The 288,358-nt window shown below is 38.4% G+C and overlaps 5 protein-coding genes, 2 non-coding genes and 1 pseudogene across 9 annotated transcripts in view; 3 read left to right on the top strand and 5 right to left on the bottom strand.

Moving 5' to 3' along the window:
• The window catches only part of PLEKHA6 (pleckstrin homology domain containing A6), a 233,829-nt gene extending 219,715 nt beyond the window's left edge, over nucleotides 1–14,114 (bottom strand). The window contains exon 1 of the mRNA XM_070941535.1: nucleotides 13,931–14,114. The gene's annotated coding sequence lies outside the window, so the exon portion shown is untranslated. The remainder of the gene's footprint in view (nucleotides 1–13,930) is intronic.
• Nucleotides 14,115–39,224: 25,110 nt separating this feature from the next.
• On the bottom strand, nucleotides 39,225–46,503 carry PPP1R15B (protein phosphatase 1 regulatory subunit 15B). The gene is made up of 2 exons (XM_070941536.1): nucleotides 44,991–46,503; nucleotides 39,225–41,349 (listed from the first exon to the last, which is right to left on the bottom strand). The coding sequence occupies exons 1-2, from the start codon at nucleotides 46,227–46,229 to the stop codon at nucleotides 41,137–41,139; spliced, it is 1,452 nt and encodes a 483-aa protein (XP_070797637.1). The 5' UTR covers nucleotides 46,230–46,503; the 3' UTR covers nucleotides 39,225–41,136.
• Nucleotides 46,504–52,399: 5,896 nt separating this feature from the next.
• On the bottom strand, nucleotides 52,400–135,507 carry PIK3C2B (phosphatidylinositol-4-phosphate 3-kinase catalytic subunit type 2 beta). Its single transcript, XM_070939766.1, has 32 exons — nucleotides 134,584–135,507; nucleotides 131,892–131,992; nucleotides 130,692–130,846; nucleotides 128,670–128,790; nucleotides 109,359–109,470; nucleotides 106,858–106,937; nucleotides 106,105–106,168; nucleotides 100,285–100,431; nucleotides 99,091–99,124; nucleotides 97,645–97,840; nucleotides 94,717–94,839; nucleotides 88,653–88,820; nucleotides 86,498–86,609; nucleotides 80,096–80,238; nucleotides 74,771–74,959; nucleotides 73,862–73,955; nucleotides 72,586–72,680; nucleotides 71,456–71,636; nucleotides 70,268–70,375; nucleotides 69,761–69,853; nucleotides 68,987–69,116; nucleotides 67,231–67,367; nucleotides 66,486–66,655; nucleotides 61,301–61,457; nucleotides 60,296–60,405; nucleotides 59,916–60,117; nucleotides 59,624–59,748; nucleotides 58,435–58,552; nucleotides 57,813–57,894; nucleotides 55,696–55,802; nucleotides 55,458–55,586; nucleotides 52,400–54,366 (listed from the first exon to the last, which is right to left on the bottom strand). Exons 1-32 carry the CDS (start codon nucleotides 135,505–135,507, stop codon nucleotides 54,178–54,180), a joined length of 4,896 nt encoding a protein of 1,631 aa, XP_070795867.1. The 3' UTR covers nucleotides 52,400–54,177.
• Nucleotides 135,508–160,144: 24,637 nt separating this feature from the next.
• Nucleotides 160,145–160,261, top strand: LOC139316059 (U6 spliceosomal RNA; annotated as a pseudogene).
• Nucleotides 160,262–163,256: 2,995 nt separating this feature from the next.
• Nucleotides 163,257–163,329, top strand: TRNAK-UUU (transfer RNA lysine (anticodon UUU)). The gene has a single exon. It is a non-coding gene; the product is annotated as a tRNA-Lys (tRNA).
• Nucleotides 163,330–163,606: 277 nt separating this feature from the next.
• On the bottom strand, nucleotides 163,607–163,679 carry TRNAK-UUU (transfer RNA lysine (anticodon UUU)). The gene has a single exon. It is a non-coding gene; the product is annotated as a tRNA-Lys (tRNA).
• A 1,960-nt stretch (nucleotides 163,680–165,639) lies between these two features.
• On the top strand, nucleotides 165,640–196,379 carry MDM4 (MDM4 regulator of p53). 3 transcript variants are annotated; one of them, XM_070941537.1, is made up of 11 exons: nucleotides 165,640–165,792; nucleotides 172,418–172,522; nucleotides 172,759–172,833; nucleotides 176,986–177,119; nucleotides 181,172–181,221; nucleotides 184,587–184,654; nucleotides 185,488–185,584; nucleotides 186,605–186,762; nucleotides 188,043–188,189; nucleotides 188,932–189,012; nucleotides 194,269–196,379. In XM_070941537.1, exons 2-11 carry the CDS (start codon nucleotides 172,451–172,453, stop codon nucleotides 194,821–194,823), a joined length of 1,437 nt encoding a protein of 478 aa, XP_070797638.1. In that variant the 5' UTR covers nucleotides 165,640–165,792; nucleotides 172,418–172,450; the 3' UTR covers nucleotides 194,824–196,379. The 3 variants fall into 3 exon arrangements, with proteins under 3 accessions (XP_070797638.1, XP_070797639.1, XP_070797641.1); XM_070941538.1 differs by having other exon boundaries at nucleotides 194,272–196,379; XM_070941540.1 differs by lacking the exons at nucleotides 184,587–184,654; nucleotides 186,605–186,762; nucleotides 188,043–188,189; nucleotides 188,932–189,012; nucleotides 194,269–196,379 and having other exon boundaries at nucleotides 185,488–185,574.
• A 77,707-nt stretch (nucleotides 196,380–274,086) lies between these two features.
• LRRN2 (leucine rich repeat neuronal 2) lies at nucleotides 274,087–277,208 on the bottom strand. Its single transcript, XM_070939767.1, has 2 exons — nucleotides 275,009–277,208; nucleotides 274,087–274,106 (listed from the first exon to the last, which is right to left on the bottom strand). The coding sequence occupies exon 1, from the start codon at nucleotides 277,206–277,208 to the stop codon at nucleotides 275,058–275,060; it is 2,151 nt and encodes a 716-aa protein (XP_070795868.1). The 3' UTR covers nucleotides 274,087–274,106; nucleotides 275,009–275,057.
• Between the last annotated feature and the right edge of the window lie 11,150 nt (nucleotides 277,209–288,358).

Below are 288,358 nucleotides of genomic sequence, written 5' to 3' on the forward strand. Positions count from 1 at the left end.
AACTCTTTGTATAAATATAAAACCAGACAGTATAGAGAATAGGCTGGAGTATTCTACATCCTGGTTGATTCCCTGGAATTAGGAACATTCATAATGTAATCTTTTATTTGCAAGTCCTATTTATATAGTGTATTGTTTTCCCACCTGCTCTGCATATTTTATATTTTTGTGTTTATTCTTATAAGCAGTTGTGGATGTCAGAGTAGGAGGTACATTTCTTGATAAAAGTAAATGTAAACTGTTAGTAGAAGAGCAAATACATGCTCCATTCTCATACTAAGAAACCAGAAATAGAAAAGAAAAAAAAAACCTCACCAGCCTATGTTCAAAAAGATATATGACTTATAAACACATCAGATCACTTTTAATAATATCTCTCCTTTTAGAAGTCAGATACTGTGAATTTAAGCACAGATTTTAGGGCAAAGGCAAAAGCCTGTAAATGTGTGGGAAGGCATGTGATAAGTGAAGAAACGTTCTGCTGAAGGGAAGGTGGCTGGGTTTATATTTGCTGTCCTGCTTGCCTCTATTCACCAAGTGGAAGCTGAACTTGGATCAGCCTTTCATGTATTTCTGCAGAGTACAAGCTTACCCAATCATTTCCATTCACATATTGCATGTACACAAACTTTTATTTGATGACACTTTACTTTACTTTACTTTACTTTTATTAGACTTCCATACCGCCCTTCTCCTGAAGGTCTCAGGGCGGTGTACAGCCATATTAAAACACATAAAATTTACAAAATTTAAAAACCCTTAAAATCATCCCATGTTCACACACAAGGATCAACTTCATCTTTGGTGTGTCAACTTTTCTATTATGGTAGTTTGTTGCATTGCACATGCAAAGGATTTAAGGCACTTAAAAATACCTTCTTCTGGTGAAGCAGCTTGAGTCTGTTAAATCTTATATCCTAATTTATTAGTATTTCAAATAACCGAAGATTTTTGCCTTAAAAAAAAACCAAGGCTGCTACTAATCTGAAGTTATTTTCTAAATTGATATATCAAGCTAAAGGTTTTAGGATAAGAATGTCATTTTATTTATTTATTGGATTTTTATAGCTGCCCATCTCACCCAAGGCGACTCTGAGTGGTGTACAATTTAGAATTACATTTAGTAATTTAGAAAGGTGGAACACACTATACATCTGGTAGAAAGAGAGATAAAGAAATATTAGAAGCCATGATAAATGCAAACTATTGGTGACAATTGATTAAAAGTTACTTCGCCCTCTTTCCTGAATTTATTTTAGTGCCATTAATAGAACTTTTGCAGTGGGAGTCAAATACTGTGCTAAGACATGCCTTATTTTAACCATGTTGTCTTGAACAAAAGTACAAACTGATCGATTCACATATAACACTTAAGCCATAAACCATGAACCACAAAGTGGCAAGCCATGCTAAGGTAATACAAGTTAAGTCATATCTTTAGATAATGTGGAAATCCAGTTTTTTAAAATTCTTTCATTTATTGACATTGGCATTTTCTCAAACTACTTTCCCAAGTGTGCTGTGGGTTGAAAAAAATAAGCAATAAGGTGGGTTGAAAAAAAATAAGCAATAAGAAGTCAGTCAGAAGACAAGCATATGCCATCAGCTTCAGGGAGTATGGTCATATCCTAAAACTGTACAAAAAATATCACACCCTTAGAAATTCTTCCTTTAACTCTTCTAATAGCAAAACTAGTTGATGAGCATTAGCAAGCTTCCAGGGTGTTTTTGGCTGATTGCATCAGCTCCATTTTAGGCCAGCAAGCTAAGCCGGTAAAGAGGACTAACTGGGTGTTCAGCACCCAAACAGCGTGTTTGCTAACATGGGCATAGGATGCCCAGACTCACACAAAGGCTTCCTCATTATCTCTTAATTATTGCTTTCCCAGCACCTACAATTAACGCCTGTCTAAGTAGCTGTTGGTGGGGCTGTAGACTCATTAGAGTCCATCAAGGAACTGAAAGGAGGGGAGGGGGATGGTTGAGTGAGTGGAGATGGGATGAAGACAGGCCAGAGGTCAAGGCACAAAGCTTTCCTAGAGCTTAAAGGGATGAAACAAAAGCAGCTGCCTGAAATCCATCCACACGATTAAATTAATGCAAATTCTGGCGCACTTTCATTTGGCACGTTGGAGATACCAATGAAAAGATTGTCAATATGTGAATTTCCCCCCTTGCCTTCCTCTTTCATGGACCAGTGACAGTTATCTTTGATTTTAACCTATATTGACATTTGCAAAGGCTTGCAAATTAGAACCTTCTAATACGAAAAGAGCTTCAATTTATCATGAACCTGTGAAAAGCTTTCTTTCTTTTTTTTTCCACATCTGGTCACAAACTAGTATATACAATTCTCCCCTGCTTTTTCCTCTCCAGTGCCTAGTGTTGCTTATATTTTCATTGAATGTTTCATACCTACTTGTTTGATTATTTAAAATTCCAAAGTTTTCTGAAAAAGAGCTCAGAGTGGAGTTTCGATTTTTCTCATTTTATCCTCACACCAATCTTATGAAGAAAGTCAGGCTGAGGGGTTCTGCCAGTTCTCCAATCACAAAGCCAGTTTTAAGCTTGAGCAGGGGCTGGGCTGTATTCACATCCCGGTAGATAAATAAGGTAAAAATCAAATACCCAGACATTCACCCTAACACAACAGAGTCCCATCCAAAATTCCAACCACATTAATTCAAATTCATTTCTTTAACCAATAAAATCACTTATCTTAGTACTCCCTTAAGGATGAGGAGCTCTGCTGAATTGTTAAAGTCCTTAAATTTATTAAATCCTACACTGAAATTACTTCTTTTATACATGTCTCTGTGTGGTCATTGACCCCAATCCAAATATTCCTATTCCTTTCTTCATGAAGAAAACACAATGTTATTATGTTATTTCTAAATTTATGTCCGAAAAATCCCAACCTGCCAATTTTAAGATTGCATTTTTGTAGTCCTACAGCTTTAGGCCAAATCAGGGATTCAAGTTCCCTTCATTTTACTTTTAAATACCTATCAGAGTCAGTTACTAATAATCTCTTGTGGGGGAGGGTCAGTGGGAATCCCATATGCTCAAGACAAGCTTTACTTTGATTTAGCAACTGATTTTTTTCCTCAAAGTTTATCTTACTTATGTTTAGTTATTCAGAGCAGAGATAATACATTAACAGTGTGGTAAGAAAAATCTGACAACAAATTTGACTAAGCAAAACAATGCACTTACTGCTAATCCCAATGACACAAAAGACAACTATTGTTATCACACAACATTCTGTGCCCAAAAAGCATACCATATTGTGCCTTAACACAGGTCCTGATTCACACAACAGGCTAAGATAATGGCTAGGTTTTCTATAATACACTGAACCACAAACAATTCAGTCCCATTTTATTTTAGTTTAGTTTGCTGTAAGAATTCAATATGTATGACATGAATAATTTAATACAGCATTACTTTTAGATAGTCCTGACATTTCAGGTCTTCAACATTTTATCATAGACCTTATCACAATGGAACATCAACTTTAATTACTTCAAGTTAAATGTCTTTCACCTGTGTTTTCCCAACATGCTGGACTTTTGGAAATGCTGTCAAATAATAAGAACACTGCTATTTAAACATTTAAACTATTTTGCATATGACATATATATCTTTTCTTTCAGAGCTATACTCTTGTTTTTTATTCAAAGATCAGTTCTTTTTGATATTCTAATCTGGAGGCAATCTAAATCTCAACCACTAGATCTCTAGTAAAATGGGAACATTTTAAAAAGCAAATACTTGCACAGAGTCATTTCACGCAAGTTTCATCTGGCTCCTTCTTAGTGCATTATCCTGAATAATACATCCAATTTTCTCCCAAAACATTGAGGTCACCCTTCTGCAGAAATCTGTCTCCAAAAGCTCCTGCTTCATGCATGGTGATGAACTGCATTCAATACATGCAAACCCTATCAGACTCTCTCACTAAAATGCATGGACCTGGGCTGCATACCAAACAATTGTAAGCCAAGCTGTTTTAGAAGAAACCACAGTAGATTGAGGAGGGGGGGTATTTAGAGGATACAGAGCTATGTTTCTTTTGTTAAAACCTCAGGGAACAGAGGCGGCCAGCAAGCTTAAACCCATATTCTTTTTTAAAGATTCAGTCCCAGCATATATTCCCACATTGATATTTTCATAATTTGGATGAAATAGAAAACATGTTTCTGTGGAAGCTCAGCTCTCATCTATGCATTAGATGATCCTGCTAGATATCCTTTAGCAAAGTTCATAATAAACAAACAAAAAAAAACAGTTTAAGGAATTAAATATTGGGAAGGGGAGAAAGAAACAGGGCATACCTGCTTTAAAGTTCTGTGTATGCTCACTAAAAAGTCCATTTACCAACAGGGCCAAGTAGAGTTTCTATTATTGTACTGACAAAGTCCTCTGGCTGTAATATTTCTTGTCCCTTGCTCCCAAATCCTTTATTTCATATTTTAGCAGCATTAGCTTAGAACAATCGCTATTTTAAGAGTGGGTTCATAAATATTATGTCAAAGTTTATTGTAGAAGCCATAATTGTCTGGATTCATGTACAACTCTAAGCCCTGGCATAGTTTACAAATCAAAATCACTGAATTTCGGGATGCTGCTCAATGAAAACAAAACCAACTACATTATCCTTTAGAGAGATTCAGGAACATAGTAGAAGTTTCTACAGACAACAGTTCAAACAGAGCTAATATAAATAGCTGACTCTGAAAGCATGATGTAAAGGCCATGGACAAATGTGAGAAATCTCAATATTGAAATTGTGTACTTGAAAGAAAACCTAATGGCAATGAACTTCCAAAGAAAAATGAGGAAATTCTTCTTTTTAGCTGCATTCAGGGAAGATTTGTTCTTTTTGTTGCTTTGTTACCAATTCATTATGACTTTTGTTTCTTTGAAGAAGTTATCAGAATGTTATATAGGTCCAGCATACATGTACATTGTCTATTTACACCATATACAGGAGCATATGCTTTTCTAAAATATAACAACCACAGAGTCTATCTATTGTATGGTGTAGAGTATGGGAAGCAATCTAATTTATCTCTGATCCTAATGTGGGGGAAAATAATCACCTGCAGTGAAAGATCAACTGTCTGAACCATCTCATCTAAAAAGTAAAACACAGTCCATTTTGACAGCCAAATATGCATATGTGCCTGTATGAAAGAAAGTGTGTTTGAACCTGCACATATATGTTTTTAGTAACATTCAAGGATTACAACCATCACCCACTCACAAGGGAAGATTAATTCGTAAGGTACAATATTTGGCAAGTGTTTGCCAATATTACTTGTTGCTTGATATCAGGTCTGAGCTGAAAAATGAGCTTTATCTGGAGATAAAGCTGCTTCTGCTCTCTTGTTTTTAATATTTTAAAACTACACAATTTCTTGGTGAATCTAAGTGGTGTTCAAATTGAAAATCAAAGAAATAGAACAACAGAAAACCAAAAAAGGAAGATCGCTGTCCTGGTGGAAAAGATATAAAGACACTTCACCAAGGTTGCTCATAACCTACCCTGACCCAAAGCCTAGGGAAAGAATCGGGCTCAAGCAAAGAAAAGCAGAATTGGGGCCATTGAGGGAATGCTGTTCTAGAGGGCAGGCACTATAATAGAAATATCATGATTCCTTAATCCCACCAGATGACATTAGTTTATGAATGGGAACCATAATAAGATGATTACATCTGATATTATAGGATAATAAGATGACTATGTCTGATATTATAGGATGGGCAGAAACAATTGAAAGATTGTCCTTCAAATAACTACCAGTAGGTCCTATGCCATGTAGGACATTGTAGGTGAAAACACCTTAATTTTTATTTAGAAGCCTACCAATAACCAGAGCACTTCACAAAGCAGAACTGTTTACCTGACATACTCATAATTGCACAAGATGCTGCATTCTAGACCAGGTAAAGCTTTCAATTGGTCTTCAAAGGCAGTTCCACACAGACCACATTGCATTAAACCAAATATAAGGTAACCAACACATAATAAACTAGCACAGTGTCTCCCAGTTCAGGGACAGGTGCAATTGGTATACAAACCAAAACAACAAAATTGTGTTTTGTAATTATTAAAAAATGTGTACATCAATGTTCAGCATTTCAAGATAAGGGGAAGTACAGAACTCTGTCACTGATATCCAACAGATTCTGTTCTGAATTCACAAGCAGGATCCTCTTCAAAGATTTTTAAAAAGTTTATTGTAGGTTCTTGTTTTCTTAATCAAAAGCAATTATTTCACTAACTATATTATCCTCAAACATTTACAAGATGCATCTTTTATTAAGTAAAACACATCAATGTGTGAATAACACAAGGCAACTGTTCCTTTGGCTCTCAAATATGTAATTCAGGAATCAGGAACATATCTATACAAAATTGAGGAATAGAAGATGCCATTTTGGTAAAGTATATCAGACTCAAATTGATAGTATACCTTGTGCTTCTGTATTCCCTTATCATTCTACATAGAAGACACTTGATTACATGATATGAGGTAATAATTTATTCTCAGGGTTGCTGGGAATAAAAGGAGCTGTGATGTTCTTAGAAATAAAAATGATGTTGGAGGCTTGTGCTTTGCCAGCAGGTCAGGTTGACCTGAGAACCTAGCAAGAATAAGAGAAGTGTCCACAGATGCACTGAATGCCTGGAACAATGTCATTTGCATCTGCTGTAGTTCCGGAAAGCAACTGCAGGCATGTCCTGTATTAACATTTGGTTTCTTTCTTTCTCTTTCTTTCTTTCTTTCTTTCTTTCTTTCTTTCTTTCTTTCTTTCTTTCTTTCTCTTTCTTTCTTTCCTTCTTTCCTTTTTTCCTTCCTTTCTTTCTCTCTCTTTCTTTTTGTCTTTTTCTAGCCTGTTTCTGAATCTCCATTTTGACTCTAAGCAGTTCTACCTGACTTAAATGAGACACAGAAATACTGCTCAGGTCATCTCACTTTAATATCTTGATTAACCTCTCCAGCTCCCCAGCAGCTTCAGATAAATATTAAAAAGGAGGGAGGATATTATAGTCTTGTACAGTGGTGAAATCCAATTTTTTTTATTACTGGTTCTGTGGGCGTGGCTTGGTGGGTGTGGCAGGGGAAGGATATTGCAAAAATTCTATTCCCTCCCCACTCCAGGGGAAGGATACTGCAAAATCCCCATTCCCTCCCCACTCCTGGAGGAAGGATATTGCAAAAGCTCCATTCCCACCCTGGGGCCAGCCAGAGGTAGTATTTCCCGATTCTCCGAACTGATCAAAATTTCCACTACTGGTTCTCCAGGACCTGTCAGAACCTGCTGGATTTCACCTGGTTTTGTAGAATTGCATTGTGCAGATACACAAACTGAGGGGGAAAAAGTCACTAAAAATAAGTATATATGTGAGAAGAAAGCTACCCATCATAATTCTCCCAACATATGACTTCTTAAGTCTTCTGAGAAGAATAGGTTTGATCTATAGCCCAATCAAGATACTATTTTGGAATGAGAATAGCAATAGCAATAGCACTTAGACTTATATACCGCTTTACAGTGCTTTATAGCCCTCTCTAAGTGGTTTACAGAGTCAGCATATTGCCCCCAACAATTTGGGTCGTCATTTTACCCACCTCAGAAGGATGGAAGGCTGAGTCAATCTTGAGCCTGGTGAGATTTGAACTGCCAAATTGCAGGCAGCTGACAGTCAGCAGAAGTAGCCTGCAGTACTGCACTCTACCCACTGGGCCACTGCGGCTCATACATTGGGACAATTCTTGAATTGAAACATAAAGCCTAAACTTGTGCACCTGTCATCTAGAAAAATGCTGCTATTTCCCCAAATACTTTATTTGCTGAACTGTATGATTACAGTACTGGGTAGGCATCAATTGCTTAAAAGCCATTTGTCACACGGCTTTCTCTGTCCTTATTTCATTTTCTCAGGTAGAAGAGTGGATTTCTAGAAGTTACAGAAGTAACTCCTAGTTTCAATATATTTAATATATTTTGTAGCTGTTTAGTATTTTTATTTTACATTTTTTTTATTATTTTCTTCTGTTTATGCTTTCTTCTATTTTGTTTAGGATTTTTCCTGGCTAGGAGACCCAAAAAGGATTTTAGGATTTTTAAAAAGTTCATTAATGTATTTAATGTTTCTTTATTCAATCCACTGTTTACCTTTGTTGCATTCTATTCCATTTTTTTTTTTTTTGGTAATCTTGCATATACTAAAAAAAAATAAAAAACCCCAGCATGGCAGAGTACTCAGAGGGAGGGAGAAGGCAATATTCATGTACCATAGTCCTTGGTGGCAACTTGTGTACCGTAAAGCAATATTCTTCCCTGTCAATGATGCCTTGCATTGAAAACTCCAGCTGGGAAAATTAATTTTGACAGATCTAAAGCTTGTGGGGATACAGGATGTAAATATTTGTGTGTGTGTGTGTGTGTGTGTGTGTGTGTGTGTGTGTGTGTGTGTGTAGATTGAAAGTGTTGTGCAAATGTGCATCAGGATAAAAAAAACAGTTCACCTTTCCAAGGGGACTCATTTCAAATATTAGAGTAGAAAGAGATTGGGGGAAGCAGGTCATTGTTAGCAAGCAGCAAAACAACATGTGCCCTTACAAATTGAGTATGGAAATCTTTCCTTTGATTTTTTTTTTTTTTTTAAATACACAAATTTTCCACAGGGATGCTTGTTCAAAGCCAGGGAGGGCATTTTCAGACAATTTTTTTTTGTGTGTGTGTGTGTTAATAAGACATCTTTGATCTTATATCACCACATTCTCTTTGGCATCGCTTCAGAAAAAAAATAAAACCATTAAGATCGGTATGCAATGAACAGTATTACTATCAACTTTACAAAAACTCATGCCTGTGTGTACAATCTTATTTATATGGTTCTTTTGAAGAATCTCAACCAAAACACGCTTCTGCTTATTTTCATGAACTTCTAGATACATTACTATCCTATCATCAGTGGTGGGATTCAAGTAATTTAACAACCGGTTCTCTGCCCTAATGATTTCTTCCAAAAACCAGTTTGCCAAACTGCTCAGAAAGTTAATAACCGGTTCTCCCGAAGTGGTGTGAACTGGCTGAATCCCACCACTGCCTATCATCCAACAGAAGGTATGTGTCAACCCTAGCAGAAATCTAAGAGATAAGTTACAAGCTTAAAGTTTTCTGAGTCAAGGGGAAGGTATCCTTCCAGATGATTGTGTTTACCCATTGTCATATATTGTAGGAAGTTATGGCTCTCTGATCACTGGCAAGACTTTCAGCTAGCGTATAGTCCTGGGAACTGTCAGTCCTAATAGATTAGACAGCCAGAGTTTGGAAAGGCTATACTATGCCAAAGTGGCTTCAAAACATGTTCCAGAAATACAAAATTTCTTGGAAGTTTATCAGACTCTTCAATAGATCAGTGTTGGTGGGCGGACTTCGCTTATATAACAGCATCAGTGTCTGCAGTAGCACACAGCCAATCCAACAGTAGCAGGAATTACATAGACTTCTACCTCAGCTTACTACAAACAGCCCAGGCCAGTGCCCAAAACAGATATAGAATTTATTTGCAACTCATCCACAGATAAGAAGTTAGCTAATGAAGAAATTTAGAGGATTAAAAATAATGTTTTTCATATCTGAAAAAGCAAGAAGTACAATTTAAGGAAAAATGCCTTAATTACACAGAGTGATAGTCAAGTTGTGTTATTCTGCAAAAAAATATGTATCTGGAAGAAAACTCATAGTTAAATTGTCTGCACTTAGTTACTTCAAATAAAAGATTTTTTAAGTTTTACAAAAAATCCAGAACAGATTCCTTCCATACATAGTAGTAAAAATTTTATGAGTCTCCAGACATTGTGTCCTGCTGTTTGTGGCTAAACTGTTTGGCCATTTAAATAGAAAGCCTGAAACTTAATATTAGAGATGTGCATTCTTTTGTGGGATGGGGATGGGGATAGAAGGCCATTCAGTAAAAATTCCCAGATTCTTTTCTGGGTTTTTTTTTCCAGACTTTCAGTGGTCCTTTTCTGTAGCCTTCTGTTTTCCCTCAGAATGTGAATGTGCTTGGTGACATTTCCTCTCTACCCTACTACTTTTATTTTGAAGAAAATTTCTGGGCCCGCAGAAGCCCAACCACCATTCTTTAACAATATAAATAATGGATAGATGAAGCCGAGTATTACTTACTTTAGAAATGTGTCACCTGGCCAGGAAAAAGGGACAGGTAAACTGGGTATTACTGCAGGTGAAGAGGTAGTAGGTAATAGTTCACCAGACTGACCTCTGTGGAAATGAGTGTTACCATAGTAGACATTTTATGATAGCACCCACCACATGCTTTCTAAAATGTCAGATGTCCCCACTGCCCTTCCTTTGACTGAAAAATATTAGGGACAATGTAGTCTCAAGGATGGCACCATAATTGTGAAATTTGTTTCCTTAAGAAATCCCAGTATTTTTCCTTTCTTCCTATTTAAAAGGTTTTTGAGCACATTTTTACCCAGGAAATATTTTATTTTATGAAATATTGGTATGCACTTTCAGTATATGTGAGTTTTGCGTGAACTTTTATCCTTTAAGGTTTTCTTTTTTACATTCTAAACTTTTTTTGAAATAAAAATGAAAAAGAAGAATAAATCTGGCAAAGTGAAAAATATCCTTAATAATGGACAGGAATAGGAAAATTAACTCCTACAGAACCAAAATAACTCAAGTATGAAATCGGAAGTATACTTAAAACGTATATAATCTTAACCCAACGTCACCAATGTTCAGGCTGAGTCAGAAAACATAACTCCCCCAAAGATCCAAACACTGATTTATGGGGATACAGCAAAACAGTCACAACAACTTGTCTGGGGGGGGGGGAGGAGGAAAAATAATGCTGCAGTTCAGCAGCCATAAAAGGGCTCAGATATAACAGGGACTACGGTCAGAATCCTTCACTTCTGAAATTTTACACAATGGACAAGAAAGGGTTTTTTTCAATGTAGTAGATGAATGGTTACAAATAAGTCTGCAAATGTAACAAATTTATATAAAAAAAAATAAGACTGCATATCCAAATGGGTTGTATTAGGTTACCCTGGAGAAGTATTCTTTTTTTTTACTTAGCAAAGGTTTCCTGCTTGGCTACCCGGGAGCTGATTTTATTTATCACAGACAACCACACAGATCCTGGCCTACATTATAATTCATGCATAGGTAATGTGTAATATACCTAGCAAAGACGTACAAATGTTTGCAAACCTGAAGCTATCAAACCAACAGCATTAAAATTTTCCCAAATTTTGTAAAAAAAAGAAAAAAAAAGTCAAGCACAAGATATAATACACATGATTATGTTTCTAGATAAACCCCATGAATCACAGCACATTTTTTGTGGTTTAAATGCATAAATAATTTAATGTGGGTTCAAAATAAAGGATCGGGGATTTGACTTCTCCAGCCAGTGTACTAAATTATTATAGTTGAAATTTCCAGTCTATCAAAAGTATGATTCACCAAGCAGATGTTCATATATCTTTACAAAACTCATTACATAAATATATACATACAAGATTCAATGGAGTTAACATTATTTCTGTATAATGGTTTTAGGATTGGGGTGTTAAAAATATATAAGACCTAAATTATCTTATCAGTCTCCTTGTTTAATGGGCTTGTTGATTAGGTTTTGTAACCTTGCTCCCCCCCCTCCAATTCTTGGAGACTGGCTGGATAAGTCCCTGCAATTTTCTGGCAAGATGTCAGAAGTGGTTTGCCATTGCTTCCTTCCTAGGACTGAGATAAAAGTGACTGGCCCAAGGTCACCCAGCTAGCTTGGTGCCCAAGGCAGGACTAGAACTCACAGTCTCTCAGTTTCTAGGCTGATGCCTTAACTACTACATCAAACCAGCTCTCATTTTGCACAGGATTTCTAATAACACATAAATTGAATCTGTTTGCTGCTCCTTCCAGGAAAAGGGAATCTGGTTGTTATTTTTTTTTCCTGGTAATGGCAAGAAAAAGAAGGAGAGGCAGCTACAGGAAAGGATTTCAGCTTCAACCTCAAGCTAGACCCACTCACTGTACTATGTTTAAGCTGCAGATCTTGAAGCCTTAACAGCAGCTCTAAGCAAATGAAATGATTTATTCAATCTGCACTGGAGAGGTCAGAAGAAACCCGTGTTTTCTGTAGATAGATGCAAAGCTGGTTACTAAGATCTCATGACAGGGAGCCCAGAGCTAGGATCCTGCATCACAAACAGACTGCTGCCAATTGGAGCTAAGGAGTCTCCTGTTTTCAAGGCAGTTTAATTTAATGGGAGACAACTGTTCCTGATGAGTCTTGCAGCACTGATAGTTAATAGAGCAGACTGCTTAAGAAAAATGATCAGGTCAAAAGTAATACTTTCCTGAAAGAGAAACTTCTCATCAAGCACCCAAATTAAATCAGTATGCAATCATTTCTAGGTCCTGTTCACTGCTTTGAGTGAAAATTATATGCTATGTCCCCTTATGACCAGGCATAGATGTGCAATGAACAAACCTCCTGGAATGACACTGATAGCATACAAATATGTCCTGGCATTTTGCCCACCATATCTTACTCTGAAACACTAGTGAGAGCATTATAAAAACCAGACACATTCCACTGAGACACATTGCTATGATGGCCTGTGGTAGCATGGACAATTGCTCTGCCACACAACACAATGAAGTCTATAACCAGGGTAGATTCATGCTGATGCACATGCATACCTAATGGTGTAGATACATGCACAACCACATGCACACCCACATTTTGTGCGGTACTCAGCAACCCCCTAAATTAAAATTGACCATTGGATTAATTTTTGAGAATATATGTCATGGCTGTGCAGACCTGAATACCACCCAGGTTCCTGTTATCACAAGACATAAGTGAAAACTTTCCTGTACCTCTGTCATCTAACAGCAATATCAGACAATCCTTCCAATGCAGGCATACATATCACTGCATACATGCACACAACAGATACTCAGAGCAATAGAAAACTTGAGAGTTTCGTAAATCAAGCTTTATAACACAATCCAAAAAGTCACGAGTAAAATCCATGCTATTCAGTGGGGCTTGTTCACAGAACAGCATGCGGAGCACATTGCAATTATAACCTTTACCCAATGCGGCTTGACTTCCTCTATCTGCTACATATATCTTGTGAACGATTGTTTCGTCTCTCCCACTTCTACTCTTTCCCTGCCTTTCGCAGACAGTACTGGAAATATATCTGTGTCTAGATATATATATTTCCAGTACTGTCTGTGAAAGGCAATCCAAATGGACTGCTTCTGTGAGCAAACTCTTTAAAGACATGCACCCAAGAAACCTTTTGGTAACTGCTGAGATCCCCGCCTTGCTTAACCAAATCAAATCTCCATCCCTAATTACCTGCCAAAACCTCATTAGAGAGGGAGACAAGTTTATGGAAGAATTCCAATATCAGGAATAGAATACTACATCCGAGCATTTTCTCTCTTTCACAAATACATGCATATGTACATTCCTGGGCTGTGAAGGCTGCTAAGCTACCTGTATGTTCAGAGCAGCACATGCTTTCTGGCACGTTTACCCAGTGACAGTGCCACTCAAGCTCAGCATCATTCACAGCCCAGCACAGTAAGACCCCTATGCAAGCAAAGAGGATGGGGTATACAATGCAAGCAGATTTCCCCCCCCCCCACACACACACACATTTAGAGGCTTCCTCTTCTCATTTGCAGGAAGAAGTAGCCTTCAGTTTGAAGATTCTTTGTCATTGCCCTGGCTCTCGCCAACATCCTCCATAAAGCTCAAGCAATGCACCTGTCAATGGCTGGCTAGCTGCCTCTACAAATATAAGCATCCAGCTATTCGATGTCTTGGAGATACAGAGACACTCACTGTGCAGTGGCTTTGTGTGGCTCATCTCCAGGTGGGCAGATTCCAAGCCATGGCGATGACCTCCCCTGCCTCTGCTCACTCCACCAAGAGCCTTTTTTCTTTTTTTTTCTTTTTTTTTCTTTTTTTTTTTGCTGCTGCTGCTGCCGCTGCCGCCACCTCTTCCTCTGGTAGAATGGCAGCCGTCCCTCTTCCCCCTCCCTTTCTTTCTCACTCGTCCGCTCCTCTCCTTCAATGCTAGTCAATCATTGCCGTGTTCTCCCCCTCCCCAATTGATCGTCAGAGCTCAGTAGGACAAGGAGAAGATGCTATGCTGCTACTGAATCTGGTATCCTGCATCAAGAGCCAGAGCTGGGCATGCTCCATGCACTCTCAGGAGATTTAAAAATCACGTGGTGCCCGTTCTGTCATTTAGCGCAAGGAGTAAATAGTACCAGGGTGGGATTAACTCTTCCTGACCCAAATTTGAAAAGATGCTTTGTCAGCATCTAGGAGCTTCCTTGGGTAAGGATGCTTGGTGTGCTACACTTGTTAGATATGGGTCAAAGATATCTTCCCTTTATGTACTCAAACATCTTATAAATGCTATTTTGAGCTTTGGGGCTACCAATATCAGGCTAATCAAGGATTTATTTTTCTCCCCCCTTTTTGGAGGGGGAGGCTAAGCTGTTTTCTCCCATATTCATTCACATGCACAATCACACGATTAAAAAGTCACATTTTAATTGCACACTACCAACAAAAATGGTTGCAGCAATGCAGCTGCATTCATGGGCACCTACAAAACAAGTTTTCTGCATAGATCAGTCTTTGTTAACACAGTAAGGAAGTACAGATATACTGGATTATTAATCCTATTATTCCCACCCCCAAAAGAGAAGTACATTGAAAGGAAATCATTAGGAATGGAGTGTGTGTTTTTGTGTTTATTAGAGTGTGGCCAAGGGCTGCATGTGAATATCTAATCATTCCCTGGATAATATTCTCTACTATGAATTATCTACTATACTTTGCAGCTTTATTGCATATAGTAGAAAATATTCTACTACAGTCTGCAGTCTTACTAGCTTACCCAGTGATTCCAAATAACTGAAAGACTGGTAGCACCTTTTAAGACTAATTGTTTTTTTTAAAAAGAGGTAAGCTTGCCACTCATAAAAGAGTGTATCCCAAATCTTTCTGATTTTTTGCCTACCCTATACAAACATGATTCTTTTCTTACAATGCTGCCAATTCTAGAAAATTCAAAAGAAAGACATGATCAGAGAACTCCTTCCAGGGTTAAGTACCGTTTTTTAAATGAAGATGTTATTTTTCTGAAGATACCATTAGTTGAGTTTCATGACACAAATTTGGGAAGAATTTTAAAAAGCCATTAATGTCCAGAATGAATTAGAAAACTCAAAGCTATTTTCTTTGGTACCTGACACCCCAATTTCCTTTTTGTAACACTCTTGAAAATTGATAGCGTACTTTTTTGCCATATTAAAGTGAGAAACTCATGAAAATTGCAATATAAGTCTCAGGCAAGGATTTGTTTTTTTAAATGTGAAACACAGTTCCCTAATCCTAACCTTGTGTGATGATGTCACTTACTTTGTATCATAGCCCCATCCAGTGTGACCCACAGACCAGCTCCCCATATTATTAACATGCAATCCTTGCATGATTATTCAGAAGTAATTCCTACATATTCTCAATATGCAATAAAGAAATATGGAACTCAAAGTTAGTTCAGAAAGCAAAATTCCTTTTATGAAATAAAGCAAGAGCAGTGATACCAGCATACAAAGGGTGACTGTTAAATTTTCAGGAATTTTGTGATCCAGTTGAGAATGGAGTGACAATACCTAGCATACTGAACAGCTGTTTGGCAGTTAGCAGCATGATGTAGTGGTAGTAACTGAGATGGCACAGCTAGATATGAAGCATTTTCTGTTGCACCACTGAGCAAGGGGGTTGTTGAACTTTATCATCCACCATCTTTCTCTATAGAGTAGACCATATTAGGTAGGCAAAATGAAAGCTAGCATTGAACAACATCTGGTGGCTGTAGGGAAGCATAGATCTCAAATTATATAGGCGAGCATAACCATGACTTACCATGATTCATCAGGTGCTTCTAAGCATCAACAAAATCACCTCTGACCAGCTATTCCGTGAGTGAACCTACCGGTACAGGAAAATGTAGGGGTATTGGACACAGTGATAACAGCAAATTCCTTTCTCAGATAGAAATCTAGGACTCTTGCGGCTTAACAGCAACAAAAAAAAACTATACATTTTCAAACAACCAACACAAAACCCATTTCCATTTAAGTGGTAGCTCTTATTGCTTCCACTTAAGTCCAAAATCACCTAGCTGCACTACCAATCATATTGTGGTGCTCTTTCAGTGCCTCTGAGCCTCAGAAACTCCCTTTGTAGAAATAAATGACCGAGAATACAGCTGCTCCCTTAGAAACAGCCATAGCCAATAAAAGATCTTATGCCCAGCCCAGAATGGAAAGGGTTCTCATTAGCTACTTTCAGATGAATGTGCAACCAACATGCATGAAGAATCTGATGTTACCTCAGAGAGCGTGGAACTTTCCCTAGTAGGTCTTAACATCCTCGCTAGGGTGAACAAAGAATCAGAGAACAGAATGTGAAGGAGCTTATCAGAAGGACTGAAGAAGGCCTCATAAGTAGAGCACAGCAACATGGCCAGATTCTTTCTAGGGGCCTTTGAAACCATATTTATCCATAATACTCAATTGTGGGTATACATCATATTCCTGCAAAATAGCAGAGGCTTTGTTCAGTGCTCTTTCTGGCGGGTCTGTGGATTCTGTGCTCTTTTTAATCCTTGAAATTAGAGTCACTTTGGTCTCTAGTCTTGGAAGGAAATAGTAAGATATGATTTGACATTCTTTTTACTGGTTGCATCACTGCATTCATGAGGATTTGGGGAAATGGTTTAAGTGGAGTCATTATAGCCAGTCTTCTGCAACCCTTTATTCAGATTTGCTGGACTATTAATTCTCAGAATTCTCACTAGCATAGCTTTGTTAATACTTGCGTAACTCTGTGGAGCTGAAATGCAACATATCAGGAGACCGTAGTTTGCAAAAGGCTAATGTATAGACTAGGATTCATATAGAACAAATTAGGACATGGTTTACTTAACCATGGCTAATTGAATAAATAACTGTTATATTCAAAGCGTAAATAAGGCACGGTGTCTGGGTTTGTTCACTACCTTAGACTGAAGTCCAACTATACTAGCAAGCCACAGGAATCCACAAGTTCAAACAGGTCAAGTGCTTCATGAAAGTTTCCAATATCTTGCTGGGAGTCACGCTTCCAGAGGTTGATGGGGGACACTCTTAGGAGGGAGATTCAGATTTTAGATATAAAGTATGTGCCCTAACCATTTTCTAAGTTGAATTAAGGCATCCATCCTCCCTTTCCCCTTCCAAAATTCCCAAAAAGTGTTTGTTTGTTTTTTATTCCTTTCACTTATGTACTCTTGGTTCAACTGTAGGGATAATTTCAACCACAGTTTCTTTTGTGGCCTGGAACCTCCCAAAACAGCGTCCCAAAACGCTAATTAACGGAAGCTGTAAAATGTGGGACTACTGCAGTTCCATTTACAGAAAACTCTGGACTCCGTCTACTTGCCCTCAGACTACTCCTTCTGAATGGGTACTGCTGATGCTACAGATGGCTTGGGGCTGGGAGGGGTCTCTAGAAAGCAGAACGGCCTGTAATCCTCTTATAGTTTTGCTCCTGATGCTTTCACTGGTGTCCCACATTGTCAATCCCCTCCCAGGCAACAGATAAGCTGAGGATGAGAATTAACTTTTCTGAAGTCAAGCTGGCCATTAAATAAAGCTAAAGTGAATTAAGCCCATTCCCATCTGATATATAGACAGTTGCATAGGGCTTCCCCTCCAGGATTGCTAAACACTATGCCCTGATTATGAGTAAAGTATGACCGCGCCTTTGCTATACTGACTTGTTTAAAAGAACAATTGTCTTGCCAAATGACTTCAGAGAAAATAATAATTAGTCCCACTAAATTATTTTGCAATTGTTGTGAACTTTGGCACCACCTTGTGGTAAATAATATTATATGTGGAATATATTATAAAAAACAGAGAGGGAGGGAGGGAGAAGGGACATGGTAATAGGATCCAAATGTGATATTTATAACCTGCCTTGTTGAATTTATGAATTCATAGACATGGCCTTAAATCTGGGAGAGAAAGCCACATCCAAAAAAAGCTATAAAAGGGCTTACTTGAATAAATGATTGTATTTATCATATGCAGTTCAGCAGATAGTATTCAAGGAATTGTATATCAATAGAAAAATAATTTACAGATACCCAAAAATAAAAAGGTATATTTTTTAAAAAAAAATAGCAATTACAGTACTAAATAATGGTTATGCTTAATATGAACAACATATTTTGTGGAAAAAAAATATGTTCACGACAAGCAAAAGGGTCTTTGTTAATATACATGAGAGAGAGGGGGTGATGTTGTCAGGCTTGGAAGCCATCTTTTGCATTGGACCTTCAGGTCTGCCACATTTACTGCTGTGGGAAACTGGGAGGGGGGATTGTATGGAGCATGGGTGATATGTAGCCATAACAACATTCCTTTCTCATCTTGCCCTGCACCTGGAGGGGTGTGACTGGGAGGCATCTCCAGTTGGCAAGGTGCTTTGATTGGGCCATGTGATAGACATGTGAGTACTGGGCAGGGGCTTGGATTTTCTTTTGGGTGAGGAAAACCTGGAAGCTTTCAGATTCGGGTTTTCCCAGATGTGCCAATATGGCATCTCTAATAAAATGGAACTTTGAGGAACTTCAAGCCTCAGAGTCTTCTTTCGTTGGGGGTGTTACTTGGAACCCTGACAGACATATTGTGTGTGTAATGCAAGGACATCTAAGATGTGTCTTAGCAGATTTCAATACTGTAGAACAGGGGTGTCAAACTCGTGGCCCACAGTCCAGATGTGTTATGTGCTGGCCACGTCCACCCCAGTTTAGCAAAGGGGAAAAAGTAGTGATATGTCACATGATGACAACATGATGCTGTGAGTTTGACACCCCTGCTGTAGAATGTTTTTCTAAAACACGGACACAGCAAAACTGAAAAAGGGCTGTCTCAAGTCATCACCAAATAAATTTCAAGGACTGAAGTAATTCAGAGAAAGTTCCTTGGAAGAATGCAAGATTCAGACAGATTTACTTTTAACATGGTCCACCCCCCTTAATCATACTGCTCCTCCTCACAGTTTTTAAGCAGCACACCTTTCCAGATTTTGACGTGATTGCTTAATAGAGGTGCGTACTAGATTAGACATTGACTTGTAGTTTCCACTAGTCAGCAATTTAAAATGTGCAGACTCGAAATAAGTTTTTTTTAAACCCTCCCCAAATGCCCACAATGTTCTCAGCTTGCTTATGAACACCAGTAACCCTACTTTTGTGTTTGTGTATGTTGCAACTACTTCCAAAATCCACAATCAAGGATCAGGGTTTCAAATGTTAGTTACTGTATAAACATATGACATTATTCCCTGTCTCTGCATTTGCATTTGCTCTCCATGGGACATTTTTGATCTTTGGCCAGCCTTAAGTAGTAGATGGTGAAAGGCCAATTGTTTCCTAAGTTGCTGCAATCTAATACACATTCACCAATGCTGAGAGAAACAAAGTAGAAGGAAGTTTAGCTATTAAGTATCTCTTTCAATTGTGAAGGTCAAGCTTAAATATCATGATATTACTTTGAACAGGTTTGCTAGAAAGAGTCTCAACTGCTCTTGGAACCAGTTCAAATAAACATACCAACCCACTTCCAAAAAACACTTCAGACAAAACTAATTTACATTCAGGCATCACTTCCTTTTATGTTTGATTTCGTTTTCAATATTGGTACTGTTTGAAAGTTGCTAATAATTTGATATAAATGTTTTAGATGATTGATATTTATAAAATGCATTCAACCTCCATTCAGCACTGCTTGTAGGCAGTTTATAAAAACAATATAAATACTGCATACAAACCACAAGCCAGCACAGATACTTTAGGTCTGTTATAGACGCTCTTTAACCAAAATATTAGGATTATCTTGTTATTCAAATTTGAAATACTTTAGTTGCTATTGGAGATTTATGGAAACTAGAATTTGGAAGCCACAACAATACATGGTTAAAAGAAGTGCTAGTAGCAATATTGTCATATTATTACTTTTTCACTTGGTATGCATTAAAATATAACAGTTGTACTGAAACAAAATAGAGTTTGATTCTTAGTGTGTTACACAAACCTAATCATTATTGCTTTAAACCATACTTTGTAAGGTAGTGGGTAAACCTAAGCATTGTGGCTTATTCAAGAAATGATGGCTTATTGTGATACAGTTAGCATTTGAGTAATTCAAGGAAAGGGAAGCCAACCTTTTATTTACCAATCTTATAGTATTGATCATATGGTTAAGTATGTGGAGAAGACAGATAAGACAGGTAATAAATAAGACATAGTAAGTAATAATGTATCAAATAGCGGCAGGCTTCAATTAAAAGTATGAAAAGCTAAAAAAAAACGCTTTAACTTTACATTAAACTGTAACCAACAGATTTTTGAAAAACTGATGTTGACTCTTTACATTAAAATCAATGCACACACACAGACCTTGGTTACCACAAAATATAGATATTAGGGTAACAATTATAAAAATATTGAGGTTTCAGATTTTCAAGATAATTTAATTAGACAAGAAGTCACAGAGTCTGATGAGTCGTAAGGTTGAAAACAAGATGTATGTTTGCATGTTCAGAATTTAAACAGATTATGGGAAGAGGCACAAGCATTCAATTTAGGTTGCAACTGCTTCTACAATCTTCCTTACACCAAGCTGTTTTTATAGTCAGAGTCTGACCTTGATTGCAGACATGAATATAATTTCCAGTTAATCTAGACAAAGAGACAGAGACACATACAGTATGCTCCCAAATCATGCTATTGCATGATTAATTCCAGTTCAGTTTGAGGATGGGGGAAGAGAAAAACCAATATCCAAGTTCATATTATTTTGATTGCATTGAGATCTGCACTGCTACATAATTGGTAATAATTAATGTTCTAATAAGAAAAGATATAGAATAGAGGAGATTCTTCTCTTCCTCCCAGGCTGTCTACACATAATAATACAGCTGTATATGTGGATTCTTATTTCTCATTCCGATGATTATAGACTTCAAAAATCCTGAGCATAGATGTGTAATGGGGGGAGGGGGGAAGGAGAGGAGGAAGAGAGAAAGAACAAATCAAACCATACAGGACTTTAAACATAAGCATTAGTAATTTGATCTGTGCTCCAGAACAGAATGGTGACTAATGGTTAATAGTCTACTTGAACTACATGAGCATGACTGCATATCAGTAATGGCTGATGTCTTTGATTCAGAGATACAACTCCATCCAAGACAATTGTGTTAGGAATCCAATGCAATTACAACTATTTTGTTCATTGCATCCACCATTTATTTAATGCAAAATGTCACCTGATCTGGTTAAAGCGATGGCTTTGAGGTTACAGGCTGATCTCAGTTTATAACAACAGACTTGTTACAGTAGCATGCAGTAGATACTTTTCCACTGCATAATATTCATTTTTTTATATACCACCCATTCACAGCAGAATAATCAAGCATCAGAATGTTAGGTGTTCCTCTGTAGGTGTATCTTAAGTATCAGAAGATCAGAAGCTCTTAAGTATCAGAAGATTAGATCAGGGATCTATATAGTCTAGCAGCCTGTCTTTCACAATGAACAGCCTGTCAATTACAGAAAATCATTTATAGCTACATTGTTGAGAAATCCTGTTTTGCTTAACTCAAAGATTTTACTATAGCTATGAAAATTAACTATGCTAATTTTAGTATACAGTAAAAATAATTATACAGTTCCACTTACACAGTACCACTGCTCATAAAATTAAAAACAAAAAGCAAAATTCAGTGCAATACTGCAAACTGTTTTGACTATTGGTGGCAACAGTAAATAAAAATCAAATACAGTTTCAACAACTGTACACAGCTCAATACACAACTGCTTCAAGAAGCAAATGCTAGCTAATATTTTATCTTAAAAATGTCCACAGACCCACAGTTTTATAAAGGGTCCTCTTACATTTTATATTTAACTCTTTTGTGTGTTTTGGGGATAGAGCTTCATATAGCATGAAATTACATTGATGCTAACGTATATGTAATCCATAAACATCATTGAAAACTCCAGGTGGGATAGAAGAAAACATTACTTTCTAAATGTGGATATGTCTTGTAATTTATTTTCAGAAAGTTTATCATATATTTTAAGAGCACTTGTTTTAATTTCTTGCTTAATAGAGATCACCTTCCCGACAGGTCCCCCCAGCTAGTTTTGCCGTTACAGACATCTGGACTTTTGATACTATTAAAAAAAAAAAAACAGATTATACTGGAGGAGAGTACATTCTGTAATTTTACAGAATGCCAGTTTTCCAGTTTTTAATTCAAAGACTTTTTAAAAGCAGTGTTTCTCCACCATGCTGGCTGCAACTTAAGGTCCACACATCTTCCATTGCCAAGGTTGAGAAACACTGGCTTAGAACCATAAAAAGTTTGATCTGCAAGGAATGTAGCAGACAAAAAGAAGGTATCCTTGGGGAGACAGATACCTGAGGATGTTGGCCTTAGACAGTAATTACTATGCAATGTATTATTTTGCAAACTACAATATATTTAAAACATTCGTTAACATGCCCATGACTCAGTAATAGACATACATATCAATAGTAAGCCCCTGTGGCTTTCAGCTACAATGTGGGATTATTGGTTCCTTTAGGTCAGGGGTGTCAAACATGCAGCCCACAGGCCAGATGCATCACATGTTGGCCATGCCCACCCTGTTTTAACGAAGGGGGAAAAAGTCACGATATGTCACTGGATGACATGACAACGTGAGTTTGACACCTCTGCTTTAGGTTGAGTGCAATCCCTTCCCAAGCAGCCACTTCCCCTAATTCCCACTCCCAGGAACAACTCACCCATAATGTTTCTAATTGGATATAGCCAATTATCATTTTGGTTTATTCTAAATATTAGCAACTTACTTGATGAAAAAAGTAGTTCCCATTGACGTGGTGTCCATTTCCCAGCCTTTGGGCATATCTGAAGAAACAATGATACCATTAACCTATTAGCACTAGAAATTTTTCTGTTCCAAGCTGTTACAAATGAAATTTGAAAAACAAACATTTTTAGAAACAATTTTTTCTATGGGTTTCATAGAAAATTGTTTATTATGTTTTACTATGTCTTTCTATTCATGTTAGCAGTCAAACTAGACAACAAAATTTAAGGAACAGAATCCCCAAACCATAAATTGCATATTAAAATGAGTGCTAAATGAATTATTATACAACAGTTACATAGTAAGAGCTAAACTGAAAATTGTGCAGGAAGTGATGAAAAAGAATAGTTAATCAGGGTCACACCTGGCTCATATATGGATGTACAGCCACCAGGAAATCCTAAGGGTATGTGCGTGTGTCTGTGTGTTAAATCAGAATCAGACATTGTTTATAGGAATCAACTTAATCAGCTTGAGGATAACTTTATCTAAATACATCACAAACAATTCTAGGCAATATCCACAGTATATAGAACATTAACAAAAGATGTATTATTCAGGCAAAAGAATTAGATGTTAATATATATTGATCTTCGTCATAAGGCCAAGAGCTAACAATGCAAGTATTTTTGGCAGACAGTAATAATGCAGTTGCAATTCTAGTTTAATCTTAGTTGCTACCTGCAGATGTATATGGATTTGATTCCTTTTTCCCAGTACACTAGTGTAGGTTTTCTTAAAATAAGAAATCAAGCCTTTTCTGTCCACCAATCCTTTAAGAGAAAATATTAGCTTTCAAGGATCTCCCAGCCCTTGGGAATTTGAAAGCTGCCTGGTCAAGTTCAATATCCCATCTTATTAGAGATACCAGTCTAATCAAATTCACAATCATTTATCATTTTGACAATGCCAATAAAATACATCCCCTAGTCTGATTTGTCCTCTGTATATTATTGCTTGCCCCCTTTCCTTACCTGTTGCCAAGAAGCATTTTATTTATCACCAATTGTAACATACAAAGGAAGAGGAGAGAAAAGATTGCTCAGCGTGCATCATCTTAACTGCCCTGTCCAACACAGAGGAAGGGACCTCAGCTGCACTGGGAGGACTCTGATTATTAGGGTTTTTTTTTCTAAAAAGAACATCTTTCAATTTTGAGATAAGAAAGACGCAAAACCCATACAAGGACAATAGCTTATTCAAACCAAACGAAATGGACAACGGACTGTGCAAGCTTCAAAAGGTTTCATCAGGATGAAAGAAAAATGAGGAAAGAAATCACGTTTTCAAAAATTAGATCAAAATATTGTAGCTGTGATATCTGCAATATGGAATTTATTGTGAAAATAAATAAACAACCTTCTGGTTTTTCATATATTAAAATTTAACTTGCATCCTAGACACAAAGACATTCTGGAAAAAAATTCTATTTCTGAAAATATGAATGGTAATATGTTTGCTGGTCTGAGACGTTTACAAATGTAATTTGATAGATGAAACAATAAAAAAATTTTTTTTAAAGTAGTAAGGGTAACTATCATCTCTGCACTTTAAATGTAATCTGCAGGCAAAATTTGGATTTTGCAGTATTTGAATTCACTCCACTTCCTGATTTTCACACAAATTGCCAACTGAAATCCAAAATGGTAAATGTAGCTTGCCTGAATCAGGTTAACTTATCTCACCTGCAAAAATTTGGGCTACAATCAAGAGCAAACCTGGAGATCCATGAGTAAATCCTGGTAGGAGAGTGAGATCCTTGATGAAAGAGGCCTTCCTAACAACTCTCTGACTTCCTAATTATAAACCTGAATTTCTGCTATGTGGAATGTTGCCTCTCAGGAAATTGCACCTGAAGTGAATCCATCTTCATATTTTCCCCTCCCAACACATATACAGCTTGACTTTCAGAATTACACAGCAAAATCCCTATTTTTTTCTTACTCTATTTTGCATTTTTGGATAGCAAACTGGTTCTATATTAACTCTTCAAAACAAGAAGCACCAAGCATGAGTACTAAGACTACTTTATTGGAAGGTTACAGTAACAGTATTTTGCAATTATGCAATTACCTCTTCCCTCCCTTTTATTCTACTGAAAACTAGGGAGGGTCCTTTCTAAGATGCTTTCTATACCTGACATCCCTCCTTCAGACACTGTCTAAGCTGCAGGTCTTCCTTGTGTCTCCCAAAGTCATTCCCACTACCATTATGGTCCACTGCAAATTCCAGAATGCTCAAGATATTTCCAGTTATCTGGAAGATGCCAATGCAAGAAGCACAGTTAACCAATAGAAACATTCAATTAACATCTTGATTAAAATACGAACAGATGTTCATGCCACTCCAGAGTATAGATAGCTGACTCTGAAGAGTATAGATAGAAGCTTCAGCGAGGCTTGATCCTATACTCTTTCTCATCATGCATACTGTATACTTATGGAAATAGTTGAAGCTGAACTCACTGGCATATTTGCTTCTGGGGAGGAGGATGTTCTGAAATACGTTGGTCTTAATTAGGTTTTGGAGGTTTTTCTTCAATTTTTCCTCTTAACTTTGTGTCTTTACAAGCTGCCACATGAATAAACAGGACTGCTCTGGGAATAAACTTAAAATACTCAATATTTAGCTTTCTGTCTACATTCCCAAGCACAGCAGATATTTAAAATGAATGTGTATAGCATGTTACTGTAACTTATGGTTTTTCATATGAGATTGTAGCCATCAGGAATTTGGGAACTAGAGTGAATGTCTTCAAATTCCCACTCAGATTTACTGGATGATCTAGAACCAAATGTTCTAAATCATTGAATGGTGAATCTAATGCCATTCTAATGAAAACAAGAAAGAAGAAAAACCCATGGGTATTGTTGGAGTTCATTAAATGACAGTAGTTACACAGGGAGAAAGAGGGCCAGATAGTAACAATGAGAGCACTTTGTGGTTCCCAATTTATATTTACAGAATCTATCTTTCCTTCAGCAGGGTGGTAAAACTGAATGCAGAATTCATCTTCACAGTCATACTTGCAAGTTGTGCACTCAGAATTGTCACAGAGACTAGAAATATTTATATGCAATCAGCTTTGTCTTATATCTATCTGCTCTTATAACTTGAACTCAATATACTCAGTTCCAGACAGTTCCAGAGGATGATTTTAAAAGGTTTGTCATTGCAAGGTATTTCAAAGGTCATGGAAACGTTTGTTTTCATTTGTGAATGGAATGTGTATTTTAAACATGCTATCTAGGTTTCCTTAGTACAATGCTAAAAAACCCAAAGCTGATATTGCCTAATACATTTCTGCAAAAAAATTGAACAATCTTGTAAACAAACTTTTAGTATAGACTTCTACCCTAAAATCCCAAACATATTTTTCTTGGACCATGCTGCTATTAAATCAAGGAGCTATAGATGGATGGTACAAGTGCACTCCCATCTTTCCAAAGCATTATTTTTGCCTTCAAATCTGAAATGCTGAGCATTATTGTGTAGCCTGCTATAACCCCATTCTTATATAGTGTAAAGTGTCTGGCAAAGTTCAAAGTGTGAGATACTGTCCAACATTGATGATTTGAACTTTACTATTCTGGAATAGTAAATTGCAATATTCTGCTGCTCAGACTAAAAAATGTGCTTAATCAAACTTTTCTATAAAAGGGATAACAAGGCAATGATTTTGGTTACTTGTCTTCGTAGTATGATGTTTATAGTCTCTTTAGCTAGTCTGTGTTCACTCTTTTTTTAGTCACAATGTTCTGGTGTTATATTGTTAAATATTTAACTAGCTAGTATTCATCTGAGATGTGGCAATTGCAATCCCCCAGTTCAACTCCTTGACTGGGATGCAGATTGCAGGAGCTAGTTAACTGGGACAAAATGAACAAATGGCCAGTCATCAAGATGACTGACTTCTCTGCAAAATATAACTTAATAATTTAAATATGGCTTCAAATACTACCATCAAAGAAATTCTACTTGGTTCTATAAACCTCATACAGGTAGTCCTTCACTTACAACAGTTCATTTAGTGACCATTTGAAGTTACAATGGAACTGAAAAAGTGATTTATGACCGTTTTTCACACTTACAACGGTTGCAACATCCCCATGGTCATGTCAAAATTCAGATGCTTGGCAACTGACCCGTATTTATGATGGTTGCAGTGTCCTGGGGTCCTATGATCTCCTCCTTGTGACCTTTTAACAAGCAAAGTCAATGGAGAAGCCAGATTCAATTAACAACCATGTTACTAACTTAACAACTGCAGTGATTCACTTTAACATCTGTAGAAAGAAAGGTTGTAAAATGAGGCAAAATTCACTCAGCTGTCTCATTTAGCAACATAAAATTTGGGCTCAATTGTGGTCCTAAGTGAAGGAGTACCTGTACATATTCTTCTTTGGTTTATAGTTAATAGTATGCACATTGGAGCACTAGGGTTACTTTTGTCCTAGTCCAATTTCAAAAGTTTTGTTCTAGTGATCACTTCAAACTTTTGAACAAAAGAAATCTGTTTCCTTGGTGGCTTGTGATGAGGAAGCAAGGAAAAGGAATGAGAAAAATATGGAGTGAAAAGGGAAAAAAAGGAGGATATAAGAAATAGACAGAATAGATGATCTTGCCCATCACTTGGTGTTCTTCACTATTCACTGGTAACTGATAAGGGCCTGCCAGAGATAATATTTGCAGGAGGTGTCCATCAACAGAGGGAAAAAAATATAGATCCTTGTTACATAGAATTACAACCTAGCATCCACCAAAATAATATTGGTCAATCCAGCCTGACATTCACACATGTGTTTTGGAAATTGTTTTGAATACTGTTCTCATCCAGAGCATTAGCCAACAGCAGCTTTTCTGAAACTGGAGCTTCTCCTTAGTCCTGCAGTCACCCATAGCTGGGGAAAAGGAATCTGAGAAGCAATGCATCTGTATGACACCAGAGTGAAACAAGTCAAGAGATGTTTTATTATGAACAGCAAATGAGGAAAACTGTGCAGTAGCAAATGTCAGCTATTATTATAATGAATGCATGGTAATAAAAGGCTAAGTTTTTTCTTACCTGGCCAGGAAAAGTGCCCACTCTGGATAGAATAGCCACTGCCTGGATGAGTCCAGCAAGTAGATTTTGTTTCATCACTATAAGCAAGTCCAAACAAATTATTTAAAATGTATGGAACATCACCATTTTCAATTTCAAAGATCAAGAACAATTGCCCTCCATTTTAGCACAGTAGGCTTATCGCTAAGTGTGATACCAGAGCAAAGGTTATACCAACTATATATCATAATCCCCTTTTAAATCTTGCTACTTTTCCCAAAAACCTACATCACAGCCATGTAGTTTTATCGACAGGGGAAGAGATATATACACGCAGAGAGAACTCATTCTCCAAATTCTCCATACATCTTTATGTAGCAAAAACAGCACCATCTATACCCAAGGATGCTCAAAGTTTGAAGAGCTGCCAACAGTATATTTAAGGGGGAGAAAAACACTCAACCAATGATTGTTGAGCAAACTCTTAGGGAACAGAAAATTGGAAGAGAGTGCCAAATAGAATATTTGGGGGAAGGGGGGAAGGAAGACATAACTGACAAAATTAGAAACTAGAATACTTTATACTACCACTCTCTATTGTAAGACTTTGTAATTCTGTCATTATACAATGCTTTTAAATGCTCATGATATTTTCCATATTCTTAGTGATGTAAGAAAGTTAACATGGTTATAACACTTGAAAATTTAGCAGGGTTGGAGCCCTCTAAATCTGATGTGGGGAATAGAAGCTGAAGGGGGAGAAATGATAAAGCCATTTCATGACTCAGAAGCAAAATTTGAAATGGCAATTTCCTGATTCACAACTGAGCTTCTTAGGTTACATTCCTATAGCCAATCAGGGACAAAGCCCCATGGAATTCAGTGGAATTTACTTCTACTCAACCATGTGTAGGATAGCATTGTTTATGGCTATTTGACACTAGCTTGGTAGATAACACAGCAGGTTCAGCAAACCAAATAAGAACTTTTCAGAACTAATCTAATACTATTTTTTTTTAAAGGGAGGGTTTCCTTAGAAATGCTAACAAGGCAGGATAAAAAAACAGAGAACCATTATCAGATTAAATTTTTATTTCAGATTATATAAACAAAAACAAAATCTACACATACAAACAGGTTCATCAAATTTAGTTCTAAGTAAGTCATATATAAAGATTCCCTAGATGCTTCATGCCTCACATTAGATTTAAATCTAGTTCTTCTGTTTTGGAAAGAGATCCTTGTTTTTCAGAAAATATTTCTACATATATTATCCTATTGCCAGCAACCTAAAAGCATAGGGACTGAAAGAAATGTATGAGAGTTTGTTGAGTTACATCCAGCTCAGACAATCATCCTTATAGCCTGAAGTACTTCAGAAAACAGCAACAACAAAGCACAAACCAAACTTACTTGATAAAGAAGATTCTCCCGTCCCTGCAAACTCCATAGGTCCACTTGCCAGGCAGATCAAGCCATTCAATGTCCTCCCCAGTGGCCATCAGTTCCTTCCACTGCAAATGTCACAAAAAAAGGGGGGAGGGAGAGGCTGTCTCTCTCCTCAGCTGATCTTCACCCGCTGCTCGCCCCTTCCTGTTTTAAGCAGAAAGGGAGCACAGAGGTAAAACTTAACTCACTTGAGCCAGTCCTACCAGAATGCAGGTAGGTCAGCCTTTCCTCAGAAACTGTTTCACTGCAAATAGCCCAGGAGGAAGGGAAAAGAAAAAAACCACAGCACCTGGTTAACCCTTTTGAGGCCTGGTGGCCGATCTTTCATTTAAAAGCTGGCAGACAGAGAAATCCCTTCCGGCTGCTTAAGAAAAAAAAATATTCTGCAGGAGTCTCCAGAATGCAATTTACTTCCTCTGCCTACCATTCAGTCTAATTGCCACAACTTAACTGGGGGAGAAGAAAGGCAGTTTTGTCTGGTCTTCTTTCTCCTTATTAACTACATCCCGGTGTCTACATTTCTCACCTTGAGGAAAGGAGGTATTTTACTTTCATGCTCACTCTAGTCCTTAATTAGAGCTTATTCACTAGGAAAGGTGGGGTTTAAGGCTTATTCCTCTATGCTGAGGGTCATAAAGGCTTGTTCATCAATTATAGCTTTCCATGATTCTTGGTAAAGGGAAAAAGGGCAAAAGACAACTTGTCATATTTAATTCGGGAAAAGCAGTCTGTGCCCCGCAAAGCAAAGATGACCAAGCCAGATTTCAGTTCCCTTTAATTAAGAATTCCCCCAAATCCTCAGGTATTCTATTTTAATTGAGCAAACTATTGGCTATTGAAATTATGTCCAGTAAAATACCAGTACATGAGATGAAGAATGAGCTTTGATTGGGGTTTTAATTTGAACCTAATAACATGATCATAGCTGAGATGTTATCAACTGCTCCAGACATTGTTGTGGAAATAATTTCATTACTAGCCGAATTCATTATTTAAACAGGAAATGAAGTACAATAAGTAGAACAACATTAAATGAAGGATGCTTCCATATGACTTTTCTACACTACCTAATTTTTTCTTTTCTGCTATAAACCTTATCAAGTTACTTTCCATACTTCAGAACAGGTTCACACATCATTTTGTTTCATATGATTTATTTGGTTGTTGGCTTTGGTTGCTGCTGGTTCTAATTTTAGATCTTTCCCCTTTCTTTCTCCCCTTTCCTCCTCTTTTTTCCTTTCTTGCCTAGTCCTTCCATTCCTTTCTTTCCTCCCTTTTTTCCTCTTCCTTCCTTCTTCCCCATTTCTTCCTTCCTCCAACTCATGGTATTTCTCATGCATAAGTGATTGGGGATACTATACTACATTGAAAGGTGCACAAGTAAATGAATCCCTGTGTATAAATTCTGAGGGAGCACTGTTCAAGTGGATTACTGTAGGCTAAGTTCTAGCTTTAGATCTTCATCTCAGTCCCTATTGAGTCCTACTGCAGCTGATTGTAAATAAGTATTAGCTTATCATGCAAAATCTGAATGGCATGTTTTTACTAAAACCAACAATAATGGACTAATAATGTTAATTTTCTGTTTCCTACTAGAAACATGTTAGTTGTTCTGACCCAACCTTAGCAGAACCAAGAAACACACTCCTTGTCCTGAAAAAACCCTCTTTATTTAACTACTGTGAATTCATGGCATTCACACACAGAAAAGTCCAGGCAATAATCCTTCCAAGGATTAATTGCAATAACAGACCTTATCAATCTTTGGATAATTGCCAGGCTGAGAGCTTCCAGTCACAAAGCTGTAAATTAATTCCTGGCAAGAAGTCCCTGAGGTATGAACCATGATAAGTAAACCTTCCGAAAGAAATACGAACTGTTGTCTCCTGCAACCACCACTTCCCTTTTCCTTCTATTTATTCCCCAGCCAGGGAGGGGCCATTCAGCATCCACGTGTGCCTTTCTTCCCAAGTCGGCCCCTGTTCCTCAGTTATTCTCCTCTCCTGACAGTTCTGTGCATACATACATCTGGAACAGGCCCCAGCTGTTCTTCTTCCCAACTTATCTCTAACTCTGAAGGCAGCTGGGAAATGTCGGACGGCCCTGGCTCTATCTCTGCTTCTGACGCAGAGCATCCATCAGGGCCTTTGCCAGACTCCAGGACTGGCCCAAGTTCCTCCCCAAGTTCCTCATCATCTGAATCCGCTGCCAGTTCTGCTGGCAGTTAGCGGGCCATAACATTAGTACTGAAAAATAACAGATGTAAAGATACCAGCCTGAAACAATTACAATGAAAATTGTAGTAGCAATATTGTATGAAACATTGATGTACCACATTTCCAGTTCCAAAGTTGCTGAATTATTTTTGGAAGATTAGGAATGGAGTCTTGTTTCTTCAGGAAGCATATGATAATCCAGAGATAGAAATGCTGAAAACAGAGGCCAGAAATTGAGCCTTAGCTCAATAAGGCTGGGCGTAGCTGGGCATTGAAACTGGGATCACACAGTATACACTGTTTAGCTTCGTAGTGGGAACTTTCAGCTATTAAGGAGTTAATTTTTTTTTCTTGGCAAGTGATGGGAGATTAAGTACTGAGGGTAAAGCATCTGAAGGCAGGGTGGCCTGAAGACAAAACAAACTGAAGCCCAAACAGCTCTGTGCTAGAAGCATTTTCTCAGCTGAGAGACAAACCTGTAAAGATTATTTTAAACTAAAGTCTGTACTTTTCTTTGTTCATTGTCTTTTGCCTGAAAAGAAATTGCTGAATTGAGTTTCTGGTACCTCTTTTGAATATCATGGATATGTTGAATTTCATTATTTCATTTTCTCTAGCAAACTGCTCATTGCGAACTTGTCATTTATTTGCCTCAGCTGGTTCAAAACTTTTGCAGGAAGAGATTTTTGTTTAGTAAATAACAATAAAGATAATGTGAATTTCAATAGAAAACAACTGGGGACAATATACCAACATAGGAAATAGCTGCATCAGAAGACATCTCTTGAAACTGTTGGGTTGCATCCTAGCATTAAGTTTGCTGGAAAGCTTGGAAGACTGGAGCATAAGACGGAAGGACCAATATTCAACTAGGCATTTATTTATTTATGTTTTATTAAATTAATTTTGCATAGCAATCTATATCATAAACCATTATTTACAAACCATAATGCTGGCTTCATAATTCACTAAGAAAAAACAAAGACATTATGAATGCATAATGCACTAAGAAAAAAAAAATCATTACTGTGTGGATCTAGCCCATTTCATAGATATTTCAAACTGTGATTCAATTTTTCCTTAACAAATCATGTGTATCCTAAAGTTCAGATTACAAAAGAAAGGCTGAATGAGCTGTCCTGAAACCACAGATGTTGTAGTTTACAAATCACAACTGTAAATTTCACAGATTAGGCAAAATCAAACCTCCTTGTGGCATAACAACTTGGGTGAACCTATCTGGGTATTCTGATCCTAAAGACTTATTTGTATTATTGGAAGAGGTGGAATTCTGCCATCTATTTCTTTAATGGTCAATTGCCACTCAACAAGTTACTGAAAAAGGATGTAGAACACTCATAATGCTATTTATCATTTCATTGTTTTTTCTTTCATTTTTTGCAGCCACATAGGTGGATTTCAAATAAAAGCAACTGTTTTAAAACAAAATATACAGCCTTCCCATTTTCTAACAAAACTCATCAAATTGTGCTATTGTCATATTGTGGAAAGGAAGATTTTGCTTTAGAATATTCACGACAGTCAATCTCTCAAATGTTTTCTGTGCAAAAACAAGTACTGCTAATAAAATGTAAAACTGCAATGATACAGAGTGTTGAGCTTTATTTTAAAATGCCAAGTAATTGGTTGCTAAATAAAATTGCTACACCTTCAGGTAATCTAGCTTGCATAGCAAAAGATAACTTTAATAGTGGAGTATAGTATTTGGCACGCAGAAGATACAGCAAAAAGAAAATTAAGTGAGAAATATCTTGAAGCTGGTCCCACCCTTGTTAGATTGATCTACAACCTCCCTTGAATGTCTGCGATACAGCCATTTGGGAGTGTGGCCTTTATTTCTCACAATAAGATGAGAACGGAGAATGTCCTTCCATTCTCCACCATTCTCTCAGAACTGAAGAAGCTTCTTAGATGAGAAGCGAAATGTCTTCAAGAAAAAACAAAGAAAGTCCACTTGCCTTTGGAAAAGCACCTTTGGGATATTCCCTGATGAAACAGATAACCCCCCACCCCCCCCACCCCGTTAAGGACACCTTAAACTATAACACTGTCAAATTTTAGCTTCCGGGAGAGCTTGGAAATTTTAAGCATTTGGAGGCATGTTTTTGGACTCAGGTTAGTAAAGGGTAAGAACATATTTTGAGTACCTTAATGACATAGCCTGTATTTACATGATATATGGATACCATACATAGTTTATTACTTATGAAGTTTGACAGCCAGAAACCAAATTCTAGGCAGCATATCAAATTTACACAATAAAAATAGTGTAAAGCCAGAATGCAATTAATGTCTAGAAGAGCCATGTTTTCACCCTCTTCTGGAAGCCCATAAGGGTGGAACTACTCCACTGCAATGAGCAATCAACCGAGAAAATGACTGTCATTGGCCCTTTCACACTGCATCCTTGGTAGTTGGGAACCCTTAGCAAGCACTCCATAGTTGTCTAAGTAAACCAGGCAGATAGTATTGAGAAAACTCAGTCCCCTACAAACTCAGGTCCAAAACCATAGCGAACAGGACTTGGAATTACTCTCAAAAACATACTAGTAATCAGCACAGCTCATTTAGCAGTACCTATCAGGGTTCCAAGTAATACACCCATAGCAAACAAAACTCCGAGGCAGGTAGATTCCTCAAAGAAGTTTTATTGGATATATCATATTGGCAGAGTTCTGGTGAAAACCGACTCTGAAGGTTCCCATGGTTTTCACCTAATTAAAAGTTTTTCTCCTTCCCCAATCAGTCACATGGTCCAATCAAGGTGCTGTCTGATTGCCTGGTAATGTTACTCCTCCTCCTCTCTCTCTCTCTCTCTGACCAGGTGTGAGAATGTCCTTGGTTCCCAGGAGAAAGTATTTTGTTTTGGCTACAAAACCCCAGCTATCTCTATACCCCACTCCCTATCCCTCAGCTCCTGTGTGGCAACACTAAAGTTTCAAAATGGCTTTAGTCAGGTCAGGTTCAGGATTGACAGTACCACTCTGGAATGCAGGGTTAATTTCTTAGATTTTTTAAAGAAATCAATGCAGGCTTATGGTGTTTCTATGGAATGATAAATCAAAGACAGAAACTGCTATTAAGATTCTAACACATTCCTGCCCATTATCAAAAGATATCAATTTTCAGTGTCATTCTTTTATGAAGAATCGTGTCAATTTTTGTAGGAAAATGAGACAGAATGGATTTGCTTGCTCTTTTAGTCAGCTTGTCTGGAATATTGGGGCTCAGGGAGGATCCCGACCACTACCTATCTTCCCCTTCACTGCAAAGTACCAGAGTTGCTATAGCTGTTGATACACTAATTTCAAAATATGACAGTACTGCTGAACTGGCTTTTCAGCTGTAGTTGGACTTGGGAGGCCAACAACCTCCAATCCTCCCCTGGAAGGCAACAACCTCTCAGAAAAAATACTGTAGCGCTGTGATGGTGAACCTATGGCATTTGTGCCAGAGGTGGCACGCAGTGCCCTCTCTGATGGCGTGCGAGCTGTTGCCCCAGTTCAACTCCACTGCGCATGTGTGCACACCTCCCGCCAGCCTTCGGGTCTCTGCTACACATGTGTAGGGGTGGGGCGCATGTGGGGGGCATGCATATGCACATGGCACATGCGGGGGCCGCACACAAGCACGGGGGGTTGGGGGAGCACGCACATTCACAGGCTGGGCCGCATGTGCGTTGCATTTGGGGGGGTTGGGTGCACGCATGTGAATTTGCGCGCACACACTTTGGCCACTCAGTCCGGAAAAGGTTAGCCATCACTTCTGTAGGGTTATACTGATCTTGTTCTCTCATGAACAAATGCACAAATACCAATCTTAAACATTATTCTTGGAATCTAAAACTGAAGTGTTATCAAAATCATTTTTTAAAAAATAAGGCAAACCTTATTGGGTGTGCATAATTTCTGCAATTTTTCTACCATTTTGATTTTATAATCTGTGTCAATTGAACTAAAAAAAATTATGGTTTCATTCAGAAATGTCAGAAATGTCAGAAATAAAGTAATGCATCTATTTAGAAGGGAATGCAAACTGAATTGGCAGATGAACACCCAACAGAGTTATCTATTTTCCCATATTACTGTTAATGTTATTAACCTTCTTACATAACCACTTTATTGTACATTTAAACAAAGCTTTAATTAAACCTTCCCTAAATCACACTAATTCAGAATTTGCATTCCTGTTGGGATGTGGCTTACCCCTTCCCTCCCCCTTGTTTCTTCTATAGTCCTCCCTTATCTTCCACAGAAAAAGCAAGGTTTAATTTTACCCTAAGGATTGAACTTTTAGCAATTGGTGAAAGAAAGCCAACTGTACACTAACAAATGTAAAACAGCCCATGTGAAAAATAGGGATTTTCAAGCCTCTGGAAGTAATTGAACTGTATTAAAATGAAACATCTGAATATGTTTTGCTATGTTGTTTTATTGGGGGCGGGATGATAAAACAGTAGTGGTGGGGGACCTTGGTGCTCTCTAAGCTTGTTTTCTTGCAGATGTTTCATTACCCAAAGTAGGTAACATCATCAGTGCTGAAAGAGCATCAAGGATCCCTCATTTCAACCCCGATATGAAGATAGGATAACACAAGCATAGTGTTTGACCAGGTATTAGAAACATGTGTATTTTGCATTTGCACAACAGCATCAAGTAAGAAATTTGTTGCTGAATGCAGAACACATCTTAAAACAACCCAGGTTTTTACCCTATAATTATGGCTGATATAGAAGGGATAAAGCCCTCTGAAACTGCTGTTATGTGACACACTACTGTACTGACACTTTTATACCACATATTCAAGCCACACATTTGCTACAGAGCATTAGAACTTAATTCACTTTTGAAAACAATCTGTAATGTCATCTATAATTGAACAGAATCATATATATTTGTACAGCCGTATTTTCGGAATATAAGACACACCTTTCACCCCAAAAGGGGGTGAAAATTTAGGTGCATGTTATACACCGAATGTACCCCGCAATGATAAGTCTTTCTTTTATTTTTTTTAGAAATATGAATAAGTATAAACCGTAACAATTGAAATACATTTAATGGTATATGGTGGTGAAAGTAAAAAGGATTAAGCTTGGATAACAGCTAGAACATTTTAAAATTTAATTAGGGAAATTGTAACGATTGAAATATTTTTAATTATATATTGTGATGAAAGTAGAAATGATTAAGTTGTGGAGGATTATATGGGCAAAACTATTTGGGTTATTGGGAGAGTTTAAGATGTGAAAATTAGTAACATAAGGGGAAAGCTCTATTTAACTTGGGAATTGTAATAATTGAGATACTATTAATTGTATATTGTATTGAAAGCAGAAATGGTTAAGTTGTGGTTTGGATGAATATATGGGGAAAATTATTTGGTTTATTATTATTGGTAAATATAATTGATTTGTAAGAAATTGGATTGCATGGAAATAATTGGAATATTCATGTTCATATTGATTAATATACAAAAAAAGATAGTTATATAACTGATTTATATTAAAATGTTGAATTTGTATTAATTGTAGTATTACATAATTAACCAATGTGAGGATGGATATAAAAATAGATGACAATGGGAAGGGGTATAATATAGAAGGGAAAAATTGAATTTGATTAAGATTAGAGATGAGGATGAAGGGTATTATTTTTTAAAAAAAAATAGATGGCAAGAAGGAAATATAGAAATTGTAAATTTAATTGAAATGACTAAACACTGTTTAAATTTGTGAATAGGCCAAATTCTCTGTTCAAAGAAAATACATTGTATGTTTGTATGTGTTTATCTAAAAAAATAAAACTTTTTTTTAAAAAAACAAAACAAAAAATGTAGGTGCGTCTTATAGTCTGGTGCGTCTTATACTCCGAAAAATATGGTAATTTTGTAGATTACAAATTCCTTCTTTGACTAATGTTGAAGGAACCAAATAATTATTTCTAAATTAAAGACTGGAAAATTAGATCTACAATGCATTTCATTTGTACTTGATGATTCTTAAAGTAATAAACCACTGACAATTGCATTTTTTTTCCAAATTTTGTAATTCATATTGCAGTTATACATTGAAAAATTTGTATGTCCTGAGTTCAACTGTCTGTCCCGTTTTCCTTCTCCGTCCGAAGAATTCCCCCCCCCCAAAGCAGAAAGATTGCTTAAACAAGCTTTCTCCCCAGATAGTTCTTCTCCCCCAAGAATACCCTGGACTGATTTGTGCTGCTATGTGAAATTGGCAAGACATTCATCGCTTTTGTCCTAAGAACTTCCTTGTACTATATGAAGTGGCTCCTGCCTTGCAGCCACCAGCCCCCTAAGCAAATGGCAGGCACCAAGGTATTCCTTTCAATGTGTATTCCCAATCTTACTCTTTTGTAATCCCTTCCTCTCCAATGAATGTAAATACAGGCATTAATTTCCCATTGCTAATTATCTGAGAATGGAGGTAAGAATTCCAAAAGGGTGGGGGAAATGGCTATCAAATTTACTCCCTTTGCCCAGCTTCCTGATGAGTCAAGGAAGCTTTCCTGATGTTTGGGGTCATATTCTTCTGATGATGTAAGTGTTCAAGGGTGATTTGTTAGAACTTTTTTCAAGATTTATTTTTGTCCTGCAATTCCATTGACTTTTTCGATATTCCACAAATTTTAAATTAAGTGTTGATACACAGATAAATGAAAAAATACGTATTTTGATCCCATGGATCAAATTCAGGGCTGGAGAAAAATAACTGAGCAAAATTGATTTAACTCCATTTGTACCTGCCTATTTTAGAATATCTTGTACTGTCAACTCTGATCCTTTTTTTGCTATTAAGTTGTTAACGAGTTGTACTTCTGGGCAATTATTATGGAAAGATAAGTATATTGAGACTGCAGAGCATAACAAGGAAAAGAATTCTACATAACATTAATATGGCAGTGTCATCATTTAAATGTCATCATTTACATTTACTGTAACAATTTTGATTCATCAAAACAGAAGAGTACTGTCAGAAAGCTATTTGGAGGATTCCTGAAGGAATCCAATTTATGAACTGAAACAAGTGTATCATTGTTGCCAATGTTTTTAATTCTAAATATTTTGAACTTCTATTGTATTTCTCCTGCCGTTGTAAACTCTTCTGTCAGTTTATGAGCAGACACTAGAAATAGATCCAAGAGGATGAGAAATTCATTCTAGCACCCTTTTAAGACAACCTTGAATAAAACAAATTCCATATAACATCTGATTTGGTATCATCCTTGTGTACTTAACAATACCTAGCAATTCCAAGTATTTAATAAAGTCAAATTATAAAAGCATTTCCGTGCTCCGGGCTATTTTAAGAGCTACACCCCAGTATCATAGCTGCATAAATTTCTGGACATTTTAAAGTTTATTACAATCTATAGATTAGTTTTAAAGTGTTTTATTATATACAGAAATATATATTTAAATATAAAACATAATGATACAATCAAATCTTTTAAGCCTTTATAAACAAAAAGTTTTCCGTCTCTTGTTCACCTTTCTAAAATGATACAAAAATAAAATCTGATAGTTTTGATTTAAAGTTTTAGAATTAGTTTTTCATGCCCTGTTACTTAAATAAATTTATAAAGACATCCTTCATTGTAGCACCATTAAATCATTCTACACAAGAAAAAAAAGCCATGATTTTATTTCAGGAATCTGCACTCATTTTAAATGGCTTCAGACTGAGAAACAGTATCATCATTCCTTCCAGTAGTCAATAACTGACCAAAAAAAGACAATACTTAAAACAGTATCAAGATAGAAAAAGGTTCTATCCTCTGTGGTTTTATCTGATGTGTGTTATACAGAAACTAAGTTCCAAATACACAAGTATGCAACTAAATTGGAAATGCCTCAGCACAATGAAATTTTATAGCAGCGCTTCACGGGGATCTTTTTCAGATATACATCAAATATTCTATATATAAATCAAGATTATTACATATCAAAACATACTTTTGTGTGATATCAAAAATGTTTTTTTAAGGACTATTTATTTTATTAGAATTTACCTGGACTAAACCACAGAGTGCTTGTCATTATAACAAACAATTATATAAACATGAGGTCAGTAAAACATAAGATAGAAAAAAGTAAAGTGATTTCTTATTATTTGTGTTAAATACATATTGCAGCAATGGATATTACTGGTATGCCTTCCTTCCTTCTAGAAAAGTATACCTAAAACTAATGAATAACTTAAACCAATGTATTTATCCCAATAATTCTGAATACTGGATTTATAGCAGCTATTTGAAAAGCACACAATAATTCAAACATGTATTCTGACTAAATAACATTAATGATTAAGAATAATTACTGCATTAAAATATTTCTAGAACTATCCTTAGAAATGATTAAATTGCTGTAAGAATATACTGATTATTTTGGTAAGCTTTGTAACCAATCAGCATTACAAATATAGAATGTTATTTTTTCCTGTAAATTTGAAATTTCTAGAGCAGACTGCAATCAAATCAGTGTATTTTGTATTTTCTTTACTATAATGTTTACTGAGAGGAGATTTCTTCTGAAATAATAAAGCAAACTGCTGCAGAATTTTGGTGATCTCTCCACAGCGGCTGTATCCATTAGACTGGTATAATGCTAAAAATGAGGAAGAATGTGTTATTAACTACCTTAATTGGTGGTTCCTATCATTAGCAGTCCAATACTGTTTGCAATTTTATTGTAAATATACAGCATTGTATTCCAACCAAATAATAATCTCTAAAAGTGTAAGAGATACTTTTATGCAGAAGAGTTTTGTTAAAATAAAATATGTAAGAAAAAAACCAATGAGGAGCAGACAGTATTGTTGTATAAACTCATTTCAATTATAGGAAATATAAGATTATTACAATTTTCTGGTATATACAAGTACAGGGTGCAATTTACAAACTTTAAATCAGAACTGCATTGTTAGGTTCCAAACGCAATAAATATACTTGAAAATATTCCCTTTTCAAAAGTGCAAAATTTGACACATTTCTTTCCTTACATATATGTGAACGAGACAGAACACACACACAAATGCACAAGGAGGCATGTCTGGATTGGCTTTTGCAAAAATAAACTATCATTAGAAAGGACCACTTATGCACACACTGGATGTTCAAAAGACTTGTTTCAACACTGCATCCAGCTTTTATACCATATTTGTTGGCAAAGAATTGAGAAAGAGTTTTACAATTACTCCAATTCTGAGTTTTATACTATTAGAGGCAGCTTTCTTGAAAGATGCTGATAAATATAATTAAAAATATTACCCTGGATAATGAACAAGGGTTTAAAAAATATCAGATCTTTCATAACACATTTCCTGGAATCTATTACGGATTCGCTGCCTGTGTTCTACTGTTAAGCAATATCCAATAGCATCTTCAGTCTCTTGAATTCGTTTATGGAATCGGCATCCATCACGTGCAAGCTCTTCCCAAGGTCCCTTGCGATCTTCCTCAATGCTTACATAATACTCAGTAACTTCTTCAAGAAAAGTCACCTATATAAAGTATAAAGTTATATCAAATTAGCAGACATTTACGTGATGATGTTTTATAATATATTTGATATTAAAACAAAAACTTAAAATATCATTCATCATTTGGGAGAAGAAAATAATGCATTTTTTAATTCTACTATGCCATTGTGGAAGAGATTCCTGTATAAAATATATATTTAATTTGGTGTTTATGCTGTGGTACAATCTAATATTTACATGATGTTACTACTTTCTTGCTAAGTTATTTATTAAAGTTATCTGCTACACAGAAACTTTTCACATAAAAAAATAGGCTGTGTTTGGATGTATACTCTGATATGCTATGAATTTTTCTCAACTATGAATCATAGGGCTGGAAGGGACCCTGGTCCAACTCCAGGCCCAAGGCAGAAAGTCCTTATGCCATCCTGGACAAATGAATGTCCATTCTTTTCTTGAAAACCTCCAGCAACAGAGTACTCACAACTCTGGGAGGCAGGCTGTTCTAATACTTAATTGCTCCTACTGTTGGGAAATTTCTTAGTTCCAGGTAGGTTCTCTCTTTAACAAGTTTCCACATGTTGCTTCTTGTCCTGTCCTCAGGAGAATATGTCAACTCCCTCATTTCTATGATTGTCCCTCAAGTACTGGAAGAAAGGTATCGTGTCACCTTCTCTTTGCTAGCCTAAATATAGTTCCCACAACTGTTCATCTTATGGTTTAGTCTCCAGACCTCTTATCATCTTTGTTGCTCTTCTCTGGACCATCTTTCTAGGGTCCCAGCATTTTTATTTTATTTTTTTTGTATCTTGATGATCACAACTGGATGCAGTATTCCAAGTCCACACTAGTGTGGTATAAAGTGGCACTATTCTGATGATCTTGATGCTATTCCTGTGTTGAGGCAGCCTTGAACTGCATTGGCTTTTTTGGCAACTGTAGCACACTTAAACCTAGATCCATCTCAGTTACTGCTATTGAGCCAGATACTATCTATTCTATACGGTATTTAGTTTTTTCTGCCTAAGTGCAGGATCTTACTTTTCTCACCACTGAACTGCATCTTATTGGAAAGGCCCATTTTTCTTGTTTGTCAAGATCCTTTTGAATCTTGAGTCTATCTTTTCAAAACATTAGCAATTCCCTCCAGCTTGGTGTCATCTGCAAATTTGATGAGATCCCCTTTAATCCCCTCATCTATATCATTTATGAAGATGCTGAAGATCACTGAGACCAAGAAAGAACCCTGAGGTACCCCACTGCATGCTTCTCTACATGTAGATGTAGTTCCAATTAAGGGCTACGTGCCGAGTGCCGTTGACCAGCCAATTATAAATCCATCTGGTGGTGATATTGTTCTATCTTGCCAAGAAGTAGGCTGTGTTCTGTGGTCTATTGCTATTGTTCCTAAATTAACTTATGACTTGACCTGATTTGTTGCTTCTTCCATGTTAAGCTCAAATGATTTATAAAAGCACTAGAGTTATATATGACATTTGTTTGTAAAAAGAACTCTCAGTTTATAGCAATTAAAGTTTATTGCAATTAAGCCATTTAAGGAATCAGGACAAAGTATATTAAAGTACTGGTCCATCAAAATGTTAAAACAGCAAAAATCTAACCAAGAATTATCGTAATTCCTCTCCCTTTCCTCATTAACAGAACACAATTTTACCTTTACCTACTTTACTTTGCTTAAGAATCTTTCTCACTTGCTTCTTTTGTAAACAGGTCAAAAGCTTGTATTTAAGTGGTCCTAAAACAATTTGTCCTATATTACTTGGCATTTTAATGTAGCACTAGGGTTATGCATAAAATCATTCCACTTCCAAGATAGTACCTTCATACAAAATGATAAGTTACATCAGCTTCTCCCTCTGTGCCTTATCCTTTCTTGCCTTTTACATCATGCTACAATTTTCTCTAGGGTACCATTACCAGGTCATGTAATATTATGCTATATATTGCATACAGATCTTCATTAATTTTCTTGTCACTAGAAAGATACACAAGGGACTTGAAATTTGTTTTGAAAGTAGTCACTGAATGATTTACAGGGAAGAATAATCTAAAATACACAATTTTACATCTTTAGGAATTTCTGAAAACATGTTATTTTATGACATCTTTATTCCTTCTAGTTCTAGACAATATAAATTATGGTAGATACAAGCTGTATTATTTAATACAGAAGGCAAAACTAAAATGGCAAAAATGCTAAATTATCATTAGAATAGGACAAAAATCATAAGATTAATCTATCAACCAAGGGGAACAAAGAGTTCTAGAAGTGCACCATCAATGGGTCATATATATTTAAATTATAAGCAGTAAATCATTAACTTCATTTTCTTTACAGTACTCCACTATACTGCTTCATAAAAGTTAGTGCAAACTAGTGGTTAAAACAAAAATAACATGTTTTGGATAATTCAGGATATTCCCAACAGCTGTCATGTCAACTAGAGCATATAGTAGTCACAGTTCAAAATATGTGGCAGACACCAGAATGTCTACAACTGGGTAAGCATGTCCAGTTAATGTGTCTGTATATAAAAACATATTTAATGCTGACATCAGACATAAAGCTCACTGGATGCTCTTTGACCAATCACCATTTCTAACCCTACTTTAGGTTACAAAACTGGAGTTGAGGTGCGATTTGTATTTCTTGAGGGTTAAGAGATTATAACTGTCTTAATAAAAAGTAGATCCCTTATGTTAAAATCATGTTACATATGCTGTTATTTTTCTTTATAAAAAGAAACACTGCAATGAACATTAATTTTCAAGACTAAAATTATATATCAGATAAAAAACATTAATTCTGTTTTATCAATCTAAGAGCAATTTACCACAATGACTTTTGCAGAATATTCTATTTCAAGTATGATTAAATAATATAATTAAATGCTCTTTTGAAAAATTTGAAAGTCATCCTAGGGAATTTCATGTATTCAACCACACAGAACTACTTTAAGCACTATATTAGCTGATCACTGCTTTACCAAATGGAGTTACACGTTATCAAGAGCAGGCAGCTGCAAAAAACCATACAAACTTGCACTAGATGGTACCACCTCCAAGTTAGTAACACATCAGCTGGAGGAAGGAGGGAAGAGATCTTTTAATATGGCCTCAGAAAAAGCAAAGCAGCTGAATTGTGATTTTGTTCTAGAAAATTTGTACATAGTATGAGAGAATCCCCATTTAAATCAAAGAGCCTGGTTTTTTTTGCATGAAATGCCCCATTTGTTGATTTTTAATTAAATCAACAAAATAAAGTAATTAAAATACAAGTATTCTTAAGAGCATATGAAAGGGAGAGTCTAATTTTTCTTTAAGAAAGATCTCAAAATACTTGAAATTTTTAAATGCTTTTTTATTATTATTTTGTTGTATTAGCAAGCAGAACTTTAGCTATTACATCTTGGATCCCTGAGGCCAAATCTCTCTCTCAAAAAAAGGGCTTTATAATCTGAAAACAATGAAGCAATTTACTAGGAGCTGGGATAATGCACTTTCATTAAAAGTTCAATCCATTACTTAAACCATACGCTTATCTTTTGCAAAGGTTATCCCAGATTTTTGCATATCCCAGAATGCACTATTGAAAGAATCTCTCCCAACGTTAACAATATACAAATAAAAAGTAATCATACCTTTTTCTTCTTCTTACACTTTTCCCTAGAGAGGATGCCATACCTCGAATTTTCAGTGCCTCCATTATCAAACAGGTGAAGCTGACAGCTAAGCAAGATACTACGTTGAGAGGGGCTAAGGCTTAAACCCTTCGATCCTTTCAAGTCACTTTTCCCTTTCTTTCCTGCAGTCTGAAATTGTGCCTTAAAATGGAAAGGGTTATAAGGATCGTCCAAATTAATGAAAGAATCCCACAATTTCAAATTTTCAGATTCATCTAGGCTACCAGACTCCCATTCATCTTCCTCACAAGAACTTTCACTCCATGAGGAAGATTCCTCTACCACCTCGCCTTCATTTGACTCTCCCGTAGACCCTTCCTCTCCCACATTCTCAGCAGTCTGCATAGCTGCCGTGAAATTCCACGGGTCGTATGGATCGGGGCTACAGAAAGAGTTCCACAGATCATTGCTTTCTCCATCTTGGCTTATTTCCGACTCTGAAAGGGATCCTTCACTGTCAAAGCCATCATCATCGTCGTCTTCCTTCTCCTCTTCCTCATACCAATCCTCCCCCTCCTCGTCTTCATCGCTGTCCTCCTCCTCGCTCTCATCCCCGCTGCAGGCGCCCCCCAGAATGTAATCGATCAACTTGTTAGGACAGGCCGGTCTGGCCACCACCGGCAGGTCGGGTTCTACCTCGGAGCTAACTTCCACAGCCGCTTTCCGCTCAGCGCCGTCCCTATCCAGAGACCGAGAAGCCTTCGCGGGATCCCGCTCTTCTTGGGCTTCCCCACCACGCTCCTTTGGGGCCCAGGCCTCCCGCAGCTGCTCCTCGACTTCCAAGCTGTGGTAGCCGCAATCGGTGTCTGGCTCATCGAGAACGGCTTTATGCGGCTGCCACGGGGACGGCTGCAAGATGTCGGGAAACTTAGCTCGCAGAGGTCCGGCCACGGAGTTGTTCTTGTCGGTGCCCCCCAGCACGTAGGAGGTAGAGACCACGCGCAGCTGATGCTGAACGGCCAAAATCGGAGGCAGGCCGGGCGTCTCCCACACTGGCACCGAAGTCTCCGGCGCGGTGGCGTGGACCTCGGAAGGCAGCCAGAAGAGGGGACTGATAGGACCGGGCAGGAGGCGCTGCAGCAGCTGTGACAACAGCCGCAGCAGTGAAAACGGGGCGTCGGGCTGAGAGGCCGGCAACGAGGGCGGGCAAGCATTAAGGCGAGAGGCCGCCTGCTCTCCTTCCCTCAGGGGCTCCATGGGTGGGGTGCTTCCTTACCTCAGCGCTTCCACCCGAGATGAATAGGCCGCTTTTGTCGGCCTGTGACAGTTGTGGGATTTCTAAGCGGGAAAAGGCCTCTTCTCCCCGAGCTGGGCCATGCCATTTTTTCAGCGAATGGCGGCGACCCTTTTTGGCTTTTCACGGCACGTTCCGCGAGAGGAATAAAATGGCGGCGGTCGGAAAAGGGAAAGAGCAGTTAAGGCTGAGGGCGGAAGACCCTTTTCAGGAGGGAGCGAACGCGCAGGCGCCCATTTCGTGCCGAGGAGGAAAAAAGTGTAGCCTCTTACAGTTTCAAGAAGAGAAGCAGTGAGGTGGGTGGGGCTTCCATCACCATCCGGGTAATCTAGACATCCTTTGACAGTTTGCGATTAGTCAAACGTAGCCCCGCCTCCGGTCGAGAGGGAATAGGGCTAATTGGGAGGTTGCCACTGCCCAGGGTTGCATCAGCCAGTAGTTTTTTTTAAAGTAATGAAGGATCAGAAGCAGTACAATTAGCAAATTATAGTGAAGTCCTGCATTGCATTGCATTAGCAACCTTCAGTCTCAAAAGACTATGGTATCATGCTCTGGAAAGAGGTCCTAAAACAGCATCTGGTGTGACTAAAAAGGCCAATTTGAGAGTGGCAATTCCTTCCACACTGAGGGCAGATACATTCCGTCCTGCATATCGTTCAGTGTAAACTTTATAGTTTCGCTTGACTCAAGAAAATTTGACTGCTACCTTTGCCGAAAACAATTTAGGAGATATCCTATCTACATCTTCTGTTGTTTTCTTCAGTTAGAATGAGACCATCCCCGAGATGTTTGGGGAAAGAAAGGAGAAACCCACAACTGCTACAGGAAAACCGAACATTGGATTTGTTCTCAGATTATACATCAGGATTGCTAGAGAGTTTACCAGCATTCAGAATTGGAGCACTTCATTGCAAAATGTTACAGAATTCTACTTTTCACCCAGATTTCCAAGTCCATTTCTAAATGGAGTTTGGTGTTTTATTTCTTGCTGCTACTTGCAGGTGAACACATAGGCTGTGTTCATATAACACTTCAAGCTCTAAACCAGGCTAATAAACCATTGTTGTGGTTACGTAACACAGGCAGCCAAAACATACTGCCCATATTATGTCTTGAGATGGCCTGGTTCATACACCCTGCTAAGTCAGAACATGATCTAGCCATTATGATTTGTAATCATGCCTTATAATTTGACATTGTGCAAACCTGTGAAGCCTTTATATGAAAAGATTAGGAAGTTTTGCAAAATTTTACAAATTGGTGCAAAGGTTGGGTTGCTCAGCAAATAATAAGAAGATAGTAGTAGACAAGACCTCAAAGGTTGTTTAGTTTGGTGGAACCACTAGATAAGCTAGCCTTGTTTCAAGGATAGCAAAGAATCAATTGAGATTTTAGATCAAAGTTTATTTGAATTCACTATTCTGCTTCTACTAAAAATTAGTGTGCAGCTGGAGATTTTGCATATTTTCTTCATTTACTGAGAACCATATTTTAAAGCTATCCCAATGTAGTTTTTTTTAAAAAAAAACAAACTCCAGTGATATTTAAATTTTTCTTTTGTGTATTTCAGTTGGTGTTGATTCTTTGTGACTGCCTTGACAAGTCCCTGCAGTTTTCTTGTTAAGATTTCAGAAGTGATCTACCATTGCCTGAGAAGAATGATGGGCCCAAAGTCACCCAACTGGCTCTATGCCTAAGGCAGGAATTCATGCTCTCCCACTTTCAAGCTTGGTGCCTTAACCACTACGCCCAGATTACTTTGTTACACTCGTAAACATATGGTTAGAAAAATATTCAGAACATTAACTTGTTCTGAATATACAAGACCCGCATAATAAAAATTTAGGAAATGTTTAAAGATGTTAAAAGCCATTTCCGCAAAATACTTTGAGATTTTGACATATTTTTGGTATGTTAAATAATAGTACTGATTAGGCAAGCACTAATTACATGCTTTTTAATCTCAGAATTTAGTTGATGCATTAAAAATCTAATGAGATGGTTGTAATATCTGAAGAGCCTGGTGGCGCAGTGAACTAAACTACTGTTAAAGTAGTATTTAGTTGCCAACTGCCTGCAATTATTGCGAGTTCAATTCTCACCAGGCTCAAGGTTGACTCAGCCTTCCATCCTTTCGAGGTAGGTAAAATGAGGACCCGGTTTGTGGGGGCAATAAGCTGACTTTGTATAAAATAGAACACCGCTTGGGGGGGCCAAAAAGCCCTACTAAGCAGGTATATACAAAAGTATGAAGGCTATTGCTTAAAAGCATTGTAAGCTGCCCTGAGTCTCTGGAGAAGGGCGGCATATAAATCAAACTAATAAATAAAATAAATAAATAAATAAATAATAAACCTTCCATCTTACCAAAAAAATATACTAATAGATGTTGTAGGAAGCCACTCCCCTCTCCTAGAAGGAGGAATATTTTGGGAAATATTTAAAAAGGCAGGATAGAATATTTCCCGTAAATAAGAAATGAGGAAAATCTTATAGGAGGCAGAAACCAGTCCCAGTTTCCCTGCCCCAAACAGAAACTGAAGAGGCCAGCTTTTAGAAATGCAGGTTTGGTAATCCATTCATAAAGACTGGGTCAAGACAGAAACTCGGATAAGCAACAACAAAAGGTTGACAGAATTAGCTCAGACAAATACCTAGGACAGTGATGGCTAACCTTTTTGCCATCGTGTGCCAAAAGTGGGGGGAGTGCGGGGGGTCGCGTGTGCACCTGCCTACACCCATAATTCTATGCGCCCCCCCAAACGTGTGCGTGATCCACCCACATTCCTCCCGCTTTTGGCACGCGATGGCACAGTGGGCCCGGTAGGCCCGTTTTTCGCCCTTCCTAGGCTCCAGAGGCCTCTGGAGGCGGAAACGGCCTGTTTCCCTACTTCTGGTGGGCCCAGAAGGCCCGAAAATTGGCTGGCCGGCAAGCACATGTACGCCGGAGCTGAGCTCACATGTCCACCGATATGGCTCTGTGTGCCACCTATGGCACGCGTGCCATAGGTTCGCCATCACAGACCTAGGATTTGCATTTCCCCTTTTGCCTATAGAGCCAGCCATGACCAGCTACATGACCCCATAGGAAACCAGAAGGTATAAAAACCCACCTACTCTCAACTCTATTTGGTCGGCTGGCCCCGAATCACATGTGGTTGGTGGTTCTGCTTGATCAATAAAGGGAACCTTTCTTTCCAATCAGCCTCCATTTTGTTTCCAGTGCCTTTCTCCCGGCTTGGATCTGGACCTGGACCTGGACTGGGATATTTCTTCCACAATGTGAATCTTGACTTTCTTTCAATCTGTGACTTCTTTAATTATATCTACCTTTCCTTAGGAGAATATTTTGGCAGCTTATCAAAGAATGCACATATTTTTCTTGTTGGATTAAATTCTTTGCTGCATTTATGCAAGACTGATACTTTTTGTCAAGTTACTTTTGAATTTCATTATTCACTAAAGATATGTGAGTATGTGTAAGCATTTCAAAGAATGATATATTCAGACATTGATACACAGATACATAGTGTATACATTACTAATTCAACAATTTAAAAAGACGTATTAAAGGCCTGGATAGAATCGGGTAAAATCTTTTATTCAATTTTATAAGCTGTTTTGCGATTTAGACCTCACTAGATAATTAGAAAATTCAGTCAGTATTTTAATTCGAGACATCCTCCTTATGTTCTGATTAGTATGTTCATTCATTAAACATCAACTTGCAGAATTTGTAGGATATGTTTAAGAAAACACATTTCTATTATTGTGGATTAATTACATACATATCAAATAACAAGTACACCACTGATCTTTTTTTCTCTCTTAGAGACTAGGCACTTGCCTTAAAAAGAAAAAAAATCAATATTAATTAAATCAAGGGAATATTGGGAAGTAAAAAGTATGATCTATTAGCATCCCCTCTATGCCGTTCTTGAAGTTTGGAGGTAGTTTAAAGTGACAAAATAATCTACGGCATATATTTTACCACTTAAAAGATTTAATATGTCCTCAGATGAATCTCAACCGTACTCATTTTTGGAGTGCAGATGTTAACATGCCACATAAAGCCTGGGATGAACCTCAAACTCATGGAACATTTGTATGATGGCCAAGAGGGTCATTGGAATTATCCATTATTATTGTTGTTTATTTTCCTATGTTATAATACTGTTGCAATAGCTGTGCAATCAATGCTATAGGTGTCATTATGTTGCTAGGTAATTAACACAACCTTAGATGAGCCTTGTGTCAGTCATAAAAATCATCCCACATTTCTACAATATAAGCAAGCCAAAAAGCTTTTAATTTTCTTCTTGTAACTTGTAAAAATTGTATAAATTGCACTGATAAAGATACTCTACTACTACTGAAGGATCCCCAAAAGGTACAGTCAGATGTTGAATGTTAAAAAAAAGAGAACATGCTTTTTGTTCTTTTGAGTTAAATTCTGTAAGGGGAAAAATTTTTGATTTTGGTGGTTGGGATGCTGTGTTTTCAGTTATTAATATATCCACTGGTATACAGTTTTTAAAAGCACAGTATCTTCCAATACAAGACTAGGCCAGGGTCGCTGGCAGGGGAATTCTGGGAGTTGATGTCCACCCATCTTAAAGCTGCCAAGGTTGAGAAACCTGGAATAGGCAATTTGTTACATTATCTATATATGTGATCAAAATTCAGATGCTTGGCAACTGCATCATAGTTATGACCATTGCAGTGTCCTGGGGTCGTGTGATCCCCTTCTGCCAAGCAAAGTCAATGGAGAAGCCAAATTTACCTAACGACTGTGTTACTAATTTAACAACCACAGTGATTCACTTAACTGTGGCGAGAAAAGTCATAAAATGGGTCAAAACTCACTTAACAAATTTCTCACTTAGCAACATAAATATTGGGCTCAATTGGGGTCATAAGTTGAGGACTACCTGTAAATTGCTAATCACATGCAGCTTAGTATTTTATTCTTATACCCACCTATCCAAGAAGACAAAAAAATCAATTTGGGATAAAAGGCAATAACTTTCAGGAAAGATAGAGGCAGTGGCAGGCAACATTTAACTAATTATGGGCAGCAATCTTTTTGTGAATGGGCAAGTTGTCTCCAGCAGCATATGTCAGTTACTCTTCATCATAGTTACTGATCAGAATAATAGTACAATAATATCAAAACAGAATTAAAATGTAAAACACATCATTTAGTCTTATTCAAAGAAGAGGTAAAATGACTAAGTAAATTGGGGGCAATTTGGAATGGCAAAAATAATAAAACCCTATTGCAAACTATTCTTAAAACTATCTTAGAGCATAGGGAGATTAGAAAACCTGTTTTGCTGGTCTCTTTTTCAGGCTGCTACTGCAAACTTACCCCTGTGTATTCCAAAATCTTGATCAGATAATGTTGAACATGGCTTTCATCATAATGTGAGGAAGTGTTTGAATGTGAGGTATTATCAATGTCCCTTGGGCATCTCTTCAGAAAAAAAGTAATATAAGAAGGTATGATTCAACTATTTCATTAATATAGCTCCAGAGAGACAGGCTTCTAACATTTTACATAGACATAGCATAGCTAAGGGTAGAATATAAGAATGCATTGGTATAAAGAGGCACAGCTCTTTTCCAGTGTTGAAACTAGGGAAAATGGAAGTGAAATGACCAAGAAATTCAAATATTTTCTTGTCATATCCTGAGCCATCATTAATCAGAGAATCAAAAATAGGATCATAAACACCACAGACATCTACTCTGAGTTATTGTTTCTTTGTTGATTCTATTTATATGGAAAACTCTTTTTCAAGGAAAATTGTAAATTTCTGTTTTCATGAAGAACTATTCCAAGTGTTTAGCTTCTGTTTTATACAAGAGAATACTATGAATGAGGAATTAGGAATGTAATTTCTTCATGTAATTTTAAAGTATTTTCTCTAAATGTATCTAAAGTAGGGAAACAATAGTTGGGGTGAGCTATTTTCTATTCTTACTTTTCTAACAGAATGGGCTGTAGTTCAACCATTTTTACAATGCATTGGAAGAAATCTTACAATATTTTGTGTTGATGATATAGTTATTTGAAAATGCATATATATTTCCAATCCTTTTGCTACTAAAATGGATATACTAGTCTCTATTGCATTCCAATTCCTTTATTTATTTCCAATATCACCATTTTACAACGTAGAAAGACACAGGTATTCATAAGATGCCACCTTTATCTCATTTCCTATAGAATGGAAGATATAAGGCCATGCCCCAAATTCACTCATGTAGTTGTTTCTTTGAAATCCAGTTACATCATTACAGAAAGTAAAAAGAAGCCTTCAGCTCAAAAGTGAACAAAAATGATTTCTCCCACAAATTTGCTTTTTCCTCCAAATAGAATTTGGCTGAATAACTAGTTAAAAAAAAAAGTAGAGTTCACATTTTCATATCCTGAGAAACATGCCAATTTTTTTTTTTTTGTGAGTTCCCGCTGTAAACAGTTCAGCAAGAGCTAGAAGATGGTAGGCATTGAGGCAAGGAAGTGGTGTAGAAGTTCTTGTGATGTGGAAAAACTCTTTGCCTCTTTTAAAAATATTAATAACAATAAAAAACCCAACAGCAATTATCTATTCTTAAGAAAAAAAAGTTTTCATAGTTGGTAATTTCCCAAACCCCACATCATTTTTATAAAGTTTTACTTCTTGGAGAAAGGGCAACAATGCAATTTGTCACTGCCAACAGCTTTAAAGAGTTATTACAATGTCATAAACACAAATACTTTCAGAAGTTTCACCCACTTTGTCTCTCACCTGCAATCTTGGAGGAAAAGCCTGTGATGAATAAAAGTTTTAAAGACTCATTAATATGTTATTTATTTCAATTAAGTAGCCTGGTAATAAATGACCATGCTTTACAAATTGATGGGTAAAGGGATCCTTGGCTAATCTAAAGAATCAGTTCTTTGATACTGGTGATTATGAAAGAGGAAATCAATGACTCTCTAGCTTGGGTAAATGAAAAATTCTTTGCTTTTAAGACTTAGCACAAATTATCCCATCCAATCTCTTGAGACTGACTAGAACACCATATATGTAAGAGACAATTTAGGAAAGCTAAGATTGAAAAATAAGACATCGCTTTTAGTCACGTTAAGGTCAAGGCTGTTGTTTCTGCATGGTTGCAATCAACAATAGAGTTGCCTTCTGCCTTCTCCAAATAAGTCCAGATGTTTATCCAGGAGAGCATGCTTTTTAGATTATATATCATAAGAAATCAAAAATGTAAATTCTACGCTTGTGCAAGTACTACTGCTCTCCTTTGGAAGCAATGTCTCCATGATGGCTTGTGTTGGAGCACACTAGCTCCTGTCCCAGAGATAAGGGTTTAAATCTTCCATTCATACTGAATCCACATATCTCCCAACCCATCACACATACTTATGCAAATGTTCCTTTAAAATAAAAAATACCTTATGAAAGTCCAATAAGAACTTAATTTATAACATTCATTACTCTGCAAAGTTCCTCTCCATCTAGATTCCATCCTACAATTCACAACTGGCCTCAAATTGTTTAAAAAGAAATTAAAAAATATCTCAAAGGGGAGGGGGAAGCCTTTAATATTTAAACCCTCCCCCTCAGTTAAGTCATTGCTCCCTTGACACAAGGTAAATGTATTCAAAGATAAAAGTCTACAGCAGCCATTTCAAGTCATAGGATTTCCTATCATGACTTAACCCCAATGTTCACTCTCCACAGGAAATTAACTCTTCATTTGCACAGAAACAAAATGTCCATCTTCTTAATCGCAGAAAATTAAATCCTTCGAGTTTTATACCAGGATACAACTCCTGGAACATGCACTAGTTCCCAGGGACTTCCATGGGCCAAAGTAGTTCCAAAGAAGGTAAGACTGCCTTCCTGCTTCTCACATGATCCCATGGCTCCTAGAGCCCAGTTCAAACCAACCCATCTTCTCCTGTGTGAGATCTAAATCTCGTAGTCTGATTATAACCTCGCCAAGGAGGATGTTCTCCCAAAAGCCCTCTTCGCTCAGGACACTCAGATGCAGCTCACGCTGGTGCAGATCTCCTTTAGGAATTCCATCATAGACAAGCTGGAAGATACCAAAAGTTGCAGAACATTACTCTTCTCACATCTAACTTTCTCCTCATTTAGCATGTGCCTCGTTTAGCAACTGTTTGCAGTTACTACAGTGATGAAAGAGTAACTGTAAGGCAAAGGTAAAGTATATTCTAATATACTATTTAAAATAAAATTTATTCTAAAATGATAAAAGAATTTTTATTAGATAGAAGTGTGTTTTTTTGAAGTCAATTTCCTTTGACCACTTCCTACTAGAGAGGTCACTACATTTGCTAGAATAATACGGCTGGTATAGCTCAATAACTAGACAATCACAATGCCTAAAATCACAATATCTTGCTTCCTAGTAAATCAAATTTGTCGTGCTAACTCAGCATCATCTCTTAGATTGGCTGTTGGGTTTCAGATATTTCTTTCCCTACATTACCTAGGGATGCCACTACTTTAGATTGTTTATGAAATGTGTGCATTTTATTACCAGGTTATTTCTCTGATTTATTGTTTCACTAATCCATTTTATAATCCTTCACATACACAACAAATCTATTTTATAATTCTTCAATACATACAAATAGAATAAGATAATTTCAATTGGCAATGTATTAATGGATAAGACAATATTTTGGTGCCTGCAGAATCCTATACGGATCTAGCTACTGTTGATGGATAGACCTTCTGCGTAGCAACTGCATCTCAGTTTTGCAAGTATTAGAAGCAAGAGGCAAAGCATCAGATTGTAATTCTCTGTACAAAACTTATGCCATGTTAATTAGAAGTTTTGTTGGTTGTAGTTGTGTAAGCTGCACTGTAGTATGAGCTTATTTCACACAATTATCGCCAGAATGAATGGTCTATATTCTGGCCTAAGCAAATTGACAATTTCAGCAAAGGTTTTGGAATTGAATCCACTCTCTAAATGTTAAATCTCCAGAATCAAACAAGCAGTGAACTCAAAAAGTAAATTCATATCTCTTTTCAGATTCTACAATGCTTTCGGAATGAGTCAGTCCACCACTTTATATGCTCCAACTCTGCCTGCACTTGGGATTTCTGAATCTATGCAAGGGCTACTTCATTAACACAAGGTGAACAAACAAATACCATTTCATTATAAGTTGGATTGCAAGTTTTTCTAGCAACTTTGGTTTTCCTCTTGGTAGTTTTCTGAGGATCGGGCAGAAGATAAGTCTTAACATAAGGATCAGGATCACTGCCATCCTGAATAGGCTGCTAAAAGAGAGAAATTAAGTCAATTAGATTAATCAGTTCTTTGGGCTGTATAAATGTGCAGAAAATTGGTTAGAAGACACCATTAAAATAGCTAATGTTAAGCACTTACGAGGCCACGGATATGCATCACCATTATAAAGAGCTTGTTGTTCTTATAGGATACTGATAATTTCACCTCTCCACCAACTTTTCCAACTGGTTGGGACCATACAGCATCTAAGAAAAAGGAATATGAAATAAAATTATATTTCGCTTAGTAGCAGAGATAGGAGCAGCTACAAAGAGCAGAAATATTTGTACTTTTTCTAAAAAATATTTGTCATACTTTTGAAAATCCCTTTTAAAAACCTAAAATATGAAGAATATTAACACAAAATCAATGTACCTTAATATCCTATATATTTTGCCCCATTTTAACTGGTACATCAGTTCTCATTTGAATTGGTTGAGTCAATATAAAAAACCTTATGTTTGTTCAAAGTTTAAAGCAGTGATGGCTAACCTTTTTGCCGTTGCGTGCCAAAAGGGGGGGGAGCGCAAGGGGGGAGTGCGTGCACATGCCCACACCCATAATTCAATGTCCCTTGCACCCCGCCCCACTGCACATGCGCGTGCGACACCCCCGTGCTTCCCCCGCTTTTGGCACACAATGGCAAAAAGGTTACCGGTGGGCCCTCCCCTGGCTCCAGAGGCTTTCTGGGGAGGGTGAAAACGGCCTTCCCCACACACTCCCAGAGGCTGGATACAGCCCATTTCTCAACTTCCGGTGGGCCTGGAAGGCCCAAAAATCAGCTGGCCGGCATGCATATACACACCGGAGCTGAGCTACGGCAACGCTTGTGTGCCCACACATATGGTTCCGTGTGCCACCTGTGGCACGCGTGCCATAGGTTTGCCATCATGGGTCTAAAGGGTTCTCTATAGCAGCTGCCTCCAATTTTTTCCCACCGAGGGGGGACAACGACAACACATGGTTTCACGTGCTACTTAGATCCTGTGCATGCGCAGATGAATCTTTGCTCACTTGCGCAGCAACAGATCCATGGCTCAGGGGTTGGACACCCCTCCTCTATAGGATTGACAAAGAAGTAGTGCAAAATCGGAAGATGTGGAGACACCTGGCCTGTAGAATCACCAAGAGTCAGGCACAACTTGAATGGATAACATCATCATCATAGGATTGAAGCCCATAAGAGCTGTAGTTATGTGTATCAGATGAGTTCCAAACACAGTGAAATGGGTTGTGTACTGCTGTCTGATGGACAATATTAGTAAAAACACTTCATAGAATATAAAGTGGTCCTTACTTAAGGACCAATCATTTAGCAACTGTTCAGACTTGTCTGAATGAGTACTTAAAACAGTCCTTGTCTTACATCAGTTGCAACATCCCTGCAGTTACATGATTGTGATCCAGACACCAGGCACCTGGCTCGCAATTACGAAGTCACAGCATCCCATGATCACGTGAATACCATTTGCAACCTTCTTTGGCAGCTTCCTATAAACACGTTCATTGAGGAAGCCAATAGGAGGTCATAAATGGCGACCTCACGATGTTGTGGTTAATGATTGTGAGAGTGCTTAACAACAGCAAGCAGAAGTGTTGTAATTTTCATCTCGAAGAGGTAAAGTTACATGACATTGCTCTTTATAACTGCTTAGCTTTCCAAAGCTTAGCAATAGAAATTGTGATTCCCAATGACTGTTGTTAAATGTTGTTGTTAAGTGTTTAGAGCTTACAAAACGTATAAAACATTCTAAATATAGACTCTACATATCAGGACACAATATATCCCTTTCTGCAATACTGCTGAATACCAGGACTAGGACAGCTCTCAAAGATTATGACTTGTACATATCTAAACAAACAAAGATTCATGAATGCAATTCCCAGGAAGTTTAAATTCATAAATAAATATGTGCCTATGTACATCTGATTAGTTCCAAACAGAATAAAATTGCTTGTGTGTTGCCTCTTGTTGATCATTATAAGTACAGTTCCTGAAGAATATTTAACCACCCCTGAATAAGTTCTTAGGAAGAAATAGTAAATTCTGTCAAATAACCAATATTGTTTTCTTCCTCCAATGGAATGCATGAAGGACTTTATCCCAAGATAGGCTGCATCTTATTTTATCTATTCCACTCAAGATCAGCTATCAGCCAAACATGGAATATCTTGAAATGGATAATTCTTATCACTTGCATAATACTGATATTTACTTGCGGGCTTTGGTGCTGGATTGGTGCCTGCAGCAATTTCGTCCCTTGGAAGAGGGTGGAAAAATGTATATACCAGGTCACACTGCAAGAAAACCTCAACATTAGAGACAATACACTTATTCTGCAAATAAGGTGTCACTTATTTATGTGCCCACTCCAACATTGCCAAGAGTTAAGATTCAGCTTATATATATATAAAACCTGAGATTTTTGACAATTTTCTTATCACGAACATTATTAACATAGCAGTGAGGATACACCATCAATTCATCATTGCTAACAGCACTAAAGATGTGGACCACATGCACGAAGGTAAGAAACTTCAGCCTTGTCTTTCTCTTCTGCAATGCAAATAACCTAGCAGAATATCAAGCAGCAGGAAAATCTTGATGCATCCTAGGACCCAGCATGCTTCAGTACTAGCAGTCTAAAGTAACTTCAGGAATGGCAATAAAGAGAAAAGCTGTTTAAATTTTCAGGAGAATGATCAAGCAAAATTGTCTAGACAAGAATCCTGGGGACAAACTGCAGAAATAATTCAGGTGGAACTATTATATATTGAAGCCTTTGCCTACAAATTCTTCTTAGTTTTGCTAGTATAAAATCTCTTCATCCATGTTACCTCAGCAACCTCCGGAGCTGCATGAATTAGATGCCAGATGTAGCCATTCAATTCATCTCTCCTCCTCTCAGCGGCTGCCTCTCCTCGTGATCGTCCAATTATAAACCTGCTAGGGAAGCTGGGAAATTGGATTGGGTGGGGGAGAAAGAGACATTTAAGCAGTGAGCCCAACCATCAAGAACATTTCTGAAGCAGAAGGGTTCAAAGATATGGTTGCTCTTTGAAAGTCCTGTACATGGAAGGAATTGCTTCATGTTAAAAAAAAAAAAAAAGTGAGAATGCCAAATTCTGATTTCTCTCCATACATTCACCCAGAAGAAGTAAAAAGGTTCAGAAAATGGTGCTCCCCAGAAAAAAAAGCTATGGAAAGAAGGAAACCAATTTAGGATTGCTTGCAACATCACGGCATGCTATTCAGAAGTAACTGTCCTAATAAACCTGCAAGAATCAAACTCTTCTTGGCTTGACAAAAAGGCAGGGTGTTCAATGCATGCCTGCAATTCAGATGCAGCATTCAGCCACATTTTATATACTCTCCGAACCTGATGACATTGCTTAGGTTATTTTTAACCCAGGTCAAAATGGGTATATATGGTCATATGTATAAGCACATCTACTATATCTATTTCCTAAACAGAAATCATTTCAGCTTTTCCCACTCCTGTGTACTCCAGAAGATGATTTAATAATAATGATAGTATGCACTTCCTGAAAAACAAGTGATTGCCCCAATGTACATGTACATGTACATCTCATGTACAGATGAAGAACTAGATTACCTTTTTTTATTACTACAATCCCAGATTCCGATTCTTTCCTAATAGAAAAATCGCATTTCATTCAGGAAAGCATATGGAGAATCGTAAATAAGTACACAATCAATTTCCCTGGTTAATTGCAGGAGTGTGCAATTGAAAAATGAAGGTTATAAACAGGGGTGCTATTCAGAAGGTTCTGTAGAACCAGTAGCGGAAATTTTGAGTAGTTCGGAAAACCGGCAAATATCACCACTGGCTGGCCCCAGAGTGGGGTGGGAATGGAGATTTTGCAATATCCTTTCCCCAGGAGTGGGAGGGAATGGGGATTTTGCAGTATCCTTCCCCTGCCACGCCCACTAAGCCACACCCACAGAACTGGTAGTAAAAAAAATTGAATTCCACCACTGGTTATAAGCAAAATGGAAACTGACCTTGGGAGATGCGAAGAGGGGAAGATAAGGCGGAGCTTGTTGTGCAGCTCCTGGAACTCTTCAAATGTGCGCTGAATGAACATGACTTCAGAAGGGTGCTCTCGTTTCACCTTCAGAATGTAAATCTGCAAGACAAAGATGAAAGTTCATATGGTTCAACTGCAGATTCCACATTATTTCTGTGTTTGGTATAAACTATCCCATGCTTTAAGCGTCACTTATCTAGAGCAGCTGCTCTAGCATTGTCTCTACTGTAGTGCCCTCTAACAAAATGGCCATAAAAAGGACTCACATATCCTTTGCTGGGATTGAAGACCTTTTCATGTCGGCAGAGAGAAATTTCAACGATACGGCTAGACGTCTTGATTGTGTGCACACGGGGGGCAAATGACAATGTTGGCCGGGAGTCTGATGTTGTGAACTTCATCTGGGCCAGGTTATGAATGAAGAAGTTGAGCTTCGTGGCTACACTGCCCAGGCTGGACTCTATCAATCTGTATCAAAGGATGGAACTTCTAAGTTATATGGTGATGTAAAGTTGACTGTGCTACTCCATGATTTTGATAAAGATCCCAGAACAGTGTTGGCGAAAGAGATTTTGGGAGACAGATGTTTGGCATTCTTCCTTTTTTGAATTTCTAACTATCAGAGTTAAGACTAATATCTTCTCACCTGGTAAAATAGGTAGTAGCATCTGCCTCAGAGTCTTGTGGTCTAAGTGCATCATAAACATATTTTAGGTCCTCAAGATCAGAGAGTTCAGGAATCCCACAGGAGAGCATCTGAGTACAAAAAGAGATAAAAAATTAGCATTGGAAATTGAAGTGGTGCAGCTGTTGAAAATATGAACTATGGCAATCCCAATTTTATGAATGGAACATCTACTCCTGATTTCCTGAAATACTATTACTAATGGTATTTTCTGCATATCATTACTACTATTTGCCCATAGGCAAAAAGTGATGGGACCACAAAATAGACAAAGTAATAGAAAATGAAGACACTAAAGACTTCAAGGTCTTTAGAATTCATAGAATCGCTGATCGCTGATATGAATGACAAAAAAGTCTGGAAAGTGGTCACTGCAGTATCTGGAGACAGCAGAATAGAAGAGAAAGAACAAGAGAAATCACAAAATACAGAGACCTGCAAATAGAGGTAGAATGACTGTGACAAAAGAAAGCAAAAATAGTATCAATAGAGGTAGGTGCCTTGGGTGCAATCCTAGAACAACTGAGCACCATTTAAGCACTATCAGCATTGACAAAATCACCATCAGTCAATTGCAGAAGGTAGCTTTACTTGGAACAGCTTACATCTTGTGACAGTACCTTTAACTTATCAAACAACAATGTTTGAGTAACTCAGGTGCTTAGGAAGCTGGATAAAAATGCTAAATACAGTCTAAAGAACAATAATAAAACAAGTCCTTAGTCTTTGTGGTTTCGGGAATAAAAATGAAATCTTTGGACAGGACAATCATTGGAGATGAGATTATGCACTTTCTGTCTTGATCTTTGCTCAACGTTTAAAAAAGGGAGAATATGCAAAACTCCAAAGCTCATCCTGAATGATCAACTGACATGAAGGGTTCAGCAAGAATTACATTGTGCTGACTGGACGGATGCAATGTTATTGAAGAGCATGAGCAACAGGGAGGGGAATATGTTTTCTCACCAGTCCCAAAAGATTGAGGAAGAGATGAGTATGCTTCCGGATCAGATTGTAAGCTTGGCAGCAGAGATCCACAAAATCATGGAAACGACTGGAGGGTTTATCACCACCATTGATAACATAAGCCATGTCTGATGTGAAGACAAATGGAGCCCGGTCCCTATAGAGAAGGTACATCTATATATCTCAAGGTAGCTAAAATTGTAGTTACTTCAAGGATTACTTCTTTTTCATTCCTAACTACATTCATTTTTATCAATTTTTGAAATATTATTTACAAAACAATATTATAATTTAATTTTTCTTTTTCCTGTTGTTATGTAAAACCAACTTAAATATTAATAATGAAATCACATAGCATGACACAAATAGTATTTACTTGTTTTGTTTTTTTACTCCATAAAGTACACTCTCCCCCCCAATTTGGTTTTGTGTTATATTCCAGCCATTCCATGAATAATATACATTTAAAATGACCAAGGATAATTGTTCCAAGCAGAGGTATTTTAAAGTTCTTCAGACATCCTCTTGGACACTCCATCTGAATGGCAATTTTGGATTTTAGCAAGATAACAGCAGATTTAACAAGATATTTTTGTTAGGTATGTCTGGCAAATCTTTTCAACAGTTAAGGATCTGCATTTTCTGGCAGTATCTTTTGTTCATGCTGAGAGACATAGCATGACTATTTGCAGCTCTTCTAATATGACCTTTCATTGTATGCTTTTCTTTGTTAATACCGCAACTGTTTTCACATACAAGGATATGATAGTATTCTTCTTCTCTTTCAACATAATATTGAATCTGTCCTTCATTTTTTTCTTTCTCATCTTAGAGTAAAAAAAACAGAGTAAAAATAAATTTGGAAATTAAGGCTGCATTAGAATCAAAGCTAATTTTGTCAAATTGAAATAACTTCTTTGGTGGAAAATTGAATGCATATTTTTTTTTCTATTGCATTTTACTCCACTGTGATAACATTTGGTTATGTGTGTCTAGAAGGAGGTGGAAGAGCTTTGGTTATCACATGATGCTTACAAAACCATCAAAAACAAAGAGAAATATCAGGAAATGTTAGACCATTTGTTAATTTTTTTAATAAATAATTGTTAATCCAGTTTGATCTAGCGGTTAAGGCAACAACTAGAAGCCAAGAAACTGAGTTCCAGTTCCCGCCTTAGGCATGAAGCCAGCTGGATGATCTTGGGCCAGTCACTCTCTCTCAGCTCAACTCACTTCACAGGGTTGTTGTTGTGGGGAGAATAGGAGGAGGAAGGTGTGTTGGATGTGTTTCCTGCCGTGAGTTATTTATAAAAATAATAAAAGCAGGATGTAAATATATAAATGGTAAAACATTCCACAGTCATTAACATGAGCTGTTGAAAGCATTCCCATTCCTTAATTAATTCTTTTAATGCTTTTTTTCAGGGGTGAAATGCTCCCGGTTCGGACCGGATTGCCCGATCCGGTAGCGATGGCGGTGGGTGGTTCGGAGAACCGGTAGCAAAAATCCCTGCCCCCCCCCACCATGCCCAGCTGAGCCGCATGATCATCAGAGGCTTTTTTTTTTTACTTTTAAAAGCATTTTTTCTACAACTTCTTCCGCTGAAAAAATGCTTTTAAAAGTAAAAAAAAAAGCCTCTGATGATCGTGCGGCTCAGCTGGGATCTCAGAGGCTTTTCAAAGCATTTTTTTCCTGCAACCTCTTCCAGGGAAGAGGTGGTTTAAAAATTTATTTATTTATTTATTTATTTATTTAATTTATTTAATTTATTTAATTTATTTATTTATTTATTTATTTATTTTTCAAACTTCTATACCGCCCTTCTCCTTTCGGACTCAGGGCGGTGAACAGCCAAAATAAAAACATTTATACATAACATTACAGTTAAAAATAGATTTAAAATAATTAAATAAATTTGGACCGTAATTTAAAACTTGTCAATTTAAAATCCGTATCAAATTTTAAAACCTACCATAAAATCAAGACAGACCGGCTAACTGAAAAAAGTAAGTTTTTAGGGCCCGACGAAAAGTCCGGAGGTCGGAGATCATTCATATCTCTGGGGGTAGATTGTTCCAAAGGGTAGGTGCCACCACAGAGAAGGCTCTCCTCCTGGGGGTTGCCAGCCGGAATTGTCTGGCCGATGGCACCCTAACGAGGCCCTCTCTGTGGGAGCAAACCGGCCGGTGGAAGGCTATTGGTAGCAGAAGGCAGTCCCGTAAGTACCCAGGCCCTAAGCCATGGAGCGCTTTAATGGTAATCACCAACACCTTGAAGCGCACCCGGAAGTCCACTGGAAGCCAATGCAGCTCGCACAGGAGAGGAGTCACATGGGAGCGCCCCATCGCTCCTATAATCCCCCGCGCGCTGCATTCTGCACCAGTTGGAGCCTCCAGGTGTACCCCAAGGGGAGCCCCATGTAGAGAGCGTTACAATAGTCCAGACGAGAGGTGACGAATGCTTGTGTGACTGTGCGTAGGGAGTCCCGGTCCAGAAAGGGGCGCAACTGGCGTATCAGGCGAACCTGATAAAAAGCCCCCCTGGCCACGGCCGTCATATGCCCTTCTAAAGACAGCCGTACGTCCAGGAGGACACCCAAGTTGCAGGCCCTCTCCGTGGGGGCCAATGATTCGTCCCCAATAACCAGCGATAGCGTCAGCTGGCTATACCGGGACGCTGGCAGCCACAGCCACTCGGTCTTGGAAGGGTTGAGTCGAAGCCTGTTTCTCCCCATCCAGACCCGCACGGCCTCCAGGCACTGGGACATCACTTCCAAGGCATCGTTGGGATGGTCTGGGGTGGAAATGTACAGCTGAGTATCATCAGCGTACTGATGGAACTCCACCCCAAAACCACAGATGATCTCACCCAGCGGCTTCACATAAATGTTGAACAGGAGGGGCGAGAGGACCGACCCTTGTGGCACTCCACAAACAAGGTGCTTTGGGGTCGACCGCTGCCCCCCTGTCAACACGGATTGCGACCGGTCGGAGAGATAGGAGGAGAACCACCGCAAAACGGTGCCCCCCACTCCCAATCCCTCCAGCCAGCACAACATGATACCATGGTCGATGGTATCAAAAGCTGCTGAGAGGTCTAATAGGACCAGGATAGAGGAATAACCCCTATCCCGGGCCCTCCAGAGATCATCCACCAACGCGACCAATGCCGTTTCCGTGCTGTACCCAGGACTGAAGCCGGACTGGAGCGGATCCAAATAGACAGCTTCATCCAGGTACTGGGGAAGCTGTCACGCCACCACATTCTCAACAACCTTCGCAATAAAACGAAGGTTGGAGTCTGGATGATAGTTAGCCAAAACAGCCGGATCCAGGGATGGCTTCTTGAGGAGAGGCCTCACCACCGCCTCTTTCAAGGCGGCCGGCAGGACACCCTCACTCAAAGAAGCGTTGATAATCCCCTGGAGCCAGCCTCGTGTAACCTCCCGGGAAGCCAGCACCAACCAGGAGGGACACGGGTCCAATAAACATGTGGTCGCATTCAGCCGTCCCAAGATCCTGTCCACGTCCTCGGGAGCCACAGGATCAAACTCCTCCCAGATAACACTCTCAAGGCCTGCCTCAGTCATCTCGTCTGAACTAACCCAGTCGGCGGCCAAGTCTTCCCGAATCTGAGTTATTTTATCATACAGATACTGTACAAAATCCTCAGCTCGGCCCTGCAAGGACCACCTCTTCCGCTGAAGAGGTTGCAGAAAAAAATGCTTTAAAAGTTTCTCTGACGATCAGGCAACTCAGCTGGGATCGTCAGAGAGACTTTTAAAGCATTTTTTTCTGCAACCTCTTCAGCGGAAGAGGTGGTTAGAAAAATGCTTTGAAAAGGCTCTGACGATCCCAGCTGTGTTCCTGATCGGCAGAGGCTTTTCAAAGCATTTTTTTGCATTTGCAGAAAAAATGCTTTGAAAAGTTAAAAAAAAAAAGTTGACCATGCCCACCCAGTCACATTACCCGCCCCCCCACCAAGTCACGCCCACAGAACGGGTAGTAACAAATTTTACATTTCACCCCTGTTTTTTTTTACTCTTGATTAATCTTAATAAAACTGCAGGCCTTGCCTAAGGGCAACAGACATGGAAGTAGAAAGGTTGTATTGTAAAAAATATTAAAATGCAGAAAGGAAAAGCAACCAATTATTTATTATTCACTTAATGTCAATTATGTTTTAATCAGCATAAAATATTAATTATTTACTGTGTACCACTACTTCTGCTAAGCCGATTCTAGGATATTAACTAAGGCTGCCACCCTAGTTAAAAACTAAAATACTTAGTTTTGTCATTTAGTTTTAATTTCTATGGATAACATTAATGGATAACATTAGCATAATTTTATACTGGGCTTATATCAGTTTTATTTTGTGTAAACTATTTTCATATTAAGCCTTATTTTTGTTGCCAAATAATGGAGAGACAGCTAAGTGCCAAGTACTGTTGTCTTCCATCCAAGTGAAATATTTTAGGTATTGCATTACAAATGAATCCTACTTTACAGGAAATGTTTAAAAAGAAGCTCTTGACTGATTTAAATGCCAAGTGCTGCATTTCTATATCAAACAGTATTTTTCCTGAAGTGTAACTATGGTGATTTCCATGTTAACACCATAGTATTCTTAGACTGCCTTCTATCATCCTATGGAATCCATCCAGTTGCAAAGCATTTTTTATGTGAAAAACCAATTGTGCCCACTTTCGTTTCTTATCCTTTGTCAGTTTCTCAATGAAGCTGAAGTGGACATTAACTCATTTGAGGTAGGTTCATTCAAAAATTGTTATCCCATGATATACTGTTTTGTCAACTGAAGATTACAAACAATCAACATGGGAGTTTGAGTAGTACTGTATAAATAAATAATAAAAGCCCAGTCTAAACCTCTGATTGACTCTGTGACCACCCATCATCATCATCATCATCATCATCATCATCATCATCTTTAGAACAACCTGTTGTAAGCCACTCAGAGTTATTATGTAAGATGGCAGGTATATACAATAAAATAATAAAAAACAAAACAAAACAAAACAAATAGCCAGCCATAAAATGCCTTTGACAGCTGATCCAGGCATGATGACTTGTGGGAATGCATATGCATTCTCAGAAAATCCTATGAGAATTTCAAAGCAGCCATGCAGAGACTTTGAGGAGCCATTTCAGAAGATTCCCTCACCTTTTGATGTTGCCAAACATCTGGGCATGACCCAGAAATCTTCCAAAGTCAATATGGAACATGTGCCCGGTTGTTTTGAGCATGATGTTGTCATTGTGCCGGTCACAGATTCCCAAAACATAAGTGGCTACACAGCAGCCAGCACAGGAGTAAATGAAATTCTCCACTGCCTAAAAGATGAAGATGTATTTAGAATAGCTATGAAAATAATCAGTGGGAAAGGTAGGTAAGGCAATGGGTAGAGAAAGTTTTGAAAGATTTGTAAAATGTGGAAAGGGGATTACAGGGTATGCATGTGTGAAGCAAACAAAAACAAACAAAAAATATTCAGATTTACAAATCTTTATGCAAGTAAACTTAACATAATGAATACATTTGCCAAAATCATGTGTGCGTGGTTAAGAACTGCATCCAGACATTTTAAAATACAATTTGTAAAGGAGAAAAATGATTCTTAATATTGCTTCTCATTTTCAGAGACTTAAAATACCATTATAATGCCAAATAAAATAAAACTAGCTTCTTCTTGATCCAATACTGTACTAAAGAAACAAAAAAAATGGATCTGAAAACACATAAACAAATCTAAATTACTGTGTCTCTATTTTGCATTTTGTAATTACTACAATTACAAAATGTAGAGAGAACATATTGACACAATTCCTGCATGTAATTCTGTGGTTTTGACTCTCAGGCAAAGGACTTTTTGGGGGGTGTTTTTTTTTTTCTTGTTCCTTTTCTTTACCTTTTCATATTCATCCTCCTTGGGGTTGTGCTTCTGTAGCCAGTCTGCAAGGGGACGATCTTTGAAGGAACCTGTCACACCATGCTGCACTTGAATTTTTCGCAAAGTTTCTGCATTGGGGATCATTTCTACCATCCCTGTAATGTGTGATGGAAGGAAATGAGGCAGGTTATAGGAGAGGAAATATATTCTTATTGCCATTCAGACATCTGGGCTGTACAGCCCAACAGTATCTAGGTTGATATTTTTATTAAATGGAAGGAATGCACAACCATCTAAAGGCCATATGTAAAATCCTCCTGTAGAATCCTCACATACTGTATAAAGCACATCTTCTAGGCCAGGGGTCTCCAATCTTGGCAACTTTAAGCCTGGAGGACTTCAACTGCCAGAATCCCTCAGCCAGCTTTCCTCAGCAAAGCTGGCTGAGGAATTCTGGGAGTTGAAGTCCTCCAGGCTTAAAGTTGCCAAGGTTGGAGACCCCTGTTCTAGGCAGTCTTTAGTAGATAATTCAGAGGAAGGGAACGTCCAAGATCACCCGGATGGCAGGAAATTGTAATTTAAACAATTGCTGGAAGGAGGGCAACCCACTTCTCCTCTCTCTCAGCTGTTCTGTCCAAATCTGTTAGTTTCTCAATGTCATTAGCATCAGGAAACCAACAGACTGCTGGAAGGAAAAGGGAAGCCACAAAACTTTCCCTCATAGCTATGCTATATTGGAACAAATAATTGCTTTCAGATAACTGCTTGTCCACCAAGGAGCATGTAGGCAAGCAGTCGTATTTTATTTCTATCCCAGATTTCCTTCAAGAATTCAATGCAATATATACAGCTTCTCCTAACTGTCCCCACAACAGTAAGATGGTCTGAGGAACAGTGACTGACCATAATCACCTAGTCAGCTTCTGCTGGGCTCCAAAGGAGGCCACCAAAGGCAGCATGTAGACTGGAGGTTATCAAGATCCTTCTTGTGTATCAACAGAGCCACAATTTAGAAACTCAGAAAACAACAACTTCTCTTTTTGCTAAGAAAGCAGCTGTTGATTCAGATTCAAGGTCCAGGCTGAATTATTTAATCATAATAATCTCTTATGCTGCTAAATTGTAGGCACACTTGTGAAGATATCTATAGAAGGATATTGTGTCAGATAAAGAATTTATCTGTCATAAACTGAAGCAGATGCTCAGCATCATTTTTCTGAAATAATTTTTTATCAGACCGTTATTGAAATAAATCCTTATATAGTGGATAAAACAACTAAGAAAATAAACCTTCCATATTTAGGGATATTTCATGCTGATTAACAGATACCGTGCGCAAATTATTACTGTTGATACTTATAATCTAATAATTATAATATTCAAAACACTAAGCATAATATTCCAAACACATTTTAAAAATGTGAAACAAATAAAAGAGTTAAAATAATAATAGATAAGGAAATAAAACTGGAAACATAAACCCATTGTTATATATGTGGCAAGCACAGATTGATTTTGAGTAAAAAAAAAACAAAAAACTATAGCTATGCCTTAGGAAGGAAGAATAGGCATCTTGGGAAATTAATAATCTACCCACAGATTAATTTAGCAAGGCACTTTCTGTATTCTCAATGTTTGCCCAAAGAGATAATAAATCTGTTCTGATCTTGAAGTCATTATTCCATATGGTCCCCCAAGAATCTTATTAGTCTATAAATAAAGGTGAGGAAAGTAAAGGAAACTGAAAATGTTTCATACTTGGATCTAGGCTTACCCCGACCACGGCCTGTAGAAAAACAACGGAATATGACCATGCGCATGTTCAAACCTTCTTGCACCCAGATCTTGTTCATTATGCGAATCATTTGCAGGGTTAGCATATCTTGGCGAAGATCATCTCCACACTGTGGGAACAAAAGCATGATGTAAGGCAGATTATTTCCAGGGCTTTTTAATAATTTATATTAGGAGAAAGTTATTAGACATGTTTCCTTTTTTAAAAACATGCAATGTCACCTAAAATCACCTATTCATTTTTAAAAAGGTGTCAACCCCAATTTACCCCAGTATCACTATCATTTTCTCTAAGAGTTGCTCTGAAACTGTGGGGGGAGAAGGTTGAAAAGAGCATCACATGGACAAGAGAAAGTCTGGATATATGCTTGATTATAACTGCACAGATGCATTTGTGAATATAACAATGTGTATAGTTAACCTTGCTCACTCTCTGCTTTGACTCCAACCATTACAGGAATGCAGCCTGCAAAATCCACAGTAGGCAGTGTAGTCCTTGGGCTAAGCAACCTTGCTGATCCATGCCATATGGATCTAGCTTAATAGCAAAGTCTAGACAAGTTTTTATTATAGTAATTGGAATTAAAGAACAACTTCCCATTGTACCTGATACTCAGTCTCCATCCCAACCATAATCAAATCCTCAAGCACACTATAGTAGAAATAAAATTTTCCCTGCCTTCCAATCAGAAGGAAGATTTTAATCTAACCATGATCTTCCTTAAAAACTAAACAATTCCAGCCTAGCATTTACCTTAAAAATAACACGGATATTTTCTCCAAGTGGGTCAACATTCTGGAAAGAGAGCTTCAGAGGGACAGCATTTGAATTGAAATAGGAACAATCCTGCAAGCAAAGACAAATGGAGATCAAAGGTGGGTGGTAAGTGTTATAATCAAGCACCCCAGCAATATGGGAGATCAATGATCCCAAGCATTGGGAGAAGAATTACTATGCAGTGTAGATTTAGGATCAGATCAAAGGTATTGTGTTATTCCACATAGATATTACTATTGCCCAAATAAAACAAAGCCACCAGAAATAACGGGTAGGTTAAGTGATGGAAGCCAATTATTTTCATACTAAAGAGGTAAGATGTTGCATAAAGACTGGTTATAGAAATGCTACTCCGGAGCTTGGATGGTTTTGGCACATGAAACGCATGGAGTTCTGGTGAGTGACTCCTAAGGTGTTGAAGGAAGAACTAATCCCATTTCAACAGTATATAAATAAAAACATTTTAACCAGTCAACAACATACTCTGGGCACAATTCCTTTCACCAACAGGCTGGGACTAAGTGGTAGTCGACAGGAACCATTGACATTGAAGAACTGCCTGACATCCTCTAGTCCCTCACGAAGGATGGCCTAAAGGAAAACAAAAACAAAAACTGTAAGCTCTTAACCGCAGTTTTTTCATGTCCCTTTCCATTCCCTTTTCAACGCAGGTCATTTTTCACCACTAAAAAGTGTTTCTCCATAAAGTGCCTGCTCTTCTCATTAGCTTTAGGGAGCATTATTAGTAACATGATGTGAAACTTTGCTAAAACAAGCCACAACATCATGAAAACTTCTAATAATTAGATGTATGGACAACTCTGAATTTTTTTTCTTAAAACCATTTAAAGGTAGCCCTTATTATTTGTGGAACCATTAGTTGTAATTTCCTGTATCTACAGCTGGAAAATACAGACCAGACCTTATTACTCTTGATGAGCAGTTTCATATATTCATAGCTTTGAGGGTTTTTGTATATTTTTATACAAAGGCTAAATGGTGAATTGACTCTTGTGCATGTGGAAAGTGTTTTTCTTTTCATAGACTTGTTATCCACAGTTGTTCAGTTGAAATGGAGCCATTGTGAATAACAAGGCCCACTGGATCCCAAAATAGTAGCAAATTAAAATTTGCATTCAAGTATTAGCAAACTAATTCTTAGATCTATCATGCAAGTTCTGCTTCCAGGAGGTAAGCTTATAAAGCACTTGCAATCTTTTGGAATGCATGTAGTTAAGACAGTGGAAAGAAATTAGGATCCTGTTTCCATGTTGCAGATAATCAAGACCAAAGCATACTGCACTAGATACCTACAGATGTAGGTAAGAACATTCAGATATATCTTAGAACATGGAAGGAACATTATGCAGGGTATAAATCTTGATCAGCCAGTACTTTTACATCATTCTGTCAACTCGCAAAGCATCCCTGGCCTGCTCATGATTTAATTAGGGCATCCATCGGAACCCTGACACACTTATTGCATACTGCCCTGTGGAATAAGTGGAGACATAATTTATGAGGAAACATATATTCTTTAGATAATGATTTTTTTTAAAAAAATTATCATTTCTACCTTTTGTTAAATCAGTAGTACTTCATCATTGCACATTAAGTCTATCATTCTTATTCCTCTCTGCTCTTTCCTCCAGTCACCATAAAGCCATATACCTGTCGCGATGATGGAGCAGCCTCACGGACTTGTTGAGCCAGCTTAGCCAAGGTGTTAACAAGCCAACATTGACGGTCAAACTCCTCTCGCAGACCCTTTCCACAACAACATAACAGAGCTGCCAGCAGGTATTGGTAACGAATGCTAAACTGAGAATCCTTCAAACAATCTTTCAGAAGCCTGGGAATACAGAAACTTTGTCACTGGAAATAGAAATGTTTGTGTGGAACGGAACCGTACTTCAAATTATCTACATTAGTAGAAGTGACTAAGCAAAAGCTCTCCCTCTCTTCACCTATGCAGACTAAGTGAACATGCTACAGGTAGTCCTCTACTTATGACCACAACTGAGCCCAACATTTCTGTTACTAAATGAGACAGTTGTTAAGTGAATTTCACTCCATTTTACAACCTTTGTTACCATGGCTGTTAAATGAATCGCTGCAGTTGTTAAGTTAGTAACACAGTGGTTAAGTGAATCTGGTTTCCCCATTGACTTTTGCTTGTCAGAAGTTCGCAAAAGGTGATCACATGATCACCTGCAGTGTCACCTGGGACACTGCAACCGTCATAAACATGAGCCAGTTGCCAAGTGTCTAAATTTTGATCACGTGACCATGGAGATGCTGCAATGATCATAAACAAATGGTCATAAGTCACTTTTTTCCGTGTGTTTGTAACTTCAGTCACTAAATGAACTATTGTAAGTCTGCATGAGGTTTGTTGCTGTTTTTTGCCTGTTTGCATGAAGTAGTTTGCCCTGCTAGTTTTCATAGTTTAGGGGTATAGAAACTATACCCCTCTCCAAATTATCAGGGCAAACTACAGCACACTCCATATTTTCACTCATACTGATGTGACCTATTTGGGTAATGAAATGTTTGGAAGCAAACAACCAAGTTCAGAGACCATCAGGAATTCCACAGAACAGGAATTATATGAAATATCCCTATGCATTATCTATATAGATAAAAATCTCAACCAAAGAGCTGTTTTATCCCAAGCATGGATATTAGTGGGATAAAAAAGTAGTCTGCTAGCAACAATGCAATTAGAGTCTCCTTTTTCCCTATCAGCACTTATCCTCTTATGTATCTCATTCTACCCTCATTATGCCCACCAATATTACCAGAAAAAATAGTGAGTGATCCTCAGATCACAGATGGCTCGCTTCATAAGAAACCGCACCAAAGGACTGTCCAAGTAGCACTCATACTTAAGAGCCTAGAAAAAGAAAACAAATTGGTTTTCTGGCAAAAAAAAAAAAAAAAAAAAAAAAAAAAAAGAAGAGTGATACAAGCTATAAAACCTGCAATGAGCTACAATAGCATGGAGACAGAAAGATGTGGCAGTGGTGCACAATGCAAGAAAATACAAATTGCTTTCCCCAATAAACTGCTTGGAAAGTCCCCAAGGAGATACTCATAAACATCCATTAATAGAATGCCATTACTACTTTACTCTTTACACTTAAAAAGAGGGGACACTTAAAACATGATAGCACCTTTATGATTGTACAACAAGAGGTGTTACAGCACAGTAAAAAATAAAAAGTATGTATAAATAATTATTTACACACATACATATAATAGTCTTTGTCATTTTAACAAGTGTAGAGGGAATAACTCCAATCTGCATCATAGCTGTGAAAATAACATAATAACTTAGCTTCTTTGTGGAAAGAAGCTTTATTTTATTTTAATTTTTAAAATCTATTTTGACTGCAGGGGTTGAGAAGGAATGGTTCAAGATTTTACAAGCTGGGAGAACTGAACATTTTTTTAATCTATCTCTGGGGAATCTTGGAGGAGTTCAGAGTAGAAATCAATATCTTGCAGGCAAATTATCTCTCCCACCTATCTTATTCTAGTTATTATTCTCAAAAGAAAAAGAAAAAAATAAACCCGTGAAACTACATTTGCTATTTTACTGCTGAACTTTGTTAGGGAGGATCTGGGACTTAAAAATGGGGGCTACTTGTGAACTTGCCCACCCTGTGCCAGAGCATGGAAAAAGAAAACTGAAAACTATTAACTATGAAAGCAAAAGCCCCAAACAAGAAGTGTTCTGAATTTAATGCAAAATATAAAAATATGACCTGAAAGATATGATCTACTTATAAAATGTCTGTTCTTTAGCCAGACTTATTTGGTCAAAATAACCTCATTACTACTGATTTCTCAGGGAACAACAATCCTGAAAATTTTGGAACCTATGACATTCCTAATCATTTAGAGAAATGCTACCTTAGCAGTTCCTAAAACAAAGACTCTAGCATAGCGATTTCCTTGCTAGACATAATCCTGTATTGAGTTACAAGCCATTTGTAGGCATGTACCCAAATTGACAGCAATAATTTCCCAGCTAAGGCCTTGGCACTTCTTTCAATAAGCACATCGACTCACCTGTACCAACTGGGGCAGATAATCTAATAGCTCAGCATCACTTATGGAATCAATCCATTGTACAGCTGTCCTTCTCACTTCCTGATCTGGGAACCTGCAGCCATATTAGTAAGAGAGTTTACAACAGATGTTCACTAGACACAATGCCCAAGCTCCAAACTGAGAATCATTTTCAACAATATCTGTAACCCAGTGAACTGCCTATATGATACCATCTCTTACTGCAGTCTGTGCCACCATGGCAACTATTTCATGAAGACCCTCCCTGTATAGCAGTTATTACTACCACAATGTGTTTTCACAACCAAGAAGTTTGGATTCTTCTGCTGTAGCCTATAGTACATAATTTAAAAATAGTAATCTGTAAGAACATGAAAATCAGCTGTACAGAAAAATACAAAATTCTCACAAATCAACCATGTATGCAAGGGGCTACTCTAATCCTGGTGATAAACTAGCTTTTAAGGGCTTGTTTGAATAAGGTCAAGGTGCAAGCCATATCAATGATGGAGGGAACGTGTCATTTGAGAGGGCAAACACTGCACAGATTGTAGTACAACTTCCTGAGTGCCTATCAGATGGCATTGTTCAATTGATGGGATCTAGAGCATGCCAATTCCATCAGAAAACATGATGGGCAGAAATGACAAGAGACAAACAGTCCGATGGATAACCAAGTCTCATACATTTATTCATCTTCTATTTAGTGAGTTCGACACATTTTACTGTAAATGAATTAAGACAGGATTGAGCCTAAGGAGCTAGTATAGAAGAACAAATTAATCCAACTGCCAGCATTGAGGAGATGGATGGAAAATCAAGGGTGGAAGATCAAAACACAATGCAGAACCAGGATTACCCTATTTGTTCACTGTGCACTTTGAACATTTCCAATACTTGCTTACTTACGCTGCATGTAAGAGTCCAAGAGCATCTTGATGATTCATGTATGTCCATTGTTTCAACAGGGCATAGATATCAGGCAAGCAGGCCCACTCCCAGCTTGGGGCACTAGCAAGCAACAGAGGCAGCGAACCTGGCTCAGAATGGCAGTAATAACGCTTCTCCCATAATCTCTTTTTGTCTGCTTCAGTTAGCCTGGGATGAGAGAAAGACACAAGAGATACAAAGAATCTCCATGTAATAACATTTATGGAAAATTTTTCACAATTATGCAATTAGACATTGACTGATGGACAGAGTGAATTTTTGGTCTACTTTTAGATTAAAAGCACACAGACTCACCTGTCAAGATTAGGCTGCTCGCTCCTTCCAACTTCAAAAATTCTTTTTGCTTTTGCTTTGCTACCCCCATTCTCTTCCTTTTTTCATCATATTTACTAGATTATGGATGTATGGATAGGGATTAGCTTATTTTTAAAAAATCTCTGTATCATACTAAGAAAATGTGGCATGCATTGTAGGTGATCTTAATACTATATGGTATTAAAATACTCTATGTAAAACCATTATAAAACCAGCCTGTGCCATTTGATTTTTATTTGCAGAAAAATATCGTGAGATTGGTTCGCACAAGATCACAAAGATTTTGCCATGTGTGTAACCACCAGAGAGCAGCAAATCCATGTGAAAATATCCTATTCTATTTCAATTAGCAGCCAAATCATTTCCTTTCCAAGAAAAAAAGACAGGATCAGATGGCTAATGAGAGAACCTGAAGCAACTCCATCTCCTATCTAATGGGATTAAAAGGACACTGAAAGGACTATCAAAAAAAAATCTGCAATCAATTATGACATGTACAAAGTTCAGGAAGGAGCTGCTTCTTAGCAGAAGTACAGGTAGTCGTCAACTTAAAACCCATTTGTTTAACGAAGATTCAAATCTGCGATGTCCTTCAAAAAAGCGACTTACTACCTGTACTTACACTAACTAGGAGTATCATGTGATCCCAATCCCAAAATTGCCAGTTGGCAACTGACTTGCATTTGTAACTGGTTGCAGCATCCTGCAGTCACTTGATGATGATTTGCAACCATTTTTTGAGGATCTCTGGCAAAAAAAAAATGCCCATTAAAGAAGCTGGATTTGCTTAACCACCACGTGATTCACTTATTGACTGCCATAAAAATTGTTGTAAAATCGGTTTGACTCAATTTATGACTACAACTTACCATGGAAATTTTACTCCCAATTGTGGTTGTAAATTGAGGACTACATGTAATGGGTCATTCCATATAGTGAACAATCTTTAGTCTTGCATATAACTCTGCCTTTTTCTTTCCACAATTCATACTGACAGTTTAACATGCTTCTGAATGGAGTAACATAGGTTACATTTCCTGTATGAAGGTCAGGATTACTCAAAAATTGCAGCAAGTTGTATCTTATAAGATCTGTTCATCCCCATTTTAGCTGACTGGCAATGGTTTGTACTTAGTGAAGAGGAAAACATGCTCTGCAAATGCTCATAGATATTGTTTATGTGGTCCAAATCAAACCCTACTGAAAGCAGCATTTGTGGGCTAATGTATTCTATGCATTTTTTAATTAAAGGAATGGCTTCTACTTCTGTATCACTGCATATCAACTAGTATATGCACATTTTATTGAAATCGCTGTCCTCTTTTGGGGAAGGGGTGGAAGCTTAAACAGCCACTCTGACCAGTGGCTATTCAGCACTGAGGAAAAGGCCATCTCTCTCAAAACATTCCAACTGAAACTCATGGAAACTGTTTCCTGGGGTGGAGATTGTTTTCCAGTCCTGAGGGAATCAAGCTTTCTGTGCTTTAAGGCAGGGAAACTCTGGAGGGAGCTCGGGGTTATAATAGGCTGTGGTTAGGATCCAGATCCATCTATTTCAACCCAATTTCATTGTTACTTGAAAAAGAGGGGAAGCAGCTTGCAGAGGCCTTGGCAAAGCTAGATAGGAGGGGCAATCACATATAATAATGCTAGCTCTGTTCCCACAAGTGTTCTTTAGTTGTGTCCAGGAAATTAATTCACTGGGACCATAACAAAGATGGAGAGTGAAATTGTTGCCCACCCATGAGAACCTCCCACCCCAGCAATGACCCAGACCAGGCAGGAAAGTATGTGTGATTGCCTCCTGTGCAATATCAGGAAAGGTCTTGTTTGTCTACTTTACACTGCTGAACAATTGCTTCCTCCTAAAATAGAGAGACATTGCAAGTGTAGTGGCAAAAATTTATGGAGATAGTAAAAAAAATTAATGGATATGATCATGCCACGTAGTGTAAATACTATATTTCCAAAATACATTGCAGTTAACAGCTTAGAGAAACAGGGACTGTAGTTGCTTCCAGTCTACCCCTTATCTCTATAATAGTCTCCTCTGTTCACTCAGTTTTTATAGTGCAGACAAACAATACCCCGTCTGCTGAATTTCCACTGTTCTAAGTCTTGTTCCCCCCCAACCAGATTTATGGTAATGGTGGTGGTAGGGGAAGCAATAAAAATGTAATTGCAGCACCAGCCTGTCTAACATGAAGAGGCACAGAGCTATTAAACTTTGAAGGGTTTGTTGCCTTTAATTACAAAGCTCCCTTGTTGCAGGTTCACCCCATTTTAAAACACAAATTCCACAGAAGAAGAATACTGTGTATTATAATAAAAATAATAAGGGAATAATGAAATTTTAAGAAGAGCATCCAAGCCAACAGAGCACACCACAAGCACAAAACAAAAGTTAGAAATTTGTGCAGACTATAACTCAAGGCTATGATTACAAATTAGCCCAAACTAGGGAATTCCAAGTATGTTGGGCCTGCAATTCCCAGAATTCCCAGCCATCATGCTCAAGACCTGAAAACTCAAAATAACTGAAAATAAGGTTGGAAATTCCAAGAATTCCAATCACAAAATATTTGGAAGGCACCATATTGAAAATCATTTTTTTCCAATTCCATTTCTAATTTAAAGGAAGATGAAACCAGAACATAGGCCGGTGATGGTGAGTCTATGATATTTTTGTTGGCACACCAGACCTCCAGACAGTCTGAAATACAAGTGAGAGGGCCTTCTCTCACATAGTTTCTGAGGCATCCAATCACATGATTTTCTGAGACTCTACAAAAGCAGAGCCCTCTCTTGTGACTTCCAGAGAGTCTGGAGAGGAGAGTCCAGAGAAGAGGAGGTCCAGAGAGATCTCTTTTGTCTGGGATGGTGTAGTGTATGACACATGAGCAAATTCAAGGCAGGCATTTTTCTGAAGTTTTGACACATCAAGCCCAAAAGGTTCATCATCCCTGGCATAGGTTCATATATAGGTTTTTAATTTAATTCTGCTGAACTTTTATCTCCTTTTGAAGTCTTTTTTTAAAAAATAGTTTTTGTTAAGCTTTTTACTTTTAAAAACAGAAAAAAAAGAACAAGGACAAAAACAGAGTAAAAAACATGGCAAATATAACAATACTAGCAGCATTAAAGCTTCTGGCCTAATATGGCTTCAATGCTGCCACCTTCTCATGTGTGGGAAATCACGTGTATCTTCCACCAAATCCTTACATTTGAGGTTGAAGAGTAAAATGTTAGGATCGAAATACTTAGGTCCCTTCCCCATAGTGAAAGTGATTAACCCAGTGACTGTACAGCCACGAGCAGCTGGGCTCAGCTACCTGTTGAAGCAAATCTGGCCTAATATGGCTTCCAAAGCTGACAGGAGTCCCCCCCGCAGAAAGAACCACATCCTTTGGAAAAATGCTTGCTTCCGTGTCTTTACGTGGAGTTGGGGTTTTTCTGGAACACTGACGAATACATTATATGCTATTTTTACAGCCTTCTGTATTGACATGCATATTATCTATTTTTGTTCAATTTTTCTACCGAATACATACATTTACATTATATTTATTTACACATTTATTGTGTAATATTGTGTAATATTTATTATTTCCTTTTGAATTCTTACTGTGGGCTTTTAGTGTAGATGTTTCTCAGGATAGGAAACTTCTCTTTTTACCTTATGTTACTCTGTAAATCATTTCCTCAACATACTGTATACATATATCATAATCTTCCTCCTTCCATGTATGAAAGGGGACAACTGATGGCTCAAGTCTGGATTTCCTGTTAATGGGTATTTCTTTCCCAAAGTATGGACCATGAAAAAAAAATGAATGGGATTAACTCCCTTGCTGCCTGATCCAATTTAATGCACATCATGCTTTTGGGTGAAGTAAAAACAGTAAGTCCCATGGGCAGTTCATGTCACCTGATCCTTCCTACCTATCGGGAAAAAATGCTATAAAACTAAGAAGGGGTAATCACTTCCAGTAAAAACAAAGTAGGCAGGTGTAAGAAATGATTTCTTGAATAGCTATTTTATGGAAAGGAAACATTCCTAGTGAGAGAATGGAACCCATTCCACTCTGCAGGCTTGGTTTGCAGATAAACTTCCTTGTTGGTTATGCTTGCTGAGGACAGTGATATTTGTAGATCAAAATGTATGGAGGCAGTGGTGGGATTCAAATAATTTAACAACCGGTTCTCTGCCCTAATGATTTCTTCCAACAACCAGTTCACCAAACTGCTCAGAAAGTTAACAACCGGTTCTCCCGAAGTGGTGTGAACTGGCTGAATCCCACCCACTGTATGGAGGTCTATAAGCTGGGAAAGCTAAAACATACAACATTGTGCCCCACCGTTCCCATAATGCCTGGGGCTAGTTGACAAGTGAAATACAGACCATTTGAATATCTTGCTAGCCTTGTTTAGCAATTCTATGCAGAAAAAGGAAACATGTCAGCAGCAAGATGGGTACATTACTCAAGGAGAAATGTACAACTTCAGTTGCCTGATGACATTTTCTGAGCTATGTTCCAAGATCTGTTTTTTGAGGGGTTTTTGACGTAAAACGAGGAGCTTAAGAGTTTGGCCATATTAATGAAGGAAAGCCATATTAGTCTATGGTAGCAAAAAAAATGAAGGAGTTTGACAGCACCTTTCCTAACTATTATAACGCATTTTATTAAAAGTCACTTGGCTGACATGTTTTTCTACTGACAAAAACAAAGGTCAGCTGAAGTCACTTCTTGCGGAGGAAGGTGGATAGCACTTGCTTGTCACTTCCTTCTGAGCAGAGAATGAGTGGTTCTGGGTAAGGAAGTAGGACGTCTGCTGGAGTTGCAGTTTTGCACCCCAACATTCCTCCCCTGAGGCCATCTGGCTTACTCAAAAATATGAACATTTCAAACTTTCTTTCATCAACAGCCTGGGTGGACATGGAGCAGGATGAACACTCCATCCTCTCACCAATAAAGTGATTCCTTCTGCATAACCTCCTTTAGTTTCCGCTGGTCTCCCTCAAAAAGACTGTTGAAGTTGTACTTGGGACTGAACTCTGCTGCCGATGGGCTGGTAAACTTAATTTCAAACGATGAGCTGGGAAAGTCAATCTGCAAGAGAAAGAGAGGAGAATAGTACAGAGACTTAATCAGCATCCAAAAATGGTTCTTTGATATTGGAAATGTATGCACTTGATTTATAAGGGAATCTAATTGCAAGCAATCTTTTCTCCTATCGCTTCATGAAACTAGCCTGAAAGCATCTTAGCTTTTCCCAGTTGTTTTAGAATATTACTATTCTGAGTGGCAATTTAGACAGCACAGAGATTGTGACACGTCTCACAGAAAAGGGAAACATTAGAAGCTTAAATTATTCACCTTGCTTAATTTATCCCTATATCCACTTGGTACGAAAATCTACAGAATTACTAATAACTTGAGAAAAAGGTTTCTCATAATTGAAGCAATATGTTACTGTCATTCTATTTCGTCTGATGTCTACCTTGCTAAAATATGCGAGTTTGTTCATTAATTATCCATTTCAGAAGGTAGAATAATGTGGAGGTCAGTATATTGACCTGAGTTACATCATGCACTGTACTTCTGGATCTAATCTATTTTATAGATTGTATCTGGTAAAAATAGTTAACAAGTTACATGGCCCCTCCTAGTAATAGTAGTCAAGATGTAGCAGTATGTATTTCTACTTAATCCAATTTAGAATAGACCATTACTGTAGTGCTTTTATACTTGTCCTTCACTCATATTTTGTTGCTTTTAAAAGTAATTTTTCTTCAAAGCAAGAAATAGAGGGGGAAAAGTGATTTGAGTTGGGTCAACTTTATAGGATTAATGTAAAGCCAAGCTACCCAAGTTTCCAGTTTCTGGAAGCTGCTTGAAGACTAGGGAGACCAAAGAATAAACCAGGAAAAAGAATTTAAGTAAGGCTTAAAGCCAAACCTCCTATCCTTTTAGCCTGACCATCCTAATGTTACTAGGGAAACGGCAAACACTGAATCATCTGACTGCGCAACCACACACCATGCATTCAAACTGTGATTCACCATATTAGCACAAAAGTAAATGAGTATTGCCAAGTTTAATCTGAGCTCTGCATTTGGCACAACCACTAATCTGGCAATACACATCACACCATATGCAAAAGGAATGTAGTATTCAGCTCCGAGTATGCCAACAGACCTGTCTCCATAGTAAATGCTAATCTAAGATACCACAAATGCACAGCTGTTCTTCATGCCCATTCTTCCTTCAGAGGCATAAAAAATATTCTAGACAGACATATCATCTCCAGGATTTCTTATATGGAAATATCAGATAGCATGCTAGACAGACAAACAGACTAAATAAATAATTTAGGGTTTAGATATATGGCTTAATTAAAAAGGATCTAGAGTGGGCAAGTTGCTTTGGAAAACTAATGTAGCACTGTGGCTATGAGAATCATTAACCTTTGGATCAGAATCCATGTTCTGACTTTTTATGACTTTACTAGAAAGTCAAATTTTAACTTCAATCCTCCCCTTTTCTCCTGCAATCTATTAGCTAATGTTAGTTTAGAATGTTGAAGAAAGAATTGCAAACAGATAATAAATACGAAATTTGAATATTCATGCATTCACATACCCATCACTTCAATCTGACTGCATTCTAACAATATGTAACAACACATTAAACAATTCCAGTGAGTGACTAGATTCTCACATTCTAAGATTGGCTTAAGGCATTCAATCTCTAAAGATCTTCCAGGAAAATTATCCTGACATGTGTCCAGATGGCCAGGAGAATAGGAGACACACTTACCTTGTGGGGTAGGCTCTTCCAGAGGATGAGAATGTCCCCACTGAGAATGCTCACTTCTGTATCTTATCCCATTGTACTTTCTGTTGGGTTGGTAACTTCAGTAAGTATCTGGATTGGATAAACTGAATTTACCTGGGACTGGTGATCTCCAAAATGCCCTGGACCTAAACCACATATGGAATATACCAGGGTGAAATGCTACCAGTTTGCTCCAGTTCGGGCGAATCAGTAGTAAAAAAAAAGCTGGACCCGGTAGTTAGCTACCGGTTCGGTTGAACCGTCTCTTTAAAAAGCTACTGGTTTCTGCGAACAAGTATTTCCGATGATCAGCTGTGCTGTGCAGTTCAGCTTTGCTAGAAAGCCACAGCTGGTTTTCCCCACCCCCCGCTGTTCTACTTACCTTCTTAAGCCTCCTTTTGACACGTACTGCGCATGTGCGCGCACGCAGCATGCACCAAAAGGAGGCTTGGGAAGGTAGTAGAACAGCGGAGAGGGGACAGAACAGCAGGAAATCCTGCTTTCTAGCGAAGCTACATCGCGCACCACAGCTGATTCCCCCTTCACTTCTATTTACCTTCCCAAGCATACTGTGTATGCGCGTGCACATGTAGTGCATGCTTTTGGTGCACACTGTGCATGTAGTGTGTTTTTGGTGCGCACTGAGCATGTGCACACAGCACATGTTTGCCGCACAGTGCGCATGCACGGCCAGCAAACCGGTAACAAACCAGTTCGGATTTCACCACTGGAATATACTTCGAAATAATCTGGTAACTAATTCAGCCCCTATAGTAATAGTATTATGTTGAGATTGACCAGTAAGCACACATGTAGCTTCATTTTGCACAAAATACAGCTTCTGGATAGTCTTCAAACATATCCCCATGTAGAACAAATTACAGCAATCTAAGCAAGAGGTGACAAGGATATGAGTGAATATTCTGAGTTTGTTCTGTTCTAGGAAAGGCTGCAACTGGAATATCAGATGAAGTTGGTCCAACTTCCAGGCCTCTGCTATCAACAGCTCCTGTAGCAAGAGGTATGATTCCAAAAACAACTCTAGATTATGAATGTGCTCTTTTATTGTATTGTCCTAGAGCACTGGTGTCAAAGTCGATCGCATCATGTGACATCCCATAACATGTGATGTTTTTTGCCTTTGTGGAGCTGGGGTGTTTTGTTTTCTGTCAGTGTGATTCTTTGCTCACTTCATCTTTGGAAGTACTTAGAAAATCAAACTGAAGTTAAGTGCCAGTGTTTTAGGATTGCCTCAGTCTGTCAAAGACTTTAAAATTCTTGTGGAACCTGAGCCTTTTTGCTGTTATATAGATTAACAAGGTATTTCCTTTGAGTTTTTCAAGATGAAAGATGCGATCAGGTTTTTTGTCAGTTAGAAAGTTTCAACCAGATCCAATTATGGATAAAGATACAATGTCCACATAAATGCATTGAACATGCACTTGTTATTGCATGCTCAATGCATCTCTAGTAGCAGCTTTGATGAAAACAATACATTAATTCATGAAGAACTCAATGGATTTGTAAGTAACTGTGGAAAAGTAAAATTAACTGCTTGGTTGCAGGCCAAATAAATCAATACTGAATAAGCAGGTCAGAGAGTTGCAGCAGCAGGGAAGGGAAGTAAATGGAGTACAGCAGGGTGAGGTCAGATGCTCAATAATGATTCTCATTTTTACTCCAAGTCAGTGGTGTGTACATGATATGGCCCAAGGGAGAAGATTTTTTTTTAAACCAGCCCAGCTGGATTCCCTCTCTGTCTGCCAAGCCTTTAACGATCTCTACCTTGCCTTCCATTCCTTTTGTCCACACCCTAAGCAGCAGACTTTGTCATCTCATTTCATAGCCAAAATGCTATTCACAAATACCAGTGGAAAGATCACAGGGGAGGAGAGAGAAGGAAAGTTAGCCACTAGAGTTGAAAAGAAGGAAGAGACAACGAAGCAATCGAAAAAGAAGAAATAGTTGCTGTTCAGTGTACAAATACTGGGAATCACATTAAGATGTTATAAATTACAAGGATTTTTACATTATTATAGGTATTAAGAGAAGAATCAGAATGATTAAGGGTATCAACATCCAGAGAAACAGCACTGCCTCTCCCTCATAAAGGAAAACAGTTCTATGAAACAGCGAACAATTATATCAAGCTTCTTATATATCAGTATTGATTTTTTTTCCCTTCATGTATTCACAAGAAAGCAGGGTGAAATCCAGCAGGTTCCGACAGGTTCTGGAGAACCGGTAGTGGAAATTTTGAGCAGTTTGGAGAACCAGTAGTGAAAATTTTGAGTAGTCTGGAGAAAAGGCAAATACCACCTCTGGCTGGCCCCAGAGTGGGGTGGTAATGGAGATTTTGCAATATCCTTCCCCAGGAGTGGGGAGGGAATGGGGATCTTGCAGTATCCTTCCCCTGCCATGCCCACCAAGCCACACCCACTAAGCCACACCACGCCCACCAAGTCACGTCCACAGAACAGGTAGTAAAAAAAATTGGATTTCATCACTGCAAGAAAGAGTATTAAAGGGTAACTTAATAATAATGACCTTAGCTTTCCTAAATAAAAATCCACCAGAATAAAATAGCATTAGTGTGTCTCTAGTTAGTAGAGGCCAGCAATTTATCTGAAGTTTATCAGAGCAAAGTTTGCTATTTGAAAGGACATTCATTGAAGTTTATGGCTACCAAGTTTTAGCTTTAGGACAGAATTGGCAGCAAAGTCTTTAATCACAGTCTTTCAAACTATTGTAAGATTGATTTATTTGATTTCTATAGCTGCGTATCTCAACAAGTGACTCTGGGAGGCGTATGTCATAGTACATCAAAACAAATTAAAAACAATTAAAACAATACAAATTAAATATATATGGAACCAAGTAGTACTGTAACCATGGATGTTAATATAGATAAGCACTTTGGTCCTTGACACACCTGGGGCACCAACCTGGGCACACAACCAAGCGTTCATGGTCTTATTAAGATGTTGAATTTATATTTTACTGACAAAGAAATAAAAGGAGACTATGTCAGTAAAATATAAATTCAACACAAAAATAGTTTGTCATGAAAGCGACTGGGATTGAAAGGCGAAAGCGGAAGCAGTATGCTTCGTCCCATACTTGGGTAGACCAGGTTGCCCTGCTAGACTGGCCTCACCGGAAAAAAACTCTTATTAAGATGCATTTTTTTGGTACTGAAAATTTAACACTTTCTAAATGGCCATCTATGAACACAAATTAATCAAAGGATCATAGAGTTGAACGTGAAGGTCATCTGGTCTAACTCCTTACTCAGGGTTTTTCAAACTGCTCTGTGAGGAGGACTTCCTGAGAAACTAAAAGAAGAAAAAGTTCATTCAAACACATCCAATTTTCTAAAGCATTGCTTCTTGATCAGAAGCTATAAGATTAAAAAAAAAAAAAGATTTCACAGGCTGATCATATTTGAAAACTCTTGCCCTAAAGCAACTTCATCCTTCTCTGCCTGATGGAGAACTCACACTTCATTTGGCAGCCTGTTCTACCGTTAACACATTTGTTCTGGTACTGCCCTCTAGGGCAATACTGTGCAGACATACTATGCTCCCTTTTCTATATGACAGCCCTTCAGATATTTAAATCTAAGATATGCATATCTTTGAAATTAATAAGTGCAAATCTGCTTGTGCTTTTGGAAAGATATGCATTCTCCTTTATTGGGTGTGGGTAAAACACTATTAACATTAAGAGCACATTCTCGCAACATATTTATTTTTCATTTAAATACGGCCTCCTTCTCCTCATTCCTTGGCTCATAATGGAGTCTTTGCTTATTCCTTCATTTAAAAAGTAAATCCTGAAACCCAAAGAACTAATGAAGTTTCCTTCAGCATTGCTATCCCTGTATCCTTCATCATGGATAGGGAAGGTATGGCCCTCCAGATGATGCGATAAAACTCCCACTAGTCCTACCCAGCACAGACAATGTTGAAGGACGCTAGTTGTTGTGGCAGTGGTGATTATTTGTTATATTTGACATCCTGACTTTTCTCAAGAGCTTAAGGCAGTTTGTAAGGGAATGTCCCTTCATTTCTCCCTGCTGCTACTCCCTGTAATGTCAGCTGGCCCAAAGACACCAGCATCCATAACTGAGGGTTGACTAGAACTTGGGAATTCCCAGTCCTAACCTAATTCCCAATTAAGAATCTTAATTGCTATGTTGTATTACTGTGTAAACAAACTATGGAGGAGAATAGATTCTTCATTCCTTCCTTTGAAAAGCTGGAATACTATGCCAATACTTTTGGATTGCAACTAACATTAATCAAAGATATTCTGTTTTGAAAGTCACACAACATAATCCTCATTAACACCTGAATCAAGCTCAGTACAAAATTTCCACAAGTCAGTTATTGTATATCTCTGGAAAGAGAACTCTAAATTAAGCCCAGTAGGGGTGCTTGTAGAACAGCAGACTGTGGACATGGTGTCATTATAACTTCCTCTTGTCTGAATTTAGGTCATAAAACCATAGCTGTAGCAGGAAACTCACTTGTAGAATAACACTATCAGGCTGATTAAAGTTGGGAGCGCTTGATCTGGTACTAGAAGGACCTTGAGTTGCGGGCCACAAACCTAGGAGTTTCCTTCCGCAAGTCAGGACTCTGTGAAAAAAAGAAAAGAAAAACACAAGCTAACTCACTGATGGCAGATTCAGATCCTGTATAAAGTACAATATTAATTTAGAACAGGAAGCAATTCCAACAGAATCTACCAAAAAAAACCCCTCAAACTGCTTTGTTATACTGACAATATCAATGTCACTGTTTGAAAGGAAGTTCAAAATACTCATTAAAGAGCTATAGAAACAGACCTTTAATCCAACTTTGTTGAGTATAATTATTATTTGCAGGTGTAGATGACCAATATTTATTTGTTTACTTAGAATCATAGAAATGGAGCCAAATTAAGTATCTCCAGAAAAGTGGCCTCTACATGTTTGTTGAACATATTTAGCTGAGGAAAGCTCTCCATTCTCTTGGTAATTTGGCTCCACTATTGAACCATTTTTACCACAAGAAAGATTTTCCTAACATTTAATGAGTTTTTTCAGTTCTATAAATTGACAGGTATTTGCGTCTTGATTTTGTAGTATACAGGACAAAATCTAAAAATAATCTTGGATTACTTTTGCAGCAAAAAACATACAGGGGAATGTTGGCTGCTATATTTATATCTCTTGGATAATCACACAGTCAATTGAGCCATCCTGGCCAGCTTTCTCTGGGCCACCGTTTCTTCTCTGAAGGGATAGTTACCAACAAAATAGGTCCAGATCAGAAATAGGTAATTTGATGCCTGTAGGAACTTACATGCCCCCAAACATTTTTCTAGAACTCACTAGGCTTCCTGAACCATCTGATTTTGTAAAACATTTTTAAAAGAAAAAATAACCAGGAAAACATCCTATTTCTCTGAGGAATGTCTCTTGAAAATTATAGATAGAACATATGGTAAGAGGGGCTAGTCCAGTGAAGTATTGTTTTAGGAATGACCATCCCAACCATTATGGCTATTTTGTGGATAGGCAAGTCTCTCTTGGCAATCTTTTCATGGATACATGCATCACATACACTCGAACTCCTTATGTGTCCCCATGTGGCTTAGGTATTAAGCAACAAAAGGCTAACAATTAATAGGAACCATTGGGTCATTTATTATTTGAAAGTTCGATTCTATCACCAATGATTCAATTAAAAATAAGATATTAAATCATGTCCTTTTGGCCTTGCAATTTTTCCCCTTCATATCAATGTATCTAATGAATATACTGTATTTTTCGGACTATAAGACGTACTGGACTATAAGACGCACCTACATTTACAGGAGGAAAACAAGAAAAAAAATAGTTTTTGGCCTCCACGCATCAGATTTTTGCCCTCCCAGGCCCCCAGAAGCACTCTGCAGTGCTCCGTTGTCTCCAAAAATGAACCCAGTTTTGCCAAAAAGGGGAACGTTTTTGGGCTCCCAAGCCTTCCACGTGTTGTATTTTTCCCCTTCCAGGCCCTCAGAAGTACTCTGCAGTGCTCATCTTGGCCCATTTTCACCAAAAATGGGCCCGTTTTTGGCCTCTCGAGGGCTTCTGGGGGCTGGGGAGGGCAAACATACGACGTCTGGAGGTCTTGGGAGTCCAAAACCTGACCCATTTTAGGCAAAAACAGGCCATGTGGAGCACTGCAGAGTGCTTCTGGCGGCCTGGGAGGGCGAAAATGTGATGCGCTGAGGGCTTAGGAGCCCAAAAACGAGCCCATTTTTGGTGAAAAAACCTGCAGAGTGCTTCTGGGGGCCTGGGAGGGCAAAAATGTCTGTATTCGGTCTATAAGACGCACCTAAATTTTCACCCACTTTTAGGAGGGGGGAAAGGTGCGTCTTATACTCCGAAAAATATGATATACTATATGATTATCTATATACAGTATGCATTCACCTGCCAGTTTAAGTGAATATTTTGGTATGAATTGAACTTTAATTGATGAAAGTTCTTCAGAGTTTTGTAACCAGATTCGTTTTCTATGCTTGCTATAATAGAGTAATACAGTGAACTCCTTGGAATTCATCTCAAACCGATGTTCTGAAAAGCTGCATTGTTTATCCTCAGTGGAGTTCACTATTCCTCCCACAGAAGTAATAGGAGCAGGCACACTTACTGCCGAAAGTTGAAGAGAGGAGTAGTGACCCAGCCCAGAGCTTCTGGAGTGCGACGTTGCTTGTTTGTCTCCGAAGAGCTCCCAGGAGGTGGGACTGGAATAGCAAAGAGCGTGGCTGTCAGAAGAGTCTCCCGTGGCAGACGATTCATTTGAACTGGGAAACATATCCTGAAAGAGATTACAATAAATTAGCTTAAAATTATACCATAGCTTCACATTTTTTTTTTTTAAAAAGCAATGTTCTATTGAATTTCCACTACAGAATTTCCATCACATAAAATAATTATCTCACTAGCTACTCACAGGAGTCTCAGGACTGGGGAACCTATGGCCCTCCAGTTGCTGCTGAATTAAAATTCACAGTACATTTGGCCATCCTAGAAGTGGTTTCATGAAGCTGTAGTTCAGCAGCTTCTCAAGAATCACAGATTCCATACCCTTGCATAGTCTGTGATTTTCATTTTACTATGCTGATATGAGCTGATATTTAAAATAGAGCATATAAAAGGCCTCTTTCATAACAATCATGGTTCAATCAAAATATTCAGTTTTGTTTCTTATAGCATCAACCTTGTGAACTCAAGCTTCTTCTTTCCACTATGTATTCAAAATGGACAGGGATTAATGTCTATGTATGTATATGTATATGTAAGGGTGTGTGTGTGTAATCATATTTATATGTGTGCTATGTATGTGTATGGGTTGATATATACTTTCTTTTGAGAGCAGGCAACAGAATTTCATTTTTAATGCGTGCCAGTGTGTTCAAGGTAAAAAAATGACAATAAAGGTTATTTTATCTTAATCTAATATTTTATCTGTAATTCATCTCTCCTAGGTTTATGTTCCCCTTTGCCCCCTCCTTCATTCCTTTCTTCATTCAATGGCCATTGGAAAAAATTAGGGAGGTTTAGACCAAATATATGGCAAATATAATTCATTACTTAAATCTGGATCCTTATAAACATGAGAGAATATGAATAAATGTCATTTTATCTCTCTTGTCTAGGCAGGGTCTAGGCTACTTCCTTAGCTCAGTGGCTATAGGGAAGCCAAACCTCACTTGAATTCACTAACCTTTATTGTTATTCCTTGGGTTTCAAACAACTGAAATGCAATAAATCAATTAGCACTGGAGATGAAATAATCGTGTAGAGGTGTCAGATCACAGTAATTTTAGGTGGGTGAATTTCAGTGCAACATGTATCTGACAAATTAGACTTTTGTGGACTAGGTTGTGTTCTAATTTTATTATCTCTCTTGTGACTCTGAAGATCATTGTTTGGTGAAGATGCTGAGAACGTTCAGCATTTCCTGGATAAAAAGAAAATAGTTAAACCTGTTTCAGTCTGCCATGTATGCATGTTAGCTAGCAGGTCCCAACACTAAAGACATGACAATTGCAAGCAAATGCTAAGGCAATATGGTCTGTTTTGGCTTCCTTTTAGCAAGCCTTTCAAAATAAGTACTTGTACTTTTCCTTTTAATTTATCACAGTATCCCCCAGTTTAACATTGTTCTGGAACTTATTCTCCACTGGGTATCTTGGCTAGACAAATCTGAGTGTTACAGGTTTCTAATCTTAGGGACAACCAGGCTGAGGAAGGCTGATCTAGGACACTGTAACATATTAAATGGCAGGCTGAATTGGATAGGCAGGTATCCCAAAAGATGAACACAATGATGCATATGGAGTAACCATATGAAAAGCTTTCTCAAGCCAGCTTTCTCAAAATTTAAACCTGTAAGCAATGCCCTACAGCAGTGGTCCCCAACCTTTTTATCGCCGCGGCCCGCTGAGCGCGCACAGGGGTGGGGGCACGGCCCAGGAGCTTTTGCGCACGGCCCATTGCGCACGGCCCAGGAGCCTTTGCGCTGCAGCGTTCATGTCCCCCGGCCGCTGCGCGGCCCGGTGCCAGGTACTCCACGGCCCAGCACCGGTCCGCGGACCGGGGGTTGGGGACCACTGCCCTACAGCCTTAAATTGCGACAAGTTCTTCTTTCCCCCTTCCATTGTGTTTTGTGCTTGTTAACTATAATTTTTGTATTAACGTATTTAATGTATTAATGTATTTAATCTTTTTATCAAAGAATGTGTAAAGGAAAAGTAGGGCAGGGGTCTGGGACATGCCCATCCAGCCTCCAAATTATATTGATTCTTTGCTAAAACAAGAATATTTTTGGAGAATAGCTGCTGCCAAAGAAGAAATAGGTCACACTGAAAAACTATCACTGCTCTAACACCAGTATCTCATCTAAGCTTCTGCTGCACAGCAGTGAAAGGGGGGTGGGGTGGGGTGAGTGGAGGAAGCATAGTAAGGCAACATAAATCCTTGGCTGAAGTCACTCTATTCTGGCAGAAGGAAAAAGTTAGTTCTTTGTAGGGAAAAAGGCAAACAAGATAAGATGATTTTTAATATTTAGGGTTTTTCTTCTTGAGGCTCAGAAACAAAAGGCTAAATTACTAGGAAAGAAAAAGATTTGTGTTCCTCTAGAGAAAACAATACACAGTACAATATTTATATGAGAAAGGATTAGCATCTGAACTAGAGATTTCTAATATGCATACTAGAATTTATAATTGTAGGACACAGAGTCTTATATAAAGAGCTGAATAGCTGCCTAACCATTGAAATAAACATGACAATTATCCTCACACTTCACTATTTTGTTATTCAAAATACAGTTTAGCAGGATGAAACTGTTGAAAGCTTTACTTTGCCTTTTCTCAATACTATTATAATTTTGCAGGAACTGAATGAATTGAAGGAAGTAATTTGATCACAGCCAGTTCCACAGCTGAATCAGGAGTTAATTTAAGGTTGTGCAAGTTAAGCATTCAACATTATAGCAAATGAACAATTGCAGTATTTCATTTTAAATAAAAAAAGTTGGTTTTGGTAGTCACTAAGACATCAAGTAGAGAATCACATTCCCAAATGTGATTCCCAAACATTCCCATCCCCCCCCCGTTTTAAATGGTGAAAAAAAATGCAGAAAATAACACTTCTTTTGCCTGAAAGTCCTGTCTTCAATAACTGACAAGTGGTTATTAATGCTGAGAAATTGACATGTAGCACATGCTTAGAAATATATTTATTAATGCTACCCAGATATCAGGGGTGAGCTTTGCCATACAAAATGGACTTTGGAGCTAAACTCCACTGAAGCCAAATTCAGATAGGAGGGAAAAAACCTCCACATAACTCCTCTCTATGCCAAATTTCCATCTGGAGGTTTCTGGGCTGGATTAAAGGGAAGGGCACACTAACCTTCTTCCAAAGTTTCCATTCCTCCATTCTATACAGCTACTTTAAGTTTTTCAACTGAATCCTAGGCTGATCCTGTAGCATAAGCAGGGCTGGTGGGTACGCCTGTACTCAGGGAAGCCTCATAATGACCCAAAGACAGTCCAAAGGTGCTGTACAAAACCTTTCATGTCTGTAAACCCTTCTGGCAGCTAGCTAGGGGTATGCAGAAACAGCTACATGATGGGCGCCTCATTCCAGCTTTTTCGCTCTGGAGTTTAATCCATTTTTAGTTGCTTGAATAAAGCACTCCTACCAAGAGAAGTTTAGGCCACACTTTCCATGATGGTCTCCATTGAGTCTTGAGGATTTTCTTCGCTGGAAGAGACAACTTCTAAAATTATCTCTTTCGCACGGCCTTTTCTAATGGCTTAATAAAAATACTAAGTGTTATCTGTAGCTCAACAGTGGGCAGCAGACGTCTTGCTGCCTGAGCTATTTTTGGATCAAGTTCTCTCATCCGCCACCTTGACAACTCCAAAGTGCACTATACATCCACTGGCAGGGAGTGTAGGGTTAACAGAAGAAACCCGTCCCTCTCAGTTGCTTTGCAATCCGATATCCCTCGGAAGTTATTTTGTCAGATTCTCAAATGTAGACATCTGCCCTTGGGAAGAACTGTCCAAGCATGCAGGGTTTATTTTGCAGAATCACAAAAGCAGTTAGGGACAAATTACACTTTGCATAGGAGACCAGTTTGTCACTTTTGCACCATCTGTTTCTCTATGAGCCTACCACCCTCTTTCACCAAAACAAAACAAAAACAGCACCCCCCCCCCACACCTTTTAAGATTAGATTGAAGTTTGCAAACACATCGTGGACATGTGCCAAAAAGCCACTGAAAGCCATGCCTGAAGCTACTTTCTTTGTGTTTATTGTGTTCGTCCTCCTCTAATATTGCAAGCTAGTTTCCAACAGATACTTGGCGGGAAAGCCACACAAGTTGGTTACCCGTGTAAAAAAATAAAAGACTATAGTACAGAAGACATGGAATAATAGCTTCATTTAAGAGTAATATGCGTTACATGCCAGGAGTGAGTTCTACTTACCTTTACTACCAGTTTGCAACGGGAGCGCGTGTGTGAGCGAAGCAAGGGAGCACGGGCGTGCTTTGTGCATGCGCAAAAGCTACTGCGCATGCGCAGATCACCAAATGTGGCGTCAGGGCAGGTGGGTGGAGCCTCCTGCCTTTTTTACTACTGGTTTTCAAGAACTGGACAGAACCGGGAGCAATCCACCACTGTTACATGCTTTAAGCTTTTTCCATTTTTATTGATAGGGGATTTTGGTTATTTTATAATACATCAATTACTTCAGAACATGGAAGAGCAACCTCCAGTTTTCAAGCCACATAGGGCCTTCTGATTTTGTGTGTTTTTTTATATGTTTTAGAACAATTTTAGATCATAGCATAGGAATATTAGAAATAAAGTCCCATTGTAGAGTTGCTTCTTATATCTGTGCCCTCAAAAAGCAGAACTGGAGCAATGTGGCAGTTCTGATGTGGAATAGAAAAACAACAGATAGAAAATAGATAACAATCAGCTCCCGATATTGCTTCTCTACTCCTTATTACATAAAGCAGAATTTCCATTAAAAAGGAGGATAAACAATAACTATCAGTGCATGAATTTGGGTTCAATGGATAGTCAGGCACTCTGTATTTTATAAAGGCTGCTTTGTTTTCCTACTGGATGATACAATGTACTGGACATTGTCTAACTTCAACATAGATATTCTGATCTATTATTCGGAGGTGGACCAACAAATTCTAAAGCCACCTTGTGTTCTGATGAAGGAAGACAGTGCTCTGGGATCAAACTGTTTCTGAATATAGACCAGAAACAGAACTAGCTCTGGTAAATTATCTTTGTCAGGTCTGCAATATACAACTCTTGGGCCTGTTGGACTTCTCAGCAGGATTTGATACCACTATTAAATGGTATTCTTCTGGAAGACTGATGATGGATGACACAGTTTTGCAGGGCTTTTAGTTCCCATCTGAGTGAATAACAGCAATAGCAATAGCACTTAGATTTATATACCACTCCATTGTGCTTTACAGCATTCTCTGAGCAGTTCACAATGTCAGCATATTATCCCCAACAATACAGGTCGTCATTTTACCAATCTCAGAAGGCTGGAAGGCTGAGTCAATACCAAGCCCCATCAGGATCGAACTCCAGGCTGTGGGTAGAGTTTACCTGCAATACTGCATTCTGACAACTGCGCCACCAGAACCGTTGTGTGACTGGCCCAGTCACTATCTCTCAGCCCCAAGAGGAAAGCAACAGCAAGCTATTTCTGAAAATGCTGCCAATTCATGGACTTGTCTAGGTGGTCACCAGGAATCAAGAATGAATTGAAGGGATGCTTGGACACACAAACACACACACAAACTTATTATGGTTCGTGTTCAGTCTATAATGTGCCTAAAGATTATTCATGCAACCAGAGGAATCTCCAATTAGTAGATGACTCTCAGCTATAATTTCTCTTCCCCACCTGGGGAAGAGAAATTCTCAGTTATAACTATTCCAGGCTGGTTCAGTGACAGTGTTGAGTTCCTGACACATTTTAAAAATGGGTTGAGCCTTCTTGAGAGATGGCGTATCATATCCTTTGGCACTGAGCAGTAGTCATTTCACAGAAAAATATTTTTTAAAAATCCATCATCTCTCTCATCACATTAAGAATGTACAAGATCTCTCCCGTTCTTATACTTCAAAGGAAGATTAAAGAGATGATGCCTTACTGTTGGTCCCAGATGATTAGATGAAAGAGGTACTTGTATACATGAGCTTTTCGGGTTTGCAGAGGGGTGCAAAGCTCCTTTCCCCCATGGCTGAGTGAGCAGGAGAGGTAGAAATCTTCGTAGCTGTAGAAAGATGGATGGCAATAAAGGTCAGATGAGCAAATTCTCATTATCTCACAATGCGAAAGAAAGAAAAGAAAAATGGAGGCTTTCAGTAACGCATAACTACAATGCAGAAAAAACAGAAGGTTCACATGAAAAGAAATGCCTTGATTTATTTCTTGTTTAGCAACTGAGTCACAGGTGAGAATCGGTTTTATTCCCAAACCTGGAAAAGTCCTATCCAGTTTGGTACCCACAAAGGGATAATTAATAAAAGAAAAATCCAGATGGTTCGCATTTGGTCTATAATGTGCCTAAAGATTATTCATGCAACCAGAGGAATCTCCAATTAGTAGATGACTCTCAGCTATAATTTCCTTTCCCCACCTGAGATTCATTAAAGGCCAATAAATTTTCAGAAGCATTGAAAGATCTTTTATCTGAAGTTGGTTTGAGAGGTGGGCATGAGAATAAGAAAGCCGAGTTAGCATCGGTTCTGTTTTCAGTCTTTCAACAAAATTTCCCTACAGTTTGTTTAATTTTAAAAGCTATTATTAACCACTTTTATATGTCTGAGATGGAAAAGAACAATTAATAATAATAATACTACACCTATACTTATAATATCACAGGATATTCCCTGTTTCCTCCATACCAAAATAATACTGGCTTTGTTTTGTATGATTGGTTATGTGACATACCAATGAAAACACTGGAAGGCAAGAGACAAAAAACTTCAAGCTGTATAAAGCTTTATAAAGCTAGCAGCTTTCTTGCTTTCTCTTTGGGTGAATGGGTGATCACGTGTGTGTATGACTAACATGCTTGAGGAAATGGATTGGATTTACACTTTGGAATAACAATAAACACTTGAACACCACCAGGATTGAAAAAATCACTAGAAGTCAATTGCAAAAGGCAACATCCTGTGACCATATCTCTAAAACCATCAAACAGTTTTTTATCTGTTTATCCCAGGTCCTTGAGAAGGGTTAGGGTTAGATGGATAAAAATGCCAAATCCAGTCTAAACATATGGCTGACCATATGACAAACCAAAATAATATCCTCTTTCATGTCTATGATTTTTAAAGAGAAATTTCCACATTTCAAGATTCTAAAGTTTACAATCTTTGCCGTTATCCTAAGAATCCTGAGTCTTTCTTTCTGGCATCAAATAAAAGTGTAACTTTGGGCACAGAAATTCAATCCAACACATTACATTCAAGTCATGGCCAGGATTGGGCTGTCTAAGCCAAAACTTTTTTAAACCTAAATTAAGTCACCCTTTGAACAGATCCAGATCTCAGTTGAAATATGCCTTATCTGAGACATTTTTCAGCGAAGATAGTTGAACAAAGGAGGAGGAGGAAGATGGCTAGAAAGTGACAGTTCTCCCACAGATTTTCACACACACCCAACAGAACAACCACGGGGTGTTTCCTGGGTTATCATCTTTTCAGAAGTGTTTCCCTACTTCCTTCTCAGCCAGCTAGAGAGACATACGCCTTTTAGAATGCCATCACAGGGTGCTCTGTCAGAAGGCCAGCCATGTGACAGGTGCCGAGCGATGATGCTAGGAGGGCTTACTGCGTAACAAAGGTCAGGACAGGCTTGGGTTTCCCAGGCTACTGCTTTTGTTCAGAATCACTCATTCAGTGGAATACATTAAGGATGGAACAAAAGCAAGAGGTCCCTGGAGGGATGGCAGCTAACTTCTGCAACCACCTCTCATGTGTTCCTGCTGCTGGGGAAGTGGATTACTCCCAGTCATTGCATCCCTGCCTGTCTTTATTGGAATGAAAACACATGAGCAAAGAGTGTTTACAAAGAAGCATTCCCCCTCACTCACACACACACACTTCTTATTGTCTCTATATCCATTAGGTGAGTCCCCTCCACTAGCAGTCTTTGGCCCAAGAAGGTAAGCCCAGGCTGAGAAGCAGCCATCTGTCACTGGCTATAGAGCCAAGTCCAGGAGGGAGGGTGCCTGCCTATGGAACATCCCAGGGAGTTTCCAGAAACAGACTTACAGGAGAACAAAGAATCTAGTATTTAGACCTTAGTTGCTCATCTGACCAGCTAACCTCATTCTTTCAAAGGGAATAGACCCTCTTTAAAGGTACGTTTAAGAGCCTGTCATGGGAAGGGAGTAGAATGTGCACTATTAAATATATACAGATCCCTTATGGATGCTATCTCTGATTTTTAAGCCCCAATGGCAAAAATGAACCCTGGTGATCTTCATAGAAAATTGTGTTCTACAATCCTGGTTATTTTATTAGATTTATATGTCATGCAATACTCAAGCTAGCCTACAACAATTAAAAAGAAATCTATAAAACATAAAACAAGACAATGCAATTAACTTAAGATAAGTACATGATAGTTTTTGGCATTCTCTTTAAAACTGGGAAAGGGGACCAAAGACAACTCCTTGGGGATGCATTCCATAGCCTGGGAACCACAAGAGATGCCCTCTCCCATGTGCCAGAAAGGACCTCTTTGTTGATATAAGTGACTGGCCACTTCAAAATGGGAATGAAGCTTCCCAGTATCCCTCCAATAGCTGTAGATGTGTACATTATTATTTTAATATTCCATTTCATCTTTTTGTTATACACAGCAGTCCTTTTCCACTGTTATCTATGTGAGGTATACAGAACTAAAAGGAACTTTGTGGCCCAAAGTTACCTAGCAAGCTTCCTCATTTCAAGGTGGACTTAAAAGACTGATGTCTCCAACCTAGTTCCTAGGTCTAGCTTAAAAGGCCTATTGTCCTTTGCCAAACATTGCCAAGTTATTACATAAATATGTTCTTGTTTACCTTGTAGCCCAGGTGATGGGTATACGATGAGTAGCATAGACTCTGAAGGAGAGAGGACAGGAAAGCAGTCGGGCCTCTTGGGAGAATGAATGCTTTCTATTCCCATGTACCACTGTCTGGAAGTCTGCATTGAAGGTACTACAATAGAGCTCCACCAGATCCAAAATAGAGGCTGTCAAAGCTTCTACAATTTTCTCTGTTGGAGAGAGGAATCTATTTAAATATTGTGAGAATTGAGAATGAATTCTAGAATTCAATTTTAAGTGCCCATCAAAAATATGTCTCTGTGGAGCTTATACATATGGCAAACATTTTAACCACAGTGATGTTGTCCTATAAGTGGTGCTCATCCATTATGGAGTTTCCCAGTTCTAAATTCCCAGGTATAAGGCTTATTTTTTGGTTCACTGTGCTGTAAACAAAATATAATTTGCAAGTTTTGCAAAAATTGCTTAAAAATTAAAACCTGAAATATTTGGAAATAGCAGATAAAATATTTACTTGCTTACTTCTATAACATGGTTTGTTTTTGATTTAGCATGTCTGAATCCTGTCATTTATGAAGGGTGTTTGTTTATTGCTTAATGTTTAAGCAAACTCAGCCAAGTCTTTTAGGCAAAGCTGATTAAAGAAACCATGTCTTATCAGAGTGTATGAACTCAGTTTAGGTGTACTGTAGCATGTTACTCATTTTGACTCCTGGTTCATCTTTACCCAAATCATGCCTTCCAGAAGACAATTTCTAATATCTTAAGTAACGCATCCTTATCACGTGTTGTGAAAAGAGGCTGCCTTCTTTTGTACAAGTAATGTTTGACTAATGTCCATATTATCACTTAACATCTATATAAAAATCAGTTTTGCTAGGCCAAAATAAAACAAACAAACAAACAAACAAGAAACCCCAAAGCAAGGACCATGCCAAATTCTTCAGCACTGAACTGAACACTTCTCTTTTCTTCCCTGGAATGCTCCTTTTCTATAAAGCTGTGATGTGTCTACTGTACAAAACATGCTGCTAGTCATACAGCTTGCTCTATGAGTGAAACTGAATTTATTTCAATTGCGAAAACGGGTAGAAAAAGGTTTAACCAATATTACATTATCATTGCTTTTGATTTTTTTTTTTAAAAAACTTCCTATAAGAATTCCTATTTCAAAGAACTCTCCTATTATAATTAGCAAACATTGCCTCACAAAGGTGTAATTAGCATTTTTTGGAAAATCTTCCACTACTGTTCTCTCTGACCAAGATAAATCAGCTGTCCAAAGAGTTTGCTCAAAGGAATTTTCCATTTTATGTACTCATTCTAAATGAAGAACTCAAATGACTCAGAAAATTAATATATACTGTCATTGTTTTTATTGTGGTTGCTTTTTGTTGTTATAAGAAACAAGAAAATATTAAAGCCTCCAGAATTCACTAATTAGAGAGGAAATGTTTACCTCTGTTTTCCCTTATGGCCAAAACACTTGGATCCTGTTCAGAAAAGAAAAACAAAATTAAAAATAGTTAATGTTAATGAGTAAATCACCTTATATACAGTACATAGACATGTTTCGGTTCCAAAAACCACCTGAGAGAGATAATGAGGAATCCTGAGCTTATTCACTAAATCATCATAGCAAATATTCATCCATCCTACTGTTTTGCTCCAGTGTTAAGTACTTTTTATTTGATCTTTTTATTCTGAGTGCTAAAATTCTCTAACCTAAGGTCCCCCAGATGGACCAACTCCCAGAAATCTTGGCAACAACTAAGTGGGCTGGGGATTTACATAGGGAAATCTACATATCTGGAAGAACATTGCTAAAATTATTTATCTACAGAGTTTGGCTTGATTCTTTACTCTACCCATTTATGCAACTTAGGCAGGCTAGCAGTTTGACCTCTCAATGTAAACTCAGAGGTAATTTCTAATATCTTAAGTAAACACATTTCCAGATAGGTTTTTTAATTATCTCCTGGGTAAGGGGCATTTCCTTTGATGAGACTTTTTAAATAGATCCTTTCTGAGGGTCTGCCTCAAGTTCCATTTGTTCTGCTAATGCTAATGCCTTAAAGTTCACCCATACACGACATCTATCATGCAGGTCAAGTTAGCGAAGATTGAGGGAATATTCCCCTTTCTATCTTGTTATGGCCATAAATTACCAATCACCTAATCTTAAATTATTCCATTAGCTGGTCTGGGCTTACACATTGCACTAAATCATAATGTGATTTATTTTAAACTCAGCACCATGCTGGAACCACCGATTATCATGAATATGAAAGAGTCCAAATGGATTGAGCTTCAGAAACTTAAGCTTTCACTTTATATACATATTAATCAGTGTCTTACTTGTCTTGGAGTGGCACAGATATCTATGGAGATAGGTAAATAAACTCACCTTCTCTGAAAAAAGGTAAAAAGAACAAATGTTCCTTTGCAGAGATCAAAATATTTCAAGAACGTAAGTGGATAGAATGCAACATACCATTACTGTAGTTAAAAGGGAGGAGAAGGGTAGCTGCAATAGCATCTCTTGTCCCATATTCGCATACATTGAATTCCACTCTTATCATTTTCATCTATTTGGTTCTAATGTTAAAATTCAAGCTTGCGGTTTCTGAACTTTCAGATTCTTACTTCTTACCTTCTGGATTTTGGGCTGCATGCGAGATGGACAAGGCGGTAGCTGATTCAGGGCTGCAGTGATTTCCTGGGATTCCACAGCAGCCAAAGCATTGCAAATGGCCTTGACAGACTGGACTACCCGCTCTGCTTTCAGTTGGAAATCTCCCTGGATGAATAATTGAAACATTGAAAAGAGTAAGCTACAATGATGTTATTTATATCTTTGCATTAGCACACGGTTTGGGAGCCTGACAATCATTAAGATCTAGCCGGCATGGGTGTGGAATTCAAGTATTTCCTTTCCTTTGATAATCAGTGGGAAATTTCTTCCCAAAAGTAACAGCAAGAACGTCTTCAGAGCAGGAGACCTTGGCAAAGGTGTCAAAACCAAAGAGAGAAACTTTTATTTTTCTCTCTTCCTATTCTCAGAAATGAAAACACTAAATGAAGTTTGCCTGAGCCAAGGAGGGCGGGAAGGAGTGAAATAGGTAAGAGTTTCTGTTTGGAGTTTTCGATGTAGTGCTATCTATCTATAGCTAGTTAAATCAAGGATGTTGTATTTATTGGAAATATATATACATTATTTACCTAAAAACACAACCACAGTAAACATTCTAATTTAGAAAAGAAGAGTCTGTCCCTTTTTCTCACCTCTGACAAATCCTATTGAGCTATTGTGAGTTTTAGCTCAGATATATATAATAAAAGACACACACACACACACACACACACATATACACGCATACATATGTATCAGTTTCTACAAATCAAAAACAATAACTCAGTTAAACTTGAAATGGTCCTTTTTTTTCTTCACCATCTAAACTTGTGGAAAAATTATTACCATCTTTTCTGTCTTAAATTCAAATATGGCTTCAAATATGTTTTTAATGTATTTCAACATTAAAGTCATACTTAATTTAAAAGGAAAAAGGTAGCATCATGTGACTTCCAAATTCTACATGAAAGAATTGTGTGTGTTTCAATTCCTTCATGTAGAATTTGGAAGACATTTGATACTATTAACATGTTCCACCAATATAAAGTAATTCAAGTGATTGCTCCAGAAGGCATAGAAAGAATTGCCACTAAGGGGCACTGTTGTTTACTGCACCTATTGCCTGCAAAATGCAGGTATTTATTGGATAAGAGTCCTGAGAAGGTTCTGTTGCATATAGTCTTGCAGAAGATGCGGAAGAAAGATCTACAATTCTCTTCCTTCACTGGACAGCACTTGAAGAAATGGGATTCCATAAAGCAAAACCGGAAAGAAAGGGATAGATGTATATCAAACAGGAAAAATAAGATGCAAAGTGTAAAAATTGTGCTCTGTGGAAACTAGAATCGCAGAAACAATTTCTGTGATTTCTATATGTACATTCATCTATAAAAGTATTATTTTTCCTTTTTTACGGAGGACTTAACAACTCAATCTTTTACGAACTCAAATATGAATTGTTTAGGATTTTATATGTGTTTGAAATTATTTGTTTATGAATAATCTCTAAAACAGAATAAGAAATATTTAAACTCCCTATGTTTCTCTCATTCTCATATATACAACTTACACAAAAGCTGCATAATATTTGTCTCAAGAAGCTTATCAATTGTTTCTTTCTTAGATTGGATAGAAGGATAGATTAAACAAATAAACTTAAGCTTTACCTTATTTTGCACTATATTTTATTTTCCCTTTGATAAAATCAAATTCCCTTTGATTTTTTTTCCTTCACCATGCACACATTTCTTTATAAAACCACCAACTCTTTATTTATCTAATGATGCAGGTTCTGACATCAAACATTTTGAGCACAGAAATACATTACATAATTATAGTGATACAATCATGATAGGTCCACTAATTGGAGAAGATGGCAGGGAAGTAACAGGTAGCCATGAGAAAGCAGGAATTGCTTAAATGCACCTATCTTTACAAAAAAAAAAAGTAGTGGGGGGGGAGATTAACCAATCAAAAGCAATACCATAGAAGACAGAATAGGAATGCAAGTCAAAATAGGCAACAAAATGATAAGAGAGTATCTAACCACTCTAGATGAGTTCAAATCGCCAGGACCAGATGGATTGTATCCCAGGATTCTGATGTATCTGGCAGATGTGATCTCAGAACCACTAAACCAAATGTTTCAAAATTTCTGGAGCAACGGGAAACTATCAGAGAACTGCAAAAAAGCTCATATGGTTCCAATCTTCAAAAAGGGGGGAAATGGATCCAGGAAACTACAGATTAATTAGCCTGACATCAATACCTGGGAAAATCCTGGAAAAGATAATTAAGCAACAAATCTGGGAACATTTAGAAATGAGCAAAGCTATTACTAAAAGCCAATATGGGTTTGTTAAAAACAGATCATGCCAGACAAATCTTATGCATTATTTGACAAAGTGACTAAATTAGTGGATGCTGTGGACATAGTTTAGACTTCAGTAAGGCATTTAACAAAGTAGATCACAGCCTACTTCTTGGTAAGACAGAAAAATGTGGGATAGACAGCATCAGCACTAGAAGGATTCACAACTGGCTGACCAGTTGTGTTTACTCAGTGTGTAGTCCTCAATGGAACTATATCTAAATGGAAGGTACCTCACGGTTCTGTCTTTAACCTATTCATAAATTATTTAATGAGGGGATAAAAGGGGAACTCATCAAATTTATAGACAACACCAAATGGGGCAACAGCCAACAATTTAGAAGATAGGTTCAAAATCAGAAGGATCTTGACATATTTGAACACTGGGCCCTATCAAACAAAATGTAATTCAGTGGCGAAAAAAGGTCTTATATTTAGGCAAATCCCCACCCCAAATATACAAATATAGAATAGATGATACCTGGTTCAACATCAGTATCTGTGAGAGGGATCTAGGTATCCTAGTGGACAACCATTTAAGTATGAGCCAGCAGTGTTGTGCAACTGCCAAAAAAGTCAATGCAGTACAGCCAATGCATCTACAGACAGCTAGTATCAAGATCAAGATCACATGAAGCCATAGTACCACTTTATAATGCACTAATAAGACCACACTTGGAATACTTCATCCAGTTCTGGTCACCATGATACACCATGATACAAAAAATATGTTGACTCACTCAGAAAGAGTACAGAGAAGAGCAACGAAGATGAATAGGGACCTGGGGGCTAAACTGGATGGTGAACAGTTGCAGGAATTAGGATGTCTACTCTAGCAAAGAGGGATGACATGGTAGAGTTACTTGAGAGGCTGTCACAGAGAAGAGGGGGTCAACCTATTCTCCAAAGCATCTGAGGGCAGGACAATATGGAAAATTATTAAAGAATGATACAATTTAGAATTAAAGAGAAATTTCCTGACAGTAACAACAATTAATCACTGGAACAACTGCCTCTAAAATTTGTGGGTCACATGAGGTTTTCAAGAACAGATTGGACAACCATTTATCCATAATGGTATAGATCTCCTACTCAAGCAGTTGGACTAGAAGTCCTTCAAGGTCCTTTCCAATTCTGTTATTTCTGACATCGTGAAATCTTTAAGATACAAACTTTGTCAGTGCAAACTTATGAAGTAAGTCCCACTCAATTGAGTGGAGATTTATTCTATACAGTTCTTTATAGTTCTGTAAATTCTTAAATTATAGATTCTGAAACAGGAAGAGTCAAAGGAAATGCTAGCTTCAAAGGATCTGCCACTCTAAGCTCATGTTCTTTGTTCTTCTTCAATTCCTCTTTCCACTTTTTTGTATCACAGCTATTAATTGTGTTCTTATGGACATAAAATATCTTACCTTTCAGTAACTGTAGAATAGTAAGAAAATACAAGATAAAAATAAGGAGAATATTTACACGCAGTACTGACCATGTATCACATTTGCAAGAACTCCAAGGATATCTTGCTTCCCTATCCCATATTTTAGTGACTCATATGATCTAGAACAAACATTCTAATCTCTGCATCAAAAGCTGAATAACACAGATTATTCTAAATGGAAAGAAAAAGCTGGGCAAAGGCTAAAGCTTCACAAATATCTGATCCTGGCAGCAAAACCAAAATGCATTTATGCATACATATACAACTATCTCTAAAAGGAAGGAAAACGGAAACAAAGAGGAACTTTCTACCTTATGGTGCTCTGCTGACACTGTAAAAAATAGAACCTGAGAACCATTTCTGTACACCCAATTTTTTTCTTTTTTTTTCTTCCTGCTTTGACTGATAGTTCATACTGCTAACTAGAACAACCTCTTGGCTGCCATCCCAAGCACCTTATGCTGATAGCCCCAACTTTATGTTGGGAAATCTGACCCCCATAAAGCAGTCAAGATGGAATGAGGAAAATGTGAAGTAAGCAAGAACTGTGTTAACTGTCTATCTTTATAAGCAGACCTAGTCCCATTGAAGAAGCACTAAAAAAACCTTCTCTAATCAGTTTCAGAAAGGAAATAAAACAAGCTGTGAGCAATGAGATGTGGGGGAACCTACTGGAGGAAACCACAGTGGAGAAAATATGTTTACCACTTATTTTCTTCATATTATCACAAAATATTTGTTTTATTACTATAATACTGTTTTCAGTATCTTCAAATGAGTAACCAAAGCACATAAAAGCTATTAGATGTTACACTGCTTTACAAAATAGAGGTACACAACCAGCCCCTCACCCCAAAAAGCCTGGATGGAGCCTCTGGGCTCTTCAAATTTGTCACCAATATAGCAGCTAACCTATGAATTACAGGAGTGACAATCCTTTTCTGCTGAAATGTCTTTCTTGCATCACTTGGTCCCTCAGGGATTCCGTAGATGAAACTAAGTGGGTCTGCCACCATTCTACACACTGCCATTTCACCACCCAATGCTTCCCATAGCCATCCTGCCACCATTACTAAAATACAGCCAAGGCAACCCAGGTTCAGCTGCTGCTTCTCATTGTTCATGTCTGATTTTAATTTTTACTGATACCATGATGCATCTTCTCTGCAAGCATGTGCTACATATATTTCTTCAAGGGCTAGCCTTGGTACTGCCTAACATACTACAATTGTTCATATATCCTAGGCCTATATACTGTGGGACTAAATGTACCATTCAGTTCCCCAAAGGTTGCTTCTCTTTATTATATAACACTAAGATGGGCGACTACACAAATTTGAATAATAAATGAATAACAAACAAAGCTCAGAAACTTCTTATTCTGCTGTTATTCAAACAAGCTGTGGTAGGAAGCAAGAACAGAAACACAATGGTACAAATTCTGAAAATTGTAAGCCTTGCAATGGGGTGGTTGTGGGGAATTAGAGATGAGAGTGATTAGAAGAAGATGTGTAGAATTGCTATGCTACCCATTGCAACATTTTTTGAATGGGTGATTTCATTTCCTACAGATTACAAAAGTGTATTACTTACATTTCTAGTAACACTCAGTCACATCAAATAATACAGCAATGTTCCAAATATTATTAAAAAGCATAATTCAGGCAAGACTAGCACCAAATCTGGAGTACTCGCTCAGGATAGGCTCCTTAATAATGGTAGTAACCAGGAAACTTACTCATGCATGGCAACATCTCCACTCCATGTCTTTTACCTTGAGGATGATAAATATAGCCGTAGTAGCAGCATTAACCCAACCCAACCCAACCGATTGGTTTCAACAGCTGCTACTCTGCTGCTGGTGTTGGAATTTACCTCTCTGATTTCAGCACAGGGCTCTGAGGTTATGCTGTGGAACTGCTACTGACATGTCCAGCCACGAGAGGGTCCCATGTGCTTGCCATTTCCTGAACTGAGCTTGCCATCAAGATATTAACCCCTCCCTCCCCAAATCTGAAGACTGCCATCTTACCTCAGTTGCTAAGAAGGCATCCACCTCATTGTGGAAGGTATCAAAAAGAAGGGTCAGGGCCTGCCTATAGGAAGAAGCAACAATGAACAGCTCAGAATAGAAAATGGAAAAAAGTTTGTTACATGTGGAGGATCGATTTATGTCAAGTCAAAGCCTATATGCACACTTCTAACTCAGAACCGTTTGTCCTGATTAGCAATTCTTCAGGTTTTCAGTCATGAGTTTTTCTCAGCCATTTTTAGAGCTGCCAATGTTGAACATGAAACATTTTCATGCTAACCATATGTTCTACCAGTGAGTTGCAGATTTTCCCCATATGGCCTGCAAACATGACTGGTCCACATTAAAAATCAGCACATAGCACATCAGATAGTGCTATGTCTTTTTATGTTTCTTTTTATCATTTCATATTATCCTATACAGTCCACAGAAGTTCTATCTGTCTATAGTTTCTCTACCAGCTACACTGGCATTTCATTCAGTGGTGGAATTCAATTTTTTTTACTACCGGTTCTGTTGGTGGGCATGGTGTGGCTTGGTGGGCATGGCAGGGGAAGGATACTGCAAAATCTCCATTCCCATCCCACTCCAGGGGAAGGATATTGCAAAATCTCCATTCTCATTCCACTCTGGGGCCAGCCCAAGGTGGTATTTGCCGATTCTCCAAACTACTCAAAATTTCTGCTACCGGTTCTCCAGAACCTGTCAGAACCTGCTGAATAGCATCCCTGGTTTCATTCATATTTTTTTTACCTGGTGATGGTCTGCTTGATTGGCCTCTCTTGGAGATGAACATAGTGGTTGAGTGTGGAAGGGCTTTGGTCATCATTCACCTACATTAAGAAAAGCAGTTGCTCAACAATACTCAACACTTCTCTGTTACCCTTGCTAAGGCTGCCTGCTGCAAAGCTGTCTGTGTTATTGTTTGATAATGAACCAAACTATAAATCTCTGTCTTGGGCCAACCAGGTGATGCCATCAAGATTCTTACCCAATGCCATGAAGGTGTTGGGGTTTGGATCAAGGCTTCTTCTTAACCCTGGCAAGACCAAGAGTTTTAAAACCTCCAACCACTAACCCTCCCCACAAGGATCCAGAATTTTCCATCTGCGTGGGGGAACATTTAGTCAGTGTGCAACTTAGGACTCCTCCTTCACTCATGTCTCTTGCTTGAAGAATCAATGGTAGCATGTCTAGGAGGACATTTGTACAAGTTGTGCACCAATTGCACCCATTCCTGAACCAGGAGGCTTTGCTCAGTGACTCACACATTAATCAATTCCCATTTGGATTACTGTAATGCGCTCTACAATGGACCTGAAAGGCATTTAGAAGCTGCAGCTCTTGGCATTTCTTTTTAGTCCTATATAGCATCACTGCACTAGCTCCCAGTGGACTTTTGGGAGATGCTGGTCATTACCTATAAAGCCTACGTGGCACAGGGCCAGGCTATTTGCAGGACAACTTGATTCTCATACTGTCTGCTTACCTCACTCATCTATCATGGAGGGCATATTTCAGGTCCCTTTCATTAGATAATGTCATTTTATTGGACCCCAGAGTAAAGCTTTCTCTGTGGAAGCACCTGCTCAATGAAACAACATCCCTCTGGAGATCCAGATGGCCACAGGTTTAGCTATTTGTAAGCTATTAAAGACCTGGCTGTTCCTCCAGGTAATTTGGTCCAGATGGTTAGATGAGCTCTGTTAAGTTATGAGTTGGGTTGTATTAGTGACTTTGGACATCATGGTTGTTGGTCAATTGTTTTTAATCCTGAGCCCTTTTTTGTAAAATAGTTGGCCATATACCATTGATCGATTGAATGAATGCTTAAATAAATAATGCTTTTACTATGCATAAATGCTTCCCAAGAGATAGAGCACTGAATTTCTTTCTGACAAAAGGATTACTTACTTATTAATTTGCAGGAACAATTTTGTTTCTAGAAAATAGTTTTTAAATTTGATTTAGATTTTTCAGGAAGCAGAATAGACTCGTAAAACTGCCCTCTGAAAAAAGATATCTTAAGATGCTAAATAGATGATTTTCTGATCTGTTATACAAAAATATTAAAGCAAAGGATTCAGTTCTGAGCATTTAATTTTTATATACATAGGCCTACTCTTTTATACATCACTATTGGTTTGTCAACATTCTCTTTATTAAAGTTGTTGTCCTGAAATTATACCACTGATAACTTCTCTTATGTTAGGGAAATGCAATTTGTCCAACACAAAATATCAAAGGAAGTAGTTGCAATGCAACTAATTACAATTACAAACTAATTGCAGCAGTAAGGTATAAAATGAAGCTATTAGCTCTAACAAGTGTTCTGCATAAACAGACATCCAGGTATGATTGTTGTTCTCACTTCTCAGGTATCAGCACATCTGATCAAAGTCATACTTGTACCAGAGAGGTATTCTACATTGCAGGTGGCATTTAAACAGGAGTCAAGATGCCAGATGTCAGTTACTATGATGATTAATACAGTGATTGTGAATTGCCTCTGACAACTTCAGTGGGCATGTTAATAATATCACCAGATATTGTGCAGGGCTGTGCAGGGCTGAACTTTGGGTTTTATCTTGGCAGGCTGGGGGAGAAGGGGGAAGAATCTTTGCTAAGATATATGTGGAGACTTTCAGACAATTAGCATAGCTCTTTTAGGATATATTTTATTAAAATATAGGGATTATATTTGATACTGAATATTAGCAGTTTAATCTCAAATGCTTCTAAGGAGCATAAATAAGGTCTTAAGACTCTAGACAGCATGTTGTTACCCTCTAACATTAGACCAAGGGTGTCAAAAGTGGCAGCCTGCAGGCCAGATGTGTCATGTGCAGGCCACGCCCACCCCAGCTTCATGAATGGGGAAAAGGTTGTGAAATGTTGCATGACAGCAGCGTGATGCGCCAAGTTTGACACCCATGCATTAGACATATGCTGAATCTTACTATTCCTTTTTAAGATTACAATCCTCAACTAAAGATTTACAACTAAACCAGCAACAAATGCTATTCCATTGATAATTATGGATTAAAAACAAACAATATTAAAAATAATATAAAGAGTTAAGTTTAAGACAAGACATTGTCCTAGCCCTCAACATATAAGAACTGTTTTTCTACCAAACATGCTCTAACTTGATATTAATGGAAATACTGTATGTGTTTCATCTGAATTAGAACTCGTGAAGAAGCAACAATTTTGTTAGAGCCTATTTTTATGTTTACAAGCCAGGCATTTACCGTCCTAGCCAAGTCACTGCGAACAGCCTTCCTCTTCATCAGCTGCAACCGGATATCTATGTCAAACTTCCTGCAGTGTTGAATATATTCATGACTTCCTAGTGGATGTTTGCTGGAATGAGACAAATAAATACAGAAAATGTAAGTAAAGGACTTTTTCCCCTGTATATTACTGAGATTATTCCAGTAGCAAAGATTTCTAAAATTCCTATTAATCAGATATACAGTGGCCCACACACAGATATCAGATACAGGTCGTGATATCATTGTGCAAATTTTGACATGAGTTATGTTCAGTAATTTCTGATTGTAATGGAACACAACTGACATACGGTAAATTACATAATCCATGTTGCTTCTGCATTGATGTAATGATGCATCTGATGCCTCCTCTTGCTCCATCTCCACACCCTGGACACTCATGATTCTGTGTATAGTGCAGAACAAGGATATTCTACCTTTGCAACTGCTTAGCTTAGAAACAATGAATAAATCATGCACTTAGTTATACATGACTTTATGCCTCAGTTCTCTTCCTCAAGAGAGCTATTTGAAAATTCAATCATTATTTTTAATGTTCTCTCTCTCTCTCTCTCTCTCACACACACACACACACACACACACGGATTTTCATTGTCTAGTGGAAAACAGAGCAGTTAAAACTTATGATCTTAAAAAGGAAAAATAGATTGATTTAATTTTTGTAGTACATGATTTAAAATAAAGAAAAACAATAACCTGACAGAAAAAGGAACATGAAACCAAAGATAACCATACCACAATTTCCCTGAAGCTTAAATCTACTAAAATAATTTGAGATGCAAATGCTCCTGCTAAACCCAGATATTATAAGGTCTTGAAAACAGATGTTGGGTTTCTGCTTGCATCAGAATGAAGACTACCAAAAGCAACTCCCTATTGTTCTATGGACCTATGTTCAAGATTGAACCAAGTCATTTTGCTGACTGGGAGAAAGGACAAGAAGAGGAATGAGATACCTGCTTTCTACAAATACAACAGAATTTGCCAATAATAAAGCCGTTCCTCTGCTCGGAGTTATCAAAGGGAACAGGTTAATTTAGAAGGCCTGGGACAGGCTATGTGGCTTGTGCAGTTTCTCCTCCAGAAAAATGAATGGTTGGAAGGGCTCAGGAGGAAAGGGGTGGTCACCTCATAGTAGTTGGAACAGGACGTCTGGCCCTTTTACCTGCTAGTCTAAAAGGAAAAGTTAGGACTTATCTCTCTCTACCCTATATCCTGCCTTGCCCATCCAGCACAGCTGTCATTACAAAAAAGTAATTGTCAGGGGATGGAGAGAGAGAGAGAAAGAGAGGGTGTGTTGCTTTTAAAGGGGAGAAAGAAAAGCAGAGTAAAACAAAACTTCAAAGTCAGGGAAAAGAAGATTTTTAAAAAGTCAGATATGCTACCAGAATAGTATTTCCTTTTAAGGAAGTGCTACAACAGACTTGTAAGAAACATTCATTTGATATACTGGAAACTTGCAACACTTAATTCGCATATATTGATTGCTTTAAAAGGTATTTTTAAAATTTTAATTGCATCATATGCTCCTTTGTTCTTGGATATAGTGAATTAGAACTCAACTAATTATTAAGTATATCATTCTGGACTGGCCATCTATCATCCAAAGGCTGGAAGGGAGGCACTAGGGGCTTTTGCTCCTTTCCTCTTGCCTTGTTCCATTGCTACTTTGCCCCACAATCATTTTGCATCCCACAGAAGCAAGGAGATGATCTATTGTAAGAAGTGAGCATCCAAACATGTTCTCCCTCAATGTTTTTTTAATCATTTGGGGAAATAATAAAGAACTGCTACAGCCCATTGGTGGATAAAAGACAATAGTGTTTCAGCATATGCTTTTCATGAAAAAGATGAATTTATTTCCTTTATTTATCCAATTTCAAGGACAACTGATGGGAAGGCCAAAAGTATACCTTTAGACCAGCCATAATTAAAAGGGCTCCCAAAGGGCAGGGTGAAATCATAAAATATAAGAGGTGATATGAAAGACTTCTGCCAGAGATTCAAGATAAATATTGCTAATCAGAGCAGGCCAAATGACAAGATAGCCAAGGAAACCTATCTGCTATTAGGCAGATTTCTATATTCCAGATTCTAAGCTCTTTCCCAAGTATCCAAATACAGGTACTCTTCAACTTACAAATGACCATTTAACTACCACATGAAGTTATGATGGACTTTTTAAAAAGCTATTTATAACCCATCCTCGAAATTATGACTTTCACTTTCCCATCTCCCATGGTCATGTGATTGCATTTTGGGCACTTGGCAACTGCCTCACATTTATCTATCTATCTATGTATCTATCTATGTATCTATGTATCTATGTATCTATCTATCTATCTATCTATCTATCTATCTATCTATCTATCTATCTATCTATCTATCATATTTCTATGCTGGCCACTCTCCGAGGACTCTGGGCGGCTTACACCAAAGACATTATACTAAATAGCATATTGCCCCAACAATCTGGGTCCTCATTTACGACTGGTTGCAGTGTTTTGTGGTGATGTGTTCTGTGGTTTTGACATTTTTTGCCATTTTTAGGCAGAAAATGCCTACTGGATATGCTGGATTTCTTTAACCACCACATACCGTGGTACCTTGGTACTCATCTGCTCTGAAACTCATTGAGTTTGGTACTCAGTGTATTTTGATGCAAAAATTTTGTCCCAGTACTCAGCGTTTATTTCATACTTGACATACAAGCTAATACTTATCGGTGTCATCTGCCTTGTGACTCTCTCATATTATTGCTTATGGAAAAAAATTGTTTCATAGTTTTTGGTATTCATCATGCCTCCCAAAACCAATTAACAATGAGTTCCAAGGTACCACTGGAATTCACTTTAATGACTGGTGACTTGCTTGCAAAATGGTCATAAATCTTGTGTGGTCACATGGTGCCTCAAGTTAGGAGCACAATGATTTATAACTGAAATCCCAAACTCTGTTATAGTTTTAAGTCAAGGACAATCTATAATTAGCAGCTAATCAATTGAAAATCTAGTTTAATCTCATGAATTTGCTTTTTAATAATAATGGGGAAATGATGGGATCTAGAATCCGATAGGAAGCATTAGTATATATTACAAAATCTATTTTTACATATATTGGTCCATTCTACCTGAAGATACCGTTGCCTTTAATATTAACACTGGAAGGTATAAGACAAAAATTATCCCTCACAGGCCAAACTGAATTATTAGTTTTCTCTACAGGAGTGCAATTTTAACAAAAAAAAAAAGTAAAAGATATAAGATGTTGACATTTGAATCATCACACTTTAAATTCTTGCAGGTAACAAACAAACAGAAACACAAAACAAGCAAGATATTGAAAAAAAAGTGCATTAAAATAGTTAACACATATACAATTTATTTATTTATTTATTTATTTATTTATTTATTTATTTATTTATTTATTTATTTATTTATTTATTTATTTATTTATTTATTTATTTTGTATACCGCCCTCCTCCTGAAGGATTAAAACATAATATATATACATCGATTTAAAACATTATATATATATACATCAATTTAAAAACCAATTAAAAGTAATAAATAATTTTGGCTCAAAATTAAAACCTGATTAAAACACCCAATTTAAAATCATTCATACAATATACATATTGTATGTGACTATTTTGGAGTTTTGTATTTTAACTTTTTGCTTTTGAATAAAATAAAAATTTTAAAAAGTATTGCAGGTTAGAACTTTAGCTAAGAGCAACTTCAAACAAATATTGTGATAAATCTAGATAAACTGAATCAAGATCAGGAAGAAGCATTCCTTGTATTTCCAAGAAGAGCAAGATATGCAGATTGACTTTATTTTAGGGAAACTTCATTCCTACATGACGGGCTATGCAGAATGCTAACTGGGTAGGCCTTATGGGGAAAAAAGTATCACAAGTTAGATTTAAGCAGCATTATAGGACTGTGAACTATGACAGTTACATAGATTTATGGAAACAGGCATGATGTTTGAGTTATGATGTCTTTAATTTCTAACCCCATTTTCTTTTCATCATTAACCAAGTATTTGCTTAAAAGCTGGTAAAGAAAGATGTCAGTTTCCCAGAGTTCTCCTCAAGCTTTCCAAAAAATGCATTTTATAAAAACGAAACTGAAATTCAGAAACTTTTGTCACTTAAGAAAATGAACAGATCATCATTTGTCTAGAACAGGAGTGTGAAATTCACATTGTCACAGCAGCATCACATGACGTATCGGGACTTTTTTTGCCCTTTGCTAAACCGGGCGTGGCCAGCGCATGATGCATCTGGCTCGTGGGCCAGGAGTTTAACAGCCCTAGTCTAGAACATATTTTCAGAATAACATCCTATACTCTCACTTTATCTTTCAATGTTGCTATTATGGATTTTGTAAAATGATGGTAAAATTTTGAACATACACAAGGGCACATGCTTAAATACCTAAAAATAACAAAAAACCTTCCATTTTGTCTGAGTTTGTCACTGGCATACTCAAAGGTGATATATGCTACAGCATTTCTGCTTTGAAAATAAAAGCAATTTATTGGTAATTGCCGAGTCAGCAAGAGAAGCTACAAAATTGTTGCAAAGCTTTAAACCAAAACTGCAGCAAAGTTACCCTGGGGACAGCTCTGAAAGAACAGATCTGAAAAATCTGAAAGAACAGATCAGCTATTCAGAAAACCAGTTTATGGCCAAAGCCTTGTATCCCTCCATATAGTAGGTATGTATTACTTAGATCCAGCTGGGCTCAGGGGGTAGTGGGTGCCTATCCTTCAAAGATGGGATGGGAATGGGTGGGAGGGTTGCTATTGTTTTTTTTGGGGGGGAGGGGAGAGACTGAAGGTTGTTTGGGGTGCTCCCCTGCAGATTGCCAGGTATTAGCAACATTGTGTCCTATGAGTGTTGCCTGGCAGCCCAGTTCAAGGCAACCCAATCTTCATTGGTTTGAAGAGGAGTTGGGAGAGCACTTCCAGGATTGCTGTGAAAATTATTCTCAATATCAGGTGGATAAAATCATTTGATTTTACTCCAAGGTGGATTCCAGCTGGGCAAGACCTATGGAGTTGACTAAGTCTCAGGTGTGTGATGTTAACTGGGATTAATGCAATTTGGGTGTCCCCCTGGACTTGCTGGTAGAGCATGTGCAGTTGTGGCCAGAAAGGTCTTTGTACAACTTTGCCTTCTGCACAAATTGCACCCATTCCTGGAGCAGGAGAAGGTGCGTTTGTTCATTTGGTCCAGAAGGCAGTAGTAGAGGCAATCATGTATGTTCCTCATTACACCTTCCTCACAGATTCAAGTGGCTTGCAATAGACCTCTGGGTACAATTCAAGGTGCTAGTCACCACCAATAAAGAATACAAGATGGTGTACTCCAGGCCTTTTCAATGTGACATTACCATCTTAGGAGACCTTGGAGGTATGCTTTCTGGGTGGGGCCTTTCACTTTTGGAACAATCTGCTCCCTGGGATACAGCTGATCCCAAACCTGCAAGTCTTTAAAAAAAGGAAATTAAGACATCTTTCTCCATGTTTTGGGGTCTGGATGAGCCAGGTCCCAATAAATTAGGTTGTAGTATATTTTAGTCTGCTGCCATTTCATTGTTTTAGTTTGTTTTAAATGTACTCCATTTTGTTGATGACCTTTTCTCAGCTGTGCAGAGTCACTTTGAGTTAGTGGCTGCGTAAATGTTGAAAATAAAATGAATAAATATATGCCACCTCCAGGCAGAGCTTCTCTGTATCAAATGTACCACCAGTGTCTAGAATCTAGATTATCATTTGTCAGAACAATAAAATAATCAGGTCATCTATTTCCACTGAGGCTTGATAGCACGTAGAAAGCCTCTGTTGTTCTTTGTGCTATAATTTGCCTTTGGTTTCAGTGTTGCCATCAATACCATTATTTCTCTAACAAAAAAAAAATCTATTATATAAGCTGAAATACAAGAAGAGCAAGGATCACTTAGAGCAGAGATGGATTGCCTTTTACTAGCCAGGTGCCAGTCTTTTAAAATTATTATTTTATTATCAGTATTTGAGAGGATGTTCAAAATGGATGTAATTTAGGGGGCCTTCTTTCCCTCCCATTATTGGGGAGAATTAGTACATTCCAAACCACCTCCCTTTTTTGTCTTATTAAATTTACTTGACATTTAGCATAACTTTTTCCCCCATTGTTTTATATTATTTCCTGCCCAAAATCAGCAGGAAATTCTGCCTCTGATAATTTCTAATGTATTTGCAGCAGCAGGATCTACCAGGATGTGGGAACTATAGTTCAGAGGTCACATGACAGTGAAGATTTCCTTTCCTTCACTCTTTCCTATACGTTTCTGTGCCAATGACGGAGAGTCTGCATGGCATTGCTCTGGTTAAAGAAAATGGACGTTGTCTTACCTGAACGTCCCTTTTCGGAACGCTGCGTATACACTCCAGCATAGGGTTAAATCCTCATTTCTGCCAGCAACTGAGAGAACCTTTATTTAAATAACTTCCTACTCTGTGCTCTTACCACGCCCCTTTTGCACTCAATTCCCCAGTCTTGAACGAAGACACAGCGTGTGAAACACAACAAGTTTATTAAACCAACCAGAAACAAAACACACACCAACCAACAAAAACAAAAACAAATGGGTGGGAAATGGAGTGTATACGCAGCGTTCCGAAAAGGGACGTTCAGGTAAGACAACGTCCATTTTCCAGAACGCTGCTACTACACTCCAGCATAGGGACATACCCAAGCCTAATTTCCAGGGTCGGGCAAACCCCCGCTCCCCTCAGAGGAGCCAGAAACCACAGTCTGCAGAACTCTCCGCCCAAAAGACGCCTCCGCCGAAGCGTAAGCATCAATGCGATAGTGCCGAATGAACGGCGACAAGGAAGTCCATGTGGCAGCTCTGCAAATGTCCAACACCGATGCCTGGGTAGCCCAGGCAGCCGAGGTGGCAGCACTCCGGGTCGAATGGGACTGAATTCTCGCGGGCACAGGGCGCGCCTGCCTCTCGTAAGCCGAAGAAATGCAGGCCTTAATCCAACGACCAATAGTGGCTGACGACACCTTCTTCCCCATAGAAGCTGGATGAAACGAAACAAACAACGCCTCCGTCTTACGAAAGGACTCCGTTCTGCGAATGTAGCGCCTTAGGGCCCTGCGCACATCCAGTGTGTGCCAAAGAACCTCACGGTGATGACTGGGCGACGGACAGAAGTCAGGAAGAATCAGTTCCTGCGAGCGGTGAAACCAAGAGTTAACCTTGGGGGTAAAAGCAGGATCAAGTCGAAGCACTACGGTGTTAGCGTGGAAAATACACAAATCCTTCCGTACGGATAAAGCCGACAGCTCAGATATGCGCCGAGCCGACGTAATAGCTATCAGGAAAGCTACTTTGAACGACAGAAACTTCAAAGAAATAGAACCCAGCGGCTCAAACGGTGAAACAGTAAGGGCCTGTAAAACCAGCGCCAAATCCCAAGAGGGATAACGGTGAACGGTGGGCGGCCGCAAGTTTGTAGCCCCATGAAGAAACTCCCTCACCCACGGGTGATGGGACAGTGATGCATACGGAGGAAAGGAAAGCACCGTGGCCAGGGCCGCCACCTGACGTCGAAGGGTAGCCGGAGCCAGGCCTTTGCCCAACCCCGCTTGCAGGAAACCCAAAACATCCTGAATAGTCGCGGACGTCGGATCCACATGGGCCGCCGCGCACCAGCAACAAAAGGCCCTCCACGAGGCTTCATAAATCCTTGTTGTAGAAGGTCTACGGGCCGCCTGGATCGTCCCAATCACTTCGTCCGGCAAACGGCCCTTCCTCAGGATAACACGTTCAAATGCCAAACGGCCAACTGGAACCGCTGGGGCTCGGGGTGCTGAATGGCTCCTTGACGCAAGACAATCCGATGAGGAGGGATTCGCCACGGAGCCGACACCGAAAGTTCCACGAGGTCCGCGAACCACTGCCTGCGCGGCCAGTACGGCGCCACCAGCAGCACCTCCGCCTTCTCCACCAGCAACTTCCGGATCACTCGCTGAATCAATGGCACTGGCGGGAAGGCGTACAGAAGGCCGGCCGGCCAACTGCATCTCAGTGCATCTGTGTCCTCTGCGAGCGGCGTTGGAAATCGAGAGATGAACCTCGGAAGTTGTGCGCTGGTCGGACTGGCGAAGAGGTCCACCACCGGCCGCCCAAAGCGAAGTGATGCTTCCTGAAACAGACTGGGAAGGAGCTGCCACTCGGCCTGATCGATCACTTCTCTGCTGAGCCAGTCCGCCCGAGTATTGGCTATCCCGGAAATATGGTCTGCTCGGATCGATGCCAAATGAGTCTCCGCCCAGCTGAACAGACGCTCCGACTCGAGCATCAGGCTCCGCGACCTCGTCCCTCCTTCGCGGTTTACGTGAGCCTTGGCGGACGTGTTGTCCGTGAGTATTAGAACGTGACGGCCGCGAATCCGGGACTTGAAGTGTAGCAGAGCGAGGCGGATCGCTCGTAGCTCTAGCAAGTTGATACTGTGAGTGCGCTCCGCCGGAGTCCATTGTCCCTGTGCCACTTGTGCCTCCAGATGGGCTCCCCAACCATGGAGACTGGCATCCGTGGTGATCACAATCCGGTCTGGCTCCAGAAAATTGCATCCCCTCCGAATGGCCGTCGACTTCCACCAACGTAGCGATAGGCGAACTCGTGGAGTGACCAACACTTTTTTTGACGAATTGGAACTGCGGTCTCTCTGAAAGGGGAGCAGGAGCCATTGTAACGGGCGAGAGTGCCTGCGCGCCCACGGCACAATGCGGAAGCACGACACCATCTTCCCCAACAACCGGGACAACGTCAGCAGTGGTACCGACCTCTGGGCTAAGATCTGGTCCAGGAGTGAAAGGATGCTTCCCACTCTGTCTTCTGACAGGAAGACCTGCCCCCTCCCGGAGTCTATCACAGTCCCTAGATGTAAAATCGAGGTTGAAGGAATGAGGTGGCTCTTGTCCAGGTTGATAGTGAAGCCGTGCTCCCTGAAGGCCGAGATCACCTGCTCCATGTCTCGCACTGCTCGTTGTCTGGATGAAGAAAGGACCAGCACATCGTCCAGGTAACAGAGCGTTCTGACTGGAATGGCACTGAGTGTTGCCGCCACCACCGCCACCAATTTGGTGAAAGTACGGGGAGCCGAAGAAAGACCGAACGGCATCGCACAGTATTGGTAATGACCGCCCGCATATTCGAAGCGTAGAAATTGACGATGCGAAGGCAGCACCGGAACATGCAGATAGGCCTCTCGTAAATCCACCGACTGCATCAGGTCCCCTGGACGAACCGAAGCCAATATCGAGTGAAGGGAGTGCATTTTGAATCGACGGTAACGTACCGTACGATTCAAATCTTTGAGGTTGAGAATCCCTCGAACGCCCCCTGAAGATTTTGGCACCAAAAACAGGACCGAATAGAACCCGGTCCCTCGTTGATCCACCGGCACCGGTTCTATCGCCCTGATCTCCAAAAGGTGTGAGATCTCCTCCTCCATCAGGTTGCGACAGTCCATGGACAGGGGCACGGGACATCTCAGGAAGCGTCGAGGAGGTCGATCCAAGAATTCTATCGAGAGTCCGTTTGAAATCGTGCGACGAACCCACTCGTCCGATGTGGATTGGTCCCACTGGCGACGAAAAGATTGAAGTCGTCCGCCGACGGGACCTGGAGTCGGTGAGTCATTTGCCTCTGCGATAGGGCTTGGAGTTGGCCCCGCGGTAGGGACGCTTAGAGGCAGGTTGAGGTCTGCCACGGTCCCTAAATCGTTGCCTGTCAGTGAAACGTTCTGACTGCTGGAACGGTGGTCTGTAATTGGAGGGGCCTCCCTGCCCCGAGTAAGCCCGAAAGGGCTGACGCTGCGAGTACGGGGTATAGCGCCTGTCTTGCTTGCGAGAAGAGGAAGGCATAATTTTGCGTTTGTCTTTGTCCTCCACCAGGACCGGATCCAGAGCAGCGCCGAATAGATGGGAGGCTTTATACGGAGCCGCCGCCAGCTTCCACTTGGCTTTAATATCCGCCTTCCACGGGCGAAGCCAGAACAGACGACGTGAAGTAATGGAAGCTGCCATCGCCCGGGATGCAAACTTGACCGAGTTCAACGAGGCGTCTGCTGAGTATTCCGTGGCAGCGATGATCTTATTGATATCATGAAGCATACGCCGTTCCTCTGGTGGCAGCCGTTCTCGGAGCTGTCGCAGCCAAATCAGAGCCGCACGATTAAAGAACGACGTAGCCGTGGCCGTTCTGACCGTCCAAGCAACTGCTTGATGTGACCTACGGAAAGCCAGTTCGGTACGCCTGTCCTCAGACTTTAGACCTTCAAGAGGATCAGACGAAACCATTGAATGAGAAGTGAGACTAGCGACAGGGGCATCCACAGTGGGCAAGTCCAACATTGCATCCAACTCCGGTGCCGCACAGAACAATTTCTTGTCAAGGTTACTGGGCGCGGTAGACGACCCAGGTTGGCCCCAAGGCGCCTGCAACACATCCGTGAACAGTTGGGGGCACGGAATAAAGTCCTTTTCCTGCTTTACTTGTTTGAACAAGGCATCATGCGGGCCCGGCTCGGGTTGGGACGCCGGGGGTTGAGCCCCCACCGACCCCAAATTGGTTGTTTGTCGGGCCTTGTGGAGCAGGGACTTGAATAATGCGGGCCGGAACAAACCCGTGAAAGCCGGGGAGTCAGGAGGTAGGTCTTCATCCTCCGAAAATTCGAGTTCCTCTGGCGCCTCCTCCTCCTGATCCGAAGACTCAGACGAATCAGAGTCCATACGGGACGGGGAGCGGGCCCTGCGAGATCCCGCGGTCCCCAACCCTCCAGAGGCAGTCCCCGCAGGGGAAGTCAGTGCCGCTGTTTGAGCGCCAGCCGCCATAATAGATGCCAAAGCGGTGGAAAGCATTGACTGGAAATCATACTGAGGAGGGGGTGGAGGCTGATCCACAGAGCGAAGCCCCGCAGCCGTAGGTGTGAAAGTGGCCGACGGTTGACATCGTGGAGGTGGTGGGGGATCCCGACCCACTAACGAGACGTCCGGCATCGACTGGGACACGCCCCTCTGTAACGCCAATGGTCTGGGTTGGACCGCCCTTCGCTCCGGATCCTGGGGAGCGCAAGAAGTCTGAAGCGCGAGCCCCGTGTCCCGGCTTGACAAGGAAGTAGAAGCCAACCTGGCCTTCTCGCATTGTTTCTCCAAGGCCTTATGACGACGGAGCTCGTCCTTGTTCGCTGAAGAAGACGACTTAGAAGACCGGGACTTGTGGCCTCCCGCCTTGGACCGTTTGGCCGGCTGCTTTTTGCGAGACCTGCTTGCTCTGACCGGGCTGGCCTCCTGCTCCACGTCAGAGGAGAATGATGAATCCGCCATCATAAAAGCCAGGCGCCCACCTATGTGACCAGGGGGCGTGGCTATTATTTATTTATTTATTTATTTATTTATTTATTTATTTATTTATTTATTTATTTATTTTAGATAATCATTCAATCAAAACTCTCTGGATCAAGGACAGAGGCGAATTTTTTTTTTTTTTTTTTTTTTTTTTTTTTTCCCAGAGAAAGTGACTGGATAGACCACCCACAACTTGGGTCACACAGAGCTCAGTCACTTCAGAGCCCTAGCCCGGGCCAGGCAGGAAGGCTGGCTTTGCAGGGCAGATAGCCTTTAAGTCCCCCCCCCCCAGCCAACAGGGGGGAACAGCTGGTGGGGCCAATTAAATCTCCCTGTCTTGGGAGAAGGTGCGAGCGGTGACACGCCTTTAGACGCCACAAAATGGGCCCCCTGAAGGCGAACAATCTAATGGCAGCCGGACCGCTCCACGAGGTCAGACAAGATGGCGGCCGCCCGATAATCAAAATGGCGGCCGCGCGGCTACAGCGCGGGAATGCTGCGGCCCCACGCGCTCTCCAACGGCCTCCGCCGCACCCCTCTGGCGCCTCTCCCTAGGTCGCCACGTGGAAAGGGGTCTCCAGCCGTTTGCCCAGTTGCAGGAGGGTGGCGAGCGATGTTCAGCCACGCCGCGCCCTCCGCAAACCTTATCAATGTCGGAACGGGGCCCACACGGCAATCAAGCGGCTGGCCGAGACGCCGCCCGCAGGCACCTGACGGGACGGTCGTCTGAGAGGCTCCGTGGCGGTAGCGCGCCCGCTAACCGCCGTCTGCGACGCCCCGCCGCTCAGCTCTCTCCCCAAGCAATCGGTGTGGGGGGGGGTGGGGAGCGCAGTCCTCAGCCGAATCCACCGGCAGCCTTTAATGAGCCGGATCCGCCCCGAGGGGACAGAAACCGGCGGCTGTGAGCGCACGCAGGCGCTGGCTGGGACGACCTGGATACCCAGGCACGAACCCAGCTAACAGCAGGCAGGCAGGGAGGCAAAACAATCCAATTTACAAAAAAAAAGGAAAGGGGAAACCTAACCAAACCGAAAATAAAGAAGGGGCTAATCAAAAATAAACAAAGGCCTAACGCTTACCTCGGAGCACAGAGAAAAACCCTCTCAATCTGGCAGCAACTGAGAGAAAGACTGGGGAATTGAGTGCAAAAGGGGCGTGGTAAGAGCACAGAGTAGGAAGTTATTTAAATAAAGGTTCTCTCAGTTGCTGGCAGAAATGAGGATTTAACCCTATGCTGGAGTGTAGTAGCAGCGTTCTGGAAAATGCTTAATATGCACTTCTCCATAGAGTGAGCAAATATTTTATCACCAGAATGCTTGCTTACCTTGCTCTGCAGCAAGAAGGGAAATATTTGTTTGTATTTTATTGTTGGTGCTTTCTTTCTTTTGTTATCTCAAGACATTTTGATACAACAACCATAATATTTTACTAAACCACTACTAAACTTCTATATGAATGGGTGAAATTATTCAGCAATTTGGGATGCATTATCATCAATATTCTGATAAATAACTTTATATTGCCCCATGGACTATAGGGAACTTTGTTGGATGCTTGAGCCTCTCAGGATCTGGATGGGACAAACCTGACTGAAGCTGAGTTACCACACAAGAGGCATTATCTGTCTACTAAGGTCTTCCATCAACATAGTGCTAACTTGGAGCAGGCAGAAACTACCCTTGATAGAGCAAATTTTTTTTTTTAATTTGATTTATATGCCGCCCTTCTCCGAAGACTCAGGGCAGCTTACAATGTGCTCAGCAATAGCCTTCATCCCTTTGTATATTTATACAAAGTCAGCTTATTGCCCCCACAACTGGGTCCTCAATTTACCTACCTTAGAAAGGATGGAAGGCTGAGTCAACCTTGAGCCTTGGCGAGATTCGAACCTGCAGTAATTGCAGGCAGCTGGTCTTAATAACCAGCTTAATAACAGGGTGCCTTAGACCACTGTACTACCAAGGCTCTTCATGGCTTTCATGAATTCATGAAAGATCCAGGACCTTTCTGGATTCATGGCTCAACCAGTAGGAACTGCAATTTTCAGTTGGTGTGTTAGTTGCAGCCTTGCAAGGCACAAGAACATCTTCTAACCAAAACTCATGCCTTTATTACCATACAGTATGACTGCCCTTGTGCTAACTGGAACCAGACTGTGGAAGTCCCCTTGCTACAGGCTCTGAACTGACAACCAATTAGCTTATAGGCTTAATTTAATATGCCAGTTTTGACATAAAAAACAATTTATGGCCTGGGCTGGGCCCTAGGTATCCACATGACCACCTGGACCAAGGAGAGTCAATCCAGCCTATCAGGTCCTCTAGGGAGAAGCTGCTCTTATGTCCTACTTTTAGTAGGGAAAGGGAGTTGGGCCAGGAGTTTCAGCTTTGTAGTACCAGTAACTGGTTCTATGAAACACCTCCCTGTGAGATCAGGCTGCTTCCCTTGTGAATGCATTGAGAAAGATGCTGAAAACAGAACTGTTCTGAAGAACATTTTAAGTACACTGAATCATTTCAGTGGTATTTTTGACCTCTTTTATTACTAAGCTGCTATTTTATCATTATATTCTTTTCATTTTATGCTGATCTTATTCCTATTGTGGGTGCTTTAAGCATTTTTTTCCTATACTATGTTAATCCCTAAGAGTCAATTGACTAATGCAAGATAGAAATGTTGTAATACATAAATAATGGGTTGACCCACATCACAGGGCTGACATAGGGCATACAGTCGCAACTCTCATCTAAGCAGGTCAAAACAGCATTAGGGTGAAAGACATGTGAACCATTGCTGTTATCTACTGTCAGCTTTGCTAATCCTTCTCCAGGTTATATTAGGCAGTGAGAACAAAATTAAAGCTAAACAAAACATTCTAAAGCAGTGTTTCTCAACCTTGGAAGCTTGAAGATGGGTGGACTTCAACTCCCAGAATTCCCCCAGCCAGCGCTGCTGGCTGGGGGATTCTGGGAGTTGAAGTCCACCCATCTTCAAGCTTCCAAGGTTGAGAAACACTGTTCTAGAGGAACAGCTTAAGAAAAAACAGGTTTTCTAAGGATCATTTGGGGCATGGTTAATAGACCAGGGCATTTGCACACCAGCTCATTAAAGCTATTTCCACGTGGATGGAAGGGCAACAAGAGACTCCTGCTCTCTTCATCCAGCACTCAGTGTCCTGCCAAGGAGGCGGATGTGGGGCAGGGCAGAGAAGGAGCAAGACAGCTCATTTCAATGTGCGCGGGCACACAAGCACACACAGCGGTATAGGAGCAGCTTTTACAGGCTATACACACATTTGAGCTTTGACTGATTGTTTAATCTCCCTAAAAAAACACTGAGCATTTGCACATTTATTAGTATTCAAGGAACACCCACAAAGCACAGATTAATGTGCTTGACCTTCAAAACAGGGACAATAAATAGCAGTCTATTTAGACATGGTTTAGTCTTCAAATGAAAAAGCTGCAGCTTTTTTCCCCTCTTTTGACAGAGGCATAAGGCAACACGCATGGGAAGGATTCTGTGAGGCGGTGTTTAGGCAGAAAAGAAAGACGGAAGGATACCTTTCCTGCAGGCTAACAAAGCTGTCCTTGTACATAAGCATAATAGACAGCAGTTTCCCTTGCATTAAGCAGAGGAAAAAATATCAACCCTCTTATAAGAAAATCACAATGTGCCAAGTGAGTAACGGTTTGTACGTTGCCATTTGTAAAATAGAAAGCAAAATTCACTGTTCAAATTGCCATTGGTAATGGATACATTACTTGCATATCTGAATAAAACAGTTTCAACTAAATGGGACTAAAAAAAGTCATTTAAACCACTTCTCCCTAATCTGGTAGTCTGCTTCATTGAAGTGCATTTTCCATTATTCTAAACAGCATGATTATTGACCAGACTGACTAGGAGATGGGGTTTGTAGTCCAGCACAGCTCAAAACATCAAACTGAAAAAGGCTAGGAAAAATGAATTAGAGCTCCAAATTCGCAAGAAGAGAAAGAATAAAATAAATATCTGAGTAAGAACAATAAGGGAGCAATGCTATCATCAGACAGGCATTATATATGGGATCCAAGAACTATTGTAAATAGAGATTTGGACTTAAACTGATCGCTCTAATCCCAGCCTAATTCATCGTCATCTAATGGCTTTTGCAACAGCAAGTATACTTTACAACAGTTTTCCCAACTATTGCCTTCCTAAAATGATGGGACCACAAATCCTACCATTCTCAGCCAATAAAGCAGATGCTGACTGGGAATTCTGGGAAGCGTAGTTTCAACACATCTGGAAGGCACATGTTGGTGAAAGCAGTTTTGTTTCTTCCCCTCCTTTATGATATAGATTCCAATAATAAAAAAGGGCTTTTCCTTTCCATAAATACAGTGCCAGATTTTGCTGGAAGGAGAATCAAAACAAAACAAGAGGCGCCTGTGGGTTCTAGGTTGGCAGTGTCATTTTTTTCTTCTTCTGATGCAAATCTCTTGCTTCTGTTTTTAATTAAGTGATGTTACATAAAAGGAAGCATTTTTTTTTTGCTTATAGTTTATTACATCTCTACCGTGTAAAAATAGTATTTTAAAAACTCAGTAAGAAATAATTGGGAGAATTATTATTATTCCTTTGGTTTAAAGTCCAGGACACTCTTTCATTCCTCTACAGTGGCTCTCTCAATTCATTCTACAAGAAGCTTCAGTATTGATAGCAGCTATGAGGTATTTCCAATACTCAAAATGCATATTGAAAGGTGTTAATGCACTAAGTGATTCCCAAAGAGATAGACTGAGATCTCTGAGCCATTTAGGCACACATATCTGCATGCATCCACTTACTGCCTTTCACCAATGAAGAGAAAGCCAGGCTGTAGTTTGAGTCATGCTGATGGTTGCAGACTTCCACAAGAATGCATTTAAAAAATGGTCACAGTTAGCCATAATTGCAGAATTTGGGAGGTTTGTTTCTTTTTAGTGCATATGCTCTCCATCTCTCTGACGTATTGAATGGTTCTCTGCTAAGACCTCTGTGGTTTTAAAGACCATTCCTTAATAAGCTGGTCTCAGTAATAATCACTTTGCTATTGCCAGGTTGCATACTCAGCCGCTGTAACTGGACCACAAGCTCTTAAGTTTAAAACTACAAGGTTACTCTAAATGTCTCAGTGTATAAATGAGTAATTTGTCTGGTTGGAAATACAGCACACCGTGGTCAAGAAGGACTGAAGATCGCTCCAAATGGTCTACTGAGTATTTGGAATACTAGCTCCTAGTTAGTTGACTGACAGTTCACCAATCAGGATGTTTACTGATTTTTCCTTGAAAACATCAACATTTTCATTATTCCATCTATTTTAAAAATGACATAATTCCAATGAAATGAAAAAAGGAAGTGATTTTTGTTGTTCAAAAACAAAATGTAAAAGGAGATATGCCTCCTTTTGATAGATCTAATTTATCAATGAAAACGTGCTAGAAATAAAACCAAGAAACCAAATATATATATTGACAAGGATAGTCAAGGGATAGTTAATGATGCTGATGGTGTATAAACTGACAACTACTTGTATATGTATATGTATATGTATATGTATATGTATATGTATATGTATATGTATATGTATATGTATGTATGTAGTTCTCAGCTTATACATCATCAGCATTATTAACTATCCCTTGACTATCCTTGTCAATGGACATGTTGTCAACCCTGAAGTGAACCTGGCTGAGGCCACCTTGGAAGCTTCAGGGTTGCCACACAAAAGAGGGAGAGGGGAAATAGTTAGATGGGGTTTTGTAGCCAAAACAATAAAGCTTTCCTGTGGGAACCAAGGATGTTCACACAGGTGGCTGGCCAGAGGAGGAGTGAAGTAACCAAGCTAGCAAATGGATTGGACAGCATGACCAGTGACTTGGGGAAAAGGGGAAATGTTTACTTTTTAATTAGGTGAAAGCCATAGGAACTTTAGAGTCGGCTTTCACCAGTTGTGCCAATATGATGTTTCCAATAAACTGTTATTTGAGGAACTTGTCTGCGTCAGAGTTCTCCTTTTTATGGGTACATTACTTGGAATGCTGACATATGTACAAAAAAACCAGGATAGCCCCAGTTTTTAGCTATAATTATTTGATTGCAAAGAGAAATTTATAGATTTCCCATATATTACAAGAAAGTCCAATTGCCTTTTGGAAAAAACACCTTTGGAACAATCATGACCTCGATAAGAATCTCCGTAGACATCCCACATATTATAGTTGGTCGAATTTTAAAGTATAAACTGAAGGTGATTTTTTTTTCAAGCAACTTATTTGACTCATACATTAATATGTTTAAGCATCAGTGCTGTCACAGCATGTCTTAAAATAGCTCTCCTACTAAACCTGCATTTCATAAACAGAGCATTAATTGTATTTTCCAAAACCAACCAATATCTCTTGTAGACCAAATCATTTTAGAAAATGCAACCTTAAATATCCTCAATTCAACTCTAAAAGTGCTAAAATAATTCCAGAATATTCCAGGAGTATTTAACGTGGAAGCTGTGTAATTTGGATCAATAGCATGGAAACACTGATTTATATTTTTAACAAATTCAAATCCTGGCTTTTCTATAATACGTGGAGAACTTTCAATCTTCAGAAGCCTAACGTATAATTTTGTAAGCTTATGCTCAGTAACTTAAGAAATAGGTAAGCACATGCAAACTAGATAGTCCTCAAGTTATGACCATTCACTTAACAACAGTTCGAATTAAAGACAGCCTAGGCCCTAGGAAATGGTGCTTTATGACCTGTAAAGTACTTCCCCACTGTCACAAAATGTCGCATTCCCCCCCCCCCTTTCAGCCATGTGATTGTCATCTGGGAACCTGTTCACATTTACAACCAGCTGCCAAGCACTCTGCAATCTTGTGATTGCCATTTACATTCTTCTCTGCTGGCTTCTAAAGAAGATCAATGGAAAAGCTGGCAGGGAAGCTTGCAAGCTGCCACCACCTTCTAAGAGGACTCCCTTTCACTTCTGGTTGCTGGCTGAATAAACTGCCTGCCAAAGGATTTCACCTCCTTGCCTGTTTGGATTTCAGTAATCCAAAAAGGCACAGAGCTGAAATCTTCCAGCAGGCAGCTCTTTAAGGCAGCTGCCAGAGGTGACGGGAAGCCAAAATCCAAGCAGAATTTTCAGCTCCTGACCAGAGAGGTAGGATCGTTAAGGTAAGGAGCGCCTCCAGGTGGGTGGGCGGAGGAGGCCCTGGAGGCCTGGCATAGCCCACGCAAGTATCTCTCTATTCAGGAACTGAAAATCCTCCTTGGATTTTGGCAGGGAAGATTTTCCGCTTTTGAGTGGAGAGACATTCCCACATGGCCTGCACTGGGCCTCCTAGAGTCTCCCCTCTTCTGAGACACTCCATATTCCTCACCCATGAAATTGTACATTTAATGACCAACATTTGCTTAACAACTGAAATAAGGAGTGCCAGGATTGCAGTCTCAAGTGAAGCAGTCACATGGTATCTTGCTTAATGACTGCTTTGCTCTATGACCAAGAGTCCAGTCCCATTTGTGATTGTATGTCAAGGACCACTTGCATAGTTATATAAAACCTGTCCTCATTGCTATTACTTTGGCATAGTTATAGTTGGATGACTTTAAAAGACACTCCAAGCAATTAGTATGGAAATGAGAATTACTAAGACAGTTAAAACGGCAATCCTAGTCATGTAATTCTTTACTGCTCACAAGGATAAAAATGACAATGAAGGCAAAACAAAAATGAAAACAATAAGGCCGATGAGAATATTTTATATATCTATTCAAAACCAGATTCCACAATACAACTAAGATTTTATATTATCCACTCACTTTTGGAGGAATTCCTCTACACCACATATTTTGAGAACAAAATCATCCACATCAATGTCGCACAATTCATCATGAGTATAACACAAGGTCTGGTAAATGAGTAAGTCCACTGTGGAGGAACCTGCAAGGATGGGTGAGAGAGAGGAAAAAGTAGTCAGCATTATGATTTCCAAGGCAAAAATCCCAGTAATTCCTCATACGTATCAGTCCCTTTTAGACATAATTATTCCAGTAGATTCATTTCTTTGAACATCAATGAAAGATTCATGCCATTTTCACCATGGGAATGCAAGCTAATGCCAATAAAACATAAAAAAGACAAAGTAAATTTGTCCTTGATTCAGCTATGGTTACTTATCCATGCTTTCTTGACAATATTATGGAAATAGTTTCCTGTTGTTCTTCTAACCAACAGCCTGGAATTTCCAGGTGCCTCTCAATTCAAATGCTAATCAGGACTAACCTGGCTTAATTGTTTAGATCAACCAAGATCAGCTAGATGCTACAATTTACCAAGGCAACAAAGTATCTATTCCTTCCAACTGATGTAGTATCCAACTGAAGATACTACCTACATTAATTTTATATTCTTTTTAATGGAGTCATGAATGCAGTCAAAAGACCATAGTATCCAAGTGACAATTAAAAGAATTATAAATTCTAAAAAGTAGAATAAGAAACAAATAATGTGTATGTAGTTTTCTGTAGAGATAGTTATTCTAGAAAGTTTCAGATATCTCGTACTTTAATTCCCATTATTTGTGGCTGTATGGTATTTACAGAACTTCTAATCATAGATACCCATGGTGTGGGCAACAGGAGATAAGTGGTGAATGGTTATAATTCATTACATCTAAATAGCAGCAGCTTGCCATAAATCTTCAAAGTATAAATTGGGATCTACAAAAGGTCCCAGACTTTTTTTAAAAAACAGATTTCAGCAGTTAGATGACATTATTTTTCCTAAAAACAATAAAGGAAAAGAGGAAGAGGGTTAGTTTGATGAGGGAAGAAATACTGAATAGTCAAATCTGTCCAATTTATAAGCATTCGTAAATATTCTATATTAGTTTAAGTTTGACACTTTTTATCTGAAAGCTGGAAATGTTAGTTTGACATGGGTCCTAACAACACTTTCCCTCTGGAGAAAAAACAGTGTTCCCAGAAGATAAGGTATGAATCATAAACTAATATGTCTGCAGGATAAAAATATCCTGAGAAATTCAGAAAGAAAATAAAACACATTGACATTATGAAAAGGAAATGGATCCCATTTCATCAGATGAATTCAGTTCATATTCTTGCCTTTAAAAGATGAAAATTATTGCCCTAGAAAAATCTGAAATATATGGATCACCAAAAAAAAGAACAAAGAATCCCCTTTCAAATAGGAAAAAAGACAACTCCATTAAAACTGGTTTTATTGGAAAACATGGTTCTTCACATTCAGAGAATGGCTAATTAGCGTATGGAGTTAAAAGGGGAAAAAGTATTAGTGCAGGACTAAATTAGAGAATCATCCAACTACATATCCTCCCAATAAAAAATGTGTGCAAGTGAACTATATACCGGTATATAGTGTGCAAGAATCAGAGTAAGTGTCTCTCCATATAGCCCTATAATGCTATCAGGCCAAAAAATCCAAATGAATGAATTAAGGAAGCCAAGTAATAACTTATAAAATTAGATAGATTTTGGGTTATTGAAAAGGAAAATGTATCTATTAAAAAATTCTATCCTCAGCAATTTCAAATTAAAACTGTAATAGTATAATCAATAAGTGAAGTATATTTTAATGTGCAGAGATTTTGTAATTAACAAAAACAATCTGATTTTTTTTTTTAAGTTTAACCAGATCAATCCAAAGTAACTGTATAAATCTTGGCTTCATTAAATCAAGGAATAATATAAATAAATACAAATCTGTTGAAGCATGGTAAAGGCTATGATTCATGATACATACATTCATGATCACTACTGGCACAGTTTGAAGAAAATTCTAAGTACAAGCCAAAAACTTACAGTCACAAGTGAATGTGAGAGGTTCTTGTAGGCTATCATAAACTACGGTCACCTTCAAGCTAACTCCATGGCCAAGATGTTCAGGGCCGAGATTGACAGTGCTCCAGACATAACCTGTGAGGGAGTAATCCTTGGTACTGTAGCCAGATCTCAATCTATGGAAAAGACAAAATGGATACAATTAGTATATATACTACTATAAATATTATAATTTTATGCCATGCTGATAAGCTTTTGTGGGTTTTTTCTTCTCTTCATCTTAAGATCTCTGCATTTAATTTTCTCATTTGGTTCACATTTTTAATTCAAGCCATGATGTTAAAACTTTGCTAAATTGGGTTTTCACATTTGTTCATTTTTATCTTTTCTAAGATACTCTATTTGTGTTAATATCCAGTCTGAGATTCCCATCGAAATGCACAATACATTTCCAATGCACCATGGAATTACACGAATGGCCTGGAAATGGGTTAGTCCTTAAAGAGTGAAACTATGGTTTGATTCAAAATATTGAGACAATATTCCTATTTCCATGAGTCCTCAGTTGAGGATCCGCAGAGAGCAACGCCGCTGGTGAGTGCTAATGTAGACTCGTAGTGGTAATCTAGACTAGGTGTTAGTTTTAAACATGCTGAAAAAGAATGAGAAACATCATGCAGAGAGAAATGATTACATTTGGCAAATGGATGGCAAAACAGAAACATTTTCATGCAGGTGGAGCAAGTGTCTATTAAAGGTATTGGCTTGACTTCCTTCTGAAAACAGTGTCTCCCATAAACTAAAATTACAAAATGAAGTTGCACTGGATTGAACTATTATGATAACTCACTGAATTTTACTTGTGACACTCCTTAGTTCCCTAATCTAAAAAGCATGGAGAAATGTCTTCTCTCCTCTATCAGTCCTAGATTACTGTGGTAGGAATCATAATCTTCCTTAGGTTCATCCAATCACTTGCAAGTTAAGACATTGCTCAGTGAAGCAGTCGCTTAAACACAATGCAATATAATCTTTAGACCAAGAGCATTTTTTTCCTAAGCATCAAGACTTAAGCAATAAATTGATCCACGTGATTAGGCCATTGGTTACATAGACAAAGAAAATCACACACAAACACAATTTGCAGAAGAAATTTTAAGCAGAGGAAAGCCAAGGAAAGGCACTCTGAGGGATTATTTTCTATCCTAGACTGATACTCACACATCAAGCATATGGCAGAATGCAGCAACCTCTTCATCTTTCTCCTCAGACACCTCAAATAGTTCATAACCATTGGACACGGGATAATGCCGAGAAGTGCCCTGATACCAAACGTGGGTAGGGAGTGGGGAGAAATAAATGAAATACAACCATCAATGAATTAACATTTTGAGTATATGTTCCTCATTTATTTTATAAAGCAGTTAAAAGATATACCAAGAAATGTGGCAGGAGCAACTCTTGACTTCATTTTATATATAACATAAACACAGTTATTTCCCTTTAAGTTAACAAAGGTTTTATTAGGCTATAAAAGTTTTTGCCATTTTTTTCCTGGTTTACAGATTGTGAAGACCAGAGAACCACTATGGACTGGTCCAATGTCTAGTCAGTATATGACTTGACTTTAGATTGATTGATTGATTGATTGATTTGTTTGTTTGTTTGTTTGTTTGTTTGTGTCCAGCCTGTATTATTTTTATAAATAGCTGAAGGCAACTATTTATACTTAACACTCCTTCCTCATCCTATTTTCCCTACAACAATAACCCTATGAGGTGGATTGGATTGAGAGAGAGTGATTGGCCCGAAGTCACTCAGCCAAACTTATATCTGTAGCAAAACTGAAGATGTAGAAGGTTTATAATGAATTGTAAGTGCACAGTTTAGTATTTTTCAAAAATGACTATTTCAAAAATAAGATTTTGCTATTTACTCCATATGGTATTAGGCTTGCATTTCAGCTCAAAATTCTCTTTCAGATAGGTTGGCTGAGAATTGTTGCGCTCTTTAGTCTGCAATTATTTCTGAATAAACCTATCACAATGATTTTTATAGATTAAATAAAGATTACACATGATATCCAGCATAGGTATTTATACCCTTGCATTTTCAGACTCCTGCTGGATATGTAACTGGTGGGACAGGGCATACTGTATAATCTTTAAACTAAAAAAATAAATCCTTCCCAAACCTCATAATACTGTAACTAAAAGCCCAGCCAAGCAGAAAAATGGTTAAAGCAGGATTCTCCAAATGTTTCATTTTGTTCCTCTTTCCCAAATGTCACAGTTGGATGAGACAGAAGTAGGGATAGAAACATTTTGAATGCCAAGCTCAACCAAATGGAGTGCACACATGGGCCCAATGCTTCCATTCACTTCTTCAAAGCAAACAAAAGACCCACTGTCAGAGCAATTAACCCATTAAATAGACAGAGAAATGTGGGGAGGTGGGCACAGAACACAACAGACGCTCATGGCAGTCTTAATGTTCTTTTGCAATTACTTTCTGGCACATCAAAATTAGAGAATTACTGGTACTTACATGATCTTTGCAAGCTTCTGCCATTTCTAGATGCACAGAAAGTTAATCCCCAAAGATTAGAGAAGTTCTTTAGAGAAGTTGTTTGCATTCATATCCTGTATGTTTCAGAGGTATTTCTCATTTACTCTTATATTCAAAAATATGACACTGTCCCCTCACAATCCCAGATGAACTAGTAAAAATACTCCCCATGACTCAAGGCTAAGGAATTTTTCCCCTATTTCTCAGAATGCTGCTGTAAAATACTTATTAAAAGTAATGAAAAGAAAAGGCTGGCATATATTGTACACAATATTCCTGATACTTGTGTGCTAATAGCAATTTAAGAATATACTATTTCTAAAATACCAAGCTTTTTAAACATGAATGTTCTATACTTTTGGAAACAGTAGCTCTAACAGCCAGACAGACTCTTCTTTTGATGGCGTTTTAACTGGACACTGCCTTTCCTCAGACTGTTTCTCTATGGATCATGCAGTATAAATAGCTTCACTGACATATAGTCCTTCCCTTCCAAGGCAAACAGTTAAGATCACTGACATATATTATATCAAGCTTTGGTGCAGCCAAACATACAAGTGGGACATGAATTCCACAGCCAACATTTAGACTAGAATAAGGAAGTTAAATTGTTATTTCAGTAAGGTCCTGGTGAACTACCTTGTATGGATCTACATGATAATTTTGTCTGTTTTCAGTTGTACATTATAGATTGCCGAATGTTGATACTGGAAGAGAATCTCTTAAATTTTACATTAACTAGATGGTAGAATTGCGTTGGCTTGGCTGATTTATTGGAACAGATATTTTGCTCATATCCTAAGAATTGGTGCAGAAATACTATAAATTATGAGTCTTACATGATACAACTCTATGGACTGATTTAGAAGACTAGAAATGCAAAGGGGCCAAGCAATACCTTATATTCTACACCTTTCATCATGGAAAATTTTCATTTGCTATGAATCAGAGAACAAAAAAAAGGACAGTGGTACAGGAAGAAAGGTGGTTAACTGATTCTCTCTGCTTACAAATATTCACTCTCTTACATTGTTAAAGGTATATATAGAAGGCTGCCCGCTATCAAATTGCATTTTCTGAAGCCAATGACTGAACTTTTAAAAATAGTTTTAAATAATATTGCTTTTATTACTTCTAAAGAAGAATTGAATTAAATTGAATTTACGGAGCTCTTATCTCCTTAATTTTTTTTAGCAAAGTTTAGGAATCTTCTGACTCCCAGAATATTCATACTTAATTTAAAGAATAGATATACAGAACATTAAGAAGCTTATGTGATGCTCTCAACCATGTTCTGGCAGAAGGACTAAATAGCCATATTTTTGTTTACATGAAATTGTCTTACTGGATCTGCTGATATCCTCCGGTTCTTGTTGAGAGCAGCATTCTTCCGTCCACCACATCTGGAGACATAAGTCCTGGGAGGGACTTGAGGAGGCATGGTTTTGCTACGAGCAACTGGCTTCCCACTGCTTTCTTTCTCAAAAATGCTTCTGCCTTCCTTCCAGCTCCAAGTGGCTTCTCTCAGAAGATCAGTATCATAAGTGGACTTGAGGTTGAGTCGAGTGATAGCATCATTGATGCCATCATAGTCTACTGTGCTATATTGGTCTTCCTCTGAGATTCTTCGATCTAGCAATTTTCCATCAGCTCTCTCGTGAGATGAGGAGAACATGTTGATATTATTGGGTTGGGGTCCTTTGACAGAAGCTTGATTTGCTTCAGAAGTGTTCCAGATGGTAATGCGAGGTGGCAGTGGGGGAGGAGAAAGCTTCTTGGGTGACCTACCACCATTGCTGTGCTGACAGGGTGTACTATTGAGGGGATCATTGAGGAAGTCTCTCTCTGTGCTATCAAAGATGTACAAATAGTCACTAGACAGAGGATTCTTCAACCAAGGTTGACTTTCTGCTTCAGGCATCAATCTGGATGAGGTAGTGTTGTTGGTCCCCAAAGCTTTTGAAACTTCTTGGCCAGAGAGTGCGTTATAGTTGAGGGTTGAATCTGAGCCAGAGAGGCCTCGCATGACCTTAATATTATGGCAGTCATTCCTTACAGCAGGTATGTTGTAATCCAGAATGGGATCATCCCAAGAAATTAGAGGTTGATCGGTATTTTGCTTTGCCTGGTTCTCCTCCTTGTCTTGTCTCAGGCGGGACAGGGCATCATACTCCATCTGCAGGGCTTCTGCAAGAGCCAGCTCCTTACGGCTAATCCCCACAGACTCCAAAGATTGCCAGTGCTCTCCATTTCCTCTGGTTGCAGACATCTCTTGGAAAACAAGTACTGAAACCAGTAACTACTGGATGCTCAATACAGGTTTTAGGAACAAAGGCATGCTGTGCCACTGGCTACCTACAAGTGAAGAGACCAAAGGAACATGGCAATAAGAGTGAGTTTCATTAATATCCATCTGCTTTACTGAAAGGTTTTCATATATTTGATCAGCACTTGAGAAAACAAGCTGCTATGGCTACACAAACATCTGCTATAGCAAATCTAGACAGCATATTAAAAAGTAGAGACATCACCCTGACAACAAAAGTGCATATAGTTAGGGCTATGGTTTTCCCAGTTGCAATATATGGTTGTGACCATACCATAAGGAAGGCTAAGCACCAAATAATTGAGGACTTTGAACTATGGTGCTGGAGAAGACTCCTGCGAGTCCCTTGGACTGCAAGGCGATCAAACTGGTCAGTCCTAGAGGAGATCACCCTGACTGCTCTTTAGAAGGCCAGATCCTGAAGATGAAACTCAAATACTCTGGCCACTTAATGAGAATGAAGGACTCACTGGAGAAGAGCCTGATGCTGGGAACGATTGAGGGCAAAAGAAGAAGGGGACAACAGAGAATGAGGTAGCTGGATGGAGTTACTGAAGCAATCAGTGTGAGCTTAAATGGACTCCGGGGGATGGTAGAGGACAGGAAGGCCTGGAGGAATGTTGTCCATGGGGTCGTGATGGGTCAGACATGACTTCACGACTAACAACAACAACATGGCTATACAATCACCATCACCTCAGCTGAAAATATAAACAGTCAACAAATATTTACCCTGCTTGGAAACCAATCCTGAAATATTATGTTCATGTTCAATAATTCATCAAGTAATTCAAGTTTACAGTTTTTTCCTACAAAAAATAATAAGATATGTGATCCCAAGATAAAGTAGATATTTAGGTGCTTACTATCAAGACAAAGGAAGTTTAGTAGTTTGAACAATCAGATTAAATGGCCATCAACACTGTCTTCCATAGAAGACAAAAAAGGACCCATTAAAAACATTTCAGCAGTATATAACTACAGTGGCACCATCTCTTTATATTTCCAGAGTTCAGAGGCATCTCTTTTCTGATATGGTGCACAATCATATTCATCATAACATATACTTCAATCTCTATGAATTGGTCTAATCTTCTCTTAAAAGCTTTTCAAGTTGCTATCATATCTTGAGAAACTGAATTCCATAATTTAACTTTATGTTGTTTGAATAAATATTATATGCCTGAAACCATAAATCACCAATTCATTTTTCCCATTTTTACCAAAATGTCCATATGAGTTTTCCAGTTTTTTATGAAAGTACTTATTGCTTTATTCCTGATCAAAAAGATCAGTTCTGTCATTTCTGTAGATTCTACCATCTTTACAATGTACTCCATTGTGGGTATTTCAATGTCTTTCCGTTTTTGTACATATAATAGTCTCACTGCAATTATTATATACAAAACCAATATGCCCTAAGTCTCTTTAATTGCCTATTGATAAATCCAATAAAAACAGTTCTGTTTTCATCTGAATATGATCTTTTAAAATCATTTGCATCATGATGTGTGTTTGTATCCATTTTCTTTTTTTTTTTTGCAAGTCCACTATGCACGGTAATGTCCCTTCATATTTTCAAGAACCCTTATATATCTTAAATAATTCCTATGGTATCAATGATACATCATTTTATAAAAGTTCTTTCTTAAATTATAACACAATGTGAATTTCAGTCCTTTTAGTTACAATGTGAATTTCAGTCCTCTAACATTGGTCCATTATCATGTACTTTTTAACTTGTTCTTCCATTTCAAATCTCAACAGAAGTTTATACATTTTAGCAATCATATGTTCATCATTTGTAGATAATAATTCAGTTTCAAATTCTGTCTTATGTTGTTTAATTCTATTTATTTTTTATCTGTATTAAACTTTCCAGTAATTTCAAGGAATAGAAAATTATACACTGTAAAAATGGAATAAAATTCCCTTGTAAAATTTCAGATCTGCTGGGAGGACTAGCAAAAGCATCTCAATCAGTATTCTGAAGCTTCAATTCTAGACATATTCTAAGCATGCATAAAGGAAATATGAAACACCCTTATTTGTAGTTGATATAGCAATAGTGTAATGGTTGCAACCAGAAGAACAGGGTACAAATTGTCAGACCATGGAGCAGTTTCTTTTTGTTTTCTGATTTCTCTCTGTCATGCACACAAATACATACACACACACACACACACACACACACACTTATTGTTGTGAATATAAGGAAGTGGGGAACAGGTGTGCAGTTTCAACTTTTTTTGCTGGGGATTAGATAAATTGTAATAAATAGCAACTAAATAAGCACATCTGGAAATGTGTGTTTTGCTCAATTTATAGTAATCGAAAATGAGATGAAGTTGTTAAAGCATGTGTTAAAAACCTTTTAAGGGAAAAGCCTGGCAAGAATTTAAAGAACTGGTTTGTTTTGCAGGTGTCACTGTAAGTGTAAACTCCTTGGTCTTGTCAAGATATTCCATCAATCTACGCTCTAGGCACTTAATTAATAATCATACTTGCTGTGATTAACAGAAAAGGAGAGACCCATTTAACATTCTGTTAACACTGTTCTTAGCCAGTAACACAACAACATATTAACAGCTCACGAATTAGAGGCAAAATATACCAGCAGGGAAAATGACAGCAACAAATGCTAAAACATGCACAAAATATGGCAAAGCCCGAGAGAAGTGCTGTGATGTCCTCTTAAATCTGTATGGTTGTGACATTAAAGCAAAGTAAAGTAAGGTGCTGGTTCTATCCAGAGCAGAATGACTAAAGCTCATGCCTTATGAATAATTGTGCATAATTATGTATAATCAAACCATAGTATGATTTATGTGGCTTGGACTTAAGGGGTTATTTTTTTTTTATTTTATAAACAAACAAACATACAATATATAATCAATCATTCAGTGCTTCATCTGAGTACTTCTTTTGTGACTTCTTCTTGTTCTATATTTCATAATATCATCATTTCATTTATTATAACATTTCTCCCACATTTTTTACTTTGCTATTAATACATTTATCTTCTCTCTTCTCTTTCTTCTTCCCATGTTTCATTACATTACCCTAAATATATTTCTTCTCTAACCAATGGTAAAATTGTCTCCATATCTTAAAATATTCAGATTCCTCTCTTTCTTTGATTGTCAAAGTCAATCTATTCATTTCTGCCCAATCCAATATTTTCTTAATTACTTCACCCTCTGTAGGGATTTTCTCTGCTTTCCATCTTTGCGCAAATATTAGCCTCGCTGCAGTTATTATGTAAATAATCAAATACATATTTTCTTTACTAAATTTTTCTGGTAGGATACTCAATAGGAACAGTTCAGGTTTTAAATCTATATGTTGTTGTATCATTTCTTCCAATCATGTTTTAACTTTAATCCAATATTTTTTTGCTTCTGGACATGTCCACCACATATGTTAATACGATCCTGGTATCTGATGACATTTCCAGCATTTAGCTGATTTATCTTTAAACATTTTTGCCAGTTTTTCAGGTGGCAGGTTATATTGATTTTATTTATATCCTGTGGACATTGTTAATTTGTAATTCCTTTCCCATAATTGTTGCCATTTATCTAGCTCAATTGAATATCCAAAATTTTTTGCCCAAACTATCATTTCTTTTACTTGTTTGTCTTCTAAATCAATACTAAGTAAGTAATTGTATATTTTTAAAATTATTGTATCATCTGTTCCTGTGAATATCCTGGACTTAAGGGGTTATTTATATGAACCAGAAATTGTAGTTTATAAATCATGGCTTATGGTTTAGTGTGCTATATAAATCCAGGATTTTGTGTTTTAATAAACCATGATGAAAACAAGTCATGGTTACCTTGGTGTGTGAAGTCAACATCTAGAAGTCATAGGGTCATAAGAGTTGGAAGGCTTCCCTACAGAATGTCTGAATCAACCTCATTCTTTTTACCAAGTTAAATGGCTGATGCAATAGGCTTCAGCAGATGAATCAAGAGCCAGTACCAAATTACAGCTGAGGCAAATAGATAATGTCAGCAACATTACTATCATAAAAAATACAGGAGACAAAATTTTGAACAGGGATCAAATGTGAGACTTAGATTTAAACAACTACACAGTAGAGAATTCTCTTGGTTGTTGAGAGCAGAGGAAAGAAGAAATGCTCCATTGTTCAATACAGATAAAATATTTCAGATTCCACCCTTGGCATTTTCAGTTGAATCAATCAGCTATCATTCTACCCAAAATGTTTCATAATTGCAACATAAAAACAGCTAAAGATACTCAAAAATAAACAAACATTAATAAAAACTAAAAAAGTAAGTTTATGATTACAAAGGTCCATGGTAGCCCACATACAGTTAAAGATCAAAAAGCATAATAGAATAAATATATATATAGTTCAGTAGTGCTAGTAAGGAATGGAGTTTGCCCAGAAGAAAAAACAGGAATCATCTATAACATATTGTATAAAAACTAGAACAGCCACTGTGTTAGACAAACAGGCAAAAGACTAGCAGAACTCATCCATGAACACCCACTCGTAGTCAAAAGACATGAAATTAAAGACACTCTTTTAATTTCACAACTAGACTTAACTGGTTAACTGTGACCATCCCAGACCAAGTCAAGTCCAAAAATGCGAGAGAATTCCTGGAAGCCTGGCACTTTGACAAATTAGCCATGAATAGACAAATAAATAACTTCTACATACAGTGCAAAAGAAACAATTGACAAGCCAAAAAGGGAACAAAAAGACCAAAATACCTCCCCACCAGCAATCAACACCCAAATGAGCATAGATTAATACCAAGATTAACATTAGATCAACAATCAAGAAGTAAACAATACTCCAATCAAGGAACTGCCAATAAACTAACAGTAAACACTACAACCAAAGAACCTCCAAAACCATTCCCACCAACACTGACAGGGCAAGCCACTAGAATATAATTTGAGAGCAATCCCCATTCCTTGCTAGCACTGATGATGCTACCTAGTTTGGATAATGAAACATTTGAAAGAAAACAACCAAGCTCAGAGGACCACTTATTTCAACCCTGAGCTACCAATATTCTCTTTTATCAGCCACATCAACAGCCACATCAACTTGCCTAGGCCTCAGGGCCTGAGGAAACAGCTAAGGGCTTTAATGGCCTTATGAAAGGTTAACAGGGTCAGGGCCATCTGGATCTGCAAGGGGATGCAATTCAAAAGCTGCAATATTCATGGAGTTTTCTAGCAAAAATGTTGGATCTAATCCCTATTGGAAATCATGAAAACTAGTATTTTTTAAAAAAATAAGCTGAACTATTAACCACTATTAAACCTGAGGAGAACAGCTGTAGCAGAAGCTCTTATTTTCCTGACTCTTCTCTTCCCTAAGGTAACAACTCCTGTAAGATTCTTTTCATCTCTAAAGATAGCCTCATTCTAATTTTACAGACCAACAGCCTTGTTTATCAGAGAAGCAGGAATTCAATAAGAACATATCCTGTACGGTATTCATCTGTTTTGGATGTTTGAAAAGGAAATTTTGCTTTTAAAGTCTGTTTAATTTGTTTCCCCTTTTCCTCAGTTCAAATTACAATAATTCCCCTCTTCTTCAAAGTATCAATAAAATAAATTATTAGCAATTATAAATATATTACTAATAAATTACATAATCATTCACAGGCCTGTGGAAAGAAAAATAATTTGCACATTCTGTTCTAAGTCTTTTTGAAACCCATTAGTAACTCTTCTTCTTTTATTCCTTGATCATGTTCAATTAGGAGAATAAATTTGCTTTATGCAAGGAATAGGAAGGTTGCAGATTTTATGAAATTGAAAGTTTAATTATTGATGGCAATCTTGCTGCTTCTGCACACATTTTATAAAATGGACACAAGTGCCAATTTGGATTCAAATGAGTTAAATTCAATTCTTTCATAAAATCAGTCATTAACAATATTTAAAGAATGGAATGCATCATTTAATAGTCAAAAGTTTTGAGAAAATAACCCCCCCCCCAAAAAAAAATCAATGAGTTCTGTGGTTGGTTTTCTATATTTCTAAGGTGTATTAGTATTAACTGCTATGTTATTGAAAATCATAGGAAAAACAAAATAAAGATGGACTTTGTTATTTGCAGAGGTCTTAACCAGTGTAAAAACAAGAGATAATAAAACCATGACTCAGTACTTCTATAGGAACTGCCTGCAAACTGTTTTCCGCTTGCTTATTCCAATAAATTCCTCAACTTCAAAGAAAAAAGGACTACTCCAACTATCAGCTGTAGTAGAGCTACAGTGTATAAAGAGCACTAGCATCTAGCAACACAGCTAAATATCTTCACTGAAATAGTGAAAAAGCCACCAATCAGGTGACTTACTCTGAAACCATGTGGAACCTCACAAGCAGACCGACTAAGCAAGATCCACTGTGACCAAGCAAGGGAAAATAGGAAAAAATACAGGGCATAGATGATATAATTCTTTAAAAAATATGTTAACCTCATAAACAAATCACTGTGCACCTATGTAAAGTGCTGTAATGAAAAACAAAGTAAAAACTACTGTTCAAATGTTCTTACTCCTAAAAAGTTTCTCCTAACATTCATCTGGAACCTGTCTTCCTGTCACATAAAACTATTATTCACTCTGAGATGATGGAATAGAGTTGGCCTTGTTTCCTGTTATTCTACTTTAGATATCCATAATATCCCCAGTCAGTTTTCTCTTTTTAAATGTTCCCATTCCCTCAATTTCTATTTAGAATTAATTAATCAAAAAAGATTAATTCTATTTAGAATTAATCAATTGTCACTGATATTCTCTGTAGTGGATCTGGTTTGATCAACATGTGGGTCATGTGCCATGCTCTTCCTGTCCTGGAATCGAATTCTGGCCATTTCTTTTTAATGTAACTCTTTTCTCTTATATACGACTGTCCTATTTGCATATGTAGCAACAGTACTGGGTATATCCAAGCTGCATTCCAAGCAGCAGAATCACTACTGGTACATCTCTCAGATATTCTACTTATTCTTGGTGTAGTAGATATGCTTCAACAACAGTTCCATGTTTTTGTATATTTCTTTCATGTTTGCAGCATAGCCAACAGATACTAAAAGGTGTACATTGCTACTGTGTAAAAATAGAAACTTCTATAAAATAGTAATGTGATTGGTTAAATTACATAGGTTATAGGTTAAATTACATAGATTATATTTGTGATTTGTAGCCAAAAATCTATAAGATAAACCCCAAAGTGTTCATGAAGCAAAATCTTTGTTGTCCAGTGTCCATCAATAAAAATGCTGAAGCGCTCAGACCCTAAGAATGAACATTGTAACATTCCATCTAACATCTCTCTTCAGTGTGATGATGAACACATCAATAATTTTCAAAACGTAACAAATTTTACATTTCACCACTGGATAAAACCTAATATTGTATTTTATTCAAGAAGATAAAAAGTAACTAATAAATTGGGGCAATTTTATTGTTTTCATTTGTAATCATTTCTGTATGACTGCTTTCTCATTTTCTCTGCATTTCCTTTTGATAGCTAAATAGGGTTTTTTTAGTTTTTAAAAAACTAAAAACTCATTAAAATCACCATAATAATCCATATATACTCCCTGTGTTTTAGGATTGGCATAACACATGTTAGATCTAAAGTAACTTTCTATCTATTTTCCTAAAGCTGGGCTTACCTTACATTAAATAAATAAGTTGAGCTCAATGGAGAGGTCCCATATAGGAGGATTAAGAACTCCCCAGTTAAATTACTTTAAGACTGGTATTAATCCCACTAGCTAGGCTAGAATAGACCAGGAAATAAACTTCAAGGGAAGACTCTTTTTAATTAGTATATTCTCTTGGGGAGGTCTGCTTGCTCCACACTTAACAAATCCATCACACATTAACATCTCAGTCTTGGTTCCATGTCCAAAAAGCATGTGAAAAGACATTACACTGAGTGCAGTTTCTGAGTAAGTGTGAATATTAATCTTATTAACAAAACAGTTATTTCATTGGATGGGGAATATAATTCAATGGCAGAGCACATGTTTTACTTGGAAAAGCATATTCAAGGCACAGTACGTCTAGTAGGTCTGAAAAAGATTGTTCTCTGAAAGTCAGAGCTAGTTAGTGTAGGCCACACAGAAATAAATGGACAATTTATCTGATTTCATAAAAGATAACAGCCTCAGTTCCTAGAAGATTCATACATTATATTGCTTGTCTGCTCTGCATAAGTCATCTTGTACATTTTAACCCATTATTGAAAAGCTATTGAAGTGTGTGTGTTTAATCAAATATAATTTATAGAACACACTATATTCTAGTCATTTTCAGGAATACATGGGTCAGTGATAATTACCTTTAATTTAGCAAGTATGAGATCAGGAGAAATAGCAATGCTATGTGTTATTTAGGATTGGTAATGATCCTCCACTTCTTGCTAAAAGCCAATGTAAAGAATCTCATAAAAATCTGGGAAACAAATATTTAAACTAATAATTGCTAAAGTTATAAGGAGTAATTTTGTGTGTAAGAATATTCTTCAAGTTCATAACAATTAGAGATAAAGTTCCTTTCAAGTTGAACTCAGGCCTTAATAATTCATGGACAGATTTGTATGATCTTCTGTTGGTGGTGGTAGTGGTATATGTGTGTGTGTGTTTTACTTTTAATCTAATTTAAAACCCTGGGATTTCCTGATGAGGAAACCACCCAAGACTAACTCTGCTTGACTTTCCCAAATCAGTCAAGGTTAGCCAAATGCTACTACCTAGCTGGAAGCCATTCCCTTTTTAGGGATTCTGAATTGTATGTTGTTTTAGCAAATAGCAACACCTAGTTAAGCTTTTCTGGGCTCAGAAGCATCAGTCATTAGACTAGAAAAATCGTAATGACCAAATAAATGAAGGTGCTTATACAACACTTGGAAGATAATCAAAACTCCTATTTGGCTTATCACAGGATTTAAACTAAAGCAAGAGCTTCATTTTATTAAGGAATATATTGGAAAACATTCAGTCTAACTACTGCAATTAATCAAGGTATGTCCCTTCATCACCAGTTATATCTAAACACATTGAAGAGATAGCAGCAATTCAGAGACACAAATCTGACATTTTGGTATCTTTATCATCTTAAGTAATAGATTGCCTAATCACAATTTACTAAATAAGTCAAAATAATACACTATAATTTATAGAACACACTAGCTATATTTGTACAACTCTTAAACCAAAAATGAGTTAAATCAGATTAGAGCATAATTGTAACATATGAACATACTGCGTGTGTTATAAGGGATTTTCTAATAGAACCCCTAAATATTTCCTACAGAGGATGGAATTTTCAGAAAGACATTGTCACAGGAAAATTAGCTAGTGATTTAAATCTCTAGGATGGGGGTATATCTGATTCCATGGTAATAGAAGGAAGAGGTAAAATGAAAGGTGTGTTGGATATGCTTGTCGCCTTGAGTTAATTGTAAAAATAATAAACGTGGGATGCAAATGAATAAACAAATAAAACTAGAAGCAAACTATTAACATCTCCAACACAAACAATGCATGGCCATCACCAAATATATATCTATTAGACGAATAATTATGCTTTGTAAAATAGGGATTTTAAGCAGGAAGCATGGTTTTGGGCCATGTACACTTTTGTAAGATCATCCTATAAAATGAAAGGGACATTGAGACTCATCCACAAAGCATACACCTTGCTCAGGAGCAATTCTTATCAGTGTAATGCAGTGAATTCCTTTGATCATGTACACACAGTCTACACTGATCCTGTAGATCAGTGGATAAGATAACATCCCATAAAATTACTTCTTTTCTTCTAATTTAAGAGTGACTTAAATCAGAGAATGGCCAGAATCTTCCTATGCAGCACAAAGCATTGAGATGGTTACATTATTCAGGGCAATTATCACCTTTTGCCCATTGAGTGCTACGCTGCCTAGTTATTACCTCCTGGAATAAAATAATGGTTGTTTCTATGGTTGCAAATTCATTCATATCTATCAGTGTGCTACAAGCCACGCCAAAGTCTCTAGATCCAACAAATATCCCTGCATATATAGTGTTCTGAGGAATCAAATGGCCTGACACTGAATTTGCTCTACACAACCTGGGAAACATGAAAATTACAAAAGGGGAGAAATAGAATCAAAATAATTCAGTACTGCATAACAGCTGATGGGAATGAGAAAATATTTCCTCTGCTTCTGCACCATGTTTATGCAGTGGTTGTGATCTTGTTATTTTTTAAATATTTTATTTTGGGGTCTTGCAGACATCAGAAGAGCCACACTGTGGCCCCATTCACTACTATGGGAGCTGTTTAACATTTGTTACATAAATTCTTTATTTAAATGCATACATAAACAATCCATTTCAGAAGCATAAAAGACATCTCAGACTTCCAAACATATTGAATTCTGTCCTTTGATAAGCTTTTTGATCTGCTGTGAATCTAGGCCTATTGCCCAGAAAGTTCAGCAACATTATTATTTTATTTATTTAAAAAATAGCTGATCATCTAATATCCAATGCAAGAATGCAATGTCTTATCTTAGGATGCTAAGAAAATGCAGGGGGGAAAATGAAACAGCAGCAAATTCAGAAGGCTGTCCTCTGTAGCTCTCTGGTCCCGTCCCCCCCCCCAATTTTGGCTTATAACTGCAGGAAACCACATGAAAAGAAGTCCTTTAAAAGCAAGTTGCAGGGGGGAGGGTAACCCATCTGGTAGAAGGGACATGTGTCTGAATACTTGTGGGCTACAGCAGCCCAAATGTGAACAGCCTGAGGCCAGAGCTCTTGTATTTCTAGCAGCTGAGCACCACCTGCTCAGCTCAGGAGACAGACATGGGAAGTCAAGCAGAAAGATTGTACTGAAGTCTGTGGGAATTCACAGCCAAGCCTATTCCCCATCCTCTACTCCCCCTCTCCCCAATGGCAGCATGAACTGCCAAGCATGAAGATCACTTGCAGCCCCTGAGCTGAGGAAGGAGGGCCCAGCACAGGCCCACCTTCTTTGGGAGGGAGGATGTAGGCAGGTACAAGAATACCTGATTCCTAAAACCATGAAATCAAAGCAGCACTAAGACTAGTATTTTATTAAATAATTTTAATTGCATTTTTAAAAAGACAGATACAGAATAAAGGATGCAGAAAAATAGTAATATCCAACAAATTAATTATGAAATTGCAACAGCAAAGCAAACAAAAAGAAAAAAAATAGAAAGAACATTAGACTTGGAATAATTTTTTTTGTTGGATGAATTTCAGCTTCAAGTTCAAAAAAATATTCATTGATATTCCATTCCTAGATATTCTAATTCTTTATTCCATAAATCATAAATATCAGTAATTTCAATTTTAAAGACAGTTTTTCAGCGTCTGATATAATTTCAAAGCCAGTTTATTTTCAGCAGCTCTGACTTCTTTGAGGCACCTAGAGTATCTGGTTCACACTGGGATAGCCACTGCTCAAACAACTAAAGGGAACACAAAACTACTGTATGTAACGAACGAAGTATTTAATAAGGCTAGTTCATTCATTCAGATCTCGGATGTCTTCTGCTTGTTTTCCCTTTATTTTTTTGAGCAGTGTGTGTGTATGTGTGTGTCTGTATATATATATATATATATATATATATATATATATATATATATATATATATATATATATATAATACTCCTTCCTCCTACGTGTATATTTGGTTAACAACGGCCGCAACTAAGACACTTCACATTACAGCATTGCTACTGTTTCCCATGGTAAAACACAGATAAGATCAAATGACCTGATTTGCATATTAGACTAAGCCATTTTACTTAATCATGATAGAAAAAAAACTAGATGTTTTAGGTACAAAAAACAACCTAATCCTAACTTTCCCATTAAAACAATAAGCCTCAGGCACATAGTTAAATGTTTATAATTTGAACCACTAATTCCACTAATTTTAACGATTTCGACTACTCCAATTCAAGGTATATTGTTTAGTTTTACTCTTCAACATGTACCCTCATGAAGAATGATTATCCAATCCTGTATAAAATGATACATCTTCAAGCATATGATGTAGGTGGCTACCCCTCAAACCTACTCATGCCACAGTATATCAGTTTGTTTTGCAAATATCATGGGATAATGTTTTGTTTTTTTTTGAAAAAAGAACGTTCTTGATTTTTATGTATATTCGTTGTTTTTAACAGTCGCTTGGTCAACTGTCGTTGTGAGCCGCCCTGAGTCCTTGGAGATAGGGCGGCATACAAATTTTATAAAATAAATAAATAAATAAATAAATAAATAAATAAATAAATAAATAAATAAATGCTCCTCTAGACCAGGGATCCTCAAATTTGGCAGCTTTAAGACTTGTGGACTTCAACTCCCAGAATTCTCCAGCCAGCATAGCTGGCTGGGAGTTGAAGTCCACAAGTCTTAAAGCTACCTAGTTTGAAGACCTCTCCTCTAGACAAATGAAAAACGTGTTTACTGCCTTCACTTGAACTAGAACAGAAGCAACCAGAAGTTGTGTAAATGTTATGATTATTTCTAGTAGTATTTGTACATGGGGTAATCTCTACCAAAGCTGTTCACTGATGAAATACAGCTTCTGAATGAGACATGCATTAGAGTATGTCTAATAGGAACCAAAAAAAAAAAAAAAAAGGTGGCCAAATCCAACTCATCTGGAAGACATTGGTGATAGGTATGTAACAGAATGAATTATGGTTTATTATTTGTACTGCTTTACTCTGTGAAAGGTCTGTATATTCAGCATGCCTGCTTTCGCAGGTACAGATATACAAAAAGATTACCTGGATATTAAAGTATCCCAGAATCAACTGGTCAACTGTACAGTTCTTACTTTATTATTTTAAAAGATTGTATCATTTTAATCTTTGTCCTGTGCTTCTTGAAAAGAATGAGGCCAGAACACATCTATTACTTCCAGGCAGAGTAACTATAATCCTGGCAGGTTCTGAAAAAAAGTCATCTTCTGTCTGATCTTTTACCAAGCATTCGTTTTATATCAGGGCTGCAGAATTATGTTTCTTTTATGACTTGTGGACTTCAAATCCCAGAACCTTGCTGGCCAAGGAATTCTGGGCATTGAAGTCCACATAAAAGAGATATAGTTCCCCATCTCTGATTTACATGAATGAGTAACTGAACTGAAGGAAGCATGAGCCTCGGTGGAAAATAAAGACATCATTAATCTTGTGCAAATGATGATGATATAGGACATGGGTAGATATCAATTAACACCTGAATTAACAACTGAATGCAATTATATTTTGGCAAAGTGATTTATACCACAGTGTTTGCTTCTAGATTCTTTTAAAAGTAAATTATGTTATCCTAACTTAAAATCAGCACCAAGAATCTCAAACCAATTGAGAGTCAATTCCTTTTCCACCATCATTTTTTTTTTTGCAGACTGCATTTTCTTATTCAACATGTATCATCACAAATAACACTGGTCTTTGTTAAACTTTTAATCTGTGGGAATGGCACATTAAGAGGCATCAGAAAATTGTGGCACACTATTTTATTTGTTTATCTGGAGTGCAAGGTAAGTACGTGCATCTCTGTGTATACAGGCATGACTGCGAAATGACAGGCAGAAACCATCAATTTTGCTTTGTGCTTCTCTGATCAAAGACAGCATGAAATTAATAGTTTGGTAGAAGTAGGATACATTCACAGCAATATACAGAAACCAATAATGCCTATACAACTGAATAATAGTATCCAAGTATTATTTGTAAAAAATGTTACAGGATTTCAAAGGAGACAAAAAAGACATACTTAAGTTATTTTCAGCATCTTCCCCATGAGGTCAGAATGCTGCTCTAGTATTTCAGACACTCTGCTACAGGATACCCCCCGCCCCCCAACCATAAGCTTGTCTTATGTCTCTTTCAGTTCATTCCTTGAAAACTCAACTATTCATCCTGTAATTTCAATATCTGGGAAGGTAAATCCAGAAAAAGAAAACAGGAAAGGGTGTGTTCACAGGTGGATGGATAAGACAAGGCAGAGAAGCATGGTTTTGATTTTACATTAATGAGTTGTCCTAACACACCATCGGAACAATGCCATACTATACTCTTGGGTTAAACAGGCAACATATCCAACTTCATTAGCTTAATAAGCTAATGCTTAGAATTAATTAAGCTAATATTTTTTGCATTGCATTGTTTCAGTCTTATAAAAATATTAGAAAAGCTGGATTGGATCAAATGACAATGTAAAGTCCATATATAGGGCATGAGTACAATAGTATCCTCATGCTCATAACCTCAGCAGTTGATTTAAAGAAGCCTGCAAGTGGAAGAACTATATAGAAAACATAACTATTAAAATATCTTAAGGTTGCCTTATCTCCCATGAATTTGTATTTTCTCCCATTAAGCAAAGCCATGCTAGGGACCATTGCTATGTATTGTGGCCGTGAATTCAACAGATTGACCTTTGTACATAAGTTATTTTCATTTGTTCTAATTCATTCATCATTTATGTTGAATGTCTGACCGCATATTCTAGTATTTTCTGTTTTGTAAAATTAAATATGATGTTTTAGAGGGTACATTCTTAGCATGTCCTGCAACATTTCTCATCTCTTGCAATAATAATTTTAATAATTCTTGGTATCACACAACTACCTGAAAGATTTGCCAAAGTCAACTCCTTCGTGCCAGTTGCACTCCTAATGTTAAATGAATGTAAGCTTCACTGCTAGGTCACTCTATTACTTCTCAGAATTAAATTCTGCACAGCTTTTATTTTCTATGCAGAAGTTTCGGTCCAAATCAGCCACGCATGACAATTTGCACTGCAGAAAGAGTCAGCTGCATCTCTCAGGCAAAGACACAAAGAGGACCAGCTTTGCACAGGATCAGACATCCAACTGCTCTGTAATGACAGTCACAGCCAAATCCTGATTACTCCTCAGTGTATAAGCATCAAAATAATTGGCATTTCTTTCCAGGTGGACACAGTATGCTTCACCTGCTAAGAAATTTTGAAAATCTAGTTGAGTACTATCAGGAGCCAAAAGAACAAGTGTATTTGCATACATATAAATCTAATATAGCACATTTGTACAATTTACAGGAGTAGTTGAGGCTGCAGCGATGCAGAAATCTATTCTAAGCATTAAAAATAGAGGAACATGTCTTCACACTTAATTATCAACACAAATACTTTTAATTAACTAAAATTAATTGCATATCTAAAACATTAACTAATTGCTTTTGGCCTTATGGCTGTAATAAACAATTTGTTATGTAATTAATTTTTATGCTTGATATTGCTCTCATCCCCAACTGTCTTTTCACAGGCCAGATTTTTGCACAGGACCATTGGCCATTTCACCTAAGCAAATTATCTCCAGTTCATCTAACACAATTGTCCTCACCAAGCAGTGTTATAATGACTTGCAGCTGTTTTATCAGAGTTCTTGGAGAAGCTGTGGAGAAAGTCATTAAGCTCCCTCCCTGTACCTATGGAACAGATCACATGAACAAACAGCGCTTGCATTCTCCATCATCCCTTGCCAGATAAGGAAAGCCTAACATTTTAGGTTAACTCTGTAGCTGGTGAGCAAAAGGGGGAAAAAAAATACAAATACAAAATTATGCCTTGTTGAGCCCATAAACAGCTGCTTTCCACAAAACAAATTTAATGGCCTTTCAAATGCTTGAGTTTACATCTGCCATAATCCTGGATCATTTCCTATGTTGCCTAAAGCTGATGGGTATTTCACATCTAAATATTCTGGACAGCATCTTGTTGGAAGAAGCTGTGCTATAGCTTTGATTTTTTTTTTTTTATACACAAAGCACAAAAGCTCTTCTTTGAGTTAGTTCCAAGTCAAAGCAGCCGGTATTTAACTTGGAACGTTCTGTCTTACTTGACTGTATCAGCACAAAACTAATATATCACCTCTTTTGCAAGGTGTCTCTTCCTTTATCTCAGTATAAAAGAAAGCAAAGTGTTCCCTCTTTTTAGGTGCAGCATTGTCCAAATAGTGCCTCCAGCTTCTGTCCAACAACAGAACCATTCGTAATATTTTTGGGTGGCACAGACCATCCCCCTTCCAACAATGAAAAGGGCACTTCACGTCTGTTCAGGGATTCCTACTGAATAAAAATATATCAAAGTGCTGCAGTACAATACTGCCTAGTACAACATTATCCATTTAAACACTCCCATCAACAGAAATCCTTCTCCAAGAGCAGAATCCAGGCTATTATTCTAATACTCTGTGTACAAAAATTCTTCTTTGGATATTTCTAGAGTAGGCAGCCACGAGCAATTATTTATTACCATATCTGCTCCTAGTTATGCCTTTAATGTTTAAAAAAGCAGATCAACTAGCAAGCTCTTGGAATCAACTCAACACTGGTAGTAATGACCTTCCAGGCTTCTGCCTTTCCCAGCCATTTCTGCAGAAGCCCCCAAACTGCAATTTTTGGCATGCAAAGCAACTGGTATACAAAGATTGCCATATTTACCAGTTGGTATGCTGTCATCTAGTGCAGTGGCCCCCAACCTTTGGGGAAAGAATGGACAATGTATGCTATGGAGTAGCTGACAAGCCTATTATCTTGACTGCCTATTGTAAATCTTAAATGTTCAACAATATTTCACCTTTACCCAAAAGGAAAATAATCCTGAAATTAAACAACTCTCTCTGCCCCCCCCCCCCATAAGAACCATTAAGCAGAAACATCAAATTATACATTTCTACAGAAATTTTGTGCAATGCCAGATTTCCATAGTTGAGAACCTGGGTGTTGCCAGATGTAGCTGAAATCAATCCTGAAGATTCCCCTCTCTCTGGCAAAGGGGCTACATGTATGTGGATACCTATGTGGGAATGGGCATCCTTGCACACCTATCTCCCAAAAGGGAAACTCCAGGGTAAAATAGATACTGATTAAATTAATGGTTAAATAACATTCATTGCCAGTAAAATAAGACAATCCATTTATTAAATTGATATCCCACCTGTATAAACGAACCAGTCTTTCCTTCACAAACAGAAGCACGCACACATGTATAGGCCCCTTCCACTGTCCAGCAGAAATAACAAAAAAAAAAAAAAAGGTGGGGGGATGGGGGTGGGGTGGGGGAATCAGGATGCAGATGGGAGAAAGAAAAGGAACAGAAAGAACAGATCTGGATGGAAATAAACTAAAGGAAGAGATAAGTAGACAGAGGAGAGAAAAGTGAAAGAGAATCCCTGTTTAAGAATGACAAAAAAGGCAAACAGTATAGCCCCATACCACCCCCAGTTTGGGAAGGCTAATTTTCAAAGGCATCCTCAGCATATCTTCATCATTTGCACTTCCTCCGAGTTAGTAGATTTACCTCTACTACCTAAAAGGTGTTTAATGGGGGAGGAGGTTAATCATCTTCCCATCTGAAAGGGCTGCCTCATCTTGATTGCAAAAATCCAGAGGACCATTAGATTAGGGGTCCCCAATCCCCAATCCGACACCGGTCCACGACATGCCAGCACTTGGGCCACACAAACAAGCAAAGCCCCATCTGCGGGATGCAGGCAGTATGTAAAACCACGCCCCCTCAGGTCCGTGGAAAGACCTTTCTCCACGGCACCAGTCCCTGGTGCCCAAAAGGTTGGGGGCCACTGCACTAGATGACAGCATACCAACTGGTAAATATGGCAATCTTTGTATACCCAACAGTCATGTCATATTTTTCATATTTCATATTTTTATGCTGACCGGAGCAGGTGGAGTTGATTCAAGATACCGGAGAGTATCAGATTGGAGCAAGGCTGATGTGAAGTCTGGTGGTAGCTATGGTGGATTTAAAATTCCCTACTGCTCTAAGCCAAATGCCTGCTACTTTTCCTTGAAATAAATGCAATTGTTCAGCCTGCCCCAGTCATGTTATGCCTTTTGTTTGCTAAAAATCCATGGCAATGTAGCTAGTGAGCCCTGACCTCACAGCTCTACCAGCTGGGGAGGGGCAGCCTTCTTCCATTGCCAGGCAGATTTCACTGCAGATAAAGCTTTTCTAGTTGGCTTTAAAGGGACTGGCCTCTTCTAAAGATTGCTGGAAATCAATAGCAAAACTTACCAGTCCTCTTCCTTCTTCCCATGTCATTGCCACTAATTAGTCAATTCAGAGGAATCCTAGAATTGTCTTTGTTGTAATACTATTTATGTTTTTATTTACATTGCCTGGAGGATTGTATTTCGCCTTTGGGAATAATACATATATTTATTACATGTGATGGGATTATTTGTATGCTTAAAGGAAAGATAGCATAAAGCTTAGAAAGTAGGTAAGCACTGTAATGTATAACCGGAGTTTAACAATTGTTGGCTTTTAAGCCAATAGAAAAAAAAATTAAAACCCTAAAGCAACTATTTGTGCTAAGGTGGATCACACACCTTCTCAGTAACCACTAAAATGAAGAAGAGTAAGACATCTTTAGAACTGCTTCAATGTTACATTGTAATGACATAATGCAGTACTAGAATACAAGGCTACTAACATCACAGTGAAGAAGAGATGATACAGAAATAGTTGTGAAGGACATAATTTCCATGGACTTAAATCAAGGGTGCAGTTTTTTTCCATCTACCTGTTAAATACATAGCCTTACACTTACACACCTCCAAATCCAGTTTCATGTTCCTGTTTTTATTTATTTTAGTTTTTACAAAGCTGGTCTGGACAGCACAAAGAAAATGAGTTCCAAGCAACCTGTATCTGGCCAAAAGAGGCATATTTTTTAATAGGTCAAGACCTCCTGTTTCCCTTCTGCAAAGAAAATTAGACATCACTCTGCAACTGAGGATTTTATCCTGCTGTTCATCATTTTAATTAGGACTATTGTAAGATCCCAATAAATTGCACTAGACTTAGTGTTAATAATAGTCATAATGCAGATGTATGCAGAACTCCTGGAATAGTTATGAAAGAAGCCCTTTACTCAGGAGTTTGGTGAGAAATTCCAACAATATGCTTACAATTCTGTGAACCAAATCCTAACAGTACATTCTCCCTCCAATATAAGGAATTCATATTCAATCCCTTTTAAGCTTCCCTCTCTCTGATGGCCAACTGTGGATGATGGGGGATGTAGTTCAGCCTATTGATGCGAATACCAGAACGCTGGCTGGAGAAGGCTACTTCAGATATTTAAGGAAAAAAAAGGGGGGGGTTGAATTGTATTAGGACTTTCAAGCCTCCTGAAAAGCTTCAGCAGAAGACTAATACTGCTGTCCACGTTCAAAAGTATTAGGTTTTTCCACTCTTCACCGCACCCCTTTTGTGATCTTATATCCACACTTCACTCCCAGCCATTGGGATAGGATGCGGTAGAAACACACTCAGGAGGAGCTTACCAAAACACACCCTGTTAAAACCATTTTTTTTAAAAAAAACAAACACCATCTACCTCTGCAGCTAGGACAAGGTTACTCCAGGAACTGGGCAGGATCCGCCTCTCTACCATTCCCTAGCGAGCTGGGATCAGCCTCCATGCCTACAACCTGCTCGTCAAGGTTTAAACGACTCTCCAAAGGTTGGGCGGCTGCAACAGTTCTCTCTCATGCCTCAGCAGCAAGGTCTGTCTTCCTGCCCCGGTCCCTTCCACAAAGGCATTCCGCCACTCCATTCCCTGCCCTCTGCAGCTGGTCGGTTTCATACCTGATTTCCTGGATCCTCTCGCAGCAGTTTCCGAACGAGAGAATCCCTCGTCTTGCCTTTCTCTCTCGTTCCTCGCTTCTGTTCCCCTCGTCTCCTGGGGGAGGGGGGAGACGGGGAGGATAAATTCCGGGATAGCCCTCCGGATGATCCTCTTAATCCTCCAGCATCTGGCATTAAAATCCAAGCAGCAAAATGAGTCGCTTCGGAAAGTTAGCGCCGCCGCCGCATCCGCCGCCGCTGAATGAACCCACCGGGCTTGCAAATGCGTCGCTGAGCCGAGCGAATGAGGCGGGGGGGGGGGGGAGAGAGAGAGAGAGAGAGAGAGAGAGAGAGAGAGAGAGAGAGAGAGAAAAGGCGATGCAAACGAACGAGAGACAATAGAGGGAAAAAGAGGGAGGGAGAGGAAACGCGCCCCCTTCTGGAGACCTCGTGCGTCGGCTCGATGAACTCGCGTCGTCCAACTTCGGGCTCTCCGCTGCATTTTTGGAACGCAGAAAATCAACTCGGTTTTGTGTCTCTTAAGCCTCGCGGACCCCCCCCCCCCAATCCCATTTCAGCCTTGAGGCGATGGAGGTTGGTTTTTACAATCTGGGGCACCCACCTAAGGTTGCCCGGCAAAACCCTTTTGCTTTATTCTACCGGGAAGATGGTTTCAAACGCCACTGGAAGTTTTGTTTTCCTGGTAGCTTTTCAAAACGCGCAGCAAATTAAATGAGAAAGTTGGCTTGAGACTTTTTTCTTCTTCTTTGCCGTCCTCTGGTTTTTTTTTCTTTCTTTCTTTTGTGACATCTCATTTTAAGCTTGTCCTATAACAAGAAAACTTCTGCAGATTTGGAGCAAAACCTGTTTCCTTTTGTGGGAAACACCTTGAGGGGAAAAATGGATGCTCAATTGTGCAAGAACACTGTAAGCCTTTTAATTTTTTTTTTTTTTAAAAATAGGGAATAAATGATGCAATTTTATGCTATGTCAATCCTTTCCCATTAACTGCCAGCGCCAAGTATCTTCGTGTTAGTTGGCAGCTTCTTTTGTATCATATGAAACCAGTTAGGCATCATATTTTTGGATTCCAAAACAGTAAGATACTCTTAGTTTCCAGAACACAAATTTTAATGGACATTATATTAGATCCAGATGTTGTCACATTAAGAATAGATCCAATCAAATAAGAATAAAATTATGGAAAGACAGCTTACAAAGTGAGAAAGAGTGCTCTGATATCTTAAAGTATCTATCGTGAAAATCATTTCATCAGATAATATTAGGACAAACCTGCATCAAAGACTAAATCAAAGCAATACAACATTTTTTTTTCTTCTGAAAAATCAGTGTTGTTCATTCTTACTCCTACAATATTTTTCTTCCTCTCTTAAATGATTTCTGGAGAAATTAAAGTACAAGAATATCTTTTAACATCCTACCTAATTAAAAAAAAGTTTTAAAGAAATAAAAACAACAAATAAAATAGCATTACTTGGAATTTAGGATGAGAAATAATAGGGGATGGGGAAGAGACCTAAAAGTGGGAAACGGAAAGGGGAGAGGTACACATTTTTAAAAGAAAATCTGATATGGTACCCCAAGGAATTGGGAGTTGACAGAGAATGTTACCTAGAGCAGCCTCACTCCTGGCCATCATAAGAATAAAATAATATAGTATAATAATAAATAAATGTCAGGAATAAAGGAAGCATATCAGACTGAATCCATACTGAAATGTAATTCCCGAAGCATGAATTAGCACTAGAATTAGGAGTAATATTAAGTGTATTAACTGTACACCTACAATGTCATTGTGATAGCTTGTTGCAGGAATGCATTACTGTAACTGATATGGTACATTGAGAAAAAGGACCTTTATTTGTTTAAAACCAAGTACAAACAGTATTTAATCATTTGGCTTCTATGGCCACCTGAGGTTGCTGTCATTCCCACAAGTGATTGATGACCTGACTTTGATGACCTGAGTAATAATTAACTTTTGAGACCCTTACCTTCTCTGCTGTTGAAAGGAATAGAGTATTTTTTGTTCATAGGTCTACATTCCATTAATCTGGAAAAAAAGGTTTATTTGAATTATTGCTTCCAATTATTTAACTAGGTAATATATTCATAAACATACCCTGAGCCTTCCTCAAAGCAAGAATAATCCAAACTTCTTTTCAAATTAACATATTATTCTAGAATGGTATTTTTATCCTTTCTTATCTTGCAGTGATTGAATACAACTTGTACTTTCCCTCATAGACGAAGGGATTGAGAAATTTCATGTAACTAAGTAGACATTTCCACTTGAGAAAATAATTATGTTTGGAAAAGTTAATGGTAAATGGAAACCAAGCCATCAAAGAACACAGTGGCTGGATACTATCAAAGCTGACACCAACCAGAGCATAGAAACCTCAAAGAAGTAGTGAAAGATCGGAAGCTCTGGAGAGACCTGGCCCTAGAACAGTGATGGCTAAACTTTTTTTCCTTGGGTGTCAAAAGCATGCGTCCTTGCGCAATGGAATACATGCGCGTGCCCACACCCATAATGCCATGCCCCCCCTCACGCTGTGTCCCCTGTGCAGGCGCACATGACCCCCCCATGCTGCCCTGCCCCCCCTGCGCAGGTGCAAATGACCCCCCTCCACTGCCCCACCTCCCCGCACATGCGCACGCGACACCCCTGTGCCCTGTTTTGGGCCTAGCAGGCCTTCCTGAAGCCTCTGCAAGCCAGAAACAGCCCATTTCCAGACTTCCGGTAGGCCAGTTTTTCGCTCTCCCAGAGCCCTCCGCGCAAGCCTTGTACTTACCTGGCATCCAAAACGGGTCGCGTGGAGACTCCTGGGAGGGGAGGGGCAACATGGGCATGTGCATGTGTCTCCCGCATGCACGTCAGAGACCAGAAAATCAGCTGGCCGGTGGGAGACACGCACATGCACAGTGGAGCTGACCTAGGGCGACAGCTCGCGTGCCCGCAGAAATGGCTCCACGTGCCACCTGTGGCACGCGTGCCATAGGTTCACCATCACGACCCTAGATGTTTGAAGTCAGACATGACTGAATGGATAATATCACATCATCATCATCATAACATTTCAGACAGAAATGAAGCTACTTAGAAGGGAAGCCTACCCATGAAACATCTAGACCAACAAAGATGCCATTACAGGAAAAAACTAAATGTTATTTAATGTCTTTTTATTTATCTTTAATTCAAATTAAATATAGTTAACGTTATTCTGAATCAGTACTGAAACCATTTTTTCCCTTTCTGTCTCCTTAAAAATGCCAATTTAGTGACACTGTTCGGAACTATATCCAAAATTTCTAGGACCGACATGGCCTCATGTTGTCTATTTCAGATTATTTCAAAATTCTAAGAATTTGTCAACAGATAAAATGCTTAAATATATTCATTTATCTATCTTGACTGATAAGTAAATATAAACTATCTTTAGTCACTTGGTTTCATAATTATATTTACATTAATGCTGTACAGATTTTGATGGTCATCTGGACTTATGCAACGTAGATCTGTAGTAGCATTGTACAATTGCAATAACATTTATATCATTATTTGAATTTATTGAAATTATTTACATTAATAATAGTGAATTTTATTTCAATATATTTAAAAGTTTTATTGTTTCCACTGCTCCCAAGTGGACAAAAATAAAATTACATTGAGGAGCAAATAAAATATAGTATGACTAATAGGGAACCTATACTATATTGTAGTTCACTGGAAATCTGACTCATTGAATACATTCTACTTAGCAGTGAGTAAGCATTTACATTGTAGGTGTATTTGTTTACTCTAAATCCTATCTAAGCTGAATCATAAGGAAATTACATTAGACTTGTACTGAAATTGTAATTTCCACTTCATGTTTCAACAACTCCTTGCTCTCCTTAGTACTATTTCAATTGCTTGAAGAAATTCAGCAATTCTAAAAAAAACTTTCAGTTTAAAAATGAAACAAAAGTAAGAAATCAATCATGGAATAGTAAAGCTCTCTTCAGTTCAGAAAATGATTAGAAACATACAAAAACACTAATGTAACATGCAATATTCTCAATGTGAAATCTGGAAAGAAATTTTTGAGCTTTTGCTTAAGAAACTGGCAATAATTGCATAATTTGTTTTAAACTTTACAGTTTGTTTCTGTGTGCATCTGCACATAACTTGCATCTCTCTTATATAAAATTCTTAACCTGAAACCAAGAGAGAAAGCTACTGATGAAGATATACTGTACCACCTACATCTTGAAATTGATTTTGAACTCAAATAGGTGGTATTTTGGAACGTTCGTACTTCTTTACCATCCTGATGATGAAAAACTCTCAAAAGGTTAAACATTGGGGTAATTTATTTATGTCAGCTATTTCCCTACTAGTTTTTTCCTAATGATAAAACCAGGGTTTTATAACCAAGATAGAATAGTATACTTGAAAAATAAGAGTTTATCTGCACTAATAGAGGCTTATAAAAATTGGCAACTTATGGTAAGGAAGAGATAGAGCAACAATTGAATTATAAAGTACTGGCAAAATTTCATTTTGATGGGTTAAGAGAATGATGTAATGCTTGCTATCTGATTTTGAGAAATCAGTCAGCAATTGTTTCAAGCAACCTGAAGAAGCAGCATCAAAACTCAGGATTGTTGGAAACTTGATATCAGTACAGTAACCTACATTAGGCAGAAAAGAAGTTTGGGAGCCAGATTCAGGTACACAATTAAATGATACAATATGGCAAATCTTGTGGAGGTCCAAGAAATTTTTACCTGCTTCCATGCAAGAATGATAGATTGTTATACTTTGTGGACATTAAACCACCACTCTTCCATCTTTGGAGTTCATGACAAAGTTTCAAAAGTTGGAACTTCAGCAGCACATATACTAAAATTGGAATGATACAGAGAAGATTAGCATGGCCCCTGCACAAGGATGACACGCAAACTCGTGAAGCATTCCATAACAACAATAATATATTTTTTTTAAAAAAGCAAAAGTTTCAAAAGTTGGGATGGAGGTTTTTAATAAAACAATAGCAATAGCCAAGCAAAGAACTGAATTCTTACCAAGTTTAGGCTTGCCACATATATTTGATGGAAGGAATAAAATGTTATAAAAATGTTAAGAAACTTATCCTTTGTTTTTAGTAGCAAATTTAATAAATGCCCACCAATAGAAATATTTAGATTATCTCTAATTTGAAAAATGATTTGATAAGGCCTGGTCAATAGCCCTCTGACAAAATTCACCTGCTCCCAAAACAAAGAGGGAACTCATTGCATCAGATAAATCAGTGCATATTAGAACTGGCAGAACTATATCTGTTTTATAAAAGATAAAGGGACGACCCTTCAGGGTGTATAGAAAATTTAAAGGGCTTGTTAAAAGATTATTTAAAATATAAATTATTTTGGTAATGCTATTTAAATAAATAAGTAAATAAACAATGGTTAAACACTCTTTTGTGATGTTTATAAGGTTATTTTTTTTTATTAAAAGTATTGCTTTACTATAGATATTAAATCTTAGGGATTAAGATAACTACCATTATTTTCTATGCTTTAACAGTGTGCCATACCAAAAGACAAGGATGATTTGTGTATCAAGTCTTGACAACCGAAGCTTACTAGCATGTCTCTATTTTCACTGATAAAATGTCAGCAGTTAAGCTGCTCCTGCTGTTTTCCCCATGATTCTCAAGCAAGTTGCAGTATGTCTGTCAAAGAAACAAATGCTCAGGGCAAAGGAATTGGGTGGAGGGGATTGAGAGCGGGGATTGACTCATGTCTGTTAGCCAATAGAAGTATGGAGCCTTTAAGAACAGTCAGAGGTTTAAATTATAAATGGGAATGCAGCGTGGATAAGTCTGAATGTGCGCAGAACTCTTTCCCTTGGCAAGAAATCTGTTGAAAAGGTGCCATGTCTCAGAATTAATCTTGATATAAGCATGGCATTTGAGTTAAAAGTCAGTTAATAAAATTATTCTTCCTCCATGGAAGGAATTCTTCCCTTGTCTGCTATCAGTAGAGATAGTTATGGATGTCTTTGCATGGTTGTCAAGCAAGCAACTGGCAATACAGGAAAGAAGTTGAAGACTCAGAAGACATGAACTTGTTAATAGCTAGTTTATGAATTGAATGATACACTATGCTGTAGTATTGCCTCACCAATAACTTCAGTTTCTTCTTGGCCCCTCCATCTGCACTCTTTTCATACAGGCTGTAAAGATCCCCCCTCCTAATCTCACAAGATATGGACAAACCCAGTCATAATTTCAATTGGGAAATTGCAAGCATCCTAGACTAAGCTAAAAAAAAAAAACATTAGGCAATTCCTGGAAACTTACTACTCAGACAAATCTATCATCAATAGACACATAGAGATAAAACATGTTTGTACACCATTCAAAAGAGACAATAAAAAAGCTAAGAAGGAAACAAAAAGACCACATCCTCTCCAGAGGCCACTACCCAGATAAGCAAGGATTAATTCCAAACAAAGAATCAAGTAGAAAACAATACCTTAATGAGTAAACTACCAAGAAGAAACCCACATTTGCAACAACACTGGCAGGGCAAGCAACTGTATATAAACAGGGAGCAAACCTCATATTCACCAGCATTGATGATGGTACCTATAGGGGTAATGAAATGTCTGCAAACAAACAAGCAAACTCAGAGAACATCAAGGAGTCCTTTTCTGGGAAAGTTTGCTTGTCCATGACACAAATGCCCATGAACTTCCTTAAGATTGTCAAAACAAAATTAAAAAGTTAAGTCTTGCTTTAAGTTGTTATTTTTCTCCCATAGAGTGTTTGCAAAATTACTGTGCCTTTTATTTAGTACAAGTAATTTCTCAACTTTCAACCATTCTTTTAACAATTGTTTGAACGGCACTGAAAAAGGTGACTTATGACCATTTTTACATTTACAACCAACCTCTTCATAGTCACACTATCAAAATTAAGGCCTTTGGCAACTGTCATGTATTTAGAGTAGAAAATAGTACTGGAAGGGACCTTGGAGGTCTTCTAGTCCAGCCCCCTGCTCAAGCAGGAGATCCTACCTATACCATTTCAGATAAGTGACAGTCCAGTCTCTTCTTAAAAGTCTCCAGTGATGAAGCACCCACAATGTCTGAAGGCAAGCTGTTCCACTGGTTAATTGTCCTCACTGTTGGGAAGTTTCTCCTGAATTCCAGGTTGCTTCTCTCCTTGATTAGTTTCCATCCATTGTTTCTTGTCCAGCCCTCTGATGCTTTGGAGAATAAGTTGACCCCATTCTCTTTGTGGCAGCCTCTCAAATACTGGAATACTGCTATCATGTCCCGCCCTAGTCCTTCTTTTCTCTATCTTGGGATCATGTGATGGCCATTTGTAACTTTCCCAGCCAGCTTCCAAAAAGCAAGATCAAAGGGGAAAGTCTGATCTGGTTAATAACCAAATGATTCACTTAACAATGTTGCAAAAAAAGGCTGTAAAATCGGGCACTTAACAACCCCTTGTTTAGCAATGAAACTTCTGGTTCCAATTGTGATCATAAGCCACAAGGAAAAGCTCAAAGCAGAGAAAGTCGGAGCAGAGATATTGTAATCGCTCACTTTGAAGGAATAAAATAATAGGTGGCATGCGTTCCCTTGTTGCTTTAAGCAGGACCTTCAAAATTAGTATGTTATTACACAATTAGGACTCTGGCTGAGGTAGCTGTTTGATTACCAGTTTGATCCTTTAATTCTTTTTCAAAACCTTGCCCTCTCTTGTTTGTACCTTTTCACACTATCTCTGAAAAATGAGAAATTGAAAAGGGACACAGAAACGAAAGATTAGAGTAGCGAGGAATCAGTGAAAGGGGATAGGTTACCGGCATAGAAATCGGCATAGACTGTGAGCTGAAATAAAAAAACTAGCACTCAACTTTTTGTTGTTGTTGTTGAATTGATAAAGGCCATTTGCACGCGGAAAGAACTCTCAGCAGAGTGCCCGGATAGCTCAGTCGGTAGAGCATCAGACTTTTAATCTGAGGGTCCAGGGTTCAAGTCCCTGTTCGGGCGAAAATGATTTTTAATAGAAAATCGCACCAGAAAATAAATATTCCTCGAAGCCACGTCCTTTCAAAGGATAAAATTGGAAAAAAAAAAAAACCGAATAAAATTCCGGTATCTTTTTAAAATACATAGGAAATGGGGCACTTTAGTTTTAAATCCGCCTATACGCCGAGCAAACATCGGCGACATTAAATGTATGAACTACATAAAGAAGAAACGAAGGGGAAATTTTAAAAACAACATTCGGAATGGGGAAAAAAAATGGGGGGAAAAAAAAAGTATCCGCCCGAACAGGGACTTGAACCCTGGACCCTCAGATTAAAAGTCTGATGCTCTACCGACTGAGCTATCCGGGCTCCATGCTGAGTAACTGTGCAAAGATCCAATATAAAAAAATAATAACAGATTGACGCGTAGCTCATTCATTTATTTACGAGGGCCAATTGGAGATATGCAACTTCGATGCTTCCCCAAAGCTACTATTCCAGCCGTAATTTTGGAACAAGAGATTGGTTTTGCGCCGCTGAGGTTTCCCTTACATTCGGCATGGATTATAAATGTTGTATTAAATCTAAAGGCATAAATAAATATTAAATATAAATGTAGCATCACTTCTGGGCTACTAATGCACATATTGCTGGTGAGAAACGAAGAGATTTGCGTGAACAAAGCTGTAAATCCAGCAGAAAAAAAATAGTTTAGAAGAAGAAAAAAAAATCCCTTTGGTTAGATGCCAATATTTGCATATCCGTCACTTTCTAAAGCTTGAAAAAGTTACAGACAACCTGCATTCCTAGGAAAGGGTATGATAACCATTTACCCTTCGGCTAAATGCAGGGTAGTCTACTACAATAGTACTTGTTTGTAAGGTGGATGGTACTGACCAGCCCTGCACACATACACAAACACACACAATACATCCTTGATGTAGGTTTTCAGTCTTCCACCCAGCCACCATAAGACAATATTTCAGCTGATTGAGATATTTGGGTCCAAAATGCACTACAGCTCCATGGACAGTCGTGGTAGGCAAAGAGATCATTATAGGTAGTCCTCAACTTACAGCAGTCTGTTTAGTGACCTTCAAAGTTACAATGGCACTGAAAAGTTACTTATGACCAGTTTTCACACTTATGACCATTGCAGCATCCCTATGGTCATCACATGATGAAAATGAAGACGCTTGGCAACCAACTCATATTTATGACGGTTGCCGTGTCCCTGGGGGTGTGGGGGTGTCCCATGATCATCTTTTGGGACCTTCTGCCAAGCAAAGTCAATGGGGGAAGCCAGATTCACTTAACCACTAGTTGTGACTAATTTAACAATTACAGTGATTCACTTAACAGCTGTGGCAAGAAAGGTCGTAAAATGGGGCAGAGCTCACTTAACGCATGCTTCACTTAGCAACAGCTTCAATTGTGGTCATTAAGCCGAGGACTGCCTGTACATGGGTAAGATTAAACGTTTTATTTCACACACACAAAAAAATTGGGCAGTGGTTTATTATGATGAAGGAAAAGAGAACTTCGGAGAGCTTTTATGTACACTTATTGGCACACTTGGCCAATAAACTATTCTATTCTATTCTATTCTATTCCATTCCATTCTAATTTCTATTTCCATTCCTATTATTTCTAATTCTATTATAATCTATTATTTCTATTCTATTCTATTCCTATTATTTCTATTTCTATTCCTATTCTATTCCTATTCCTATTCCTATTCCTATTCCTATTCTATTCCTATTACTTTTTCTATTATTTCCAATTCTATTCTATTCCATTCCATTCCTATTCCTATTTCTATTCCTATTATTTCTAATTCTATTCTATTCTATTATTTCTATTCTATTCTATTACTATTATTTCTATTTCTATTTCTATTCTATTCTATTCCTATTTCTATTATTTCTAATTCTATTCTATTCTATTCTATTCTATTCTATTCTATTCTATTCTATTCTATTCTATTCTATTCTATTCTATTCTATTCTAGGCTGTACTTCTCAGCCCAGCAGAGAAATGTATATTTTAAGCAAGGATTGAACCTCAGAACAGCATTCTCGACTCTCCTCCTTTCTGTAGTTTAAGTGTCCTTTTAAAGAGGAAGCATTTCCGTTCCAAAGCCTAGGCTTCCCAGGAGGTTTCTCTTAACTCGTTGGCGCCTCTGCTGCCCAGAGCGGACGGAGAAGACGGTGCTCTCTCTCTCTCTCTCTCTCTCTCTCTCTCATAAAGATCGACCATCTTCCGGAAGTTTGAGGCGGCTGTTCCTTTAGTGCCGCCCTCGCCTCTCTATGATCTGGGCGGAAGAACGTGGGGCTCCATGTTGCCTCGCAGGCGAAAAGGCGGCTTTGCCTTCTTTCCCCTCCCAAAATAAAATGGAGGCGATGAGATCAGCGTGAGGTTTCCGTCCTCCTCCGAAACAGTTGTGGTGGGAGGGAAAGGGGCAGCCTTGAACAGCTTTACCGTGAGTGCATCTTGATTTTTTTTTTTTTTTTTTTTGCAGCCGCTTAGACTGCCAACGCGGCGGGACAGGTGCCGAAAACTGTTGAAATAAGTTGTTTTAAAAGTGGAAGGAGGCGGATGTGCAAGAGGGGTCGGGAAGAAAAAGAGTGAGAGCGCATGACTGTTTGTTGTCCACTTCCCAATTTAAGGATTGATTAACCGTCACGTGACTGGCAGGGCAATGAGGTCTGTGTTGTGAATAGTATCACAGGTGCAATATCAGATGTAGACGTGGCATATACTATAATCCAGAGGTCTTCAAGCTTGGCAGCTTTAAGACTTGTGGACTTCAACTCCCAGAATAATCCAGCCAGCATAGCTGGCTGGAGAATTCTGGGAGTTGAAGTCCACAAGTCTTAAAGCTGCCAAGCTTGAAGACCTCTGCTTTAATTGCATGCGAAGGCTCAAAAATACTCCAGGCTGGCCTCATTTCATATCCTCCTCCTGCCCTCCAAGTAACCGAAGGTCCTATAACTCCAGGTCCTAGTCAATTTTTCTGCAGGTCAGATAGCGCACAGTTAAAGACTACGTAATGCTTCAGACTGGGTTGCAGAAAGGTGTATGGGTTGCAAATGGAAATGCAGAAATAGAGCAGATCTGTAGTTGCTTTAAAGCAGTGTTTTCCAAACTTGAAGTCCACTTTAAAATGTGTGGACATCAACTCCCAGAATTCACCAGCCAGCACTGATGCTGAGTTTAAGTGGCCAAGTTTGGGGGAAAAAAAATACTGCATTAAAAACCCAAAGGCACTCCCCTCCCCCCCTCCCCCCAGGAGGCAACTGGACTTTCTTGTTTTTCTTTGAAGACGTTTTGCTTCTCATTCAAGAAGCTTCTTCAGCTCTGATAGGATAGTAGAGAACGCCTTCAAAGAAAAAAAAACAAAAAAGTCCAGTTGCCTCCTGAAAAAGGGAAAAAAAAGCAGCTTTGGGACAACCATGACCTAGATGACCGAGAATCTCTACAGACTGCTTTAAAGAGTTGCAGATGGATATGCCTTTTCTGAACTATTTGCAAAGTCTTCCATAGACCTAGTGGGTAGCATTTTATAATTATCTGTGTATCTACCTTTGTAAAACCTAGAACAAAAAAAAAGTTTGAATTACCAATTACACTTATATAACAGCCGTGGTGGTGCAGTGATTAGGATGCAGTATTGCAAGCTAACTCTGCCCAAGCCAGGAGTTCGATCCTGACCAGCTCAAGGTTGACTCAGCCTTCTATCCTTCCGAGATTGGTAAAATGAGGACCCAGATTGTTGAGGGCAATATTCTGACTCTGTAAACCACTTAGTGCTGTAAAGCGCTATGGAGGGGTATATAAATCTAAGTGCTATTGCTATTGAGAAGAGCGGGATATTTAAAATGTTTGGGACAATGGTAGAGCATGGTTGTTTTGAGTTTAGTACATCCTGCCATTTTCAGCTCAAAACATTTTACACTGCCTTGTTAAACATGGAATGTTATTATTTGCAGTTTGTTTACAAGAAATATTCCAGAAGTAATGCATTAGGGCAGTGGTTCTCAACCTGTGGGTCGGGACCCCTTTGGGGGTCGAACGACCCTTTCACAGGGGTCGCCTAAGACCATCGGAAAATACATATTTTCAATGGTCTTAGGAACAATTTTATGGTTGGGGGTCACCACACCATGAGGAACTGTATTAAAGGGTCGCGGCCTCAGGAAGGTTGAGAACCACTGCATTAGGGATTTAGTTTTACCTAAATAGGACAAAACAACTTTTAGTCTCAGTTTGAAACAGTTGATAAAATAAGCCAAGAAGGGGCTCAATTATTCCTGTTAATTCTGCTTATCCCATCATATTTGATAGAGTTGGCATGGTGTGGGTCCCTTCCATCAGGTGGTGTCATCTAAGAAGACCCAAGAAGTGTTATTTTGCTGTTGTAGCACCTACCTTGTAGTATAGCTTGCCCTCCAAAGATTTGGAGAACCCTGCCCCTGTTGGTCTTTAAGAAGGTTCTCAAGAAGATCAATATTTTTAGTTAGACTGGTTTTATTTTCATGCTTGAACAATTGTTGTCAATATAGCTTACAAGAAAATGTCTAATATTTTATAAAATTTATAAGTTTTGTTTTAAAAATTGTAAAAAATCCATTATCTTTCTGCATAATGACTGCAAAGAAATATTCAACATAAACATAGATCTTTTGCATTTTTTTCTTTTAAAGGCAATTTTTATTTTTTACATTATTCTTTAAATGAGAATATTATTGACCAGCTAGAAAGTGCTGTAGTAGTGCTGTAATGCATGAAATTAATTTCTCCAACCCATATGAATATGTGGGATAAATAATTAAAAATGAACTTATTTTTAAACCCAATGGTACCACTATATTGAGTATCTTTTATTCCAAGTGTTGCTATGTATGAACAAAAATTTAGTTTCTGTCCATTGATTATTAGCATAAAGACCTTTCAAAAAGAGGAGACACTTAAAATCTTATTGCAGCATGAAACTGGAAGTAGACAACTTTAATTTATTGTAATTAGCATCCTTTATTCTCAGCAGGTGGCAGTATTTAGCTGACCTTATCTCAGATCAAATTAAGCATGATTGTGATTGATTAGTACTTTAGTGGAGACAGGATATTACAGACACCTGCTTCTTTCTAATCTAGTACCTTAATCTATTCCAGAGGAGAGCTTTCACTAGGTTCTCACTAAGCTGCAGTTTGACTTACTACAGACTTACTGTGATGTGTGAACTAGCCACTGTGTGAGTAATTGGTATCACTGACAAGACCCCTACTTGGTATTCTCTCCAAATGTTAGATTAGTAACTGAAAAACCAAATGGTATCTCTTTTGACTAGGGACAAGGAAGTTAGTAAACTTATCACAGATTAGAAATTTTATCTTGTGTATGCTTCACTGAAGAGGCTTCCTTTGGTAAAAGTAAGTTTATTTTAATGTCTGCTGTTGCAATATAGGAAATACTGTGTTTTTTTTAATTACAAAACATTTTTATTCAAAGCATATAGGAAGGCAGTATTCCATAATTTTATTGTGGATGATAAACAGAGTACTCAAATTATGCATTTAATAATATGGTGCAGAAGGAGGCAGATAAAGCTTTGTTTTACTACTAAATGTTCACTCTATTAGGTTTAGTGTTACTGTCCTTACTGTCTTAATTTGTGTTCCTCATTTATCAAATACTGTGGTTTCTTAACTTGCCACTTAACAGCAAAAATCCTGTCAAGAAACTTTAAGAGATTATTGATACAGCCTCACACAAAATCTTAACACATTTAGCATGTACATTTACTCATTTTGCCATAATGATAGCTCATGAATTACATTGGTTAGATTGGCATATCACTTTAAGTTAAACTAAATAAACTACATTGTTTAGTCTGTATGATATATGAAATGCCATTGGGTTCTGTTATTTGTAACATATCAGTAATTGATCTAATAACTACAGTGGGCTTGTGTAAAACTAGCCAAAAAATAAGAATATTGATGTTTGGAACTGGTTAGGTTGGGAAATTATCTGTGATAATTTCAATAAGCTTTTGATTCCAAAGGAGGCAGCACCTAGTTGACCTTTACTGAATGTTGACAAAACTTAAGTAGAATCTGTTTTGATAGGAGATTGTTAGAAAATCCCAGTACTTTAGATTAAACTAGAAAGTTGAAAAAATATCCGAGAATGGCAAATTATTTTTCCATTGTTAGCAAAATTTATTTCAACTACCTTGTTTCCCCAAAAATAAGACCTGTCTTATTTATTTTATATTCCACCAAAAAAGGCACCCGGTCTTATTTTCGGGGGAGGGGGATGTCGTCCACTGACTCTTCTCACTTGCACGCATCACCCTTGGCCTCCTTTTCACAGTCAGAGGCCTTCAAGAACTTTTTTGGCCTCAGATAGTTGCAGCCAGCAACACTTTCCTGAAGGCCTCTACAGCCAATAACAGAGCTCCGGATCGATCCAGAGCTGTGTTATCAGCTAGAGAGGCTTTCAGGAAAGCCTTGCTGGCTGCAGAAGAAATGGGCCGGCAAGGCAGGTGTCGGGGTGTGCGAGGCCTGCCTGCAACTATCCAAAGGTAAGTAGTAGGGCAGCTCCACCACCACCATCCTCGCCCTAGTTTAATTCTTACCCGTGCACTCTGGAGTGGGCGGGATCTTAATTAGGGTTTATTTTTGGGGGTAGGGCTTATATTAAAAGTGTAAAAATCAAGCTAGGAGTTACTTTCTGAGTAGGTCATATTTCGTGGAAACATGGTAGTATGGTTTATTAAACATCTTTTAGGTCAAAGTATGTGTTTTTTGACATTGTAACATTGAGAGACTTTTCTCTAGATACATTTAAATAAGAAATGTACCCATTTTATTGAATTTCTTCACCAACTGAAAATAAATAAATAAAATGAATTCCATGGGTTATGTGCTTTTTAAATAGTATCTCACTATGGCTATTTTTAGTACACATTTTCATTTCTGTTTCTGTTGATTCTGTAGGAAGGAAATATGCCATAATCTGTAGGAAGGAAATCAAGGAATTATGCCATCATAGTCTGATGGCAATGACAGGCTTGCCATCTGTCATTTTATGCATTATTACTATCTAGTTTTAAAGTCAACAATTCATTGTCTATTTTCAACCATGGTATTACTATATAAGTTGGCTGAGTTGACTACTGTTTAATGCTGGTTCTGCTCCTGGTTGGATGGCTGCTTTCAGAAGGAGGTGTTGGAGTTTATACTCCTTACTCGGTATGCTTTAGAAATATGGGTTCTTTCCTTTTATTTATCCTGCCTAATATCCATATGGGGAAACTCATATATAGACTTGGTCCATGATGTCATCAATATGTTGTATTACAGTTGCCATGCTGGCATACAAATTTGTGTCTCATCATAAGATATAGATTACACTGTGATAATTAATCAAGATTGGTCAATATGTTCTTATTAATATAATGAAAGTAAGAAACCTAGTTTAGACATAATGGAGAATAAACCATGATTGGTCATCTAGAGGGGTTAGTTAGAGGGGTTTTTTTTGCCCTTATACGGTGCCTACTGATTCAGAAATGTTATTGGAGAATCGGATGAGTTTATGTGTGGAAGTGTCTTTGTTATCAACACTTTATCAACTGTCTAGATTGCCACCCATCTCTAGACACAATTTAAAATGAGCATTGTTAAAGCAGTAACGAGCTAGAGATCATACTATTACAAATTGTGTATTTTCCGATGCGTATTCAAACCCAAGTTCTTTTAAGGGAATAAAATGATGCTTATACTGTGATTAAATGATTGTATACTTATAAGGGAGACAGTGTTTTTTGAAATAACATTCCCAAAATGGCATTGTTGCTTTTTGTTCTTGGGAATATCTTGCTGCTCATTTAAGCATTTTAAAACTGTAAATCCTGAACTCATAAAGATCAAATCAGTTGTTTTAGTAACAGTTCTAAAGTTTGGCGCCTCTTTGGTTTCACATTCCATTCCCATGCCTGTGTCCTTGGATTGTTCAATTGTTGGCTCTGGCTGGCACTTCTGGTTCCTGTCATCTCCGTTCCTGCATTCCCCCCTCCTCCCCATACTTTTGGGCAGGCTGCTTTGTAGTCTGGGCTTCCCTGTTTTAATTTTGGTTTTGGTTGTTTTTAAAGTTGAGGCTGCTTTAAATTTTATTTTTTTATGCATGCTTTGATTTTATAATCTTAATATTCTTTGTGGTCGAGAAGACATAAGATTATGTCTTTATAATATTATAGAGTGGTATGTAATACAATACACAAAACTTTGCCATGATTTAAAATATGTTTGGTGTTACTGAATTTGATACTACAGTAATCCTAAAATAAAAATTGGAAGTTTTTCTTTGCTTGAACTTAGTGAAAATTAAATGGGTCTTTCTGACTTGAAAACTATATATTTAATATATATATTCTCAAGCATTATGGTGGCATAAAATGTATTTGCCATCAGTTTTTAATTAATAGGGGCAGATAAGTGGTCTCATCATTGCCTGCTGAGTAAACCTTGGAGTGAGAATTTCCAGTAGTGGTTGAATGATTCAGCAACACTCACATCCCATGAGTCACATTAACAAGTTAGCTACTTGTCTCAACATGTCAAAGAGCACAGTTTGTTCTCTTTTGCTTCAAGCAGTTTGAAGAACATTGCAAGGAACAACACTTTAAATAAGGTACCTCGAAAGCCTCACTGAGGGATTTAATAAAGTGGACATTGCAGGGTTTTCTTTCAAGCTTAGGATAACCAAAATTAAAAGAGAATATGATTGGCATGGTAGACATTAATGCATTTCTGGTGTTATCCTTAGGTGATGTATATCAAATTGGATTCAAAGGCTGCTGAAAATAATGTTTAATCTTATGTGAGAGTAACACTGAATAGATGTTCAAGTTCAATCTTAGCTATGGTAGTTCACAGTCTTTGGGTTGATAACTCCCCCCCCACCCCCGTCTCTCTCTCTCTGTCTTAACCCATCTATCTCACAAAGTGTGGCAAAATATTGGAGGAGGAAATTCTGTGTATATCAGCTGGTGGAGAAGGGAGTATAAATCTATTAAGTAAACCTGATTTCTATTTTAGGTTTCTAATACTGACAGCTACTATACTGCCAAAATGACATCTACCTCCACACAATTTCAACCATCTGAGAACTCCTGCAGATCATCACTTGAACCAATCAAACAGGTAATATAATTTCATTTTTCAATTTAATACTGTAATCTTGTAAAAGAGGGAAAAGTTAGCATTGCTGAGATTCTGTGAAATAGTTGTATTTGTTTTCCTCTGCTAGCTTGATACAGTAAAATATATCTGGAGTTTGTAAAGCTTTAAATTTGTAACCTGTGGGAAGTAGTTTTTTATATTGATTTTTCCAGCTTTATACAACATGTCTAAAAAAAATTCCATTTGGTGTATCGTAGGTACGACCAAAATTGCCACTGCTGAAAGTTCTGCATGCAGCAGGTGCTAAGGGTGAAACTTTTACGTTAAAAGAGGTGAGTTCCTATGCACACAATTCTACCCTGGAAAGTCAGGTTATCTAAATTTGAATTAAGAAAGAAATGCATCATAATTTACTTTTTAATGGCATCCAGTGCAGACCAAGTCTATATCCATATTCTTACTCCATGTGATGTGTGGCTGCAAAATTTGAATGCTGGCTATGCGACTAGAGTAGGGGTGTCAAACTTGCGTTGTCACATTGTCATCATGTGACATATCACGACTTTTCCCTTCGCTTAAAATAGAGCGTGGCTGGCGTGTGATGCATCTGGCCCTTGGGCCGGGAGTTTGACACTCTTGTTCTAGTAGTCCTGACAAGTGTTTAAAAAGAGAAAGAAGAAAATGTACAGGTAATCTTTGACTTATGAGTGTTTGTTTAACAATGATTTGAATTATCAGTGGCTTGGGAAAGGGTGCTTTACAGCCTATAAAACAGGTGTGTCATACTTATGACCCACTGGCTGGATGTGTCACGTGCTGGCCATGCCCACCCCCGGTTTAGCGAGGCAAAAAAAGTCGTGATATGTCACATGATGACAACGTGACGCCACGAGTTTGACATCCCTGCTGTAAAGCATTTCCAACCATTGGAAATGTTGCAGCCACCCTTCCCGCCCATCATAACATTATGATCTGGGTGCTTGGTAACTTGTTTGCACTTGCTAGGTGTAGGATGTTGGTGACCAATTGATGCTTGAATGTTTTTAAATTATGCTTTTTATTTCGTCTCTATTGGAAAAGTCATGTCAGCTAAACTGGAAACATTCTATAAAATCATTTCTTTTAAGTTTAAAATGCAAAGTGTGTACATATTAGAAAAAATGACACTGGCTGTGATTTATAGGGTTATTCTGTCAACCAGGAATTAAATGCTCTGGCTTTTCATTAGGAATGTGTCAGATATTCCCGCAGAGTTGTTTGACTTATTTTAAATACTTATGCATTTAAATAACTTATTTAGCTTCCAATATTTTTGCAAAAAACAAATCCAATGCTTCAAATGAATGAGTTTCCATGTTAAAATGTTAATTTGCCATAGCAGTCTACATTTAGCGCAGTGAGAACCTGTTCTCTATAATAGCTAGAAGCACTGCCAGCTTTCTTCATTTTGGTTTTTTCTTCTGATATTTTTTTTTTGCTGCTGCTGCTGTCATGAAAAGGATATTAAATTCTATGCATAATATACAGCTTGAAAAATGTGCTCCTCTTATAGGTTATGCATTAGACTTCAGCCTACCTTGTTATGTTTTATTATTTACTTTGCACTTAGAGACTATTAGTTTGATTCTCCATGATTTATATGATAGAAAACAAATTTAAAACATTTAAGTAAGCTTAAATACATAAAAGAAAAGTTTCTGAGAGTGAAATAAGAATAAAACAAAAATGTACCTAGAAGGTCTTTTGCTCAACTTTGGCTGGTGTACCAAGTTGCAAACCTTAGTTTGCACAAGAAAACATCCTCAGTACCACCCAGTTAAACTACAGCAATGCAGTTTACATAGAGATGACCCCAAAACAAGTAAAAATGCTTTCCAGATTACCATCTTTACCATCTTCCTGAACGTGCTCAGAGATGGTGCTGGAGTGATTTCTATAGCAAGAATTTCAGAAGATTGACATTGTGACTGTAGAGCACAGCCACATTTGTTTTCTGATATCCCAAATAGGGAATACAGGGTCATAAAAAGGATATTGTTTTTTTTTTTAGAGCACCAGGAGTAGTTTTTCTGTATATGATCTAATAGGTCAGGCTGATACAGGTTAAAGCAGGCATATCCCAATGGTGCTTTTCAAAAGGCAACTGGGTTTTCTTGATTTTTTTCTTTGAAAACATTTTGCCTCACATCCAAGAAACAAGTCCAGTTGCCTTTTGAAAAGCACCATTGGGACATCCATGACCTGGATAATTGAGAATCTGCAATTCTGCATAGATGTTAGAGCAGACAATTTAGTTAGAGTAGGTAACATGATGCCAAACTATAAAGGTCAAAACTATCAATTAGTACTTTAAATTGCATCAGGATGGTAATTAAATGAAAGCTACTGCAGAGCCCACAATATTGGTGGAATATGTTCCCAACAACATGAACTAGTTAGCACACAGCTGGTGCATCTTGGATTAATTGCAGGTTCTGAGTAGCTTTTACAGGCAGCTCCATGTAAATTGCATTGCCATAGTTTAACTGGGTCTTATTGAGGATGTCTTCTTCTGTAAACTAAGATTTGCAACTTGGTACACCAGCCAAAGTTGAGCAGAAGGCCTTCTAGGTACATCTTCATTTGCTGTATCAGCAGGACCTGTTTACAAGAGATAGAACCTGACCATCCAGAGATAAGATTGGTATAGATAAGATTGGAGAGCCTCAATGGACAAACAGTATCTTTGTTTGGGTTCAGCTTTAGGTAGGTCCCATTCAGATCCTGACAGCCTTCAGGCACCAGGATAAGAAGATAATGGCACCTTTAATATACTGATTACACTGTATCCCAAAGTAATAGTTAACTTTATCTAACATCCTCATACAGATGTTAAAAAGGAGAGACTGACCTCTGTATTGCATTGTAGGGACCATTAGGATGGCTTTCTTCCTTAACAGAATTACTGCAAAAAAGTGCTTCCAATCCTTATCCCCATAATTCAACCCAGTAAGATATTATGGTGGATAATGACAAAAGTCACTGAGAGATCTAAAAGGATTCTAAGAGGCACACTCCTCCTGCCACTCCTCCTATTAGTGGTCATTTATAAGAGTGACAAGTACTATCTTAATTCCATGCTTAGACCTAAATGCTGACTGAAAAGATTCCAGATAATCTGCTTCGTATTTATATTGGATTCACCAATACCCGAAAAGGGAAGATTGGAGACTGGGTGATAGTTATCTAACACTAACAGAACTGGAGATAATTTTAGGGATTTACCACAATCTATTTCTAAACTGCTGGCAGAATCCCCTCTGTTAAAGGAATATTGACAGTCTCCCAGATCCAGATCCAGATCGTTATGGTCCACACTATACTTGCAGGAGCCTGGATAGGCATAGGTCAAGCCCGAAGGCAGTAATGGATAACCTAGAGAGCACTCTATCCACTTTCTTGGAGTGTATTGGGCAGAAGGGCAATGCAGTCTTCTTCAAGATCTTTCCAGCTCACAAAACTCAGGGCAGAGATGCCCACTAGATTTTGGGGGGACATTTTAAGTCTCTTCTGGATACTGGTTGGATCCTTTAGGTGCCTGGGAAAGACCATGTGAATGCATCCAATTTTATGCAGACAAAAGTGGCAGTCTACATAATTTGTATTAGAGCATAATCTAATATAACAAAGGTCTGGTGGAAATTCTTTTGATTTTCAGATTACATTACTTTTTTTGAAATAAACATTCTAATGTATGGCTGCTTTCATGTGATAGGCCAGATTTTTATTTACATTTATTTATATATCCCATTTAGAAGCCTCCTTTCTTCCTCACAGAGTGGTCACTATTCAAATAAAATGCAAAAGCTAATAAAGCCATACATAAATATGAAGCAGTTAAAACTACGGTACAATTAAATAATAAGCATAATTAATAGTAAATAAGCCCAATGTTCCTTTGGAGGCTATAAACTTACTATATTTTTCCTGATTGTTTTACTTACCTGATCATAACTTTTGTTTTTCCTTTTTACATGTATTCTGTGATTTTCTTATTCTTTGGATTCATTTTAGTCCTTTATTGATTTTTTAAAAAAAAAATATTTCAGGACACTTTCTCTTGCTTAATGAATTATGGTAGAGATCCATAGCTGTCTTTATGGTGTTCCTTTGTTGTTTGTTTATATTGCATTGAAAAATGTGTGTGCTCTCTCTCTCGCTCTCTCTCTCTCTCTCTCTCTCTCTTCTCTCTCTCTCTCTCTCTCTCTCTCTCTCTCTCTCTCTCTCTCTCTCTCTCTCTCTCCCTCTCTCTCTCTCCCTCCCTCCCTCCCTCCCTCTCTCTCTCTCTCTCTCTCTCTCTCTCTCTCTCTCTCACACACACACACACACACACACACACACACACACACCAGGTTTGAAAATTACTGAAACAATGCAAAGTAACTCTACTAAGATGATTTTTGTATAAAACAGCATAACTGAAATTTTCATTATTATTTTTTTAGTGTATGATCTATCTTGGAGAGTACATTGCACAGAAACAGCTATATGACAGAGAACAGCAGCACATGGTACACTGTGGAAAAGACCAGCTGGGGGAGCTTTTGGGCTGTCAGAGTTTCTCTGTAAAAGAACCAAGGTAGGCAATCTCTGTCATACCTATGGAATACGATTCTGCAAATTTTATTATCTAAAACAAAGAGTTCTATTTTATTTTGAGTAGATACAGTGAATTTTGGCCCAATACTCCCTTTGGGAACACACATCTAACTGAATACTTTGTTGTAAGAATTGTGTTGTAATTGGTGGCACCTGACAAAATTATCAAATACATAAACAAACTTCAATGGCAAATATGAATTTAATAAATAAATATAAGAACAGAGTTACTAAAATCTGTTTTGTCAATGTTTCTTAATCCTCTTGTATAATACTTGGAAGAGATTATAGGCTAGATAGTGAAGAATACTGAAAAATTCTGATAATTGTCTAGATTTATGAAAAACTTTATAAACCTGCAACCCCTAGTGTGATGGAGCCAGTTTGTACTGGTTCATGAGAGCCCATTGCTAAATTTTCAGAAATGTTGCAAGTCACTTGCAAGTAGAATTGAGCCTTGATGTCTAGCTTACAAATCAGCTGTTCTGTGCTATTACAAGTAGTCCTTGACTTATGACCACAATGGAGCCCAACATTTCTGCTGTTAAGTAAAACATTTGTTGAGTAAGTTTTGCTCCACTTTTTGACTTTCTTGCCACCGTTGTTAAGTGAATCGCTAAAATTGTTAAGTTAGTCACACAGTCGTTAAGTGAATCTGGCTTTCCCATTGACTTGGGGTCCACAAAGTGCTCACATGACCCTGGGACACTACTACCGTTATAAATACAAATCGGTTCTCAAGCATCGGAATTTTGATCACGTGACCATCGGGATGCTACAACAATCATAAGTGTGAAAAACGGTCATAAGTCCCTTTTTCAATTCTGTTGTAACTTTGAACGGTCACTAAATGAACTGACGTAAGTTGAGGACTACCTGTACACAGGGCATTGGTGGCAATGAAGCTGGTGGAACCAGTTCTTAAACGTTTATTAGTACACCACTGCCTGCAACCAATTTGGTTTATTAACTTCATCCTGATGAATAGCATTAATATTTTTGGTGAACTTAGTTACTGTAATACTGTGCTTACTCTATTTGTTCTTATTTGCATAATTAGTTACATTCCTTTATTATCTTTTTTTCCAAGAGAATAAATGAAGAAGAAAATTCATGCTTGAATTTCTAGCCATATCTCCTATGGTCTGGGTATATATTATATATGAATGCTGAATATTCCAGACTCTTTTTTTTCTTTGGCTGATCAGTATATTTGACTATAGCAGAATGGAAGCAAATGAGCATGGTACTATTCATGTGCAGTGCTAACATGCAGATATTGCTCTTGTTTAATCAATTACTCTCTGCTCCCACGCTGATGCATACTTAAGGCAATGCTGTTGCCATGGGACTTAATTGCACAAGTATAATATTGCATACTTAAGTCCTGTGAATTTAGTCCTAACTGCAGTAAGAGAGGTTTGGGATGGAACTACACAGAAGCAAAAATTTCACAGATTGAATATTCCTATATCCACATGCAGCAGAATGAGTAATAGTATGTAAATTAATAAATGGAATATTTTATTTCAGTCTATAGATGCCACTATTATTTTTGAATGTTCTTTCCTGTTAAAAATTATTCAGATAGTAAACTTAGAAATTTGGTCTTATCCTCTAACTTCTGTTTTGATTTTGTATTTTCATGGAGGTTTTCTAAACAATTTCATAACTTAGCCTGAAACTCTGAGGTTTACTGTAATTATACCTGTGCATAGAATTGGCTTATTCTTAGCAAGCCTTGGTGCTGCAGTAGTTAGAATGCAGTATTGCAGGCTAACTCTGCCCACAGCCTGGAGTTCGATCCCGATAAGGTTCAAAGTAGACACAGCCTTTCATCCTTCCGAAGTTGATAAAATGAAGATCAGATTGTTGGGGGCAATATGCTGACGTTATAAACCACTCAGAGAGTGCCGTAAAGCACCATGGGGCGGTATATAAGTCTAAGTGCTATTACTGTTCTGTGGATGGAAATTTTATCAAGCCTCCCAGCTTCATATCTGATACTCATCATTCTGTCAAATGGTTTAACCAAACAGTCCATTTCTGAAGACTAGAAGTTTTTTTTTTCCTTTAAAAAGTATGCAGGTACAGGTATATTTGGCATGCTTAATTTTATATGCATACAGTAAATCCGTCTCTTGACAGAATGAGAATTCATTGTGTTAATTGTGAGTGTATGATAAATTCTCCTGCAGAGTGTTTGTACCAGCAATGGCTAATGGCTATAAGGATTTAATGGCAGGTTGAGAACCGTCATGAGAGAATTGATAACGGTTCTGAGAAAAAAGTTTAAACATTTTTTTTAAAATTGAATTGACTTGAAATTAGGCCATATTTATTTCTATTCTTTCTCTAAATGCATCTGATGTAGATTACTTTTCCTTCTTATAAATCATATGCTGTATCATGATTTTGGAGAGCTCATTAGTACTCCATCTTGCATAATATTTGAATTAAAAAGAAGTATTCTTTATGCATGGGTGCGGAGGCTGTGTGGTTAAGACACAGCTTGTTGACCGGAAGGTTGTCAGTTTGAGACCCAAGTTCCTGTTTCTGCCCCAGCTCCTGCCAACCTAGTGGTTTGAAAGCAGGCAAATGCAAGTAGATAAAGAAGTACCATTTCAGCAGGAAAGAAAGAGTATTATGTGTGCCTCAGCAGCTGGCCACGTGACCTCGGAAGCATATTTGTACAATGCTGACTAGGAAAGGCAGTGTCAACGTCCGAGACGGCACACCGTTCAAAGTGGCCACAACGCACTGTTTCGGAGTTGCCACACACGCATAGGGGGAGCGGGATGCATGAGGCCACAGATGGGTGTCGGGTGATGGGACTCGTACTGGGAGAGGAGCCAGGAAAGCAAGCCAGCTGCGGTCAGTTCAGAAGCCATCCAGGTCTGCAGAGTCCTTGCTGGAGCTAGCCAGAGAGCAACCGGGCTAGAGGAGCGCTTGCTGGAGCGGGCCAAAAAAGTACTTGCTGGAGTCAGCCAAGGAGCAACCGGGCTGCAGCAAGAGTTCTTGTTGGAGCCAGCCAGGAGCAACCAGGAACAGGAGGGTGGACCGTGCTGAGTCTATATAGCCAGCTGGCTAGCAGAAGCCAGTAATGCTGGCTAAAAACCTTTTTACTCTATTGTTCACCACATGCCAAGCTGAGACTCCAGTAAAGAGACCAGGGGTGGGGTCTAAATTTTTTTACTACCAGTTCTGTGGATGTGGCTTATTTTGTGGGCGTGGTTTGATGGTAAGTGTCAATTCTTTAGGATTTAGCAGAGGTACTGGTCTACCAGGCTTTTAACTGCTTGCAGAGCCATATTGGTCTACCCATTTGTTCTTGGAGCACACGAGTCTACCCATTTGTTTTTGGAGTGTTCCGGTCTACCTATTTGTTTTTGGAGCGCACTAGTCTACCACCACACTGTCTTTTACCACTGATCAGCTGTAGGGCGGCCCTTTGAAGCGCCGCGGCAAGAGTTTAAACAGTTTTTGCCACTCTGCTACCACCGAGAGTATCGGGAACCGCTTTCAGGCAGCTTGGCCTCAATTGCCAATCTACTCCCACCGAGCGGTTTACAAGGAACGGATCGGTTCTAGTCGATCAGTTGGGAGGCTTCTTGGCTTCTCAATTTAAAGCTAAGGTGTCTTTTTTTCCCCCCCTCTTCTTTGTCAAGTGAGCCCTGATTTTTTCCTTCTAGCCGATCAGCTGGGACTCGGGAGGCAGCGAATAGATTGGCGGCGGGGCCAGGCAGAGGTGGTATTTGCCAGTTCTCCGAACTACTCAAAATTTCCACTACCGGTTCTCAAGAACTGAAGAGAACCGGTAGCAACCTACCACTAAAAGAGACCCATTCAACTCACAGTGTGGCCCCTTCCTTTGCTGGCTTGGTTTGGAACCATGACAGGGAGATGAGCATCGCTCCCTAGAGTCAGACCTGACTGGACAGGGGAAACCTTTATCTTTTTTAAAAATTATTCTTTATATAATTATGTCCTTTATTCAATTATGTTCGCTCATTATTCATTATTTTTCTACAGCCTTGTTTATGATATGCTGAGAAGGAATGTGACTCTTACCAGTACTACAGGTAGGTTTCTTCAAATTCATTCTTTTTGTAAAATTAATCTTGGTAAGTAAAAACGTGTTAGTGTTTGTGTGAGATGAATTGCTCTTGAGGATGGGAGTATTGGGATTCTGCAGCCCTGTGCTAACAAAAAAAAAAAAAACTGGTAATATGTTGACATATATTGAAATAAATCTAGAACCAGGATCACCATCATGGTATCAATGGTTATAAGTATGCCGATAGACATATCCTGTGCTGATCTCCAGGCTTTCTACCTGTATGGCTTTGTCTTTGCCCAAATCCTTTTGAGATGCAGAAAATGGTTTTTTTGTGAACATGCATAACATTTTCCTGGTCACGTTTTTCCCGCTTTTATTATTTTTAAGCTGTTCTATTTTTAAACTGGTAACTTTGTATTTTCTACACTGGTATGAGAATTTTTTTTAATGTGCATTTTTGCATATAAATGTACTGTTGGCTTTTTTTAGGCATATTCCAGACCTGCCATTGTGGGAAATGGAGCATTCTGGAGAAGTACAGAATGTTTCTATTTCTTCTTTGAACTACATCAATATGGTCATTCTGAGGGTACTGTGAAAGTTATACTGAAGTTAATAGTTTCAGTCACTAACAGTTGCTGGCATTTCAGACAAAATCAGTGCTGGACTTTGACCAGAGGAGCACAAGCTTTCAGAAAAGAATCAGACCACAGATAGTCCTAGACTTAACAACTGGTTGAGGTTCCGATGGTTGTGCTCCCCGCACCCCCTGCGTCCCATTCACATGACCACACTTCGGGCATTTGGCAAACAGGCCGCATTTATGGCCATTTGCAGTGACCCACAGTCATGGTTTGGCCATAAACTACCATTTATTTTTAGTTTACAATAAAACCAGCCCGTACCGTGGGTTCACTTAATGACTACAGCATTTGCTTAACAACCTCTGCAAAAACAGGTAGTAAAACAGGGTTGATCACATGACTGACCTACTTTACAACCATCACAAGTTATGTCATGGGAAGGCTCAATTGCGACAGTAACTCGAGGACTACCTGTACACCTGGAACAACTAAAAGAAATACAGAATGTATGCACAGATCTTGATTTCAGTATATTTCGACACCTTTCTTTAGTTAGCATTGGTTAATTTACCAGTAGCCTGATTTGAATAGATAATCTCTGTTAACATCTCCATTAGATGTACAATTAATCCAGTGTTGTGAACCAGTATGGGGTTTCAAACAGGAATTCAGGTAGTCCTCACTTACTAAACACAATTGGGACTGGCAACTCTGTCAGTAAATGTGGCAGTTGCTAAGCAAAAAATCATGTCATGAGGCTGGATGTCACTTCTACTTCTGTGGTTAAGACAATCACTATGGTTATTAAGCAAGACATCATAGGGCTCCGAATTGTGATTTCACATTTGCATTTTCAAATTGATTCTGTTTGTTGGAAACTGATTATGAACCTCGCAAATGGTGGCTGTCCAACATTGTGACCACCAAACATGCAAGGATTGGTCGCAAACCTGTGTTTTTCTCAACTATTGTAACTTTGAACAGTCACTAAACAAGGCAGTTGGTAAGTGAGGACTACCTGTATTGCTGACCTTGCTCTGTAGAAATCAGTATAATATTAAGGATAGTGGGTTTCGTGTTTTATTTGTTGCGATGATTTGATTGGCTGCCTGGCTACGTGATTTAACACAATTTTAAAAGCTAAAAAGGAAATAAACTTTATTTTGACATGATAAAAGATTGGCATATAAAATTCAAAACTGAACTGCATAGCAAAATAAAGTGCAGCGTTGTATCTGAAGATGCTTTCCTAAAGCAATCAGGACAATTATGCATCGACTTTTTTAATTAGGAAGCATATATGAGCAATCAGTCAATAGTTTTGCTTTGTGCATGATAAAACTGCTCTTAGTGCAAGCTTTATATAAATGGTACTATTTATGTTGCCCTTCACAGTCACTTCAAAGAACATGCCACATGCTCTCCAATCTGATATAAAAAGAAGTGACTATTGTAATTACAGTAGCTCTTTATTCTCCAGTTAAGAGTCATCCTAATTTCTTGCTGAAGTACCTCTATCTGTCTAGAACTGAGTTCTTGTGTGTAGTTTCAATGTATTTTGCAGAAGATTCTTTCTTTTAGTGTGATCCTTCTTTGTTTTTGATTTGATCCCAGTTTTGTTTTGAGAATCATTTTGAGATGAATACATTCACAAAGTTAAAACAAGGTGTGTACACCTTTATTCCCCTTCTAGGCAGTAGAGCAGAGCCTATTTTTTATGTTTCAGGAGGGGGTTGCTGGCAGTGGATGACATTAAATTGAGTGAGGCTACCTCCCTCCTCTTTTTGCCCCAGTTGTTATAAGGGGGAAGAGGCAAATAATTCTCACCAGAAACTTGAATTGGTTGTTTTTACAGAGTTTCCGAATTTAGTCTGAAGGTTGCATTATGCCTGCTGCTGAATGGTTAGTGAATGTTAGTAAACTATAGTTTACTATATGTAATATATATACTATATAGTAAATATAGTAAATAGTAAACTATTTAAAAACTTCTGACTTCTCTTTTAATCTTTGTCATTTTCCATGGCATACACATATGCGATTTCAGAGTTGAATTGGCATCTAGCTAGATCTTTGTTTTGGTGAGAAAGACCATCACAGAACGCATAATCATATTGAGAGGCAAATAGACATGACGTTAGCAACATAGTTTATTATTGCGTCTTTAAAAAAAAACATAGCTAGAATATCTATGGAGAATCATCCAGGTTGTGGTTGAGAAACAAAACATTTTCAACGGAAAAAAATTAGAAAGTCCCATTGCCTTTTGAAAAAGCACTTTTAGAATAAGCTGTACCAGGGTTATACCAAGAGCAAAAAAGGTATTTATTATTTGCCTTCACTTCAGTATCCAGCTAGTCATATCTAATGTATCTACATATTGATAAGGAAGATACATTGTAACGGCACTAATGGGCACTTCCTAATATTGCAAATAGCAAGGATGGTAGAGTTAGTTTGTCATTGGGTTAGAAGTGCACTCACCATGTTCTGACCCAGATCTAGCTATGCACTGGCTTTTCTTTAAAAAATGGCAATAGGACAAATATGTCTACTATGGTTGTTATTCTAGTTATTCTAGAGGGTGGTAGCTAATTAGGATTTAGGAGATATAAAGTTGGACCTATCAGCTCCATTCTCCATGTTTGAGTGAGCTAAAAAGTTGAACGCTGGGTGAGAAATTTCGAACCATTTCAAACCCATACACGAAGAACTTGGTATGCTTGCTTGACAAGGGCTCCCTCTGTATTGTGAGAATGGTTATTACCAGGGAAGGTGTTTTCTTTCTTTACCTGCTGTCTAGATGCTGCACAGACACTTGCTTTCGCAAAGGATCAGAGTGAGGATAATCCAAGTCAAGATCGGCTGAAGGTAAACCCATTGCTGGGTGGTTTCTTTTGTCGTACAGAGTGTCCCTTCTCTGTACCTGTGCGAAGTGGATTGCTAGAACTTCTGATTTATTTACTGGTGAGTCTTTGCCTTCCTCAGAAGTTCTTGGGTCTCCACAGAGCAAGGACAGAGTTCTCATTCTCTGTTCTCTACCTACAGAGTTCCATTCTCTGAACATGTTCCCTGGGATGTAGCATTTCTTTTCCTTAGTCATACCAGCTTTCACTGGGTGGGAGTGTTTTTTTTAATTTATCAGGGACTGATATAGATATTATTACTTCATGAAAACTCACAATACCTGAAAACCTTAGGAGAATCAAGATGGTTTCTCATACTGTTGTTGAATCAGTATTGTCCACCTCAAGAGAAAGCTACCTAATTTGATACAGAGATAACAAGCTTGATAGCATTCCTTTGCAGCTTTTTGGAAACATGTATCCTAATGTAGCTGTATTGTAATGTGTTCTGTGCATGTTTGTGTGCATGTGTATACACACGTGCACACTCAACAGGTTCAGGGATAGGCAGCCTGGCATCTTCCAAAAGTTTTGGGCTACAAGTCCCATGAGAGTTGTAGTGAAAGACTTATGAAACTATCAGGTTGCATATCTGTGTCTATTTGATCTTTAGCAAATGTCTTGATCAGTTAATAAATGCAATTTTTGTTAAGTCTTATTTCTACTGTAACTCTTATGGTATTTGAATTGTATGTGACTGTTGCTCTTAAGCTGGTGACTAAGAAAGGAAGTGTTACATCCCTGTGCTTCTGTCATATATCTTAGCTAATAGTTATTTTTCATTTTTTCTTTAAGCAGAATAACACAGAGAGCAGTTTCAGCACTGAACAGGAAGACCATGAAGGTGATCTAGCTTCCTTAACAGCCTTAAAGCATACATGCAAAGAGAAAAAAGGTAAATCTGACCTGTCAATTAGACATGATTAGATTGCTTTGACTATTGGGCATATTATTTATCTAACGGGTCTTGCAGAATATGTACATACTGATGCTGTGCTGTTTTTGTTGAACCTGTGAGTCCTATGTATTTTCCTTTTTTTTTTTTTTTTGCTATTTTTTTTTACTATTATTTCTTCTTGATACAGTTAGATATTCCAAAGTATTTTTAAGAAAACATTTTATTTCTCTCTCATGTGAATATACAAATTAGGTAATATTCAAGTAGTCAATTTAATTTGTGAAAGTTGCACATATAAATAAAATGTTGAAGGGGAATGCTGTTTTCAAAGCTATTCCATGTAGCTTTTAGAATAGTCTCACATTGCTATAAAGATAGTGATAGCTTCTTAAGATATTACAAATTTATTGTTGATTTCTTAGAAAAACTCTTGTTTGATTTCTCAGGTTAGATTTAAACTCTTATCATTAAATATTACACAATATGTGAACAGAAGTGAACACAAAGAGCTTTTTGCTTATGTGTGTTGGAGGAAATAGAAATATCTACATTAACCATTTGCTTAATGATGGTTCTAAGTTATAGTGGCCTCAGAAAAAGTGGGTTTTGACCTGTCCTTACAATTACACCATCACATCAACTCTTGATCAAGTGACCACAATTCAGATATTTGAGAATAGACTTACATTTATGACAGGTTGCAGCATCCTGTGGTCATGTGACCACCATTTGCAACTTCCCCAGGCAGTTTTTGACAAGAAATGTCAATTGGGGAAGCTGGATTAGTTTAGTGGTAAAAATACTCATGAAATTGAATCCAGTCATGTGATGACTTGCATTACAACCACACTGACTTAAGACAAAAATTCTTTTTTGAAGAATTGAGGACTACTTGAATTCACACAGATGAATATACATGGATATAATGTTAGAGTAAGTTGTATCCGAGTGATCGGGTTTGCCAGTTGATTTCCCAAGCATTGTTATTTTAAATTAAATGTCTTTTCACTTTTGCAGATGGAGAACTAATAGATAACCTTTCAAAGGAGCAAACTACATTGGATTTGTTGGTAGAAGAATGGGATGTAGCTGGCCTTCCATGGTGGTTTTTAGGGAATCTAAGAAACAATTACAAGTCCAGAAGCAATGATTCAACAGATATACATACAAATAAGGTAAACATGAGCAAATAGTATAATGTGTATACATTAACCTGTATATCTTAGCGTGATTTCATTATTTTATTAAAAATTGAAATGATTCTTATTCTCAAAGTAGTCTTTGACATTTTTGGTTGCTATGTTGAGGCTGAAAAATAACACGCTTAATGATCATAGACACTGACCTTAAACTAAACAAGTACCAGCATATTAGATAACCTCAGGGAACAACTGAAATAAACCATGACCACAGAACACAGCCAGGCTGAGAGAGAATGATTGGCCCAAGGTCATCCAGCTGACATTCATGGCTAAGATGGGACTGGAACTTACCATCTCCAGCTTTCTAACCTGTAGATGAGAGTTCCCCAACTTTTCCGGTTTTGCAGACTGGAGGTGGGTGGGGTGAGAGGCGATGGTTCTGTGTGAGTGGTGGGCAAGTGTGTGCATGCAGCTCCATTTGCGTGAGCAGTGGGCATGGGTGCCTGCCGCTCACGCAGAATGGAGTGCATGTGCACACACTTGTGCAAGGAGGGATGCATGCATACACACTTGCCTGCTGCTTCAGGTGAACCGGTTTTTAACAGCTCACGGCTCGATAGTGGCCCGGAGTTTGGGGACTCCTGCTGTAGATCACATTAATATTAGTTGATATAATTAATAATGTATATTAATTAGTATATCACAAAAGGATGACATAGAGATAAAAGTAAAAACTGTTTTCTGTTATAGAGTGTCATATAATTGGTGACTTTTAAGGAAATAAGAAAGACTTCCAGAAAGTGGAGTTGTGGAAGTAATGCAGGATAATGGGGAGAAAAGGGGGGATTTTGAAAGCCATCAATATTAAATTAAAGAGATTTCATACCTGATCTGACTGCTCTTGGACTTTACTATATCACGTAAATTTTGGGAAGAATGATGGAAGACCAATTCTTTTTTCTCATTACAATAATGAGACTGCCTTTTCCTTTGAAAAATGAAGCTATTTAAAGCATCCAGGCCCTAGAATACTTGATGCATATGTACGTGTTTCTATTTAATTATCTCCTTCCTGAGGTTATTGTATAATTTATATTATAACTTTTGTTTAATTGGATATTAAATAAAATTTCTCAGCCCACATTGCTGAAGCAGAAAGAATGCAGTGTTAATGAAAATTGCAAGTTATTTTTTACCTAGCTGCCTGTGGCTATAAAGGGAAGCTTTGTGAGATCATAGTTTATAGTTACCTTTATAAAGTAAAATAAATAAGTCTAAAAATCTTCAAAGTGTATTTCTTCATTCTTCTTTAGGATGTGGATACTGCTGTTGTTTCAGATACTACAGATGACTTGTGGTTCCTCAATGAAGTCACTTCAGATAACTTCAATGTCACAGTCCCATCAAAAATAGTTGATTGTGAACAAGTTAATGAAGAAAGAAAAGAAGATAATAAAGTAGTAAGTCCCAATAATTGGAAGATATTTGTTAAGTGAATATAACTTACGTAAATATAACTTTGTTTACTTATTTATTTAATCCCACCTTTATTATTTTTACAAATAATTCAATGCAGCAAACATATTCCACACAGCTTCCTTCTCCTACTTTCCCCACAACAACAACCCTGTGAGGTGAGGTGAGCTGAGAGTGAGTGACCAGCCCAAGATCACCCAGCTAACTTTCATGGCTAAGGCAGGACTAGAATTCATGGTCTCTGGCTTTCTAGCCTGGTGCCTTAACCACCAGACCCGTGATGGCGAACCTATGGCATGTGTGCCCGAAGTGGCATGTGGAGCGATGTCGCCTGGCACGTGTGGCATTGCCCATTTCTCTTTCGGGTTTCTGGCACGCATGCGTGCATGACAATCAGCTGGCCTTTTTGCATGCAGCAGTGTCAGAAACTAGAAGAGCTGGTCTTCCATTTTCCTGTGTGAGCATGCATACCAGCCAGCTGATCGTTGCGTGAACATGCGCACCAGAAACCCAGAAGAGTAGCTGGCTGAAACAGGAAGTTCGGTAGCTGAAACCAGAAGTTCATTTTCGGGCGCGCGCATGCGCCCTGGGCAGCTCCAATTTTCATAAGGAAATTGATGTAGATTTTGATCTAAAGCATTGACCACTGTAATGTTTTTGCACTTACTGTGCTAACATGGCAGTTTGTTCCTTTTCTAATCTATATATTATATTTATTCATTAAAGATGAGTGAAACAGCATCTTCTGATGATCTTGAAGATTCTCAGTTCTTAAGTGATGACACAGATACTGATGTTCCCTCTGAGGTATGTTTTCTAGATTCAGTGTACTTGATTTGATTATAATGTTTATGGTTAAAAGCTTAATATAATTTGTTAAAACAGCTTTTTCAGTATTAAGAGGTAGAACCCAACAGTTCTCATTACTATTGTTTTTTATTGGACAATCTGAAGTAATGGAAAGTCACTATCTTGTTTAATTGACCCAAAGAAATTCAGAGTAACTTGTTTCGTCATTTTATGCTTCTTTTAATTTTTCAACTTTCTGTATCATTCTCCTATTTCATTGATCACTGGGTCTGATATCCAGGTAGTCTTCAGTTTATGACAATTCGTTTAATGGCTGTTTGAAGTTACCATGGTGCTGAAAAAAATGTCTTAGGAACAGTTTTTGCACTTACAACTACAACATAAGTGGTCGTACGATTAAAATTCAGGCACTTCAGTATGTATTTACAAAACTCCAGTATCCTGGGGTCATGTGATCGCTATTTGCAACCTTCCTAAAGGTCTTCCAAGTAAATCAATGGGGGAAGCTGGATTCACTTAACCGCAATGATGCACTTATCGACTGTGGCAAAAAGGCCATTAAAATCAGCTTAACCGCTTAGTTAATGTTAATGTTAGTGTTAATGTTAATTTTATTTATATACCGCCCTTCTCCCGAAGGACTCGGGGCGGTGTACAGCCAATTTAAAAACATAAATATACAGACCATCATTAAAAAGTAATTAAAATAATTAAACAGTTTCGGCCAAAATTTAAAACCCCAAATTAAAACTCCAATTTAAAAACCACTTAAATAGACAGCCCCGCCTGTCAGAACAGTAGGGTCTTGAGGGCACAGCGAAAAGCCCGGAGGTCAGAGATTGTACGTATTTCCGGGGGCAGTTCGTTCCAAAGGGCAGGAGCTCCCACTGAGAAGGCTTTCCTCCTGGGTGTCACCAGCTGGCATAATTTGGCCGATGGCACCCTGAGGAGTCCCTCTCTGGGAGCGAACTGGTCGGTGGGAGGCTATTGATGGCAGAAGGCGGTCCCGTAAATACCCTGGTCCTGTGCCATGGAGCGCTTTAAAGGTGGTAACCAACACCTTGAATTCCACCCGGAAGACCACTGGGAGCCAGTGCAGCTCGTGCAGGAGGGGTGTTACATGGGCACAACAAGTTGCGCCCATAACCACCCGCACGGCCACATTCTGGACCAGTTGGAGCCTCCGAGTGCTCTTCAAGGGGAGCCCCATGTAGAGAACATTACAGTAGTCCAGCCGGGAGGTGACAAGGGCATGAGTGACTGTGCGTAGGGCGTCCCGGTCTAGAAAGGGATGCAACTGGCGGATCAGGCGAACCTGATAAAAAGCCCCCCTGGCCACGGCCGTCATGTGCTCTTCTAAAGACAGTCGTGCATCCAGGATTGCGAGCCCTCTCTGTGGGGGGCAAAGATTCACCCCCAATAGTCAGCGATGGTACCAGCTGACTATACCGAGACGCCGGAAGCCACAGCCACTCGGTCTTGGAAGGGTTGAGTCTGAGCCTGTTTCTCCCCATCCAGACGTGCACGGCCTCCCGGCAGCGGGACATCACATCAAGGGCATCATTGGGGTGGTCTGGGGTGGAGATGTACAACTGAGTGTCATCAGCGTACTGGTGGACTCTCACCCCAAAACCACGGATGATCTCACCCAGCAGCTTCACATAAATGTTGAACAGAAGGGGCGAGAAGACCGACCCCTGCGGCACCCCCCCAAGCAAGGCGCCTCGAGGTCGACCTCTGCCCCCTGCCAACACAAACTGCGAACGGTCGGAGAGGAAGGAGGAGAACCACCGTAACACGGTGCCTCCTATTCCTAACCCCCTCAACCGCTGCAGCATGATACCATGGTCAATGGTATCAAAAGCCGCTGAGAGATCTAATAGGACCAGGACAGAGGAGCAACCCCTGTCCCGAGCCCTCCAGTGATGGAAGTTCTGGGCACATATATGGTTATAAGTCGAGGACTACCCGTACCTAGCTTTTTGAGCTCATGCTTCTGAGACTACAGGATCAGTTTTCAACAAGTAGCTGAAATGTTGGAGTAAACGAACAAATTGTTTTAGAATTTAGAAAGTTTTTTTTTTTTAATAGTCACTTTATGTTAACACTTTCTGTACTTGTGTAAAGATGGAACTGAAATGTTCTGGAGCGAGACAAATTGGTGGAAATGCTTCCTATTTTGCTCATTGTGCATCCCCATAGCAGCACTTCTTAATTCTGCTTATCTCCTGCTTACTATAGCTTTAACACTGATCTGAATACCTGTATACCTTGCTTTAGAACAGGGCTGTCAAACTCGCAGCCCGCGGGCCAGATGCGTCATGCACTGGTCATGCCCACATCTGGTTTAGCGAAGTGGGAAAAAGTCTTGATACGTCATGTGACGCTTCCGTGATGCCGCAAGTTTGACACCCCTGCTTTAGAAGAAAAGATAATGCAGATGAAAAAACTTAATATCCCTGCTGTTCCAGCCCCCCACCCAAATTATCTTTTTGCTGGCATATTAGAAATAAATTAGGTGAATGGAAGGAGGGGCTGGAGAAAGGGCTGGGATGTAAGGATGAGAAAGCAGAAACATTTACCTTTATATTTCTCCCCATGGTCTGATTAGCAAAGGGCCTGGAAGGCATGTCTGTTAAGTAGATCTGTATGAGGCTTGAAAACCAAAATCTTGTAGAGTGCTCATCAGTGACTCCTCATCAGGGAACTAAAGTATTAAGTAAGGTTCACAGGCTTTGTTTCTGGTCCCAGTAGTTTTCAACATTTTGATGAAGGGATTGAATAAATAGATGGAAGGCAGGCAGGAACATGACATAAAGCTGGTTAGGCTATCTCAGGCCTGCACCACATATGGCCCCAAGAGTGCATGCAGCAGCCTGCCAAACAGCTTTGTGCAGCCTGTCATTTTTTTAAAAAAATAGCTGATCCATGGATTCAAAAAAAATAGCTGATCCAGTGGTACCAACTATGGCTGTCACCAGGAAGTTCTGCAGGCTTTCACAGCCACATCCACTCTGAAAGACCTACTGCTGACTGCCTCTGGCAAGCCTCATGGACACCGCCAATTCCTTTGCTGCCGCCCTGGGGTTTGCTACTGAAAGCTGATTGGCATAGCAGCAATTCCTTGTGGGCTATAATGTTTCAGATATTAATCTGGTCTTTTCTCTCTAGAAATTGTGCAGGATGGTCTAGCTAATACCGCGTTTCCCTGAAAATAAGACCCTGTCTTATATTTTTTTGAATCCTAAAATAAGCACTTGGCCTTATTGCCATGTGCTCAAAAGCCCAATTGGGCTTATTATCACGGGATGTCTTATTTTGGAGGAAACAGGGTATTCTAAAAGATATAAACACAATTCAAAATTAGCTTGATTGGCTGTTTTCCTAATGAAAATAACATAATTAAATTCAACATTATACAATGGATATGAAATTACTATCATAATTCCAGTGAAACTAGTTTTTTGCTATTATACCTTGAATGTTTCTCTGCCTATATTTCAAAACCTACACTTGATTCTGTGACAGATGGGTTTATTTAGGAGCCCTGGTGGTGCAGTGGTTAGAATGTAGTACTGAAAGCTAACTCTGCCCACAGCCTGGAGTTTGATCCTGACAGGCTCAAGATTGACTCAGCCTTACATTGTTCCGAGTTCAATAAAATGAGGACCCAGATTTTGGGCAATATGCTGACATTGTAAACCACTCAAGAGAGTGCTGTAAAGCACTGTGGAGCAGTATATAAGTCTAATGCCTATTGCTATTACTGTTATTTATTTATACATTCATTTAGCTTAGAGGTTGCCCCATTCTTACTCTAGTGGCTAGTAAGTAAAAAGTAAGAATCATACTACAGAAGAAAATAACCCATCCAACAAGGGGCTCAGCCATCATCATACCCTGGGAGAATAGCCCGACCTGAACATTAAGGTGGAAGTCATCCAGTTCTTGGAGTGTGTGTACGTATGGTGGTGGTGGTGGTGGGGGGGTGCCAGGTACTGAGACAGATGATACACTTCTTGGGTCCTGCTAGTTGATACTGCTTAATTGATGGGATCGGAAGTGCTCCTATTCTCACTTGATGGAAAGAAATAGCAGGAAACAAGCCCTATGCAGTGTGTTAAAGGCAGCAAAGGTGCATTGGCACAGTAGATGTACTTCTACAAGTCAGCTGTGTAACACACTGTTAAAAAGGAAAATGCAACTTTAAGTTGCATCAATAGAAGCATTGTTGTTAAATAATGGCTAGTAATTACAAGAAAATACAGATTTCTGTCCAATACAGATTTCCACTGGAATCTGTATTGGACAGATCCCATCTGAATACTGGATCTTATTCTGGGCACTATACTTTAAATATTTTTCAGAAAAAACAGATATATGTGCATTTAAAGAAAAGGTGAGAATGATTGAGGACTGAAAACATATTAGGAAACTCTGAGAATTAAATTTAATGATGAAAAAAGATAACTGACAGCAGAACTTTTGAAGTATCTGAAGGCAGAAGATGCAAGTGAATATCAAAAGTCTACCATCCAAGAGTGTAGGATGTAGAACAGTGATCTCATTTTACAGAAGAAAAGATTCTGGTTGAATATTAGGAAAAACATCTTAATAGTAAGTGCAGTTCAGTAGTGGAGCAAATAGCTAATCAACATTCTGTGGTCAAGCAGAGCGTGAAGAGCCCTCTGTGTGGAGATGCTTAAAAATGAATTCCTGCATTAAACAGGGTTCGATTAGCTCACCCAAGTAGCTGTTTCAACTTGGGGATTGTGTTATCTATATTGCAGATCAAACTTGGTTTGTTGACTATATTTTGCAGTATGCATCATCTTGACAAACGTGCCATTGGTCAGATAAATTATAGTTTGAAACTCAAAAGCCATCACTCTTGTATGTAGAGTAAGCAAGTAAGCCACCATGAATTGTGTAGTTTCAACAAATTTGATACAATTACGGAGGCTGAGAAATTAATTAAATATCTCTTGAATTTAGAATGTGATATTAAAAAAAATTGTATAGTAAAATGAAATCCTAGAATAGAAATGAAAGTGAGATTCATGGGAAAAGGGCTTCTTAATCAGAGATTTTGACTTCAGTGTTTTTAATAAACAAATTAGAATATTGACTGATTTTAATTGAGGGACTAAATGGGCCACTATTGAAAGCATGAGTTCTTTTTCTTACAGAAGGAGAAAAATTATATATGAATTCATAAATCTCTAATTGGTTTGACTGCTTCTTTTCATTCAGCAGGACAGCTGGCAGTGTATCAAATGCAAGAAGTTCAATTCTCCCATTAAACGGTATTGCTTCCGCTGCTGGGCCTTAAGAAAAGACTGGTTCTCTGATTGTCCCAAGCTAATACAATCACTGTCTACATCCAATATTGCTTCAATGCACGGTGAAGAAGACCTGAAAGGCATAGATGTCCCAGATTGCCGAAGGACAATATCTGCTCCAATTGTACGGCCTAAAGACTTGTGCAGTTCAGTGGTCAAGCCCAACCTGTCCTCTAAAAGCTCTATGGATTCTTTGGATCTAGCCCTGGGATGTAAAGACAAAGAAACTTCTCTGCGGTTTGTTAAGTGCACAGAAAAAGAAGTGCAGCCTCTTGAAAATAGCAAAGAATTACTGAAGCCTTGTCTTGTGTGCCTGAAGAGGCCGCGGAATGGGAATATTGTCCACGGAAGGACAGCTCACTTGGTAGCCTGTTTCACATGTGCAAAACGATTGAAGAAAGGACGATCAGTTTGCCCAGTCTGTAAAAAACAGATTCAGATGGTGATTAAGACATTCATAACATAGCTGCGTGATTTGTTTGGATGCTATAGACATTTGATATTCAGCTATTATAAGACAATTCTGCATGCTATGAGTGTGCTGTTGAAGGAAAGTAAATAATATATTCTATTCTGAATTTGCAAAAAGAAGAATTTATTTCTCACCATTAAATATAACACAAAAACATTATATCTACTATGAATCTACCGTATTTCTCAGCCATTTCAATTTTGGAAGACAGCCGGAATAAATTGGAATTTTAAAAGTTACGTTTATTATCACAATCAAATCTTGTTCATGCTTAGACCATGTGTTAACTGTAAGTTAAGTAATACGTGTGTAATGCCAGATGCCAACTGTAAAATCCACAAGTCTTATTGCTGAATGTTGCCAATATGTTTTTTATTGCTGAATGTTGCCAATATGTTTTCTTCTTATCATTTCTAAAGCACATAATTAGTATTTCTTTGGATTTTTTTGCACTGTCCTTGTAAGTAAACAAGAAATTTGTGGATATGTGAAAAAACTATATAGGTGACAGGTTTGCATCCTATTATAAATTATAGATATATATCAGTTCAAGCCCTTATTTGAACATTGCTCTTTACAAAATCTCTGTTCAGATTTGTCCACATAACTTCTGATGTTCCTATAATATTAACTTCAGTAGAAGAACATTCTACATTAAAACTGTGAAAGTTGACGCTCACTGAAACAACTTTGTATATAGTGGCAGTGGACTGTAAGTTTGAAACTAGCACAGTATTTCTCCATAGAGAAATGCATTTTTTCCTCTGTATGCTCACACGGAAACTTTAAAAAGTTGTGCAATTTATTCTTTCTGACTACCTTAAGACAAATGTATATTAAGTTGCTTTTTGCTGCTTCCGTGTTCCAAGCCCTTTTTTGTTGGAAGACAGTGATACCGGTGACTTTGATCTTGGGAAGTAAACATTTTTTCCATTAACTCTTAACTTTCCATTCACTCTTACTATATGCCTTTGCTACATATTTTGTTAAGGTGCTCAACTGATGCATTTGGTAGAATAGGATATGATCTCATAGACCAGGGATGGCTAACCTTTTTGCCATCATGTGCCAAAAGTAGGGGGGAATATGGGGGGGGGGTCGTGCACATGCGTGCCCACACCCATAATTCAATGCCCTCCATGCCCCACACCCATGCATGCGTGCATGACCTCCCTGCTCCCTCCACTTTTGACACACAACAGCAAAAAGGTTACCGGTGGGCCCAGTAGGCCCATTTTTCACCCTCCCCAGGTTCCAGAGGCTTCCTTGGAGCCTGGGGAAGGCGAAAACGTCCCCCCCCCAAGAGACTAGAAATGGCCCATTTCCCACTTCAGGTGGGCCCAGAAGGCCTGAAAATCAGTGGCCAGCTCACACATGTGTGCTGGAGCTGAGCTAGGCCAACGCTCGCGTGCTTACAGATATGGCTCCACGTGCCACCTATGGCATGCATGCCATAGGTTCGTCATCACGGTCATAGGCCCATCTTTGAAATAAAGTTGTCATTTAAGAAATGTCCTTACTGTATGCACAATAAAATATCTAAAAATTTACTGGAGCTGCTTCTTATTTCATAATAGTCAAAGTTCTTTTAAAACAGGTTGACAACTTGCATGTTAAACCTTTTAAAATAATTGGGAGCATTCCTTCAATGCCAGATGATAAGTGTAGGACATTATATCCAGAAGAGATGTAATAAAAAAAAATCAGTTCTCCTTTCCTATATTGTTTCTACATCCTTATTTAACATCTTGGATTTTACTGGCAGAGTTCATAAAATGACATAGGGAAGCATGTGTAAACAATACGTGCTATGGGGAGAAAATTCAATGATATTTTCAGAACTGTGTGAATTCTTTCTATGTTGAACAGCTGCTATTTAAGAAGATTATAGGCTGGGAATAGACTTTTTTGTCAATTTTGTAGTGTTAGGTGTGTGGTGCGTACATATTTTAACATTAATACATGCAGTTATATATAACATGAAATGCTACCCCCTCAATCTGATTTGTAATGTGACACTTAGAAGGGTATGGTCATCTGAACGTTTTCATCTCAATTTCAAAACAATTTCTGAGTTGCAGATGGAGGATAACTTACAAGGTAAGTTAATTAGTGTGCAGCAAACCTTTGTAGCTAGAATTGTTAAATAACTTAATAATGCAGCCAGAGAGGCAGTCTCAGCAAATATTGTTTCCCACTAAAGGGGATTCTGAAAACTTTAAAGAGCGATCAGTTGCTCCAACTGTGTGCCATAATTTATTATCTTCAAACAGCACCATATTTAAGCTTGAAGTGGAATAATTGGACTTTTTGCTGTGCCACTGTCATTGGTAGCTGCTTTATCACCACCTATGAAATAGTCAGTTGTCTAGTGGTAGTCATAGAAGTTGGTAACTACATCACAAAGCTGGCAACCGAAAGAATAAGGTGTTGGAGATGGAAACCGAAAGGTATTGGAGATAGAAATCTTTCCATCTCTGCGTACGATACAGTACCATGAGTGTTGCGTTATAACTTGGAAAAGCCACATCCTCTTTCAGTTCTGAAGTTAATACAGTAGACTGATTAAGTTCATAAACTGATTAAAAACAAACTATATGACAAGCTGCTTCTAGCAAAAAGAGATTAAAAAACAGTTTAAAAACTAGTTGTTAATATAAGCATTTGATGAGTAGAGATAATAAAGCAAATATTTATTTTTTAATAAACCTGCAAAAGCTTGGTGGTGTTTCTTTGATAGAAGGTTCACAACTATGCAGAACAAAATTTGCATTTTTCTCTGTCCTCAGATTATATTACTAAATTGGGCAAACACTGCCTTCAAATTGCAAACTAACAATTTGCAGAAATGAAGATTTCAATAATAATACAGTATGGCTTATAATACAGTCTTATTCTAGAAAAATATAGGTACTAACCATAAATGTGTCTTTTATTACTATTATTTTTTTGTAATTTTTATTTTATTTTATACACAAACATACATTTAATACATCATCCCTTCCCTGCGACATCGGCGTTTTCTCCGTGACTTCTTCTTTTTTTGTTGCTGCTTCTGTCTTCATTTTCACCAAATCTATTACAACATTTCTCCAAAAGTACACTATTCTAATTATACCATTTTCTTACATAGCTATTAATTTACTTGTCTATATTTCTTTTCTAACCAGTGGTAAAATTGTTTCCATATCTTAAAAGTATTCTGAATCCTCTCTTTAATCATCAAAGTTAATCTATTCATTTCTGCACAGTCTAAATTTTTTTTAATTATTTCTCCTTCCAAGGGTATTTTCTTTGCTTTCCAATTTTGTACAAAAACAATCCTTGCAGCTGTTATTACATGAATAATCAAATAAGTATTTTCTTTGCTAGTTTTCTCTGATAGGATACCCAGTAAGAACAACTCTGGTTTTAAATCAGTACGTTGCTGTGTCATTTCTTCCAACCATGTCTTAATTTTATTCCAATAGTTTTTAGCTTCCGGGCATGTCCACCACATATGATAATAAGATCCTGGTAGCTGGTGACATTTCCAACATTTAGCTGATTTATCTTTTAAACATTTTTGCCAGTTTCTCATCTGTCTTCTATTATTTTTGAAGTAAGATTTTAGTCTGATCTATGCTTGGTTTTGGGTTCAGGAAATAATTTTAAAGAATTTGGATTAGTTTTGTTTTAACTGCAGTAAATGGGCTATTAACATCATCACTCATATTGGTGGATATCTTCAAGTACCTGAATCAGTGTGCTTCTACAGAAAGTCTGCAGACTGAATATGCTGATTTCAACAATACTCTGCTGAAGTTGGTAAGACTATTTGTGAGGATAGTTGCATTTATACAAAATTTATATCCATTTCCCAATAAGCTGTATCAATATACCAATCTTTTTGCTGAATATATTTCTAGGAGAAATATTTTTTTGTCTTTCTGACCAGGTTTTAAAAATAAATAAATACTGTTACATTTATGAGCACTGTAACAGAATGGTTTTATCCATTGAAATTGATGTGATGTTTTCTTGACATGTCAATAAATAATATAAGCTTGTAGTAATTCATTAATTCAATTATTTTTCTATTAAAGTGGAACCAGATATAATATCTAAAAAAGACTTTTAAACCCTAGTAAGGACTTAGTCAAAGTGTAAAAGGAATTTGTTAAGAAGAAATTTTCAGCTGTTTGGGAAATTCATGGGAATGAGCTTTTTAATATATATTGCCTTTTTAATAGCAAAATTATTACAGGCCAACAAATACAACACATAGATTCAGATTTCTGATTTCACCAAAAGTTCTAATGGTTTCTTGGATTAAATCTTTAAATTGAGAACTTTTTTGAATAAAGTTCAAAAACTTATTTTAATTTCTGTAATTTTGACGCAGAAATAATTTCCATGATTTAGCTTCAATTCTCCCTTTATCATCTCTAAGTATAAAAGGAAAATTTCATAGAAACTCTTATTTCCTAAAAAAAAGTTTGCTGCCAGCGTTTACAACTAGATGGCAGCAACTTCATTCAAGATATAATCACATGAAATATACATTAAGCTAGGAATCATGAATTCAGTAATATGAATATTTGTATGATAGTCCTGTGAGGATATCTAAAATTGTAGTGTATATCTCAAGTTTCTGCTAAACCCTTCCCAAATGGCTTTATTAGGATTAAACTAATCAACAGCTAGAATTTTATATCTATCCAATGAAAATTGGTAAGCAATACTTCAAATTTAAGAGAGCTTTCAGCTTCTTGAATTTGAATTTATGGAACAGTCCAATTAAAATGTAGCTTTATGATGTGGGTGTACATATCTATGCAGAAAGGTAAAATATTCCATTATTTTAAAGGAATATTTTAAAATTGTTAGATAGCCAGTTTGATGTAATGGTTAAAACTACCAGGCTGAAATTCAGGAGATTTAAGTTCTAGCCCTGCCTTGGGAATGAAACCAGTTGGGTGACTTTGGGCCAGTCATTTTCTCCAAGCCCTAGGAATGAGGCAATGGTTAACCTTTTCTGAAAACATTGTAAAAAAAACTACATGGATTTGTCCTGCTAGTTGTCAGGAATTAAGACTGACTCAAAGGCACAAATAGTAATTTGAAAATTATGTTGCTTAATATTAAAATATACCCATCCACTTCAAAGGCTATGCTTAATCAGGAAATACTAGTTTATGTGGAAGCAATGGGCAGCAATGATAGGTTAATGACAGAAGTTTATTCTGATTTTATGTAGTTTCCGATGGAGAGAAGGGAATGGGAAAAAATGATCCAGTGGATGCCTGTTGTGAAAAAGAACCATATTCAGGCTTTCCTGAAGGCCTCTGCAGCCGATAACAGAGCTCCGGATCGATCTGGAGCTCTCTTATTGGCTAGAGAGGCCATCAGGATCAGCTATAGAGGCCTTCGGGAAAACCTTGCTGGCTGCAGCAAAAGAAATGGTCCAAGGTGTGCGGGGCCTCGCTGCAACTATCCAAAGGTAAGTAGTAGGGCAGCTCCACCCCCCATCCCCACCCTAACTTAATTTTTACCTGTGCACCCTGGAGTGGGCGGGGTCTTAATTAGGGCTTATTTTGGGGGGTAGGGTTTATTGGGCATAAAAATCAAGGTAGGACTTACTTTCTGAGTAGATTGTATTTTCGGGGAAGCATGGTATTAGCAAAGGAATCTAATGATTACAATATTGTAAGGTTATTTAAATACTGCATATGGTTGAAAAAATGCAGTGTACTGCATTTCTTGGAGATGAAGATGCAGAAATGATGTAAAAAAGATGTTGAGACTCTAGAAAGTGCGCAGAGACCAACAAGAAAATGATTAGGGGATTGGAGGCTAAAACAAAGAATGGTTGCTGGAATTGAGTATGTCTAGTTTGATGAAAAGAAGGACTAGGGGTGACATGATAGCAGTGTTCTGGTATCTCAGGGGCTGCCACAAAGAAGAGGGAGTCAAGCTATTCTCCAAAGCACCTGAGGGCAGGACAAGAAGCAATGGATGGAAATTAATCAAGGAGAGAAGCAACCTAGAACTAAGAAGAAATTTCCTGACAGTTAGAACAATTAATCAGTGGAACAACTTGCCTCCAGAAGTTGTGAATGCTCCAACACTGGAAGTTTTTAAGAAGATGTTGGATAACCATTTGTCTGAAATGGTATAGGGTTTCCTGCCTGAGCAGAGATTGTTGGTTAGTTCACTTTATTTACTTTACTTCATTGCATCTCGTACAACGAAATTAAATGCCATCTTCAGTGTACATCATACATAAGAAAACTATAAAATTTGACAACCATTTGTCTGAAATGTATAGGGTTTCCTGCCTAAGCAGGAGGTTGGACTTGAAGACCTCCAAGGTCACTTCCAACTCTGTTTATTCTGTTTTGTTTTGTCCTGTCCTATGCTATGCTATGCTATGCTATGCTATGCTATGCTATGCTGTGCTGTGCTGTGCTGTGCTATGCTATGCTATGCTATGCTATGCTCCTACTTGTGGAAAAGTTGCTATGTTTTTTAGCATAGGGAAAAAACAATTAAAGCAGAAATGTGTGTAAAGGCAATGCATAATGTTCAGAACATGGATAGTGAGAGGTTTCTTGTGTGTGCATCCAGAATAGATGGGTCAGGATTATCCTATCATTCAACTTGATGGAGATTTACGACAGATGGAAGAATTTATTACATCGTTATAGGTTTCTCCACTACAACCTGTAGTGATAGTTGCCAACTTGGGCAGCTTTCAAAGACAGATTTATATAAAGTTAAGTCCACCAGTGGCTAGTAATCATGACAGCTATATTTCACCTGAGGTATCTGAAGAAGAATGCCTCTTTATACTGTGTTTTTAACAAAAAAAAACAAAAAAAAAACTGCAGGCAAAAGACTGTGATGCCTTCGATTTCTTTTATATTACTATGGCCTTGCCTCCACCACTTTCCAGCAATAAGGCAAAAGGAATCTTAAAGAGTTTGATTCGCTATAGTTGGTTGTTGAGCAGTTTGGTAGCTGCTATTGTTCTTCAGATACCTTTGGTTATGCAGATACTGCAAAGGCAAAACATTTCTTGGCAGAGACTCCCCAGTTGTAGACGTTGATGAAGTACCAAAGCTGCTGTCATGTTAGCAAATCAACATTCTTACCATTCTATCTGGACATGTTAATGTGGTTCGTGCTATTTGTTTAACTGAGGAAACAAGTTTGAGTATATTATGTTTGATCTTTCATATTCTTGTATTGATACTATGTGTTGCCCTGGCATCAAATAAAAGGAATGTTGGTATAAACATGTTTTCAATATTTTCTTGAGTTTCTCTGCATTACTTTCTACAGGGAACAGTTGAACTAGGCTCAAAAGCACAATTTCAAAATGGTTCCCATCTATTTTCATGGACTGAAACTCCTTACCAGGTTTCCAGTTATATTCTCATAACAGTCTTCTCCCCATATAGTTTTCTCCCCACCCGTCCCAACATCTCACTAGATTAGTGTTTCTTTAGCAATGTTAAGATGTGTGGACTTCAACTCCCAGAATTCCCCAGACACAGGAGCAGGCATATTTTTGTGTAATAAGAGCGCATCATTGGTTTTGCCAGATGCTCAGAAGGCTTGAGCTGTTGTTTTTTTTAACCTATTCCTGGGTGAATTGCAACCATCTGTCCCTGAATTTCCTTGTAGATTTAACAAGTCTCTCTTTTTCAAATAGAAGTGAACTTATTAGAGTGTGATGAAACTGTTTACCTCTACATGTGGCTCCTTGACATTTTGAGATCTTGCCAAATGCTTTCCAATTCTCTGGCTTATTTGCTTTGCATTGTAGCAGTCAATTCTTTGCATAGCTCCACTCAATAATTTACTGTGTTTCAGTGTGCTGTTATTATACCTAATAAAGTATAGAACTTTAATATTATCTTTAAAAGCCCAGCTATAGGAATGGTGATTCTGTAGCCTTGCAGTTATTGATGAATCAAATCCCAGTATTAAGTTATTAGACTAAGATTAGCAACATCTGGAGGGTGTCGATTAAAATTGTGGATTCTGTTCATGTATTATTTTAATGATTCAGAAAGGTACATGCCGATTACCATTTAAGTCCTTGTTGACATTTTCTGTTGGCAAGTAAAAGACAAATTCATAACATTTGAAACAAAAATAATAGTGGCATGAAATACTAGCCGTGATTTATTAGAGAATCAAGGAAATCTAGCTATTTTATATAGAAGATGAAAGATTGCATTTTCCTACACAGAAGAAAAAATGTAATATTTTTTATCTTTAAAGGCAATATTTACTACTGGTATGTGCATTTCAGTTGAAAGGGAGAGTGAAGTCTTAAATTCAATATTCACACTTGAAGGTCAGCAAGCTATAATGGTTAAAAGGTTGGACTAGATCTGGGGAGACGTAAATTCAAGTTCACTCTCTGGCATAGAATCCTTTCAGTGACTAACTTTGGGACAGTTCTTTTTTCAATTTATCTCATTGCTTTTGTAGAAATAAAATTAAAGAAGATACTCATGAAAGCTATCTTGTTGAAAAGGCAGGATGTCAATTCTTCGACTGCCATATAAACTCATGGAGAAGCACATCTGTGGATAAGCCAATCCACAAATTTCTAACCAAAATTCTGTGAAAAATCTGCCTCAGTTGATTTATCCATGGGTAATCCATGGATTATCCATTTTTATGGTATTTTTCATGGTATTTGGGTTAAAAATGTGAGGATTATCTAATCCATGAATAAGCATATACTTGACTATATATGGGATATATGGGTACTTTAAAATATTACTGCATATACTTGTGGATAAACCCATCTATGAATAAGTCAAACCCCATTTGCAGGTGTATTTCAATTCCTAAAATTGCCTTATTTGTGAGTATAATCAGTATTTATGTAGAGGTTCTCAATCATCCAGGTCATGGTTGTCCCAAAGGTGCTTTTTCAGGAGGCAACTGGACTTTCTTGCTTTTTCTTTGAAGACATTTCGCTTCTTATCCAAGAACCTTCTTCAGTACTAACAGGATAGTGGGGAATGGAAGGATTTATATTCCTTGCAGACAGCTGGATCATTTGCATTCTTTTAGAGGGTCGTTGAAACACTTGGAGGTTTATCTGTGTCCTCAGGACCACCTGAGTAGTGCTCCTGGTTCCTGTAGCCTCCTGAAAAAGTCTAGTTGCCTCCTGAAAAAGCACCTTTGGGACAATCAGTATTTTATTTCTATAGTGGTATGGATCTAAGTTTGTAATATTGCTTCCTGTGCAAATGGATCAGCTTTAAGGCTGAGCAGCTGCATTTCACTGCAAAATTTCCTATCCATTCAAGAGCTGTTTACCAATTGTACATTTTGAGTTGTGGTTCGATCCCAAGGGATTAGAAAGCTATTGGGGTTGTGTGAAAGAGCACATTGCATTAGTATAATTTGGAGTGACTCATTCTAGACATTTCCATTTGGAAGAAACTGCAAATACGGCAGTGGGAATGAGTTTTGTGATAAAAAATCTTTGAGAAATGAGTTTGTTTGAACAATACATGCTCTTGACGTTTTACCATGTTTCATTTTATTTCGTGCTTTCTTGCTGTCAGCTATACTGATGGCTTTGTGATTAATGTTGATGCAATATCTCCTGTGTTTCCATGGCTTCCAGTGTCACCAGAATACCTCTTTAAACTAAAATGATAAATCTCACATGTTGTCTAGCTGACTCTGGAAATTTGTATAAACGTTATAGTATAAAAGATCTGTTTTACTTAATGAAATGGTTGAATAGTCCCCAAATATTATAAACAGCCACTTATGACCAGGGCGGAGTATAGTAGCAACAACATTCAAAACAACAGAAATACTCCAAAAGAACGTCATTATATGAATATTGTAGTTGCTATGCAAAAAAATAACTATGGGAAACTATCTCTAGAACAGTGTTTCTTAAAATGAGGTCCTAGAACTTCTGAGGGGTTTCCCCAAACCTTCTATGATTGTCAGAATAAAAATAATTTGCCAGCCTATATTGAGAAATAATGCAGTATTAAAATCCCATCCCAACAAAAAATGAGAAATGGCACCAAATGCAATCAATTTAAATTTTTTATACAGTAAATGTCAATAAATGTAACCTGTATGAACCAAAGCTCTTTTTTAGTTTCCTCCATACTTTTTAAAAGTGGGAAGAGATGCTGTGTGTGAGAGAGGAAAAAGAAACACTGCTATAGAACTAACTTTCCTGTTGCATATTTGTTCTTGCTAGTCCAAAAACAAGAGATGGATGCAATTCTCAATGTAAGGTAAGATAGATGATGATAAGATAAGAGATAAGATATGACAACCTTTATTGTCATTTTTTTTCTATGAACACCTTGGCACACATTAAAAATGAATTTCTGTTGCCTGTTCTCAAAAGAAAGTATACAGTATATCTACCCATACACATACATAACACACATATACACATGCTATATACATCCATATATATACCTACACACACACACACACACACACACACACACACACACACACACACTAATCACTGTCCATTTTGAATACATAAAGGAAAGAGGGAACTTGAGAGTTCACAAGGTTGATACTATATGGAACAAAACTGTGACTGAATCTAGATGTTCTGTTTTGGATACCACAAAGCCACGTCATGAAGAGGATGTGTAGAGTCCCAGACAATAGTGTGGACCCTGCTTAAACACCACTTACTGTATATGCTATGTCCTGGATAGAAGGAAGTGAACTACCAATAATCTTTTCTGCCCTCCTCACCACTCTCTGCACTGCCTTCCTCTCTGAAGCAGTAATGCTTCCAAACCAGGATGACAGGATGCTCTTGATTGTCCCTCTATAGAAAGTGGTAAGGACAGAGGAAGGAAGATGTACTTTTCTCATGTGATGAAGCAAATGCAAGTGCTGCTGTGCCCGTTTCACCAGTGTCTCACAGTTGAGCAACAAAGCTAGTCTACGCCTTAGCTGCACACCCAGAAACGTGATGCTGCCAATCACGTACACAGGTGAATCATTAATACACATATTTTGTGTATTAATCATTAATACATATATTTGGTGTAAAACCAAATATAAATACTTAGTATAGAGTTTGCTAGCTAATATCTAGACTCCTTCCCTTCAGGGCCACACTGTTTTAATTTGCATATTCCCATTTTGTGAAACTAATTGCCTTCTACAGTAAGTAGAAGGTAATTAATTGTGAGTCAATCCTAAAATATCACAATTACTCTGTTGTCACAGGTGCATTTCAATAGGGCCAAAAAATGTTGAGGCTCAAATGAAATTTAGGAAGCGGTACTTTTTACTGGGTCAGATAATTATGGGAGCTGTAAGCCAGCAAAATATGGAAATTCACTAGTTCTTTCCATCTGCATTTACTAACAGATGTAGAATCTGTATTCCCATTGGAAATCTGCATTTTCAATTTTCTCCATCCCCATCTGTGTTTACCAACATCAGCTTCTCGTTTCAGAGGGGAATTATGCTTATACCAAGGATTAAACTCATGCCATTTCGCACACAAAATTCATGTCTCACGTTTGGGCAATGATCTTTGACTCCGGAATAAAAAAATGCAAATCTTGCTCTATTTCAGTTTTGGTTCTCAGAAATAAATATATTGGCATTCATTGTGACCAGTGTTAACGCAGACTTAGGTACAGTAGGGTGCTTTCTGTGCTAGAAAAAAATAATATGTAGTATCTGATGTGTATTTTTTCAAAATCTGTATATGCAAACAAAATCCAATAGGTTTTTTTAATATTCAGAGATTGCTGTAAAGACCAATTCTTAGCCTGATATTTTAGAAAGTGATTTGTTCCTTTGCCACAGATGAGTGAATCAAGCTTCTGCCTGTGGAAGTCTTGGTAGCAGATTGACGTGTGTAGCCAGCCTGTGCATTGCCTTCCCCCAGACGTGCATATTTAATGCTGCAGTTTGAGAGTCACATGCAGTCTGCTAATATCTTTGTAAGCCCCCAGCAAACTCAACTTTTTAATGTAACAATATGGAAGAACTATTAAAAACATAAGAAGATATATTAATGTATTTAACTGTACATCAAAAATTATGAACTTGGCCCCTGCCTGATCGTTGGGCTTGGTCCTACTATATTTTTCACTTTCAACCAGAAAAGGCTGTATACCACTTCTTTGCAGAATTCATGAATGGGGCTGTTGTGTTGGCAGGTTTACAAAGTTTGACTTTCCTCAAAGGACCTCAGGATCACAGTTCCTTTTCTCAATGATTCTAGCTAAGTACTGTGAGTTAAGGACGACTTCATCACCCTTTCGTGAATTTGGTTCTCTAGTCCTATTCCGACACTTTAATCTTTATATAGTCATAGACAAAAGGCAGTGTTAACATGCCTACTCAAGTTCGGGGTGATTGTACATCTGCAAAGTGTTCCACTTGATTGGTAAGCTGAAGATAAAGATGAAAGAAATTGGAGAGGAAGCTATTGGTTTCTGTTTCAACTGGTATAAGCATGTAAAAGCATAGGGATTATCAGGTACTTTGTCTCCCAGAAGTCCCAATTATGTGGATGCCTGCAATAATTACCATGATTACATGAGTTAGGTAAAGATGTGTTTAAACAAAATGCCAAGTAATTACAGCTGTTTATTTTTAATTTAAATTAGCGTTATTAATATCATTAATAGGGTAATTAATTTAAAAATGAAATTAATGTCAGTAGAGTTATTAGAATAATTACTTGACTGATGAAATGATTGAATTCATGTTAATTTTATTCTGATTCTGAACTCTCATATGATGCTATTCTCCAAGGTCTTGAACTGGAATATTTATCCAGAAAAACAAGTCTATTTATCTCTTATTTACCAGAACTGAATAGGCTATTCATTCTGCTTCTCACCTGATTGGCCTAAAATTTTTGGAAGAGTCCACACAATCAATGCAAGAAATATGAGTACTCAGAATATTACAGGGTTTTTCAGTTATATATATATATATATATGTATGTATGTATGTATGTATGTATGTATGTATGTATATATATATATATGTATGTATGTATGTATATATATATGTATGTATGTATGTATGTATGTATGTATGTATGTATGTATGTATATATAAATTTCTCTTTGGGCTGGTAATTTGGAAATTCCTGGTAATTTCATAGAAGCCTCTCTATAGTTATCCTGGTAGCGATACAGAAATTATTTGCTAGTGCTTTTCCTCAGGATGCTATTTTAAAAATATTGTCTGTCTTCACTAGGGTCTTAGTAAGTACTAACCAGGTTCAATCTGTTTTAACTTTTTGAAATCCATCAAAATTGTGTAGGTGCCTTTGTCTAGCTAGACATAATATAAACCAACCTTTCGGACCTCAGGGACCACTAAATTCATAATTTTAAATCCCATGGACCACTAATATGATCTGCCTAATGACCAGCTGGGTGGGCGTGGCTAGGTCATCATGTGACTGGGTGGGTGTGGTCAACTCAATGTCACTTGTGTTGAGGGGTGCCTCGCCAGTCTCTACTCGCCCTTCCCCTCCCACCCACTCATTGCCTGCCCGCCTGGGCTCCTTAGGGCCCCAACAGGAAGCAGTTGTTGGAGCTAAGCAGCCACCACGAGAAAGAGTTGGCAAAACAGCTGGCTCAGTTCAAATTGGATCTGGCCAAGAAGGAGGCTCAGCAGAAGCACCTTACTGAGGACTATGAGCATAGGCTTTTCAAGCAGAGGGAAGATCTGTGGGAGTGCAGGGCCAGGTACCAGCACCTGCAGGCTCAGCGGGCTGAGATTGTCAGCCAGTTCCAGGCCATGATACAGTCCCACTCTGGCTCTTTGCCACCAGCGGCACTTCCCTCCAGCCTTTGTCCAAAGCCCCATACCAGGAGGCTGAAGCAGACCCTGAGTCACAATTTCTGCCCCCCTCCAACCCACACAAAAAGACCCCGAAGGGGGAGACTCTCTGCAGCAACACAAATGTTCATTGCACGTATCTGGCCCAGGGGCCGTAGTTTGAGGACCCCTGATTTAGTGCAATATACAAAATGCAAATAATTTTTTTGGTAGACCACCAAAATTTTCTTGCAGACCACCAGTGGTCCACGGACCACCAGTTGGTGACCGCTGGTGTAAATCATGAAGCACCAATTGTTCTGCAAGCTTTCTAGATACATCTAGGGATGTGGTACCTTATAATTAAAGTAAAAATTCGCATTTCCATTTCAGTACAGAGATGGGCTGCTACTGGTTCGCTATCTCCCGAACCGGATGTTAATTTTCTGAGCAGTTCAGAGAACCAGTTGTTGGAAGAAATCTTTTTCCACTTTACAGGGCTAATCCTGCAAGGGAGACAGGAAGGAAACATTCTGGTATGCCTGTATTTCTAGCCTAATCCTTATCTTAATTGCCCTGCTGCTTTAAGTGTTTTCAGAAACTGCCTCTGGGTTAAGCTTGTTACATTGTAAGCCTTACGCCCAGACTTTCTATCTGTAGACTGAGCTTCTCCGGAGTTACCTCCCTCCCTGGAGTTTTTTGTAGTTCTTTTATTCCTGGGGTTTGACTTTCTTAAAGATTATTAAAGGGTTGTTTTAAGCTTTTTGGAGTATAGTATACTTCCAACACGGCTGGAACAGCTATTTACAGAAGGGTTGGCATAAGAAATGGCTGAGAAGCAAGATGCAAGCTTGGCATTCTGTCTGATTTTTTTACTGCCTTTCTGGGGGCATGTGATCTTTCCTTAAATCTGGATGATTACCTAAGTATATCTTGTGAGGTGAGTGAGACCAGCTGGTATCTTTAAGTGGTGCAAATGGATCCAATGATTGCTTCTCCTGGGTGGGAAACTGTGCTTTGTCAGTTTACTGAGCACAGGAGTCTCTTGTCTATGGGGATTCTTCAGCCATCCAGGTCATGGTTGTCCCAAAGGTGCTTTTTTCAAGAGGCAACTGGACTTTCTTGGTTTCCAGAAAGTCCAGTTGCCTCTTGAAAAAGCACCTTTGGGACAGGAGTCTCTTGCATTGCTTCTGAGTGGGCAAGGGACATGATTGCTCACTGATAATAAGTGGATCCTCCTTCCAATTTGTTTTAGTTTTCTCTCATGATAATACGGCATAGTAACATGGCACCAATTGTAGAAAGTTAGCACCCATCCCTCTCTTAGAAGAATGAAATATTTTGAGAAATATTAAAAAGGAAGAATATATTTCCCTGAATGAGAAATGGAGAAACATGTTTTCTTAGAGGGAGAAAGTAGCCCCCACCTTCCTTAATAGCCCACAGAAGTTGTCAGTACTTAAGAGATAAAGAGATAGATACAGTGGTGGGTTCCTCCCAGTTCGGCCCAGTTCCACAAAACCGGTAGTGGTGAAGATATGACGTCACCGAACCGGTTCTGCTTAAGTGACGTCACTGCTAAAGGGTTTCACTTTATGAGCAAGAGTAACTTGGCTGCTGATAATTATCCTTGTATTTTAACTATTTTAATTCCTCAATGTGCTCTGGCAACCTGCCTGATTTGTAACTCCGGGTTGCAGGTATTGCTGAGGAAAAGGTAAGTATTGAGACAAAATGGTTTAGGTTTCCATGATGGCTGTGACTCATTGATCTTCAGTGTATATTCCCCCATTTCTAATCTAATGACTGGTATTTAGGGCAGCTTTTTGCAAGCAAAGAAACTTTTTGTATTTTTGTACAGATAATCCTTGATTTACAACAGTTTATTTAGTGACCATTCAAAGTTACAAGGGCACTGAAAAAAGTGACTTATGACCATTTTTCACACTTATGATTATTGCAGCATCCCCATGATCATGAGAGGGCAGGCAAAGCGAAGCACCCCTCGACATAAGTGACATCGAGTTGGCCATGCCCACCCAGCCATGCCCACCCAGCCAGTCATTAGGGCAGAGAACCAATTGTTAAAAAATTTGCAGCCCACCTGCATTGTTTCAGTATATATTCAAAAAGTATCCTACAAAATTACTCTACAGAAATCCTTACAATTGAAAACACACTTTCAACAATTACCTTTTAATGTAAGGCTCTGTATGTTTTTAATGAATCTATTTTAAATTCGTTGGCCCTACTTTAAGTCTTTCAGTGACGAAAGACAAATTGATCGTGATGAAATTGTAATGAGGAATGAAGGTGTAAAGTTGGAATATTTCTGTGCTGCCGGATTTCACAATATCCCCAGTGGGCCTTTTGCATACGGATATTTCTTTTTCTATGTAGAAAGACAAAAGAAATCAACCTTATTCAGCTTATGCTCTCCAAACGTACGGAAATAGCAGCTTCCAAAATTCCCACTGGCTATGGTAATTTAGCCTTTTGGAAGATAGCGTAACCCATGGTGCAAGGCTTTTATAGAAATTTGAGGATGACAGTCCATCATTCTTTTCCCATAAGGTTTTGTAGTTATAACTGTAATTAGTATGTTGGTAGACTTACCTCTGTCTTATTAGGAAGTTTTATTCATCTTGGTGGATCTGCTGGGATTTACCACTCTGGGTGTACTCAGATTAAATATTTACTAATTTGTTTCTTCTTGCCTTTGCCTGTTTCTTTTAATTAAAAATTAAGCAGAGATATTAGAACAGCTTTAGAACATCCTTTAAAACTAAAAAAACCCACTAACTTTTTAGATATTTATTATCAATAAATCAATTTGATATGCAGATGCTAAGAAATGAGAGGAATAAATATTAGATGTTCCTATATTGTGTAGACAATGAGAGGGTTTTAACATCTACAGCAAAAATCCAATGAACCTTAATCTACAAACTATACATCAAAAATTAATGTTTAGAATGAATTGGACTCCATTAAATTTGTATAGAAAAGGGCTGTCATAAACAGCATTTTGCTGTAAAAGTAATAAGGATAAAGCTACTTTAAAACATACGTTTCTACAGTTTTGGGTAGTAAATTATATACTAGTCTTATTGTGATCAATGTGTTATATAGCATGCCTTGTTATCTAGCCTTTAGAGTTGGGAGAAACAATTCAGTGTGCAGCTATTTGTGTTCAATTGGCCTTTCAGAAGCTCCATCTGTTTATCTAAAACAGTGTTTCTCAATCTTGGTAGCTTGAAGATGGGTGGACTTCAACTCCCAGAATCCCCTAGCCAGCACTGCAGTGTTGAGAAGCACTGATCTAAAATAAATGGTTCTTTTTCTTGGAGTAGGGAAAATTCTGCACTCTTCTCCAATGATTTATTCAGTGGGCTTTTAAGCTTCAGCTGGGCTTTTCCCAAAAGTTCAAGGCAGAATGCAATCTGCTGAAAACTATTCATCATAAATGTGGTAAAGCAAGAAAAGATTAGCTGTTTTAGTCAATATTTTTCCTTGGTTTACTTTAGCCCCTCAAGCAGTTTATTAGATGGCTTTCAGCCATAGAGTATTTAGAAATTTCTGAAAATTCAAAGTGGGAGGGAAACCTGTAACTGAGTTTGTAATAATCTTGCTAAATAGATAGGAATAACAGAATAACAGATTGTTATTCTGAATAACAGGACCTTGGAGGTGTTCCAGTCCAATATTCTGTTCAGGCAGGAAACCCTTTACCATTTCAAACAAATGATTGTCCAATCTTTTCTTAAAAGCTTCCAATGTTGGAACATCCACAACTTCTGGAGGCAAGTCATTCGACTGATTGTTTTAACTGTCAGGGAATTTCTCCTTAGTTATAGGTTGCTCTTTTCCTTGATTAGTTTCCATCCATTGCTTCTTGTCTTGCCTTCAAGTGCTTTGGAGAATAGCTTGACTCCCTCTTCTTTGTGGCAGCCCCTGAGAGATTGGAACACTGCTAGTCCTACTCAATTCCAGCAGCCGTTCTTCATATGTTTTAGCCTCCAGTCCCCTAATAATCTTTGTTGCTCTTCTCTGCACTTTTTCTAGAGTCTCAATATTTTTTTTTACCAAAACTGGCAACCAAAACTGGATGCAATATTCGGGAATTATGAATTACATTTCAAGAGCTTTAGGAATACATAGAAGCATGTAGCAAAGACCGATCCATTTAAATCAATGCATCTTTCTTCATTCTCTCCTAATGTTTTAGTCCTGCAGAATTCACTAGTACATTATTTTGCTTTCTTACCTTTTCCTATTGTTTTGGTAACATCTGGCCTGATGAGGTCTGGACATTTTAAACAGTTTTTCTTAGGAATGAAGGCTAATATGTGTCCCAGGATAATGATGTGAGATCAAATTTGGGTTGGTCACTGGGATCAGAGATTTACTCTTCCGAGCTTTCAAACTCATGCTGGAGCCCATCTTCAGGGAGCTTCTCTCTACTAGAATATGTGTGCTTTGGGCTGTTTTGTGAGTCGTGTTTATGTGGTTTATTTCTTAACCTTAAAAACTTGCCAGCAAGTTATAACTAACCTATATGTGGTTAGTCACAATACCAAATTATCTGTAGATTTGTGAATCTTTGAAAATTTGGGGTGTTATTTATTCCCATATAAACCATGAGCTAAACCAAATAACTAAACTAAGTTATACCAGCAAATAAAAATTCAGACCTTTTTCTGCTCACCTACTCCATATAGCCAGTAGGTGGCAGTGTTTCTTCAAATTCAGATTATTACCTTGACAGTATTACCATAACAACTAAAAACTTCTTCCAGAGCCACTCAGCTGAATCAATAGCACACCCTGGGAGGAATGCTGTTGATCATCAACAAGACATTTGGAATTCTGAGTGCAAACCATTTCCTCATTCAGAAAGCACATCTTGTGTTTTCTTGAAGTCTTCCTTTATAGTGAAGTTTGCAACCCAATCCTTATGCTACTTCACTGGGAATATATCCATTTAAATTAGGTTTATTTTTCAGTGGCTGTCCTTAGTCTTTTATAGTATTGCACATCAGGACCTCTGAATTATGTGTCCTTATTGTATCAGTAATATTAGAGATTCTCCAGATCTGTGAACAAGAGTTTTGTAATTTAAGACATATATCTTACAAGAGATTTTCCATATTATTTGTGTGTGTATAGGATGGAATGGAGTAGCCTTCTCCCCTTGATTATTTTCTATTTTGTGCACTTCAGCTCCCAGAATTCCCCACTAGACTGAAAGTAGAATCAGTGCATTTGAAGAGTTCCCATATTGAGGAAGACTGATCCAGAAATTTGAAGTCACACGTCCCCATTGCACCTTCCAACAGAACAATAAAGCAACAAAATCAATGTGCTTGGAAAGTACTAGTTTTCAATGGGAGTGGATTCTTTTACCATCAAATCTCAGAAGCTTCCTTGCACTTGTCTTAAGATCTTGTCCATTTCCCAAAATGCTATAGTGGGAATTCTGCCTGCCTTTACCTAGACTAGTGATGGCTAACCTTTTTGCCATCGCGTGCCAGGAGGGGGGGGGGCGGGGGAGGGTCGCACGCACACGTGCCCACGCGCATGTGTGTGCAACCCCCTCCCACTCCCCCCCCCCGCTCCTGGCACATGATGGCCTGGTAGGCCCGTTTTTCTTTCTTACCTGGTTCCAGATCCTCTCTGTGTATCTGGGAACGGCGAAAACAGCCTTTCCCACTCCCTTGGAGGCCCTACGGAGGCTGAAAAAGCCCATTTCCCAACTCCCAGTGGGACAGGAAGTGACATTTTTGCTGTCCCCAGCCTCCAGAACCTCTCTAGGAGTCTGTAGGAGCCTCTCTAGGAATCTGTAGGAGCCTCTCTAGGAGTCTCTGGAGGCTGGGGCTCTGGAGGCTGGGGACAGGAAAAAACGTCACTTCCTGTCCCACCGGGAGTGGGGAAATGGGCCCTTTGAGCCTCCATAGGGCCTCCAAGGAAGTGGGAAAAGGCTGTTTTCGCTGTTCCCAGATACACAGAGAGGATCTGGAGCCAGGTAAGAAAAAAAAAAACGGGCCTTCCCCACCCCCCCTCAGGCCCTCCAGAGGCAGGAAACAGCCTGTTTCCCTACTTCTGGTGGGCCCAGAAGGCCCGAAAATCAGCTGGCTGGCGCGCGCATGTGCCCCAGAGCTGAGCTGGCGTGCCCACTAATATGGCCATAGGTTCGCCATCACGGACCTAGACATAAATTAAGTCGAAACATACTAAACTTTGCTTTCTTTGGCAATCTACATAACATGCTGAATCATGATTAGCCATTGTTCCTGGGTATGCAGCCTAGATTAAGTCTAGATCAAACAAACCACATTATGACTTAGTGCCATGTGTGAATTCAGCTACAGATTGCTGAGTTTCTGCTCAAGACCTTGGCTGTTTTCCTTCCTTTATATTGCTGGGCTGCCATCTCCAGCCTTTCTTTAGGTGACTCCTGCAGACTCTTCAAAGAGTGTCAGTAGAATATACTCAAAAAAGTCAGAATGGTGACCACGTCAATACTATCAGAGCTGTGCCAAAAACCAACCAACCAACCAACCAACCAACCAACCAACCAACCAACCAACCAGCCAACCAACCAACCAACCAGGTGAAGCTTTGGTCTCTCCATTGCAATCATCATCTTACATTTTTTTGACCATACCGTCTGGTCACTCCAGCTTTTCTCTTGTCTACTATGGTGATAGTGTGCTCTTTGCTAGGAGGAAAACAGTGGGACCTGGGAAGAAATTAAGAGAGATGTACAGAAGGGAGGGAGGGGTCGTTTCTAGGCTCCTATTCTCATGCCTTCCTTTTGGAGGATAAAAGCACACTATATATATATTTCTATAAGAATGTAAATAATCCTGGGCATAGATATTGTTAAAGGTGTGACCTCCCACTCTAAGGTTTATTTACAGCTTCTGTTAAGATGCAATCAATTTACTGGTTATCTTGTGTCATTTACTTCCAGGTTTTGATAGATGTGGATATTCTAATAGCAGCAGTCCTGATCAGAGTAGAAACAGCAGCCTCAAGCTGTCCATTTCTATTTTATTCATTAAGAAGAAAACACCTTTTTTTTTGCAACACTGATTCCTGATTTAAAATCTATATCTGTATTAGAAAAAAAAAGACAGAAGGCTGTTTTGTATATCAATGAGAAATATTATTCTGGGATGAATAAAAATTCAAAGAAGCAAGGCTTACATCTTTTACATTAGCCTCCCTTTTCATCCCACATCTACTTCCCTAGCCTCCTGAGGACAATAGGACCTGTCTCTGGAGACACTTCCCAAGCTTCTACAAATTAACAATTTGAGTGCAGTGAGCCAAACTGGATGCGCAGACGTTGGGCCATCTGTATGCCTGTCATTTTGAGTTGTACATCATTCCAATGGGAGTAGATAATCAAGCTCTATTGAACCAGCCACCTGAGGCTCTCCCCGCATTGTGCTTTAGAAAATAGACATTAATTTAGCTAATGTGGGAGGACAATGTAACTTCTTTTTTGACATCTGAGGTTGAAGACAGTTGTATTTAGAACCTACAGCTTGAGTCTGTGCATATGAATTTGGAACTAATACGAGTTCACTTAGCTTTACTCCTAACTCAGCCCACAGGATTTCAAATTAATTGGTGTCTAGTTAGTACAGCATGTTGAAGTTTTTTGGATCTTTATCCTTCTTGATTGTTAAAAATTGCTAGACTAAGATTACCCATTGGAGTTTGGGATAGTGCATGCTTGAAAGAAAGGTGGTTTGCCCCTACGGCTTTAAAGGCAATTTAAGGAAAACAAGCTTGTATTCAGCACAGTGGTATAATTAACATTAAATATCAATTTGATATTTTTGGCAAGATGTCGCAGCAGTTGATGATATTCCAGTTCTGCTCCAGATAATTTTGGATTACATTGATTTATTTGGATCCCTTCCAGTTCAGAATCTAACCTGGTGTAACAAATGGGAAAGAGACAGTTTACACATTGTTGCTTCTTCCTAGGGTAGAAGCAGCTGTACAAAAAATATAAAATAAAATAAAATGATAAAATAAAATAATTCTCCAACTAATAAGAATTGTCACCTTCATTTCCATTTATACCAGATCAGTAATAAATAAAGACTCAGATCAGTAATAAAGAAAGCAGCCCTGAATCTTCGGAGAGGGGCGGCATATAAATTTAATAAATAAATAAATAAATAATAAATCAGAAGTTGTTTGAGCATTTTTATGTAGGAATTCATTGCCTAAGTATTTCCATTTTCCTATTAACTTTGGCTAATAAATAGTTTTTTCTCTTCCATTCATAAATTCCAATGATAAAGTTGAACATTATTTTCCCCTGCTAGCTTTTAATCTTAGATTTTATATATGTTGAAAAAGTGAAACATTTTCTCCTTGGGTTACATTATATGTTTACTAAATGTTGGAGCTTATTAAATTATGAAATCATATGAGTCCTGTATTATTCTCTCCTACTTTTTATATGTTGTTATAATATTTTTTATGAGTGGCCCACACAATAGGATCATTTGCATCCCAATATGAAGGTAGTGAAGTAGTCATGCACATAACTGCACAGCTCCCTGGAGATGCTCTATTGATAGCCACATTTTCAAACTATGCCCGAAAGCTTTTAAATTTTATTTATCATGAATACATATGATAGGTGTAAGAGTATTACAAAATACGATATTCATGTTTTGCTTTGTTCTACCACAACTTTAAATTTGTAATTGATTTCTAAATGTAGTTTCTCTGTTCTTTCTGAACTGAAAGAGTTTCAATTTATTAAAGATAATTTTAAAAAAATATTAAAAAGAAATAGCTGGAGAGTTATTATATACCAACAATTTCATCCTTTAGTCCAACTGTAGGAAAAATAGAAAGAAGGTTGCTTGCGATCTTCTTGCCAAAAATCCAGAAATGCCAAACTTAATATGTGCTTATTCTAAAGCACAATAGGTACAGCAGTGAGCAATTGTGCGGTTTTGTATATGGGAAAAGCTTTTAACAAGAAGTTTCCTATTAAACTAATAAAACTAGATCTCCATATGTAAAGAGTTTGTTGAGAAGAAAGGACTGCAGGAAAGAAAGAGAAGCCTCAAGATTTTCTAATTGATATTAGACTTCCCTCTCCTTGTTCTGTGTTTATACTAGAAATAAAAGGTATACAGAAATTGGATGAGAAACGAACTGTCTTCAAAGTGTTGGAAGAAATATCCTTCTGGGTTCAGTTCCAAGTGGGGAAAAAGACTCTGGAAACATGGAGACTGCTTGGAAAGTTAGTTTAATAATGGACAGAATCACATGGTTTGAGTTCCTGAGCAGAAAAAGGGTCGAGATGCTGAACGTGCCTTGGTTTTATGCCCTCTCTGAGCTTTGAACTTCCTGGGGCACAGGAAGAGTACCCTGATTGGTTGTCAGACTCCCAGGGGTTGGGGGTCTTAGCTAGCCTTGCTGGCTGATGTAATCTTCCCAGGTGCCATGTGGTGAGTTTCTGTTGCTAGATGGGTCCTATTGTGTTGCAGATGATGGTCCATTGACAAAGGTAGGGGGAATAAGTGAGCTTGGCTGAGGCCTTAATGGCCCGTTGACAAAGGTGGGGGGAGGCTCATCCAGGGAAATATATTCTGACTTTTTAATATTTCCTAAAATATTTCATTCTTCTAGGAGAGGGGTGGGTGCCAACTTCCTACAAAAAGAAAAAAAAAAAACCCAGAAAGTCCAGTTGCCTCTTGAAAAAGCACCTTTGGAACAAACATGACCTGGATGACTGAGAATCTCAATAGATGTATACAGAAAGATATACAGATCTCTCATAAGTAAATTTACTGAAAAACTTAGAGAAGAGAATTTTCCAGTGACTGCCAAGTACACCATCACAAGCCCTATTTATACTGAATTCAAAGTTCTGCCTTTGTGCTTTGTCTGAGCAGTGCAATAGACTCCAGATTTTCTGTTTCTGGGTAAAGGACCTCCTGGGCCTCGTTATTGCAAAGGACATGTGGAATAACAGAGTTGGAAGGGACCTTGGAGGTCTTCTAGTCCAACCCCTTGCTTAGGCAGGAAAACCCTACAGCAGTGGTCCCCAACCTTTTTATCGCCGCGGACCAATCAGCCTTTGATAATTTTACCGTGGCCCGCTGAGCGCGCGCAGGGGTGGGGGCTTTGGGCCACACGTGCGTACCTGCGCGGGGCTCTCTTCCCTGGAGCCTTTGCGCACGGCCCAGGAGCTTTTGCGCACGGCCCAGGAGCTTTTGCGCACGGCCCAGGAGCTTTTGCGCACGGCCCAGGAGCTTTTGCGCTGCAGCGTTTATGTCCCCCGGCCGCTGCGCGGCCCGGTGCCAGGTACTCCACGGCCCGGCACCGGTCCGCGGACCGGGGGTTGGGGACCACTGCCCTACAGCACTTCAGACAAATGGTTGTCCAACCTCTTCTTAAAACCTGGATGCATCTCGTTTCAGGCTGTTTCCTTCTGACCTGATCCAAAACTAGTTTCATAAGGAGGCCCAATTATGCATGCAAACGTCTTGGTATTGACCAAAGCATGGAAGATCCGAACACAAGATATAGGCACAATGATTAAAGATTAGGAATAAATATTGAGTTAGAGTAGAAAAGAAATGGATCAACCAAACCATTGGACTTTTATTGTTGAGATTTGAGGCACAATACATAGTATAGCTTGGAGCAGTGAGAAGAATACCTTGGAGATTCTTATGAAAAAGGAAGATACTAACTAGAGAATAAGAAGTATTTTCCAAAAAATATAATCCATTTTTTTCAAGCATCTGAAGCAGCTATTTCATTGTGATTATCAAATCCTGTGTTTGAAAAGCAGCAGTGATTTTTTAAAAATCAAATTCTGTGAATAACTCATCCTTCAATTAAGAAAAGGGCAAAAAGTAGCATGAGAAGTATATGAGTCTTCATGCTTTGATGTTTCATATCTTGCAGATCCAAATTTCAGAGCAACATAAAAAGTTGTGATGTTTGTGAATATAACAGGTGTTGCAAAGAATTTAGGATACAAAGATTTAACTATGTTTCCGCTCTATCAGATTTGATTAATATGGCTCACCAAGGATCGGAACAGTTTTCTTCATCACAGTCTATTAATCAGATAGACCTCCGAGATTATTCAACAAAGAACAATTTAGCTCTTGAAGGGATTTTTCCCAGGTCAAACCCTCAGAGCTTTCAACAGAACTGCTTAAAGCAGATAAATGAGAATGCACATCTGGATGATCCGAAAATGTTGATTATTGGGAAGAAATTATTGGTGCATCTGTGACTGATGACCCTCTAATTCTGAATCAGTTTTTTAAATCATCCAATTTCTTTCTACCTGTACTGACCACAAGACAGTTATATTCTCTCTTTGGGACAGACACAAATATCTTTGAAAATAACACAATAGGAATAAGAACAGCATTTTCTTCTGTTTATCCTTTTTAAAATTAGTATTTCTAGGTTACTCTACTGTAGAATCTTGGGCCATAAAATGGCAAATTATTCGCAGTTAAAATAGATTGGTACTTAGGGTTTGGTCCATTTCTTGAGAGAAACACCCTTTGAAATAGGAAGGGTTTCCTATTTCAGTTTTTCTTTGCTGGGTTGCAAAGAAGCTCAGCTCTTTTTATAATGGCATTGTTATGTCACGGCAAGCTGTTTAGATGGGTGAAATCTTATAATTCCCTGGACTCCCAGTGATTTATCAGAGATATCCCTGTCATTTTCTTGGCTGTACTAGGGAAGTAGTTTTCCACTGGTTTCTCTGAAGAGTTTTTTCCCCAACTTACTAGTCTAACACTGATCTATAGTGTCAATTTAGAGCTATATGTAGAAGTACTATGATAAATTATCTCACTTTGAAAAGATATTTCAGTTTCTGGATCTTTGAAATTTTTTCACACAGTAGTAAACAGGGATGTATAGATGGTAGCTTCAACTTCTTCCTAAAGAGAACATCCAACTGGCAAGGAATTGTGCAGAATTTAGGAATTATCCGCTGAAATTGTTAGTAGTGCTTCTTTAATGGGATATGCTGATGAATCCATATAAACCAGGGTTGAAGTTCATAAACTGATGAATAAATTATTAATCCTATCCCCAAAATATTGCAAATCTATAGAATTATAAAATAATAAGGATTGAAATGGATCTTGGATCCAACTCAGTCACCTGTGTGAGAATCCATTACAACAGTATCTCTAATAAGTGACCATCTGGGTTCTTTCTTTAATAACTCCTGTAAAGGAGAGTCCACAACCTCATGAAGCAGTCTATTCCACTGTTGATTAGCTCCTTTTGTAAGAACATTTTTCTGATGTTCAATTAGCATCTTCTTCCTTAAATTTAAACCTGTTGTTTCTTGCCTTCTGGAACAACTCTTGAAAATTCTGCCCTATCTTCTACATCTGGTGCTTCCCACATTCTTCCTTTACTTTTCCTTTCAGGATTCTTATAATTTTTTGGTGTTGTCCTCTTGACATATTATAGTTTGCCAATATTCTCCCTAAAACATGTTGATGAAAACTGGATGCAACCTTCTAGAAGTGATGATTTAATTTTGAAAATATATTTATGTTGATTCCGCATAGGACTGCATTTTTTCTTATGGGAACACTACAGTGTTGGCTATATTCACTACATATTCAATATACTTTCAGTTTCTTATTTTTAAGAATTCCTCAACCCACTTGTGTTCTTTTTTTAACCTGCAGATTTTTTTTTAATCACAGGATCCCACCTAGTTTTTCTCTATGCTTGTTGAAATTGAATCTCCTGAAATCTAGTGTGGATTACACACACTGAAATCTAGTGTGCATGACATGGTGGCTCAGTGGCTAAGATGATGAGCTTGTCGATCAAAAGGTCGGCAGTTCAGCAGTTTGAATCCCTAGTGCCATGTAATGGGGTGAACTCCCGTTACTTGTCCCAGCTTCTGTCAATCTAGCAGTTTGAAAGCACGTAAAAAATGCAAGTAGAAAAATAGGGATCACTTTGGTGGGAAGGTAAGAGCGTTCTGTGTGCCTTTGGTGTTTAGTCATGCCGGTCACATGACCACTTCCTCCCAAAGTTCACACTGCTTTTGCTTTTTCAACCTGGGTTTTCCCTATTTTATCTAAAAGAACTAACTCCATTTTCTCTTCTTCAGTCTTCTGGAAAATGAAACAGCCAGCAAAACCACTGGGAGATATTTTGGACCTTGCATTCTTGGCTAAATTGGTTTTCCAACAGCTGTCCAGGTAGTTAATGTATCCCATCATTACTATGACTTTCTTCTGTAAACTGGTCCAGGAGGGCATTATCCAAATCTTCTGACTGTTTTTTCTTTTCTTGTTTTTTTTTTAATCAAATATCCTCACCTGGACAGTCATGTTAAAAATATTGGATCCTACAGCATATATGTACTTCTTGCACATAAAAGGAAGCTCTCTTACCCCTTTTGTCTGGTTTAATAAATTATATCTTTCAGTCATTGCATTCTACTCATAAATTTCATTCCAGCAGTTTCAGTAATGCTTACTAAACAAGATGTTTCTTCCTGTATTAAGACTAGAATCATTGGAGTTTTGGGGTCACATAACTTCACCTATTCCCTCCTGCATTATTATTAACTGCCTCCAACAGCTGTATATCTATTTCAACTTCATCTTACTATTTTTGAGGCTCGCTTCTTTTGTAAAATAGTTTAAAGCCCTCTGGATCAGATGTGCAAAATGCTTTCCGAACTATTTTCCCCAATTTTCATGAGTGCCGCTATGAAATAATGGTGCCAGTCCTTTGAGGGAGGCCAGGTCAGAAAATCACCTGAATAATGATCAAGTTGCAGTTGCACAACTAGGAATTTCAAAATCCTTATTAGCACTCATGGACACATGAATATTAATTCAGGCCAACTGTCTAGTTGACACGTCAGCTTATTATTTCTTATCTCACTTCTATGCACAGCCAGATACAGCATTTATTCACTAGTATTTTCACCGGAGGCCTATTGTCATGTGGCTGGAAATGTTGACATTAGTTTACAAATGCTCAAGTTAAGCTTACAGTAGGTATGGGCACACAATTTGATCATTCCAAGAAATGGCCAAAGTCCACTATTTCCACATCAGATATTTAATGATATAACCAACAGTAAGAGGTTGACAGATGTTATGTACTCTCTGTTGTGTACACTTCATAGAAAATAAACAGACACATCATTTGATTCCTCGTACATTAGCATTTGATAACTCTGGCTGCTCCAAGCATAGTGTCTGAAATAATATGTCATGCTCCATGCTGTTCTAGCCATGATGTTTTCTTCTGCAATAGTTCATTTGCACTTGCAAGTGGCAAACATCAAAGTGATGAACTGCCCTCATTTTCTGGAAATGAAAATCTGTATCAGAATCTGGCTGTATACTGTATGCATCAAATAAGGATCTAAATGTGTTTGGTATTTGCCATCCATCCATTCATCCTTAATTCATATAGCAGATTGCTAAGACCTGGTTTAGCAAACAAAGTCAGCGATCAAGCCAAGCAGAGAGCATTTCTTGGCACATTAGCTGAACGTTTTGCTTGCTTGCTTTTTTTTTTTTTGGATGAAGCAACCCTATTGCTAGGGATATGAATTGAGGAACAATTGTGCTTTGTTCCCCTGCTGAAGCCGCCAACTACTCTTGATGAGCCCAGGGTTCATTAAACCCACTAGAGGCTCCTCCATCTTTTGTAAATGAAAATGCAGTCAGAATTTGAATGGAGGTCATTCCCCCCCCCCCAAATCCTTAGGCAGCAAATTGAAAGGGCATTGTATAAATGGAGGAACTTCTGATTCTGCAGAGAGCTGTGTATTCTCCTGAATGGGACTAAGTACTAGCTCCTACATACATTAAGCAGGCATTGAAGAATAGTGCACCAGAGGCTCAGCACACGATCGGATTGGTGCTTTGAATTCTTATATATGAACTTCAGAGAAATGTATCACAAGCTGAGCAAAATTTCTTTGACAATTGTTTCATGCTGAAAAGGCTGTTTCTCAAGTGAGATCGCAGGGTTTCCATTTTTTTACTCCAGAACAGAAGCTGAAGTGCTTATGAAAGAGCACATGCCTATTAGCAGGAGGCGAAACTTTTCTGAAAGAATGGTCACTCATCAGGAGTTGAGAAAAAAAACCTATTTGGTCTCATGCTGTGTCTAGAAACCCCACCAGCTGGCTTAGAAACGTTTGTGATAGGGCTCGGCCACAGGCAGTCCCCAAACAACTTTTTGAAAAGTTCCTGTAACCCTTTTAACTTCATCAAGGTACTTCATGTTGCCAGCTTGAAGTGGAAAAGGCATGAATAAAAGGAAGGTAAGCCAATAATAGGTTTAACACTGATATAGGATCCTTCACACACACACACACACACACACACACACACACACACACACAGTTCCACAAAGCAATTTAGAAAATCCTGACCCTGCCTATTTTGTGGCATCATTTGTCCACTGGGCTCTTGCCTCCCACCAAAACCATGGTGTGGCCTCTATTGTGACCAGCAAATATTGCCAGCTCTTCAGCCTATCAGTCCTAGAAAGGTATAGCTAGCTAATAGACAAGTGACATTCTCCTCCTCCTCCACCTCCTCCTCCTCCTCCTCCTCCATAAGAAGCACTTTTAAAATGTATTTAAATATATACCTTTTCAGCCACATAATGGTTTTGAAAACATTGCATTCTACTAGAACCTAACCAGAGGTGGGTTTCAGCAGGTTCTGACCAGTTCTGGAGAACCCGTAGCGGAAATTTTGAGTAGTTCAGAGAACCGGTAGTAAAAATTCTGACTGGCCCCGCCCCCATCTATTCTCTACCTCCCAAGTCCCAGCTGATTGGGAGGAAATGGGGATTTTGCAGTAACCTTCCTCTGGAGTGGGGTGGGAATGGAGATTTTACAGTATCCTTCCCCTGCCATGCCCACCAAGCCATGCCACGCCCACCAAGTCATGCCACGCCCACCAAGCCACACCCACAGAACCGGTAGTAAAATTTTTTGAAACCCAGCACTGAACCTAACCCTTCCCTTGACCTTGTTGCTGTGTATTAGTCCTTATGCAGTAAAAACAACACTATGTCTACCTCAGTGGGCAAGAAGGGGCTTTCAAATAACTTAATGAACTTCAGCTTTTGCAAACCCTAACCCTAACATTGGCAGGTGGAGAGGACAGGGCATACCCATCAGCCAAAAAACCCCCACCATACAACTCATAAAAAAAATGTGGTATCAATTAAAGCAGGGTGTAGGATGGAAGAGAGCAAGTGGTACAGAACCTGCACCCCCTCTAATATAACTGAACGAAAACAACTCAGTTATATAAAAATGGCCAACAGTGAAGAATGTCATGTTTTGAAGCCAGAGGTTTACATTTCTGGAATACGAATAGTTAAGTCACTCTAACAATCTGAATGACACTGCCCTATGATTAGACTGCTGGCCTTTTATGAGAATGTTGGAAAAGTTCTGCTATTTGCAGGCTTGGTGGCCTTCCTGTCATTGTTTTGTGGGAGTAAAATACCCACCCAGCCGCCCACACCTCTGCAACATTCTTTTCTTACGGGTGGAGGCAAGCAGACATAAATGCAGATATTTCTTGGTGAAAATCACTTTTAGCAGCAGCTATGTAAATTGCAATTGGTTAAAATTAACTTTTAAAATGCCTACATTTTCCCTGAGGTCCCTTCTTAGAGCCACTAATACCATAATAGTCATAATGCCAATGTCTGTTCTGAGCAAAAGAAAAACATTAAATGGATAATCATTCTGGCTTCCATGGGTATTAATTATGCTTTCAGTTTCCCTTTTTTCCCACTATATTTCTAGTAACTCTGGAGATACTTAGGGAAGCCATTGTGATTTTCTAAGTAATATTTCTATAGCGCTTCTTGGATTTGTATTAGTGTCTCCTTTGAGTAATGACTTTTATTAGGGGAGAGATAGGCTGTGCTATGGTGTTGATTCCGTTGGGCCTTTCAGCAGTTATTCATCATGGATATTACTGATGTATCTCGGTGAGTTGGGAATTATGGTGGTCCAATCCTACCTCCAGGACCACCATCAGAGGACTCTGTTCAGTCCTATGGTGCTTGTATTGTAGGATCTTAAGATTGTAGTTCTCTTTTGCTGAATGGTATCTATGTAGAACTGCAAGGGATTCTACTCATATAGAGCTTTAGAATATGATATCACCAGAACATCACTTAGTGCTTCCTGCTTGTGGCCTAAAACAGGATAAGGCTAGGAACATGCTTGACAACTGAATCCAGACAGGATAGATACTATCAAGAATAGATTCAATAAATTATCACTTTTAAAACCCTTCCTGGCATAGGACCAGGTTATCTGAGGAAATGTCTTGCCCCAATAGAATTGGCTTAGCCCACTCTCTCCAGCAGAAGGGGCTTGCTGCAGATCCATCAATCAAGGAATTTTGGCTAATAGAGTCTAGGAGAAGAACCTTTACTGTCATGGCCCCTGCCTTCTGGAACATCTTGCTGGGGGAGATGAGATTTGCTACCACTGTTTTTGAGCTTGTGGAAGGGTCTTAAAAGTTGACTCTGCTGGTTGGTTTAGGGCCCGATAGGGGCACACTATGCTGGAGGTGGTGGTGAAGTGTAAGACAAGAGTCCACCCCCTTATCATTCATTCTCTTGGTTTTTAGGCTTTATTTAACTGTTGTTAATTTTAGTGGTTCTATTTTTATGGTTTTTATGGCCACCTAGAGTTGCTATGGATAGTGTCATTGAGAATTGACAATATCAAGGAGGATTTGTATTCATCTTCAGCTGATATGTCAGCTGAGACCCTACCTAGACCAGTATAGTTTACTCTCAGTGATCATTACATGCTTTAATACTTCTTGATGGGATTACTTTGACATACTCTATGTCAGGGGTGGGCAACTGTGGCCCTTTAACAACCTGTGGACTTCAACTCCCAGAATTCCTGACACAGCCAAGCTGGTTCAGGAATTCTGGGAGTTGAAGTCCACAGGTTGTAAAAGGGCCACAGTTGCCCACCCCTGCTCTATGTCAATTATGGAGTTGAGTTTAATTTATAAAGCCCTAAAAGCCTTGACCTTGATATGTCAAAGATTGTCTCCTAATCTGACCCAGGCATTAAGATCAACTGAGAAGGTACCACTGCAGATTCAGCTGCTGAGTAATCTTCTCAGTGGCAGCAACCTAGTTATGGCATTTTTTCTCAAAAGATGTTTGATGGGTTCCTACCCTTCTTCTTTCAAGCATGTATGGAACAGCAAATATCCAAGATTTGCAAATATCCGCATCTCTGTAAATGTGTCTTGTTTTGTTCTTCATAAATGAAGTGTTATAAATGAGGTTCTAAGTGATAAAATGCAGGAAAAAAAATAACGTGAAGAACTCCCAGCATCTCTCATCATCAGCTATATTGTTTAGATTGGGGTTGCAGTGAGTTATATTTTAGCAGTCAGGGGAAAAAGGGGTGCTCTTTCTACCTTTTATTGTAATATAGGGAATTCATTCCTCCATACTTGTTAGAATAGTTCCTGGCTTTGCAAAAAAAAATTACAATGACAATTGTTTCATGCTGAAAAGGCTGTTTCTCAAGTGAGAAATAGGTGTATCAGTGACACTTATTTTTCATTGATTATAGGCATGTGTAACTGACTAAAAGTTGTGTGGCAGTGACTATATTCATGTCCTGCTTATGTCTATATTAAACAGAACACTAGATTATAAATTCCTTTGTTCCTTTGTTAAATTTATATCTCATCTTTCTTCAGACACTCAAAATGGTTTATATTCCCCTACAATTTTTCACATCAACAAACTTGAGAGGTATATTACATTTGTGTTTGGGCACAAGTTATAAATGACTTTCCATAGTTGAGGCTAGATTTGAATCCTGAGGTTCAATTGTCCTAATCCAACTTCTTAATCCCTCTATGCTACTCAGGTTTTGATTTAATAGGAGAGGTGCTTTTTATATCACAGCCTACCCCATCCCACCCCTTGTGGTAGGTACAACAATTTACTTTAGAACAATTAAATGCCAATGAAGGCAGACAGATAATATATTCACATGTGAATCTTTAAATGAAAAGACCTTGAATGATGTGTGAATCAGTCCTAAGTCACAGGTAAGTCAGGAAATTGGCTTGAGGCAGATGTAAATACAGAGGTCACAGTCCTCTAGTCAATTCTAAGCTATCTCCACCATTACATTTATAATTAGCATTTTTGAGAGTGAAATCAATATTTTATTACATTGGAAGCTGGAGTAATTTTTGCTTATAACATCTTTGTCCACATGGCTGCAGTTAGGAATAATCAACTCTACTTACCTTTAGCAAATTCATGGATCTTTTTTAAAAAAATAATCTTTATTTATTTATTAAATATTTACAATAAAATTAACACACAATAATGGTTGAAAAGCAATATAGGAAGCGAAATATAGAAACACATAAACACAGGACTAAAACCAAAGATCAAACATGATTAAACAAGAGTTAAGCTCACTCTCCAATTAATACTAACTAATATCATCCTAGCCAAACATTTCAATGCAATCAAGTTCTTTTTACTAACTACAAAACAATTGGTCTGTTTTTATCAAAATTATAAAGAGTTATAAAGCCTAGTAAATATCTAGTTAATCTAATTAGACGATCTTATCACCCTTCTCCTAAGTTTAACCTTCTTTTGAGCCAAACAAAACATCTGTCCCAACTTCTATTATATACTGAATCTTTCTTGTCTTTTAAGATATACGTTAGCCTGTCCATCTCAGCACATTGAAGAATCTTGTTTATTGTCAGATGGTCAGGGGGCATGTCTGTATCTTTCCACAGTTGAGCAAATGCCATTCTCGCCGCTGTTGAGACATTAACAAATATATACCAATCCTCCTTATCAATGTAGTCCAGTCTTATTCTGAGTAAGTAGAGGTCTGGGTGAAGAGGGAAGCTCACACCTGTTATTTCCAACAGCCACTACTGTATTTTCCTCCAATAGCGTCTAGCTAAATTCATGGATCTTTAATGATAATGAGATTTTCCTCTAGAATCCCCAGATAACTTGTTCAATAATAACACTTTTAAAAAATGGATACCTGAGAAACAGGATAGCAGAAATATGGGGTGGGAGAAGAAGAAAATGATGTGTATAGCTATAATAGATTAATAGACCAAATAATTTAAACAAGATCTCTCATTCTCACAAAGGGCATTCATTTCATTTGATTCAGAATTTGTCTTAATGGTATTATTGAGAGAATATCAGTGCAATCCTTTTTTAAAAATTCATATTCTCTGTTCTATTAGCAGTACTCTTAGTTTAAGTCTTTAAACGAAGTGGATGTATTAATACACCAGAGTAACCTGATGGAGAACTTTTATAACTTAGATTTGCATGTCTATCTAGTTTATTGTCCACTGACTATGTCTCAAGGAATGTATTCCCCACCACCCCCACCTGTTTCAGGATTGTAGGTGAATATGTTAAATAAGTATCTAGAGTTAGTAGTGAGTTGAATAAGAACAAACTAGCTCACGTTAGATCAATAACTGCTATTAGTAGAGGATGTCACTAGTTTTGGCAGCATGGTTCCATCTGATTTAAGAAGGGCTGGGCTTCTCCTTAAGGATCAAATTCTTTGATCCTTGTCATATGTAAACTGTCATGAAGCTGAGATTAATAGTATATCACCTGTTACTTCTCTTGCATAAAGATAGCTTAGCTTGAGTTAGACATGCATTAGTAACATCCAGATTCACTTACTATAATGAATTATATATACACCTGACTTTGAAGATGACTTAGAAATTTCCAGTGCTTCACAATACATTAACTAGCATTTCATAGTTGACGTCTCACTGATATTTCAAATAGCTTGTATGAAATTAAATGAGCAGAAATTAGCCTATAAATCCCTGTACAGCTTGGGGCTAAGGTTTCTCTAAGATTACCCATTCTCATATGAAGCAGCTCATAATCATCTATCCTTATAGGGGTACAGTTGTAAGAGCCTTTCCCACAGGGTAATCCAAAGATAGGACTTTGAAACGTTTCTCTAGGGTCTAGACGATGAAATATCCGGTCTCTAGTGTGGCCTCTAGACTGCAACAGGTTTCCATCTGCAATGTTAAGATTGTTTTCAGAGATGGTCTTCGTGCATGCAACTACATATATGAAGCTTACCAAACAAGTAGGAATATTGTCCTATTTTTTAAATTGGGATTTCTGTTCATATAGAAATTTTTGGGTATGCATGACGGAGTGTTTTCACTAAGGACATTTCTGCTGAATGTCAGGTACCTGTTAGAGAACACTCTCCGATAAGAAGCCTGGGTTAGCTTATCACTCTAGTCACATAGGTTGACTTTACCTAGTTTAATCATGCTGAGTAGAATATTAGAATGAAGAGTGTTGTGTAGGTAGATTGAAGAGACTGGAAACAGGCTTTAGACAACAGCTCTTTATTGGGCAACTCTATACAATCCAGCAGCTTGCCTCTCTGACAGCTAGCCCTTTTATAGGGAGCTGTCAGGGATTTCAGCCAATCACGTTTGAGTATTCTTCCTGCTCAAACAAACAATGGACCAGAGGGAAAACCTTAGTTGTCAATATCTAACACCCCTCCCCTCTTAGTTGGAGCGATCCAGTCTGCATACGTAGTCACGCAGGTAGGTGGGGCGTTTACAATTCCTACTGGACCTGTGTGGCTCAGTTGGTGTGGCAGCAGCGGCCTGAGAGGTTGTGCCTGCTGCCGCCTCCTGGTCTACCCATGGAAGGTCCTGGAACTTTTCGTTTGGGGCCTTGGAGTCTACTGGAACCGGTTCATGGTTGGAGCATTGCTGGACTCCCAGTTCTTCAGGTGCATTCTCCGTCACCATCGGGCTTGAGTCTGCTAAGGAGGGGTTAGAATTAAGCTCTTTTTGTTTGGGTTCTATTATTTCTTTAGTTTGGCCAAGGCGGCTACGTAGTTGGTCTATATGCCGCCTCCATTGGCATCCATCATCAAGTCTAACTACATATGACCAGGGCCCTGTTATGTTTTCTATTTGTCCTGATAGCCAAAGGGATCCTTCGGCAAAGTTTTGTGTGTGTACCAGGTCCCCTATGCTAAAGGCCATGGTGCGGTTTTGTGCGTCTGGTGTTATTTCAGGGCATAGTTTCGGTGAAGGCAGTCTAAGACTGATCAAAGCCAGTGAACCCATGAGAAGCTCGGCCGGGCTTCTCCCTGTGACCACACTGGGGGTTATGTGTTGGTACAGGAGAAATTTGTCCACCCGGGCTTACCAGTCTCTTGGTGCCAACCTGCTCAATGCCTCCTTGGCAGATCTTACCATCCTTTCAGCTTGCCCATTACTGGCCAGATGAAAAGGTGTCATGAGGGCATGGTGAATTCCCTGCTCTGCCAGGAACCACTCAAACTGGGTGGCCGTAAATTGAGGGCCGTTGTCCAATATGAGGACATTGGGAAGGCCATGCATTACAAATAGTTTTCTGAGCACCTTGATTACTGCATCCACAGAGGTGGTGCCCATTAGGATGATCTCCAGCCACTTGAAGTAAGCATCCACAACCACTAAGAATGTCTGGCCATGGAATGGACCAGCGAAATTGATGTGTTACCTTGACCAGGGGGCTCTGGGGTGATCCCACTCCTGTATGGGTGCTCTAGGGGGAGCTGGCTGCGACTCTTGGCATCGCTGACACCTGGCTACCATTCCTGTATTTTCTGGTCCATGTTGGGCCACCATACAAAACTTCTGGCTAGGGCTTTCATCCGGAAAATCCCTGGATGCCCTTCGTGCAATGCCTTTAGGATAGGTGTCCTTGGAGGATTACCCAGTCTCCCCACAGTAAACACCCCCCCAAGCTGACATTTCATGCTGTTTAGCCACAAATGGCTTAAACTCGGCACTGACCGGGCCTTTAGGCCATCCCCTCCACACCCAGTTCAAAAATGTCTTGAACATTGCATTCTTAGCCGAATGCTGTGCCACTTTGGCAGAAGTCACTAGTCCTGAATCTAGGCAGTCAATGAGGGGGACAGAAATGCCCGGGATCGGGTCGTCCAGCAAATCAGGCAGGGGGCATCTGCTGAGGGCATTGGCATGCCCCACAGTCTTTCCAGGTCTGTGGAGAAGTTTGTAGCTGTAGGCCGACAGGAAGATAGTCTACCTCATAAAATGAGGTGACAATGCTGCCGGTGTGGGTGGTCACCCGCCAATAGTCCTAACAGTGGTTTATGGTTCGTCACCAATTCAAAATCCCTCCCAAATAATTATTCGTGAAACTGCCTGACCCCAGGCACCACAGCCAGCGATTCCCTGTCCAGCTGGCTATAGTTCCGTTCAGCACTGGACAGAGTATGGGAATAGTAGGTGACCAGGGTGTCCGTTCCATTTGGGAGTCTGAGAACAGCCCACACACCAAAAAGGGAGGCATTGCAAACCAGCACCAATGGCAGAGTGTCATTGTACTGGATTAAAAAACTGTCAGCAGAGAAAAGTTGTTTGACTGCCGTAAAAGCTGTGGCCTCCTTGCGCCCCCAGATCCATGGGCATTTTTTAGTGAGCAGTCTATGGAGGGGCTCAGCAACTGTAGCTTTATTTTTCAGGAACAGGCTGTAGAAATTAAGCAAGCTGAGAAATGCTTGCAATTCCGTCCGGTTTTTTGGAGTGGGAGCTTCCTTAATAGCCTGCACTTTTTTTTTTTTAATTAGATTTATATGCTGCCCTTCTCCAGAGACTCAGGGCAGCTTACAATGCGTTAAGCAATAGCCTTCATACTTTTGTACATTTTATACAAAGTCAGCTTATTGCTCCCACAAACTGGGTCCTCATTTTACCCACCTTAGAAAGGATGGAAGGCTGAGTCAACCTTGAGCCTGGGGAGATTTGAACATGCAATAATTGCAGACAGCTGAATGTTAATAACAGGCTTTAGTCTATTGAGCTATCCAGGCTTTGTTTTGTGTGGGGTGAATTCCTTCCCCATTGATCCTATAATCCAGGAATTCAACTTTGGACACTCCGATCTGGCATTTGCTGCTCTTGACTCAGAGCCCCACAGCCTGAAATTTTGACAGCACTTCCAGTAGCCAGGAGTGCAATTGCTGTTAGTCACCTGCCTTGATTAAGACATTGTCAAAGTATGGCACTACCCTGGGAATTTTCTGCAACAGCCTTTCCATTACACTCTGGAAAAGTCCCGGGGCAATGCTAACCCCAAATTATGAACGGTGACATTTGAACGCCCCCCTATGCGTTACAATGGTTTGAGCCTCCACAGTAGCGCCATCTACCGGCAATTGCTGGTACGCTTGTGTGAGGTCAAGTTTTGCGAACATCTTTCCCGGGCCCAGGGAATGTAGTAGATGCTGGACTATCGGCACAGGATAGGTGCTCTGCTGCAGAGCATTATTTAATGTGTACTTATAGTTGGTGCAGATGCGCACAGACCCATTCCCTTTAACGGGGGTCACAATTGGGGTCTCCCACTTAGCATGGTCTACTGGCTCAAGAATGCCCTCTGTCTGATTAGTTTGTCCAATTCCAAGTCAATCTTTGGTCTTAGTGCGAAAGGGACTCTATGGGGCTTTATTTGGATGGATGCAATGTTAGGGTCTAGGCTAAAGGAGATGGGGGTACTCACATAGTTGCCTAGATCTGGGCTGAACACATCTTGGAACTCCCAAATCAGGTCGTCTGTGCAGGAGCTGGAGATAGTGTTGATCCTGGTTACCCCCCACCTAAGGGATTCAAACCAGTCCAAACCAAGTAGATTCGGGAGGTCTCCGCCAACAACAGTCAAGGACAGGTCCCCCTGGAATTTGTTGAACTGGACATTGAAAGTCCCACAGCTGATTACAGGGATTCGATTCCCTTGGTAGTCGCTGAGCCACAATTGTTGGTGATCTAGCTGCTTTTTCGGGATCCTTGCAACTGCAGCCTTTAATGCTTGCCAGGAGATTATTGTTACTGACGAACCAGTGTCATTCTCCATGTTGCAGGGTGACCCTTCAATTTGCACAGTGACATGTAATTTCTTCCTGCAGGGTGTGCTCGCTTGCCCTATTCTTGTTTGGTAGTTTGTTTCAGGCACCCTTGCATTGACAGTTTTGCGCCTCGGCTTCCACATTTCCCACTTAGGTGGTTTTGGAACCTCAGGTTGGGGAGTGTCTGAGGCAGCGTGGCAATTGGTGGGCAGGTTCACTTGGTAAACTCTTGCCAAGTACCCCTTTCGGTCACATCTGCAGCAGATGGCATCCCAATAACAGCAGGATGCTCTAGGGTGCCGACCCCCACAGTTGGCACATGGTTGCCTCTTACTTTTCTGCTCTGTGGGTCTTTTTCTATTCATGCGATAGACCTCGTCCTCGCTCCCTTTGGATTCTTCATCCTGATAGTGGCCTTTATGGATAGTGGCTGTGGGTTTCATCACTGCCGGAGCTGTAGCAAGCTTCTGGAGCGATTCAGCTGCTCTGTTTGACAACTTGGTTGCCCTTGCCTCGTCCAATGCAGCCTGCAGAGTCAGATTTGTTTGGCCAAAAGTCTCCATTGCAATTGGAGGTCTTTTACGCCACAAATGATCTGATCTATCAAGATGTCATCCAAGTCTCTAAATTCGCAATGGACAGCGGCTTTTCAAAGTGCTGCGACATATTGATTAATGGATTCGGAGTCCTGCTGCATGCAGTGCCTGAATTCATAATGTCTCACTATGTTAGATGGTGCTGGAGCGTAATGAGTTTTTAGAGAATTTTGCAGCACCTGCCGTGGTACGGATTGCACCGGAGTTGGTTCGGACAGGGATTTAGCTGTGCCAAACACATCGTGCCTGCAGTGGCTAAGGAAAAGCACCCGTTTCCTGTTGTCCGATAACCCAAGGAGATTGTTCGCCTCCATAAAACACTCGATTCTGGTCATATAAGTGCCCCATTTCTCCTTCAATGGGTCAAAAGGCGTAGGCACATGGAACGCAGACATGCTTGCCACTCTTCTTCGCGTTTGAACTTGGTGTGCAAAATGGCCACCTGGCTGGATTGTCTCATTGTCAGCTCTTTTTGCCTTAGTTCCTCTTCAGGATCCCATCCTATTCGCCAGTGTTGTGTAGGTAGATTGAAGAGACTGGGAACAGGCTTTAGACAACAGTTCTTTATTTGGCAACTCTACACAATCCAGCAGCTTGCTGCTCTGACAGCTAGCCCTTTTATAAGGAGCTGTCAGGGATTTCAGCCAATCACATTTGAGTATTCTTCCCACTCAAACAATGGACCAGAGGGAAAACCTTAGTTGTCAATAGCTAACAAAGAGCAATGATTTTTCTGAAGCTAATGAATTTTATGGTTTTGCTCTTGGCTTGGTCCTTCTGTCAGTTGAGTGCATTTCAGCTGTGAGCATCCTGGTCTTCAGAAGCTGCTTGGGTAGTAGCTGGAAACAAGGTCTTTCAGGCTCTTGAGCATGACATATCCCCTGGCATATTCCCCAGGTCAGGGCATGAGATAACAATAGCAATAGCATTTAGATTTATAATTCACTTCATAGTGCTTTATAGCATCCTCTAAATCTAAGCAGTTTATAGAGTCAGCATATTGCCCCCAAAACAATCTGGGTCCTCATAGTTGGTTGATTATTCCTATAAAGTAATCCTAAGCAAGAACCAAAGTTTCATTACATACTAAGAAAGTTACATGTAATAAATTCACCTCCGTGAATAACATTACCTTATAGAAGTTTTTTTTAATATTAATCCAGTTCAGTTCTGTGAGATATTTTTATGCAAGTGAAAGGTAGAACTTATAATTTTTTAATTTGCTTTTGAGCAAATTTAAACAATTTGTTTCAATATTTGCTCAATGTAACATTAAACACTTCTTTTTTTATGAAATAAAAAAATAAATAAGAGAGACTACATTAAAGTCTGATTTTAATTTAATTTTCTGAAGATAAATCCCTCCAGCTCTGTTCCCAAAGTCACCTTTTTCTTAAATTTATTTGCTATACTTCTGATAAGACTTTCTTTTAATTATCATTTGTTGCTGCTATTGCATTATTTTTAAAATTGATTTTAAAATTGATTTTGGACTTTTTATTGCACTCCAAAAATCTAGCTTTAAATTAGCTACCATTTTTGTTTGCACGTAATAAAATTAATTTATTGCAGAACTTACCACTGCTTAAAAGATATGACTCATGAAACTAGATACCAACTTATAAGCTGTGTTTTCTCACTTTCATCAGCAGTATTTACAAAAGCAGAGTAAAAGAACAGAATATTTCTGTCATTTTAAAATCCAATAGTAGACATCATTTAATCCTTTAAAAAAAAATGTTAGCCCTGAATTAAAAAAAAAATGTTAACAGATTTAAATACTTTCAGCAGGCAAATGATTCTATAGATAAAATAGTGGATGAGGAAAAAAAAAACTTTCAGCTTAAAATTCTCATAACTGCTTTGTAGAATATTTTACTATCTGCTTCTCTAATAGGTGGAAATAGGAAATGAGTGCTTCCAAAGAGACTACTGTCATCAATTGAGCAGGCAGTGTAAAATTATACTATCTCACCTAGTGAAATGATGGGTTTATGGCAAGATAAAATACAGAAAAAGTGATAGTAAAACAGGATTATTGTTGTGGAGGAAATAGGAGGAGGAAGGAATATTAGGTATGTTCACTGCCTTGAGTTATTTATAAAAAAATGATAAAGGCATATAAAAATAAATAAGTAGAAGGTGGCATCGATTGGACCACCGGGAAAATATGAATGAGGCAGAACCATTATATAATTGTTCATGACACCTACATTAGCTCTCTTAACAGTCCCCCATTCTCTCTTATTACAGTGATAGAATATGCAGGGTGAACATGTGAACTTAATATGTCCTGTAATATCAAACTAGAATGAAGATTTTGCAAATCTTCTAATCCAATTTTATTCCACAAAATATGTTTAGAATTAAAACATGCATTGGATTGCTCTTGGATCTTGGATGGGTACCCTGGCTTTGTTTTCAGGTACTCAAAAACATGTTTCTTTGTTCAATTTCTAAGAGGTTTTGGGAATTGTGATGATTATATTGCAATAGAGTTTGCATTTACAGTGTAAAAACACCCAAGTGGACATGTATAAATAAATATATATATATATATGTAGAAAGAATAACTCTTTCTATTATTATAAAATGATTAGTTGGTCAAATAAATTGAATTTTGCATATGTAGTCTTATCTTGATGTCATTAAAGCATTTGACAAAGTCTTTCACGATATCCTTGTGGACAAAATGGGTGAATGTGAGCTAGATGGTACAGAGGCAGTCCTGTGGATTTACAACTGGTTGAATAATCATAGTCAAAGGCTGCTTTTAAATAGTACTGGAGGGAAGTATCAAGGTGGATTCTTTACAATTTTTTTCTTGGCCTACTGTTGCCCCACATTATTATAATTATCCTCAAGAATGGAATGAAAGGAAGGAATATCAGATCTGTGGATGACACCAAGCCAGATACATGGATGTTCAGATGCAAAATCTTTCATCTGAATAGAAATAATCAAATGCATGGATAAAAAATTACGGGGGAGACCTGGTTTGGCAAGTGTGCATGTGAGAAGAATCTAGAAATGCAAATGAACCACCAGCTGACCATGAATAAGTAGTGTAATGAGCAACTATAATAACCTGTTTGTAATCTTAGACTGTATTAATAGAAGCTTTGCACTTAGATCATGTAAGGTAATCTCAGGTCTGGTTGTAGGCATCAAGGAAAGTGCTAGCCGAGTGCACGTATTCACATGCTTCAGAGGTCAATGTGGCAGCATAGGTCAGTCAAGCATTGAACCTGTATTGGCTAATACAGAGACCAAAGGACAGAAAAGCAGGGTGGTGCATGAACACATGGAGGAGTTTGCATGGAGAGCATTCATGTATATGGAAGGAGAGTGAGACATGTGCACTGGCAAAGAACAGAAATCATGTAGCCTAATGAGGCAATCTGAAGTTGTGGTTATGAGAATGGTCTTCTTTTTTTATTATTATTATTATTTTATTTTTTAATATCATAATTCCATCTTCAACTAAACAGTGTGTCATCCGAATAGAGATATCTTTATGAAATAATAATCAAAATTGACAACAATATTCATTACATTAACATTGATTCTATAATATTAAAATGATAATATTAAACATAATCATAATATTTGCTTCTCTCTCTTAACATATCTTCTTTACTTCACTAATCTTTTTCTTTTGTTTCCCTGTTTCTAACTTCCGTTTTTGTTATCTAACCATTGATAAAATAAGTCCCATGTCATATAATATTCAGTTTGTTCCTTGGGAAATGGTCTTCTCAATGGCAAGGTAAGTCAAAGTCATTATCTAGTTCAAGGGCCAGGAAACAAAGCAACAAATGGAATCAGGAATGCATTGCAAGATGCCAGAGTGAAGCAGAGGGCACTCAGTATCCTAAAGGCTCTGATTCTTTAATGGTTCCCCATTCATGGATGATGATTTCACTTATATTTTGCATTGATTAGACAACACAGTACTGCTGCTAGTTGTGGGCACTGCACTTCTGACAGAGTCAGGACAAAGCTAAAGTGGGTTCAAAGGAGAGCTACAACTATCATAAAATGGAATTTGGAAACCAAACCCTGTGAGGAATGGTTAAAGGAGATGAGCATATTGAACTATAAAAAGACAGACTATTCTCTACAGAAACTGAAAACAGGACAAGGACTAACAGCTTGAATGCTAGGAGGAATTTCCTGATAGAAAGAGCTGTTAAGCAGTCAAACAGTTTGCCTAGAACAGTGGTAGATGCCTTCTCACTGTAGTTTTCAAATGGGAGCCATATGGACAAGCACAGTGAATGTTCAGCAGATTCCTGCACTAAGCAGGGGTTTGGTCTTAATGACTTATATGGTCCCTTTGAACATATACATCTACAGTTCTTTGGTACTAAAATCCTTTCACATTTTTAATGGAGAGTTAAGTTGCATCTCCGATCCTTCCCTCCCCGCTGTTGACTATAAGTGCTTTCCACTCATCACTGTGTCAGCAGATAACTTTTACTGGCATTAAATTTGTTGTCCCTATTCCTGATACCTGATTAAGTCATTGCAATCAGCTGCCCACTCCAAAGTAACGGGTGGAAGATTTTATCCATCCTGTGGCTGCCCTTGGACAGTGTTGGAACAAGGGGAACAGTGTTGTAACCGCAGTACCATGAAGGTTGATTCAAGTCTCATTCATTGGCTGAATTTGAGATGATGGCAATATTATGGGAACTGTACAGCTAAAAGAGGCTGCGATGCCAAGATGTGTTTGTGCAATCATTAGATATAAGTAGGGGAAAGGCCTTTAAGATTGTTACACAGGTAGTCCTTACTTACCAACCACAACTGGGACTGACAACTCTGTCATTAAGTGAAATGTCATGTGACCACACTGGACTCAGCTCAGATTTGCTGCAGTTATTAAGCAAGTCACCATGAATCATTAAGTGTGACATCACATGACTGTAACTTGCAACTTCCTGCCAGCTTCCCCATTGACTTTGCTTGTCATAAGCCAAATGTGAAGATTGCAAACACAGCATGTAATTGTGAGATACTGTGACTATCATAAAAGTGTACCAATTGTGAATTGTGATCCCATGAACTGCAGGGACACAAGTTTGAGGACTGGTCATAAACCTACTGTTTCATCATAACTTTGAGGAGTTGCTGAATGAGTCAATCAGTAAGCAAGGACTACCTGTATTATAGTTGCTTAATGTTAAGAAAAGGGACACGGTGGCTCAGTGGCTAAGATGCTGAGCTTGTCACAAGATCAAAAGGTCGGCAGTTCAGCGGTTCGAATCACTAGTGCCGCATAATGGGGTGAGCTCCCATTACTTGTCCCAGCTTCTGCCAGTTCGAAAGCACGTAAAAAATGCAAGTAGAAAAATAGGGACCTTTGGTGGGAAGGTAACAACGTGCTGTGCGCCTTTGGCATTTAGTCATGCCAGCCACATGACCATGGAGACGTCTTCGAACATCGCTGGCTCTTCGCCTTTGAAACGGAGATGAGCACTGCCCCCTAGAGTTGGGAAGGACTAGCACATATGTGCAAGGAGAACCTTTACCTTTACTAATGCTAAGAAAGTCGTGATTAAGTTTTACATTCAATCTCTTTTTTATATGATTTTCATTGAAATTTTTGAAAAAAGAGGATAAAACAAATTACTAATAAATAAGAAAAAAAAGGAAAAAAGACAAAGCAAAAAGTGTAAGAAAGAAAAAAGTTGAAGAAAAATAAAAAAGAAAGGGAAAAAGTATACAAAACAGTTTCAATATTCTTCAGAGCAGTTATAAGTACAATTATATTTTTATCTTTCTCTCTAAAGTTATATCATATTGCTCTTCTTTCTATAATCTATTCTAATTATCAAAGCTATAAATCAACAGTTCATCCCCCCCCACTTTATATTAAAAGTCCATAAAAAGTTTCCAGTCACCAATAAATGTAGATAGGGACCACTGGGTCATAAAAAGGGAGTGTCTTTTCTCTAATAAAAGAAATTAATGTATCCATCTTGGCAAAATCTCTCAATTTTCACCAACCATTTTTTCATAATGATTAATGTTGAATCTGAGCATATAATAATCTCATCACAATAATCATATATTGAAATAACCATGGCTTGTTTCTAACTGATCATCCATTAGTCCTCAAAGGAAAAGTTCTGGTTTCAATTGTTTTGCATTCAGTCTGAATCTCAGGCTCCTTAAGATCCCTAGTTAGAGAGGAAAAGGTAGACCTCTGTATTTTAGAGTCATTGCCACACGATATGAACTCTCTCTCTCTCTTTTTCACCTTTTCAGTGTTGTGTCCTGGTGACTGCCTGGACAAGTTCCTGCAGTTTTTCTTGGCAAGATTTCATAAATAGTTTTCAACCGCCTGTTTCCTAGGGCTGAGAGAGAGTGATTGGCTGAAAGTTACCTCGTTGGACTCTATACCTAAAGCAGAACTAGAATTCAACTAGTCTCCCGGTTTCTAGCCTGATGCCTTAACTACTACGGTACATCAGACCGTCTTTCTTAAAGAGAACTAATCTTCTCCAATTGGATCATGTGGGCTAATGATTGCATGGACTATGATACAACTTATCTGGAAGACAATAAGTTGTGTACGGCTGAAAAAATATACTGGGCAAGATGGAAAAGTAACTCAACTGATGTTCTGGGGACTTTCATTAATTATTGCAAACATGCTGCTTTGCAACTGGAATACTTAATCTGCTCTCCTTTATGCACCAAAATGTGGTTTAATAATTCAACCATTCCTCTGAACTTATACCAGGCTGCCATTTTATCCAATCACCCTTTTTGTGCTAGATTAGGTCAATTTCTTTTCCTTTTATTCTATTGAAAGCCATTGCTTCCTCTTGGAAAACACAAATATCTACTTCTGGAGTTGTCACTCATCTAGCAAGCCCACCAGCCCCAATGCAGATATCTTTCTGGTTTGTCAGCACTGGGATGGCTGTCAGAGCTCTGAATAATTCATCTGCTTTATAACATTTACTGGGATTTAGTGTTTAATAACTGTCACTCCAATAGATCTTTTTCTAATCCCTTCAGATCAGTTGCTGTAGCAATTTTAAATATTTAGCAACACAGTTTGTGTATTCACTGTTGGGGTTGCAATTTTCTTATAATCAAAGATTTACAAGACACTGCTCAAGATTTAGAAAGGATTGGAAAAGATAAAAGATATTTAGGGCTTGGAGTAGAACTTACTAGTGCTAGAAGATGTTCTGGAAGTCTTTCTCTGTTGGTCTTGTCTTCTCATTTATGGGCCTCTGCATTCAGCATTGAAGGATATATTATTATTTTTTAAAGTCCATTGATTTTGCACCCTTTTTCTCAAAAGGCAAGATCAGCTCTACAGTCTTGTTGACTTTAGAAGATCAGAAATAATTAAAATCCAGTTCTGGCCAAGCACCAGGTCAGGCCAGGGTTCGGTACAATCTGCAGTTGCTAGTCCTAAGACTACAGGAAATGTGCCATCATGATTTATTCATCACTTGCCTTCATTTTGGCTTAAGAATTCAGAATTAATTGTCTTAATAAATTAATGCTGAACAAATAATCCAGCATAATAATTATGAATGTGTAATGCATACAGTATTACTAGAGCAAGTCCTGTTTCGAACATGTTTGGTATGTGGTATATTTGACGGAGCTTTCTGAGTTTGTTTGCAATATTAGAAATAATATGATTGTGTAACAATTACAGCCACGTTCTTCCAGAATCTCTGCTCTTCCAAAAGTTTTATCTCACATGCATTTCCATAGTCTCTTGATTTGGTTTACACAGGGAAGTTTTCTGTTTCTGATATGAACTTTGAGGTTAATAACGTCTAAGCATCAAATTAGAGGCAAATAATTAAATAGTTGTTACTGGTGTAAAAAAAAAGAATCACAATTTGTTTCAGTCATTTGAATTCATGTTGCACATAATAAACGACACTTTAGAATTTGAGAAACAAAAACATGAAGGAACTGCTGATTTGATGGGCGGGTTGGTTTTATCTCTTCTGCCAATTATGCATTTATTATGTTGTTTGGGTTGTTTTTAACTTGTTAGCCACTTGTTTTTGAGAAGGGCAGCATATAAATTGGTATAAATAAGTACTGACCAATATTTTGATCAGCATTTTAATTCTCATAATAGCTCACCAGACAGTAATGGAAACCTGTGAATATGAGTGAAGGAGTATCTCCCAGCCTTGTTTCCATAACTAGCATTCATCATCATCATCATAATCTTCCTCAGTAATAATATAAATGTAGCATTTAGATATTTTTCATAGAAGCCACCTATTGCGTCAGCGTTTTTATTGAGTTTATTGAGCAATCCCAAAGTCCCTTTTCTGTCATTCACTAGTAGCAACAAAACTGCTTTTGTTACCCCTGTGAGGTAGTCCAAACAAGAAGTACAACCAGGAGTACTAGCACTATCTTTATGGTAAGGTTACATTAACCAAAACTTATAAGTCAGGATACATGGATGAGCACACAAGGCACAAGTCTTTAAGGTGGGATTAAGTAGGCAACGCTGGGTCAGTCCTTCATGAGAGGTGAGGTCTCTTTCGCAAGTAGTCTAGCTGACCAGCATTGTGTCTTTCTCCTCTCTGCTCTACGTGTCCTTGGATCAGGAGGAGGTGTGGGCGCCATCTCCTCCACATTGCTAATGGGTGGTAGCTGCTCCCAGTCCTTGCCTGGAGCCTCCTGGTCAACTTGCTGCAGCTGTGGCTTGCTTCACTCAGTCTCAGCCTGTTGCTCGTCTGATTGGCCCAGCTGAGGCTGCTCCATCTGGCTAGCATTCTCTGAACCCCGATCCTGACACCGAGATATCACCAGTTGTCAAGTCTGTGGCTCTTCCTCCTGTCTCCCAAGTTGTTTCTCACATACCATTATAACTAGCTGTGGACTCCCATTTCCACATAAAGAATCTGCGCAGATGAGCTTGTAGCCAGATCTTGCTGGTTTCCTACAAATTGTCTGAACGCCCTTACCATTACCTTTGTTGCAAATACTTCACAACAATTCCTTTATCCAAATAGATATAAAGAGGCTGAAATGCATATTATCTCTCATAGTCAGCACCTATTGGGAGAATAACCTTGTACTGGGTAATTCCTTTATCCAGCTATTGCTGCTTCAGCTAGGTATTTCAGAAGCATGAAGGGTTCTTTTGGGATAATTCAAGGAAAGGCCTTTTCTGATCGGCTGCCTTTCAGCTCTTAAACACCAGCCTGGGAATGTGTGTGAACAAAATAACTGAGAGTACACTCCATATTAGGAAATTTAATTATTCTGAAAGATTAAATTTGTGAAGAGGCTGTGTGGTTTTTGTTTTGTTTAAGACATAGGAGAATTTTGCAAAACAAAGGCAAGCTGATGTGGGAAGACAGGCTGATGTGACTTAATTAAATGTTTGCTCCTCTAAAATAGAATTCATCTGCCTATCAACTTGACCCTCTTGGCTTTATCTCTATCAGTTCAGGAAAGGTCTCCAAAGAGGCCACAGCCATCAGCTCAGCTTTGCCTGCCTTGCCAGAGAGCTTTTATCTCTTTTCTCAAAAGTCTACCTGAATGATTGCTGAGCAGCTTTTGAGGGTGGCTCAGCTGCCCCCACCACTTTGCCCCGCAACCTTTCACTGATTTCTGGATTGCATTTCAGCAGTGGAAAACAGCTAGTGCCTATTAATATTAATTTCTCATACACCTTCTTTCTCTCTGCAAATCAGAAATAGATTTTCTCCTAATTAAGATTTAATATGGCTCTGGAATGGCATGGCAGCAATGAGATTAATAAAAGGGCTGCATTCTGCAAGCAACATGACTGTGATGCAGCCTACAGGCAGATACGGAGGGCGGAATTTGAAGTTCCCAGGATGTTTTGCCTGGAAGGCATTTTTGTGAAGGATTTTTACTCCCTCCTCTCTTTTGGTTATTGTCCTTGGCAAAATGAGAGATGCTGTTCCTTCTTCTTCACATGATTGGAATCAGCACAGCTTCAAGCAAAATGCCTCTGAGACCTAAAAGTGAGCTTGTGATCAGGTCTGATCTTATCTGCCAGTCCCTATTCCAAACCCAACCCAACCCAACCCAACCCAAAACAGTGATTCTGGCATCTGGCCCCATTGTAAGAAGAGAATTTTCCCTCTCCCCAAGCACTTTTAAAAAAATAAGATTAATCCAGCAGAATCAGACTATGGGTTTGTTTAATTTAGCCTTCCCAAGCTCAGTGTTCCTCAAATGTTGATGCTCTAGACAGGCTGTGCCTGATGGAGTGTGGTTCAAGGCAACCTCCAACAGCCAGCCCATTGCTTCTTGGAAAGCCACCATCTAACCATGAAGGTAGCATCCCTTCCCAGTTGTTCTGCTTTACACCTGAAATGTTGAGCACAATTAATAGACAAATACCAACCAATGTTTTGTGAACATTTTCTTTTATAATCTTAAAAGTAAATCTTTAAGATGGCGACTTAGTTTGTCACACAAAGTAGAATTATAGACATGTAAAACTAAGTATATTTTCTGCTCTGAATCTCCTGCCAATTATCTTTCCTAATTAATTGCAGTTTCTAGTATTATAGGAGCAGAAGAGTAATTTTCTGTACCTATTTTCTGTAGGGAAACCAAGATTCAAACCCAGTTTCAGCTACAGAACTCACTGAGAACCCCATCGATCTCTCTCAGCTTGCAGGTTGTTATCCTTGGCAAATGATGGAGAAAGAAGTACTATTGATGCAACCCTGGGCTCCTGAACAAAGGATGGGATATAAATCTTTTGAATGAATGAAGACAGAAATACCACTCTATCACTGACAAATGCATTTAGTATGAATATACTATTTTTGGGACTGGGTCTGTGTTATAAGTGTAACCCAATACCTTGTTGCAATACCTTGTGAGAAATTATGAAGCTTGGGCAACCTACAAGGAGTTTGCCATGAGAAGCAAGGCAATCATTTGAATACTAGGACTCTGTGTATCTAGAGTTTGCAATCAGCAAATTAGCAGGATGGAAAGGAAAACATGGAAATAATGGAATTTGATTACATGATGTGATAAAGCAGATAAAAGGAGTTGCAAGAAATCGGAATAAGGGAGGGCAGAGTCACTCCAAAACAGAAAAGAAGACATAATTAAAACTTTAAGAATTTGGAAAAGATATGCAAGGTATTCTGAATGAAAAAAAATTGTCAAAAGGTTGAGGAGGGAGAAGCAAATTTAAAGGGCTCTTTGTAGCACAGTTAGGCTTGACCCAGCCTGGAAGAAATGGCTAGGAAAAAGGAAAGGAAGCCTTGAGGTTTGTGAGGCAACCTGAGGTGATAAAAAGGGAATCGGAGATTTAAAGTGAGACTGAACGTAAAAGAGGAAAAAGGCAAAGCTTTCAAGTGAGAGACAGATGAGCCCCACAGCTTAAGAAGACAAAATAGAGATAAGTGATAAAGCATTCCAGTGAGAGAGAGAGTTAAAGAAAGATTGTCAGTCAGAAGCAATTTAAGAAAGGGGATATAGGTGACAAATCAGAAGGACTACTTGCGAACAAGAGGGAGTTTTTGTCCTGGTAGGAGGTCTGCCTGCAGCTTGGGTTCAAGGGAAGGGAAAAGGCGGGCAGCTTTCCCTACTCCCATAAGGAAACCAATCCAATATGCCAGATGGTGAGAGGATAGATGCCAAGAATGTGATGCCATCTAGTGACCATCATAGTGATGGTGACGGGTGCCGCTGCTGCCTGCATTACCTCAGCTGATCATGACAGAAGTCTCAAGGACCAGATCTGAATTTGGTTTTGGATTGGGCCCAGTAAAGGCAGATGGAAGAGGAATCAAAAGGAGGGGAGAGGAAAGGTTGTTGAAATTGGTGAATATGTTTGGAGATTAAAGATACTGTTCATTTGTTTTGTAAGCCTACCTGGATATTGTGTTTGTGAGCAATAGAGAGAGAAAGAGACACTGTATTTTCAAACAAACCTACCTCAGGAATTAGGGTAAGGATGTGGGGAGATATTAATTCTCATCCAGCTCAGCAGTTATTGTTATGTAAAGTAGCTCTTGCAGTTCTGTGTTTATGTATCTGTATAAATCTGGCTGTGGCTGGATATGGGCTATTGTTTTAATGCAAGTGTAAAATGAAGCTGTTCTTAATTTGTATTCTACAGTTCAAGTAACAAGGTAAAGCTGTGTTGCTTGTTCATAACTAATTCTGCCTTGGTGGTGGTCTGAACTAACTCTGCTAATTCAGAAGGGCCTTTTAGAGCCCTTGTTCGTAGGAGAAGTTCAAAGGACTTTGATGGGAGTTAGAAACCCTGCTGGGAACTGGGAACCTCACATCTCTAATGAACAATTCTGGAGAACTTGGACTTTTCAGATATGGAAGTATCTTTCACATTAAAAATACACTGTTCCTGGTTTAAATTTTGCAGTGTTCAATTACATGGTCTAAACCAGTATTTTTCAATCCTGGCATCTTTAAAATATGTGGACTTCAACTTCATAGCTGGCTGAGGAATTCTGGGAGTTAAAGTCTACATATCTTAAAGTTGCCAAAGTTTGGAAACCAACCCACAAACTCGGAGAATGAATTTTCAATCTCAACCTATATCCGAGCTACAGATATTCGCCACTATCGCAAACTTCTGATTTATACTCAATGTGTAGAATCATAGGTCAAAATATATCCAGTCTAAGAAGATCCCCTATTCATCTCAAAAATCTTCTAAATCGTATTATAAAGCATTATTCTCTTTCTCCTTCTTTCTTGCCCCTAACTGGTCTACATGTTTAAAAAAAGTTTTGTTATAGACCAGAGGCTGAAATGAAGAGTGCAAGCCATGTAAGAGTAAATATATTGGAGCAAATTAATACAGGAGATGACCGTAAAAATAATCCTATAGAAATGCAGTGCAGACTGAATGTAGGACATGGAATAAGGCTTTTGGAAGCTTCCAATATGTAAAGTTTTAGAAACTGTATTTATCCACCCAGGGATTTTCTCCTCCTGGCTGTTCTTATTACAGGTATCCTCAACCTTGAAAGACTAAACTAAATGGGCCCTTTCAGCATCAGCGCCATGTAATCCACACTGATTCCAGTTTTTACTATCTATGGGTTGTCTATTACATATGAACCATCATGCCTAATATGTAGTAGCTGCTAGATTCAATATTAAAGCTGTAGTGCTGGATAACAAAACGGGCCTATTCTTTTTTTAAAAAAAATATTTTCCATTTTTCCAATTTACAATAAGCATTTTAACAGTGTCATGTGTCATGTGTCTCTTACAGTTATCTACATTTATTTCTATACCTTTCTATTCAACAAAACGGGCCTATCCTACTGGTTCCAACAATGTGAAAGTATTCTAATCTTGTCTGCACTTCTGTGTTGCAGCTAAATCTATAATTAGACATTCCATTTTAGTCATTTCTTTGATCTGAGTTTATAACCAGCCATGTTGTAATCCAGGTGTGCTCAACTCATTGGATAGCTAATAATGTGGCCCAGTAGTAGGTTTCAAAATTTTTTACTACCGGTTCTGTGAGTGTGGCTTGGTGAGCATGGCATTGCTTGGTGGGTGTGGCTCAGTGGGCATGGCAGGGGAAGGATACTGTAAAACCTCCATTCCCACCCCACTCCAGGGGAAGGTTACTGCAAAATCCCCATTTCCGCCCAATTAGCGGACTTGGGAGGCAGAGAATAGATGGGGCGGGGCCAGTCAGAATTTTTACTACTGGTTCTCCAAACTATTCAAAATTTCCACTACTGGTTCTCCAGAACTGGTCAGAACCTCCTGAAACCCACCTCTCATATGGCCCCATAAGATCGTAAACTTTTAACATTATTATGTAATTTTTTTTTGAGATAGTTACTATATTATATAGTTTATATGCAGCCCAAGACAATTCCTCTTCACTCAATGCAGTCCAGGCAAGCCAAAAAGTTAGACACGCCTTTTGTAATCTTTAGCTTGCTCTGACTTGATTGCACTACGGTATGCTTCTGTACTACCTGTAATTTCAAATGATAACGGCTTCGGCAGGCACCATTACTCATGAACTGATAAAACATTAGCATTGTAAAGGAAAGCACCAGCTAGAGAAATAATCTCTAAAATCAGTGTACTGTGCTAATGCTTAGAAGAATTTATGTCAGAACATAAGTCGAGGTAAATGTATGCCCCAAGAAGCTCCTGTAGAGGAAATATGAATGGTAAAATTATATATGCACAAGAATATGGATTGTTTAATCTTTTTAAAATCCCTTCCAGCCCCATGGGCGTGGGGTTTAGTTTTTCAGTTTACAGTGATTTAAATATTTTTATAATTGTGTTAGGATATCCAACTAGCAGAAAGAAATTTATATCTAAGTCTGGGTTAACTTTATGATGTTAAGATTAGAGAAAAAGGGCCTGGAAAATCATTTCATAAATTCACATTTTGACCATATTACTTGGAAGGACCCTTCCTTGGTCCTTTATCAGTAAACCGACAAATCTGAATGTTAACAGACAGCAGGACTATGCAATGCTTTGGATTTTGTTCCAAAGGAGGAGGAGTTTCAGAGCACATAGGCGTGCAAATGTAGCACCTGTCTCCAACTCTTTAAAGCAGATTGCAGGTAGTCCTCAACTTACAACAGTCTTTGTCTTTTACAACAGTCTTTGTCTTTTACAACAACGGCTGTTAATTAATTGCATTAACAGCTTACAAGAATCCAAAGAATAAATAATCATAATCTTACTATGGTTGGCAAAAAGCCCAGAAACAATTTGCAGAGAACTAAGATCAAGAAGCGAAGAAGAGTGAACGAAGTTGTTCCCTGCAAATTGCTTCAGTCGTTATCCTTCCTTAAATAGGCTAAGGGAATGGCCAATTAGTCCCAAGCCTTACTCTCGAGGAAACCTCCTCCTGAGGAGCCACTCCTGCCTTTTGGCAGCTCTGCGCACCCGTGCATCGAGAAGAGGCTCCTCCTCTTTGTCCTCTTCATTTAAGGGAGCTTCTGGAAGTTCTGAAGGCCCTGGCTGAATTCCTGCCTCTGGCATCACATCTTCTCCAGCCTCCACATTGTCCGACTCGAGTGCCAGCTGCACAGGCTGCTGGCGCAGCACCACACCAGCCTCCTCGCTGTATGAATCAGCTACTAGCTGCACAGGCGGGCCACAACAACTGACCGTTCAGTTACAACTGCACTGAAAAAAGTGACTTACAACTGTTTTCACAGTTACGACCTTTGCAGCATCCCCATGGTCATGTGATCAAAATTCAGATACTTGGCAACTGACTCATTTCTATGACGGTCACAGTGTCCCAGGGTCACTGTGCACAGTGTCCCAGGGTCACTCTTTTGCAACCTTCTGAGATGCCAAGTCAATGTCAAGTCAGATTCACTTAACAATCAGGTTACTCATTTATCAACTGCAATGATTCACTTAACAACTGTGGCAAGAAGAGTGGTAAAATGGGGCAAACTCACTTAACAAATGTCTCACTTAGCAACATAAATTTTGGGCTCAATTGTGGTCATAATTTCAAGGACTACCTGTATCTTTTTTTAGGATTATATGGCAGTTGCATGTAGGTGCTGCATTCACACTCCCACCTCTTCTTAATTATTGTCAAGTGCTACACCCTTCCAATTGAGAACCACATACAAACAATTCATTTCTGAAAATCAGAAATAGACTTAGCTTTCCAGTTTGGTACAGTTATTCTATCTGCATTCTCCTATGCAGAAGATAGATAATTCTTGACACCTTAGGGAATTCCAAATACAGGGGATATAACCAAGAAGGAAATTTGTATCCTTGATATGCAAAAATTACTTGCAAAATCATATTATTAGTCCTGTAGACTTCAGTCCAAAATGCAGCAATAATTGAATAAGCTCAGGCTGTGTTAAGTTAATCTTCCATGATCCTATGGCTGCACTTCGAGCAAAAAGACGTGTATAATGAGATTTACAGCTACTGAGTTAGTACAGGCTGCAGCATTGCAATGGCTGTTGCAAGGCATAATTTGTACAATCTAAATAAATAAAGATAAAGCCCTTGTTAATTCAAGCTCAACCTTTGATGAGTTCATGGACACACTTATGTAGTTTTATGAGCAACAGTAAAGTCGCTTTATTGTGACTTATTTCACATTTTTCCAGTATATCCTACAGCCCTAAAATTCACTAGGGAAGGATGTTCTCTAAGTCAAAAGAAATTCAGCCTGTTTATTCCAACTACTGAGCAAAATTTATATTCTTTATTTAAGTCCCTCAGCAAATCTCTGAAGCAAATTCAGGGACCTTGGGAAAAGAGAAAAGGAGTTTTTATGGACTGAGAAGAGGCTAAAGAATAAAGAGAGTAGAAAAAAATAAATAGACTTTAGTGATGAGACTGATCGTTTCTCACTTGTTTCTCAACAATCTAGAGTTAAAGATGAATAGCGGAGTTTTAAAATGAAAAAAAGGGTTGTAAAATAGTTCAAAAGAGCATCTTCAGATTAGATAAATGGTGTCAAGATGCTCTTAAAGGTAAACACGGACCAACAGATGCACATTGATTTTTTAAAAAAATCTAAACTTCATATATAGATTAATGTATCTGAGCTGCCAGTGAATAGGTCTTGGAGTAATTCCATGAAAACGCACTGTGCAGCTGCTATTTAAAAAAAAAAAGCAAATTCTTTCTTTCTTGTATTTTTTTTTTTTTGGCTGACAATAAACAACAATATATAAATGTGCCTCTTATAAATCTATGGTGAAACAGTACTTGGAATAGCGAATATATTTCTGATCAGTGTAACTGAAAAAAGGATAACGTAGAGATGGAAAAGGTGCAGAAAGAAATAAAGTGTTTAATAGGATTAGAACATTTCTCTTATAAAGAAAGACTAATGTATTTAGGGTACTTTAGTCTGGAATGAAAATTGATAAGAGGCAGGAGTATAGAAAATAGGAAAGAAGGTTTTCTTCTTTCTCTTTCTCTCACATTATTATTATGTTCTAATAGAAAAAGGGAAAGGAAGCACTACAATCTGAAAATAATTGGTTTTACAGGGTTTTTTTTTTTTAATTTCAAAAGATCATTGTCTACCCAGAGGCCTGGGAGTTTGAGGATTCTTGTGGAGTATTGTAACTGTTCATAATACTGCATTTTTATAGACAGAGAGCTCTGATGTTATTTCTAGGACCTGTTGAAGTCATTCACCTAACTTAAGAGTCATGGCCCCAAGTGCTCCTACCACCCATCACTGCTCCTACCACCCACTACTTTGGCTTTTATTTTCCATATCCTCCCTAATGCCTCCTCCTATAGGCTCTGATATTATATATACAGTATCTACTATGTATAAACTTTGATTTATGGCTTTTAAAAAAGAATTCATTACAATAAATGTTGACTATGTTATTAGCAACATAAGATTTATGTGAATGTATACAAATTGCCAGGGAAAGAAAATAAATTAAGTTGTATCAGAAATAAAGGGTTAGTTAAAGAGAGTTGGTTGTTACTATGCTTAAGAAGCTACTTAAGACTAATTCAACTGGATTAGGAAGAGGGAAATTTAATTTGGCCATTTATTGGTAGTCCTCGACTTAAGACCACAATGGAGCCCAGAATTTCAGTCAAAAGTTATTGTGGTTGTAAGTTGAGGCACAGTGTGACAGATTTTATGACCATTTTAATGATGGCTATAAAACGAGTGACTCCAGACATAAAGTAAATCACGTGGTTTTAAACAAATCAAGTTGTCATTAAGTGAGTGGCAAAAAATGTTGCAAATTGTGGTTAAGCGATTGTGGGATGCTACAACCGGTTGCAAACAAGAGCCAGTTATCAAGTGCCTGAAATGTGGCCACGTGACCTTAGAGAAGAATATGGTCTTAAATAGCTTTTTTGAAGTCCATCTTAATTTTGAATGTCATTAAAGGACTGGTTGTAAGTCAAGCACTACCTGTAACCTTGTTGACTCTCAAAAGCTAGAAATGAGTATGGAGCTGTCCAGCATTTCAGCAGAGAACAGCCCTCCATAGTTCAACATCTTTCAGATTTGCTAAACTACAACTTTCATCATCCCAGATAGCATGGCCAATATCCAGGTACGATGTCTGCTTCAGTTTAATATATCTGGAGAGTACCAGGCTGTGGAAGATATACCTAAGGATATGAACTGTTTCTCTTGTAGCCTCCTTAGTTGTGTAACTGTGTCTATGTCCTTTGAGCAAGATTACACAAGAGTCCTTTCCCACAACTTATTATGTGCAGGTAAGATAAGAGAAAGTCTCTTCACCCAAAAGAAAAAGTCTACTTAGCCAAAAAGAAGTTATGATGGAAGATGGTCCATTGGTTTTTGTGAGAGCTATGCCTAACATCAACTGAAGCAATCTCTTGATATACAGGGCTGATAATTCTCTTCTGTTTGTGTTACATACCATAATTCCTAAATAAAGACTTGGACATAATGGCAGCCAGCCGAGCGTTCCTTGACTGCAGTTTCTGGGAGCTTTCATTACTCCAAATAATAGCCATTCTCTTGTAAAAGGAAAGCTCAGCAATGTTTATCCCTCCACCTCCACGCCAAAGTTTTATTTTATTCTATTTTTATTATGCACTTAAAGTGGGATCTGGCATGCAATCTGTACTTCCAGGGAGTTATGTATAATGTGTACAGTGAGAAAGCAGAGGATGGGGAGGTAATGAGTGAATATAAAAGTGCCCAATAGTAAAAGTAAAATAAATCTGGTGTACAAGAGGATGATGATACCTTTAGATGGAACAGGAGTGTACTCTTGCAGCCAGCTTTTAGACTGCAAATAGAACTATAAGTTATGCAGTAATTCTTTCCTATTTTAAAAGAAGTCATTCTTCACAACTTTTCCCCCCAATGTCCTTGTTATTTACTCAGGAAAAGGTATCTTTTTAAGGTACAATGAATCATTGCTGTATAAGTGGGAAACTATTCATAATTCTCATATTAAAGGCATTATTGTATGTCTGAACCACATCCTATTCTGGGGAAAATTCTTTTACAGCTGACTGCCCCTTTAACAAGCAAAGCATTGATTTCTCCACTCTTTGAAGGAAGAAAGGTTTGAGGCAGAATAGCAGAAGGAGATACCTAACATCAGTTCTTTGAGATAGTTAAGGTTAGGAGTCAGGAATTACATGGAATCTTGGAATGTACTTTAATGCTGTTAGGGCAGGGATCCCCAACCCCTGGTCTGTGGACCAGCACTGGTCCTCGGCATGTCAGAAGCCAGGCTGTGCAAAGAAGTGAATCCCCATCCACAGGATGCAGGTAGCAGATGAAACCACATCCCTTCCAGTCCATGTAAAAACCTCTCTTCCTGGAGCCCCAAAGGTTGGGGACCACTGAGTTAGGGTATTGTAACAGTATCTTGAAAGCTTGTCAACATCTCTATTTACTTCAACTTATACCTAACACAATCAAGGTGGAGTTGCTTTGAGCTTCTTGTACTTTCTACTTTCCCAGGATTCATATATTTTCTGTAATGACTTGGCTTTATCTTCTCCCTTCTCCAAGTCAAAATCACACTCCTTCACACACTTCTGTGCAGGCATATGTGTACTTTACTTGTCAGTACTCCTGGTCCCATATAATGCCTTACATGAAGATACGTTGTTGTTTGATTTGTGTGTGTGTTTCATTAAAAGCAGAATCTGGCAGTAGCAAGTTTCATCAAAAGAATTACAACAGAGGATAGCTTCATTAATACTTTCACTGGCATTACTTTGTTTCCTAGTCTAATTACACTGGTGCCTAAAATTGCATTTTGCTCTTTAGAGAAAAAACACAATAGTTGTTGCACTCTTTTTATTACACTTCAAAAAGGAGAGAAGGAGAATTATTTTGAATACAGGCAGTCTTTGACTTACAACCATTCATTTAGTGACCATTTGAAATTACAATAGTGCTGAAAAAAGTGACTTATGGCTAGTCCTTGTATTTATGACTATCAGAGCATCACTGTGGTCACATGCTAAAAATTTGGGCCCTTACTACTGGCATCAAATCAGGATGCTTGCAATGTTCTGAGGTCACGTGATCACCATTTGCAACCTTCCCAGCCTGTTTCCAACAAGCAAACTCAACGGAGGAAGCAGGATTCACTTAATGATTGCATACTGCACTTAACGACCACTGTGATTTGCTTAATGACTATGTCAAGAAAGGTTGTAGAATTGGGTGCATATCATATTAACAATTGCCTTGCTTAGCAATGGAGGGTCCCAATTGTGCTCCTAAATCAAGGATTACCTATCAGGTACAAATAACCAGGACCATTAATTGAGTTCAAAGCACAGAAGAGTTTACTTTTGTTATCTATAAGAATCTAGTCAACTAAGAGTCAAAGCTAAATTGGCATTAAATAGGGAATTTGGGGGGTGGGGGCTGGGCTTGGGTCTCTTGTGGCAATGTAATGATTCCAAACTGCTGATGTGTTTAACTCTACCTTCTAGTTCTAGCTCAGCTTGTGCGTCTTCTACACAACCTGTACAATAGTGTTATATATTTGTCATTCATGTATTGAAATACACAGATAAATTGAAAAGATGTCCTTTGGAAAGTGAATCTTTCAAGGAGGGAAAGAGACACATTTGGTTAATTATTGGTATAGGTGCAGTTCCAATTTCAGAAGAGCGAAGACGATCACAATGATTATTTCTAGTTACAAAAAAATCCATCCCCACTTACTGTATTACTGTCCAGCGATTTAATTACTTTATCAATTCTCATTGTTTCATAGGTGTTCTAGAGTGTGAGTATCTTGAATATGAAGTAGCACATTTCTTTTTCCTTTTCCCCATCGCAGCATTTAGTAGAAACACATACTGGCGTTGGAATGTAGATATTGGGTAGGATGATACCCCTTGGAGAATAGGTGATGGCAGTAGAAACAATGACTGCTAAGCAGGAAGTAGACGTAAAGTTTGAAGACCCAGAGGATGTTTAAGAACAGAGGATTAAGATGCTAGCTATCCAACCTGTTGCCCTCAACATTGCTATGGAAGTGTTGGAACTTTGACTGAACTCTGGATCATGCAGTAAATATTCTTGACACAAAATTTATACAAAACAAGCAAGCAGCACTATTCATTATCATACTACACTTTCTACCTGTGGATTCAGTTCAGCTTTGCTCTCTCTCTTTTTTTCTTAAAGGAAACTGAATTTAGAATTTTTCCAGTGTTATTCCACCGGAGGCCTTAATGAAAAATGTGTCATTTTGCAAAGGATGGACAAACTATGATGATGGTCTTTGACTACACTATGCTAAAGCTGATTGATTTTTATGTTGTAATGGACTTTAAAGAAACGAATGGAAAACCAGTGGCTCTGATGCAACCAATCACAATGCCTATAATAGCAAGACTGTATCTTGCATTGTATTATTAGATTCAGGTGAACAACCAGGAACTGTATGCAGTCCAAAGGCTAATTTTTGTTTCTTCTAGAGCAGGCCTGTCAAATTGGCAGCCTGTGGGCTGGATACATCATGCACAGGCCATGCCCACCCCAGCTCTGCTAAGGCTAAAAATGTCACAATACGTTACGATACGTCACGTGACGTAATCAAATTTGACCCCTGTGTGCTAGAGCTCTTCACTTTTAGTAGTCCTCACTTAATGGTCACAATTGAGACTGGCAACTTCATTGTGACACTTTTGTTAAGTGAAACATCATATGAACGTTCCAAACGTATGTCACCAATTCTGTTGCAGTTGTTAAGTGTGACATCATGTGATCACAACTTGCGATTTATTGACAACTTTTCCATTGACTTGGTTTGTTGGAAGCGGACTGTGAAGCTTGCAAATGGTGATCATGTGGCCATGATATGCAATCATTGTAAAGGTGCAGTGGTTGTGAAGTGCTTGTTGTGTCCCGTCAGCGGCCTGTGCAGCTAGTAGCTGATTCTGACAGCGAGGAGGCTGGTGTGGTGCTGTGCCAGCAGCCTGTACAGCTGGCACTTGAGTCAGACAATGAGGAGGCTGGAGAAGATGCGGGAATTCAGCCAGGGCCTTCAGAACTCCAGAAGCTCCCTTAAGGGAAGAGGAAGAAGAGGAGGAGCCTCTTCTCGGTGCATGGGTGTGCAGAGCTGCCAAAAGGCAGGAGTGGCTCCTCAGGAGGTTTCCTCGAGAGTAAGGATTAGGGCTAATTGGCCACTCCCTTAGCCTATTTAAGGAAGGATGAGGACTGAAGCAATTTGCAGGGAACAACTTCATTCACTCTTCTTCGCGTCTTGATCTTAGTTCTCTGCAAATTGTTTCTGGGCTTTCTGCCAACCATAGTAAGATTACGATTATTTATTCTTTGGATTCTTGTAGGCTGTTAAGAAAGTTAATTAACAGCCTTTGTTTGAAAAAGACTGATTTAATTTAGTAAACTAAGGTTTGTACAGACTTTGTGTGTGCTGCGTTCTTTGGGGTCTGTAGCTGGGGCAGAACAGTGCTTGAATTTTGATCACATACAAATAACAGAGTTGGAAGGGACCTTGGAGGTCTTCTAATCCAGGCCTCTGTTTAAGCAGGAAACTCTGTACCATTTCAGACAAATGGTTGTCCAATTTCTTCTTAAAACCCTCCAATGTTGGAGCACCCACTTCTGATGGCAAGTCATGACTCTGAGGATGCTGTATATACTTACAAGGACAGTTTTAATTTTAAGTAGTCCTAAATCTATCATAAATTTGGTTGCTAAATAGGATAGTCATTAACTGAGGGATACACACGCACAAGCACTATGTGTGAGTGTATGTGCGTGTGTATATTTGTGATTTTGAATCAACATTGACTCCAGGTGACTCCCTGGACATGTTTTCTTGGCAAGATTTTGGAAGTAATTTACCTTTGCCTCCTTCCTAGAGCTGAAAGAAAGAGACTGGCCTAAGGTCACCCACTTGTTTTGTTCCAAGGCAGCACTAGAACCCATTGTAGTCTGGTTTTTAGCCTTCACCCCTACACCAAACTGGCTCTTCTATTTAACTAAGTACTACCTGAATTAAAACTCAGTAGCAATCACAGATTTCTGGCAATGCAATTTATGGGTGATTTCTCAAATGCAGGTGCTAGAATCAGCATACAGATCTTTAGATATCCTTAATTCTTAATTAAATTAATTAAACCTTAATTCTTCTATCGTTATTCTCTATGGCACCACTGCAATTTTGAAACAGAGGTATGAAAGATGTTGAAGGGATGCCCTGTGATGTGGGTGGCAGCTCCATCTTCCAGAAGACTCCAAGAGAACAGGCTGCCTCCAATGTGCTTTTTCAGCAATCCCAGTGGAAACATCCTCAAGATTTAAGATTAAAAGAAATCTAAAGGTTGGGTGGGATGAAAACCAGGTTTTGTATTTGTAATGTTGTAATTTTGTAATGTTGTTTCTGTAAGCTGCCCAGAGTCACTCTGAGTGAGTTGGGTGCAGGGGTGGGTTCTACTTACTTTTACTACTGGTTCGCAGTGGGGCCGTGTGCGTGCTCTTCTGCGCATGCACAGAAGCGTTTTGATGATGTTGGGGTCAGTGGGCGGAGCCTCCCACCAGTTTTACTACCAGTTCTATAGAACCGGTGCAAACCGGAGGCAACCCACCACTGGTTGGGTGTCATATAAATAATTTTCTTAATAAATAAACAAAAATTAAGTGTAGAAATTAAAAATTAGAAAAATTAAGTCCATAAATTGTTTACAGATTGAATTATTTTTTTAAAAAAATCTAAATGCAAAGTTATTTTTTGCATTGATGTGTACTTGCAGAATTTGATTTGCTGTTCTTCTAAAGAAGTGCTATGTGACTTCCAGTAAAACAAAAAACAAAAACAAATAATGTCTCCTGGCAGCTGTTATTGTACATAAAGCCAGCTCCATATACTTTGTAGAGATATAAAATTTAGTGATGCTTAACAGAAAAACAGCTGGCAGGGAAGAAAAATCAATAGTTAAGGTATTCTGTAGTAAATTATCTTTCAAAATTGTTGAGCTTTATAGTATTTCCAGCAAGTATGAAACAATGATACAATCTAATTGCTGCATTTCCAGCAATTTTTGCAATATGTATTATTTTGGCAATCAACAAAATATATCAGCAATAAAACATCTTGCATCACTTTTTCAGTGTAGTATTCACAGCAAATTTGATACTTATCTTCCATTGATATTTCCATTGTTGCATATTAATTGTCCCTTTACATTCTGTATCCATTTAATCATACAATCTCTGACTTGTAGGGTTTCTGAGTCATATTTCAGTAACAACTTACAAATCAGCCCAAACAGATGTTCTGAGTTTTGTGTTACAAGGGTTTCAATTTCAGTCAACTCTCTTTTGTAATTTGTTTTGCACTCTATTGCTTATTTGAATATACTGCAAAAAGTAAAGTGGGTTTGACCATCCCAATGAAAGAGTCTCAAAAGATCTCATCTTTGTTTTATTAAAGATTAAGTCTTGCAATTGTTATAAATTATTACCTCTCCATAGATACATTTTGGTAGATACACGTTCATAACAATAAATATTTAGTATTGAAGCAATGGGTGATAAATCCAGACCTAATTTTCTTCTGCGCTTATCCCATCATTTTAGTGGGCTGATTATAGTTGTGCTGTAATATAATATGCATCAGTGGTGAAATCCAATTTCTTTTACTATCGGTTCTGTGGGCGTGGCTTGGTGGGCATGGTATGGCTTGGTGGGCGTGGCTTGGTGGGTTTGGCAGGGGAAGGACACTGCAAAATCTCCTTTCCCTCCCCACTCCAGGGGAAGGATACTGCAAAATCCCCATTCCCTCCCCACTCCTGGGGGAAGGATATTACAAAATCTCCATTCCCATCCCACTCTGGGGCCAGCCAGAGGTGGTATTTGTCGGTTCTCCGAACTACTCAAAATTTCTGCTACCGGTTCTCCGAACTGCTCAAAATTTCTGCTACCAGTTCTCCAGAACCTGTCAGAACCTGCTGGATTTCACCCCTGATATACACTTCTCTTTGTATTCAACCAAAGATTAATACATCCCTTTCTGGCAGTCTTGATCCTCAAGTAGAAGTGATCCAGTTATAGGGTGATATAATCCAATCTGTAGTCCAAATTAAAGAATGGCAATAATATCATAGTATTATTTGATATTACCAGGCTAGCTCATTTTTTCACATTTTGCACAATTGTAAATTTAACCTTTGGTCTTTTATTTAACTAAATCAAACTAGTTAATTGACAAGCTACCTCATTCTTTCACATTTTGCATACTTGTAAATTTAACCTTTGGTCTTTTATTTAACTAAATCAAACTAGTTAATTTTTTTCTCACTCATTTAATATTTCTCTTCAATTTAAGATGTTTAAGTAGAACTCTAGGAGTACTCTGTATTAATATGCTTGTCATGTTTGTATCCTCTAGCATCCACCTTCACCTGACTTCTGAACTGAACATAAAGAGAACTAGGTTACAGAAAGTCATTTCATCATCTTCTTATGCGACAACATCTAGAACTGACTTATACCTGGCAGTCGAAAACATACCCCTTGTGCAATTGCTTCCTCCCATGAGCTACATAGTGGCCCATAAGTCCCAATAAGCAGGTCCTATAAAATTTTGCAGCTATTATAATTCACAGCACGCAGTTCATTCTCTGACTATTCTTTCCTGATTAGTGATGTTATCAAGGCACCACTTTCAAGCTAGTAATTCATGGAGGCAAGTCCAGGCTGACTTTAATGGGACCTTCACTGATTTGTAACTTTTCTGATTCACCGGCATGCAGGTGAGGCAGAAAGCCATTTCAGACAAACACAAACAGGACATCTGTAATGAGAAGAAATCCAAACAAGAGGGGCTAGAAGGAATTTTTAAAAAATGGTACTCATGTTTATTCCAGCTGTGATGCTAGAATTCACAAGGTCAGGCTATTTGTCCTTCTAGTTTAATACTTGCTACTTGATTATTGGTAATTAGAATCAATCAATAGTTTGAACCTATGATTGATTTCATTACAAAACGTCTTTGTATCCCTGGGCAATGGATCCTTTATTAAGTATTTAATTACTCTTGAAAGTATTAAGGTATATACCCCCAAAAGTTCATATTACACCTGAGGTATCACAACAATAACAAGTATGTATCTCTGCCTTGCCTTATCTGTGATTCAAGAGCTTCTCTTGAAGCTCTGTCTCTGATAATGTACAGGTAGTCCTTGATTTACAACAGTTGTTTAGCAACTATTTAAACTTATGATGGACCCTGGATTCAAAGTTCCAATGGTTGTTCCCTCAGCAGTCACATGACTGTGTTTTGGGTTCTTGGCAAATGGCTGACATTTATGGCCATTTTCAGTGTCCCATGGTCATATCACAGCAATTTCTGACATTTTTGCTGGAAACCAGAGTTTCTTTCTTGTTTTCAGGAAAAACTGCCAATAATAAACAATAGGTTCATTTAACAACTACTGCAAAAAAAAAAAAAGTTGTACAATTATGTACAGCCATGTAGTGACCTGCTTTATGATCACAACATCAATGGCATGGCAAATTTTTGTTTTTGTAAAAAAATTTCTTAAAAGTAATACTCCCTTAAAAGTATTTTAAGGGAGTATTGAAGTCTGACATTGACATTTGTCTTCAAATTAGAGTGACTTTTGAGGTTGGTCTCCTTAACCAATTACTTTTCCATGGTGACATCATGGAGAGATTATGAAAGAAGAGACAGAGAGAGGTCATAAAATATACATTAAAATACTAATTACTGCAATGCCACCTCGTTATTGCCTGTGCTTTCTTTTGTGCCTGATTTTTTCAAACAACCAAATTCTAATTTGTTTTTTTGCTGATTCTTTCAATCATTTGTTATACTTTTATGTATACATAATGATGTAAATATGATATATTGTTGCATATATTTACTGTTAACCATAACATTTGATGATGGCTGTCCTTATGTTAACCAAATGCTTTTATTGTACTTTTAGGCAGCAGAAATATTCTGTTTGGAAGGAAAAGAGACAAGAAGAAGAAAATCTCAAACAAACAAAAACATATTTAAAAGAACTGTGAAAAAAATTGGCTTTACAATTACTATTTGCCTCACAATCAAACATAAGCACAACAATTAGCTTTGTAAAATTAAAAGACTACGCAGTGAAAGGCCAAAACAAAATGTCAGGTTTTCATCAGTCCTTAGTATTTATTGTTGTATTCAGTGTGTAGAATCTTCTAATGAAGTATTTTCTGAAAGGGTGATTTCTGAGGACCATGTCCACCTGTGTAATCATAAGCTCTTCACAGAATTTAGTTGTCTGAAAAAAAAATTAAAACTATGATGGATGCCATGGCCAAACATGGTATTCTAGATTGTTGTTTGTTAGAAATAGGATGCTTGAAGAGCCCATCATGTATTGGATATTTTCAACAAACCTAGTTCCACTGGGATCTTAAAGCAATGGTCTATAATGTTAAGTTCCTCTTTCAGCTCTGTAGAGAACAGCTATTGTTTTGAATGCCTTCAGCTCTTCTGAGGATGTTCTCTGGAGTGCAGCTAATCTTTCCTAAAGGAAACTGCACTAAAATGGGCACAAAGGATAATTTAGTGCCAACAATTAATGGAGCTCACAATCCATTTAAACATACCCAATGGCAATTAAATTGTGATGTGTAGAAATCAGAAGCAAACTAGTCTTTGTTTCTGTGTTGTTGTGTGTTAGTGTTGAAGAAAATAAGCATTTTTCCATGGAGGTCATATATATTTACTTCTGAAACAATAATAACAAAACTTATAGAGCAACTTTCTCTAATATTGTGTGATTCAGAGATGTTGGGTGATCACTTCCATCACCTTCCCCCTCCATTGAAAAAGTAGAATGATGGAAGTCTGTGAAGAATATCATTGGCCTATTTCAGTGAGGGAAACATTTCATTGTTAAAAAGCAACATCATTTTTGTTTGTTTGTTTTAGGGTTGCATGGATATCCAGTTATTAACTTTTGGTGAATTAATTGGTTTGTACCCCTGCTTGTTTAATGGAAGTTGTTCCATTAGGCATCATACTAACAAGGATGTGAACATTTATCTTCTAGTCTTTGCTATAATTGGTTCTGGTGTGGCATCCTCAGTTCATGTTATGAGGTGAAGGAATCATTAAGCTCACCTGGAAGGCAGTCATACGCATAACATTTTATACATGTTGACTTCTAGTATCCACACTTCACAGAAGTTATTTAACAAGATCCATTAAAAATTATCTGTAAAACTGAATGAATTGAGCTTCATCCTAGATTTGGGTCATTGGAACGAGTTTAATTGGGTGGTTTCGGTGGGAACTTTTATTATAGAATCACTGTGCCTTATCCATAGATTTTTACTGTGATGGTAGTGAAGACATTGAATGCATTACTATGTTCAATTTGCAGGCTTTCTATTTTCCCCTCTTTCCCTTCATCATTTAAAATTCAATAAGCAAGGAAAAATGAAATAGCTGCGTTGTCCTTTTATCAGCTATGCTGGAAGTTATGTATCTCAAAGCATCCAATGCCATTGGCACAATGGACAAGGCCCTCCAGAACTTGGGGAGAGGGGAGGGCAATTCCATAGGGCAGCATTATACCCTAAATAAGCACTAGTGGAAACTCTGAGGTTGTTTCTATCCCCACAAATCTTGACTGCTGCATTTTGAAATGTCCAGAAAAGGAGCAAGGAGCATGCAAGAAACATGCATCATAATGTCATAACACAAGTTGCATGACTTGGGTACTTTTGTCAAACATTGGGATTTAAATGTATAAAGCAACACAGAGTTGTGTTATGCAGTCAGTGTGTTCTTCTTTTATCATTTTGACTTGTGTTGTGCAGTCAGTGTATTATTTTTTTCTTAGCATTTTGACTTGCTGTTAATGCCCATGGTTGCACTCAACAATTGCCCTCAAAAGTTGACAATAAGTTATAATTTTTTAAGTGTCAAAAAGAGGAACATTATTAAATACCAATCATACTAATTGCATTCAGTTTAAAACAAAATTGAAAGTAGTTTTTTTCCTGGCCCTCTTTTTTTCCCCCAAGCTCCTAGCTCCTCTTACTTTTGGAGGGGCTGCCTTCAGCAACTCACTCAGAAACCAGTCAATCAGTCTGAAGGAAGTTGTGCAGCCTGCCAAAGTGATTTGTATGAGCTCAGTTCTCACTGACTGATCAGATTCTGCAAAATAGAAAAACAGCCAAATATGATTTGGATTGGTAGAAGGCACATTCTTATTCCCTACAGCAAAATCTGGCCTAAGAAGCAACGGTTCCTAAATATTGATGTTCTTCGCTTTTTTATTTAGGCATTGTACCTGCACCATCCATATCGCTTCTTCAGCACACAGGCCTGGTGCAGTAATTACATTTAAAATCCCCAAATAGATAAGAAGGAGAAACACATTGCCGAGTGAATGTCAGTCTCATCAAAAATTGAACGTTTCTTGCTGCGTTGACATTCCAGTGTTCCCTAAATATCATAAAGATCCTCTCACTAATTAAAAGTACCTCTGTGTTTATTTATAATAGAGAGATAGGAAGCAGGATGAAAAGAGAAATAATATTTGGCTCCATGTTGTAGGGACCTATTTTTGCTTGTAGCTGAAGTGGAAATCATCTTGCCTTCAGATTTGATGGAGCCTGAGAGGAGCTCCTGTCTAGCTCACAGTGACCCAATTTGATCCTAGCTCTGGGCACAGCAATTATTTCTTTTACAAAGTCTACATTGACATTAATAAAAACTCCCCAGCCCAACCCCATCTTCATTCCCCAAAGCCTTCATGCCATATACAAAGAAGGAGGTGGATTTCTGAGGGAAACTGTAATTCTATTATGACCCTCCAGCCTGAAAACCACACTCACTGCAATTACAAATAAGACTTGACATTAAAAAAGGGAAAACATTGGAAGGGGAGAAGGGATGGGGAAAACGGAATGGAGGCTACATGTGAATGTCCATATGTATAAGATGATGGGAGAGAGAGAGGGAGGATGATTGCTGTGCCTCTCCCTCTTTGTTTTGCTTATATCCAGCACTGATATGGGCTCCCAAAAAGAAATTGTTAAAGTTGGAGGGGGAAATGTTCCACTCCTTGTTTAAAATGATGATCAGCCATCTGAGGTCTAACCTATATTAGCTGCAATGGTGATCATGATTCTTAACTTTCCTTTCTGATCTCCTGAAAAATTACGGCCTTTCAGAAAACATTGTGATCAGCCCTCTTCTCCCTTTGGGGTTGACAGCCGCTTAGAGGCTCATTCCAGTTGGCTACAAGAAAGAGAAACAAGCAGGCAGCACCAGTTCTTTGATAAATAAGAAACATTACAAGAAAGGAGCTATGGGACGCAGTAGTGTATGTTACAGTAAACTTTTCTCAGTTCTTATGTTCTTTGCTGTTTTATAAGACTAATGACATTTGGTAAATCCAGGTTATTTCAAATGGCCTATTTCTGAGACCTTTCCTCATATTAAGGTTTACATCATTGGATTGTGTATCACAAAATAAATGTGGATGGGATTCTTCTCTAATTCCTCAGAATGCATAGTCATAGAATTAAGTCTGAGACATTGGTAGTCACCAAGCTAGAGAAAATCATGTCCTGGAACTCCCCAAATACTTCAGTGCAAGGAAGGCTAAAAACATCAGTAACAATAGGAAAATGGTCTTTATCAAACATACAAATATTTGTGTCATGGACTATCTCACAATCTAAGAATCTCAGAATACATTTTGTAAGCCCCCGTTGTCCATCTTGCCTTCGTCCTGACAAATTTCAACACTGGGAATGCATACTTTTCTTACTGTGAAGGCCATTTTAGATTTCTGCTTGCTTAACGGGAACTATGTATTAATTTAAAAAAAAAATATGGAGGAAAATTAAGCTTTAACTATTGTGTCAAAGTAAAAAGGCCCTGCAAGCCCTCAGTGGAACCTGTCTAATTTAACTAGTTGATGGTATGAGAGGCTAATGGAAGTAGGGCTGTGCTCAAAACCACAGATGAAATTTCTGCACAGGCTTCTCATGTTCCCTTCCCTTCAGCCCACCTTCCCCAAGGACCTTGGTTTCTAAAATATTTTTCTACTGCTCAGATACAATTTCATACTGTTGATTATGTCTTTCACATCAAGCCTAATCTCCCCCCCCCCACACACACCATTTTATGGCATTACTGCAACTGATATGTGATCCCTGATAAGACATCGGCATAACCTGACCTTATTGGTTATCATTGCTTTTCAGTCAATCCCTGTTTCTTTCATTTCCAGATGAAAGCAGAGAGGGTGAGGCTGAGGAGAGACAGCCATAACTAGATTGCTAAATATGATCGCCAATATTATTTTGTCCTTCATCTGGTAAGAATAGAACACTATACTCAATTTATCTTCTTCTTAATCTTTCTCCAAATGTCCTTTCTCTTCGAAAAATGTCCATGTGTAGGCTTGGATTAATTCCTACTAAATAAAAGGCAAATATAGTATATATTGGTCAAGGACTGGACATAAAATCTTAGAAAGGGATAGTTGAGGAATGGAGCATCAAATGGTAAAAAAGGAAAAGGCCACTGCTGATCCTCCATATATGCCCCTGAGTAACTTCTTTGAAAATGTACCATAGATCAAAGAAAAATTGCTTCATAGTGACAGCAGCCTTCATTTAGGAAGTTACTTAAGCATGCATTTAATTTAAGCATGGGAATTAAGCTCCATTTACTCAATGGAGCTAAAGCACATGATTAAATTTAACCAGAAGATTAAATACTGTGCTTAGTGACGCCATGTTTGCTAAGAGCAAAAATATTCAGAGTCAGGAAGGACTCTAATAACTGGAGTTGAAGGATTAAAGAGCATTGCTACTTCTGTTGTTGAGGGTGATTTTCCCAGGGTGGCCTCTCCAAATATATCTGAGTTACAAGCTCAGGGTGGGGATAAAAAATCCTTCCTGTGTGTGAATAGAAAACAGATTTGCCATAGAAAATCCTGATTCCATTCCCTCTTTTCCAACTCGACAAAGTTGTAGATTTAGCATTGATTCCCACTACAGTAATTCTATGTTTATTAAGCCCAATTGTTAGCAATTCAGGAAAGCTAAGCAACAGCTGACTTAAACTAACAATTTTGGTTTAATATATGTTACATTTGATACAAAGAAGACTGTGCTGTGTGATTTTGTATGTAAGTCTTAATACAGAATTAAAAGACGGAACATTTCTCAAATATAATTGCTTGAGAATTATATTGTATCCATTGCTTCATCCCACTCATGGGTCGGAGGTGAGACCCAATTGTTATTTCATTTAGATTAGAGCTATTTCTTTGTAATAATGCTTCAGCCCAGAGAAGAAATAAACTCAAATCTAGAACAGGTGATTTGAAATTTCATTAACTAGCAGATAAGAACGCACTACTTTTACTTCCTGATTTGAATCTTGAGTGATAATTAAAGAATAAAAAAGTAGCCTGAGCTAGAGAAATGCTTTATTGAGGCTTCATGAATTAGGAGGTTTATTCTAGATTGACAAATGGACCAACAATGTCCTTTTAAATCCAGAGGTGCAAAACTTGAGAGATCTAAGAAAAATAAATTGTACTAGAAGATTTTACATGTCCCCTTTTAATCTGATGCCAATTTCATCTAATTTGGTGAATAGTTAAAGAGGTTATCAGCATTTATAAACAGAAACAATGTAAAAAGTTAAAATAATCACCATAATTTAACAATTAAAAGCCTGGTGAAAGTGATATATGTTTACAGATTTTCAAAATGCCAAGAGAGTGTGGGCAGATTAATCTGTGAAGGCACTTTTAATGCAAAACTATTGTGTATCTATGAAAGAATCTGCTTCTTTCTATATTCATATGTGAAAGTCACTAGAAAGCCATTTGACATTCTTCCTACGCATATGAGTTGCTTTTATTCCTAGATCCCACTAAAGATAGAACTGAGCTTTATGCATGTTACTACAAACTTACACAAATATGCTCATGGGGCTCTTTGCTTTTATTTTACTATAAGCCATCGATCAATTTTACACAACCACCAAATTATTCAGACTTATTTGCCAATTCAGATAACCCATTTGTTCTATGATTGGTTAAAAATTCACCTGATACATTGGTTTTTCACAGTGTTAGCTGAGATACTGTAAATCAAATGGTAGCTTGACAGGTTTAATTCATTGTGGGGTTGGCAAGTTGGCAAGTGACAAGTAGCACTTTAAAATAAAGAGGATTGGCTTTTTTTGGAGACTGCAGACATTTCCATATCACATCTACTCTCTAGTCAATCCATTCTTGCTTAAAAACAGTGCTAATTTAAAAAACAAACAAAACAATACAATTGGCAAGCATAAAGGCAGCTGAGATTTGGACCCAGCCAATAAATGTTTGGGTGAAGTTCAATTGATTGAAGTTGAAGAAAGAAGCAAATATTGGGGTACAGCAAAGCATATCTTGGGAAAAACTTCCATTGGTCAACATCTACAACCTTAAACTGGACTCAATAACTCATAAGCAACTGGTATTAAGCAACCGGTTGCTTAATAACTCATAAGCAACACCCTCAGAACTGGTATCATATTGCTATTACGTTGGTCACCGCATTTGCCTGTTCAATGTACTATGATCTAAGATAAGAGTACATTGCAGTGATGGAATCAAAGGCTATGACTCCCGAAGGCAGGCTATTTTAAACCAGGTGGGATCATAGATGGTGCATCTGCCAAAAAGGAGCCTAGGCTTGTTTTACTATTAACATCAAGTGTGCCTCTAGCAGTAGGCCATTACAAATATCTTGATGAAAATTCACACTTTTTGGTTTTTCCTATTCTTTCTGATGTACTCAAGGGCAAATTCCTGTCTCCTACAGAGAGCTGGCATCATTATAGTTACAGAATCTTGGCACATTTTACCTATTAGTCTCTGGGTTTTTTAAACCTGCTAATGCAGCAATATTCTGCATTAGATGATTACTGCTGAAAAGTGCCGCAAGCTTCCCCGCCAACACTTCTTCTTTTAATTGATACAACTGACTTAGTGAAGAGTGAGTTTTATAGTCATTGTACAAAAAAGCCCTGGGCAACTCTCCTCTGCAAACTTTGACCCTCATTCCTATGCTGTAGCTTTTCTCTGCCACCAAATCTGCCACCATCTTAGTTCCTTTTGTTTTGATTTAAATTAGTCCTTCACACATATAGAGTGGACTAATTTGGTATCTCAAGATAACAGTAGCCTTGTCAAAAACATGAACTCGTTTTCATTAACATCCTTGCACTTCCTAGTTCCACCCTTAATTTAAGATGCATGTTGGTATTCATTTTTGCTAAAATGCCCATTCATTGTGTACCTGGTTCACAGAAGTCTGCAAAGTTAAAAACAAAACAAAACAGGGTTACCACAGCGGCAGGCTGTAACCTGAAGGCCAGAACCAGATGTGGCTTGAGTCCTCTTTTTGTAAATATTGTAGTCTTTCACCCCACTCCATTAAAACTGTTGAAACATGATGGCAGCTTTCTATTTTAGATGTTAAATGAAAACTGTGACATACATTCTTGATTAAATATAGGGCTAGGGATGCACGTTTCAAGGTTTCTGGTAGTTTCTAGTATTATAACCTTTGCTGACAAAAATGGAAAGGGACTAACCTACCTATACATTTTGGACATATTAGATCTATCAAACCTAAAGCCTACTTTTTGAGGTAAATTAATAATTTTGGACAACATTTGAGCAAAAGAATATAATTTTGAGCATCCAGTTCACCAAAACTGACAGTTGGGGAAGGAAAGAGAAATAATGGTAACATCTTAAGATAATTACTTAAGGTGGCTTGGAATAATGGAGACACTCAAGAAGGGGTTGAAGGTTCTCCTTATTACTATAGGTCAGGGTCTCTCTCTCTCTCTCTCTCTCTCTCTCTCTCTCTCTCTCTCTCTCTCTCTCTCTCTCTCTCTCTCTCTCTCTCTCTCTCTCTCTCTCTCTCTCTCATTATCAGCTCAGATTTTCAGTGTGACAGAAGGAGAAAATTATTATATATAGGGATTAGGAAAAAAACCTATTAATTATATTTTATTTTAATCCCATTTCACATACATTTAAATGTATGTGAAAATAAATCTGATTTAGTTTTTGACTTGATTCCACCCATCATTTCTTAGAGAGTGGTCTCCAGGCATGGCTCAAAGGCCAAGTACACCCCTCTGTCATGCACCTAATGAATAGTTTCCTAATATTCTAATGCAGGGAAAGCAATTGCCGAAAAGTGCTTTGCAGGCAACAATTCAACAAGGAAGATATCCACATCATAAGCAATTGGTTGTATTTGTACCAATTATTGTGGGGCTGCTACTCTTCAGAGCCATGTATTTTGTGGCTGTTACTATTTTGTGGCTGCCTTTCTGTGAGAAAGACTCTTATTTTAAGGCAGAATTACCACCTAGGTTTGTCATCTGTATTTTTGTCAGTGGATTGGAACGAAACTGTTGCTAGCACCAAAACTTGTGTGCTATGATAAGTAATGAATTACTGCTGATTATCTTGTTATGCTTTGGCTTGGATACTTGGAATGTTAATGTTTATGAAAAAAAGATATATCTATCTCTACAACACACACATGCACAGACACACACCTACCAACCCTTGCAATGATTGTCATACTATTTCTGACTTTTCAATGAGTCTTTAACTAGTGCAGATGGAAATGGACTGGGCCTGAGATACTGGATGGATCTTAACATGTCCACAATGTTCATAACAAAATATCCATATGAACAACTTGTTGCATTTTTATGTTCACTCTTACCATTCCCCTAGGGATGATTCAATTGCTTAATTACACTTTCTATATGAATTCCTATCTGTTTTGTTCCTTCATCCCCCTCTGCTATATTCCCAGTTTTCAACTTCTGACTGCTGTCTGTTTCAGAGCCTAATGTACCATTGAACTAGGAAGGGTACAGTGAACCTGGAAAACCTGAGGCATGAGATAGATTTTATTTAAAAAAAAATATTTGGGAAAATTTTTTAGAGAGATGCTCTAAGGCAGGGGTGCCAAACTGGCGGCCCGTGGGCTGGATGCCCACCCAAGCTCCGTGAAGGGGAAAACATTGCAAAAAGTCATGTGACGGCAACGTGATGCCATGAGTTTGACACCCGTGCTCTACGGCATCTAACATTTTAAAGCAGTGTTTCTCAACTTGGCAATTTTTAAGATGTGTGGACTTCAGCCATCTGGGGAATTCTGGGAGTGGAAGTCTCCACATCTTAAAAGTTGCCAAGTTTGAAAAACACTTCCTTAAAGTATTTGCTCCAGTATGCTCCAGAAGGTGATTGCTGAGGGAGATGGAGGCATAAAACGCCTTGGGAAAAGTGTTGGGGGAAGAGGATAAGGCTCAGTCATTGGAATAACAAACAGGAGCCTTTCATATTCCAAAAAGAAAAAGAAAAAGAAAAAGAAAACACACATATTTGTTGTATCCCATACCAACTATTTTTAAATACCACATATGCAATGTTTTGTTCCCACTGGAAAGCTATGCAGTAAGGGCTACCCATAACCCTTGTTGGATAAAACAATAGGATGAGAAGAAGTTAAAGAAAAAAGAGTTTATATGTGAGCAGGCAGAAATAACAAGGGCATTTTAATAGATTCAGCTTCAACACAGCTAGCTTGGGACTATACTGTTTCCTGCATCTTATTAGCTCTGAAGAAAAGCAACATCTGTAGCACCAGGGTCACTTCTAACTGTCCCTGTGTTGCTTAAAGGGTAATAGAGTTACAGTCTTGGATGCACATTAAATGGAATGACAATCACACTGTTTCCACCCCCAGCTCTACATCTCAGGACAGTGTTTTAGAAATGCCTTCCTTAAAATGCTGTACAAAGATTAGTTTTGCACTAAGAGCTCACAGAGGAAGGTGGCAATCTCAGCACTCAAGTCAATATTGTTGGTGCACATGCAAAACTCAATACATGGCAGAGAGTCCACTGCCAAACTCAGAAATCCTGTTGCTGCTGCTTCTCTTTAGCTGCACTCTCTTGAGCAGAGGTCTCCAAACTTGGTGATTTTAAGTCTTGTGGACTTCAATCCCAGAATTCCTCAGCCAGCTTTGCTGGCTGAGGAATTCTGGGAGTTGAAGTCCACAAGTCTTAAAGTTGCCAAGTTTGGAGACCCCTGCTCTTGAGTGTTGAGTAATGGCAGGAATAACCAGAGTTTTGATTATCCTCTTCTTGTAGGTGCTGGAGAAAATTTGGTAGAAGGCAGGATCAAGTGAATAGATAAGGATCTAGGCATGAACTGAAGGAGTCTTAGTCAAGCTCTTCTAAAAAAACGGAAGTGTAGAAAGAGGCTGTTGGTGAATCCAGGAGAACTAGCCTTTGTGCTCTAACCTGTAGACCCTGGGAAAACCATATTACCAACAAAAGAGTTTTGGCTGTGCAAGTTTGGTTTATGACTTGCAATGCCATCCTGTGCTGCCTGACCTCCCCACCCCCACCCCAAATGGACAGATTGCTTAAACAAGCTATCTCTTTCCCGAGTAGCTTTTGTCTGTAGCCTGGTGTTTCCTTAATTAGTGATACCCGCAAGTTAACAAGCTCTGTTCTGTGACCTTAATTGGTTAATTAGTATCCTCTAGCATAAGTTGTGCTGCTGCCTGAAACTGACAAGATCCCTGCCTTGACCTTAATACATTAATAGCTGATGCTTTTTGCCTCCTGAGCAGTTGGTGACTTGGATCCATGTGAAGGCTTGATTCCACAGTGGAGCACAATCTGCAAATAGCTTGTGCTATTGCATTCCTTTCAATGTGCATTTGCTGTTGAGTGCTTATTTGCTTGTAAACCCTTCTTCTCCAATGAATGTAAATACAGACATTATTTCCCTTCTTGTTAATTACCTTCAAGCCACGGTGAACATTTCAAAGGGTGGAGGTCAGGGGGAAAAAAGAAGTTGCCTCACAAAATTGACTTCCTTGTGAGTCGAATTCTGGAGTCCATCCTTGCTATGTGGATTCGTTGCAGAAGATTAAAGAAGGGCCCCTGGTGCTTCAGGAACATTTTCTTAAACTTTCTTAAAAGTTTATTTTGCTATCCTGTCATCTCCCGTGGTGTTTTGTTTTTTGGTATTTATCCTAAAAGTTATAATTAAGTGTCAACACACAAATTAGTGGCAACATATGCCACTAGAAAAATCAGTGGGCAGTAATGGTTCTGAGAATGCACCTGATTTGCTGGGAGCTCTGCAGCTTTTTGACACAGTCTGACCAAAATATACTCTTACTGGTGTTTCAAAGAATCCTGAAAACCTGGCTCTTCTTCTAGGCCTTGGGTGAGCATGAATGAAGGACCTTTTCTTGTTTGTTTCCATCTGCCTTTTTTTTTTGTCTTTGCCACTGTTGTTTCTTTTTTTTTGTTTTTGTTTTTTGTTGTGCTAAAATTTTCTATCAATTCGTAAGCTGCCCTATTATTGGGTATCGGGTGTGTGTATTTAAAATTACATATAATTACACACACACACACACACACACTATATAGTGTGTGTGTGTAATTATATATTACATATTATAATAAAATAATATATATTATCTATGAGTGCCGTACCAAAGAATGTTGGATGGCATTGAGAAAATATGTACATTGACATCATTTCCTTCTGTCAATTACAAAAGGTTTCGATCCACACATATGCCAATATATTATGACATCCTAAGTTTTTGGGAAGAACTTGATATGAAGGCCAACACCAGCTAAAGAACTGGCAGCTGTGATTTCACATTTTTGTGCTGCTGGTGTTGATACTGATAATGTTGAGGTTCCTGAACATCTGATCACAAATGGGCCACAGAACTCAGGACTATTTGTTGGCTAAGCAACCAGGGCCAGAAAGCTGGAAGAAAGGTTGTTTTCTCAAATACTTCTCATGTCAAATGTACAAAATCTGAAAATAAAATAATGATGTTATTGAAAAACAAATCCGGCAAGGACAATTTTTTTTTAAAAAAATATTGTATACCACCTGGAGTGACCTAAGTGAGTTATGTGGTTATATAAATTTGTTTAATAAATAATAAATAAATACCTCTAACACCATTACACAACAACATCTGCCGATCCCAGGTCTTTGGGAAGGACTTGACAGGTACATAGAAAATGTTAAACCCAGACTAAACATCTGCTAATTGTGCAATCAATCAACCATTGTAATAACTCTGCTCCTCCTGCTGATGCTCTCTGTCCATCTTTTTTACTGGAACAGACACAGAGCTTCCCTCTGTATAAATTAGGAGTGGATGACTTTTCAGAACAGAATTCTGCTTGAGTGTCAAATGATATATTGGGACCCATTCTCCAAAAGACGACTGGAGAAAGAACAAAACCTAAATTTGATTAAAATATAATTGAAATCAAAATGCTTCAATGTAACTAATAGGATTATTCTATGCATATTTAAGAATGCTTTCACCCATCAGATCGAAAGAAACAATTTAGTAATAACATTCTGAAGGACTAAAAGAATCGCATGCCACACTTTGCAGGGCTGAGGTACACAAGTTGTTGTTTTTTTTTGCAAACGGAGGTTAGGCCACCCTATCCCAGATCACCCATCAGCAGAAGTCCCTTACCACCCTCCTTCCCTGCTGTCACGAATCACGGCTGGATTTGGGTTATCTAGGAAGAGCTTTGGGGAAAGCACACAACTACAGAAATATTTTATTTGCAATTTTAATTGGCTTATCAGAGACAAAGAAATGATGACAGAGTTAGAAAAGGGAATATTCATCGTCCCTCTTTTTCTCAACCACTCAGCCTGTGTCTTCTCCTGGGATGTTTTCAACTATGCCGTATGGAAATCAGCCACTTTAAAACAAAGAGATTTTCATTCTGTGAAATCAATCTTACATCAAGTATTATTCCCTCCCCTCCTTATCATTCTGCCCACCCTGTAGCTGAAGCAATGCTGACCTAGCATAAAGTCTTTTCCATATGGTAGATTGGCATATAAAGGGCCCCCTCCATCCCTCCCTTCCTCCCCATTTATATTTATATATATATATATTAATTACAAAAAAAAAATCTTCACCCCCCCTCTTCCGTTTGTTTTCAATCTTATTCACAAAAGTTTACAAAATTATATTGAAATTAAGTTCTTGAATTGAAATCCAGTCCATATTGGCTAATTGACATTGTTAATTGATTCAAAGTTTCACGCCCCCCACCCCACCCCACCCTTCGATTGTAATCATTTTTCCTGATTCTCAAGCCTGAGAAAGTTGCCTCTCTTCATATCACATTCGCTTCCTTGGAAAAGTACTGCAGGAGGCAAATTCTTCAGGTCACAAGAGACTTGTTGGATTTGGTCAAGATTCTCTGTGGTGATACATATCCACACACAGAGAAAGGTATCCCCAAAGGAAAAGGCCTTTTTGTATTTCCAGGGGGGCAGACATGTGCTGAGCACAAAGTATATTGGTAACAGGCTGCCAGAGGAGTTATAGCTGCCTGGAAGAGGCAGAGATGTTTTGGAATTTCAAGCTTGATGCTTTCCAACTCAGGTTGTCTGCCTGTCTTTTCAGCAACTTTTTTCCCCCATAAAAATAGATTCTTTATCTTGGATTAAGAGATAATATGTTTGGCCAAGCAAACTCATGGTTTGTCTGGAAAAGGGACAACTTTTCCTATCCATCTTCCATATTCATGGTTTTCATACTTCAGTATTTTTCCCTTTTCATCTGTATTTGGTAATTTTTAAAGAAATTCACCAGATGTATTTATCCACCCTTCTTGCAGAGGAAAAAAAACCTGCAGCCTTCACGAGTCCAACGATGTTGCTTGTACCTCCATGGCCAGGAGTGTCTCACCCTTTCTCCCTTGATCCCACTGTTTGATAAAAGTTGGATATACTACATGAACTGAAGACGAGGCTGTTTTCAATGGCATGCAGATTCCCTGGCTCCTAGACTGAAATTTGAAAGAATTTAAACCATAGTTGCCTATGAGGCTTATAGACATCACCAATATGCAGAGGAACAATGCCATCAAGGCACCCTGCCTGCTTTCCAAGTATTGGAATTGAGCCTCTTTAGTCCTGGCATTGACACAGGCAACCTTGGTCTGCAAATTTGCAAATGCTATATGAAGACAGGCCCAATATTCTGTATCGTGGTGCAATCTTGTTATGTTATACATGTGGGTACCTGTTGGAATACGGGCAACGTTTGTTAAGTCCAAGTTGGGGTTGAAACTGGACCAAGTGAGATTAGATGAAATGGTATTGAGATGAGGTTTCCATGAAACCAGGATATTGTAAGTCTGGACTTCCTCAATGATCAGCTCTAGCATGTCTTCACTAAAGGGAAAAGAACTGTTGACGATTAAACTGATACTTCTGGTGTCAGCACCTATGAGATTTTGAGCCATACATGTATAGAGGCCTGCCTCTTGTACTGTGACCTTGCGAATCTCCATTGTCCCCTCAGAGTCCACTTTATACTTTCCATCTTCTGAGAATGGCAATAGCTTAAGACCTGATGGTGTGACCCAGTAGATCTCTGGTTCTGGTTCTGCTAAAGCCCTGCAATGAAGAGAGATGTCTTCTCCATCTACCACATCTAAATGAGAAGGAAAGCTTTTTTCAGAGATGAGGGGTAAGCATCTGTCAGTCATTTCTCTGAAGGGGACATCACGTATATGTTTTCTTTTTAGGTCTGGAGGTTCAGCACATAATGTGGATTGAGGCTCAATGAAGCGTATATGGTTCTCAGTACTATTGACCCAGCGGATGACACAATCACAGTGGAGGGGATTGCTGTGGATGCTTATCTCCTGCAGACTGGGGAGAGACTCTAGTGTTTGCTTATGCAAAGCACTTAGAGCATTGTTGTTGAGCATGAGAGTTTCCATCTGGGGGAGATGGTGGAAAGCACTGGGATGGATATAGGATAGTTTAGGGTTGTTGGTCATGTCCAGTTTTGTTAGTTCAGGCAAGTTGATCAAGGCAAATTTGTCAATAGAAACCAGCTCTTCCATATTGTTGAGTCCCAATTCCTTGAGGTGTAGCATGTTTGTGAAATCACTCTGCTTAATCCTCTGAAGTGGATTTTTGTTTAGATCCAAAAACTTAAGTCCAGGAACTTGCTGCAATGCTCGCTTGGGAACACTGATCAGGTTGTTATCATAGAAAGACAGACTCTCCAGATTTTTTAAACCTACAAGAGCATAATCTGAAATCTCTCTCAGGTTCATTCCAGCCAGAACCAAACTTCTCAAGTTTGATAAAGCCCTGAAGTTCATATCCAGAATGGCGTCTACTTTGTTGCCACCAATCATTAGGATCTCCAGACTGGGTAGTACTTGGAACCAGCGACTGTCAATTGTCCTTAAGAAGTTGGAGTTGAGATGAAGTCGAAGGAGATTTCCAAGACCTAAGAAGGCTTGGGGAGAAATCCTGCGTATTTGATTGTGATTAAGATAAAGTTCTTGAAGATTAGCCAGGCTTGAGAAGCTGTTATCGGGAAGTTCAGCCAGCTGGTTTTCTTCCAAGTGAAGACTCAGCAATTGAGGCATATTCTTCAGGCCAAAGTCCCAAATGTCTGAGAAACTGTTCTGTGATAAATCTAGCTCTGTCAGGTTTTTCAGATAGTCCAGTTCACTCTGCTCGACCTTGACAATATTGTTGCTTTGCAAGAGAAGAATCTGTGTCCCCTCTGGCAATCTTTCAGGCACTGTGGAGATAAACAAATCATTGCAGTCAACTGTGGCGGCTTCCCTGTACACAGATCTGGGGGTATACCATGGTCTGATCTGGCAGACACACTGCAATGGACATTTGACCTTCCATGGCACAACAAGAATTGCAGTGGTGGTTGCCATACAGATGAGAAGCAAGTTCAATTGGAAGTGTCTCATTTTCAATGGGCAAGGGCAACTTCCATTCAAAGTAAATGCTTTCACAGGACACATCTGGAATTCAACATGAAGGCAAGTGGAAATAGCCACTCTCTTGCCCCACTGATTCTTTCAAGAATCTCTGTGGTTACTGCAGGTAGTTCTATGCTAAAGGTAAGAAGCTTCCTCAGCTGAAGAGTTCATAATGGAAAGAGCCGTAGTAATTCCCTTCTCTAATCAGAAGTTTGGCTTTTTCTCTTCCATAAATGATTCATTTCTTCTTTTGCTTGTAATGTTTGGGGTTTTTTTTCTTCCTTACAGCTTTAACTGAAAGAGATTGGGAGAAAATAACTTTTATTAGAAAAATGGAAATATACATGTAACAACACATGAAAATCAAAACTTATCACCACATTCTGGAGGTAGCATGAAGTTATAACATACATTTAGATTTAGAGTAGAGTTACTTGGAGTCCTAAACTCAGGACTCACATGGAGTTTTTGGTACACATTTTTGTGAAACCTGATTGAATTGGTTTGACCAAATTAGGAAGGTAAAATGCACTGTTGGACCAATAAAACCATACTTGGTCATCTTTTTAGAGGAGTTTATTTGCTCAACCAATAAGAATATTTTATCAGAAAAGCCATACTCTATATGCCACTCTTTCCATAAATTAAAAGTACCCTTTCTCTTTCTGAAACACATAAACACATATCTTTTTCCAAATACCAGTTGCTAAAAATGGCTCTATCATAAATCATGAGTTAGGTATCATGCAGATAATCCTCAAGTATTGTACTGATAATCCTCAATTTACAACCATTTATTTAGCCACCATTCAAAGGTACAATGACACTGAAAAAGTGACTTATGACCAGTCTTCATACTTAATGATTGTTGCAACATCCCCACTGTTATGTGATCAAAATTCAGGTGCTTGGCAACATATTTATGAAATTTATAGCTTCCCAGGATCATGTGATCAACATTTGTGACCTTCCCCACTGGCTTCTGACAAGCAGTCAATGGAGGAAACCACAGAATAACAGAATAACGGTTGGACGGGACTTTGGAGGTCTTCTAATCCAACCCCCTGCTCAGGCAGGAAACCCTATACCATTTCAGACAAATGGTTGTCTAATCTCTTCTTAAAAACTTCCACTGTTGGAGAACCCACAACTTCTGGAAGCAAGTCGTTCCACTGATTGTTCTAACTGTCTGGAAATTTCTCCTTAGTTATAGGTTGCTTCTCTCCTTGATTATTTTCCATTCATTGCCTCTTGTTTTGCTTTCTTTGTGGCAACCCTTTAGATATTGGAACACTGCTACCATGTTCCCACTAAAACTGTTCCCACTAAAACAGCAATGTTTTAGTCTCCAGTCCCCTAATCATCTTTGTTGGTCTTCTCTGTACTCTTTCATTGTGGCGACCAAAACTGGGTGCAGTATTCCAAGTGTGATCTTACTATGGCATTATAGAGTGATATTAACATTTCACATGATCTTGATTCTGTCCCTCTGTTAATGTAGCCTAGGACCACATTGGCTTTTTTGGCAGCTGCAGCACACTGCTGGCTCATAGATCCCTCTCAGAGGTACTAATATTGAGCCAGGTACCACTTATACTATACCTGGGCATTTGATTTTTCTTGCCTAGATATAGAACCTGACTCTTTTCACCACTGTCAGATTCATTTAATGACCACATGATTCACTTAAGAACTGCAGTGATTCATTTAACAACCATGGCAAAAACTCATAAAATCTGCCATGATTCACTTAACAACCACCTTATTTAGCAACAGAAATTCTGGTCCAAATTATGGCCATAAATTGAGGATCACTTGTATTTTACCAGCAGCTTAAAGAGAGACAGGGAAGATAAATAGTATGTCCTGTACTGAAAAATATGGAGTTGCTAGTTGAAATTCAGCTTTCGTCTTCAGGTACACTTCTGTAATTACTTTGGATCTCTTGTAGATACAGTTTCTGAGAAGGGACGGAAGAAGAAATGCCTGGAAAATTACTTTCTTCCTATTTGCTAACTGGCATTAGTAGCCTTCACAAGAGACACATTCCAAACACTCCAAGGTGTTTTTAGTTTCACTTGTGAATAAGCTCTAAGACTCATGCAGGGATCTGTACTGCCCATTATTTTTTAACACCTTTTCCTACTGGCAACTGTGTTTGAGGCAGAGAGTTGAACCTAGCAACAATTAGGTAGGATCTAGACAGGCAATAGGAAAAGATGCAAGTGACAGTTGGGCCATTGGGTCAGCTCTACCATTAGTCATGGTGAGATAGCTGCATCAGATGTAGATGTCGAGTATGACTGTCAAGTGAAAAACAGGAGTGCCGTCACCCAATCATTTCCACTTTGTGCTGCCTGAAGACAGAAATGAAAGGGGCCTATCACTTTCTGTTAATCTAGTTTAGAAGTCTCAGAACTAATGGAGGAAGCTGTTGCATCATGAGTAGTGCAATGTTAGTAGGTTCTTTACATAGAAATGGAAGGTGTGGAACCTCTAATTTGTCTTTTGTTTCAATCAGCAAAATGTTTTTGTCTAATCCTGCTCTGCCAATCCCAAAAAGGACTACCATAGAGCGTTCCTGGGAAAGATGAGCAAAGAATGCTGGAAGGATACCAAGTGTACATAATACCAGCAAGACCAACCAAGGCAGTAAGATCATCCCATCTGCCCAGCTGGAGAAAGCAGGCATCTATGCTGGACAGCAGCAAAAGAAGAATTTGCTGGAGGTGGGTGATCATTTTAGTAACAAGGAACACTAATAACAAAGAGAAGCTTTCATATTGTGTAACAGAAAGCAATGCTAAACTACTTTTGCACTTTACCAAGAAAATCACATGGATAGAAAATATAAAATGATCAATGATATAATGCCAGATGATGGGACTTTTGGGTCAGATGGCACTCAATATACTACTGAGAAACGGAGCTAAGGAGCTTTTGGAGTACTAAATGAGGTTTACGATGCCGGTAGGCTAAAGCTAAAGGCTAAAGCTTCCAGCTGCTGAGGTTGCCATGCAGGAAACGAAAATTCAAAGCTGCAAAGTTAGAATTACAGGGATCAGGGAACTTAAGAAGCATGAATACAGAGAAGCTCAACACAGTGAAAGGTGAAGTGAATCAGCCATACATTGATATGATAGGCAATCCTATGATATCTTCATTTGCTAACAAAGCCTTCCCACCACCAAAACAATATCTTTATATATGAGCATAATTTACAGACCACCCAGAAATCAAATTGACTATGTTATAAGTGCAAGGAGGTGGAAGAGCTCAGTTATAATTATGGAACAGATCACAAAATCATTGCTCTGAACTCCTGAACTTTATTAATAAAAAACTAGAAAGTGTGGAATGAAGTCAAAGAAATTGTTAAGGATGATTGTGAAAAATAACTTCTAGAGATCTAGAAATAGAAAAAGCAAACTTTTGTATCAGAACAAGTAGTGGAAATTGTCAAGAGAATAAAAGTCGAAGTCAAGAAATATAAAGATCTTAGGAAGGAAATTATCAAAGAATTTTACAGAGCTGTTAGAAGAGACAAGAAGCAGTGTTACAATGAGATCTATAAACACATTGAATATGGAATTTGACTTTGAAAAACAAGGAAAGTCCTTCAAAAGATCTCCAAACTCAGAAGGTTCCACCCTCAAATTGATATGATAAAAGCTGCCAATAAAGTAATTAATTTAAAGGTCAAGCCAAATTGGAACTATTCTAAAATTCTATTCAGTAGAGATGTCAAATTCCAGCATACTTTAGAAGATATTCCCTATTTATAGGAAAGTTTGGTATTAGAAAATGAGGTTAGATTAGTTGGAAAGACAAAGAACTGAAAGAATACCTTTAGAAAAAGAAGCAAGCAACAATAGATGGAAAACTAATAGACCAGTGGTGAAATCCAAATTTTTTTACTACTGGTTCTGTGGGCGTGGCTTGGTGGGTGTGGTGTAGCTTGGTGGGCATGGCTTGGTGGGCATGGCTTGGTGGGGTGGCAGGGGAAGGATACTGCAAAATCTCCATTCCCACCCTACTCCAGGGGAAGGGTACTGCAAAATCCCCATTCCTTCCCCACTCCTGGGGGAAGGATATTGCAAAATCTCCATTCCATCCCACTCTGGGGCCAGCCAGAGGTGGTATTACTTTATTACTTTATTGTATTTATTTATATCCTGCCTTTGTTATTTTTACAAGTAACTCAAGGTGGTAAACATATCCATCACACCTTCCTCCTCCTCCTTTCTTCACAACTACAATTCTGTGAAGTGGGTTGGCCTCAATTCTGTGAGAGAGAGTGATTTAAAATATGAGGACAAAATATCAAAAACCTGCAGTATGATGATCATTCTACTCTGACAGCTAAAAGTGCCAATAATCTGCAAGTTCTAGTAATGAAAATCAAGGAGCATAGTGTAAATATGGGCTACAATTAAATAACAAGAAGTTCAAATTAATGACTGCAGGTATAGCAAGCAGCCTTAGAATTGACAATAAAGATATTGAAGTAGTAGGTAACTTCTGTTTCGGATCCATAATCAACAATAAAAGAACCATCAGTCAAGAAAAACACCACAGACTACCACTTGTAAAATAGCAAAGAAGCCCTTGGAAATAGTACTCAGGTAAGATGACGTGTCCATACCTACAAAGAACAGAATTGTGTAAGGAATCATTTTCCCTGTGATATTCTATGGAAGCAAACACTGGTTTTCAAAGAAGCAGAATATTGTGCATTCGAACTTTGGTGTTGGAGAAAACTGAGAATACTGTGGATAAACATTAAAAAAAACAAACCAATCCAGAGTTTTCACTTGAACCACACACTCATATGTGTTATCATATCTTTAACACATGATGTGATGAGTGCTCTGTTGGAAGACCTGAGGGGTCAGGTTGAGAACAGATCATCTTGAAGAAAGTCTAGGCAGTCACTAAGAGTTAACACCAACTTGATGACAAATAATCATAATCAACCAAAGGATGCTTCTCTTATAAGCAAATACATATATTAAAAAGATCTCTATACATAGAAATCAACACATCACGGACAAGCCTGAAAAGTCCTCTTTGATACCTAGTATACTGTGCAAAAATTATTCAGCACATAAACTGAAATAATTTCAATAAAAATAGTAATTTATGTTGTGATTTAATCTGTGTTGGATCGCTTTTATATCTCAAGGGAATGAAGAAATCTTTTTATTTATGTTTTTCCTTTGAAAGAGGAAAATATATTGTTTTCCAGTGTCTTGATAGATTTATGGCAGAGGAAAAAAAAACTTCATCCAGAATGGGAAAGAAAATTGAAGGTCCATCACAATGGATGTGAAAATCAATATAGCAACCCCTTCCTTAATACAATTACTCTGGGAGATATAATAAAAAGCAAAGGCTGGCTAAAAGCCAAGGCATAAATGCATAGGATCAATTTTGGTGCACAGATCACAGCAAGATACTAGCATCTAATTTTTACTTAGACATCCTTTACGAAATTAGTGCTTTTTAAAAAACTATGTTACCTTGGAAAACCATGCCCCTTATTCATTTAATTTTCCCAAATTGCATAGCAGGTGACAAATCACAGATCAGCAGCAGCTGGAAAATCTAGGAGTCTGAAAGGAAGAGTTGACATTGTTACTATGCCTTGGTTTTCCTTTCCTCCTGAAAACCTCCTTAGGAGGAGACATGAGGCAGTCAGCAAATAATTTAGCATACAAGAGGTCCTCCACCTCTTTGCCAAACTATTTTTAAGCCAGGCTCACAGGAAAGGAGTCTTGGAGATGTAGTTGGGTTTGAAAAGTGAGGGGAAGGGCAGAGGTGGTATTCAGCAGGTTCTGACCAGTTCTGGAGAACCGGTAGTGGAAATTTTGAGTAGTTCGGAGAACTGGTAAATACCACCTCTGACTGGCCCCGCCCCCATCTATTCTCTGCCTTCCGAGTCCCAGCTGATTGAGAGGAAATGGGGATTTTGCAGTAACCTTCCCCTGGAGTGGGGAGGGAATGGAGGTTTTACAGTATCCTTCCCCTACCATGCCCACCAAGCCACACCCACCAAGCCATGCCATGCCCACCAAGCCACGTCCACAGAACCGGTAGTAAAAGTTTTTGAATCCCACCACTGGAAAGAGGAGAAAAACATTTAAAGAAAAATGCTTGATAATGCTCAATATATGTAATTTAGTCTGAAAAAATTATGACCATCTTCACAGTATATTTGAAGATTGAAGTGATTTATACTGGTTAGTGCTTTATGGACTAATTACACTACAGTGTGAAATAGATACATTTTTTTAAAAACCTTTAAGCTGATTTGGGAAATTTAAAAAGCAGATCTGGGTTTGTGGTTATCTGGTCAAGTATTTTTAAATTTCTCCATCTCTCTGCCCCTGCATTATTCTCGCTGCATCACCATATTTCTTTCCTTGTTATCACTTCCTTTTCAGATGTGCTCACAGTAGGGGGTTGATATTGCATAAAAAAAGACTGCTAATGTATTGCAGGCATTTTTAAAAGGCCCCTTCTCATCAAGACTTACTCTGATTGTTTCATTTACCTACCAGTATGATGCTTCAGGAAAAATTAGTATTATGGGAAGAAGAATCTAGGAAAAAAGTGAGATTGTTGGTAATGTAGTGCTTTAAAAGGAACACTTTTGATGAGATAGAGAACATGTATGGGATGTTAGGTTACATTACCTAAGAGGACATGTAGCTGAACATGCTTCAAGGCACTAATTTTAAGCTAAATGTAGTTTAACAGATATACTAATTTATTATTAATCTGCAATAGAGCAACTCCTCCAAGCATTTTCTTTAATAGTAACAGTTGCTAAAATGAAACTTGCCTTAAAATGTCATTTCAACAATACTGGTAAATGCAAAAGACCCCATCCATTACCCCATAATTTAATTGTTCACTTTGTGGATTTTTCAGTTTTTTCTTTTTTCAAAATTGGAAACGTGTACTATCTTGCACATATGAAGCAAGGTCCACTTGCAACCTGGGATTTTAAAAAAATCTATTTTCACATATATGATTATGCTGACATATGATGTGACTTGAGTATTTTCTATATTCTGTATTTCTTAGAGATTCACTTTTGTTCTTCGGACAAAACATGTCCATTTACCAGTGACCTCAATAGAACCTACTTCTAAAGTAAATATTATCTGGGATCAAAACATAGTTTGAGTGTATAGAGATGGATTCAGTTCAAGGAGTTTGTTTGTGGAAAATGTGGATAAAATACAATTCTTCCAATTTAATCTAAAGTTAATTTACTTGGTGTTTTTTTTTTTTCATTTTTAAACACATGCTTTTAGGACTTTGATAAATAGAGGTCATGAAGTAAGGACCTTAAAAAGACAATTGTTTTCCTTTAGAAAAGTTAACTGAATAATTCTGTCTCAAGCTAAGTAAAGTGGAAGTTTTCCTAATGCCTCATAAATAGGATTTAATGGAGTTTCCTTGAGATGACTGCATCTCTTTATTTAATCATACAGCTACAACAGCTTGGACAGTTGTATAGAAAGCCAAATGCATCCACCAAGATGCTGTAAAAATTCAATCTGCCTTCTTTGCAATGCTCTGGATATTCTTATAGTATAATCCTAAATGGTTGACTGAATGAACAAAATGTTTTAACTATAGAGAAATTGTGGACAGGTAGAACTGGAGGAGCATTTTTGTGGAAAGTTAGAAATAAGGAGGTGTGGATGTATGTATGTACATATATATATGGAGAGAGAGAGGGGGGGAGGGAGGGAGGGAGGGAGAGAAGGCTTCATCTGGAAGAAAGCTGATATACTGATGGAAAGGCTGACTGGGTCTGTTTTTGCAATATTCCTTGATCTATTAAATACATTCATTTTCATTCAAAGAGAGGCACTTCATTTGCACTCCCATTTATTGTGAAAAAACTCTACCAAAAGCTTTGTTCATCCTATAATTTAACTAGAAGTGCAGTTCATTTCATCATAGTGGAGAAGGCTGTAATAAATTGCAAATCTATGTCTGTTCACTTGGCTGTTCTGGTGATATGGGCAAGCTGAATGCTTCTACTTTCCCAGTTTCTTGAGGCAATTTATCATTATGTTGGACTTGGACCACTCCTCTTCAATCAGAGAACAGCCTCTGTACTATAAATACTTGGCTATTTTACCACTACCTGAATTTAACTCTGCCCAACTTCTCCTCCTGAGAAGTCTACTGCTTATTTCACTTACGTTGGGCACAAATCTTAATCTGTCTTCTCTATTACTTTTCCAGGCTAGTGGGAGGATCAATGAAACATCTTAGAAGTTGCACAAGAGTGAATGGCATGACTTGGCTGAAGAGGACCAAATCACATATATCATAAAAATAAAAAAGTTTAAAGGCTGTCCAGTATTTCTTTAGTTCTTCCTTTTCTACTTTTTTTGTCCCAAAGCCTATGTATATGAGATTATTATACCCTCTTGGATGTACATTTTCTTACATAAAAGAATCTTAGAAAAAGGCTCAGTGCTTTGCATTTTCTCCATTCTGCCTTAAATTTATTGGTTAAGCATTGATCAGCAGCTCCAGCAGGAAAAACATAGAAACCAGTAAGGCTTTTCTCATCTGAAAACCAGGCAACTTCTACCTTGTCAGTGTGAAAAAAAGAAAAATATATGCTTCACTTCTGAGAGAAAGAAATTCTGTCTAAAACCTTACAATGTACTAATACAATGTTCTGATGTAGTTGCCTCTTCAAACCTTACCTTTCAATTTTACTTCCTATTACTTTTTTGAATGTCCATTCAGTGTAGATATAATGAACCATTATGTTTAGCAGATCTGGGCTGCAAAAATCCAGACAATTAGTAGGTGGCAGCCAAATTAAGTTTTTCTATATTCCTCTATTACTGAATAGTGGTATTATAGATTTTTTGCAGCTCACATCTCTATCAGGTTATTGTGATATTTTGTGAATCTGCTTCTACATGTAAGATGATGCTGTACATGATTTCAAGCAAGCATAGAGGTTGGCATATCCAGATGGCTGATTATAGCCCATGGTTTCAAAGATCTCATCTTAATTGTATTGACCTTGCAGGAACATTGCTTTTGCACAAAAGATAACCCGATTACCCTCCTCATTGTACCTCTGCTGTTTGTCATGTCAGATAATCCACAAAGTTGAAGGAGCTTTAGATTGGTTCACATATGAAAACACTCTTTTGGTGCATCATTTCAGTTAGATGATGGCCAATATGAGACTGAGAAAGAAAAAGAAGAAAAGCAGGAACAAGGCAGGGGGAGGTGATAGTCGAGAAACAGAAAATTAGCAAGTAGGAATCCAGCCCAGCAAGCAAAGCTTGCCCAACTCCCATATGCCACCCTCACATGGCTGAAGGCTGGTTATAACAATAGGACTGAGACTTATATACAGCTCCATAGTGCTTTACAACACTCTCTGAGTGGTTTAAAGTATCAGCATATTGCCCCCAACAATCTGTGTCCTCATTTTACTGACCTCAGAAGGATGGAAGACTGAGTAACCTTGAGCCAGTCAGGATTGAACTCCTTAATTGAGCTTGCAATATTGCATTCTAACCACTGCATCACCTCCTCCTAGTTATGCTTTGGTATCAAGGCCTTCAGACTCAACAGAATCCAAAATGCTGCTGATAGTTCCTCCAATGAAATGCTGCAGGTGTCCCTTTTTCACGGTTAAAAACGGTGGCAGAAGGCTTGAAAGCAGCACAGTCAGAAATACAAAGCTCATGCAGCTAGGCTTGGTAACTTTCCCGTTTTAATTACTTCACTGTGCAATGAAGTAAAGTGGGCACAGCATTGTGAGAGAATCGATGGATCTGCTAGAGTCCCAACATTTGCCCAGGGATGCTGTGTGCAATGTGCTAGAACCAGGTCTACTCATAGACATGAATAATTTGCATATTTACACAGCTGAAGAAAAACTTTTTTCCATGTTAACTTTTGTTACTATAACTTCAAGAACATGCATCAGATCTTCTTAGGAAAAAGAAATTCTGGTGATATATTTTATTGAATCTTGAGAAAACAGGGCCCAGAATAGTTTTTATAGGCTTAGAACAAAATTGTAAGAGAATTCATCTTCCTCTCTCCCAAAAAGTTTGCCTGCTTTAAAAAGTGGGAAAAGTAGCCTATTATAAGCTAGAGAGGCAGAAATAAAATTAGATAAGGGAAATATTAAAACATAAATTGTTTATAGAATGAACAAAAAATAGATTAGAAGTTTACAGATGTTAGGTATTTTTAATGTATATTTAAACAATGTAATGGGATTATATAAATCTGATTAATGTGATAATGATAATCAATGTTAATGTGAATTGGATCAATATGAATGATGTTTAGTTAAATTTGTTCATACTGTTATTGTGAATTGGATTAAAATAAAAAAATGGATGAGAATTGAAGTACTAAAGAGGAGATGTATAAATAATATAATGTGGATTATATAAATTTGTTAAATGTGATAGAGATAATTAACAATGTTAGCGTGAATTGGATCAATATAAATGAAATTTAGTTAAATTTGTTCATATATAATAGATAAATGTTTAGATAGAACAAGAAAGATATAGATAAAGATGAGGCATTTTTTGAATATGTATTTTTGAACAATATAATGAGGATTATTTGAATTTGAGAAATGTGATAGAGATTACTAATATTGTTATTGTGAATTGGATTAATATGAATGATACCCAGAACCAACTCTGTTCACACACAATATAAATGTATAATTTAAAAATAAAAAAATATATTACAAAAAATAACATAAAATAAAAAGTGGGAAGACAGATACAGTTTCATTTTCTTTAATCTATTAACTTTTCTGTCAGTTTATGTGTTGTGTTTACAGTATTGCCATATGTGGAAATATGGCAAACATATATCTCAAAATATTGGCAGAACCACTTCTCAAGACTACCAAAGTTTTATATTCTGAAAAAACAATAAACCCAGGCTAGAGAATGGAATATCTGAAAGAGGCTCTTGTTTACATATTACATGTAAGGTGGCAACTTGAAAGCTTTGCAAGCTTTCATGGCTCATGAATTAATTAGGGCATCTTTCGGAAACTTGACAGAAGGTTTCATGTAATATGAACCTTACATGTAAGGTTTCAATAAACCTGGAAGTCTGCACATGGTTTCAAATTTTACAGAACTGTTTAA

This window comes from Pituophis catenifer, unplaced genomic scaffold (genome assembly GCF_029215685.1).
Source record: "Pituophis catenifer annectens isolate HBS135680 unplaced genomic scaffold, rPitCat1.0.hap2 SCAF_3, whole genome shotgun sequence".
Classification (NCBI taxonomy): Eukaryota; Metazoa; Chordata; class Lepidosauria; order Squamata; family Colubridae; genus Pituophis; species Pituophis catenifer.

Bases quoted from the DNA above. Each gene is read 5' to 3' on its own strand.
- PPP1R15B (XM_070941536.1), bottom strand. From the start codon at position 46,229: ATGGAGCCCCTGAGGGAAGGAGAGCAGGCGGCCTCTCGCCTTAATGCT. The intron at 41,350-44,990 runs GTATGATTACTT...TACTTTATATAG, and splicing joins AGTGTAAGAAGAAGAAAAAG to GTGACTTTTCTTGAAGAAGT.
- PIK3C2B (XM_070939766.1), bottom strand. From the start codon at position 135,507: ATGTCTGCAACCAGAGGAAATGGAGAGCACTGGCAATCTTTGGAGTCT. The intron at 130,847-131,891 runs GTGAGTATCAGT...TCTTTTCCATAG, and splicing joins TTCTGCCATATGCTTGATGT to ATTGAGATCTGGCTACAGTA. The intron at 66,656-67,230 runs GTAAAGAAAAGG...TTCATCTTTTAG, and splicing joins AGGAGGATGAATATGAAAAG to GCAGTGGAGAATTTCATTTA.
- MDM4 (XM_070941537.1), top strand. From the start codon at position 172,451: ATGACATCTACCTCCACACAATTTCAACCATCTGAGAACTCCTGCAGA. The intron at 188,190-188,931 runs GTAAGTCCCAAT...TATTCATTAAAG, and splicing joins GAAAAGAAGATAATAAAGTA to ATGAGTGAAACAGCATCTTC. The intron at 189,013-194,268 runs GTATGTTTTCTA...CTTTTCATTCAG, and splicing joins ATACTGATGTTCCCTCTGAG to CAGGACAGCTGGCAGTGTAT.
- LRRN2 (XM_070939767.1), bottom strand. From the start codon at position 277,208: ATGTGTCCTGTGAAAGCATTTACTTTGAATGGAAGTTGCCCTTGCCCA.